Source organism: Dreissena polymorpha, chromosome 8 (assembly GCF_020536995.1).
Source record: "Dreissena polymorpha isolate Duluth1 chromosome 8, UMN_Dpol_1.0, whole genome shotgun sequence".
Lineage (NCBI taxonomy): Eukaryota > Metazoa > Mollusca > Bivalvia > Myida > Dreissenidae > Dreissena > Dreissena polymorpha.
The window spans coordinates 77,150,104-77,367,647 of NC_068362.1; the positions used below are offsets into that span (position 1 = coordinate 77,150,104).

Here is a 217,544-nt window from a genome sequence, read left to right on the forward strand (position 1 = left end):
ACTTAACATTGTCGTGAACAAGAGCTGTCAGAGGACAGCGCGCTCGACTGTTCGAGTGCTTGACAGTATAACGTAAGCCATCACGGGGAAATTGTTCATATTCAATAATTTATTATACGATCTTTCAAAATAAAAAAAGGAAAATGTTTTGGTTTTTTTTTTTTGGGGGGGGGGGGGGGGGGGTTTGAGAGGGGGAATCATGTGGGACATGGTCATTTATTAGACAATCTTTCTAAATTAAAAAAAGGAAAAAAAAAAAAAATTTGGGGGGGGAGTGGGGGGGGGGGGGGTGAGAAGGGGGTATAATGTGGGGTGGGGTAATTTATTAGATGATGTTAAAAAAAATGGGGGGAGGGTTGGGGGGTAGTGGGGATGAGAGGGGGGTTTAATGTGGGGTGTGGTAATTTATAAGATGATGTTAATTTTGTTTAATTTTTTTTTGGGGGGGGGGGTGAAAGGGGGTATAACATTAACGGTTGTCCTATTGTCCCTAGCAAGTTAAAGTTGGGTCTGGGCAAGTTTTTTTATAATCTAGTTGTCTGCCCGGGCAAGTGCAAAAAAGATCAAAGAGCATTTAATTAAGACTTTAATTAGACTTTAATTGCTGTAATCATTTTGTTAAATGTGCAAAACAAAAAAAGATTTTGTGGTGTATCATTTTTATCTTTATTAAAAAAAATGAGGTTTACAGTTCATTTGATATTTCATATTTGGGCAAGTGGCTTTAGGTTCAGGACAGGTAGATTTTCAAACTACTTGCCCGGTAGGGCAAATTGGTTTTTAGGTTAATGGGATTCTGGGTAGGGGCGTGGGGTATTGTTTGGGTGGAATCCATTGTGGTATTCAGGTAAGTGTTGTTTTGTCAAAGTAATAATAAAATGTGATCATAAATAAAGAAGTTATGGCAATTTAAGCAAAATGTTCAATTATCTAAGTGTAAAAGGGGCCATAATTATGTCAAAATGCTTGATACAGTGGTCTGCTCTTGTTTATAGGTTGGGGTCATGTTGGTAAACAAGTATGCAGAATATAAAAGCAATACATGTGTATGTCAAAGGATATTGGAAATATTTGAGGTAGTACGCAAAGTTTAACATAGCTTTATCAATAATATGCATATTCTAAGTATAAAAGGGGCAATAATACTGTCAAAATGCTTGATACAGTTGTATGCTCTTGTTTATAGGTTGGGGTCATGATGGTTAACAAGTATGCAAAATATGAAAGCAATATGTCAAGGCACATTGAAAATATTTGGGGTAGTACGCAAACTTTAACATTTGCTGCATATTCTAATTGGAAAAGGGGCCATAAATATGACGCAATGCTTGATAGAGTTGTCTGGTCTTGTTGATAGGTTGGGGTCATGTTGGTAAACAAGTATGCAGAATATAAAAGCAATATGTCAAAGGATAAAGGAAATATTTGGGGTAGTACGCAAAGTTTAACATAACTTTATCAATAATATGCATATTCTAAGTATAAAAGGGGCAATTATTCTGTCAAAATGCTTGATACAGCTTGTATGCTCTTGTTTATAGGTTGGGGTCATGATGGTAAACAAGTATGCAAATTATGAAAGCAATATGTCAAGGGACATTGAAAATATTTGGAGTAGTACGCCAACTTTAACATTTGCTGCATATTCTAAGTGGAAAAGGGGCCGTTATTATGAAAAATGCTTGATAGAGTTGTCTGGTCTTGTTTATAGGTATGCAAAATATGAAAGCAATATGTCAAGGGACAATGAAAATAATTGGGGTAGAATGAAAACTTTAACATTTGCACGCTAACGGCACGATACGGAACAGAAACGCCGACATCGGAGCGAGTAAGATAGCTCCACTATATATTTCATAATTATATAATAGTCGAGCTAAAAAGTGATATTTCTATAAATAAAAAAAAACAGAGATCCAAAATAAAAAAACATTCTAAACAAAAGGGCCTGAAAGGCCAAAAGTCGCTCACCTGAGATAACAAGATATTATTGGGACAAATCTTCTGACCAAGTTTCATGAAGATCAGAAAATAAATGTGGCCTCTACAGTGTAAACAAGGTTTTACTATAGCCAAATAAGGAAAAATGCCCCCCCCCCCCAGGCAGCCATGATTTTCAACCAATCAGCATCATTTTTTATCTCTTCCAAGATATTATCGTGATGAATCTTCTGACCAAGTTTCATGAAGATCGGACAGTAAATGTGGCCTCTAGAGTGTTAATAAGATTTTACTATAGCCATATAAGGAAAAATGCCCCGCCCCTTGGAAGCAATGTTTTTCAAGCAAACATAATTATTTTCGAACTCATCCAAGATATTATTGAGACCAATCTTCTGACTAAATTTCATGAAGAATGGACAATAAATGTGGCCTCTAGAGTGTTAACAAGGTTTTACTAAAGCCATATATAGCCATATAAGGAAAAATTCCCCGCCCCTGGTGGCCATGTTTTTAAAGCAACCAAAACCATTTTCGAACTCATCTAAGATATCATTGGGACAATTCTTCTGACCAAGTTTCATGATGATCGGAAAATAAATGTGACCTCTAGGAGTGTAAACAAAGTTTTACTATAGCCATATAAGGAAAAATGCCCCGCCCCCAAGGTGGCCATGTTTTTCAACCAACCGGCATCATTTTTTAACTCGTCCAAGATATTATTGGGATGAATCTTCTGACCGAGTTTCATGAAGATCGGACTATTAATGTGGCCTCTAGAGCGTTAACAAGATTTTACTATAGCCATATAAGGAAAAATGCCCTGTCCCTTGGCAGCCATGTTTTTCAAGCAAACTTAACCATTTTCGAACTCATCCATGATATCAATAAGACAAATCTTCTGACCATATTTCATGAAGATTGGACAATAAATGTGGCCTCTAGAGTGTTAACAAGGTTTTACTAAAGCCCAGTGATTTTTTTTGCTTTTATTTGTTACAGCCTGTGTCATTTGAATTGGGAAAATTAGCGCGATAAACCGTGAAATTGGGATAAATAGCGCGATAAATCATGAAATTGGGATAATTTCAGCATAATAAATATGATTATAAGTAACATAATTAATATTTTTTTAGTGCATGTTCAGGGGGTTTTCTAGCCATTTTGGGAAAAGAAGTCTGGTAAAATTTTAATCTTTTTTAATCAATACAAGTGGCAATTTTGTGAACTTGTTATCGACAAAAAGGACTTAATTAAAGTTATATATTTTGTAGGATGAGCACTGTATAATGGGTGCCACATTCGGCTGCGGGTGCAGTTTTGAATAAATGAAAGCTTGTAAGATTTTTTTTAGAGGTCACAGTGACCTTGCCCTTTGACGTAGTGACCCAAAAATAGGTGTGGCATGAAGAACTCATTAAGGTGCAGCTACAAAGTTGTAGGTTGAAGCACTTTGATTTTAAAGCCAATGTTCAAAACCTTAACAAAATGTTAAGGTTTTGCAGACGACACGACGGCGGATACGGACACGCTGGCTATGACAATACCTCGGTTTTTCTATGAAAACAGCAGAGCTAAAAATGAAGTTGAGATCTAGAGTTAAGAAATCATAATTAAGTCATAAGAGAGTTCTTTCTTAAAAAAAAAATAAAATAAATAAATTGGGCTTTTTTTGGCAAATTTTGGTCCGATTTTTGGGAAAAAAACGTGGAATTTTGCAATTGGGAAGCAACTGAAAATCGGCAGTAATTTTGAGCAAAAAAAAAATCACTTTAGCCATACATGTATAAGGAAAAATGCCCCGCCCCATGTTTTTCAACCAAAGGGCATCATTTCTGAACTCGTCCAAGATATTATTGGGATGAATCTTCTGACCAAGTTTCATGAAGATTGGACAATAAATGTGGCCTCTAGAGTACGTGTTTACAAGATTTTACTATAGCCATATACAGCCATATAAGGAAAACTGCCCAGCCCCTTGGCAGCCATGTTTTTCAAGCAAAGGTTACCATTTTCAAACTAATCCATGATATCATTGGGACAAATCTTCTGACCAAGTTTCAAGAAGATCGGAAAATTAATGTGGCCTCTAGAGTGTTAACAAGGTTTTACTATAGCCATATAAGGAAAAATGCCCCGCCCCCTGGCGGCCATGTTTTTCAACCAATCGGCATCATTTTCGAACTCGTCCAATATATTCTTGGAATATTTCTTCTGACCAAGTTTCATGAAGATCAGACAACAAATGTGGCCTCTAGAGTGTTAACAAGATTTTACTATAGCCATATATAGCCATATAAGGAAAAATGCCCCGCCCCTTGGCAGCCATGTTTTTCAATTAAACATAACCATTTTCGAACTCATCCAAGATATCATAGACCAATCTTCTGACAAAATTTCATGAAGATTGGACAATAAATGTGGCCTCTAGAGATGTTGACGGCACACGCCGGACGACGCCGGACAAAAAGCGATCGCAAAAGCTCACCATGAGCACGTTGTGCTCAGGTGAGCTAAAAATATATTAACATATACAATTGCTTATTACGTTATTGTTGCTACAGTAAAACTGCCATAACTCGAGATAGCACGGGACTGACCTCGATACTCGAGTAATCACAGTTTTTGAGTAATCCATGGTATTATTTGTTACATGTGTATCACTGTTTCGGTTGGTGATGCTTAACTTCTGACAGCAAACGCTTTATTAACATGTAAGACGGTGTTTGGAAAAGAAAAGGCTTTGTAAAATCGCTTAAAGTTACAGTATATAAAACTAAACAATAAGAATGATCGTTCATTCATTTAATTTAATCAACATACCCACATAACACATATATAATCAAAAACATTCAAACAAAATTCAATGTATAGTAGCATAATAAAAACATAAGCTTTCCTGATCTAGCTATCCCCCCACAAGTGGGCCCTTCACTAGAGGAGTTTGACAATTTGTAAGACTATTTTCTTTCTGTGTTGCCATGATGCAGCGCAAATGACAGGAAGGAATTCAGTTAAGAGATTCCTATGTATTATCTGCTGCGCTTTCTTTCTTACCATACATTTTATCATAATTATCGATTGCTGGTAATTATTTAATTGTCATTTAAACTGTGAAGCTTTTATCTGCCTCTCAAAGGATGACAATTTGCAGTGTTTCTCAAACTGTGACTATCTTCACACCTAATCAAGCATTTTTGTCTGCATGATTGCGCTGTTTCCACAACTCAAATATCTGAGCACCGACCTGACGAGAAAGTGTCTTCGAATAATTGCCAGTAAATTAGGTGTGAAATGCCTTTCAGGGACCAGCACACATCCTCGAGTTATCGAAAATCGCATGTTTGAGTTATTGCGGATATTTTGTATGTAGAAATTAAAGGAAAATGTTAGGGACTTTCTTATATGCTCGAGTAATCGCCAGTTTTTTAGAAATCGCCAGCTCGAGTTTCTGCAATTCTACTGTATTTTCGGCCAATGACCAATATTTAGGAAGTACACTGGACATCATGGATTTTTGTTATAGGCGTATGTAAAACAATTATCGGGCGTAATAACCGGCCTTGCGCCACTTAGTGCAAGCCCTGCTTACCATATTATACTTTCATTGGACAAAATAAAACAAAATGGTTGGTGGAATTCTCCTCAACTTGAAAGATACTGCACAGTTGAAAAATAAATATAAACATCAGAACCAGGAGTCATTATGGATAGAAATTAGCTGTACTAATAAACAACATTTTACCTAAAAAACACAAGTTATTTCACATATTGCAGTGTTTTTTTTGGATGAAATATTCGGCGTTATTCGGCCCCATTCCCCCATCTTTAGAGTATATATTTTTCCCCCAAATATTTTTAAAATTTCCCTCTCGGATGTGTTATTCAATTTTAATCAATACCTCATTAAAATACGTCTTTTGTTACTAATTTACTACAATTTTCCTGAACTGCATCTGCGTGTTTACTTTATTTTAGCCTTTACTGCAAACCATACGTAGTTCACTATCACGACTTTCGCTTTACGACATCTACCGCAAACCATACGTATTCCAACATGTTGCGCAACAACAAAAGCTATCGTAAAAAAATTGACAAATCTGTTTTAAATTGATATTCTTTTCAAACAAGTACAACATAAAAGTCAGTCTTCTTCAAATACCGGCAGTGAAACACCAGAAACGTCCGGTCAAGAGACTGAGTGTTGAAAGACTGTTTAGTTTGCTCAACCTGCTTTGCACGCCACAGAGAAACAGGCTTGGGGAAGCTACACTGGAGTCCCTGATCAGACTTTGTCTGCACACGGAGAGACTTGGTGAAAAGGAGGTCACCAGAATAATTGATAAATTCGCTGTAAAGCCCAGAAATGTTGAACTTTGAACATGAACATAACATGTTTATAAATAAAAGAGTTTGAATTATGTTTTTCTCCCTCTGTATGGTGAATTATAGTGCTAAAACTTGATTTTGTACTGTTACTAGCTAAGCATAGAAATTTCCCCCTTTTCCCCTTTTACGCGCCAATTTTCCCCCCTCAAGGGACCCGACCCCCTTCCCCCAAAACTGAAAAAAAAACACTGTATTGTCCAACCAAATTATATGGGCTGTGCTCTGTGAAAATAGGGGTTTAATGCATACATGTGCTTTAAGTGTTTTCCCATATTAGCCTGTGCAGTCTGTACAGGCTAATCAGGGATGACACTTTCCATCTAAACTGTATTTTTGCTAAGAAGAGACTTTCTTTAACCAGAAAATATCATAAAAGTGGAAAGTGTCGTTCTTATTAGCCTGGGAAGATGTAGACAGCCCCGACAGATGAGGCAAGAAAACACTTAGGATATCTTTTCAGCATTAAAGGCTCTGGGTGTTGTTTTTTTCTAGGAGAATTTTTCTAAAAAAGTAAAACAAACTTTTCTTATGGATTAAGCAACAGATATTTGGTTGTAAAAATGCAGATCAAGGGTCCTGGCTTTATGTCAAAATAGCATGAAATGTGTCACTCCTTAATTTGTTGTTCTCAATTCCTCTCGCTAGGCTCGCTTGCTTACAAAATTCCTGAACCCGTTTCATAAAATATGTTATGATATGGCAACTCGTACCAGATTCTTTATTTCTATGTTGTCTTCTGCATAATGATGCAAAAGATCGCATAATTAGAAGATTATTTAAATCTTGACATTGCATATTGTACAGGAAAATGAAGCAGATAAATAATGTGAATAGTTGTCATGCCTAATTTGTACAGGGTGTGAGTGTAAAAATGGTAAAAAGTAGCGTGACATACTTTACGAACGGCCCAATGGTCACCCCAGTAGAAATTATGTTATCTTTGCAAATATATGTTAGCACTGGCAAATTAAAATGTCATGTAGTTCTGGCTTCCATAACTTTAAATGTCGCTTTTTATGATTTTTGACTGGCGCGACTTTATAGGTCTGTCAATACTATATAAACTGTACGCTGAAGTTTCTTTAGCTAAATGTCATGGTGATTTATTTATGCTGAATGTTTACAAACAATAATTGTGCTCACTGATACAATGTGCAGGGCTAGCGTTCAAACCACAAATGTGAGTTTTAACCAGTCAGTGTAATTTATCAAAACAACTATACACTGCTTACCAATAAGAATACCTGTTATCTGTGAATACATATCATGCAGTTAGTAAAAACAGGCTAGTTACTACGTCCGACATTTTGAAGTCGCTGTTGACCGTCTGGACTTGTCAGATCATGTTGTAACTTGAACTGGGTTAGATAATGTAAAGAATATTTGACAATTTGTTAAGTTTACGAAATATTTCATGCACCAATATAGTTCTTGGGTATGCTTTCAAGCATGTGCCCTTTATACCTTGTCACTCATGTTTTTTTAACTATTTTCTATCGACTTTATTAGACGGACAGTTTGTTTTTTTTAATTTGGCAGACATTTTATGTTCGAAAGTCACTAGACGCTTGATATTCTAAATGAAATTCCAAGTAACTGAAAAGTAAGCATCTGGCTCACTCGAAAAACCTACAGAAGATTGTTTATAATTTCTCAAGCGTCCGCGTGATTGTTTTGACATGTGTTCAACGTTCTGGCGAATTTAAGGTATTAATAATCATTTAATACCATAATTAAAAATTTTAAATTTAAATCGACACAATCTATTTTTCTCTAAATGTTACATAATCGTATTTCTAGGTATATTGAATGTTTCTTGAGAATCATATTGACTTGTTCATTTTTGACGTCGTTGTTTAATTTTAATTTATAAATTTTATTATTATTAAATAATAAATCATTTGATGTACTGTAGTGATATTTACAATTCACTAGTAACTGGGATAGCATCATTATATCGTTTTTAGTGTGTGTTAACAAGTTTAATTAGTAATAAATGGTTATATGATTGTATGTTTATACTACATTGTGCCCAAAATGGTAAATATCGGCAATTACCAACTGAAAAGCACTTCATGTGAAGACCGAAAAGCACTCAATTTCTCGCTATATATATGAATATTTGCGTTTCTATTGTGTGTAAACGGATTAAATTAGTTATAAATGGTTATATTTCATGCATATTTATACTACCTCGGGTTTATTATGAGGTATTAATGCCCAAAATTGGATAAATATCGGCAATATACCGACCAAAAAGCACTTCATGTGAAGACCGAAAAGCACTCAATTTCTCGCTATATATATAATATTTGCGTTCCTATTGCGTGTAAACGGTTAAAATTAGTTATAAAAGGTTATATTTCCTGCATATTTATACTACCTTGTGTTTATTATGAGGTATTAATGCCCAAAATTGGATTAATATCGGCAATATACCGACCGAAAAGCACTTCATGTGAAGACCGAAAAGCACTCAATTTCTCGCTATATATATAATATTTGCGTTCCTATTGTGTGTAAACGGTTTAAATTAGTTATAAATGGTCATATTTCATGCATATTTATACTACCTTGTGTTTATAATGAGGTATTAATGCCCAAAATTAGATAAATATCGGCAATATACCGACCGAAAAGCACTTAATGTGAAGACCGAAAAGCACTCAATTTCTCGCTATATATATGAATTTGTGCGTTTCTATTGTGTGTAAACGGATTAAATTAGTTATAAAGGGTTATATTTCATGCATATTTATACTACCTTGGGTTTATTATGAGGTATTAATGCCCAAAATTGGATTAATATCGGCAATATACCGACCGAAAAGCACTTCATGTGAAGACCGAAAAGCACTCAATTTCTCGCTATATATATATAATATTTGCGTTCCTATTGTGTGTAAACGGTTTAAATTAGTTATAAATGGTCATATTTCATGCATATTTATACTACCTTGTGTTTATAAAATGAGGTATTAATGCCCAAAATTGGATAAATATCGGTAATATACCGACCGAAAAGCACTTCATGTGAAGACCGAAAAGCACTCAATTTCTCGCTATATATATGAATGTTTGCCTTTCTATTGTGTGCAAACGGATTAAATTAGTTATAAATGGTTATATTTCATGCATATTTATACTACCTTGGGTTTATTATGAGGTATTAATGCCCAAAATTGGATAAATATCGGCAATATTCCGACCGAAAAGCACTTCATGTGAAGACCGAAAAGCACTCAATTTCTCGCTATATATATATAATATTTGCGTTCCTATTGTGTGTTAACGGATTAAATTAGTTATAAATGTTTATATTTCATGCATATTTATACTACCTTGTGTTTATTATGAGGTATTAATGCCCAAAATTGGATTAATATCGGCAATATACCGACCGAAAAGCACTTCATGTGAAGACCGAAAAGCACTCAATTTCTCGCTATATATATAATATTTGCGTTCCTATTGTGTGTAAACGGTTTAAATTAGTTATAAATGGTCATATTTCATGCATATTTATACTACCTTGTGTTTATAATGAGGTATTAATGCCCAAAATTAGATAAATATCGGCAATATACCGACCGAAAAGCACTTCATGTGAAGACCGAAAAGCACTCAATTTCTCGCTATATATATGAATTTGTGCGTTCCTATTGTGTGTAAACGGATTAAATTAGTTATAAATGGTTATATTTCATGCATATTTATACTACCTTGGGTTTATTATGAGGTATTAATGCCCAAAATTGGATTAATATCGGCAATATACCGACCGAAAAGCACTTCATGTGAAGACCGAAAAGCACTCAATTTCTCGTATATATATATAATATTTGCGTTCCTATTGTGTGTAAACGGTTTAAATTAGTTATAAATGGTCATATTTCATGCATATTTATACTACCTTGTGTTTATAATGAGGTATTAATGCCCAAAATTGGATAAATATCGGTAATATACCAACCGAAAAGCACTTCATGTGAAGACCGAAAAGCACTCAATTTCTCGCTAAATATATGAATGTTTGCGTTTCTATTGTGTGTAAACGGATTAAATTAGTTATAAATGGTTATATTTCATGCATATTTATACAACCTTGGGTTTATTATGAGGTACTAATGCCCAAAATTGGATAAATATCGGCAATATACCGACCGAAAAGCACTTCATGTGAAGACCGAAAAGCACTCAATTTTTCGCTATATATATATAATATTTGCGTTCCTATTGTGTGTTAACGGATTAAATTAGTTATAAATGTTTATATTTCATGCATATTTATACTACCTTGTGTTTATTATGAGGTATTAATGCCCAAAATTGGATAAATATCGGTAATATACCGACCGAAAAGCACTCCCGCGACAGCAGAGAATCACCGAAAAGCACTCAAGTTCTCTATATATACATGAAAGTTAACTATAAGGGCCGATTTTAATGGATTGAAAAGATGTACATATTTATTTAGTCAATGTCTGTTCATATTAAAACCTAATTTTAAGGTCTGAAGTCATCATTAACAACTTGTGAACGAACGGCCGGTACGCTTCTTTAATCAGCACAAAGCAGTTTGGAAATAGATTTTCGCACCTTCAATTAATTATATTCCAGATAATGATGAGAAGTTGTGTTATGATCGGCGCCTTTCATTCATGTCCGAACAGTGCGGCTCGTGTGCATTAATGTACAGTTTGTTGAATTACATGTGCTCAATTAATTATTCGATGTACGATGTGAATCTAATCTTAGTTTTAGTGCAGATTCGTTCATACGACACAAAGACACTATTTTATTTTACGAATCATTTCGGTTTAGAGGACTGAGACAGTCATGTTAAATATCGAATATAATATATATTTTTTATAAAAAACTGGTAGCAAGTTATAAATATATCGGCAATGTACCAACCGAAAAGCACTTCATGGTGTTTATCATCTTATACGTAAATTGGTGTATATGTTTTAAGTATTTCTAATTGACGTGAAACTCTTAAATAGAAATTGCAGCATGACTTTTAGTTAATGTGCTTTGTATTAATAATAGCGATTGTAATAGTTCCATTAAAACCATTCATTGCGCGAGTATCGAGTGTACGCTGGTAACTTAACACGCATTTTATTATGACTATTAATTTACAGCTCAAACACAAATTTAAAAAGGCGCGTGTGCGTTAAATCAATTACAATGGATTATTGAAGATACAAAAAAAATCAACATGTACACTTGAAATTCAATAGTGCAGAAAAACAACTTGTCAACGTGAAACCCGTATATTTCCCCTCCCTTACCTACCTGAATTAATATTGCAAAAACAACGTGTCAGATATGCTTCTCGTATGACAATCCTCCCCCAATTAATGCAATAAAAACAACGTGTCAATATGGGACCCCAAAAACGCACATGGTTGCCGGGTTATGACCCCCTTTTCTCGCAGAAATGCAGGAAGAACCAAGTGTCAGCGTATAACACACAAGTTCCCCCAATTATTGCAGCAAAAACAACATGTCACGCGTTCACATCTGGTCGGCGCCTGAGTATGGGGCCAGACCCTTATACGCAATGTATATATATATATACCCATATTTTAACATGTCTTCACCACTTGATATTGTAAATTGTGTTTTTTCGGTCAGGATAGCTTACAAAATGTCAGAATTTCCGTGCATTGAATGCACGTTAGAGTGCAATGAGGATACTATTCAGTGTAGTAATTGCAAAAATTGGCTTCATCGCCAGTGTACTAATTTAAATACTGAAGAATATAAATCTTGGTCAGACAGAAATTTGAATTATTTGTGTAAATGTTGTGCATTCAGAGGAACGGATTATGATGCAGAAGGGTCGCTGACAAGGTAAGTGCATTAGAACGATAAGTTGTAAATTCCTATTATTGTTTTCAAAAAACAAAAAATAAAATAAGACAATGTGTTAGATCCAAGATTTATTACATGTTATAATAAAAAAATAATAATACATATATCACCAATATTACATAAACAAAATTGTAATGGAATTTAGCGTTTGACACTACATATGAGTCTTTGTAGTCGACACTGATACTTGCGCATGCCGTTGTTTCCCAGGGTACGGCTCTCCAAATGAACCAGATCTTTGGCATAGTCGGCAGGGAATTTCATTATTCAAAATTATAAAATCAGTAAATTTTAGTAAATTGTTCTTAAATGTTTTGGCAAGGCACTTGTTTATTTTGATTCTCTGTCTGTCGAAGACTATTTTCTGCAAGCCCGGACATTTTGAGAAATTTCCACGTGTCAGTATTTCTGTGATGTACACGTGCTCACATCCATTTAGTGATATGTCATTAACGATTTCGGTGATTCTTCTCACAATCTCTTTGGGTTGTGATGTAGGGGTAATGTCATTACAGCCGACAGCTACGATGATGATGTCCCCTTTTTCCTTTAACATCTTGCCGTACAGATCTGTGTTCATTCTGTCTGTTCTCAAACCGCCTTGGCCGTACCATTTTACATTATAAGGCACGTGTAGTCCTTTTCTCTCGTCGCAAAAGAAACATAGACGTTTGATGTAACTATCGCAGAACAATACTACTTTAGCCATTGTAGAAAAATTTTCTGCCAGTTAGATTGTGCTGTTCTTATTTATATTAGTTGATACTGTTGAGTTAAAGATGTCAGCACAATTCAAGCTGACATAATAATATCAGTTTGTAAGATTTAATTCACACCTCTCGCTTATGCAGTATTCACTCAACGTGCTGGCACAATAGTATCTGTTTTTAATTATGTGTAATTGCATTCGCACCTCTTGCTTAACTCAACGTTCAAAGGCACGGGCACATTCACACTTTATTAGCGCCGTCTTTAAACCCTTTTAATCTCTAAAGAACAGATTAATTTGAACTTAATTAACAAAATTATTTTAACTAATGCAAGCTAGAATTAATATGTGACTACTTGCTATACAATCAGTATCATTCGAAAATGGATCTTATTTAAATGTGGTTCCTTCTTTGAACTTATGTTGTCCGCCGACTTTTAGAATAGCTAGTGCCAGTAATAAATGTATTGCTTTAGATTCACATGTTGTTTTTTTTAAAGATAATTATGAAAGATGCAAATGTGTCTTACTTATATTGTTTTCTGGTCTTTAATCTATCTTATATATATATATATGTGACTACGTGCTAATTTTTTGGAGAAATGAAAGATTCAAATGTGTCTTAATTTCCACCTTCACACTTTATTAGCGCCGACTCAGTAAATTAATTAATTTAATAAAAAAAAGTGCAACGGTGAGGTGGATCAATTGTTAGTGCACACCACTTCAGCAATAAATGAAAGTTATTTTGGCTGTAAATCCGATATTTCCAGTACAGTAGCCATGTTCCTGTGTATTGAGATGATAAGATAAGATCACCACAGCAGGTTGCTAATACACAGTGTAGACTGAAATGAAAACAGTTATTTTGGCTGTAAATCCAATTCCAGTACAGTAGCCATGTTCCTGTGTATTGAACTGATAAGATCACCACAGCAGGTTGCTAATACACAGTGTAGACTTCCACTGTTTTATTATAGTAATTGTTATTTACCTGCTTGGAATAAATGGTGTATTCATTCGGGTCTGATGGCGTTACAATTTCATGAAACAATGGATATATTGGCGTGATGGAACATGATTTATAAATCAAGCTGACAGAATAGTATCAGCTTTTAATTATGTGTAATTTAATACGCATCTCCCCCGTAATTCAACGTTCAATGGCACGCGCACTTAACAAAATTATAAAATATCATGTGAATCATTATTTTTCTTTTTTATAAATTATGTACAAATATTATATGTTATACATGTTGTTTTGTGTTTTTTTTTTACTCAACCAGAAAGAAGTAATATAACATTGTTATATATAAATCTCGTTAATTTTGTTGGCAAACTACATCATGTATATATGAGTCGTGTTCTGGGAAGAAAAAGGGGCTTAATGCATTTTCGTAAATTGTCATCCCAGATTAGCCTACGCAGTCTGCACAGGCTAATCAGGGACGACACTTTCCGCTTTTATGGTATTTTAGTTTCAAGGAAGTCACTCCTCACCGAAAATCACGTTTGGGCGAAAAGTGTCGTCCCTGATTAGCAGTGCGGACTGCACAGGCTTATCAGTGACGACACTTTACGCACATGCATTAAGCCCACTTTTCTCAGAACGCGCCTCATATATATAGTCATTATTGACTAAATAAATATGTACATCTTTTCAATCCATTATAAACGGCACTTATAGCTTAGTTTCGTTTATATATAGAGAAATTGAGTGCTTTTCGGTGATTCTGTGCTGTCGCGGGAGTGCTTTTCGGTCTTCACATGAAGTGCTTTTCGGTCTTCACATGAAGTGCTTTTCGGTCTTCACATGAAGTGCTTTTCGGTCTTCACATGAAGTGCTTTTCGGTCTTCACATGAAGTGCTTTTCGGTCTTCACATGAAGTGCTTTTCGGTCGGTATATTCAGATTTTTTCCTACTATTTCCTACTTTTTCATCAGGATCCTACTTTTTCCTATTTTTTTACCAAATCTTCCTACTATTCCTACTTTTTCATTTTCAATGGAGAATTATTTTTTTTCCAAGAGTTTATTTAGTAAACTTGCAGGACGAATGAATCTATGGCATGACTGTATCCCTGTTAATGTGCATTCATCTAGATGAGACCTGACAACCCATGCTGACTGTCTGCTAGCACCTCTTCAGGAAGCATAAATATTTATTTCTTATGTAACTTTTGAAATTATTAACAAGTTTTTTTTTAAGTAACAATAGTGCCTTGTTTACTTCCTTAGCATTTGTACACTGCAGACTTCACTACCTTACACAGTTCCCAGTGATGCAAGAGCTGAGGGAACCCATTGTTTATTCCAGTTTTATTTTGTTTCCATTGACAACAATTTGACCAAACCTTATGCATGTTTACATGATATTGCTGTTTGGAATGTAGAGATATAGAGATACATGTATTGTATGAGTGGTTATGTAATATGGAATTTATTACACAAGTTATTTGAAAAAGATAAAATGATGCTTTGCCGAGTTTTCATCATTTACAAATATAATGTAATAAATTCTGTATTACATGACAACGGATATGATGTTCTATTGATATCATAGGTACATCATGTTTAGTAATTAAAGATAAATGCACAGAGCCTAAATGCCCTGATACATTTTTATGCTCCTGGTATGGTGGCATATAGCAGTTGTACTGTCAGTTCGTTTGTCTGTCTGTCTGTCTGTCTGTGTGTTTGTCCGAAAACTTTAATATGGGCCATAACTTTTGCAATATTGAAGATAGCAACTTGATATTTGGCATGCATGTGTATCTCATGAAGCTGCACATTTTGAGTGGTGAAAGGTCAAGGTCATCCTTCAAGGTCAAAAGTCAAATATATATAGCTTCAAAAAGTCAAAAAATACAATCCAAGGGAAGTAATAAGCCTTAAGAGGGAGATAATTTCTAAACCTGCCAAATGATATATTGAAATTTTATTTCAAAGCGGCGCAATAGTGGGCATTGTGTTTCTGACAAACACAATTCTTGTCTAATGATGCCATAGCTAGTGAGGTAACTTTAAGGTTTTACAGTGTAGTATTAAAATTATTAAACGGCATTATTACACTCCCGCGAAGTCATCAATAATGTAAAAACCATTATTTGAAAATGGAATAAACAATATAGTGCAACTGTTTCATTGCCCAATCAATGATGTCATAAAAGATGTCAGGTGATAAGGTCTATCTCCAGTTGCATAATCTGCTCTGCAATGACCAGTCATTTTGAATGTAACTTAAGTCATTATAACTGCACCCTATTGTCAATTTAAAGGTTTCACGATGTAGCTGTAGCAGAGCATTGACACTGCTTTATATATTAGTATTCATATTGTACAACAAGTTAGTGTATCACTAAATAAATTTGGTCTTCTGCCTAAGGATATAACATGCACAATATATTACCATTTGTATATCGATACACAGAAGACCTCTAACCACTTATTTGATGATACACCAAAATGAACATCATCTAATTATACTTCTTAATCAGGGTAGCTTTGCTTGAAACTTAATTATCATAGATACACTATAAGTGCTAAAATGCCTAGTGGGAAAACAAAGTTTTACCCTTCATGGATGGAGAAGTTGGAGAACAGTGGAAAAACACTTGGATCATGGTGCAAGAGAGATACCGGCAATGAGTTTGCAAGATATTGTACTGTCTGCATCTCGTGTTGTAATTCTGGTGCTTATCAACTGATAAGTCAGGCAGATGGACAAAAACACAAGGAAAACATGAAATACATGCATGATAATTCACAAAAGCGTTTGTTTGGAAGTGCTCCAAAGCCAAGCAGCTCTCAGGGTGGTGGGGATAAATCTTTCTGTATGCAAGTACATCCATCACACAAGGAACAGATACAAAAGGCTGAAATCATCTGGGCCCTTAAGGTAGCTTCAAGTGGGTATCCATACAGAACATGTGATGGCACTCCTGCTCTGTTTCCAGCTATGTTTCCTGGACCTGTGGCTAAAAAATTAGTATTATGTATTCCTACTTTTGAGGGAAAAGTTCCTACTTTTTCCTACTTTTTTCCTTCTTTTCTTGCAAAAGTAGTTCCTATTTTTTCCTACTTTTTTAAAAAAGGTCACTTGACAGCCTGTATATTGCCGATATTTATCCAATTTTGGGCATTAATACCTCATAATAAACCCAAGGTAGTATAAATATGCATGAAATATAACCATTTATAACTAATTTAATCCGTTTACACACAATAGAAACGCACAAATTCATATATATAGCGAGAAATTGAGTGCTTTTCGGTCTTCACATTAAGTGCTTTTCGGTCGGTATATTGCCGATATTTATCTAATTTTGGGCATTAATACCTCATTATAAACACAAGGTAGTATAAATATGCATGAAATATGACCATTTATAACTAATTTAAACCGTTTACACACAATAGGAACGCAAAAGATTATATATATAGCGAGAAATTGAGTGCTTTTTGGTCTTCACATGAAGTGCTTTTCGGTCGGTATATTGCCGATATTAATCCAATTTTGGGCATTAATACCTCATAATAAACACAAGGTAGTATAAATATGCAGGAAATATAACCTTTTATAACTAATTTTAACCGTTTACACGCAATAGGAACGCAAATATTATATATATAGCAAGAAATTGAGTGCTTTTCGGTCTTCACATGAAGTGCTTTTCGGTCGGTATATTGCCGATATTTATCCAATTTTGGGCATTAATACCTCATAATAAACCCAAGGTAGTATAAATATGCATGAAATATAACCATTTATAACTAATTTAATCCGTTTACACACAATAGAAACGCAAATATTCATATATATAGCGAGAAATTGAGTGCTTTTCGGTCTTCACATGAAGTGCTTTTCGGTCGGTAATTGCCGATATTTACCATTTTGGGCACAATGTAGTATAAACATACAATCATATAACCATTTATTACTAATTAAACTCGTTAACACACACTAAAAACGATATATTGCATATATATAGAGAGAAATTGAGTGCTTTTCGGTGCTTTTCGGTGCTAATCGGTGCTTTTCGGTTATTGTATGGACCCGCTTGATTTATAACTTTTGAATAATTATTGATAAAACATAAATTGAAAATCATAACATAAACATAATTGTTTAATGGAAATGAGAACGCCCAAACACTTGATTTCCACACTCACATGTATAAATCTATTTTTAAATATCAGAAAGTCAAGCTATTTATTGGGATCTTTGGGATTAGATCTTAGGAAAAAGAATATTTTTGCCTTTTGGAATGTGACCAAATGATGGCTCTTATGGTTGATAAAGAAAGTCCTGTTTATGAAATGTGTTTCTAAGACTTTTATCTATTTTGATTGATAAAAATCAATAACAAAACAAATTTTAAGCTTTTTTGTGGTGTCAGGTGATCGAGTACCAGTTGTGATTTTTTGCTTGTCTGAATAGAACATGTATATTCTTTTTTGGATCTTTTACAATTACAAAAAGGTCATGTTTCCAAAAAAGTTCCTTTAAAACTTGAATAAAATGAAATTATCCCAAATTTTTACAATCAGAGTAATGGTAGAGTTTTAATGAACTCAGGCAAGTATAAGCTAAGCAAAGTTATTAAGTAGTCCAGTGTGATTTACATTGCATTTTATGAAGAAGTCCAGTCTGATTTACAAAATGTACAGGAGGTTCTGGAAACAATTACTATAAAATGGATCACTAAGAAAATAAGGTGTTGTTTTGCCTTTTCAATAATTTATTATGCCCCCCTTCGAAGAAGAGGGGGTATATTGCTTTGCACATGTCGGTCTGTCGGTCGGTCCACCAGGTGGTTTCCGGATGATAACTCAAGAAGGCTTGGGCCTAGGATCATGAAACTTCATAGGTAGATTGATCATGACTCGCAGATGACCCCTATTGATTTTGAGGTCACTAGGTCAAAGGTCAAGGTCACGGTGACCCGGAATAGTAAAATGGTTTCCGGATGATAACTCAAGAACGCATACGCCTAGGATCATGAAACTTCATAGGTAGATTGATCATGACTCGCAGATGACCCCTATTCATTTTGAGGTCACTAGGTCAAAGGTCAAGGTCACTGTGACCCGAAATAGTAAAATGGTTTCCGGATGATAACTCAAGAACGCATACGCCTAGGATCATGAAACTTCATCATTAGATAGATCATGACTCGCAGATGACCCCTTTTGATTTTGAGGTCACTAGTTTCAATAAGTTTTCTTAAAACTATGGACTTAGGTCCCCATCTTAATAATATGTCCAACAACATCAAAATCACTGGTATTTATTTATCACCAAATTGTTTGGAACAACAAATACATGTAATATTGTAAATAAAACATTCATCTTTTTATTATAAATGACTAGATGAAATTGTATTGAAATGTAAGATGTTTATTTTAATTAGTTTGCAAGTATGAAGAACTGCAAACAATGTTCAGCTGTAATTTCCTCTGGATGTTGCAATAATTTGTTGCACAAATTGTGTTAAAGACTTCATGTATGTATTAGTTGTTTTCAATTAGAGCAGATACAATAATGCAGGACATTCTGTTTCAGATGTCGTTGGATTCATTCAACGCAAGTGAGGTACAGGCTATTGGGGCCACATTGTCAGCAGATGCCAGTAAATTGGGCAACAGAGTATGTTGTAAATTGCATTCCCTTGTTCTGAAAAAACTGTGCTTATTGCATGTGCGCAAGGTGTCATCCCAGATTAGCCTGTGCGGACTGCAGGGACGACACTTTCGCCTAAACTTGATTTTCGATAACTAGGGACTTCCTTGAAACTAAAAATACCATAAAAGCGGGAAGTGTCGTCCTTGATTAGCCTGTGCGGACTGCTCTGGCTAATCTTGGGAGACACTATGCACATGCATTATGCCCAGTTTTCTCAAAATGGGACTCAATTATTCATTAAACTAAATTGTTTACATACATGTATCTCCACTTTGAACATAGATCTTTACTTTTTTAAGTTACATATGGTATTGATCATTTATTTTTAGCCGGATTTTTTTCGAAAAAATCTCGGCTTATAGATTGATGTTGTCGGGCGGGCGGGGGGGCGGGCGGGCGGGCGGGGGTGGCGGCGTGCTCGAAAATGTTAAAGTTCTTATTTCATGGTATAACTTTGGTATGCTTGGACCTAGAGTCTTCAAACTTGACATGAAGGTTGGCCAGGATTAACAGATGACCACTGGTCATTTCAAGGTCATTCATTTGAAGGTCAAGGTCACTGTGACCTTCAATATAAAAAATGTTAAAGTTGTTATAACTTTGGTATGCTTGGACCTAGAGTCTTGAAACTTGACATGAAGGTTGGCCATAACTAGTTAGTAACCACTGGTCATTTCAAGGTCATTCATTTGAAGGTCAAGGTCACTGTGACCTTGAATGTAAAAATGTTAAAGTTCTTATTTCATGGTATAACTTTGGTATGCTTGGACCTAGAGTCTTCAAACTTGACATGAAGGTTGGCCAGGATTAACAGATGACCACTGGTCATTTCAAGGTCATTCATTTGAAGGTGAAGGTCACTGTGACCTTCAATATAAAAATGTTAAAGTTGTTATAACTTTGGTATGCTTGGACCTAGAGTCTTGAAACTTGACATGAAGGTTGGCCAGAACTAGTAAGTAACCACTGGACATTTCAAGGTCATTCATTTGAAGGTCAAGGTCACTGTGACCTTGAATGTAAAAATGTTAAAGTTCTTATTTCATGTTATAACTTTGGTATGCTTGTACCTAGAGTCTTCAAACTTGAAATAAAGATTGGCCAGTACTAGAAGATGACCACTGGTCATTTCAATGTCATTCATTTGAAGGTCAAGGTCACTGTGACCTTAAATGTTAAAATGTTAAAATTGTTATAACTTTGGTATGCTTGGACATAGAGTCTTCAAACTTGACATGAAGGTTTGCAAGCACACTTAGATGACCACTGGTCATTTCAATGTCATTCATTCTAAGGTCAAGGTCACTGTGACCTTGAATGTAAAAATGTTAAAGTTCTTATAACTTTGGTAGGTAAAAATGTTAAAGTTCTTATTCCATGTTATAACTTTGGTATGCTTGTACCTAGAGTCTTCAAACTTGACATAAAGGTTGGCCAGTACTAGAAGATCACCACTGCTCATTTCAATGTCATTCATTTGAAGGTCAAGGTCACTGTGACCTTCAATGTTAAAATGTTAAAATTGTTATAACTTTGGTATGCTTGGACCTAGAATCTCAAACTTGACGTAAAGGTTTGCAAGCACACTTAGATGACCACTGGTCATTTCAAGGTCATTCATTTGAAGGTCGAGGTCACTGTGACCTTGGATGTAAATATGTTAAAGTTGTTAATACTTTGGTATGCTTAGACCTAGAGTCTTCAAACTTGATATGAAGGTTGGCCAGAACTAGTAGATGACCACTGGTCATTTTAAGGTCAAGGTCACCGTGACCTTGAATGTAAAAATGTTAAAATTCTTATTTCATGGTATAACTTTCTTATGCTTGGACTTACAGTCTTCAAACTGGACATGAAGGTTGGCCAGCACTAGTAGATGACAATTGGTCATTTTAAGGTCATTGAAGGTCAAGGTCACTGTGACCTTGAATGTTAAAAATTAAAAGTTGTTTTAACTTTCGTATGCTTGGACATGGACTTTGCCATGACTAACAGATGACCACTGGTCAAGAGAACAACTGGTCATTTTAAAGTCTTTCAATTGACAGTGACCTTAAATGTGAATATTTTTTTCATGATTTAACTTTGGTATGCTTACCACTGGTAATTTCAAGGACATTCAATTGAAAGCAAAACAATAAATAGTATTATTTCATCTAAGTTTATTTTCTTACATTTGATAATGAAATTGATGGAAACTTCAAACAATATGTTACTAATTTGCTAATAAAAAAATTGAGATCAAACTTTCCTAATTGTCAATTCAAGTTCATATTTGTGACCTTAAATGTTATTGTTGTTCATGTATATGCATGCATTCAAAACATAACACAAGGTTTGCTCATGCCTTGAAAAGTACTTACATTTCATTTTGACCTTTGAACAATATTTCAGTAATTTAAGTATTGCATTGACAAAAACACGAAAGGTACTTTCCTGTCATTTAAATCAAAAATCCGGCTTCAATGCGGTCATCTCCGACCGCGGAACTCTTGTTATCGTCTTAATCTGGCACAATTACTTAACTTTTTATAGCCAGATGTTGAATTCCAATGGGCAGTGAAGGCATATCATCACGCTGAAACATACGACAATGTAAGTGCTAGACTTTCTTTTATTCTCGATAATGATTTTAATGATAATATGATATAATACATGGTAAAGATAAACAATATTTTTACATTGTACAATCATTGTACTACAATGTATATTTTTGTACATTTCATTTCCAATATCTTAGAATTCTGTGTTTGTTTGAAAAATTGCTTTGTTATGAGATAGCCCAAGCCGGCTTTTGGCAGGCAGGGAGGCAAAACAGAATTTGTCTCAGCAAAACTGTGTCCACTATTGATGGAGATTTTTTGTCTACGGTCAAATATAAGAAATCAATGATATAACTAGAATACTGTTTAAAAGCACAAACAATCCAACAAAGCCAACAAACCTTGTCCATTAAGCTGCTCCGCTCAGTGGATGCCAAGTTGTTGAAGCTGACCCAACTGGATACTGAAATCTACACACACTTCCGTGCAGAGTTTCCTGACATGAACGTAGACATGCTGGATCTCGACAGTATGAAAACTGCGGAGTCAAAAGCGGTAGGCGTAGAGGTGTCTTGTCTGGTTATGGTCATGTTTCTTTGATAATTGTTCTTTAATCCTTTCACCCATAAGAAGCAAAGTAAAAATTGCTTTTGCAACTAGCATAAAACCAGAACAGCCTGCGAGTAACTCGCAGTCTGTTCAGGTTTTATGCTGTTTGCTGCTCATTAGTTACTAACAGTTGGAAATGAAACTTTTAAAACTTGAATTTAGTAAGAAAGATATTTAATTAAATGTAACTTTCTAAGGAACCACAAATGCCTCAAAATACAAATCTAAGTGGGAAAGGTTAAATGCATTAGTGCTGAGCATGCAATAAATATATTCATCCAAAAAGCCTTGCAAAAAAGCAGAAAAAGGCCATCAAGGCTCAAGATTTTTTGGCCAGACAGTAAAGCAACAATAAATGGATTTGCATGTGTTGAAATATTTGCACATATGATAATTCTAACTTTTTTTTAAGGCCTGTCAATTAACTTTTTAGTCTGGCTGTTTTTGGAGAAAACCCGAGGTAATGTCATAGTCAGCTTGTCCGCAGTCAGCCATCCGCGTTGTGCTAAAACCTTAACATTGGCTCTAAAATCAAAGTGCTTCCACCTACAACTTTGAAACTTCATATGTAGCTGCAACTTGATGAGTTCTACACGCCACACCCATTTTTTGGTCACTAGGTCACAGGTCACTGTGACCTCTAATATAAAAAAAATAAAATCTGACAAGCTTTCATTTATTAAAAATAGCACCTGAGCCGAGCGTTGGCACCCGCTATGAGCTGCTCTTGTTTAATATTTTAGTGCTTCCTAAACCATTACCCATCCCGTGACCAAAACATTAAATTTTCTCCAGAAATGGCGCGAGTTTTGTGGACAGTATGAGAAACGCGTGGAGGATTTCAACATGGGCACGCTAATACGGGTCAACAGCAAGGAGGAATTCTCAGAAGTCAACTCTACACTAGGTAGAACTAGCCTGTCATGGGCCCAGATGTTATGTGAGCTTGGCCGTTAGAAAAATGGGGCTTAAGTAATTGTGTTAAGTGTTGTCCCAGATTAGCCTGTGCAGTCCGCACAGGCTTATCAGGGATGACACTTTCTGCTTTTTTTCCGTTTTAAAGTCTCTTCATAGGGAAAATCCAATTTATGCGTAAAGTGTCGTCACTGATCAGTCTGAGCAGACTGCACTGGCTAATCTGGGACAGCATTATGCAAATGAATAAAGTCCCTTTATCCAAGAGAGCAGCACATATAAAGACTATTGTAGATAGCTTATTAAAATACAGAGAATACTTGTTGAGGAAAATACTGGTGTAGAGTGTGATAAACATGATTTGATCATGTCAGGCTTGGAAACAGATGCGATGTACCAAGCATGATAAACTTTATTTATATCTCACAAATGTCTGAAATGTATTTGTTGTACATTATGCTTTGCTTATTAATATTGTTAATCACTTGATAATATTTCAAACAATAAAATAAAAGAAATCTCGTTCCCCATGTTTACACTAATGTTTTGTGTTTTACAACTGTTTCTTTTCAGCTATAGCACCAACCAAAAAATGTTTGGTTTTTATATAATTGTATCACAGAGAATTATCGTAAATATTTTGATGAACTTGTTGAATGAAACTATTTGAAAGACAATGCGATGATATTAGCACTGCTTTGTGCAAACAAGTAATTGCGGGACATGTTGACAGGTTATTACTCTAGTTCCTTAGAATTGCTTAAAACAAATATTTGAATAGTCTTTCAAACATTAAAAGCAATTAAGCTACATTATAGTATACAAACAATAGATGTTATAGCTGACTTTACAACCTGTTCTGTGTACCTGTTTATAACTTTCAGTTGTGCGCATACAGTTTCTGGCCATAGAGATCGCAAGGAACCGAGAAGGCTGTAATGATGCCATGAAGAAAAAGCCTTCCACCTCATGACATGACAAACAGCAGGGGGGATACCTATATTGATAGACTTAGGGCTGAACCTGCTGAAGTGGTGACCACTACAGTCATGAGTACATGAATGGAATTAATGAATTTCCATGTTTATAATTAAATACTGATTTTATGCCAAATGCAGGAGCACTTAAAGAAATGGCTGTACTGATAAAGTGATATGAAGGGAGTCATTTTATTAGGATATCTCCCAAGTTACTTTGATTTCAGGCTTGTGATGAATGAAAATAGGTTTATTTTTTTATGTTCTTAATTGTAGAAACGTTGTAATTTTTCAGAACTTAAAGTAATGGCTGTACTGATAAAAAGATATGAAGCAAGTCATTTTATTAGGATATCTCCAAAGTTACTTTGATTTCAGGCCTGTGATTAATAAAAATTGGTTTATATTTTCTTAATTGTAGGATTGCTTTAAATTTAATTTTTCTGAACTTGATACTTTCTTTAATTGATTTTTACGGATGCTTTTTTAAGTGTTGCCCAAAATGCATGGGTGAGAACAGTTGACATAAAATATGTTAATTGAACAATTGTACTCCATTCTTTTGCATTGTCGTTCCTTTACACGGTTCAGTGTCTGTATTAATTTTAAATTTTATTTTAATGAATTTTATAAAATGTAATACAAGGTGTGTCCCTAGTCTTTATTGAACCCCTTTGTATGACGTACAGGGAGATATGCCTTAATTACCATGCATGTAAAAATCTGGCAAAAAATAGATGTTCTATTAAATTAATAGAATGAACAACTTATTCTGCAATATCAAACATTAACTTGATGTATAAGAATAATCTGTCTCCTGCTATTGGGAATTAATTTGGGGACAAACAAATAAAATCATACAGTAATCAGTACAATTTATTACATACATATATAACATCCATTTAATTACATACATATATATCATATAATATATTGCACCTTATTTCAAGTTGCATCCATGCACATGGAATATTATATTTTGGACAATTATTTTCCTATATTCCGACTCTATAATAAATCTGCACACATCAAATGACAGTAACATGGTAAGAAACAATCAAGAGACTGCTCGTGAAACAAGTGTTTTCCCTATCAATGACATTGAAAAACGTATCTATTTTCATGTCCAAATCGTGTATTGTACTCACAATATGGAACTTTTCAAATGTTCAACTTGACATTGATGGACGTATGGAGGCTTGCATTTAAGCAATAAACGTTTAACAATGTATACATTTACTTTACATGATTCATTCAGTAATAATTCATGCATTATGTGAGTATGCTAATTCATCCACAGACTTTTGATAAGGACAAATAAAAACCATTAATTGTTTAGTTCTCAACAAACATGTTTAGCCCCAAAAATGTTTTTTGTGATATACATAAATAAAATAACAATATGAACAAGATGTGTTTGAGCAACACTATGTCCCCCCAAATATATTTTACCTTGAAGGATGACCTTGACCTTTCACCACTCAAAATGTGCATCTCCATGAGATACACATGCATGCCAAATATCAAGTTGCTATCTTCATTATTGCAAAAGTTATGGCAAATGTTAAAGTTTGAAGCAAACCAACAAACAAACAAACAGACTGGGCAAAAACAATATGTCCCCCAATTTAGACTGAGGAACATAAAAATGATGCATATAATCATACACACAAATATAACACCTCTTTTACTGTAACAAAAATTAAATGTGACATTATGAAATGTGGTGTAGTGTGTTCTTTAAAGCAAACATCATGTGTTCAAACCTGTATATGAAGGTAAACAGTAATAACTGCTATCACAATGATCGAGTACTTTTAATAAACAAGAGATGTTTGTAAAACATCTTTGTAAAACATCTTTGCCCCTTTAAATGCAGCAAAGTTATACATATGAAGCAACAGTTAAGATATTTCTTCATATTGCATCGATCTGTGACCTCGACCTTTAATATAGAAATCGATAAGTTGTTTTTTTGGTTAAGATTAATTAGAAACGAATGTATATTTCCTAGCTTGAAGCCCTCTCTCTGTGAAAATGGTTTTCAAGTTGCCTAATCATAAAACCATTTGATAATCTAAGAACCAAGTGTATTTTGGATATTGTGGTAAACCGCATAGTTTATGGACAAAACGACTGCCTGACCGCCAGATAGGTAGGTGTCAAGCAAAATAACCCAACTTCTTCAAAGGAAAGCATTATTAACGCAACTCACTTTAATTTTCTACATAACAGGGCTTTTCATATTAATGACTTTAAACAATAAAATAAGGATGAGAAAATAACATGTTAAAGCCTTTAATGGTGACTTAATTTTAATAAATCCTCATCACACAGTTTGTGTCAATAGCAACATTTTATTATGCAAATACTTATAACCAGTGGCATAATTGCATGGAGTTAGCCTGTTTTTCTAAATGTTCACACGTCGGTTCCCAGCTCAGTAGTACGGGACCCAGTTGCTGTCATCTTTGGGCTTCAACATGCCAGTCACCAGTAGGCCAACATCTACTATCCACCAGATACCAACACCACCCAAAGTCAGCAGCTTCCCTATAGCTTCACCTGTCAATAACACAGTGAAACCTTAGAACAACAAGGGCATCCTTAGAACTGCCAGCATCTATCTGCTACATTAACACATGTTTGATAAGCCCTTGTCCTTAAGTGGTGACTGTATTGGGTTCGTCTTAGAGCAAATATATTGTAGTTCAATCAAGCACAGTAAAAAAACATGACAAAACATTACACAATTTTTAGATTATACATCTTTATTTTTTGTGGTAAATCAATATCAGGTTGTTTCACTGCAACAGGTAGCTGCCTATTTATTAAACTCGAGATTTATGTTTTGATACTTAAAGTGCTTTAAACATGAACATCAGCTTTTCATTGCTTGTGTGGCTGTGTTAGGTTCATGTGCCTAGAAGTAGGCTAAACTTCTTTGAACATATTTCTAAACGTTTGCTAGAACAAAATACAAACAAGAGATATGTTTGTCAGAAACACAATGCCCCCTAATGCGCTGCTTTGATTTTTGTTTACCTTTGACCTTGAAGGATGACCTTGACCTTTCACCACTCAAAATGTGCAGCATCATGAGATACACATGCATGCCAAATATCAAGTTGCTATCTTTAATATCACGAAAGTTATTGCAAAAGTTTAACCAAGGTTAAAGTTTGTGACAGACAGACAGACACATACAATGACAGACGGGCCAAAAACAAAATATTTTTTGCCCCCGAATCATTCAATCCGGGGGCATAAAAAGTGAATAAATTAATCATAATGTATTTTTTTTAACAGGATTTCGTTACCCACTTATGTAGTCAATGATTTCCAGTTGTAGAAGCGGAATTTTTAGTTCACTTACGCTTTAAAAAGTAGCCAATTGTGATGAAATATTTTGGATAAAATGGCAGAATGATTTTCCTGCCCAAAGGACTTAAAACCCTTGTTTATAAATAATAAACAAGCAGTTAAGACTGTATAAACGTTTATAAAAGCAGTAGAATCAGCAAATTAAAGAGATAAGAACAAGACTTTAACTCTGTACAAAGATAATGTTAACAGGAGATGTGTTTGTCAGAAACACAATGCCCCCTACTGCGCCACTTTGAAGCCATATCTTTGACCTTGAAGGATGACCTTGACCTTTCACCTTTCAAAATGTGCAGCTACCTTTAATATTGAAAAAGTTATGGCCAATGTTAAAGTTTTCGGATGGATGGACAGACACCATATATTTGACATTTGACCTTGAAGGATGACCATGACTTTAACCTTTCACCTCTCAAAATGTTCAGCTCCATGACATACACATGCATGCCAAATATGAAGTTGCTATCTTCAACATTGAAATAGTTATGGCCAATGTTAAAGTTTTTGGACGGACGGACAGACGCCATATATTTGACATTTGACCTTGAAGGATGACCAAACAAGAGATATGTTTGTCAAAAACACAATGCCGCCTAATGCGCTGCTTTGATTTTTGTTTACCTTTGACCTTGAAGGATGACACTCATCTTTCACCACTCAAAATGTTCAGCTCCATGAGATGCACATGCATGCCAAATATCAAGTTGCTATGTTAAATATTGAAAAAGTTATGGCCATTAAAGTTTTCGGACGGACGGACAAACTGACTGACACACTGATGGACAGTTCAACTGCTATATGCCACCCTACCGGGGGCATAAAAACACTTGAATTAAACCGATCATAAGGTAATGTGGTACATATGACTCTGTTTCATTAACAGTGCCCAATGTATATAAATATTGGTATCTTCATGTGTTAGGACAGCACCTGTTTAGAGGCAAAATATCACATACCAAGATCATGTGGTTTATTTTAAAAAACTTAACCTGTATGTCCTAAACAAAATCGGTCCACGCCAAGAAATCCCAGCAAGACGGAGTATATCAACGTCGTCACAAAGTAGTGGCCTGAATATCTACCAATACAGAAACAAAATGTTTAAATTGCCAAATATTATGCAATATACTCAATATAACAAAATAATTCCTGAACTCAAGTATCACTTATTTAAAATCTACAGAAGTTTGAACTATTTGAGCACGTGTTTCCCTGATATTGCGCATTATTTTCAGTCCCCATAATTTGAGAACATGGTGATTGGCAAGTCGTTCAAACCTTAAGATAGGTGTGGATTGTGGTGATATTTCCTCAACACATATCAACTAGCAGAAATGTATAAGCTTACCTATTAAAAACAATACTGCTGTCATTTAATTTTTTCCAAAGGAAAAAACTGGTTATTAGATTGGCGAATGTCGGCGGGCGGAACAAGCTAGGCGGGTGGGCGGGCTGGCGGGCGGAACAAGCTTGTCCTGGCCATAACTTTGTCGTTCATTGTGAGATTTTAAAATCATTTGGCACATTTGTTCACCATCATTAGACGGTGTGTCGCCCGAAAGAATTATGTCATTATCTCCAAGGTCAAGATCACAATTTGAGTTCAAAGGTCAAAAATGGCTATAAATGAGCTTGTCCGGGCCATAACTTTGTCGTTCATTGTCAGATTTTATAATCATTTTGCATATTTGTTCACCATCATTAGACGGTGTGTTGCGCGTAAGAATTACGTCAATATCCAAGGTCAAGGTTACACATTGAGTTCAAAGGTCAAAAATGGCTATAAATGAGCTTATTCGGGCCATATCTATGTCATTCATTGTGAGATTTTAAACTCATTTGGCACATTTGTTCACCATCATGGGACAGTGTGTGGCACGAAAGAATTACGTCAATAATTCCAAGGTCAAGGTCATCACAACTAAAAATATATCTATTTTATCAGTTAAATCAGTTCAGTTTTAGTTGTCTCCCTTTATCTGACTTTTTTCACATTGAAAACCTGGTTTTGTGACAATTTTGTCCCTTGTTATTAAATGTATTAACAATCCTTAATATTGGTATTAAAACCGTTAATAATGATGACAACTTAGCAGTTGTATTGTAATTATACTTCATTTTTCATTAAACAATGTATAATTATTTTTTATCCCCCACCATAGGCAGATGGATATCAAATTTGCCCTGTCCGTCCGTCAGTCTGTCTGTTCGCCTGTAACAAAACTTTTTAGGGCTAAACCTTAGAAACTATATAAGATATCAACTCTTTATTAAGAGTTATTGCCCTTTGGCTTTGTTTTTGTATAATTAAATGTTTCAGGGCTCAGATACCATGCAACACTTCAACATTGAAGCTTCATGGGTGTAGTGATATTAATGAGGGGAAGTGCCATGCTTAAGAACCATACCCCTTCACTTTCTTAAAGTAGAGTTATTGCCCTTTGTTGTTGTATGATGGAACTTTTCAGGGCTATATCTCAGATATGATTCAACATTCTCAACATAAAAATTCATTGGTATGTACAAATCTATGGATAGAAGTACAATACACAAAAACCATAACTCTGCACTGTTTTAACTAAGAGTTATTGCCCTTGGTTGTTTTTGTATGATAAAACTTTTCAAGGCTATATCTCAGATACGCCTCAAGATTTCGACATGAAACTTAATGGGTATGTAGATAACAGTGAAGAGAATTGCAATTCATAAAGTATTGAAGTGAAAGTCTTATACATTATTTGCTGATTTAATCTGCAATACTGTACCTCAAGCATTTTTACTATACCACCTTTGACTAACGCTTATCCCCATTAACTTCTACAGCGCACATGATTCAGGGAAATTGGTTGCAGCAAAATTTCTTTTCGTAACAATCATCTTCACATTAAGGTTATTCAGCCGTTAAGTTTGAACAAAATCAACCACGAAGTTGAAGAGGAGTTCAGTACACATAATGTGAGGGAAAACACATTCAATAGTAAAAACAGCAAACAGGTAATACTTTACATACCCACTACAGTCATTTAGTTAAAGTTTGAGCAAAATACACCAAGCAAAATATTAAAAGTTGAAAACACAAAATCTTCAAACTATATATTCTGTAGTGAAAAAACAGGCAAAGGGACTTAATTTATCCAAAACTTGTCCTTGCCAAAATTCCCTCATTTACACATTAAGGTCGTTCACCTGCGAAAGATTAAGCTAGATCCACCGAGTTGTTCAAGAGGTGTTGAAAACACAAGCTTCTGAATGGACAGACATGTGTGCTTACTTACACAAGAGCTCTTTTTCTAAATTTGCTAAAATTGTTGCCAATGAAAAATCTGGCAGCCAATCATACTATTCAAATGTTAACATCAATAAAAATGTTCAAATACTGTAGTTTTTAAATGCTTGATATAAATGTACCGTAGTTGTCTTACATACTTGATATACATGTACATGTACAGTAGTTGTCTTACATACTTGATATACATGTACATGTACAGTAGTTATCTTACATACTTGATACAAGGGAAGCCATCCTTGAGGAATGTCCGGTTGCCATAACAATGCACTCCTGGCAAGGCCTCACACCACACCTTAGCCATCTGCACGTCCTCGTATCTATCGCCTCCCCACTGGTTTAGAGACACAAACAATACATGTGATTTCAGTAACCTTGAATCCATTATATGCAAAACCATATATTATCTGTTTATTTCAATAGAGGGCAAAATTTGTTTAATATAACGAAAATGTTTTGGGTTTTTCTTTTGATTTCTTTTTATCTATGACTTTCAAAAATATATATAAAAAGATCTACAAAGCACTGGTTGACACCCTTCAAACACATGTTATGTTTTAAATGTTTTACACAATCATGTTCTCTGCAATACATGTACCTCTCAAGCTCTCTTTGTTTTCCGGTAAATTAAGTATCATTTAATATATACCTTAAAAACTGTTGAATTCATGCTCAACAGAAAAAACAATTGAGTCCTTATCTCTACATGAGAAATATACACTGTGAGAAATAATGCAAAACATTATGCAAGAAAGAGTTATGGTTTATACTCTCATCAACATCAACATATAGGCAGACAATGCTATGGCTTTATGCACTGCCCCCAAGGATTCATTCAGTGACATATCAATTTAACCTTTTACCACTTAGATACGTGTTTTTAAACATTTGTAATCACTTAAAAAGTTAAATATAACTTAAGAACTTTCTTACTAGATTCAAGTCTTAAAGGCTTCATTTCCAACCCTTAGATACTGATGAGCAGCAAACAGCATAAAACCTGAACAGACAGTGAGTTAGTCACAGGCTGTTCTGGTTTTAAGCTGTTTGCACAAAGCCATTTTCATTTTGCTTCTGAGTTGGAAAGGGTTAAGATATATGGTTGAATGTTCAAACAAAACTAACTTTTGTGCAGCCATAGCCATCAAGTTCATTTCTTCTGGTCTCATTGCCATTCAAGTCTTCTGGTTGACTGCAGTTCAGGAACTCCATTGGTCTTGAATGAATGATACAATAGAATTGACTCTCCAGAAATAAATGATATAAATGTATGAGCATTTAATGAACAGTATGGGTCAAAAGTCTTTGGAAACTGACTAGTCACATACAACAACATGTACAAGGAAAGAGTGATGAAATATTTTAAACTTAGTACCACTTATAAATAAATAATGAAAAACTATATGCATGTGTGACGCAAAGATTTTTGGGTTCGAAATTTAAGTATCCCGTTTCTTCACTGTAACATCCCTTTGCTTTACATTTGCCAATTAAACAGTATGGAGCTGTTATTTCTTGTAATTCACAAAGTCAGTTAATTGTCTTTTTAGAAATGATTGATTAAGCATTGTAAAAACATTTGATATTTTACATTTTTAGAAAAATTTCTTATAAAATCCTGCATTTAAATTCGTCCTTTTTCTGTGGCAGTGAAAGAGAAATTCATGATCGGCAATATCCGTAGAGTACGGCAGGCATTCTGAAGGGTTCGTTATTTTTCAAGTCCATTGCTAAAATGCGCTTGATTTGCCAGTATATACAGGCTTGCACATTGGCATGTTCGTGACTGGCTGTCCAGCTAGCGCACTAGTTGGTACACTCGCTTGTCATCTAGTCGACCAGGGTTCAATACCTGTTCCCGGCAGCATGTGAGTTTGGTTGGTGGTCACCATACCGGACAGGTAGGGTTTCCTCCAGGTACTCCAGTATCCCCACACAACACAAGATCACACAAAATTAAAAAAATCTTTCAGTAACAATTAATAAGCTTAAAATAGCAGCTAAAATTCAAAATTCGTCTTTTGTGAGTCTGGTAAGTTTAATTGTGTAGGAGTGCTGGGGCACACTCAGCGTCCACACATTATGCCTCTGGCTCAAAAAGGACCTCATAAACTTTGAAATAAACAAACATGCTCGTAACTCCTGCAGATGCCAGATGCAGGACAACATCTGAAGAAAAGGTACAGTACTCTAAAAAACAGTTCTCTGGAGCATTCGAGAAAAAAGGAATGTCTTCAAAAAGTGCTGGGTAAATGCATTGTCTTCAAACAGTGCTGCCTAGAAGGCAGACGTCATGTTGCATGTGTAGAGGGTCTTCAGAGGGTTGTAGTCTGTGGTAGTTGTACAAGTGAGTGGCGGATGCTTCAACTAGGGCCTTGGGGTGATGAAAACGTAGAGGTTCATTGTAGTGTGATGATATTGAATGTAGAAGATTCGTTGAAGGCCATGGGCCCCTTTTTGTTACATTGTATATTACTAGTATATTTGTGTTGACTGTATTTTTGTTTTGAATCATAAGGTACATGTAGGCAGCCTGAGGAAAATGATTTGAATGTTTTTTTTGTGTAATTGGCCTTCCCTGGGCTGAAGGCACATTGTGATTGTGCACACACCCCTCGGTGGCTGCCTCAGGATGTCGGCCTAGCGCTACACATGCAATAATCCTTTATCAAACATTCAAATAATATGCACCTTAAGATTGCATGAATAAATACCTTATTTATTGATACACTAGTAATAATTCATGAGGAGCCAACTCTGTTACAAAGAGCAAAGATAGTTTTACAGAATTTTTAAATTATAGGAAATTAAAGGTCCAACAATATGTGGACATTACATAAAGCCTCGATAATATTTGATATGGTTTGTTGCTTATGCAGTCTAAGCAACATAGTTACTGTATTATGTGAGAAGACATAAAATTCTGATAATAAAAAAACGGTAAAGATTGTACATATAAAGATCTATTGAGTGTACTTTAATTTTTGATAATAATAAAAACAATAATATAATTATTATTATTTTCATTTAATATATAATTTGCATACATGTACAGCAAATCATAATTGTAAGTTTTCATACCCTTAACCTACATGTATACAAATGCGCAAAATTCTGTTGGTAATTATAAAGTTTTGCCACTGCATGATTTATATGGCAAGACTTACAAATAAGAACAGTAAACAAGTGGTGACTTGGGTTTGTAGTCGGTGCAATCATCATAGCAGTCATCTGTGGCCAGCGCAATTCCAGACAGCCACAGCAACACCCACAGGCTCACAATATTCATTGTTACATCATCTAAAAGGATAAAACAACAGTCAATCCAGCCATTTTAAAAACACCATTATTATGGGACTGTCTCATTGGTTGTCTTACAGTTGAAACAGACTTTGCCATGAGTACATCTCTGTCCAAGATCCAACATGGTCTGACTTAAAATAAAAATTGTGAATCACAGAAGTGATAAACACGATAACAGTAGTGTTGTTCAAGACCCCTAGGACTAAGGTCAAGGTAAGAGTTCAAAGTAGAAACCAACGTAGTAAATTAACCTAGGCACTTTTTCCTGAGCACTATGTTGGTCATCTTATTAACATTTTGACACTTTGAATTAGTGATAAGCAAGACTGGATGATGGGAGAAAGGGTCACACATTAACCCAGCCCTTATGTCCAAGGTCACGGTCGCAAATCAAAGTCCAAGATGACATGACACCCAAAAACTTTTATTTTAAGCCCAACATTGCCAGCATTGATGGAATTTATGTTTAGAGTGTTGTGTGCAAGCCAAGGTTCTAGCCCTAGGTCAAGGTTTTAAGTCACAAAACAATATTAACAAACTCATTCTTAACACAGTAACACTTTGACAGGAAAGTAAAATTTGCACAGCATGGATTGATTTTCATACAATTTGTTGGCTAAAGGGATAGAGCAATTTTTTTCCAGAATGGATTGATTTTAAAACAACATGTCCCAGGCCTAAAGGTTTGAGAAGTTTCTGGAAGTTTGTTGAAGCCAAGAATTTAAGATCAGCATGAAAAAATAAAAATGTACTAGACACTTTTTCATTCTCTTTCTCAAAAGGGTTAATAAAAACATGCGATAATTTCGCAGGTCTGAATCGGGACTTTCCATAAAAAATGTTGGAACATTTGACCCCAAAGAAAAACTGTCCAGTCTGTGAAGTAAACAACATATATTTTTAGGAATGCCCCAACAAATTGTCTTGAATCAGGTAAGCTGGACAAATATCCTAAAAGCAGGTCCGTCCAACCAAAACCGGGACGTATGCTTTTTGGTTGTCACAATAAAACTTGTTGACGCTTCAAAATAACTTTGAACTGCAATACATGAAATATATTTTACGGATTCATTTAAATCTGGACAACAGGTACTCTCTTCATTAGTCAGATTTTTTCAACTTGGGTAAAATTGCAGCTGACAATTGATACGAGTGAATATGTTCCGGGCATCCGAATAGATTATCCTAAATACCTAGCAAGTATACAATGCATCTTATTCTAAATGTATATTGCAGTTAATCGTCCGAATAATTCAGATGATTATTAAGGTATTTAATACATACATAATCAAGAAATAACTATCCATAAATCAATATATCCACACACTAAAGCAAGCTTTTGTTAATAATTGTTCATTTATTTTCTTGTTGTTGTTGTTGTTGTTGTTATTTTGACAGTTTGTATCGGTAGGACTAAATAGCGAAAAGAGAGGAAGCGAGACAATTCACCCCCACTCTGGATCAGCAGACGATTTATTTAATAACGGAGGAATCCGAGATAGCCGATGTATCACGATTGAATTCACCCCCAAGACAATTCACCCCTGACCCCCAATCGCACATTCTCGGCCCTTTCCGTCAAACATCGGATAAGTACCTCGAAGGAGATAGTATGAATACACATTTCGGAAGCGGTATTGCGGTCTACCTACGCGGGCCTACGCGAATCAAAATTACATAGTAAAAACAAACATGGCCGGTTTTGCGAGTTGTTTACATTTTGCAAAGATGAAAATGGGGATTTTCTATGCTCTGAAGCCAGAGCAAGTACAAACTCTACAGGAATTATGGACGCCGTCGTTGTTATTGTTTTTGTTGTTGTAACATTCTTAGAATGGTATCACGTGGGCGGACTACTTTCAACCCGTATTTCTCCCGAGTCCGATTATAATAATCTGCGAGGGGTACCGAATGCCCTGACCCCCAGAAGACAATTCACCCCCTAGACAATTCACCCCTGCTCCCTGGACAATTCACCCCCAGATATTTTTTTGTTTTCTTTTTCTGTTTGTTTAGGATTTAGTAATTACGAATAATTGTTTTCTAAGGATAGTTATTTGCATTTTATTTATTTTTCATAAAGTTCTAATGAAAGCATATAAAGATGTTCACAGAATGTCTTTCTTTTTTTCCATAAAATAACTTTGCAATTGAAACATAAGTGTGCTTTTTATCTATTGATTTATTTTTGTCTTATTTAATAATGTTTTTATTAATTAAAACAGTTTATATTTGTAAAAAGTGTATAAGAAGAAGATTAACGGTAAGCCGCTGTTAGATTACTAGCATAAACTTAAAACCTGTCATTACTTTGTATTGCATTTGTTTGCATATGTTTATGTATAATATACAATATATATATATAAATATAAATATATATATATATATATTTATATAACATTTAATTATTTCTTATTATATATAAAAATAATATATATGCATTTTATAAGAAATAACAAAATGGTATAAACAAAATTACATATTTAAACAACAACAACTTAGGGGTGCCGGTCAACTCGTCCCCAAGTCAACTCGCCCCGCTGTAAACTCGTACCCATTTTGGTCAACTCGTTCCTGTTTTTTGGTCAACTCGTACCTACCCGAGTCAACTCGTACCCGACATTCAGAAATATACAGAAGTAGGTGTATAATGGTCAGTTTATAAGTCTAAATCATAGAGATGATGTCTAATTTTCTCTTAATGTTTTTTTCCCTTGAATAATCTAAGCAGACGATTGTCAGAATTAACGTCTCGTTCATAGGTTGCGGATATGTATAAAGCAGGGAAAGGGTTGATGAAAATTGTTACTTGTAATCGGTGTCTTTCACAGGTTATTCGTTTTTAAGGGTGTGAAAGGTGTTATTTACAGCGTACGATAATTAATTGCCTATTATGATTCAATTAAAGTTAATTGGTAGTTAAATGATCAAGTTTTACTTTAAATAAATAAGCATGTTTATCACGAAACATTGAATTTTTATAATGTCCCTTGAATAACAAATGATGTTTTTAACTAAACGGATGTGTCATTGTGTCCATGGTGTAAAACTTATCATTTTGTTTCTAATGAAAGCATAAAAAGATGTTCTCAGAATGTCTTTTTTTCCATAAAATTACTTGCAATTGAAACATAAGTGTGCTTTTTATCTATTGATGTTTGTGTTTATTATAAACAATATCTTATTATTGTTTTAATGACATTAAATATTTTATCATGTGTTTTTGTTTTATTTAATAATGTTTGTATTAATTTAAAAAGTGTATAAATAAGTAATAATGGTATTGGATAGATTATTTGGAAATAATCCAATGTTTTTCATTTGATAAGTTATGCAAGATTTCGAAATTTTCATAATATTACTATATTTATTTTTAAATGGGAAATATAATAATAAAATATTTGTCACATAATCACTCTACAAAGTAACAACAGCTAAAAACAACCTTTTTCACACCACTAAAGGTAACAATAAACATATAATCTGTCAGGCATTCAGAGCTGATGAGGGTACTTTTTATCTAGTAGTAGAGATAAGGCTATTACTGAAGGCCCAGTAAAATCGGGCTGTCCATTTTATGGCCGTTTTCGGCTTTTTTATGCAGAGTTTTATGTTAAGCAGTGTGCTCGGGCAATGGTTTATAACCGAAGTCCCGAGGGTAAACAATCCCATTAGTCAGTCAGGCTATTACTGATAGGGGTTGCTTAGAGCAGAGACGTAGATAAGGCTGTAGTATGGAATGAGTTAACATACTGTATGATTGAAGTGGACTTGAATTGATTACAATTTTTGTAAAAAATACATTTCAGAACATTTTTCAATTTTGTCAATTTACCAAAACGTGAAAAGGCCCCTTTGAATAAAAATAATAATCAAAATATCAGGTGTACAAAAATGGCATTTCTTTAATACAGGTATTACCAGGTATTAGAATTGCCCAGCCTAACATAATTATTTGCCAATGTGTGTAACTGAAGTCTTTGTTTATCTGTTTTGACACTTTGATTAATCTGTTTTGACACTTTGATAAAGCCTTATCAGGGGTGTGAATGCTTGATTGTAATACCTATTAATGGCACGCTCCCAACCAGATTAAATTTCCTTTCTTTAATAAAGACTTTCTGATAAATTAAACCATTGTATTTTATTAAATTAATTATCCTATCTTACATGAATAAATAAGTAATTGTGATAATGTAAAATTCTAAGAATTCAATGAAACTAATGAATCGACTTCATTATTTGAAAAAGGACTTATAATTAAATAGTAACCTTATAATATTATTTAAAACAAATGCACAAATATTATACAAAATACTTAATTTATTTTAATTGTATGTGTTGTAACACAGTTTATTTAAAAATACATTGGTTGAATTGCATTTGACAACAATCACAATGTCATCTTTCATTTACATACTTCATTTATTATTTTCACGTCAAAATTGTGCTGCAAAATCAAAATTATAAACCCAAAACATCTGCTCACAACTTATTTTCAAATATGACATAGCATAACATAACATAACATTTATTAGGCATAAAACAGCATATTGCAAATTTATAGCCTATACACGGTATGTGATTGTGAGAAAGCAAAGACATGGTACATGTATTTGAGAAGTACAACACAAAACGATGAATACGAATAGTTAGGTAAAACAAAAGAGAAAAAAAAGACATGTCAAAATAATTCAAAGAATAGAATCAATAATAATACAATGATAATTGCTTTATCCAAATATATATACATTAGGCAAATGGAAACAATAATCATAGTTAATACGGTTAACTTATTATTACATCTGTTCTAATAAACATACTAAATTGAAGGCATATATTTTATATTACGTTACATTTGACCTTAGTTTTAGGGCAAAATAAACATATTTTGATAGGTTATTTAATACCTTTGTTGATTTTGATGACATTAGAATTTCGAATTTGTTCAATGTTGGCCAATGACGAAAGTACGGTTTTAGGTATTGTTGTCTAATTCCGTTATATAGGGGGCATACTAATATAAAGTGGAATTCGCTTTCTATAGCATTCATATTACAGTAAATACACTTCCTATTTTCTTTTGGTATGTTTTCATGACGACCTTTTTCTATCGCTAGATTATGTGCAGAGATTCTGAATTGTGTAAGTGATATTCTAAATTTATTGTTATTAATGCATTTTAAATATTTTTCCGTTTCAAAGTCATATTTGAAATATCGGTATGCTGCCAGTCTATTTGAGTTATTTATATTTGTGAACCAAGTCTGTTTATATATATCCAAAATTCGAGTTGTTATTATTTTTAGGTCGTACTCGTTTGGGATATGCGTATTTTGTTGCATCCATATAGAAGCTAATCCTATGTGTTCGAGAAGTTCTTTAATCTGATAAGCCCAGTTCCTACCGGCATATGTATTATTACTTTCAGCATCGCTCTTAAGCAAATTATTAATAGATTTTGTCAGTAGGTTGTTGTTCGGATCAATGATTTTTAACCAGTATTTAACTAATGTCAATTGTCGTTTTGCATACATTGGGTATCTACCTAATTCCCCGTAAAGTCCGTCTAGATTTGTGGATTTTCTGACTTTTAGTATCTTACGTAAGAATTTACAATGTATGCGTTCGATATCTTTTCCTTCATGAAAGCCCGATGTTTCGGCCGCGTAATTTAATTTGGACCCAACTAGACTGTCAAACAGTCTACATTTTTCGTCTATGTTTAATTCAAGTTGATTAAATACTGTAAACAAATTGTGTAATGCGAATTGTGAATGTTGAGCGATATGTTTTTGCGTACGGTTCCAGTCTCCGTTTTTGTAAAGATTTACCCCCAGATATTTAAATGAATCGACAATATCTAATATTGTGTTATTTAATGAAAAATTATAAAGTGTATGTCTACCTTTTTCTTTTTTGTTTTAACTGTTAATTTCCACTCGCTGCAGTAATTTTCTAAATCTTTAAGTAGCGATTGTAGTGCGTTAGGCGAGTGAGCGAATATGACCGCGTCATCAGCGAAAAGAAGTATGAATAATTTAGTATTCTCAAGAGTAAAAAGGTCATCCATATTATCATTAAAACTTGAAACAATATCATTTATGAAAAATAAAAATAATAACGTTGAGCTTTGGTCGCCTTTTTTTGCCCCAATATTCGACTCAAATAGTGATGTATATATTCTTTCATGCCGGACACATGCTTTGACAGAGTTATACATGCTCCGTATGGCGTTTACGAATTTTGTGCTTATGTTTTCATTAATAAGTTTTTGGAATATAAGGGTTCGGTCTAATTTATCGAAACATTTTTCGAAATCTATGAAGGCACAATATAGCTTTTTCCGTTGTTTTTTGTATAACAGATTGCAATACGAATATGCAGTCTACTGTAGACTTTCCTTTCTGAAAGCCGAATTGGTTTTGTATCAAGTTTTTATGTTTAGTTGACCAGTTTGTCAATCGATTTAGAAGTACTGTTGAATAAATTTTTGCCAGAATATTAATAAGGGTGATACCCCTATAGTTTATTGCATCCTCTGTATCCCCTCCCTTGAATATAGGTATAATAATTCCTTCACCCCAGGATTTTGGATATTCACCATTTTTATACATTCTGTTAAAAAGTGCTAATATAAATGATGATAATTCCGGTATAGTATTTTTATATATTTCTGCGCATATCTTGTCGATACCGCTGCTTTTGTTATTTTTTTTTCGTGGATAGCAATTGTAACCTCTTCTAGCGAAATGTCCTTATCTAAGTCTGGATCTGACCTTGAGGGATTATTTTCGCGCGATCTATTTTCGGTATTACTCCTATTGTCAGAGTATAATTGTTTAAAGTGTTTAAAGAGTGCCGTTGTGTTTAAATTGGTTGGGCTGTTGTCTTTCTTTAAATACTGTTTTTTAATGGTTTTCCAGAATTCTCGTGGCTTATGTTTACTAAGATTTGTGAGATTATTTTTTTCTGTATGCATGAATTTTTGCTTAGCTCGGCGTTTAGTGCGTATATATGTATTTTTCGATTTGATAAATAATTTTCGGTTATGTTCATTGGATCGGTCCTTTAGAAATGTATTCCTATGTTTATTAAATTCCGCTCTGGAAGTATAACATTCCTTGTTAAACCATGGTTTTTTTATTGTAGTGAATTTTATTATGTTTTTTATTATTTATTTCGTTTTTTCCAAACACCTCTATTGCACTCTGTTTTAAAATATTTATAAAGTCGTTTGCTACCTCGTCAATGTCGCGCTCGTTTAAAATGGACTGTTCGAGTGAACACAATTGCGCTTTGTATTGCGATAAGACATTCTTAAACGGGTCTATTTTTAAGTCGTCCCATTTTATTTTGTAATCACATGAGGCTTCGGATTTGCTGCCTTCCTCGTCGGCAGCGTGTCTTGACGCGAGACTAAAGAGTATGCCCGAATGGTCAGATAGCTCATTTGGTTGAAGTATTTTAAAGTTACTTACAAGAAAAATATCTTTTGGTTCTAAAAGTAGATAATCCACCAGGCTGCTACCCCTATGTGAGTGAAAAGTGAACTCTCCTACATTTAGGTCATCGTGTAATCGCCCGTTACCAATAATGAACGAAGTCGATTGGCAGAGCTCAAATGAAAGCGTTTACCATTTGTATCAATCACGTGGTCTTTGCTAGCACGTGGTGAGATGTAAACACGGTTTGACAACTCTTCATCGTCAATGTACATGTCAAAATCTAGAACGTCGCATACATTTGAACATCTACTATTTAAATCTCCTGTGATAAAAACTTTGCCCAGATTTTTATATCGCTCAATGTTACATAGGGTTTCGAAAAAATCTATATTATTTGTATTAAGGCTCGAATTTTTTGGAGGAATATAGATATGACCTATGTAAACATCAATGCCTATGTTGAAGAGGGATTTACAACATTTTATCCAAATAATACCTGCTTGATTTTTTTCTATTACTGTAATTTTGTTTTTTAAGTGATGTTTAAAATATACAGAAATACCTCCGCTATAACGTCCTCTACTTGTGTTCGCACTCTTATTTCCATATAAATGATCACAAATAAATCCATCAATATCAGAGTTGATGAAGCTGTTGTTATGTAACCAAGTCTCTGATAGAAATAAAATATCACATTGAGTTACAGTGTTCAGAAAGTCTGTGTCGTCGATTTTTCGCCTTAGCCCATTTATGTTCCATGACAATAGTGTGATGTCCTTGACGACTCTCAAAAAAATGGGCATTGAAAGGAATATAATCAGTTTTTCAGTGAATCTTTTAATAAATTGTCGTGTGCAAAAAACTTCCTACTTTACATAAACTCACTATGTTCATAATTTGTATATTGACCTGTGCATATGCATGTGCCAGTGCAAATTTACACATATATTGTTGTTGTTTACAATCTAACAAAATAAAATTCGGCCATATATGGGTCAAACAATGTTAACAAATGAACTCAACATAAAATAAGAAATTGTATCACCTGGACATAATGTTGTTGTTTTTTTAATGTTTGCTTGAATACGCTATTTTTCCTTTTAATTTCGACACCTTACATAAGTTTTTAAGGAAGTTAACACATTGTTTGGAAATTGAAGGGATTATTTTGAAGCTTTGTAGCCGAGAAAAAGTTTTATCGTCAAAAGAATATATATACATTTTATACCGCTTGTTTTACACACATATTTTGTGGTGTATGCTTTATTATGATGTTACTTTGTTGCCAATATACATGTTGTAGTGCATATCTGATATCGTGAAATGATATCGTAATGAAATTTGTTGTATATATACATTACTGTGGCCTACTGTTGATTGTGATAGAAATTCGTTGTATATTCGTCTGTCGGTGGCGTCCTAGCATAAGAAAATAGTGCATCATTAAGAATTTTAATGCAGGCTCCTCGAGTGATTTTTTTATTATAAAGATAACTTTGCACAGGACAACATTTACATAGGAATAGTTCAGAGGTAGGCCATACATGGGTCATAAAAAGATAACAATACACTGAACATAAAATTAGAAATTGTTTCATTTGAACATTGCGCTTAATTATTTTTTTTAATCTTTGTTCGCTATTTGCCTTTTAATTTCAACACCTTGCATAAGCTTTTAAAGGAGATAACATATTGTTTGGGAATTGAAGGGATTATTTTTAGCTTTGTGGTCAAGTAAAAGCTTTATCGTAAAAAGAATATACATATTTCATACCGCTTTTGTGCGTAACTGGCATTGATGGAATTATCACTAAATACGCATATGCCAGCTTTATATCAGACTGTACTTGTAACGAAATTTCGAAATTTATGATTGCACAGGGTTTATAGATGTTAGAAAAGTAGATATTTGATCTATTCGATTCCAGCTTTATATCAGACTGTACTTGTAACGAAATTTCGAAATTTATGATTGCACAGGGTTTATAGATGTTAGAAAAGTAGATATTTGATCTATTCGATTACTTTGATTAACACAAATTGACATCTATCTTTAAATAATATACCGTATTTATCCTACTGTATTGCTTTAAATATTTAAAATCTTATATTATAAATGATTTCATTGGGAATCAGAAACGGCAATTAATTACTATCAATGTATGCGGAACACGTAACCATCTTTTACCCCAGTGAATTGCTTTATTTCTTAGGAAAATTAACAACAGTAAATGCTAACAGAAATATATGTTGTTATGCTTTAAAATAGATACAAAGTTTTCAATAATTTTACTAAAATGACATGTGTTGAGTTGAGCATTTTATTCATTTACATTAACTTACATCTTTATTAAAAAGTTAATTAAATAAATATGGTGCTGAAAAGTATTCAATCACGTAAGTTAAGCATGTCGAATCAATATTAATATGTACAACTTCAACTCTATTTTTACTCTTGTCTAATTGTATTGCTTTACACTATTATGTTTATATGTACAACTTCATTTATATGTAAAATTGGCGACAATTTAATTTCATTCGATTCCAATGAACGTGTAAACTATACTTATTCAATAATAATTACGTAAGCATTCTTGTTGAGATTTGCAAAAACACAACGAGATGTTTTCCTATGTTAATAGAAGCCATACCAGCTTTAGGATGAATTTGTGGCTCATTTCGTTTTCTTGTATTTTTATCTTGTTAATAAATTGATACGCTGTATGTGCAAACTTGCAATTGTAATCAAAAGAAGGCTATTAAATACTTGATATATGTCTATAAATAGCAGGAATCGATACTACACCATCTCGGTCTTATTTAAATGAGCTATTGACTATTTTTTTTGGCTATTATTTCTATTAGAAACACACATTTCTGAATAAAAATACTTGCTTTAAAATGATCGTTTTTGTAACATGTTTTGTTTCATAATATATGTGAAAGTGATTTTGTGACAATGTGCGTTAGTTTACTCATTAAAAAGCTTGCTTTTTTGTATATTACTGAAGATCAAACACATGTAAAGTAAAAAAATGCACAAAGAAAAGGCCATACAAATTGTGTTTCCATCAAACATGACACAGTTAGGTATTTTTGCAAATTAAGCAATGATTAAATTAGAGCAATATTCAGCCTAAGCTTTTATTTGATATTTATTAGTTCCTTTGAATATAAAAAACGTTTGAATATGCCAGTGGATAATTCCTGGTACACTTCTCATTAAACTCAAAAATGAATATATCAACTTTTCAGATCAACACAATATTGAATTGTTATTTAGACATTAATTTGTTTGCTAACATCCTCTTATTTTCTACGTCAGAAATTAACAATTATTAGTCTCCTATCTTTTCACCTGAGGGTACTATATTTTTTACGTCCGCATGTCATGTCTGTCTGTCCGTCTGTCCATAAGTCGTCAACATTTGTTCCTGTGTTTTCTCACACGGTACTGGAGATACTTTGTTGAAACATTGCATTCGTAAAACGGGTTTTGTGCTGATTATGAATCTCTTCTTCACAATATATTTAAGGTCAGGTCGCAGTTTATACAAATAACACACCATTTAAAATTGAAAAGAAACTCAAACGAGCGCCCTCGATTCGTCATAAAACTTTGTGTACACATTCATATAAAGGTTTCTCAGATTTCTGTCCGTCAATTTTGTCTACTTGACATCAGTTCGTCTGTCTGTCCGCAAAACCTTAAATAATTAGAAACGTACATGCAAATTAAATAAAACTTGATTCTGCGATATCTAAAAAATTCTTTAGATTCTTGGACGACACATTATATACCTTTAAAGGACCGTGTGCTTACAAAACCAATTGTTGTAATTAATTATTAACTACCTAAGATACGGGCAAGACACCTAGTATACGTATGTGTGTTCTTATGCCAGTATGTAAATGCCTTCCTGCGTTCAACCATCCGCCCGTCTCTCAGTCCGCAAAAATAAAAATACTCGAAAATTACATAGACTATGATATGTTAAACATATTGAAATTGATAACATAATTTATTATTGGAGATATCAAATATACGTTACCAATTGCTAGAAAAGAATGAGACGATGTGATTCGATAACTTAAAATGTAGATTAGAGAAATCATGGACGTGTGTTGATGCGATTAATGTGACGGTAACATGAACAATCTTTTTTAATGAGCCCCCAATCGGCTGGTGAATGATTAAAGCACGCGATGTTTTGAATATATATTTAATATTAATATATATTAATATATTATATTTTGTGTTTATCATTACACATGTACATATATAGCGTTATTTGAAGGTAACGCACATTTGTTAATTGCAAGGGTTTTTTAACTGACCATAAAGTGACTCCGTTATTTCGTTTAATTCTGTCAAAGACTTGCTGTGTAAACATTAAATACCTCTTATTACAATAGTTGTTTAAATGATTAAACATGTAAGAACATCTCACAAACTTTAAAAGATAATTATTACAGAGAATTAAATTGAACAAATGTGTTCGATTCTGTTGCCAAACATGATGTGAACGTTTCGACTAAAGCAAATATTTTTCACAAAACATACTTTGTTATAAATCCATGTCAAACCGCTGTCAATAATAGTTATTCAATACGGGTATGTATAGGGAAATGTTGCGTTTTCTGCTGGTACATGCAGCATCGATTTGAGATTTTTTTTAAGAATTAACCACTCTTCTTATCGATTAGAGCTCTACGATGTTTCGTGAATAATTGTGAATAAACTTACCCAAATGTATGACGATCGTATTAATAATTTGAAAATTGTACCGGAATTGCGACACGCTCGTAGCTATGGTTATACTATAGTAATTAACAAAAGTGTGTCAATAGTAAACGTAACCGTACCATATCACACATGTTGATATCGGTACAGTGTACGTAGCTTAGAAAACAACTTTGTAAACGTAGAACAGTCTTAATATACTCTTGTAATACAATCAGTTATACAAATCCATGAATGTGAACGGTCGCGAATTCCAATATGTTTACAGTATGTATGGACTACTTGGTTCGTGTTAAGATCATCGTACTTTGACAACAGCTTTCTAATCAATCCGAAGACCAGTTGTGGAAATTGTGAAGATTAATTTATCAAAATGAAATTCAAAGAATGTAAGCAAGTTAATATTTCGCTCTTTCAGAATAAACAAAACAACAGCAACAATCAAGCCTTGGTCACGGGGTAAGTTACTTTAAATAAGCATACATGCATACGTAGCATACGTAGCAGGTGAACAATTGTTGATCTTAATGCACCACATGAAAATTAAAAACTTAAACCCCCAGATTGACATGGTTAATGGCGTTACAAACCGATTTGCGCACGAGAACCTCGCAATTTGCTCAGATTGTTATATGATATAATTAAATGATATCAAAGTTAACGCTATTGTATCGCGATTGCGATTCACCAATAATACAACTGAACGTTATTCACTTAAAATATAATTTTATTACTCCGAACATAATTGAAAACCAGAGTAGCATAATATAAACATTCTGGGCCAAAAAAACAACAATGCATACACATCATTTCTTGAATTGCTCTTTTTCCTTGCACGGATCTTGATATTCGATGGAGACACATGCGTTCATATTTATTATTTCACAAGTAAATGGTAAACAATGATTAAAACAATAAACCTGTGTGCTTACCGAAAGAGGAATTACACTTCCAATTTTAAAGACAGCACAAACACAGTACAAAACAATTAACAAAAACCGAATGTCCACGAAGTTTCTGATGCTACAACTTTCAATTACCACACGCATACATATCAAACCTGTATGCTGGAAAAATATTCTAGTCATATGCTTGAGAATGATAAATGCAATTATATGGGCTTTAAACAATATTAATAATTGTGTTTGTACATCCAAACAATATTTATTAGTTGTATCGCTTTAATGACGCTAAAATCCAAATGTAAATATTGACATTGCAAATCAGTATACTAGTAACAATAAAGGATTATCTCCATGGTCCATTTTGCAAATGTTCATTTTGTATTCGTATATACGCTTAGAATAAGTAACAAAAGGTCACGTTGTTTGTTGATTGCAGTGTTAATTCTTTAACGATTATAAATATACGGCTAAATTAAATATGATTATGTTTTAAATAATAGCACTGGTTATAGATGTGCGTGTTACAGTGCGTGTTCAATATAATCCATGCATGGGCTAGTTTCCGTGTGCTGCCTACGACCTTTCCGGAGTTTGTGTCCGTTTTGTTCCAGATCTTCAATACTTGATTATTAATTATCACAAATCTCAAGTAGTTTACATGTTTTAAACAAATATAAATACAAATTGTGTGTGCTTATAGCTTGAAGATTGGTAGGTCTTTCTAGGCGGGAAATAATTTTGAAATAATATGAAGACCCTGGGTGTGTCCCTGCACTTATATCTTATGAAGTAACTGGACCCACGAAAGATTTGACGATTAAAATAATTCTACATGCTCATCTCTCACTTCATATGTAAATGTATACAATGTTAATGATGTTTTGTTTAGGGTGTGGATTAGTGACGGAGTACGTAGAGAAAACACCACCTGTGAGGATATAATTATGATAACCAACTAGTGATCGGTTATCTTCTATAGCTAACGCGCAGCAGCACGCGCAGCACAGCCATCTGCAACGATGATTTATGAATTTAAACTTTAAGAACAAATTACTTCACATATTTATTTGGTTTAGTAGAGTATCGATTAAACTTCACGAGTGATCAGAGTAATACATATTTTCCGGAGTTCCTCAGCCACGAGTGGTATTTTATTTTTGATGATCACAAATACAAATCGCTAATATATACCTCAAACCAACATATTTTCTTTCTTTTTATTTAATCTTTTTTTTGACGTTTTTTTATTTTAAAATTGTTTAACTTTTGAAGTACGCGGAAAAAATTACGCCCCGACATCAAATACTCCGTAAAACAATGAACTTAACCTATACTTTCCCGTATTATTTTTAACTTTTTTAAACGGTGCTATATCGACTGTAAATCAATGATATTTTTTTCCGATAAAAGTATTAAATACAAAAGTAAATTATTTGTGTGTGGATTTACATTAACGTAAACTTACGGTATAATAGCAATGCACTTTCTCCTTTATTGAAAGTTCAGTTTTCGTGTTTTGAGGCCTACTGTTCTCCATAAAATCCATAGACATATTTATGGCGCGGCTATGAGAATAGCCTCAATCTCTTTTATTGAAAAGAATCGCGTGCGTTGAAAAACATAAAAGGAACTTTTCTAATCAGAACGCGGTTAAAACACTGTTTTAGTATTAACTGTTCTATAAATAATTTAATTTTTGGATTTTTAAAGGAGACGTATTCATGTTTTACAAGTTAAGGACATATCACTTTCTGAAATGATTGAAAATCCTTTTAAAAAATGGATACCAATTTTTCTGCTACCTTTATACCTGTGATTTAAAATTATTTATATATCAGTCACCACTGGAGTTTACAATATTAAACTGCATACTAAAATTGAATATGTCCATTAATTAGTTCTACGACCTGTGAAACAATAGCCAAATCACTGGGCGTCCAAACACAAATAGGAGACCAATTGGACACAAACTTTTTGTTCACATGTAAAAATGAATATCTGAAGAACAAAGAGGATTGTAATGTAATATACCCCCGTTGAGAAGAACAGCCCCTAATTAACACGTCTCACACTAATGACGTTCGATATCGCCATTTTTTTCATTCATAACAAAATGTAAACAAACCAGCATGGCTCGAAAATGACACTAAAAACATTTTTTGCACATCAAAACTTCTCACATTTAAAAAATATTAACTGTTATGAAAAATGCATACCTTGAAATGAACGATCACAACATATTTCTCAGCTATGACGCCTAAATAAACACGATGAAAAATTGACATGACGATGGTTTTCCGTTTTTACAACCGTATAACTGTATTAGTACGCCGCACACATCACGAACGATAACTCTGTAAGTTGTTGTTGTTGTTTTTCATACAAAAACACTATAAATGTGAACAAAACATCACGCATACAGGTTTTTCTGATGTCTATTTGCATTTTTTTCGTAATAGACTGAAATTAATATCCAAAAAACACAAATATAACTGCTTTCTAATTTTTTGTTGAACGTTTTTTTTTTCTTGCACGAACATCCGGGTTTTTTAAATGTATGTCATTGGGTCCACTTCCGACGATGGTAACAACAGTCAATAGCAAGTTTTATCGACAAATTGGTGTTGCTGAGTTAACCTGTTGTTGATCAAGGTAAGTTAATCATTGAAATACGTTTATTAACTAATATAAACATTTTTCTACCAACCGTTTAATCATTTTGTGTTTCGATGTTTCGATATATCATGGACGAACCATCTTTCGAACCTCTTAATTTTTGACACGCCAATTTGACTCAAACCCTTATATATGTAAAAAGCATAAAGAAATACGATGATGTTTACGTGTTTTATGATAAACATGTAAGTCCATATCAAATAGTGACAATTACAAATAGTTGTGGAACAAAGTTGGTAGTGCGTCGCATAAGATGCAATTCTGCGGGGAGCAGCAGGCTACTAAAGAGTGGTAAGAATAAATTGAAATTTAGAATGAATAAATACAAGAAAGAATTGACAGGTAATCGTGTGATTAATTTAGATTGTTTGCAAGAACATATATCTACCATTACAGCGCATGTATGTTTGTGTCCCAAAGCAATTATTATTGCAACAAAAAATGAAAGCCCCGTGACTCTTAATTATGAAAAATGCAAGTGTCGACTTTTAAGCATTTTGATGGCCATATGTGCTGGATGTAATAAAGAGTTCAAACTGGAAACAAGTAAAAGACAGGGTAATGGACTTTTCGACGTTAATGTTAGAGCTGTTTGGGGAACTATGGCAAGTGGAGGAGGTGCAACTGACCTGCAAGAACAACTGAGCACTTTAAATATACCCCCTTTAACATCAAATATGTTTTCTAGCTTGGAACACACTATTGGTGACTGGTGGTCAAAGTCCATTAAAGATGAAATGTTGAAGGCTGGTGCAGAAGAGAGGCGTAAAGCTATTAAAAAGGGGCATTTTCATGAAGGAATCCCCTATATTACTGTCATTTGTGATGGTGGCTGGTCCAAAAGGACACACAAACACACATACAACGCATTAGGTGGTGTAGCTGTTATTTTCGGGGCAGAAACGAAGAAACTATTGTACATTGGTGTCAGAAATAAGTATTGCATATTGTGCTCTAGGGCAAAAAACACGAATACTGAAGTTAAACCACATCAATGTATTAAAAACTGGCATGAAAGTTCCCAGGCAATGGAAACAGATATTATAGTTCAGGGCTTCCTTGAAGCAGAATCTACACATGGACTGAGATACATTTACATGATAGGGGATGGAGACAGTTCTGTGTATCCCCAACTTCAAGAACAAATTCCTGTATGGGGTAAAAGTATAAAAAAAAACTGGAATGTGCAAACCACACGTGCAAATGCTTAAGAGCAAACCTAAAAAAGCTTGTGGCTGAAAAACCTCACCTAAAAGGAAAAGGAAAACTAACAAAACTGAATCGGGTAAGGCTAACAACCGCTGTGAGATTAGGGTGGAGCTTAAAAAGCATAAAAAATTAAAGACATGTTTTTGCCCATCTCATCCCCCAAATCTGTTCGATATCATATAAAAACACTTCATTCAAAGTTACAGCAATAAATTATTGCGTTTAGGGGTAGCTCAAGTGCCTCAAAATTTATCGAAATGGTAAAAAGCAACACATTTCACAACATTAATGAGCTTCTCTCTGAATTTATTTTAAATAACAAAGTTTTTAATTTCAACATAACAATAGTTAATTCTTGTTCAGTTTTCACAACAAATTATAATCTCAGTCTAACAACATCCAGGGAAATCTAGGATTTGTTGCATTCATTGCTGCCCAGACAGAGTTTGCTTCCTGCTATCGGGAAACAACCTATGATGGGCCTGTCTGAAATCATCTCTGTCCTGTGGAAGTTTCAGCAATTGTATCAGTTTTGTTGTGACAAAGTCTTCCAAGCTTTTGTCCTTGAATAAAGTCAGATCAACAGTTAATCGCTTGGAATGATCAAACTCATGGACCTCATTCTGGATGGCACTAACCATCAGTCTCTTTGTAGAAGAACTGACACGACAATCAAAGAAGGTAAAGCCAACAAGTTCCTGTGATAAGTACCACAAGTGTGTGGAAAAATTTTGTGCACTTGAATTTTCAATAACTGAATGGATTGATTAGTATGCAAGTAGTGACTTCAGTAGCAGCAGGTCACTCTATGGAGCGCATGACGCCAGAGGGGCAGAGATCCAGGCTTGCAGGTAGACACGCACTGCAAACAAACACACATCACACAATCCTCTTTCTTCTGCTGGAGTCAGTTTGCACTGAGACTTGAAGATTCAGATCTTGAGACTGATAATATGACTTTGGACATGCAGAGGACATGGTGCATGGCACCAGGTGACATGAAACGCATTCCTCGCGCAGGAGCAGCACCCAGAAACACAATCACAAGTTCCAAGAATTCTTAAAAGTCATCTCTTGGCAGACTATGTTTGTTGGCAAATTCAATGGTGCTTTCTCGCACGTCTTCAACAAGACCAGCCACATGATCATCTGCGATGCCCGGTTCATACTTTGCTGTGTCAATGAATCCCCAGTATTTCTGGAACCGTTTGAAAAGTGGAACTTCAGCAGAAGCTGTGGCTCCCATAAATACTTTGAACACTGCACCAATTATCAGTTCCATAATGTACTGCCTACAAGCCAGCAATAGGAGCTACTTTTCAAGCTTCTGCTCAAGAAGGACACATGCTCCAGCAATTCGACCTGTATTTGGTGGTGTCAAAGCACATAGCGCGGATCCTATCCACTATGCCCCAGTCTTGAATGGCTCCAAATACAGCAGAAGCCTGAGCCCCACCTGTTCCAGATGGAAGCTTGGCAACTGTAAGTAGCTGAGACACGCTTTGTCCTGAAACCAATATAGGGAGACAATCAACCATCTCCTTCCCAATTAGATCAGGAATCAGTTTCCTATCCATCTTGAACAACAAACCTGAAACTTGGCCTTAATGTTTGCAGCTCTTTGGTTTCTGTATTTGTTTTTTCACACTAGACAGGACCTTGCCTCACTTCAAATGGCAAATCTGAACATTTACATGTAATAAATTAGCTTTAGTTACTGATTAATTTGAGGTGTAGAATGTTGTTTATCTCATATTAATATTTCTGATATAAAACATTTCAAACAAAAATTAATTTAATTATTTACTTACCAATTGTCATAATTGAGGCTAGGTTGGACACCAGGTGACACATCCATTGTCAAGCACCAACATAACAGAAATCAACTTTAAAACATGTCATGCAGATGAATTAAAATAACAACATGTCATATCAATTATTTAAGCAACTATGCTGCAGTAAACACTCTAACACTGTAAGTCAGCATACAAGTCTGGAAAAAAACATTAATATATAAACATCTAGATTTTCTGTACTTGGTATTAAACTTTAATGATGGATAGATCATACTTGTGATGTGAATATGAAAATTCCAATTTGATTGGCGTTTTAAGAATGGGCTTTAATTTTAGTACAATAATTATTATATGGGCACTTAGCGTATCAAAAATGTCGTACAACACTGCATGTTTAGATTTCTAGAAACTTCACAACCATTGAGCTACCTCTAAATATTGTTCTATTGTGTTCATATTTGTACAGATTTGTTTTTTCATACATATGAACAAAATAAGAGGATGAGAAGATCATATTTCAAAAGTTAAAAAATAAGCTCCAACCTATGTGAGATGCGCTATAAAAATGAGATCTTCGGAAAATGACCCTAAACAATTGAAAACAGACATTATAAACTCTATATATCACATTTTAGGCTTTCATGATAAATGTAGTAATTTCTGCACCAAGAAGATTGAAAAAGAAAACATTGACAGTGTTGATAAATTAAATAATGAAAATGGAGATATTGATTATTTTAATGAAATTATAGACGAACAATATGAATTTTGGAAATTGCCTTCACATCTTGAAATGGAAAACAGCCGAAATGCATTAAAGAAACAGTGTCAAAAGGCGGAACTAACAGAAGTAGTAAGGGATGTGCAAGTATTTTTAAACCGAATTGCAAAGAAAAGTGATCGTTTGATAGGAAATTTTACCACCAATTTATGCGAAAGCTGGATGTCAATAAGAGCAAAATTTAATGGAGGAAATGTTGTAAATCGATGTGGAAGAGGATCTTGGCACGCACGATGTTTTGGTGGTGCTTTGCGAAAAAACCTGGGTGAGGAATGGTCTGTAAGAACATTTAAACATGTAACCAAAGAACAAGGTGGACAGTATTTTTTTGAAGCTGTGCACAGACAAACAAAGAAAAATTATGCAAGTGCCAAATATCAGGCTAAACCAGAAAGTAAATCATTAAGACGTAAACGTAAATTTCAAAATTTGAAGGAAAACACTTGTAAAAAAGCTAAAATTAATTATGGGAGCAATTTAGATGATTCACCTGATGTAACAGCAGACCAACTCAAAACTGTGTGTGACCAATTTTATGAATGTCAAATATTTAAAACAGATACTGAAATAATCGATATTGAAAAAAAAACGTTAATCAATCCCAATCAGATTTGTGGAAAAAAGAAAGAAGTATTAGGCTAACTAGCTCCAACTTTGGAAAGGTTATTTCTCGCCGCAACAAATATGTATCTTCAGCTTTAGTCAGTAATATGCTGTATTCCAAATTCTCTGGTAACATCCATACAATAAGAGGACTGGCACAAGAGGACAATACTATCATAGAATATAAAAATGTTAATGGAAATGTTGAAGTGCAGAGAACTGGATTGAGAATTTGTAAAGAACACCCCTTTCTAGAAGCTTCAACTGATGGAATTGTCTTATCAAAAGAATCTAATGGTCTTTTGGAAATTAAGAATCTGCTGCAAACAAATTCATATTTAATAAAAGAAGCTGTGGAAAAAGTGCCAAATTTCTGTTTGGAATGTGTAAAAGGGAAAATTCAGCTTAAAAAACCCCATAGCTTTTATTACCAAATTCAAGGACAATTAAATATCTTTGAAAAACTATTGTGTGATTTTGTGGTAAGACGATCAAAACCATATGACATGTTCATTGAACGAATACAGAGGAACTGTAAATTATGGGAGACGGAAATGTTACCCAAATTGCTAGCCTTCTATATGAAGTTCATGCTTCCTGAATTAGCCCTCCCAAGAATTGGAACATATACTGGAATTAGACAACCAAACAAACCATGGGTAAGTGTTGTCTATATGTTGTATGCTACCCCCTAAATTATTTTTGGGGGTATCATATATTTATCTGTCTGTTTGTCCGTCTATCTCAACAACAGTTACTAAATAATGTAATTCAATGAGCTTCAATGGAAGAATCACTACCAAGAGGAGTATATATATTTTAAATAACCCTTTCTGGGTTATGCACTGACATCAATTTTATAATTAATCTTTTTCCTAAAACAATTACATTCTGACATATTTAAAGAAAATTAAATTTTAAAACAATGCAACATATGATGAATTTATAATAGTACAGAATTTCACATTTTTAATTAATGATTTCAGTTAAAATAAATGAAATATTTCATATATGATTTCATCTTTATGGTTTAGTGTTATGCAGAATTCGGGAACATGAAAAGGGTAAACATTATGAAATACAGTACTTTAAGAGATAACTTAATAAATGTATATTTACTTCATTTCAGTTCATTCTTATCAACGAGTTGAAGTGACGAAGACAAAATGTACAAGGGTTTCCAAGCCATTAGTAAAGCCTTCAAAATTGGTAGAACATGTAGATGATCAAACAGCGGGTCCATCCCATCTATGCGATGATACATTGACTAATGTCAATAACAATTCAACACCAAAGGTATAGAATATATATATTTATGATTTACCATTATTGACAAAACAGGTTTTTAATAAAGATTTTAGTAATTTTGCTGATGCTTTCAAAGTAATTTTAGTGAAATATTTAATAATGTACATTGAAAAAACTTAATTACCATCCATGCTTAAAAAGAAGTTACATTAGATATTATCATTTGTATCTTGCAACCGACAACATTTGAAAGCCTAATGACTAAACGATAAATTGTTCATAATGACGAATTTATATTTTTGTCACTATGTTTTTAATGGCAAATTACGTGTAAAACAACAAAAGTAAATTAATATATGCATTTTTATAAAAATGAATTAAATTCCTCATATGCAAACTGTAAAAGTGAAAAATTAGTATAAGTGTAGGCATATTTAAATGTGGATTGTAGATTTTCCTTGTAACTAAGTCAAATAATCATCTAAATTACATTTATTGTTGGTTCTTATTAACTCATCTTGCTAAGCTAATTAATAACTTACAGCAAAATAGCATTTTTATGCCCCCGGATCGATTGATTAGGAGTATATTGTTTTTGGCCTGTCTGTCTGTCATTGTATGTGTGTCAGTACAAAAGCTTAACATCTCCTTGTTTATGAATTTTGAAATAATTAATATAGTAACTTTATATTTGGCATGCATGTGTATGTCATGGAGCTTCTGCACATTTTGAGTGTTGAAAGGTCAATGTCAATGTCAAAGGTAAAATATATGGGTTCAAAGCGCAGTAGGGCCTAGGGGACATTGTGTTTCACAAACAAAGCTCTTGTTTTCATGTACAGAAATGATGAAAGTAATCATGGTTATCGCTGTATGAAGATATCTGTATTAGTCATTACTCATTATATTTATGCCCCCTTCGAAGAAGAGGGGGTATATTGTTTTGCACATGTCGGTCTGTCTGTCCGTAGGTCTGTCTGTCCGTCCACCAAATGGTTTCCGTATGATAACTCGAGAACGCTGAGGCCTAGGATCATGAAACTTCATAGGTACATTGATCATGACTGGCAGATGACCCCTTTTGATTTTCAGGTCAAAGGTCAAGGTCACAGTGACTTGAATGCACTACAACTGATCGCCCATTTTCTTAATGTTTTAGGTTGAGCAATATGGTATAAGGATAGATCTATGACATAACAACTCTGAGCTTATTAGAGCAATTTCAATTTCTCAATTTCCATTTGAGTCGCCTTCTGAGAAAACTGGGCATAATGCATGTGCATAAAGTGTCGTCCCAGGTAAGCCTGTGCAGTTCGAACAGGCTAATCAGGAACAACACTTTCCAATTTTATGACAATATTTGTTTAAATGCATTCTCTTCTTAGCAAAAATCCAATTGAGACGGAAAGTGTTGTCCCTGATAAGCCTGTGTGTACTGCACAGGCTAATCTGGGAAAAACACTTTAAGCAAATGCATTATGCACAGTTTTCTCAGAACAAGGCTCATTTAAATGTCCCCTGTGTGATATGACTTCTAAGTCAATAGTAAACCATTCCTGAAATTAGCAATATCTACTGGTTAGTAGGCAGGAACAATAGTTGATATTTAAAACCTTAATAAAATTATATCCTCTATGTATTTTTTTATGCCCCCGAAGGAGGGCATATAGTGATCGGTCCGTCTGTCTGTCTGTCCTTCCGTCAAACTTTGTTTATTTGAATTAATGTTTATGTTGATAGAAAAAAGAATTTCATGTTAATTGAACATGCATGTAGTCTGATTATTCATGTATACAATTTTTTTAGCTCATCTGAGCACAATATGCTCATGGTGAGCTTTTGTGATCGTCTTTTGTCTGTTGTGGGGCGTGCGTCGTCAACATTTGCCTTGTTAACACTCTAGGTCGCAGTGGTGTAGTGGATATGGTGTCCGCCTAGTGAACGGGGGGTCACAGGTTTGATTAACGCATGGGAGCGTTCTTTGCATGTCCCTCAAAGACACCAAGTACTGGTTCTAGTCCCAGGAAACGGACTCAAGAGCGTTTATATAAGCCTTAGGCTTTCGATGCATTCGAGCTAAAATAAATAAGTTTAAAACTAACACTATAGAGGCCACAATTATGTTCAATCTTTATGAAATTTATCAGATGATTGGTGTCAATGATATCTTGCATGAGTTTGAAAATAGTTACGGTTGCTTTAAACACATGGCGGGCGGGGCATTTTTCCTTATATGGCTATATATGGCTTTAGTAAAACATTGCTATCAATACAGGCCACATTTATTGTCCGATCTTCATGAAAGTTTGTCACAAGAATTGTCCTAACAATATCTCGGAAGAGTTCAAAAATTGTTCCAGTTGGTTAAAAAACATGGCCACCTGGGGTTGGGGCATTTTTCCTTATATGGCTATTGAAAAAACTTGTTTGCACTTTTTATGTCACATGTATTGTCCAATCTTCATGAAACTTGGTCAAAATTTTTGTTTTAATGTCGAATAATAATATTTTGGATGTGTACGGAAATGTATCCGGTCTGTTTTAAAACGTGCCCGCCATGGTGTTCACTATTCATGAAAATTGGTTAGAACATTTGTTATAATGACATTTTGGGCTGCACAGGCCAGGTCAGTTTCTTTCAATCTCTCGTGAGCGACTTTGGGCCTTTCAGGCCCTCTTGTTTATAAATAATATTTTATTATAGGAAGTTTGCACCAATAAAAGGACTGGTCGATGCAGAACAGCAAAGTTTGTTGGTCGACAGATTCGGCACAAATGGATTGTTGATAAGGAAACCAATAAGAGCAAATGGTATATTGGAAAAGTGATAGATGTAGTATCAGGTAATTATTAGAAATATATAATTGTTTAATCAATTAATTTAACTCTTTGGCCCGCATACAAATTAATGTGGATTGCATTCCACAACCTTTGAAAGCATGGTAACTAAAAGAGAAATATTTCATAATGACCAATATCTCCTTTTTTCAATACCTTTTCAAAGGGCTAATGATGTATTAAAAAGCTTATATAGCACATAAATGTATACTAAGGCTTGTAATTATGATGTTTTATATACAACTGTAATAATTTCACATTTATTTCACATTTATTTCCCAATTGTCTTGTTATAAACAAGGATATTAAAAAATGTTAACTAATGTATGCAAAATAAAAAAAAAAAATTATTTATGAAAATAAGTCTTTGTTCCCATCAATTTTTATATTGAAAAACATGATATAATTAAAGATTGTGATCAAAGTAGGAATTCTTAATGATGATTTATTGTTTTTAAATACTCATGATGTGCAATTTCTTCTTTTCTCATAATTGGCTATTTTGCAATTTTATATAATTTATTGAAGTTTATCAAGCTGCAAAATTGTCTCAAGTAGGAATTAATTTTATGTAAATTATAAAGCCATTAGGAAATAAGAATTTGCAAATGCTGATTTTGTGTAATTGTTTTCCAAATACCTAACCTCAAGATTCTTCAGATGCCTTTTGTATTTGGAAAATGATTGAAATACTTAATGCATTTGTTTAGGAAAAGACGGTGATCCACAAGCGGTACATGAAGTCCTGTATAAAGGAGAAGACAGCCCATATGAGATGGATGGGCTTCAACGGGATTTGGATGAAGGCTCGTTGAAGTTCGTTGATATATGACAAGAAAACATTGCGAAAAAGGTATATTTATTTGTCATTAGGTAAATTGATGTATCAATAATTAATATGTTAATTGGCATGCAACTTTCAGAAATGTGCTATTTCTCAAAATTAAATGAAATGACATAAAACAATAATAGCATATATGGATAGTGCCATCTCAATGGTTTGAAGAAACACTGAACGAAGTCAAAATTGGATGAATTTGAATGCCTCCAGTGTTGCTTCAATCCAATACTTACATGTAACCAATGGAATAAAAGTATAAATAATTTAAAAAAGCAATTTTTCCTTTTTGTCAATATTTATTTTAAGTGTTTAAGGCACTTGACGTGACATGGTCTCTATCTGCATGGATTTAGATCTTTGTATGAACAATTTGTATGCCCCCGGTAGGGTGTCATATAGCAGTTGAAATGTCCGTCAGTATGTCCGTCCGTCTGAAAACTTTAACATTGGCCATAACTTTTGCAATATTGAAGATAGCAACTTGATATTTGGAATGCATATGTATATCATGGATCTGCACATTTTGATTGGTGAAATGTCTAGATCAAGGACATCCTTCTAGCTTAAAGGTCAAATATATGGGTTCAACACGACACATTAGGGGACATTGTATTTCTGACAAACACATATCTTGTTTAATCCTTGTATGACAAAGTTGGATTTGTGGCATCACTGAAGCAACCTTAATTGTATCTATCAATGCTTAATCATGTGGGGTATTCTTTCATCATCAATTTGCATTTCATTATGACTTTAATACTAGTAATGTGCTGTTAACCCTATATAAATAAAGTACAATGTTTTTTAAGTGCACATGTATAACAATTAGTGTATATGTAGTGTGAAGGCAAAATGGTAGAATAACAAAATTAATACATTCAGTGCATGTACAAATTAATACAAAATTTAGTAAAACCTGCAACTAAGAGATAATGTAATAGGTTTATATTGCTGTAATGTAACATTTATTGAAACATGTTGAAAACAGTGTAAAAAACAAAAATCAAGATGTGTTTGTGAAACACTATGTCCCCCAATATATTTTACTTTTGACCTTGAATGATGACCTTGACCTTGAAGGTTTACCAATCAAAATGTGCAGGTCCATTAAATACACATGCATGCCAAATAGCAAGTTGCTATATTCAATATTGCAAAAGTTCTGGCCGATTTTAAAGTTTGTTTGAAAAAAAAAACATGGCAAAAACAATATGTCCCCCAGTATTATGTGGGAAACATAAAACTATTATTAATATACACAAAATCATTATAAAGGGAATTTATTGAAATGCTTTCCAAATTTCTGTATATATCTTTTCTTTTTAATAATTTGTCATTTCTGGCCCACCATACTTTTTCAAGAGAACTATTTTTGACTCCATTTGTTTACTTTTTGTTCTTAAAAAATGACTTTATAAAGGAGACTTGTTTAAGTGTTTCTAGTGAGTTATATTTAATAATACTCTAACATAATCTTCTACAGTGGTATAGGTTCCAGCTGCTGTCAGTGGAGATATGAATACAAGAAGAAAATAAGGACCTACAACTCCCAAGAAGAAAGTGGTTTATGAGGTGAAAAAATGTCATTATTGACTATTTTGGAAAGATTTATTTACAAATGATGCATGTATCACTGAAATAAATGTTATTTTATTTGTACATATTGTTCCAAAATTAATATAGAATGCTTATATATGAAATTTTTAGTATAAATTACCCCACCCACTTTTGACCATTTGAGGAAGTGATATGCCATTAACTCAAACGTTTACTACGCACTTTCTCTTTCCATTGGTAATATGCAAGATGGTATAGTATTTGGAAGTTAACGAATAAGTACAACACAACTACTGTTTCAGACACTGGAACACACTCACAATGAATTAAGTTATAAGTTATTTTTTGTCTACATTAGATAAATTCGGAGGAACGTCTTGTTCAGAAAGACTTCTCAGGACCTGCAACACGTAAGGACATGTTGATTTAAGTATGCTTTTAAAAGTAAAACAATTCATACACCAACATTAAGTATGGGTTAACATAACAAGATAATATCAAGAGATTTAGAAGAGGCATTATCAGTTATATATTTTACATGCAATTTATAAAACCATATACAATACAAAATCTCACAAATTCAAATAACACAAGTAAAAACGTACTTTCGATTTCAATTACGAAATGTTTTTCCAATATTTTGCCTTGTTTTAAAATTTAAGAATATGTCTTTCGAAAAAGGAGTGATGTAACATGATTCTTTTGATGTTGTTGTTAAAAATAGTGGTACTAGCAGTATTTAACGCATGCAGTAGTAGTATTAATTTAAGCAATAGAAGTAGTTATTCCTAGTAGTAGTCGTAGTAGTAGCAGTAGTAGAAGTAGAAGTAGCAGCAGAAGTAGTTGTAGCAGTAGTAGTAGTAGTAGTAGTAGTAAAAGTTGTAGAAGTTGTAGTAGTAGTAGTATTAGTTACAGTAGTAGTAGGAGTAGTAGTAGTCGGAGTAGTAGTAGTAGTAGTAGTAGTAGTACAGTAGACTCTCTGTAAACCGGACGGTCTCGGGACTGGCCTGATCGTCCGGTTTTCAGAGAGTTCCGGTTTACCAAGAGTTTTCATATTGCCGAAAGATACATGGTATGTATTGTGTACAGAATCACATAGAAATAAAACAAACCATATACATTTACATGTACCATGTGATAACTGTACGCAGGTACTGATGATGTCAATTGCATTCTTAAAAAATGTGTTTTTAATCGATTAAAAGCAAAACAAAGTCCATACCGACTTGATTTGATTAATCCCAAAGTGAGCGTGGTGCTTTATACATGTACGTACGTGGAATTTGTCATATAGGCGAGTGACGACACAAATAAGATTGTTGTAGATACACGATTTATTATTCAATACATACGTGTACCACATTTCATAAAACATACACACAAGCAAAAAACAGCGTCATAATTATTTTTTAAGATATTCATAATCTCAAAACCTACAAATTCTTGAAGTTTACGATTTCACGAAAAAGTCCAAGATCACTCTCTGCTTGAAAGCACATTTCTCCTTTACGATCTTATTTTCTGCAATGTTAAGGAGGGTGTCTGCCGTTACCAGGAAGTCGCCATCCTCTAACGTAAGCTCTACGCGTCTGCGTTTAGCTGGAGGCTGCGACATTTTAGATGCGTTCGAAATTAGTAAACGGCAATGAATGAATTTGCACACAGATGGATGGATATTTATTATATTTCTAACACTTTATCTGACAAACAATTAAACAACCATTTCTGCGTTAAAAACATGGCTATAAGATCTTTTAAAACACTCGAGAAGATCACAAGAAAGTGATCGTCGCAGCGGCATGCATTAATTTTTTTAATTACATTGTTTATCATAGGCGATAATAAATAATTAATAAAACGATCGAGTCAATCACTTTTTGGTGTTACCGCATGTCAATTATAGACATTCACAGTTTGTTTTACATTACTTAATCGGACTCCCATAGCGCGGTAACGATTTGACACCTTTATGGTATGTTTAATTAAATTATCGATAATTGCGCGAGCAAAATGTGTGACAACGCACTCGCTGTGCTGACCAGGTATTGATATTTTCACGCCTCGGGCATCTTGAGAATTTAGACCGTCCGGTATACTCAATGTATTTTACGTTGAAAATGACCAAATTTACGGAGATACCCGTCCGGTTTCCGGTTTTCAGAGAGTTCGGTTTATTCAACATTTTTTAACAAAGAAATAGAAGGAGAAAATACGGGACTGGCCCGACCGTCCGGAATCGGGAGAGTTCCGGTATTCGAAGAGTCCGGTATTGGCAGAGTCTACTGCAGTAGACTCTCTGTAAACCGGACGGTCTCGGGACTGGCCTGATCGTCCGGTTTTCAGAGAGTTCCGGTTTACCAAGAGTTTTCATATTGCCGAAAGATACATGGTATGTATTGTGTACAGAATCACATAGAAATAAAACAAACCATATACATTTACATGTACCATGTGATAACTGTACGCAGGTACTGATGATGTCAATTGCATTCTTAAAAAATGTGTTTTTAATCGATTAAAAGCAAAACAAATTCCATACCGACTTGATTTGATTAATCCCAAAGTGAGCGTGGTGCTTTATACATGTACGTACGTGGAATTTGTCATATAGGCGAGTGACGACACAAATAAGATTGTTGTAGATACACGATTTATTATTCAATACATACGTGTACCACATTTCATAAAACATACACACAAGCAAAAAACAGCGTCATAATTATTTTTTAAGATATTCATAATCTCAAAACCTACAAATTCTTGAAGTTTACGATTTCACGAAAAAGTCCAAGATCACTCTCTGCTTGAAAGCACATTTCTCCTTTACGATCTTATTTTCTGCAATGTTAAGGAGGGTGTCTGCCGTTACCAGGAAGTCGCCATCCTCTAACGTAAGCTCTACGCGTCTGCGTTTAGCTGGAGGCTGCGACATTTTAGATGCGTTCGAAATTAGTAAACGGCAATGAATGAATTTGCACACAGATGGATGGATATTTATTATATTTCTAACACTTTATCTGACAAACAATTAAACAACCATTTCTGCGTTAAAAACATGGCTATAAGATCTTTTAAAACACTCGAGAAGATCACAAGAAAGTGATCGTCGCAGCGGCATGCATTAATTTTTTTAATTACATTGTTTATCATAGGCGATAATAAATAATTAATAAAACGATCGAGTCAATCACTTTTTGGTGTTACCGCATGTCAATTATAGACATTCACAGTTTGTTTTACATTACTTAATCGGACTCCCATAGCGCGGTAACGATTTGACACCTTTATGGTATGTTTAATTAAATTATTGATAATTGCGCGAGCAAAATGTGTGACAACGCACTCGCTGTGCTGACCAGGTATTGATATTTTCACGCCTCGGGCATCTTGAGAATTTAGACCGTCCGGTATACTCAATGTATTTTACGTTGAAAATGACCAAATTTACGGAGATACCCGTCCGGTTTCCGGTTTTCAGAGAGTTCGGTTTATTCAACATTTTTTAACAAAGAAATAGAAGGAGAAAATACGGGACTGGCCCGACCGTCCGGAATCGGGAGAGTTCCGGTATTCGAAGAGTCCGGTATTGGCAGAGTCTACTGTAGTAGTTGTAGTAGAAGTAGTAGAAGTAGTAATAGTAGTAGTAGTAGTAGTAGTAGTAGTAGTAGTAGTGGTAGTAATAGTAGTTGTAGAAGAAATATATGTAGTAGTAGTAGTAGAAGTAGTAGAAGTAGTAGTAGTAGTAGCTGTAGTAGTAGTAGTAGTAGTAGTAGTAGTAGTAGTAGTAGTAGTAGTAGTAGTAGTAGTAGTAGTAGTAGTAGTAGTAGTAGTAGTAGTCGTAGTAGTAGTAGTAGTAGTAGTGGTACTAGTAGAAGAAGAAGTAGTATACGTAGTAGTAGTAGTAGTAGAAGTAGTTGTAGTTGTAGGGGTAGTTGTAGTAGAAGTAGTATTAGTAGTAGTTGTTGTTGTTGTTGTTGTTGTTGTTGTAGTAGTAGTAGTAGAAGTAGAAGTAGTAGAAGTAGTAGTAGTAGTAATAGTAGTAGTGTAGTAGCAGTAGTAGTATCACTAGAAGTAGCAATAGAATTGGCAGTAGTAGAAGTAGTAGTAGTAGTATGAGAAGTAGTAGTAGAAGTAGTAGAAGTAGTAGTAGTAGTAGTATCGGTAGTAGTAGCAATATCAGTAGCAGTAGTAGAAGTAGAAGAAGTATTAGAACTAGTATTCATAACACTATTATCAGCAATAATAATTGAAGTAAGTATGAATGTTGTGATCATTTAGAATGACTTAATGTGAGCAATGTGCATGTATCTTTCAGAAACATTTATTGACGCAGCAGTGCATACAACTCAGCCGAGCTGTTTGCGATAGCATAACGTGTCCAGAAACGTAAAGTCATTTAACACTGAAACGTGAAGAATACAAGTAAATACTTGTAAACATGAAATCGTACGATTTGCGTTTGGAAACTACGGTTCAAAACTGGCTGGTGATCCGAGCGAGGGTACTCTAATGGAAATTGTATAATAAATCCTTATAACGTTTGTAACATAAGATCAACTGAAACCAGAACATTATATGACTTGCATTTTCGCCACCCATGAGATTTGAAATAAAACATACCCAATTTCAAAGAAAAGAGTAAAATTGTGCACATGATAAAGTCATGGCAGAGAGAATATTAGATACCAGTCAAAGCCAGAACAACAGTATTGTAAACGAAGAAGTCGACCAAACCGCTCCTGCTGTTGGAAGTTCCAATGCTGTTGTGAGTCACAGTAATCACACCGAAGGTTCCGATGACACAGCTCCTGTTGTTCGTGATTCCATTACTGTTATGAGTCACATTAATCACAACGACGTTTCCAACGATGCATCTCCTGTTGTCCTAGGTTCAAATGCTGCTGTGAGTCTCAGTAATTACAACGAAGTTTCCAATGAAACAGCTTCTGTTGACCTAGCTTTCAATTATGTTGAGAGTCACAGTAATCACATCGAAGTTTCCAATGAAACCGCTACTGTTGTCCAAGGTTCCACTGTTGATGTGAGTCACAATAATCACACCGAAGTTTCTGATGAAATAGCTGATGTTTTCCGACATTCAACTGCTGTTTTGAATCACAATATTTACACCGAAACAGCTCATAGCCAAGCCGGTGAAGCAGCGCATGCGACCGAAGATTCTACAAATAATTGTGAAGAAGACGGTATTATTTCATCTAGCAAAGTTGCGTTGGTTAATAAATGTCCAGACAATAATGAAACGATACAAGCAGGGGTATCGCGTATACTCACAAATATTATGTTTATGATTGGAATAATGGACATAGTAAAATTCATTTCTCAGATTGCAGATAACACGTTAAGAGCGGATTGCGATTCCAATCCAGACAGTATAGTGATTGATCCAGATATAAGTCAGCAAGTTGATTTGACACGTTTTTCAAATTTCAAAACAACTTTCCACAAAATCTCTGTTAACAATTATTCATTAAAGGATAAACTTAAACGGAATACATCCTTCACATCCAACGAGGAAAACCAGTTGCATAATGATGAGGCAAATAACAAAGCAGAGGTGAATACCAAACTTAAAGAAGTGGGTACCAACCAAAGCACATCTACATCACAGAGTAATATTGAGTATCCTTCCCAGAGTCAGAGCGCCAGCAACGGAGATGGAGCGATAAAGGTAAAAGAGGGAGTTTCAAACGGTGCAAACGTTGAGAACGCCTCTCTACATGAAGATATATCAAATGCAGACTATACTGATGAACGTGGCAACAACCAATTCACCAGTAAGCACAAATACAAGTCATTTTAAAACACGTTTTTAGAATCGCCTGTCTGAAAACGTTATATAAATGATCAGATAAATATCTACTTTATTTGATATTATTACAATTTTGTAAAACATTTACAATGAATAATGTGTAATTTTCTCTTGTACATTGATCAATTGTATGTTTGTTAATCAATAAATTTAACAAATCGCAAGTCGGAAAAATACAAATTGTATATACTGTTTTCTTTATAGACAACCATTATCATACTGACGATACGATTGTCTCTTTAAATAGCAACACAGGAACAGGTGAGCGTTGCTTAAATAAGGTGCATTGATATTCAGTATAACATTCATATTTGATGTACATCATAGTGTACTCTCATTTGTATATTATTGGAAGTGCAAACGTGTACTCATAATTCTTTTTTTTAATTAAGATGTAACAGCATGCAAATACATATGTACTATTAGCATAATTTGATTTGACATTTTCTTCGCATGGTTAGCTCTCGTTCATGACTATTAAGTGTTTGCTATTGTTGCATGGTTTAAACTATATCGTGGCCTCCGTTATTAGTGCTGTAAATATGTAAAATGTGAAGTATGTGCAGATACGGTTTCATTTAACAGAAACAATATGGCATTAAAAGTTATCTTACATATTTCATCTATAATGTGTAGATAAGATTTAATTTTACAATTACAATATGTCCTTAAAACTACTTGTATATTATATCCAACATTTGACAGTTATAAGCTAAACACGTTCGAAATGAATATAAATTAATGTAAGTGAATACTACTTAATGTTTCAGTTTTTAATATTTATGTGCTTGGGCTGTAGTATACATGTTTTTGCTACATTATTTAGTTGATGTAACAGAGTTGTTTCTTATAATGTGATGCAAAGTTAGCGTTAATTTAGTTGCTTGGCAAATGGCCGGTATTTGGTGCTTTTTGCGCGTTTGTAGATTACTTTCTAATCGAGTGGATTTTGATTTTTCAAAATCGTAGTAAAAAGGAAAGTTAAATGTATTCGTTGGCGTTCTCAACGCTGTCTAGCATCTTACTCACGTTATTGAATGGTTTGAATGCTGAATTTAGCAGGAATATTTGTATTTTAATAAATTAATTTCGGATGTATTAATCGTATAAATACTTATATGATGATATACAGCACAAGCTTTGTAATCGGACATTTAATAACATACCTATGGTATTTTCAATTGTCATTATATTTCTTGAGAAGGAAATAAATAGTTAAATATTTTATGCTATGGTATTATTTCATTTTATTTAAAGCTAAGCTGTTGATGATTAATGTTTCATTTTCATTTCTTAATGCCTCAGAATTTTGGTTTTTCAATTTCTGTCCTCTTTTATTGATATTTGTTTTCATAGTTAGGCTTTGGGCTAAATATGTAGTGTTTTCTTTGAACATAACTCTTCGCCAAGAGAGACGTTGGAGCTTCATTAACCGGTCTAAGCCCGATCGCTTTTCGATGACCGTTCCAGGGCGTTGTCGACAGTTAAATCATATTCGATTATATTCTGCGTTTTGTGATGTGTCAGGAACTGTCATGTGCTGAATATGTTTATATTGGAATGCAGTAAAAAAACAACTCATATTTGAATCAGATTTAATTGCTGCTATTGCAATTCAAGTGTCATTTTGTAAGTATTAAATATATGCTGTAGGCGCTTAGTTTATTGAGATCGAGCTAACTTAAAGAAAAATAACACGTTGAAACGTAAAGATCGGAGTGTAATTAAGCATGAACGTTTTATGTTTTAGTTGACCTCCATCAAAACAACATTCCAGTCGGAGTGTATTATGAAAGTAAGTAAGCACATATGTACACATACAAATTAATTAAATAAATACACTCAAGAGCTGATTTGAAAAACTGGAAATAGTGTTATGATTCCAAAACGGCTTTAACAACGTACATAGTATGTTCTAATTATGTGCAATATCAAGTCGCAGTAATGCACTGTGCTGACATTGGCATTTGTTTGAACCTATCTTGTTGAGTGATTAAATTATTAAATAATACATTAACAAATTGAAATTTCAAAAAAAACTAATTAAACAATTATTACGTAAAATCGGGAAAGTTGAGAATAAATTAGTTAAATACATTTAAATAAATAACACGATAAATTCCATACGTTTTAATGGAACATTAACATAATTGATATTGAGGTTAACATATAGAGTTACTCTGCGACCCCAAAGCTCCGCTTTTGGTGCTATTTATTAGTTGAACTACAATGTCGGTGAAAGTTTAAATTATACATCTTATATGTTAAATAAGTCGCCAATTGGATAGTGCTATTATAAACTTACAAATTAGCCCCCTACCTGTGTAACCAGAGAAGACTATTGGTTTCTGCGGTCCGTCCGTGTGTCCGAGTTTCCACGTGTCCGTGATTCCGTGTGTCCGAACGAATATGGATCCTGCGATTACTTAAAACTTGTGTAAACAAGCATGATAAAAATTGGTCTGCTGAAAGACTGCCACATGAACATATGCCCTTTATTTAAGTTTTTATTCATCAGTCTGTATTTCAGTCCTCTTGTCCGTTCACAAAATGTGGGTCATGCGATAACTCTAAATTATTTAAGTAGACCTCAGTATGTGGATGTAAGGCCATAGATGAAATATGGACGTTATTAACGTTTTGCTCGTCTGTCTGTCGGAAAATCTTGAACCTGTTATATCTCAAAATATGTTACGTTACGTTGATGAAACCCAGTCTGCGTGTAGAGTGTCATATGAGAAATATGCACTGTATTTAGTCAAACAAAATGTATAAATATTTAAAAAAATAAGTGAATAATATAATCTGGATCCTGCGACAACTTAAAACATCCATTAGTTAGGTTGATGAAACTCGGTTTGCGGGTAAAGGGCGATATGGGAAACGCGTGCGTTATGTCACCTTTGTTTGTCCACCGTCTGTCCGACAAATCTGAATAATTTAATATCTCAGAAATGACTCAAGATCAGTTGATGACACACAGTATGTGAATGTGTAGAATGCACGTTATTTCAATGGCTTTGTCAGACATAAGTAATTATAGGCCCTGAGACAACTCAGAATGTTACTTGCGTTGACGAAACTCGGCATGTGGATTTAGGTCCATTTGTAGAATATGTATATTACTTCAGTCGTTTCCGGGATACTCTTTTGGTTTCTTACGTGGCAGATTAAAAATTAAAACAAAATGCATCCTGCCATAACTAGTGGAACTTTTTGTTAACAACTAACACGTTCTGAGAACTTAAAACTGTTTTATTATTCATGTACGGGTCTGTTAGTCTTGTTTATATTGTATAAGTGGTTATTTGCATCAGATTCTCACTATCTGTATTTTCTTCCAGTTTCCTTGCACTTTGGGAATGTGCTTTACCCAAATGGTAAGTTTGAATTTGAAGGAATTTGAAGGAATATACTTGTCTGTTTCAATGCGTTACTATAATTAACAAAGATCAGCGATTCAATCATGAACATTATATTACAAGCTGAAACATATTGTAATGTTCCGAAATAAGTTTTTAATTCATGACCTTCATGTAACACTGAAATTGCAATCTCAGAATTGTAATGACGTGCTAAATCCGATCTTAGAATAGAAATATTACTTTTGTTTTCAGATATCGAAGCGACCGAGCCCCGTCCAAATTTAGATATGACTCGTAAGCAGTTAATTTATTCTTTAATTTAGTATGCGAACCATTTTATGAAAAGTTACTTAATATTAAGCTGATACAACAATAATAGAAATATAAAAGAACTTTTTCTTGATTGAATGAAGTATTCAAAATAATACAATTTAATATATCAAGATAAGCATAACGCATACTTGTTTTTAAATAATGATTATGTATATACTTAAAAATAACTTATCTAAATTTAATATTATTGGTTTATTAAATCATATTTCGCAGTTTAAGTATCAGTATATGCAGTTCTGTGAACTTGATCATTGTATAGTTGCACACGTTCTAAATACAGACATATCTTTTAAGAATGTAAAAGAAGGACCAGACATATGCGTTTTTTATTAATTAAGTAACCAATGGGTACGGTTTGGTAAGAATATCAAGCAATTACACGATTCACTGGGTTTGTTAATGATTGAATCTTAAATATAAGTAACGTTTACATCATTGTCAAATGGTAATTCCAATGTGTTCATGATGCTGCATAACACTTTTAGTATTATTTATAATTATAAAATAAGCATTTTAAAATGAACACATTTGTAGTTGTTTACATTAATTTATTTTTGAAAAATTACCTTTAGACCGGACTTGTGCCCTTAGTACGACCAACACTGTAATTTTCTTCTATAAACGCCGAAAATCTATGGTGGCAAGCCGATTGCGTCGTAAAGATATTCGTGTTCCATCAGCGGTAACATCGTTGTTCTACTATCTGCTTTCCTTCCATATGAAAAGCTTTCAAACTTCGCCTTTGGCATTTTTTGTTGCTGTCATACAACAATCATTATGCGTTCGCGTAGATCAAAGCCGACGTCATGGCTTTCACACTATGTACTTGGGTTGTTTGTACAACTAACAACACCCGTTCGGCTGCTTTGTTTGTGACGTAACCATTGTTTTCCGACGGCGTTCTAGCCAGGAAGCTTTATGAATTATTAGCCTGCTGCTTTCTTTTAATATGAAAAAGTAGTCGCCGTTTGGTTGCAAACATCGGCTTTCTTGAAAGCCGTCTTATTGCGTTCTCAATGCGTTCATTGGGATCCTACTGTTTCCAGGATTATCAAAAGAACGCATTATGAACGCGAGCCCGGTTTGACGTTGGAATAAGTATATAGTTTGCATGCTACACGTGACACTTGCTAACCAGTAAAGATTGTATAATGATATATGTGCATGCAACAATCTTCCAAAAGATGATGCCAATTTAATTTGCCCATGTTTTATTCAAGCGCGTTTTGTTTTTGCTAGTATGTCTTGTGAAGTGTTATATTATAAAAACAACAGTGATAAATATCGTGAACAGTATCTTTCTCGCTACCCTTTTACAGTTTACAATCATTTGTATAATATGCACTGTTTCCTCGGTAGTTTATATTCGAATATTATAAGATGCATGTCCTACAACTATAAAGATCTCCGTGCATTTATTTGATAACTGTACACGTACTGATGTTACAAATTTATATTTGATAATTTATTTACAAACTTTAATTTATTGTATGTTCGTAAGTTTTTCTACAATCCATTACCATAACTGTACTTTGGTATATTGCAGTCTTTATCATCGTAAAGATCTGTGATTGTATTGTTAATGGGCTTTGATTTGTTAAAAGGAATTGCTTTAAATACAGACCACCTAATATCGCTTAGCATTTTGAGAAATTTAAGATGTCATCCGAGATGGTTGATGACATCAGTGGTGGTGGTAATGAATTTAACATTAACATTGATTTATATCATAAAATATAGAAATACACTGTTATCAATTAAACAGAAATTATACTTTTAGCTTCAGGTAACGACGACTCAGACCCAGATCTTGATGGAGATATGCCAGGTAAGTAATAACAATATAATTCGCAGTAGGCACGTATGCGCAAATCTGTAATTACAAATAAGCACCTGTACGTTAAAGCATTTAAAATATTGTTACATCTTTTGCTATTATTGTTTAAAATTAGGATGTACATAAAAAAATAGATGTTACTATAATATTGTATCAACTCATAAAGTTTCAATAATAAGCATTTAGCTTGTATATTATTTGAAGATAAATGTGAAATTCAACCGTGTTATTACATAATTATACGAATTAAAGACTCAATGATAATTTGTTTACAAGAAAAACATAGTTGTGTATTATGAATTTAGGGGAGGGAAATAGGCCCCCAGATGTGTCAAGATAAGTTTAACTAAAATAACAACAATCATATAAATAAAGAAATTACAAATATTTCTGATCTCTCAATAAATGATTCCAATATAAAAGTGTAATAAGCAAGCGAACGTACACATCGCCCCTTTAAGAATAAATGGTAAAGGTTCAAAAAGTCCGATATTTACTTGTGATGATACGATGCATTAACATATCATAAAACCTAGTAAACAATTAGTTCAGGCATAACTTAAGAAAACGTTAATTGCGATTACTTTTAATCCATTTCAGAGGATGTCGACTCGTAATTTATTCATGCAACACGGCATATCCTTGAATAAGTTACAAGTATACATGAGAAGTACCAAATGAAACAGTTGAATAATCGATATGAGTTCCATACAAAAGCAGTTTACACGGATTCCTTGATTTGACGAGTTCATGTGTGTACGGGATGTTGAAGAAAGCCTTCTCGAACATAGCGTATTAGCTTAAATGAACAATATTTTGATTTTCAAGCTGTATGAAGTCAACTGAACACTCGTCGTTAAATGAACGAACACAGAAGATAGAAATATTGCGTTGAATGCAAATAAACGTTGTTTGTTTACAATTACTCCTAAAAACTGGGCAAGTAAGTCGGTAAAACTGTTTTCATTTAACTTTTGTAATATACGAGAGAAACTTCCGTCGTAAAAAATGTACATATATATGCCATAACTTTCCAAACTATCTATATTTTAAGAAACACTACTTATGGGGACGTGTGAACCTCTGCTAGTCTTTAAATTGACTATGACATATTGCCTATTTCAAAACAGAAGAAAACATACATAATAAAATAGAAATAAAAATGATTTACGATAGGGTTACCCCTTTAAAGTGGTAATACAAGTATTCAAACCGGTTAACGACATGTGTTGATGGCAGTTTTGCTTCTAGTACTCTCAAATAAGGATATATTTGTTGTGTGATATATTTCTTAAATTAAAACTTAAGCACAATCTAGATGAAAAGTCAAACTTCAGAAAATTAAATGAAGATAATTCTTCTTAAAGGGGCCTTTTCACAGATTTTGGCATGTTTTGAAGTTTGTCATTAAATTAGGGATGGCAACGAATACCGATTTCGGTATTCGAATATTCGGTCACCCTTCCGAACGAATATTCGGATATTCGGTCAACATCTGTTGGAAAAAAGTCAACTTTGTTTACCGTACCATTACTCCATGAATTCTACTTTCGTTTTTACCGGAAGTTCACCGGAAGTGTTTAAATATTGACACAGCGTTGCCGTCGTTAATTCGAAGCTGATGTTGTTGATTACTTTTTATTGTTAAAATTGAATGACAAAAACTGTTTTTAAACTATTAATATCGTACATCAACAATAGAACGAGAAACATAATGTTACATGACGACAAAATATTACATGACAAAACAGTTAGATCTACATATAATTAAAGCTGAACTTAAACGAATTACTTAGTATGTACATAGACACAACACACTTTGAACCTGTTTAACAGACTAAACAGTCAGTCTTTTAAAGTTGCCACGTTTAAAAGACACTTGGATCGGCGACTTCTTATCGGATGACGTCGTGAAATACGTCCAAGCAGCGAAAGGCGTAGGTGGCATTTTGCTTGGACAGATATTTACTTTATGCGTGTAGCAATTATAATATTTTCAATTAAATGAGGGTGAAATACAAAAAACATTTCTTTAAGTATAATACCTGATTGAATATTGAGTAATTAATTAATGTTTGGACCATACGATACGCAAATATTCATTAGAGGTTGAGTAAATTATTTTCTAAAAGCTTTTTTGATTGGACAACGTGATTATAACCATACGATCTGTTTTGTTTTTCACACCAAATCGGCTCTTTCTTTACTCAATTAATCTTTGATCATTTTAAATGTAATTCGAGTTATTAGATCAATACGGGTCGGTGTTTTAATTTCCATACGGTCTTATTTGTTTTTACACAAAGTTGGCTTTTCCTTTACTCATTTAATCTTTGATGATTTTAAATGTAATTCGAGTCATTGGATCAAGTGCAGGTCGATGTTTTGATTGCCGACACGATTTGCACCTATCATAATTTTGACACAAAGTGTCTGGCTTTGTTAGCGGGATTTATGACCGGTATACTGTCATCACCATAGCGACGCATTAACGCGCCTACGGAATAAACATTATGACACGAGGAACAACTTTTTTGACAATGTTTGAAGCAAATTTTACGAATACAAAGTCTTTGAAATTACTCGATTTTTTATTTTTTCTTCCGAATATTCGATTCGGAAAACAGTATCCGAATATTCGGTCCGGGACCGAATATTCGGATATTCGTTGACATCCCTACATTAAATGCTTTATATTGATAAATGTAAACATTGGATCTAAAAAGCTCCAGTACAAAATCAAGAATAAAATTAAAAAATAGAAAAAAGGTAACCCGCAGCAGGACTCGAATCACTGACCCGTGGAGTCATTGAGTAAAAAGTTTGCGCATTAGACCACTCGGCCATCCTTTCTTACACAATGAAAAAAGAACTTTATACTTCATAAAAGCGATCCTCGTAGTTCCAAAAATCTAATGACAACAACAGAACTCTCCAAATTATTCAATCGTGTCGCGTTGAAACGCTTTATAATTTTCAGGTTTTTAAATCGTCACAAGATGCATATGGAGGCTATTTTAGAGCATGGTAAATGTTCAGCATTACTGTTTCGTCACAAATATCATAACTAAAACGAAAATTTGGGAATCTGAAACAACTTTTTTCAATTTTGTCAATTTACCAAAGCGTGAAAAGGCCCCTTTAATATCCGATGGTATTTATTTAAGACACGTGACATATTCACTAAATAAGGTATTCAACTCGATATTACAAATAAAACAAGAAACAAGAACAGGTGGAGCCACCGCATTGGAACGGTCGATGATAATAATTGCGGTTTAAACCAATTGAATGACATGTCGATCCTCACGATTAACATAGAACTAATCACACACGGTGCCTATACCACGTGACTTTTTCGGATCTGTGTTGTGAGAATAAAGCGCGACCCAGGTAACATTTTTAGTGATGTATTTTGTAATATTTTACCATTTTTTATGGGATAAAGCGGAGAGCCCGCTCATCCGTAAGAGTTTTCTATAGATATCATGATCTTTTTAAACAAATAAGTATTTGTTCAGTCAAGTGCAACCGCGCGTTTGAACGGTTAAACAAATGTCGGATCAGTGTGGGGACTTCATATTACAAACGCGCGGTTGCACTTTACTGAAAAAATATTTGTTTAAAAAGAACATGATACCTATAAAAAAAACTCTCACGAATGAGCGGGCTTTCCACTTTATCCCATTAAAAATGGTGAAATATTAAAAAAGACATCATTAAAAATGTTTACTGGGTCGCGCTTTATTCTCCCAACACAGAACTTAAAAAGTCACGTGGTATAGGCACCGTGTCACAGACACGCACGAGAAAACAGCCTTGTAGAATTTTAATCGTAATACTATGGAATTCAAGGTCATTAACGTATAAAAGCATTTGACTGGAGTAAAACATACAATAAATGCAAGTACACAACATTTTAGTGTCTTTGAAAATCGCTCACGATTATACATACATATAGGATATAGTTCTATCAAATATGTGTAGGTTTAGCATAAACACTAAAAGTGGTCGTGTTTTATAATTTATTGATGTATTGATATCAATTGTTTTAATACATCGTTTGATGTTTGAATTTTACAGCAATTAAGTATGATTTTGTTTGTTTGGTTTACTTTATATCGGAACAAGATTTTTAATTATAGTCAAGTCAAGTCAAGTCAACATTTTATTAAAGAAACAGAGGCCTCCGGCCCAAAATACATATCATGCAATGTACAGGAAGTTGTATGTTAGTGGTATTATTCAGATGTAAATGTTAGCACATGTATCTAGTCCCTTTTCCAGAATTCATAGGAACGAAAACATACACTGCAGATTTTCTACATGCATATCATGTAATATATAGAATTACAAAGTTACGTCATAGTGATAGTATACAGACAATAAGTCTCTAATCTTTTACAGAACTCGTAAGACAGAAAAAATACACCACAGATTTTCTACATACACACCATGTAACATAAAGAAATTGCAAAGCTATGCCACAGCAATATTGTTCAGATGCAAAAGTTAATACATGTATGTATATCTAGTATTTTCTAGAATTTACAAGATAGAGAACATACATTGCAAATTTTCCACAAACATACCATGTAATATACAGAAATTATCACGTTGTGTCATTGCAATATTGTACAGATGTACATGTTAATACATGTATCTAGTCTTTTCTAGAATTTACAAGATAGAGAACATACATTGCAAATTTTCCACAAACATACCATGTAATATACAGAAATTATCACGTTGTGTCATTGCAATATTGTACAGATGTACATGTTAATACATGTATCTAGTCTTTTCTAGAATTCATAAGATAGAAAACATACACTGCGTATTTTTTACATACATATCATGTAATATACAGAGACTGCAGAATTGTGTCACACTATTATTGTATTGAAGTAAATGTTGATACATGTATCTAGTCTTTTATAGAATTCATAAGATAGAAAATATACACTGCTAATTTTCTAATAGTTTCAAAATCATTCGTTGACAATAAGTCATAGAAGTTATTCAGGTCAGTACCAGAGTTATACCAGTTGAACAGAAACTGATTTCTAATACTTGTATATTTAGTACAATGGAAAAATGCATATGTGTGTTTTAATTTGATTCACAATACTTCTAAAAGTATTGCTTTTATGCCTTAGTTCTTTTGGTTATGTGATGTTCATATGTGATATGTGCAGTGCTATTAAACTATAAAAGTCTCTTATATGCGACGTGTGATTTTCATTTCTTTTTTTACACATATTTTACAGTGTATTGTGCTTATCAAGCTATATTTAGTCCCAGAGGCGTCGGAGCTGGGGCTGCAGGCGCGGCGTACGCCGCCCCAATATTTGAGGCAAAAATGAAATTTCGGCAAGACCTTTTTTATTTTATTTTTTATTTCAATACCCGTATATTTGAAAATATCTTTACCACAAAGCAAGGTAATCACGCTTTCGCGGTTATGACACGTGTATTGTTTATTGTCATAATCCGCCCGCGGTAATGTACGTGTCAATTATGTTGTTAATTGATAGGTCTCTTTTATAATCCCTTTATTCTTGAGTAATTACACCTGGGAATCTTAATATTGTCGGTATGATCTAAGTCTTTGCTTCTTTTTATTAATTTAAAGGAAAGTATGACATGAAACAAATGTGCCAATATCCGATAGTCATTAATTATCACAAAATTAAAGATACCTCAAGATACCTGTATAAATTGTAATAACTCAAAGTAAATCGATAATTCTAAAAAACTTATTTAACGTTTTTTACCACTTTTTTGTGTCATTTCAATATGTCTACTACAAACCAACAAACGAATTTCAAATTTCCAAAAAGGAATTTCGGGAAAAAAAATCCGAAGAACGTTCTTTCAAACCATATGATCCCTATTGTTGTGTCGCCTGCTACAAAGGACAAACTGCGACATATATATATATCACTTCTCCATAGTCTGTCTGTCTGTCAAAACTTTTGTCATTCAGAATATGCCTGCAATAGATGTGTATAAGGTCAGGTATCAGGCATAAAACGCCACAGAATGCGCCATTTGATGCTAAAATATGAAAAAAAAATCCTGACCCGAACCAACGTCCGTCTGTCTGTCACAACTTTTGTCATTCAGAATATGTCTGCAAAAGACGTGTATTAGGTCAGGTATCAGGCATAAAAACGCATCAGAATGCGCCATTTGATGCTAAAATTTGAAAAATGTTGCGGACTCCCACCAACGGCAGGGTGATACCTCCTCCCATACCCACTCCCGACGCCGCCCCAATGTCAATTTGCTTTCGACGCCCCTGTGGTCCCGAATATGTATACATCGTACACTTGTTTTGGCGACAATCGACTATGGTGCGTGCTGTCCGAGTCTCAACTGTATACTTCTAATATGGCATGTTGCCTATTCAGCAGCGACTAAAACCGGCGGTTACCAATTGTAATTATACCTATTCAAATCATCAAACCGGCAAATCAAATTAGAATAGACAGTTAAGAATGTTTTATACATTGAAATTTTTTTCCTTTATCGCGAGTGACACCAACACTCATAGTTCGAATACTTGTGATTTTAAACCTTTTCTTTTAGTTTCATAGTATAAAACGTTTCGGACTTAGAGACTATCTCCATGCCTCTTCCTGGAAAGTTGCAGTGTTGCGTGTCTTGAGGACTACATGTATTTTCGATACGCTTCGCGTCTTGTTGATCACTCATGGGACTACATAGCAATCTGTTATTACCACCTTTATTGTAGACATGTTTGATTGTCATTTGCAAAAGATGTAAACTGTCTTATTCGAAAATTTGGTTATTTTTATGCCGCCGATCTATGGACTGATGAATGTTTCCGAAGTTTTGTGACTCCGTCACTCAGTCAGTGTTCACGCACGTTTTGATTGTAATAAAATATTGATAACCAATAAGTCTCAGGAACAACTTTGGAGTTTTGGTCGTTAAAATAGCGTCCTAACGTAACTTTTCAACATATTAGTTGTTCGCTTGCGGACAACTAAGGTTAATACTGCGCGTTGAAAATCGGTCTGCTCTTGACTACGCTAAAAACGATAACCGCCGTCTGAGGCTATTAATAGATGCTGATAAACAAGTGTAGTGGGATGTTGTGTAACCTCGTTCATAGTGTATGCAGCTACAGCGGGTTTAATTTTGATATGCCTGGGAAACATTCGTCTGTTCTCAACAGATAGCGGCGATCTTTTGTATTCACGGGTGCAAACAATGCAATAGTAGAAATTTAAGTTTGTTTACATTCACATTTCTCAATTAATAAAACGTTGATCATGAGTTCACCAATTTATACAGGTAAACTATAGACAACAACAAAAATGCTATATTATCGCTAGACTTTGAAAATAAGTTTGCAATTTACGTTTCTCACCAATAACTACAGGTATAGACAACAACAGAAATGCTTTATAATCACTAAAACCGATTATAAAAAACAACAAAATATAACAAGAAATATCTTTTTAAAAGGTAGTCGACGTAAATGCTGACTTTGAAATAAAGTGGGCAATTTACGTTTCTAAATACTTAAATTGAAAACAAAAGTTTAACTATTGTGTTTAATAACTTGTTAGTCACATGTTCACTGCATAAAATGTGTGTTATCAACTTATCATTGTCAAACCACACATTATTGTAAGTAGATACAAATTAAACTACGGGAGTACCACATATTAGTGTAAGTAGATACAAATTATACTACGGGAATGCACATCATATGTGTCCTCACATTCCGTATTATAAGTGTATGTTTTCACCATCAAACTATAGAGTATGTTAATATTTAATTAAAACGCAGTTTTCTTTCGACACATTTAAATCACAATTTCATGGCCGCGTCATGCGAAATGGGTCTTATGCGTGCCAGCGTATCTTAAGCCCAACCTGTGCATTTGCGCAGTCTGCTGGCGATGCTGTTCGCTATAAAATCACCCAATGTGCTATGGTCTCATAATGTACCTCCTGACCAGGCTGAGAGATGCGCAGGCTGAGTGGGCTATACATATGATGGGCGCATATGGAATAAGATCCATTTTCGCTTGACGAGGGTCATTAAAAATCTCATCGCGAATTGTGAATGGCATATTTTAGCACAATGCTTTTCGATACAAAATTGTATTTAAAATAGCGAACTTGTAAATAAGGACAGTCTATCCAAGCGTTTAGGAACGATTTCTAGACGTTCTGACCGAGTACGGCAACCATTTGTGGTTGGATAATTTAACGATTTTCCTCTTATCGTGACACTTAACAATTTGCGTGTTTTCTCATCTTTAAAGCAAAACTGTGTTTATCGATAGTTAGTTATATATTCCCCGGACGATTTAGTGAACGAGTAGTGATCTTGAAATTCTGCGAGATGGATTTTAACGCGTAATTGTAACTGGGCCACAATTTGTGTCATTTGAACATGCAGAGAGAAGTCCGGAATTCCTTACATTTAATAGTGATGTATTCTTTGCGCTGAGCCCAGACACAGTGATGTAGCCAAAGTTCAGAGGTTTTATCTCGAATCAGCCAATGAAATATTCGAATATTTTCATGCGTGTCTGTATGCAAAAGTCATTTAAGGTGAAAAGCTGGGTAAAACAACAACACCGAAAAAAATCGCATAAGTGCTGTATACCCATGTTTAGGTCAAAGTTGTTGACACCGTGTGAACTGCTAGGGTATCATGTAATGCATACACAACAAAGTACGGGTCAACAGGGCTGTCTTTATGAGTACCTAATTCGTGAGTAGAAAGTATTGCTCGCACATTTATTTTTTATTTATTTTCATCAATTATGTTATTGTATAATTTGAATGTGTATATGGTGTCAAAAATCAAAAGCTTTGTACAGGAAATTTCCATAAAGAAATTATATTCTTAGTAAGATAGGTATTCAATATTCAAACAATATTCATTTTATGTGATGGTGATTGCAAAGTGTCTTTTTACTCAGTTTTCATTACCATTTTCATCATACTTTCTATGCTTTCTGAATGTAAAAAAAGGACCATGTTGTTGCTATTTTATCTAAGTTATTTCTGTAAAATAAATAGGATGATAAAAATTGCACAAACACAATTCTCGACCTGTGCGTTAAGACACACTCTTTATAAATTTGAATGGCTTGTTTTGATTTCAAACTTGCGATTAATTTGAAAAATAAGTTGCGTCTTAAATTATGCAAAAGCGAACAAATTCAGTGCCTACCGCGCGTTGATATTTGTTTCTGCTCTCTAACCAGTTTATTTATCACCAACCTGCTTGGAAATGTTTATAAGCATCAAATAAAGGCCAAATTAAATAACCAGCCAAATCCCATCAGGCGATTCGGAATTGAGCCATTTTATTAAGTTGTATACTAAAATATGTCCGGAGCATATCTCAAAATTGAAAGAGGTATCAATTTGAAATAGAGGTAGGTAGAGCTCATTGAGGGAATGAACCTTGACAAAGTTATCAAAATATTGCTCCCCTGTTTTAGAGTCATTGCCATGTAGTAATTGATGTAGTAAAATGTCGTCTGTAGCATACCGTGCAAACTAAAGAAAGTACCATCTTTACCGACATATAATAAGAACACGTTTTGTTTTAACCGAGCGTGGGATAGAGTGTATCGAAATTAATGTGGGCTGAGTTTATAATTTCAACTTGTGGCGTTGCAACGTTTTATACTTGATGCGAGGTAAATACTGCTGGAATGACAATTGTAATGCTTTGCGGACAATGCTTTCTGGCAGGTATAAACTCTACCGCAGAAACAACTGTGTTGAATTACATGAATAGGATCAACAAATAATTTCATATTCAAATTTTATCGTATACTTGTTTAAATATGTTTAAATACTTTACATGCATTTAGAAATTTATTTATATGTTTAAATTAAACATGAAATCAGCATTTTATATACTGCGGTATTATTAAATGGATTATTTCATTTGATTTATTTTATTCAAATTACTGTAAAATAGGCCGACCATTTCATTGTTTAAACATCCCTTAGGTTAGAGGTTTTGTTATACCAATGTAAAGAAAACAGACCCACCTCGTCGGCACCATTGTTTCCAAAGAAGAAGGGTTCTCAGAAAGCGTCATCACGAATAGACGAAAACTGGTGACTTCTAAAGTGTTAACACGGTTTTACTTTCTCCATATACATGCACGAACAATTGCTCTTGGATCTGAAAGGTGTGCGCGATTGTTTTCATATTTGATTTGGTGACATAGTTTTTATACCACGTAACACAGTTTCAAACAAGCCGAGATATGTCAAATAAATCGCCTAAAACTAGTTTTAACGTTGCTCTACAAATCCTTGATGTCATGTTTATATGGATTAATAAACTTGTCATTTCAATTTTAAAGTAACTCTAATGCTGTTAAATATATATATGCATTTCATTGCAAAATCTTTCATAAACCATATTATAATGTCGTAAACATGGAATAAATCGGATCATCATTCAAAAAATAAAAAATAATCAATGGTATCTAATTGCATTATTTTTTAAATATATATTTATCGGTTAATGACAATATAGAACATATATCAGTAAAATGCATCCGCATTCATTTTATTTAGAGCAAGTTACTGTGAGCCTTTTCAATACAATGCCTTATACTAGTAATGTATTCAAACGTAAGCTAAATCGACAATCTGTATATGTCCCACCGTTTTCAATATTATATAATTTTAACGTATTGGCAATTAATTTTGAATACGTTGGTATAAACCGTTTGGTATGTTGTTTTCGGATTGACAATATTATTTGCATTGACATTCATAAATCTTCACAATGTTGTTGCAAAGAAATAAGTGTCTATTGTAAATCTTATTGTTTTCGAGTTCACCTATACGGTTACACTAATAGTTTTTCTGAATCGCTTTGACATGTACGGTAATGTTATAACAAAGATATATATTCATAATTGTAAGAAATTACTGATTACATGAATGCTTACAATGATAACCGACCGATAGTGTTGTCAACAATAGTGTTGTCAACAACACGGTGCCAGCTGCGATAAAGATGTATCAGCTTCAAATTGACATACGAATTCATATTGGCACATGAAAATATACATTCACAATAGAACATGTTTTCATGGATGCATAATGAAATTTGCAGACATATTTTAAAGAATACATAACAATCCCCAACATTGTTTCGAGACTAAACAGTGGTACTTAATGTTTTCAATAATTCATAGTGATATGTTAATTAATAATACATGGACAATATAATGTTTAACAAGATACATGAAGTTTAACTCATTAGTCCAGTGACAATATTACATAAATCAACAAGACTCTTTACCGTCTTCACCCAAGGTAGGACACTAATTGCTGCCGCCCGTGTCATTGTCGTTTGGAGCAACCAATCAGGTTCCGAATTCGCACCGTTAACCATCCGTTCGTTATTTCGGATACACGTCACCAATGACAACATCTGAAGTTCAGTTTTCAACCCGGAACGCCAAAAACAGAGGCTCCGGTGACCTATACTGGCTCTCCTCATTTTCGGCAATCGTAGAACTATCCTATGACCTTCTTCTATCATTTCCGTAATAGTTGCTATCCACGTACGCTTCCGCTCGATACTCATCCCCGAGGCTGCAATAAGGTTTATATCTGGTATCATGTAATATTGTAAATGCTTAGTGTCTATAGCCTATCTTAGCAGAATCAATCCATCACGCAACCAACTGAATAAACTTCTTTTATGAAACAATGTTTGTTGGTTTTTCTCTGCCAGTCCCAATACAATATTGTTCACTACATACGATGTTATTTCCTTATCTCTAGGTTTAATTACATCTTTTAAGATCAATTTTAAAATGACATATATTTTAATTAGTGCATCATAAAGGTAGGTTGCACATTAGTTCGATTTCAACCGTGTTAAAAACAAATACGCCATTCTACGTGCGTATTCTCACTACATTAAAATCCAGCAGGAGTAACAAACGCTCCCATTGAAAACGACTTTCTGAACTATATTCGGTGGAGGCCATTGCCGAGCTCGTGCAGCCCATCTATTCAGTATACTGGGACAGTGACAACGCAGGGCAATTACTTGGTCTGTATGACACATATCCATAATTGAAAACGGCTATGACGGCCCCGCACGCGGACTGCGTAATAATCCATTTCAAGTAAAGTGCGCTCAATTGATACATCGGAATTTACTATAGAACTAAGAAACAACTCACTGCTCAGAATAGCGCCTCCATGTCCATCGTTAACAAGGGCTTGGTCCAAATATTGTGGTTTGGTTTGACCGAGTGTCCCTATCAGCGAACCGCGTGTCCCAGGTAGGAGTCTACAATGACCCGGATAACACATCCGGAAGTCTAATATAAATACAATAACCTCCCTTGAAATGGTCTCAGCATGTAACCTGCATGTCGATTAAACAGCCAATCCGATTTCATGTAAGCATCTCTCCGTGCCTGTCTGACTTGCTGTCCATATCCAAACGAGTCCATCAATCTATAGGTCTCCTCTGAAGCATTTGCCCACTGACCCTGAAAGCACATTTAAACTAAAAATATGTGTTTACCAAATTTTAAGTTGTAAATACAAAAGACAAGAACAAAACACGCAGGCTCTGTAAACGTAGTTGTTGGCGTTTCTAGTGAATAATAAAAAATATGTACATTAAAATAGTATGACGCTCATTCGACGGACATCGACAGATTCATCGGGGCAGTTTATTTTGTAACGGTGAACGATAGGCACTTTAAGCAGTATCATGTTTAAACACTTTCTTACTTTATATTGCAGCTATTGAATGTTATTTTCTACTTTCAAGATATATCATATATCGTTTGAAAATAGCATCGTATGAGAGCAAAAGTAGGAGACCATAAATCGGTTAAGATGGAAAACTACTTACTGCAGTGTTACGATCGGACGGACACCATTGCCTTGGGTCAACTTCCGACACAGTTTGTTCGATGCCTCCTTCCGCGATTTTCTATAATATGTAATTGTAAAACAACGGTTAATATTTTCTATTATATACACTGTGTTAATTTACAGGTATGGGTTTTATGCATGTTGTAATATTTGTCGTTTAAAACGTTAATAAACAATATTTATATGTAAGTTTGAAGTGGCGTATTATATATGATGTTCGTTTAGAAATCCGAAGTCCCCCGGTTTGATTCCGTAATGTGAAAACTTTAACAAGATCTTCTCATTTAAGACACAAGTCACGTGTTCCATCCATGACATGGATTAGAGATTATCTCTATAATCTGAAAATTTTAACAAGATCTGCTCATAAAGGACACAAGTCACGTGTTCCATCCAGAACATGGGCTAGAGATTATCTCTTTAATCGCGGCACTTAAACGCTATTGACTTCAACAAAAACCGCATTCCAATAAAGACGTGCATTTTTTTAGTATATCAAGATCGTCAAAATACCAACGTATTTATATCTCATGGGTAGTAATTTTGGACTTGTTTTGTATTACCATATCATTTCCGACATTACCGAAAATATTCCAAACCAATCAGCTGAGTGATTTCTCCCGTTCGTTAACATCCTGACAAAACACTGGCACATGTCTTGTTTGAACCTACACATTAACGACTTTAAATACCTTTCGTAGAGAGCGACGGAACTTTTGTTTCGTTGCGCATAAGGAAATAAAACACAACATTGCATGGAACTAAGTAATATATAGTATTAATTACGCGTTTATATTTTATTTAAAGAATCCGAGAAAAAAAGTTTTGTGAGTATATTTTCATAGGACCGTAAAAAATACTATCAATATAACTGTACCGAGTACTGCCAATTAAAAGAAAAGAGAAAATCCAGCCATGCGATTGATTATTTAAGATTTTTTTACATGATTTGTTTATTGTATATTTTCTTATTTGGAAAAGCCTAGAATCAGAACCTGAATAAAGCGAAACCTATTGAGTGCGTATGATAAAAACATACTAATACTAATAGCATTAAAAAAATAACACAAATGATGATGCAATTTAACAAGCATAAACAAGACAATAATGTTTCTTCGCTCAAGAATAAACTGTCTTATTCAACGCAAACGTATTTTCCTAAGGGATCGACGAAACCCAAACCCTAATTTTATAACCCATCCTACCCAGCCTACTGTAACACATAGACTCGTCCACTAAGTACAATACCACTGCCCGTGCAAATTGTCGGTCTTTTACTAGCTCGTCGCATCACAGGGTAGGCCGCGCTATGGTTTACAAGTTTACATTTTCCACCCACCCTCCCACTTAATTTGTTATTGTAACACGATGCTTGCCAGATTTTTGTTATATTCCAGCCTTGTCGCGAATTACGAGCTTCATTAGAAACCCACATCGTCATGGCTGGGAGTTAACAGCGTACGGCACACCGTCAGTCTGTCCAATTGTCTACTTAGTTCGGCCCCCGACGACAGGTTCCTGCGTAATTGACTGTACCAGTGTTAGAGGATTTGCTAGACTTTGATCAAAACTTTTACTTTTTGAAATTCCAACCACATTAATAACTTAGTTAAAATGACCAGTTATGTTTGAGTTACACAATGTCCACAGTTACATGTTAATATTGGTTGTTTTCGGGTACAGTTTTCCAGAGTTATTTTACATTCAGTGAAGTTTTATCTCTGGTTTTTTCTCTGGCCTTGAAAACACCATTTTATGATAAAGAAGGCATAGTTTCCATGAACAAACTTCCCGCTTGTCACGGGGATAGACATTTTGTACTTAAATTTCCCGCCGTTTTGAGGGGAACCTATATAATACATATGATCCCAGCCTTGACATTATTATGCCAAACTTTTAAGATAATAAATTGCGTAGTTAAACTGTTTGGCGTTTGTCGTTGAATAATAATTACAGGTACCTTTAAGTGCAATCGATCGGTGTTACCATTACCACGCACTTTATAACTGCATCAACTATGATTGACCATAACTAAAAAAAACGAACAGATACATTAAATTATGTCTGGTAATGAATAGTATTTCGACTGTTGGGTAAAAGTAAGTGTTCGATTGTTCACATCAATAACACACTTTTATAACTGTTATGTTTACAATATCTGGACAGACGTCAGTAAAGTGAAGCAAGCTATGTACCGTACATGATCTACTTCTGCTAAGGAGTAAACTTTTCCGGTTATAAATGTCTGATTAATTTACCTTTTGTGTGATATTAACGACCAAAATCTTCCCTGTTTAAGTTGAAGAATTGGTAAAAACGTACAGATTTGTATCTATTTATGTTTCGCTATCAACATATTGAATTTGTTGACATGTTAATGATCCTTTATTTTTGAAAGAATATTTAATAACAAATACATCAACATTTGAACAGTGTAGCGTTGTAAGGCATGCCGATTGGTTTGATATTGAATGTGAAATGGCACACACTCATTGTGTTCCTCTGTGAAAACCATGTAATTGTAATAAGTCGGAAGACAATAGACTTCAATTGTTGCAGTATAAAAAGAGTACAAACAAATTATCAATTGAAAGAAAAAACTATATTTAAGGCATCAGTCTAATGATATTAAACGTTTAAAAATCGTAAACCAAAAGACTTCTGGAAATACTTTCAATCAAATAATCATACTAAAATCCAAAATATCCCTTTGATAGACTTTTTTAATTTGTTTATGTGATATGAGTCCTGGTTTGTTTGATTGTCATAATGATGAGGCAGAAAATGTTTGCAGTACTCATAATTTCAATGTGCCGAATTCACGTTTCCCAAACTAGATCTGCCATTTACCGTCGATGAGATAAAAATGTCTGTAAAACGCGTGAAACGCAACAAAGCATTTGGGAGTGATTATATTTTAAACGAATATTGGATGAATTTATTGACATTTTAGAATTGCATATATGTGATTTGTTTAATGCTTTTTTGAGCTCTGGTCATTTTCATGAGGAATGTACGGAAACTATTATAATCCCTTAACAAAAGAAAGGCGATAGATCTGCTATCAACAATTATAGAGGGATTACTATTCTAAGTTGTTTATCTAAGGTATTTACTTCAGTTGTTAATAATAGATTAGAAACTTTTTGTAGTAACTTTAATATACTTTTAGACGCCCAATTCGGATTCAGAAAAGGGCGCTCAACAATTGATGCTATATACTTCCTCATGCCCTTGGTAAAAATATGTAAAAAAGAATTAAAGACTTGATTTTATATACGTCGACATGATGAAATTCTTCGATACTGTTTATCGAAATGACTTATGACTTAAAATATACAAAGCCGGCATAGAAGGTAAATTGTCGAGAATAATAAAAAATATGTATTGACATGTTAAGTCATGTGTTAAGCATTGTTCATCATACTCGGAATATTTTAACTATGCTGTAGGTTTACGGCAAGATGATATTATGTCCCAATTGTTGTTTTCCCTTTGTAGAGGACTTGGAGTTGTTTATACAGAATGACTACTCTTCCGGTCTAAGTATTGATAACATTGTATTGTATTGTTGCTTTTTTGCAGATGATAAAGCCATAATTGGAAAATCGCCAGGGAAAGTGCAGAAACACGTGGATATGTTATTAAATATTACTGTTAATGCTGGGGATTAAAGGTAAATACTGATAAAACTAAAATAATAGTGATTTGCAAAAGGGGTAGAGTATTTCAATCTGAAACACGGACATTTGAAGGTCAGCAAATAAAAGAAGTAATGATTTTAATTATCTGGAAACAGTTTTAATTATACTGGACATTTTCAATTAAATCAAGAATATGTATGTGGAAAAGCTCATAAAGCTCTGAATATTTTATTTGACAAATATAAAGATATTGACTTGAAGCCAAAAACACAATGTCAGCTGTTCGATGCTTTTGTTTGGTCTATACTGAAGTACGCATGTGAGATATTGGGTAAAACAAAGTCAATGGAATTGGAAAGGGTAGTTCTGTGATGATTACCTAAACTATTAAGACACTACGTCACAAAGCTTTGAACTTCGAGCGTGGCTTTATACTGGTAAAAAAATACCACGACACAAAAGTCATTTCCGTTGTTGTAACGAAGTACATGTTGAGGATTAGTTTCACTTTGTTGCTAAATGTCCTTTATATAATGATACCAAACGAAACAACTTAAGAAATGTTATAACATTAGACACTATGTTTATAAATTCCACAAATTGCTGAATACAACGAATAAAGTTGAACTTATTAAATTAGCTTAATTTGTAAAAGAAGCTCTTATTTTATGAAATAATACTTCTAATGGTGTTACTTCACTTCAAATAGTAATCTTCCATATATAACAAGTATTTTACCTAGCCTGTGTGTAACTATATACGATTCTGCTATGGTATTACAATGTTTATCTCTATGACATAATTGTATGTGAAAACATCTAGAGTTTAAACGATGTATACTGTGCAAGTCTTGATGAATATTTGTTTTGTCTTTTAAAAATTGTACAGCGATAAAATACGACCATACTATTGCAATATATACGCCTAGCTGTACATTTACATTACGTTACATTTCAATGCATTGTGTGGTGAAAACTTAATTAACATTATTTGCAGATTCATTATTTTATAATAGCTCAAAGATTATAAAATTTAAGTCATTTTTTTATTTTGTAATCACTATCAACGTTATCAACATATGTCGCAGCTTTTTTCGAAAGGCTCAGTCAATACTATCCCTATATTAATCTTGTAGTTATCTTTATAAACGTTACATTTCAATGCATTGTGTGGTGCAAAATTTATTTGTATTATTTGCAAATTCATGATTTTGAATAAGCACAAAGGCAACACAATTTTAGTCATTGTTTTTTATTTTTGTATCACTATCAGTTTGATCAACATATGTCGTGTCTCTTTTCGAAAGGCTAAGTCAATACTATCCCTATATTTATCATGTTGGTATCTTTACAAACAGATCAATGCATTGTGTGCTGTAAATTTAAATTGCATTATTGCAAAGGCATTATTTTGTATTAGCTCAAAAATTATACAATTTTAGTCATTTTTTATTTTGTAATCACTATCAATTCGATCAACATATGTCACAGCTTTTTTCGAAAGGCTCAGTCAATACTAGCCCTATATTAATCATGTTGGTATCTTTGCAAAAGTTACATTTCAATCCATTGTGTGGTGCACATTTAATTTGCATTATTTGCAAATTCATAATTTTGTATTAGCTCAAAAACAATACAATTTATGGTCATTTTTTATTTTGTAACCACTATCAATTTGATCAACATATGTCGCAGCATTTTTCGAAAGGCTCAGTCAATACTATCCCTATATTAATCATGTTGGTATCTTTACAAACGTTACATTTCAATCCATTGTGTGGTGCAAATTTAATTTGAATTATTTGCATAATCACAATTTTGTATAAGCTCAAAAACAATACACATTAGTCTTTTTTTTCCCATTTTTTAACCACTATCAATTTGATCAACATATGTCGCAGCATTTTTCGATAGGCTCGGTCAATACTAGCCCTATATTTATCATGTTGGTATCTTAACAAACGTTACATTTCAATCCATTGTGTGGTGCAAATTTAATTTGCATGTATTGCACAGGATTTTTTTTATTAGCTCTAAGATAATACAATTTTAGTCATTTTGTATTGTTTAACCACTATCAGCTGAACAAAGAAGGGCAATTTTACCATTTGATTGCATATGTCAGTAGTTTTTTTATACGGATCTGTTATAAAAAGCTTAATCTTCAACTTTTAATATTTAGTCTTATTATTTACACCTTAAATCCTGATTTATAAATGAAACAATCTCTAACAGTTCAAATAATTAATTAGATCAGCGTCTGTGCCTTTTTGTGGGGAAGTTGTTTTTAGAAACTCTGTGTGAACTTGATTTTAGGGCTCTTTACGAACATGTTAATCTGGCTTCAACATGACCTGAATTTGTTTGATAAGCAGCAAATACTCCTGTGATATAATCGTCTTTAACAGTAAAAGTTATTTTTTCTATAAAATAATTGATTACTTGAGTATTAAGGAAAGACAAATGAAGAGACAAACAAACCTGTGAATAATTGTGTACGGTTCAATTAGCATATTTATCTTTTGTTTCAAGAGCTGTCATTTTGCCTTAATTTATATACTTATATTGCCATACTTCTGTTTTAAATTAATATTGTTTTATATTTTCAGTGCGCTTAAAAGAAGCAAAAGAGGTCTCTTACTCCTCTGAAGACGGAAAGTTTGACCCCGCAAAGGAAAATGTCATGACGCCAGCGAAACTTGCGCTACCAACCCAGGTCATTTTCACAATTAGAACTGATAATGCTTGCAAAACATTGTGGACCTTAAATAGTGCTGACATACATGGGTGATCACAGCTGTGCCAAGAATACTGAAACTGATTCAACACCGAAATTTAATCCCTGTGTTTTCCCGAGACGTACCTTGACCATCCCAGAACTAAGATGATAACAAGGGCTGTTTGTAAAACATGCATGCCCCCCTATATGGGCTATAAGTTGTAGTAGCAGCCATTGTGTGAATACGTTTTTTGTCACTGTGAACGGTGGTGGTGGTGGTGGTGGTGGTGGTGGTGGTGGTGGTGGTGGTGGTGGTGGTGGTGGTGGTGGTGGTGGTGTAGTGGTAGTAGTAGTAGTAGTAGTAGTAGTAGTAGTAGTAGTAGTAGTAGTAGTAGTAGTAGTAGTAGTAGTAGTAGTAGTAGTGTAGTAGTAGTAGTAGTAGTAGTAGTAGTAGTAGTAGTAGTAGTAGTAGTAGTAGTAGTAGTAGTAGTAGTAGAAGTAGTAGTAGTAGTCGTAGTAGTAGTAGTAGTAGTAGTAGTTGTTGTAGTAGTAGTATTAGTAGTAGTAGTAGCAGTAGCAGTAGCAGCAGCAGTAGCAGCATTACAATACCAATACTTAAGAATGATCAAATGGGAAAAGGTAACCTTGCACTGACAGTAAATATGGGGCTCATTTACAGGTCAGATTTGGAATCTCTGCTGTAAAATGAGATTTGAATGAATTAAAGGGAGGCAAATCTGTAATAAAAAGAACATGCATAAACCGTAGTTGTTTCCTTTGTTTGAACCATGCTAAATCCTTAAAATGCCTATTTCCAGTAACTGTGACCTTCACCTGTGACCTTGACCATCGACCTAGTGACCTCAAAATCAATAGGGGTCATCTGCGAGTCATGATCAATCTACCTATGAAGTTTCATGATCCTAGCCCCAAGCGTTCTTGAGTTATCATCCGGAAACCACCTGGTGGACGGACGGACCGACCGACCGACCGACCGACCGACATGAGCAAAGCAATATACCCCCTCTTCTTCGAAGGGGGGGGGGCATAAAATTTCATGTCTACTAGATAAAGCAGTGGCGACAGCAAACTTCACAAACCTTCAGGCTTGCCGAAGACCGAAGACAAAGAAAAATTCAATCTGAATTAGTTTTAAATATTCAATTGATATTAAATTAAACTGTTCATTTTTTTTCCACAAATAAACACATTCCAGCAGTGAATATCTCTACCTAACTCAAAAGTGACTTTTGGATCTTTGATCATGTTAATTTAAAAATGTGTTCCCAGAACTCATTATAAATTTTTCAAACTTGTTTAAACAAGATCATTTGTTTTGTTTTTTAATAAGCTTTTTGTGTATTGCTGTAGGCTTTGAATAAATCTACTGCATCACCATGTCAGGAAGAACCTCAGTCTTTTGTTGTTGAAATAATATATAGAAAATTGGTAGTCTTATTATTAAGTTCTATTTCACATTGCAAATAGTTACTTGTGCAAAATCTTGTTCAAAAATGTGACTTTTTCACATGCTATTGAGTTTAAAAAATATTTTCTTTAACTGAATGCTCATTACACTAAGTAACATGAATGTATTGTTACACATACTCTTAAAATTAAATAAAACCAAGTTTACCTTATACCTATCATGCATGTACTAATGTGTATGTTTCAGTGATTTACTGATTTATATTAAAAATAAAAGATAAACGACTTTTCTGAATTGCCTTGCCTTCAAATTCTGGCTGCTGTTTTTTTAATAATTGAACATGAAATCACGAAGACTTTCAGTACTACCATGGATATCATGTTCAAAAGGAGTCCAACAGAATAATATAATAGCATGCGAACCTTCATTGTCTCGGATGTGTATCGTAATAACACATTGTTCGTGGCGAACACACAGTAACAAACGAAGTTCATTTCTGTTTTCATCGAGATTTATTTCTGTTGAATATTTTCTAACACAACGCTTGCAAATGTTCACGAAATACAATTGTACAGCGCGGCGGCCAGTATGGCCGCCACGTCAAGAAAGATTGACAAATCTCTAATCGTAGACTCCTCACTAATAACTAAAACACTGCATTTTATCCCCAGGTTAATTTACATAAAATTTACTTGTAATTTCCATTAGATCACCAAGGTCCGGGCTTATTACGGATTGGTTAAATTGCACCTTGGGAATTGATAGTCCAAACTGTTCGAGTTCTTACATGCTTATAGAATATTCTAAAACCTCATTACTCTGTGTGACATAAAACTTTATGTAGTGTTTGCCTGGGAATGCCTGTGAATAATTTTATATGGCCTTTACAAATAAGCTTTTCTGTTGACCCCTTTCATGTGTACCGTTACAGTGATAATATGGGTAATAACAATCCTATATGTCAATAGGTTGACCTGCTCCGTTAATCAAATGTCTGTCAGTTATATAATCCTTCAATTTCCTAATCTTAACATATGGTATTAAACTTTTCAATTTATTTACCCCACACTATATCATGTTTACTTGCTTATTGACAAACCTTTTAATATTTTAACTAGTCTTTACATGCACGAGATGAACTCCCAAATAGTTTGACCACTTTAAAGGGACCTTTTCACAGATTTTGGCATATTTTGAAGTTTGTCATTAAATGCTTTTTATTGATAATTGTAAACATTGGATTTAAAAAGCTCCAGTAAAAAATCAAGAATAAAATGTAAAAAAGGAAAAAAAAGTAGCCGGTACCAGTGCTCGAACCAGTGACCCCCGGAGTCCTGGAGTTAGTCTGAAGTAAAAACGCATTAGCCCTCTCGGCTATTCCGCCGGGTATACACATGATAAGTATTTTATACCTTATATAAGCAATCTTCGTAGTTTCGTAAATTTAAACGACAACAAGAGAACTCTCCAAATTATTCAATCGATTCGCGTTGCAACGCTTTATAATTTTTAGGTTTTCAAATCGTCAAAAGATACATATAATGGCTATATTGGACTATAGTAAATGTTCAGTAATACTGTTTCCTCACAAATATCATAACTAAAACGAAAATTTGCGAATCTGAAACAACTTTTTTCAATTTTGTCAATTTACCAAATCGTGAAAAGATCCCTTTAAACTTTTAACTTCTGCTTACGTATAAGATAGAAATATTGATGTAAATGACCTTTTAACATTTTCTTACATTAACAGTTACTTATCAATTACTCAAACATATTATTAAATTATTTCCCTATTATTAAATCTATCTGTACTTAAATTTCTATCATAAGAATACTGTTATGAACAGATGATAAAGAACAATTATACATTTTAAGTTGTGAGCAATTGACGGGCGTTGATAATGCCGATATTTTTCGCACAGCAGTGACACGTTTTTAATAATAAAAAGACCGGTCTTTGTTACATGCACATACGTGCGATATACAATGGCAATTGAAACCCAGAGAAACAAATGGTATTGTTACTCGTCAACGCATCCGGTAATTGGGTTCCGTGTAGCATACTGCGTGTTAATATTGCTAATTATTTATTTAAAAGACAAACAAGGCAAAATTGAACGAATATGTATTTGTTTATTAAACAACAAAAGACAACAATAGTCGAATATTGCGAAACAGCTTACACCATAAATGAGCGAAATCGCTCGCAATCGGTATCACTTAGACGCATGGTCGATACTGTAATCGTTTTATCGATCGAGATTATCAAATCTCGCGCACCGGTTTATTTTGCGCGCTGAAATGAGATATCGCGAGGTTGCTAATCCCTTTGTTTGTATCGGTCCCTGATTTGACGTTTAAATTTCATAGTGCTTGCCGCTCATTAACTCGTTATTATGCGTTGTTGTTGTTAGGGAATATGTGTTATAAATGTTATCCATGTGTTTGACTGTTTTATATGGTTTTTGACATGCATGTGGGTAGTTAAAGCAGTGTCAGATGCCATTGCAATGATTCATAAATAATAAGTTCTATACCTGCTTGAGGTTCTACTTTTTTCGTACGATGTTTCTATTGATTTATTGTATAATATTATTTTTTTGATGAACCTTATATCTATGTTCTAGTAAAGTGTATGTGTGTAAACAACAATACATTTATTCTTCAACAGGAAACCAGTCTTTCCATGCCATCTTCTATAAAAACGTGCAAAAGTGTGTGTTTCGTTTAATGTTCTATTCATGGTAGTTTGTAACCTGGTATAGAAAATTTATTTAACGGTGACTTCCCTTTCATGAAATTTTGCAATACATATTTAAGGTTTAGTTTCGTTTTTAAATAAATATTTTCTTTAACTAAATACAACTGCAACATTCGGTTAATGGTCGCAAAGTAAACCGTTCAGCTGGAATTGGGATAAAACATGTGTATAAACGTTTTTGGTTTAGACAATTCCTACCTGATCAAGTAAAATAATGGTTACTTTAATAGTTCCCAAAATGAAGTTTGGGTTGCCTAATATAAATTATATTTCAAGCCCGATCCATAAGAATCAACTCAGTGGTGGAATATTTCCTTAATTAATCATGTTGCAGCGATAGACATTCGGAAAAAGTTGCAATCATCATACTCCAAGCTACTAAGCGACACTTTAATCGGTAATATGAGCCAAATAAAATATTCTTTAGCATTAAGAAACAACAAAATATCACAAAAATTCCCTTTGTTTGAAAATGACCGCCATATGGATTGATTGCTGACTAATATAATAATCTAAGTTCAAACCACAGGCGGTAAGCGTGTGGCTATGATATTAATAAGTAAAAACATCATTTTGAATGAAATATAATCAAATTATGACGAAAAATCAACTTCTTAAAAAACTCCACTATCAAATATATATATATATATATATATATATATATATATATATATATATATATATATATATATATATATATATATAAATGCATTTTATAAGAAATAACAAAATAGTATAAACATAATTACAGATTTAAACAACAACAACTTAGGGGTGCCAGTCAACTCGTCCCCAAGTCAACTCGTCCGGCGGTAAACTCGTACCAATTTTGGTCAAATCGTTCCTGTTTTCTGGTCAACTCATCCCTACCCGAGTCAACTTTTACCAGACATTCAGAAATATACAGAAGTAGGTGTAGAATGGTCAGTTTATAAGTCTAAATTATAGAGATGATGTCTAATTTTCTCTTAATGTTTTTTTCCCTTGAATAATCTAAGCAGACGATTGTCAGAATTAACGTCTCGTTCATAGGTTGCGGATATGTATAAAGCAGGGAAAGGGTTGATGAAAATTGTTACTTGTAATCGGTGTCTTTCACAGGTATTCGTTTTTAAGGGTGTGAAAGGTGTTATTGACAGCGTTTGATAATTAATTGCCTATTATGATTCAATTAAAGTTAATTGTTAGTTAAATGATCAAGTTTTACTTTAAATAAATAAGCATGTTTATCACGAAACATTGAATTGTTATAATGTCCCTTAAATTACAAATGATGTTTTTAACTGAACAGAACAGAACAGAACAGAACTTTTATTTTCACCCAAGTATATAACATATACAATAAGGGCAATATAACAAAGTACAATTTTTATAACAATATTTAAACTTCCGATAATTTAGCAACAACAGCACATATTATCCAGCGAGGGTGGGGGTATTCAGAATGAGCATATATAAAAATATTGACTACGAGAATGTGGGAAAAGTTAATCAATTACAAAAAACACCAAATTATCATACATAGTGAGCAATGCATGAGAATGAAATAACGGTTCGTAATTGTGTAGCCTAATTTGTCGAGGATTCTAATATTATTAGTGATCTTTAACCTTAATTATGCGGGGTTGTCTTGTTCACACGTCACTTAACTTTGCACGCGCTGTTACCGATAGCAGTTTTCAGGAAAGTAAAATGTTTATTTAAAAAGTGCAGGTTAAAACAGTGCGTTTAAGGCGATAATGCAACTTGCAGTTGGTAGCTTTAATTTCTGTATTCGGAATAGTTGCAAACATGTTTTTTTTCGTGATTTATTCGCTCGACTGCACCCGCACAATGAAATTTGCCAATGGGCGAATGGATAATGTCGGAGCAACCCGAGGCCATGATAGCTGTACTTCTCAAGGACACAATAGATAAGGTACTACCGTTAGGATTAAGCAAATTGTGTGTACTGCATGCAAAAGGAATGAGCAAGGCCTAAGCGGTATCAAGAGGTGATTTTTTGTCAACTTACTATTATAATGGTGGTATGAGTCGGCTTATTTAAAACAAAACGATAATTCGTGAATCGAGACGGTACAAAAATATGAAAATCACTAGCAAAAGGAATTGTTATAAGTTATAAACTGATATTATTATTATTGCAATATATTCTATGATTTTTTTATTTATTTTTTTTTAGCTGGTTTTCCGAGAAAGTATTTGTTTAAGAAGCCAGGGTCATGAAAAGCAAATAAATATATGTACAGATTTTTAACATATCAGAATGATGCAAAAGTAGACGTAGTCATGATATATAAATTATCAGTTAGCGAGTGAAATAAAGGATATAACAAATTTATGTACATTTCTCACATTGATACACATTTTAAGTATTAACAAGTAATTAAATAAGCATAAACGTTCCTCATGCTTAACAATTAATGTTTTTAACGGTAAAGTATAGATGTACATAGGACTAAAAATGTGTCATGTAAATTGAATTTATGGAATTTATTTAATTTCAAGTAGGTAACTACAGTCAACTTTCTATTATACTGGTGGTATAAGTCGGCTATTTAAAACAAAACACAAATTTGTAGATAGAAATGGTACAGAATTATAAAAATCACTAGCAAAAGGAAATTGTAATAACAGTGCCTTCCCCAGGAATTTGTTCAGGCGCCCCGGGGCCGACCGGGGGTGGGTTCGGGTGGGGGATGTCCCCTCCCGACGTTGATTTTTTTTAATTTAACGTGTCAATTCACGTTCTGTGGTGCGTTATAATTCAAAGAAAAACAGCGTCAAAAGACGTCATTTGGTGCGCTATGACTCTTCAAAAAAATCCCCCAGTCATTTAAAAAATATATTTTTTATATTGTTTGTTTTAAGACTTTTCCGCACAGACTAAACGGATGTGTCATTGTGCCCATGGTGTGAAACTTTGTCATTTTGTTATTTTGTGAAAGTTGTGAAATAAAAATGCTTTGTTAAACTATTTTTTTTGTGTTTCTTACTTATGTGTTTGCATAAATTACGCGTCTCGAGCTCATTGCCAAATAAATAGTTTGAATAAGGTACGAGTTGAACATGGGACAAGTTGACTTGGGGACGAGTTGACCAAAATGGGGACGAGTTGACCACGGGACGAGTTGACTGTAAACCCAACTTAGTAATAACTTTGAACTTGCCATCCATCTTATTTTAATATAGTTTTCACATAGGCTTCTCTTCAGCTCAAATTTGGTGATGGCGGGCAATTGAAAATAACAATTTATTAATTGGAAACACCGAAATAAATAACCGAGAAAAACGCAACAGTGTACAGTATGTCAAATGACTTGTGTGATGAAGTTTGAGCGAGTATTCGTAATCGTAGTACATGTACATGTAGCATGCCTATATCTGTAAAAATACAACGCCTTCTGACGTCATTTTACTATGACATGTTTCTATTCGGTTAAATAGCTATTATATATCAAAAATCATGAAATATTCTCTTAATCCTTAACAAAACTTGCAAAAGTGCAAGATTGTGTGAATGACGTCGTATTTTGATATAAAAGAGAACTTACTTACCCGTAGATAGACCGTTTACAGGGTATTTATGTTTTTAACGTGAGAAAAATGTAAACAAACGGAAATACGAATTCATGGGGCAGATATATGGCTTGTTTCGAATTACACAGATAACGTCGTACCCACCGATACGCTGTACCCACACTATGCATTCTATCCTTCCGCGTTTTAGTGACAAGAACTTGCACACGCGAAACGATTGTATACTTTGGAAAGGTCTGTTGTTATCTTTATACTTTGTGACATTACGAGGATTGTATGCATTAGGAATTAAAAAACGGAATGTGCAGCACGGATGACCGAGTGGTTTAATTAAGCGTTAGACTTTTACTCCAATGATCAGTGGTTCGAGCCCAGATGTGGGTTTCTTATTTTCTTTCTTTTATTTCCTTTTTGCTTTATACTGTAACTCTTTAGTTCCGATGTTTACATTTTCCAATTTAAGGTAGCGCACCCGTAATGATTTCCCGCGATCTCTTCTAAGATCGAAGAGCCTTTTTACCTGTTTACTTATGGATATCTAATTTAACAGATAGTAATGTGAATTTGTCTTGGCAGAGTGGTTTAGGTGAAATATTTTGGGATCTTCCCGCGCAGATTCGAATCCTGCCGACAACGCATACTTTTTGCGACGTGTTTTATTTCTTAAATAAGTTGGATTTTTCACATATTCGTCAATTCTTTAAATTAAAACAACGTTATGGCTATATTTGGTGATAAACTGCTGAAAATACGAATCATGCATGTTGCATTTTTATTTTTATTTCAAAAAGTAAACGGTAAATCTGTCTATTTCTTGGTATTTGCTGTATATAGTGTTTCTATAAAAACTAAGTTCAAATTATTATTAAATGATACTATTTTGAATTTAATGACACTTTGTTTTTAACCAACCCAATTTCTACTTCGCTGAAACCAGTTACATTTCATGGCGCTCTTCCATAGATAACAAGTTATAAAAAATAAATGTCTGTACAAGAATACTTATTTCATCATGTTTAAACTTTAAACACCTTTACTGCATCTGTACACACCAACTGTATGCCCATATTTGGAAATCTGGATGAATTATTGAGCTTTCATATACCCCAGGGGTGCAAACAAACTGGTCAAAAGCCGAGCGTGGGGGTGGTTTAAAAAAATCAGTATATTTTTAAAAAAGCATGGAAAGCCTACCTTAAAAATGTGCATGTAGTTCAGTGAAATGATGCTGATTAGGAAAATAATACATTAGATTATATTTGGAAATGTGCCCATTACGGGTTCGCTACCTTAAAGCATTTAACGACAAATTTCAAAACTTGCCAAAAACTGTGAAAAGGTCCTTTAAATTTGATGTTGAAGCGGATCGCATATATAATGAAAAGTGAAGATACTGGAAATCATTGGCTCATGGACTTAAAAACCTGAAAACCGACTCGTTGCCCGCTGCGCACAGTCTTTGGGACATACACACGACCCGAAATACTAGTATAAAATGTTTATTCTTTTTGAGCTAGGCCTTCTTAATGCATGTGCGTTACGTGTCGTCCCAGATTAACATGAGCAGTCCGCACAGGCTAATCTTAGACGACAATTTCCGGTTTTATGATATTTTTTTGTTTCAAGAAAGTGTCTTCTTAGCAAAAATCCAGTTAAGCCGGAAAGTGTAGTCCACGATTAACTGTGCGGACTAAACAGGCTTATCTGGGATGACACTTTACGCACACGCATTAAACCCCCTTATCACAGAGCATGGCTCATTTATTATGGTACATGCGTTGAATTATTGTCTTTATAGCAACTTTATTTACAATTTTTATACAATATATGGTATATTATTGCGTCATGTGATTGCGTTTTATTCGTAAAATTATATGCACGGCATTCGATGACAAATGGATACAACATATTAAAATCTTATAAAAATAAAAATCAACCAGATCAAAAATATACTACGTTATTAAAATGTGTAAACCAAAAACTGGTGCGATCTTTCGCTTTTCAGAAAATATAGCTTTATGGAGCCTCTCCATTCGCGCAAATAAACGTCCAATAACATTTTGGGAAACAAAATCAACACCCAGTGGATTGCTTCATGGGCGTAAAAAAGTGGAAACATATCATTTTACACTGAACTGAATATCTGAGCCAATGGCTCGGCTTCAGCGCACAACCAATGACTTAATTCTTACCAACGGGATCACATTCCGGAAGAATGAAGCCAGTCACAAAGTCCCACAATTTTCCATATATGTACGTACATTTAAGAACATCGTCACATTAAGTCACGCTAACAGACATAAATATAAGCCTATTGTCAGCTATTTACTAGTAATATGTAAACGGATGCGGGTTCATCTTTCAAAACAGCTGATCGTATACTGTACAAAAGTGTGAATAAACTGGCAAACCGCAATCCTGATTTACAATGGTGTTACAATGGCACATGGTATTTAAATATGAGTGTGTTTTGTTCGATTGATCGTATATATTCATTCTTGGTGTCGTGTTCTTGATTGTTAGAAACAATTCGGATATATAGGAGATTGGATTTGATCGCTGTAATATAAATGTCGGAACACACAATTTTATGACAATAACGTGGATGATAAAATAGAATTTACTGGCCAATAAATTTCAAGTGCAAACTGCAAATACAATAGATTGACACATATTTAAGAAATAGAAAACCTCACTGAGGGCCCTTTGGCAGAATAGTGACCAGCCAGGCAGCCCCAAATAGTATATGGACCGAAGCCGAAGGCTGCCTGGCTGGTCACTATTCTGCCATTGAGCCTGAAGTGAGGTTTTCTATTTCTTATATTATACCGAACATTTTTGTGCAGATGAATGTCAATAGAAATAAATATTAATAACACAAGATAAATTCCATAAATATTTACAGTTACTATAAAGTGCGCGAGTTGTCTCCCTGCAAAAGTAGGACTCGGAAAAATTCGCTTCTATATACAAAATTCATTTTTATTGTAAAGAATTTCACATATTGAGATACATTTTGTGTAGAAATATCTGCTTTTATTACAAACAACATGTTTCTTAACATTGATCATAAATATAGCATTTAATTTTTGTATTTTTCAAGATGTAATTAATGACAGAGACGTAGATATCTACGTTATATGTTATCTACGTCTCTGTTAATGATACAAGAAACACGCTTGTGACCTGCCAAACGAATCATGCGTTTACCCTAACTAAATGAAGCAAAAATCTCTTCGTTGTAAAACTTCCACAAATGTTACAAATAAACATTCTAGCGGTCACTATTACATGCGCGCGCATCTTTACAGGGCACTATTCAAAATAGCGCCCGCTGACTATGCGCGCGCATCATTACAGGGCACTATTCAAAATAACGGACCTGTGAAGTTTATATACGCATTGAAGAAACAAATGTATGTGAGGTATAATATAATACAATAGACGTTAACATAATAATAAAATATTCATTCAATGTAAAAACAAAACAAAATACAATTAGGCAATACAAAGAAACTGTATGTTCCCACATATCAAACAGTGATATGTACCTATATTGCACAACACGAGCTTTCACTATTCCCTGAAACGTGTTTCTATATGGATTACAAAAAGAAAATAATAACAAACATATATGTAAATTGACAAATAAGCAATTCTCAAACTATAAGAGTAATTCTAAACTACGAAATAATCTACACCGATGTATCGCTAGAAAACGCCATCTTGTGTGTGTGTAAAATTACCCTGTGCTTACATGATTTCCCAATGTTTTCTATTGATCTTTACGAGATTTGTACTGTTTCAATGAACGGTAACAAACAATGGACTGTGCTCTGTGAAAAGTGGGTTTAATGCATTTGCGTAAAGTGTCATCTCAGATTATCCTGTGCAGTCCGCACACTTTCCACACATGTATGATAGTTTTCGTTTCAAGAAAATCTCTTCTTAGCAAAAATCAAGTTTAGGCGGAAAGTGTCGTCCATGATTAATCAGGGACGACACTTTACGTATTCGCATTAAACCTTTTTTTCACAGAGCGCGGCTCATATCAATTTCAACAAATGCTTTACTTGATTGCACATTCACACGATACTGGGACCGCTTCCAACATGCTGGTATAGTCACACGAACTCTCATTTCGGCGCATTACTGGAGTCAAAACAGTCACGAGTTTACATCCATTCGTTTCTTTAGGACTGAGAATGCACTCTTTACAGTTACATTTTGCATGAACCATCACCTCCGGTATTCTGTTCAAATCCCGATTGAGAACGTAATGCGCCGGACACTCAACTTCTGAATTATTTTTATCCGGGCACATTTTCCCATACGAGCCAAGATACAATATTGATTCGGAGGTCAGAGATCTGAAACACAAGTTTAATCTTGTAACGGTGTAATTCCGCTAAGTATATATTTAATATTTTATTTCACGGCATTCACTGGACATTTATTTCTCAATTACGACACTAGCGTAGGTTTACACAAATGAGCTGAGACATGTATACTTATGTATTGGTGTCGACATTTTTTTGGTTGATGTCATAGACCTTTCTTTAACACAGTCTCAAGTCTTTAAAATGATACACACATTGTATATAAGGTCAACATTTAGCATAATGCTCTTTTTACAACGATGTACTTAAAGTGACTATATAAACATACAATAACAGATTTCCTGATCAACTCGAATTGCAATTTTTTAATACTTCTATTTTATATGTAGCGTACAAACCGTTGATTGGTCATAGGCGTTTTCACGACAGGTTCGCGGGCTGATGTCAATGGAGGAAGCATATAAAATGTCCAATTAAAATCAACATCTGATCGCAATTGTTGTACTCGTTTCTGTTTTTCTGTTTGCGATAATGGCTCGCAGTTCATCATTTGTCTCGGGGCCGAGTCCTGCTGTCCTGTGATTGCTGGCAGTTGAATGATGACCAGAATAATGACTATTCTGGTTATAAGTAACTGTGGACAAACATTAATATACATATGAATACGTCCGATATAGATTTATTATAATTACTATTATTACTATAATAATAATAATAATAATAATAATAATAATAATAATAATAATAATAATAATAATAATAATAATAAAATAATTGTTATTATTATTATTAAATAATAATTGTTATTATTATTATTATTATTATTATTATTATTATTATTATTATTGTTATTATTATTTCTTTTTTATTATAAGTATAATTATTGTTTCTTATTTCTTAAAAGCAATTCTGTATACCAAATTGCAGTAAGTAAAATACCAAACAAATCGAATTAATTGAAACAATTTAAGAAATTTTGAACTTTATTATCACGTTGTTTCCATATGTAATAATAATCATATATTGAATATAATTACCATTTTAATGTTTATGAATGTTAAACTCGCTACTGGTAATGTCCTTTTTACGGATGTTCATTTACAAATACGACTTACCATATATACCCGTCGGTTTGCTACGGAAAGATAGAGAATCCGGATGTGTATAAATATATATATGACACGAGTACGAGGGGAATTTCATTGCTACTGATTCAATGTTGCACAATATTCAAGTTTTAGTGATCTATTTTCACATCACAGGAGCGGAATAAAATATTCTACCCGAACTTCATCGTGTACACATGACCATAAATACTTTGGCGTAAAATAGTACCATATAAACACAAAGCGACGAAACAGAACTATTGGCGTGGTATACTCTCTGTACATCATGCACGCTATTAATAATGTCTTAGATCGTCAGCAGTATGGATACAATGAAAATTATTCAGCCGTAAATGACCAAACATAAATTTCCTTAGTTGAATAAAGCACAATAATTTGGAGGCCAACGTTTGAAAAATAAAATAAATGCATAAGCATACATGAATAATAAATTAAAATGAATGTGCAATGATAAACAATAACACTTACCGTAATTACTCTACGTTTTCGGCCAAAAATAAGTTCGTGTCCCAAAAGTTTAGATAAAAAATATACAAAAATACAGGTGTCCGAAACAGGAGTCATCTATTATGAACGAAAACCCGTATGTCCAAAATTAGAGTTATTACGGCATTCAGCATTTTCGTCTGGTATTAGGAGCATTTTTATGTTTACATGAAAAGTCAATACTGCTCACAGCCCTATATTGTGTATGTTTGGTTATATTAAAAATGTTGAAAGCCACAGTTCTGTTAAAATAAAAGCATAGCAGCAACTCTTTCATTCCATAGAACTAATTAAATTAGCTTTATTTCCACATTGAAAAAAACGCACACTAGAAACATAATCGGTAAATGACGTGATATGGTGTTTTTTCTCGTTTATTTTTTTAACCAAGGGTCGTGATTTAGTTTTTCTATGTCCTGATAATGAAACCCATGTCCAACACTAACTTATTGTTATCTATATCATCCCAGGAAACCCGAAACCTTGTGAGCAGTGTAAAACCATTGGAGCAGTGTTCGGTATTTTATCATAAACTTACATAGGGTAAGTATATTGGAAAACAATAAAAATTTCAAAGTCCAATTTGAAACAATTGTGTATTAACATTGATAACAAAGGTATTAACATACAACAAATTTTCTTAAAAAATGAGCGAAATGTGGCTCCCTGAAGTAGAAGATCGGGCAAAATGGGCCATGTTCAGGCATTTAGGGGAGAAAAACTGCTTTAATGTGCAAGCCACTTCAATAATTAAAGGATGTATACAAACTAACACATGTCTGCCATAACCTCTCAGCAGGGTTTTCCTGTGGTGTATATACTCTTTGCATTGATCAATGTCTTGTGTAGTTTCTGTGTATGCGCAACTTTTCGCCGTATAACACTGCCATTGAAACGCTGTCTCAAACAACGATTGAAAATAAAACGACACGTGCATGCATATCGACAACAATTGTGATAATTTACCTTCAAATATAACCATGACTTTTTAGCTAGAGACACAGGTCTTGCACGGAACACGCCGTTACCAAATTGTGAACATCTGTGGCAAGTAATAAGTTGTAAAATTGTCCGACGAAAGACGAATTTAGAGTCTGCACAAGCTGTATGATGCCCATATTTAAACAATTACCCTAAAGCGGTCATTAACAATTAAAGAGACCTTTTACAAAGATTACAAAGATGTATTGAATTTTTCATAAAATGCTTTATATTGATAAATTAGTTAATTAATAAATTAATTATTTCGAGCCCACATATATATGTATGCGCCTTCGAAGGGGCAGCATATAGCAGTCACTCTGTCAGTGCATCTGTGCGAAACTACCTGTCTTTGCCAAAAACTTTCTGAATGGATTTTTAAATAACTTGGCGACAATGTCAACCATCGTAAGACGTCAGGCGACATTTCATGTAAAAATGTCTCCTTACCTCATAAGTCAAGGTCAAACTAGCATGTCAAAGGTCAAATTGACTATGAAAACTCCGTTCTGAGCTATTAGTGTGCCATTAATGGACGGCATTTGAAATAACTTGGCACACAAGTAAACCATCATTACACGGCGTTTTACAATTGAAACCGTCTCCTACCGCAAAGGTCAAGGTCATATTTTAAGGTCAAATTTGGCGATAAAAAGGCTTGTTTTGACCTACGTGGGGTTGTGAGACCATCTTCGAATGCGAGGGGCTCCATGACCACACATCTTGTTAATCTTATTACGCTCTCTTTTGGTGGCAAAAGTCTGTCGAACAAATGACAACTGTGTTGTGGTCCAATGAAAAAAATAATGAAGTTAACATTACAGTGACTGTGTTATAGGTCCAATGAAAAAAATAACGAAGTTAACATTACAGTGACTGTGTTGTGGTCCAATGAAAAAAATAATGAAGTTAACATAACAGTGACTGTGTTGTGGTCCAATGAAAAAAATAATGAAGTTAACATTACAGTGACTGTGTTGTGGTCCAATGAAAAAATAATGAATTACAGTGACATGAATTGCATTATCGAAAAGTCATCAAAATGAATGCAGAATGCACCAACTTCGATGAATAAGTATGTGAGAGTTTTTATCGGTTTGAAAATGTATAAATAAGGAACAAAAATGATAATTTTGCTTAACTCGGCCAAATTGAGTAACTTTTTTAAGCCTTTCTATTGTTACTACTAGTTGTAGTAGCAGATATCTACATAATTTACGGAATTATCGTGGGGTACGGCAAAACAAAAGCCACTCGACTACTAATTACTCTTGGCATGTATTAGTCCGAAAGCTGTAGACTACATGTACATGAATATTGTAATAAAGTATTGGTTTTAAATCAGTTGCTTGTCTTTAAACTTCATGTGATGGTCACGCATATGTAATTACGTGTTATATTTATGTTTGAAGTTAACAAATCGCCAATATTCAAGGGTTAACAAATGTGTAGAAAGTATACAACAACGATATTCAGTTAATGTTGATGCCTAGATCAACAGTATAAATATCTGGAATTTATAGTGCATTTAAGTATACACACAATTAGCATATAACAATGTAATGTTTTTCATAAAATAAATGCAAATACACTTAATAATACAGGCGTAGAAATAATGAAGACAGAGACGAGCTTCCAACAACCAATCAATATATAAGTACTGGTAATTTATCTTAATAGACGTATACACTTGTACGCGACCTAACAGTTGAAAGCAACATAAACAAAACAAAGTGCTTAATACGACAGCTAAGAATAAAGGTATAACTTCGAGCCAACGTTTAGTAATAACTAATGCCATAAATGCTTAAGCTGCGTTTTGTATAACTGCATTTAAAACTTTCTTTTACTTCAACAAAAACAATTGTTTATGCTTATACATCTAACTGTACTGCTTATGTATTTACAATTACCGGTATTGTTAATGCTACGAAAACTATTGCTATTGCTGAACATACGGATATTGCTACTTTGATTAATTCTATTACTACTGGACATTCTATTACGAATGCCAGACCTGTTATCACGACTACGAGTATTGCTACTATAACAACTGCCAATGTTACGATGGCAATTGATGAAGCCACTACGAATACTGGTATTGCTACTTCGACTTCTGGTAAGCGAGCACGACTACTAATACTGCGCCAATACTAGATGGAGAGTAAGTTGGTTCCTTTTTCCTAGTTCCTTATTCCTTATTGGAATAAGGAATAATGAACTGTTCCTTATTCCTTATTCACGCGTAACACATTTGTTACAGTGTTTTAAAGAACAATAATGCAAACATTTCTGAAGTAAATCAAAACGAAATAACTCGAATACATTTTCCTATTACGTTACATATTCATGTTTCTTCTTCGCGCTTGCATAGGATTTCTTGTTTAAACCGAACCGATATTTTCTAATTCGAATACTAACTTTACATCAACAAAACCTAAAGCATATACTAAATTATTTTACATGTATATGACATAAAAGCGCAATATTTTATATTTCAACATGTTTGTTTTTATGTATAATCCAGTTTCTTATTCGCGGCTGAATAAGGAAAAAGGAACCAGTTCCTTATTCCTTACTCAAGCTTAATAAGAAACTGGCATTTTCTGACTTAAACATCAACAAAATGCAATCCTATGCAAGGGCGAAGAAGAGACATTAACATTTAACGTAATACATAAAGTAAATGTAATGACAGCCTCTTTCCACACAAAGAAGGAAATAATCCAATGCTAAGCCCCGACGAACGACATTAAAGAGAACCAGAAGGATTGACACCTTTTACAACAGACCGTCAACCACCAAACAAGAGCGAAACGGAGACCAGTGGAAACTTTATGTAGTTGGACGCCCCCTTCTTTATCTACTTCCGACGATATGGCTCTTCTCTTTCACACCCAACAACATATAAGTGAAAAGTCCAATATCGTTGCTGACAACTCTGCTAGTTTGTGCTTCATCATCAACAGCAGGAAGAGCTATCATTTAAGACCAACTCATCCAACGACACACCCATCACATCCTAAGGCGGGGCGCTGGATGAGATGGAAAGCTTCACCTATGTCTCATCATCAACAGCAGGAAGAGCTATCATTTAAGACCAACTCATCCAACGACACACCCATCACACCCTAAGGCGGGGCGCTGGGTGAGATGGAAAGCTGCACCTATGTCGGCAGCATCTTAGACAACCATGAATGAACATATGTTGCTGTCAGAACCCATATCGATAATGCACGAGCGGCCCTCCATCAACATTAGAACACTAGGGGATCCAGCGCGAAAGGCAACAACACTAAGATCAGGCTCTTCGATACCATCGTAAAGCCAATACTACGCTATGGAGCAGATACATGGAGAACCACCGTCACCTACATGAAGATCAGTAACGAAGACGTGTGGTATTGAACAGAGCTGACATCCTTCAGGTGATACATATCGCAAGCCTGCATCCAATACAACAAGGAAATCTCTAACATGGACCCCTTATGGAAAGGGGAAAGATGCCGGTCTAGAAACACCTGTCGCCGAAACATGAATGAAGATGCCAAGCAGATGGGCAAGACGTAGTGACAAATGGAGAGACTCGCCCACAACCGAGACGCCTAGATGAAGCTCTTCGGTGGAATTTGTCCAAGGCGGGACTACAGGTAAAGATGATATGATGAATATGGCTTCTGGTACTGCCATTATGACTTTTGGTACTGTTCTAACTACTTGACGTCCTGCTTCTACAATTGTTGACAAAGCTACAACGACTTCTCATACTGCTATTACAAGTAATAGTTTTTTACAAATACAACTGGTAACATTTTTGTTCCTACGACTACAGGATTTGCTACTTACACTCCTGGTACTCCAATTAAGACTACTGGTACTCGTATAATGACTACTGATACTCCTATTACGACTACTGATATTGCGTTTAGACTTTTGCTACTGCTACTACGTTTATTTATATTGCTACCAAGCCCGCTGAAACTTCTTATAAGGTTTCTGGTATTGCTACTCAGAATGTAGATATTGCGTCCAAGACTGATGGTTCTTAAACCAAGAGTACTGATACTGTTACTAAGACTGCTTGGACTGCTACAAAGACTGCTGAAATTGCTTCTTATGCTACCTATACTGCTACTATGACCACTGTTACTACAGATAAGAGAACTGATGCTGCTATTACGACTTCGAATGCAGTTATTAAGGCTACTGACACTTCTTAAAATACTGCTGGTTTTGTACTAAGACTTCTGATACTGCTTCTAACACTTCTAAACTGCTTATAATTCTGCTGGTACTGTTTCTACTACTATGACCACTGATACCGTTTCTTTGACTACTGGTACTGCTTCTGCGACTACTGATACTGCTCCTATGACTACTGATATTACCCCACTTTTACTTCTCGTACTGATGCTACGACTACTGCTGCTGCGTTTTTGACTACTTATACTGCTAATATGTCTAAAAATGCTACTAAGGCTACTCATATTGATATCGAGACTGCTGAATCTTCTACTCAGACTGTTGATACAGCTACCATGACTGCTGACACTACTACTAAGGCTGCTGATTCTGCTTTTATGACTTCTGATACTGTTATAATGACTGCTGATACTGCTTATAAGACTGCTGATACTGCTACTAAGACTGATGATACTACTACTAAGACTGCTGATACTGCTACTAAGACTGCTGATACTTCTTCTCAGACTGTTGATACTGCTTCTATGACTACTGATACAGTTAAATGACTGCTAATACTTCTACTAAGACTGCTGATTCTGCTTCTATGACAACTGATACTGTTATAATGACTGCTGATTCTGCTTCTATGACACCTGATACTGTTATAATGACTGCTGATTCTGCTTCTATGACAACTGATACTGTTATAATGACTGCTGATTCTGCTTTTAAGACGACTGATACTTCTACTAAGACTGACGATACTGCTACTAAGACTGCTGATACTCATTCTCAGACTGTTGATACTGCTTCTATGACTACTGATACAGTTAAATGACTGCTGATACTTCTACTAAGACTGCTGATTCTGCTTCTATGACAACTGATAATGTTATAATGACTGCTGATTCTGCTTATAAGACGACTGATACTTCTACTAAGACTGCGTCTAAGACTGTTGATACTGCTGCTTAGAATATTGATACAGCTACCATGGCTGCTGAAACTGCTAGTAAGGCTGCTGATACTACTACAAGACGGTTGCTACTGTAACTTAGGCTGCTGATACTGCTATAAAGGCTGCTGCTATAAGACTGTTACTTCTGTGACGAAACTGTTGATACTGCTATTAAGACTATTGCTACTGCTACAAAGGCTGCTGATATTGCTATTAGGATTGCTGATTCTGCTACTATGACTACTGCTACTGCTTCTTAGTTAAATGTTACTGCTACTAAAACTGCTGATACTGCAACTAAGACTGCTGATACTGATACTAAGACTGCTACTACTTCTACTACAACAACTACTTCTACTACTTCTACTACTACTACTACTACTACTACTTCTATTACTACTTCTACTACAACAACTAATTCTACTACTTCTACTACTACTTCTGCTACTACTACTTTTACTACTACTTCTACTTCTTCTACTACTACTACTACTACTACTACTACTACTACTACTACTACTACTACTACTACTACTACTACTTCTACTACTACTACTACTACTACTACTACTACTACTACTACGACTACTACTACTACTACTACTTCTACTACTTCTACTACTACTACTACTACTACTACTACTACTACTACTACTACTACTACTACCACCAATACTACTACTACTACAACAACTACTACTACAACTACTACTGCTACCACTACCACTTCTACTACTACAACAACAACAACTACTACGAGGTTAAGCATATAACAAAAATAAAAAATACGAATTCAATATTTCAATTTGAGAACTATAAATATAAAACAAACATAAAATTGCTAACATTATATAATTAATATAAATACACAAATTTAAATAAAACAATTCAAAATGTCTAATAATAGTCTCTGAAGATCATTCGGATAGTTGTTTTACCATGCTGAATCCACTTCCGGGAGCATCGGAACTGACAGCAGTCTGAGAGGCACGTGTTGGTGACTTTGAGCAGATGATATTGCAGGATCTTATTGTATAGAGGCACGCTGACACGTTTCCTACTTCGTCTTGGAATTTCCAAGACTTCCGGTTTCTTGTATGACGGTCGACATGGGCAGCTGGAGGGACGGGGATTTCGCTGGTACCGGATATCCATCTCCCTGTCAGTCTTGTCTTTACAAATGGTATCGTTGGCTTCTTCAGACACGGTGTCGCTGCTTCCGCTTAATCTAGGCGACTCATGCCGACGGCGCTTCTTTGAACTGTCGGGATTCGGTTCCGGGGAATGAATGCGCTTTGTCGGCAGCAGCCTGAACAAGGCTTGAAGCTCCGTCGATTGTTCTGCAATAATTGTCAACATAGATTGGCATCGGTCAAAAAAGGTAACATCTGATTTTTTTTAATTGCTGCTTCGAATTTTGCTATTTTTAAAACGTTTAATTTCACAAGTCTTGCAAGTATATTGATTGAAGCTTTTTTTTAGATTGTTCAATCTTTCTAATTCCGTACAAATGATGAATTGAACATTAATTTACCGCGATATGACTGTTAACGATATGTTCCACGGAGTTTTAAACATACCTCGTCGTGGTCGTTTATCTGCTCTCCGACCCGTGCACTCTAACAAGCCAGCCTCCTCCCGCTTCCTCTTAGATATCTCGGTGTCGCCGTCGCCTACCTCCAGTGACGGTACACGTCGGGTGTACAACAGCTTTAAGGCGGCTGGTCGGAAATAATTGTCGGAAGGAGGTACCTGTACAGAACCCACAGTATCGCCGACGGAATCCCACGAGGAGACTTCCGGTGATAGTGAAGAAACATTGTCGCTTGATCTGAAGGACTCTGAGTAAAAAATAAAACATAATTAAGAATACAAAATATAACAATTTGATAAATATTCAGGTATTCTTAACGAAACTTTTTGATGACATAGCGAATAGTCGACGTAGATCAACCAAATTGAGATTCTTTTTTTTTCTCGCAAAATAAACAAAGTGCGTTATCATGTCAGTCCGATATGAATAATAAGTCTATCTTTTACGACTGAAATCTATTCATACAGCCTGAATCTAAGAGCATACTAGAGCTTTATTTAGTAGAAGGTTAATATGCGGTGGAAGAGTAAATTAAGAAAAATACATGAAGAAGTTTTTATTGAAACTTAAAAGAAATCACTTGAACTAATGTCAAACAAAAAATCTAAGCACCTAAAAGCTCTACTTGCTGGATGCAAGTTCTTGCAAGAAGGCCAAGAGCAGAGTTAATGTCGCTCTCGGAGGCAGAACCAAGGTAAAGGTCGGAGGAAGTGACCTTTGAAAGTTCAGAAGTGAGAGGAGCAGTACTGAAGCTGGATGGAAGAAACAAGAGGTTTAGGAAACAGAAAGACAGGAAATCGTGTTTTGTTACAAAAAACAAAAACAAAAAAACAGAATGCGATTTCGTTAATTGTGACCGAATACGAACAAACAAATAATAGAGTAATTAGTCAAGCAAGTTAGTGGCATGTAGGGCTACTGTTTTATTGCGTTGCTGTTAGGATTCAGAAGAACCAAAGCAAATCACGAAGGTCAAGATGGCCTTTTTGCTGTCTCTATTTTTATTTATTTTTCTTCTTTTCTAATTTTAAGAATTAAAGATATCCACATTGCATTTATAAAATTAAACATTTTATTATATCATTTAATATCATAACAATTCTATTTGATTTGTGATAAATTTCTATTGAAAGAATTCAAAAATCCAAACGCTTTACCCCACCCAATTATGTAAACTTGTTTTTGATTTATTTAAGAAGAAATATTTCTTATTTTTGCATAAAATGTAATGGTAATTTTCCTCTAGAGTCAATACCATTGCTGGGACAATTCTTGGTACGCCGCTTCTATTAATAGCTGCAAATTTTCCATTTTTCAATGAGCGCTGAAAAACACGTCTTGCTCGATTGCCAAACAATGGCAGAATGTTGACGTTGTCATGGACGTCACAAGAATGACATCACAATCGCTCCGTCGCTTTCCCTCCTGTACGGCATTCTATACATAGATGGTGACGTCACTACGTTATTGTCAATAAGACCGTTGTGTACACAATGCCTGAACGGTTAAAAAGGTTACGACGTTTTTGACGTTCACGATCTCTGTCAGCAGCTGGAGCGTGCGCGTCGCGACCGGGGCGAGAATTATCCGAAGAAGATTTGGGGCAATTGCACTTTACCGGTACGTAAAAAAGAACTGGAAAAGCGTACCCTAACCCAAACCCTAACCCGCAACACCTAACACCTAACAACTAGAACACAACACCTTATAATCCTTTTGATCCTAAATATTTCCTTGCTTTCGGGGGCTACCGCCCCAAACCCCCGGTTTGTTGATAGTGGTGAACTACTGCGTATCGGTAAAGTGCAATCTAGCCGAAAATTTTCTTGTCGGAACAAGAACTTCTGCGGGCGGCTCTGCTAATCCAGCTGAGTCCGCCACCCTCGAGCCGGACGTCTTCTCTACTGCTAGGTTCGCTGTCTCACAGAACTCGTAGATCGGGGTGCCCCAATAGGGGAAGTAGATATAGTGGTAGTGTCAGCTACTGTCATCGCCAGGAGGGGGAGGGGTTTCGCTGTCTCCAAGAACTCGAGGATCGGGGCCCGAAGCGGAACGCACTTATTGTCCGTATGGGAGAAGAGATAGTGGTTGGATGTGACACTAGACTCGCCAGATGTGGGACGGGAGCAGCGGGACAGCGGATTTACCAGCGTAAAAGACGTACGAGGCGGACCTGGAACAGTCCAGAACTTCGAGGGGGTGGCCTAATGGACGTTTCCCGGGGCGGCGGTACTCAGCACGCTCAACGTACTGGGAAACCGTCCTGGGGATTTGGTCGACGGCTGATGATGACAGGAGTGGCCATAAAGGCGGCGCAGCGCGCTATGTGCAGAAAGAGCATCTTTGCAAAAATTGTCAGCACTCCCTTGGCGGAGTAACCTTGCCCGTTTAAAGGCAAGCAGACATGAATTGTCTTTAAATTGTCTACCAGTGCACATTAAGGTCTCATTGGCCATTGTGCACTGGTCTATTTGGATCAAAATTATCTCTTTGGCGAAGTCCCGGGCAGCCGGGGTAAATTTGACCCACTTTGGCTAAAATTAAATATTTTCCCATGAAAGGTCACAGGGGCAGGTCGGGCTGCAAAGACCTCGGGAAGAGGCAGATAGGACCTGAAAATAAACTCTGATATACACACACACACACACACACGACTTTCCAGATTATTATTTTACAATCGGTCCTTTTCTGGATTTTGTTTAAAAAAATGTTGTTGTCGACTGTTATTCCGTGCTAATAGAGATATATCTAGGCCTTATACATACGATAGCAGGTCGGTCATTCTATAATATTTAATTATTTTTTAGTAACACGGAACAAATTTCTATACACACACATAATTTAAATGCCGGTGCTTATAATAAGTAGTTGTTCAACAAGTAAATAAATTGATCTACTAGTTCCGCTCGAGTATATAAGTTAGAATACGCATGTTGAGCGCAGTATGGTTGTTAATTTTTACATTAAACCCAGCCCAGTCTCCACGCAGAGTTGCAATAAGCGCCGTTCCATGCTCTCACATACAGGGGTATGGCAAGCGATTCGACGCATAATCCCAAGAAACTAGGTTTCTCATGAGAACCTATGTTCTCATTAAAACCTAGGTTCTCATTTGAAAACTTGTGTTCTTGAAGCCATGTGCAATCTTCAAGCGAGAACCTAGGTTCTCATTCTGAGAATCTAGGTTCTCATTCTGAGAATCTAGGTTCTCATAAGAAACCTAGTTTCTTGGGATTATGCGTCGAACCGCAAGAAACTAGGTTTCTCATGAGAACCTAGGTTCTCATTTGAAAACTTGGGTTCTTGAAGCCATGTGCAATCTTTAAGCGAGAACCTAGGTTCTCAAATGAGAACTTAGGTTCTCATGAAAACCTAGGTTCTCATTTGAAAACTTGGGTTCTTGAAGCCATATGCAATATTCAAGCGAGAACCTAGGTTCTCATTTTGAGAACCTAGGTTCTCATGAGAAACCTAGTTTCTTGGGATTATGCGTCGAAACTCTTGCCATACAGGGGTACCCCGCATAGATCTACTCTGCATCAGTGAATGTAATGTAACCGTCGTGCACGGGATTGCATTTAACCTTCACCTTTTTTTCTGCCAGATGTTACCAGTTTTTGATTTTTGTGTGTAAAACATCATTCGTAAAACCGCTTGCAGACATATTCCTTTAATATTAAACTTAGCAAGAAATATGAAACGGAAAAATATCGAGTTTCACGTTCGAGAAAACTTTTAAAAGGGATTGCATGAAAAAGCCTCGAAGTTCATAATATTTTGGACAAAGTCGTATTCGGACACCTAAAAACATACCGGTAGGAATATTAGTATTACTGTGTTATTTGCATCGTTAAAATTGTTGAATTGATTCAAAGCTTAGTTTGTACTGTAGTGACCAGGAAAGAGGGATGGTTTGCTCTTTCTTTGGGTATTTAATTTTAAACATGAAACATGAGGCCGCAGGGTGGACGTCTGGTCTATATAAATGGACTCCAAGATCCTGTGGTAATATTTGATGTGACAGCTTAACAGCCCTTTGGGATTATAAAGCTGAGAGTTGAATGATTGCAACTAGGTGTATAGCCCATGTCTTTGACAGCTTAGACTAAGAGGACCCTTATCAGGGCTTTTTTTGGCTCGATTTTATAGCTGAAATTCGGCTATATTCCTAGTTCTTCTTGAATGCTCTGAGCTTTTATGAGTACATACTTACAGCTCATCCCAGGACCCGGAGGGTCAATAGCTGGGAGTTGGATTATTGCAACTAGCTACATTCCCAATCGCAAAAAGTATATTTTTTTCCCAAAATTTGCTAAAATAAGTCACAATTGGGAAAAAAAGCGCTAATGACATCGACTGTTTCGCTTTTTAACAAAGCGTAGTCGGATCTGGTCTTGTAAGAGTTTAAGACTATGCCTCAATTTGGATAACGTCGGCATTATTCATGTGCACAATATTGTCCGTGTTGTTCATGCGCTTATTATATTTGCGATGAAATTCGAACGTTTTGTGCTTCAGCTGAATAGAAAATAAAGATGTCACGCAATTCGATATATTACCTGAAAAAGATTCCTTAGCAAAAACCTGGCTGCTAAACGAAAACTGTTGATTTTTTTAAGCAAGAGTCATTTAATTAACAAACATCGTCAAGAAGTACAAGTCTTCCCATTGAAACTCCTTCCAATGTTAATGATATTGATAGTAATTTAATAACAAGTGACTTTCAATGCATCGTCATCTTTGATTTCCGAAAGCAAAATGCTGAGTGATATTCAACATGTTGAAAGCAGAAGTTCTTCAGAAGGAGATGAAGGGCCTCCTAATAAAATGGTGCCTGACATGACTGAAGACTTTGTGTGAGCTTATTATGTGGAAAACCGTTGATCATGGTGGTGTTTGTGATTAAAGATGTTGAACTAATTCATGTTGTTTTGATTCCCAATTTATTTTCCCAATTTCTTGAAAATGCCGATAAAATTCCCAATTTTAAAGCCATGGGCTATCTTCCCAAAAATCTGAAAAAAGCGCTGCCTATTAAAATAAATTTTCTTTTTTCTATTTGAATAATATCACCTTCTGAACACTTTTGAAATGTCTCACACATGTTTGATATTTCACAGCGTTCAAGACTCCTTAAAATGAGACTCGGACTCCTTGTTTTTGCATCAAGGGAGTCCGTCGGACTCCTTTAAAATCATCTTTGAATATAAAAAAAATCAGTTGACTTCCTTATTTGTTTCGCAAGATCAGAATGTCCAAACATTTGTGGATCTGAAAAAATGTGCCACAAATCATTCTGCTTGAACACATGGACACAACAAAAGAATCCGAAATTATTTATTTTGGTGCCCTGTCACTGTCCGTGCGTGTGGTAATAAGGGAACATGCAAATTATGAAGCGATCATGGCTGTTTTTTTTTTCACTGATATTTTTGCTGTAGTAAATTAGCTTTGCCAAACAGTTTCTCATTACTATAAATATCATCACAATACCCAATCTTTTTTACACATTGTACGTTTTATGGCCCCAAGGTACTGAAGATCGGACCGGCTGAGAATCATTTGAGCCTGAATGACCCGTGTCACTATAAATCGATGATTTCAGTGGTTAATTGCAGTTTGTAGGCATTGTCATAGCAACCACACTAATCGGTTCCTATCGTGTACTCCTCCACGTGGCAAGTAACTTAAGAGACTAATGATGGCAACAGGGTGTAATCCTCTTGCAAATTGTGCTTTGCATGCAAAATATTGTCTAAAAATATTTTCATGGTGTAAAAACCCAATGATGAAATGACAATAAAATTAGAATTATATTGCGTTTCCCAGTTTCCATGTTCTTGGAAATTTTATAAGGAATATATATAAAGCAATGAGAATTAAAGGGTTGTTACACCCTTACGATGTGATTTAGTTACTATGACACTGACAAAACAGAGGGCTCCGAGAATGTTTTTAAACCTAAAGTCGATGTTAAACAAGCAATGATAATGCATAATAGAAAATAGTATATGTTGAAATCTTACCATGATTAAGTAAATTATTAATTTAAATATTACTGGAATGCGTTTAATATTTTGCAATGTGATATAACAAATATTGAACAGCAGTCACGTACAACTTTGATAAAAAAACAAACATACAATACAAATTTAACATTTCATGGATTGACATGTGTTTATTGCCGAAAATATGATATAAAAAGTGTGTTAATTGTTGGACTCCTTGAAATCTATCCGGACTCCTAAATTTCAACAGTTAGGAGTCCTTGGACTCCTTACTCAGATTAGTAAGTGTCGAACACTGTTTCATATTTTGAATCTGTTGTTGCGCTTATATTACACACATAATAATTTGGTGTAAACAAAATACATCCCCACACATAATATGGAATTACAATCAACGTTAACTTAGTATTTTTAGCTCATCTAATTTTTGGAAAAAAAAAAATGAGCTATTGTCATCACCTTGGCGTCGGCGTCAGCGTAGGCATCCGGTTAAGTTTTCCGTTTAGGTCCACTTTTCTCATAAAGTATCAATGCTTTTGCATTCAAACTTGGTACACTTACTTACTATCATGAGGGGACTGGGCAGGCTAAGTAAGATAACTCTGGCGTGCATTTTGACAGAATTTTGTGCCCTTTTTATACTTAGAAAATTGAAAATTTTGGTTAAGTTTTGTGTTTACATGTAGGTCCATTTTCTTCCTTAAGTATCAAAGCTATTGCTTTCATACTTGCAACTCTTACTAACTATCATAAGGGGACTGTGCAGGCAAAGTTATGTAACTCTGACTCGCATTTTGACGGAATTATGGGCCCTTTATACATAGAAAATTGAAAATTAGGTTAAGTTTTGTGTTTTGGTCCACTTTACCCCTAAAAAATCATAGAAATTGCTTTCATACTTGGAACACTCGCAAACTATCATAAGGGGACAGTAAAGCACAAGTTGCATAATTCTGGTTGTCATTTTTACGGACTTATGGCCCTTTTTATGTCCCCCACTATAGTAGTGGGGGACATATTGTTTTTGCCCTGTCTGTTGGTTGGTCTGTTAGTTGGTCTGTTGGTTGGTCTGTTGGTTGGTTGGTTTGCTCCAACTTTAACATTTTGCAATAACTTTTGCTATATTGAATATAGCAACTTGATATTTGGCATGCATGTGTATCTCATGGAGCTGCACATTTTGAGTTGTGAAAGGTCAAGGTCAAGGTCATCCTTCAAAGTCAGAGGTCAAATATATGTGCCCAAAATCGCTCATTTTATGAATACTTTTGCAATATTGAAGATAGCAACTTGATATTTGGCATGCATGTGTATCTCATGGAGCTGCACATTTTGAGTGGTGAAAGGTCAAGGTCATCCTTCAAGGTCAGAGGTCAAATATATGTGGCCCAAATCGCTTATTTTATGAATACTTTGAAATATTGAAGATAGAAACTTGATATTTGGCATGCATGTGTATCTCATGGAGCTGCACAATTTGAGTGGTGAAAGGTCAAGGTCATCCTTCAAGGTCAGAGGTCAAATATATGTGGCCCAAATCGCTTATTTTATGAATACTTTTGCAATATTGAAGATAGCAACTTGATATTTGGCATGGATGTGTATCTCATGGAGCTGCACATTTTGAGTGGTGAAAGGTCAAGGTCAAGGTCATCCTTCAAGTTCAAATATATGGGTCAAAATTGCTCATGTAATGACACTTCTGCAATATTGAAGCTAGCAATTTTATATTTGAAATGCATGTGTATCTCATGGAGCTGCACATTTTGAGTGGTGAAGGGTCAAGGTCAAGGTCATCCTTCAAGGTCAAACGTCATATAGGGGGACATTGTGTTTCACAAACGCATCTTGTTTTACTTAGTAACTTTGAATATACAGTGTATGGTTAAATTTTGTGTTTAGATTTACTTTACTTCTAAAGTATCAAGGCTATTGCTTTCAAACTTCAAATACTTTCATGCTATCATGAGGGTACTGTACTTGGCAAGTTGAATTTTACCTTGACCTTTGAATGACCTTTGACAAAACAACACTTACATGACATACCACTAGAGACTCCACCCAAACCATCCCCTACGCCCCCCCTCCCCCCGAATCCCCCCCCCCCCAATTTTTTTTTAAAGATCATCTAATAAATGACCACCACACCCTCACAATATACCCCGCCCCAACCTCCCCCCTCCCATTTTTTTTTTTTTTTTTTTAACAATTTTTTTCTTTTTTTGCATTTTTGGAAGATAATGTAATAAATGACCACAACCCCCACACTATACACCCACTCCACTCCACCCCTCCCTCCTTTGTGATTGAAATTGAGATAGGTCCCTTCACCTTTAAAAAGAAAAATAGATGAGCGGTCTGCACCCGCAGGGCGGTGCTCTTGTTTTAAGATACTTGGTATGAGTAAATCAATTTTAAAGGTACATGATATAAAAGAGTTCATTAACATTAAACAGGACCCATATTTTTACCAACGGATTTTTATTGTGCAAATTTAATACATGCATATTAGCCAATTTCTAATGTAAATAACATTTAAAGGGACAGCAATTAGAATTATAATGCAGCAAACCTTCTGTGTTGTTCCTTTTTATTATATATATGATAAATTAGTCTGGGCCATCTTGGATTTTGACCATACTGAACAGCATCCAGTAAAGCCTATGGGTGTTCCCTCCAGTTTAGTGCACTAGTTGGTACATTGGCTTTTAACCAAGGCAAACGGGGTTCAATCCTCTTTCCGGAAGTATGTCAGTTTGGTTGTTGGTCACCATTCCAGACAGGTGGGGTTTCATCTGGGTACTTCCAGCTTTCCCCACACCAAAATTGGAAATATTTCTGTAACAACAACATAGCTGGAAATTGAAGGTATAATTCATAAATAGTCCCCAAATCTCAAAATCCTGTATTTTTGCCTCTTAATGTTCGGTCACGGTGAAACCGCAGGGGACATATGGTTTGCCCTCTGTGTGTCAGTCCGTCACACTTTTTTGGATCATGCAATAACGTTTACAGTTCTTCATATTTTTTCATGAAACTTGAAACATGGACAGATGGCAATATGGAGATTATGCGCGTCATTTCATTGTGTTCCTATGTCAAGAATTCTGGTCGCTATGGCAACAATTAAACTAAAAATTTTGCTGAAAATGATGGAGTTTCACCGGTAGGGGACTTGTATTGCTTGGCAATAGTCTTGTTTACTTAGGTTCTAAATTAGCAACCTAGGGCATTTGGCAGTATTGTTTAGTTTTCATGTAATGCCATGTTATCATTGATATAACTTAAATACCCGTTAATTACTTCAATTCTTCTTCCAGGCTAAATGATATCTGTGAATTATTTCAATTTTGCTCCCAGCCTATATGATATCTGTTAATTACTTCAATTTTACTTAAAACATGAAAGGTTTTCTTAGACTGTTACTAACACCATGTATATGATATCAACTTAAACATGGTCAGAAGTAACTTACTAATGACAAAGAAATACTGGCAATCTTTCAAATGTTACTTAGGCCAACATTTTTAGCTCACCTGATTGCTCAGGTGAACTTTTGTGACCAGTCTTTGTCCGTCTTCCGTCTGTCCGTCGTCCACATTTGTTCGTAAACACTCTAGAGGCTACGTTAGCGTTACCGATCGCCGAAATCGCCATTTGCGATAACAATTCCTGGCTGGCGATTAAAAATAAGATTTTCATGAAATTGGCGATTAAAAAAAAAATAGACCCTATGCTTTACAAATGCACAATCTAAATGCCTGTTTTCAGAACATATAAATTGCCGGAACATCGCTAAGATTACACAGATAACACCCTTACCGGAAAGGCCCCAGGGGATAATGACAACCGCCTAGGTCGATAATCCACTTGTCTGATGTCTTAATTGGTCACGCTTTACACTGCGACCAGACTTTTTCAAACATTTGGGTTACTTGGCGATTTACGTGATAACTGAATCACTGAAGCGTGCCGTGTAATGACCTATGCTATAGATGTCACGATTCAAAGTTATCGAATCGACCAGTACGGAATCTTCATTTAATAAGATGGGCGGAGTTATGGCATTGACATAGCCACTATAAACTAATTTCCCAGGAAACAACGATTTTGATTGGCTTAAAAAGTATAAGTAGAGTAACTTCCCTTTACGGTCGCTATGCGACTTGAAACACAGATTTAAAAAGTGAGTTGCAGATTCCGGGAAAAATGGATGCTTCGAACGAAAATGGAAAGTCGAAGCAACAGAAATTAACACAATTCTTTAGAAAAGAAAGCGGACAGAATAATATAAGCTCAGGAAATGACCAAATGTTCGCGATCGGAGCACGTCTTAAATAGTGCAGACATGAATGCAGAATCGGAAACGTCTGATCTAACCAGTGTATACAGTATAAACAGTTTTAAACAGTTTCAAAGTTCTACAGTTAACTATATTTTGGAATTTATTTCTTCAATTTTTATGAACTGACAAGTTCAGGATAGTTTCAATATGAACATACGTTGAACATATTCCTAGTTTATACAATGTAGTCTCACGGTTTTTGGCATGCAATGACGGTCTCATGCTGACTTAGTGATTTCTCACGCATTTCTTCAAAAAAAAAACATGCACCCGGACCCCCTTAGATTTGGCGACTATGTTTTTTTCCTTAGCGCCAACCTAGTAGAGGCCACATTTATTGTTCAATCTTCATGAAACTTTGTCAGAAGCTTTGTCCTACTCTCGGTTGAGTTCGAAACTGAATCGTGGCAGGTCAAAAACTAGGTGACTAGGATAAAAAAAAAGAAAAAAACTTGTAAACACTGTAAAAGTCACATTTCATGCCCAATCTTCATGTAACTTTGTCAAAATGTTTGTCTTAATGATATGTTGGTTGAGATGAAAAGTGGTTTTGGTCCGTTGAAAAACATGGCCGCCAGTGGGCGTGGCAGTTTTCCTTATTTGGCTTTAGAGAAACCTTGTAAACACTCTAGAAGTCACAATTTTTGCCCAATCATCATGAAAGTTGGTCAAAACATTGGTTTTATAAATATCTCGGACGAGTTCGAAAATGGTCCAGATCGGTAAAACATGGCCGCCAGTGGGCGGGGCATTTTTCTCTATATTGTAATGACCCAGTTCGGTCATTATACGCCTATTTATTTAATGTTTATACTTTCCAGAGTGATACTACTAATAATTATACTAATATTAGTGATGACAAAGATGATAATGATAATAATAACTAGGAAGGGCGCGGCAGAGGCCAAAGCGTATCCCCACGCCGCATGTTTGACCCAGGGGTGCAATAGGGTTGGTAATGGGACCATGCATAGTTGAGATTGACCGTATTGTCATAAGAGAAGTTCAGTATCAATTAGAAGTGAAACGGTGTAGAAATGAAGAAGTTAAGTAAAAGGCAATTTTGGGTGGGTGTGGCCTATGTGGGTGGGGCGTCCCAGGGTTGGTAATGGGGCTATGCAAAGTTGAGATTGACCGTATTGTCATAAGAATAGTTCAGTATCAATTAGAAGTGAATCGGTGTATTAATGAAGAAATTATAGTAAAAGACAATTTTGTGTGGTTGTGGCCTATTTGGGCGGGCGCCCCAGTGTTGGTAATTGGGCCATGCATATTTGAAATTTACCGTATTGTCATAAGAGAAGTTCAGTATCAATTAGAAGTGAATCGGTATAGAAATGAAGAAGTTATAGTAAAAGGCAATTTTGGGTGGGTTTGGTCTATGTGGGTGGGGCGCCCCAGGGTTGGTAATGGGGCCATGCATAGTTGAGATTGACCGTATTGTCATGCATAGTTGAAATTAACCGTATTGTCATAAGAGAATTTCAGTATCAATTTGAAGTGAATTGGTGTAGAAATTAAAAAATTATAGTAAAAGGCAATTTTAGGTGGGTGTGGTCTATTGTCAGATTTTTAACTTTGCTAGTAAACTGAATGCTAACGATTTGTAAACACTCGTTGCCATGACATGCATCCACTGAGTAGATTACTTATAAATAAGCTGTTGGTATCTTAAAGGTTTTGTGCATTGCTGATTATCACGTGCATTTCATTAATCCCTTCTAAAGGTATGATCTAAATCGTTAATTCGATCGTTATTTGCAATTTTTGCCGATAGTCAAAGCTTTTTCATAAACACGAATACACTTGGTTTATTCTGTTTTAAACAGCCAATGAAATATTCCAATAGTAAAAAATCGGATGCGATGAAACGCTTGCGAATATAAATTTTGATTGTTCTCTTCGACTGTTTTATTTTTTCACGCGAGGACTTAAACACTGTTGGCGGAATTTATGAAAATACAACTGCAGTTAGATACTTTTATTTCATTGTGATATATAATACAGTCGGCGGTCCCGTTAATCAATTTATTAAAAAATGTTGGCCTTACTTTAATAGGACCTGCTATATGTAGTATTGGTATACTTAAAATATAGATTTTTTTTAATACAAACATTAATAACACAAAATAAAGGTTATTATAATATATCTCTGTGACATAAACATGTTTCAGGAGGGGTTTTTGTTTGAACCAAACTACAAAGCAATTTTTGCAGAGTATTATAAGAAATTTGCTGAAACAAAATACAAGTATTTTGACATAAGCATATTTAATTGTGACCAGTCACAATTTCAAGCTCATTGTCTTTGGACTGCTGGTTTTGGCATTCATTGAAATTTATGGAGGTTTTTAAAAGTTCTTATGTGTGTGTTGCACACATTTGTATGAGTACTTGTATTGAGGCTATACAAATAAACATTCACCAGTTTGTTGTAACCATTCTTACTATTGACAGTTAACCCTTTCCCGCCTAGAAGCAAAGTGAAAATGGCTATATGCAAATAGCATAAAACCAGAACAGCCTACTAGTAACTCACAGTCTGTTCAGGTTTTATGCTGTTTGCTGCTCATCAGTATCTAAGGGTTGTGAATGAAGCCTTTAAAACTTGAATATAGTAAGAAAGATCTTTAATCAAATGTAACTTTCAAAGGGACTACAAATGTGTCAAAATCCGTATCGAAGAGGTAAAGGGTAAAACTAGTAGCATTCCCAATGTAAAATAAGTTATGTAATGCATAATTGCTGTGTGATAAATGAATTTTAAATGTTTATTTCAGTAACCAATATGATATTTTTCTAGTTTTACCTGTCATTAATGTATGATAACAAATAAAGATGGGTTTAACCAGTTGTACATGTCCTATATTCAATTTGCAGTCATAACTGCATGTATAGGCCCCTTGGGGACACTTTGACACTTAAGGAAGGGGCCATAACTTAATTGCTTCAATTGCAATTTTAAATCATTTGTCAATGAGTAAAACTGAATTATTATTGGGGACTTAAGTAGTGCTTATACTTTGAGGTAAAATATTTTTACATTAAATATATCATTATATCAGCGCATATTTTGTAGAACATTTGTGAAGCTAAAAAAGTCAGTGTTAACTACAAAAGTACCCCCTTTTTTTGTCATTCTTATGCAAGAAGAGCCAAATATAATTATTAAACATTTTAGCACTTCCTGTGCATTTTGAAATTGTGTATTATTTATATTTAATATCAACTTATAAAAGGTCATGCAGTCAGCAATTACTCAAAAATTGTGGTATTAAAGTAAACACAAATATTGTGATGAGTAAATGATAGTTGTGTGAACTTGTTTTAACCCTTTCCCACTCAGAAGCAAAGTGGAAATAGCTTTTGCAACCAGCATAAAACCAGAACAGCCTGTGAGTAACTCACAGTCAGGTTTTATGCTGTTTGCTGCTCATCAGTATCTAATGGTTGGAAATGAAGCCTTTAAAACTTGAATCTTGGAAGAAAGGTCTTTAACTAAATGTAACTTTCTAAGAGACCACAAATGCATCAAAATATGTATCTAAGTGGTAAAGGGTCAATTAAACCATGTTCAGCGAATTGTCAGACAGTGATTTCATGATCATTATGTACTTTAGTACTTAAGAAAGCAACCAAGACAGACATTTAACCCATGGTCTGTTTCTAGACCTAAGTGAAGGTCATTATACAACAGAGATAAACAATTGTTCTAAACTTAATATACACAGGTTTTTCACCTAATTTGCATCAGGAACAAATAAAAGTGTGCTAAACACTGTAATGTATTGTCATTAAACTTAAAGTGACCTTGTATCTTTTGTGTAAATGTGAATATTTATGTGACAAAAGTTTGTGTTCTAGTCCATAGTTGTTTGTATGGAGTGATTAGTTGATTTATGAATTTAGTCCATTGCTTTGTTTACTAAATCATGTGTCATTATCATAAAATTATCAGAAGTCAGTTTCATGTCGTTATCTTTGCTCTACATTGTGTCCACATTTTGATAGTGATTCAATGGAGCCTTATTTGACCTCTGATAGCTTCATAATTATATACAAGCATGATTACTTTGTTATTATGTCATTTGTATTCAAAATGTATGCATGTATTATATCAAGTTGAAAACTATAAGTGCCCTATTCAATAGATGATTAATACATACTGTGAGTATCACACATTCAATTTAACCCATTTAAGCTTAGTGGACTCTCCCATCCTTCTAAATTGGATCAATTCATTTCCAAAGTTAGGGACTGTCTAGTATATTTATTTCTATATTTAGAATATTTCTTACAGAAATTCCTTTAAGCAAACAGCGCAGACCTAGATGAGACGCCGCAACATGCGGCGTCTCATCTGGGTCTACGTTGTTTGCCAAGGCCTGTTTTCTAGACGCTAGGCATAAATGGGTTAATTGCATGTCAGTAAACTATTTTATTCAGTAAAAATATTAGAAGAGAGTGTCTAAGTATTCAGAATAATATTAACCCTTTCCCACTCAGAAACACAGTGAAAATGTCTATGTGCAAACAGCATAAAACCAGAACAGCATGCAAGTTACCTGCAGTCTGTTCAGGTTTTATGCTGTTTGCTGCTCATCAGCATCTAAGGGTTGGGAATGAAGCCTTTAAAAATTCAGTAAGAAAGGTATTGAATTAAATGTAACTTTCTATGTGACTACAAATGCGTCAAAATACGCATCTCAGTGGAAAAGGGTTAAGACTATCATAAGATTTCATGAGCAGATTATCCCCGGTTGTATGACTGCATGATGGAGTGGTGAAGTCATGGCCACACTGTCATACTCATGCATCATGTCTGTGATACCAACATGATTCTGTTCATGGCCACAACAATGAAGGTCTGAATGAATTTAACATAAATCAGCACAATTTCACTCTGGAGTCAAATGCACATGTTCTGATAGTGTTTGGAGTGCTGGCAAACAAAACATGAATAAAGCATGCCGAGGTATAATGTTTTGTGTGCAGAATGTTTGCACTAGAGTTCTGATATAAAATTATGTATGTTGTGACTTTAAAACACTGAGCATTGTGCATAATTGTTTCAAATTCAGAAATTGCAACTGATTTAAACTGGTTTATTGATTGCGCGAATAATCATATATATTTTACAGTGCATTTTAATTTGACTTCTGCTTTATAATTTATTTTGATAATAGCTTAACCTGTTCATAAACTTCTTGCAATAATATCTTACAAAGGTCATGATAAATAGGTGTGGGGACACTGAGCAATGTTCACGAAGTATTAAAGTACAGTGGTTCAGTATTTTGAATGACTAGTCGATAACTGTAACTTAAGTATTATTTATATTTTGGACTTCTTTATTGGTAAGTGAATTCAGCAATGATGCCTTCCACTATGAAAAATTAGCTTTCATAGAATTCTATCCTGTTGATTATTTTCATACTTTTTATTGTGTATGTGATAAAGAAGATGCATTATATGTTTTTTTATGTTTTTTGATCCACAATTCATTAACAAATGTATAAAGGAGCAGTTAAAGTGTGTTTTGTCAAATTAAAGAAAAAGATTGTTAACTTTCTAGAAGTCATATTATATAGATGAATTATCATAAAACTTAGTCAGAACAATTGTTCTAATGATATCTCAGCTGAGTTCCAAAATAAAAATGTGCCTAAAAATTAAATATTTATGTTTCATAATTCTGAACTCCTACCTTGCAGAATAGTTTCGTTCCTTCAAGTCTCAGGCGGACGAATACTTCTCATGGTATGCATGAAAATGCCAGAGAAATATATTTTTGCTAAAAATATTTAAAGTAACTATTCAATTTTTTAGCTCGGCTGTTTTCGTAGAAAACTGAGGTATTGTCATAGCCATCTCGTCGTCTGCCGTCCGCTTCAGGCTAAAACCTTGACATTTTGTCAAGGTTTTGAACATTGGCTATAAAATCAAAGTGCTTCCAGCTACAACTTTGAAACTTCATATGTAGCTTCACCTTGATGAGTTCTACACGCCTCACCCATATTTGGGTCACTAGGTCAAAAAAATTCTGACAAGCTTTCATTTATTATGCTCCCCCCCCCAAAAAAAATTGGGGGGAGCATATAGTCGCCGCTTCGTCTGTCCGTGCATGCGTCCGTCCGTGCACAATTTTTGTCTGGGCTATTTCTCAGCAATTAATGAACGGAATTCAATTTAACTTTATGGGAAGCTTCACTACCAAGAGGAGATGTGCATATTATCAGCCGGTTCTGGTTATATAATATTTCACAGAGTTATGGCCCTTTGAAATTTTCTATAAACTGTACATATAGTGCAATGCTTGTCCCCCCAACTATTGACTGGAATTCAATGAAGCTTTATGGGAAGCTTAACTTCCTTAAAGGGACTGTCAACCACGACGACGTAGAAAAGTTGTAAAATACCGTATTTTTTTTACAATTATTAGTTTATATTGATTAAAATATCACGACTGGTATATAACATTACTTTAAAAAAGTTGTTAAGTTTTCATATTTTCGGTATATTTGGTAATAAATTTTACTGGGTATGTCTACCAGGTAACTACCAGTTAACTATAAATAACGCCAGTAGATTGATCATCATTCGTCACGTGGTAAACCTAGGAAAGCTAATTGTGCATGCCTAGTGAATTGTATATATCTATTATAGAAAATGATCAATCTGCTAGCCTTATTTAAATCGTGTATATCGTTATGTCACCTATTTTCGCGATGTACGTTCGATTTCACATCGCAAAATTTTATTACCAAATATACTGAAAATATGAACTTTTTTCAAGTAATTCAATATACCAGTCGTGATATTTTAATCAATATAAACTAATAATTGTAAAAAAAATACGGTATTTTACAACTTTTCTTTTTTCGTAATTTCGTGGTTGACAGTCCCTTTAAGGAGATGCGCATGTTATTTGTGGGTTCTGGTTAGATGATTTATTTAGAGAGTTATGGCCCTTTGAAATTTTTAAGTTGCTTAACCATCCATCGTATTATTTTGTACAAAGTTATGCCCCTCAAGATGTTTCCTTTTATCTGAATATATAGTGCAATATTGTGACAAAAAAAAACTTTGGGGAGCATCACCCGTCTCCGACGGTTTCTTGTTTAAAAATGCACCTGCAGCCGAGTGTTGGCACCCCTTATGCAGTGCTCTTGTTTTAAATAGTCCTGCATATCAAGTAATTTTTATTTGTTGCAGTTTATTTTCCTCTGAATAGGCTTCACTCTTCATATTAAGTTTCCCAAACATTTCATTTCAATCAAAGACCAATTAAAGCTTCTGTAAGCATTAGAGAACCGTATTTAATATCAAGGCACTCTCAATATACATACATTATTTTCATGTTTATGTATGCAAGCTATGTTTGTAATTATGGAGCTAGATACTGTGCTTGGCTTTCAAAAATTTGTTTTTTGTTACTCTTTTAACGGAAGCTAATCTTTCCTTTTACTTTGATAGCCTTTGAAGTGACAATAAAAGTTGCACAATGATCCTGTGTAATAATAGTATGAATATAAGATCTACAATGAACCCAGACTCACAAAACATAATAAAAACAAGCCCTCTCATTGGAATATGATACCTCTGTCATGGTATTGGATGAAGTGGAGTATTTTGTGACTTATCATTTTATAGATTGTGTTCTTCCGCAATGATTTCACATTTGACTATGATTATTTAAACTGGATGGACCAGAAAAGCCCCAGATATTTCTGCATATAATTTTTGTCTCACTTCTGGCTTTTTGGGATGACCATTTATCCAATCATAAAACTAAGTTTTCTCAGTTATGTCATGGTAATTTATATGTAATCCAAATTAGTGAGAAAGTGTTGTTTTTTTTAGGAAATTTAAAAACATTCCAAACTGATTAAATAGTGATTTGTTAATTTAAATGACAAGTCATGTAATGAAAACAAATTTTGCAAGCTACACATGCGTATGAGCCATTTAGTGGCTGAAGCATTTTGATTGCATCATTTTTGATACGCAGTTGGTTAGTTTGTGGTTAGGTTGGTTGGTTGGTTTCTAAACAATTTTCATGTGCAGTGATCCACGTGTGCCTGAGTTTTAAATGTGCCTTTGAAGTTAGCGGACGGGCTGGCGTGCCGGCGGAACTAGCTTGTCCGGGCCATAACTTTTTTATGTTCATTGTGAGATTTTAAAATCATTTGGCACACTTGTTCACCATCATTGGACGGTGTGTCGCACAAGAATTATGTCAATATCTCCAAGGTCAAGGTCACACTTTGAGTTCAAAGGTCCAAAATGGCCATAAATGAGGTTTATAAAATTGGATTAGAACATTTATCCTAATACAAATTTGATCTATCTTGAAATTTTGTCAAGTTAGATCAATACTTGGTTGCTAGGCTGAATTAGAGAAAACGTCTTGTGATTTTCCTAGTTGCCAAATCTTCAAGAAACAACTCATGGACACTGTAGAAGCAGCAATTATTGCCGAATTTATATGAAACTTTGTGGGAACATTTGTTCCAGTAATATCTAGGCTGAGTTAAAACTCTAACATAATTCTGAGGTCATCCTAGGTCACTTGGTCAAATAAAACAAAAGGCTTGTTAATACTCAAGAGCCAACATTTTTGGCCCAATCTAAATTAAACTTGGTCAGAAAATGTGTCCCAATAATATCTTGGCTGAGCTCAAGGCTAGATCATAAAGGGTAAAAACTAGGTGGCTTAGTCAAATGAAACAAAAAACCTCTGAACACTATATAAGCCTCATTTGTTTCCCTATTTTCATGAAACTTAGTCACAACAAATGTCCCAATTCTATATCTGCCAGGGGCCGTATTCCAGTAGCTTCTTAAGTTTTCACTTAAGTTAAGAAATTTCTTAAATAAATTTCTTAAGTTAAATTTGAAATGTCAAAAACAAAACATGAGACGCTTAGTATTTCTCTTTAAGAAATTCCTTTAAGAGTAAAAGGAAGTTAACTTAATTTTAAATATATGAGAAAAAATACACAGAGTAAAGAAATTTATTAAGTTTATGAAGCTACCAGAATTAAACTTAAGTGAAATCTTATGTTTAAAGAAAATATGGCGGAGATAAGAAAAAATATTGCGCAATACTTCAACTTAAGTTATTTTTTAACTTAAGAAGCTACTGGAATACGGCCCCAGAAATGTAATCTGAATTTGATACTGTGTTTTGTGGTGTCAAAAACTATGTCATTCAGTCAAATTTAAGAAAAAAAATCTTTTTAACACTATAGGTAACATTTATTCTCAAATCATGAGATTAGGTTAGAACACTTGTCCAGTTATATCCTTGCAGTTTGATTAGGTTAGAACACTTGTCCCAGTTATATCCTTGCAGTTTGATTAGGTTAGAACACTTGTCCCAGTTATATCCTTGCAGTTTGATTAGGTTAGAACACATGTCCAGTTATATCCTTGCAGTTTGATTAGGTTAGAACACTTGTCCAGTTATATCCTTGCAGTTTGATTAGGTTAGAACACTTGTCCAGTTATATCCTTGCAGTTTGATTAGGTTAGAACACTTGTCCCAGTTATATCCTTGCAGTTTGATTAGGTTAGAACACTTGTCCCAGTTATATCCTTGCAGTTTGATTAGGTTAGAACACTTGTCCCAGTTATATCCTTGCAGTTTGATTAGGTTAGAACACATGTCCAGTTATATCCTTGCAGTTTGATTAGGTTAGAACACATGTCCAGTTATATCCTTGCAGTTTGATTAGGTTAGAACACATGTCCAGTTATATCCTTGCAGTTTGATTAGGTTAGAACACTTGTCCCAGTTATATCCTTGCAGTTTGATTAGGTTAGAACACTTGTCCCAGTTATATCCTTGCAGTTTGATTAGGTTAGAACACTTGTCCCAGTTATATCCTTGCAGTTTGATTAGGTTAGAACACTTGTCCCAGTTATATCCTTGCAGTTTGATTAGGTTAGAACACTTGTCCCAGTTATATCCTTGCAGTTTGATTAGGTTAGAACACATGTCCAGTTATATCCTTGCAGTTTGATTAGGTTAGAACACATGTCCAGTTATATCCTTGCAGTTTGATTAGGTTAGAACACTTGTCCCAGTTATATCCTTGCAGTTTGATTAGGTTAGAACACTTGTCCCAGTTATATCCTTGCAGTTTGATTAGGTTAGAACACTTGTCCCAGTTATATCCTTGCAGTTTGATTAGGTTAGAACACTTGTCCCAGTTATATCCTTGCAGTTTGATTAGGTTAGAACACTTGTCCCAGTTATATCCTTGCAGATTGATTAGGTTAGAACACTTGTCCCAGTTATATCCTTGCAGTTTGATTAGGTTAGAACACTTGTCCCAGTTATATCCTTGCAGTTTGATTAGGTTAGAACACTTGTCCCAGTTATATCCTTGCAGTTTGATTAGGTTAGAACACTTGTCCCAGTTATATCCTTGCAGTTTGATTAGGTTAGAACACTTGTCCCAGTTATATCCTTGCAGATTGATTAGGTTAGAACACTTGTCCCAGTTATATCCTTGCAGTTTGATTAGGTAGAACACTTGTCCCAGTTATATCCTTGCAGTTTGATTAGGTTAGAACACTTGTCCCAGTTATATCCTTGCAGATTTTGAAACTGTAAAAAAGTAGGTCACAAGTATGTATGGGTTAAATAAAAAAAAGTTAGAATAATTAATTAATCTTCAAGAATCATGGTCAGAACATTTGTCCTAATTTTATTTTTGCTGAGTTTTTCAATTTCAATTTGTGATGTCACAGGTATCAAAATCTAGGTCAGTAGATCAAATTAAAAAGAAAAGGTAATATTTTGATCATTCTAGAGACAACATTTATTACCCAGGGTTTTTTTTTACTAAGAAAGTGACGCCGATATTCGGCGTCTTCCCCTACCAGAATTTTTGCCCTAAAAATACCATTTCCCCTCAAAAAATATAATTTTTCACCAAAATATAATATTTTACCCTCAAAGAAATGTGTGTTTTTTTTGGGAAGTCGACACTTATCCAATTTGTAACCATGTACAACGATCTCGCTCTCTCTCTCCCGACGATCACTCAAATCTGGGAATCCCAGTGATTCTATATATATAGCTCTTAAATTACGTCATGGAAACCAGGCAACTAATCGTAGTAATCATGTGACTATTTTACTGGATTCCGGTCTTGCGCGAGAAGGGTGTTTCGTCAATTAATTACCGGAAACCAGTCGAATTTTCATTCGGGTTATGTGAAAGCCTAGATATAAACGTTAAAACAGAAAAAAAGTCTCGCAATTGGCATTCATACACAAACAAAATAAAACGTTCGGACTCGGAAAATATTAATTGCGTTGACGCATTTTTTTAAGAATGAATCATCAAAAACCGTTGAAACCCAGCAGGATTCGGAGGTATATGTAATCAACATCGATTAATACTGTCGGATTATTGTGAAAGTGAAAGTAGACAATCGGCAGCTTCCGCACCTTTCCCTTCCAATACTGTAGCAGATCTAGATCGTCAACCCATTCATCATGAAATTGAAATCATAATATTGACATCATTCCCCGGCCCCAGTTGAAAACATTTTCCATTATAAGATCTACACCTGCAACTTTATTGAGGACTTTGACTTTAATATCATACTTGTTCATGTGTTTAAGAACAAAAAGGTCAGAGACATGCCTCTTTTTGTAAAAAAAAACCTGAAGTCTGTAGGTGAGTTATAGACATTGAAATGAACAGTTTTATATTTTTTCCCCAAATATGTCTCTTTCGCGCTCGATTTTCCCCTTTTACCCAGCGTCCAGCGTCTTCCCCTTTTTCTGAAAAAAAACCCTGTTACCCAATCTTCATTACATTTGGGTCATACAATTTTTCCCAATAATATCTCAAGTGTAGTCGAAACAGGAAGACATGGGGTCAAAACCTAGGTCACTAGGTCACATGAAAGAAGTCTTATTTGTTTGATATGGTTCCAGTCCATTGAAAAATGGTGCCATGAGGCTTGGCAGTTTTTTGTTTGTATCTAGTGTAGTAAAAGCATTTGAAAACTCTTCAAGTCATTTTTTTGCCATCTCATTAATCTTGCTCTGAACATTAACAAATTGTGTTGTTATGGTAACTTTGATGAGTTTGAAACTTATTGTGGTTCATTACAAAGCATGTCAGCTATGCTTAAGGGCAGTTTTTATGAACCCTATGTGTTCATAACATTTTAGGTACTAAATATTTCAGGTGAACACCTTATGACTTTGGTCCCATTGTTCAACCCTTTACCACTTAGTAGTTGAATGTAGAATTCATAGTACATTTCCTGTATGTACATACAGCATTGTTCACACTGTATAAATTGTCTTATACCAACCTAAAATTATGTTGCTTGTTACAACATTAAACATTGATTAACTCCCACCTTGTAAGTGCTCGAGCAGTATTCTCATATGGTTTTATGGTCAACTTAAAATGCCACAGTCATATTGTACAATTGGTCATTACAACCTGATTCTCATTCCCTTGGTTCATGCACTTTGACATGATTTCTTTTCTGTTTAGTGTGAAATAAAACATATTCTTATCATCAATTAAACAGTACTACACATATTTCATCTTTCTGAAGATATGTGCCGCGTTTTGAGAAAACTGGGCTTAATGCATGTGTGTAAAGTGTCGTCCCAGATTAGCCTGTGCAGTCCGCACAGGCTAATCAGGGACGACACTTTCCGCTTTTATGATATTTTTAGTTTCAAGGAAGTCCCTCCTTACAGAAAATCAACTTTAGGCGGAAAGTGTCGTCCCTGATTAGCCTTTGCAGACTGCCCAGGCTAATCTGGGACGACACTTTACGCACATGCTTTAAACCCCATTTTCACAGAACAAAACTCATATAATGTCACATGTCCATGTCTGTTTTTCCAGCTGTAGGTGACTTTAGGATGGTCTAATTGTGCGACCTGCATCAACAATGCCCGTCTCAGTGTTACCTAGCCTTGACCCTGTGTTTGCCAAGTGGGAGTCACGCGGACCGAAGGGTCCAACAGGGGGCGCACCTCAGCAAACTGGGGGTGGGGACCACCTTGTAACCAATGGCGACAGAGCCAGGCAGAAATGGAGGGAGAAATTAGGGAACAATGTTCAGCAATTAAAAATGAGGAGGACCCGAGAGAGAGAAAAGCCAAGGAAAGTTGCGATATCATCTGAAACAGTGAGTCTTGCTTATAATTGGGTCAGTGTCAATGTTATTGACTGGTTAATTGACTTTGAACTTAATTGTGAATGCCAAAAATAAAGTTATCAGTTTGTTGGTGATAGATACTTACTGATGATATCGGTTTTTGACCTGGCTGATAAGATCTGGTTCAATATACAGATTATACTTTCACCTAGTTTTAGTACACTTAAAATTATAAAATCTTACAAATACTTTTCTATTAAGAACTTAATTTCATTCAAGCAACTTGTTAAATCTTATGTTAGCTCACCTGTCACGAAGTGACATGGTGAGCTTATGTGACCGTGTGATGTCCGGCGTCCGTATGTGCGTGCGTGTGTGTGTGCGTCCGTCAACAATTTGCTTGTGTAGACAGTAGAGGTCACAGTTTTCATCCAATCTTTATGAATTTGGTCAGAATGTTTATCTTGATGAAATCTGGGGTGGGATTGTATTTGGGTCATCTGGGATCAAAAACTAGGTCACTAGGTCAAAAACTAGGTCAAATAATTGGAAAACATTGTGTAGACTATAGGGGTCGCAGTTTTCATCCAATCTTTATCAAATTTGGTCAGAATCTTTATCTTGATGAAATCTCGTTTGGGATTGTATTTGGGTCATCTGAGGTCAAAAACTAGGTCACTAGGTCAAAAGCTAGGTCAAATAATAGAAAAACTGTGTGTAGACAATAGAGGTCGTAGTTTACATCCAATCTTTATGAAATTTGGTCAGAATGTTTATCTTGATGGAATCTGGGTTGGAATTGTATTTGGGTCATCTGGGGTCAAAAACTAGGTCACTCGGTCAAAAATTAGGTCAAATAATAGAAAAACCTTGTATAGACAATAGAGGTCGCAGTTTTCATCTAATCTTTATGAAATTTGGTCAGAATATTTCTCTTGATGAAATCTGGGTTGGGATTGTATTTGGGTCATCTGGGGTCAAAAACTAGGTCTCTAGGTCAAAAACTAGGTCAAATAATAGAGAAACCTTGTGTAGACAAAAGAGTACGCAGTTTTCATCCAATCTTTATGAAATTTGGTCAGATTGTATATCTTGATGAAATCTGGGTTGGAATTGTATTTCGGTCATCTGAGGTCAAAAACTAGGTCACTAGGTCAAATAATAGAAACACCGTCAACAATTTGTTTGTGTAGACAGTAGAGGTCACAGTTTTCATCCAATCTTTATGAAATTTGGTCAGAATGTTTATCTTGATAAAAACTGGGTTGGGATTGTATTTGGGTCATCTGGGGTCAAAAACTAGGTCACTAGGTCAAAAACTAGGTCACTAGGTCAAATAATAGAAAAACCTTGTATAGACAATAGAGGTCGCAGTTTTCATCCAATCTTTATGAAATTTGGTCAGAATGTTTATCTTGATGAAATCTGGGTTTGGATTGTATTTGGGTCATCTTGGGTCAAAAACTAGGTCACTAGGTCAAATAATAGAAAAACCTTGTGTAGACAATAAAGGTCACAGTTTTCATCCAAACTTCATGAAATTTGGTCAGAATGTTTGTCTTGAAGAAATCTGGGTTGGGATTGTATTTGGGTCATCTGGGGTCAAAAACTAGGTTACTAGGTCAAATAATAAAAATATCTTGTGTAGGCAATAGAGGTCACAGTTTTCATCCAATCTTTATAAAATTTGATCAGAATGTTTATTTTGGTGAAATCTGGGTTGGGATTGTATTTGGGTCACCTTGGGTCAAAAACTAGGTCAATAGGTCAAATATTAGAAAAACCTTGTGTAGACAATAGAGGTCACAGTTTTCATCCAATCTTTATGAAATTTGGTCAGAATGTTTATCTTGATGAAATCTGGGTTGGGATTGTATTTGGTTAGTCAGGTGAGCAATTCAGGGCCATCATGGCCCTCTTGTTTTATTAGCTCATCTATTTTTTGAAAAAAAATTAAGAGCTATTGTCATCACCTTGGCGTCGGCGTCCGGTTAAGTTTTGTGTTTAGGTCCACTTTTCTCAGAAAGTATCAATGCTATTGCATTCAAACTTGGTACACTTACTTACTATCATGAGGGTACTGGGCAGGCAAAGTTAGATAACTCTGGCGTGCATTTTGACAGAATTATGTGCCCTTTTTATACTTAGAAAATTGAAAATTTTGGTAAAGTTTTGTGTTTAGGTCCATTTTATTCCTTAAGTATCAAAGCTATTGCTTTCATACTTGCAACACTTACTAACTATCATAAGGGGACTGTGCAGGCAAAGTTATGTAACTCTGAATGGCATTTTGACAGAATTATGTGCCCTTTTTATACTTAGAAAATTGAAAATTTGGTTAAGTTTTGTGTTTAGGTCCACTTTATTCCTACAGTATCAAAGCTATTGCTTTCATACTTGCAACACTTATTAACTATCATAAGGGGACTGTGCAGGCAAAGTTATGTAACTATGACTGGCATTTGGACGGAATTATGGGCCCTTTATACTTAGAAAATTGAAAATTTGGTTAAGTTTTGTGTTTTGGTCCACTTTACCCCTGAAGTATCATAGATATTGCTTTCATACTTGGAACACTCGCAAACTATCATAAGGGTACAGTAAAAGGACAAGTTGCATAACTCTGATTGTCATTTTTACGGAATTATGGCCCTTTTTTGACTTAGTAACTTTGAATATATGGTCAAATTTTGTGTTTCGATCCACTTTACTTCTAAAGTATCAAGGCTATTGCTTTCAAACTTCAAATACTTTCATGCTATCATGAGGTTACTGTACCTGGCAAGTTGAATTTTACCTTGACCTTTGAATGACCTTGACTCAAGGTAAAATTATTAAATTTTGCTTAAATTGCCATAACTTCTTTATTTATGATTAGATTTGATTGATACTTTGACAAAACTACTCTCACCTGACATACCACAATAGACTCCACCCAAACCATCCCCCCCCCCCTAATTTTTTTTTTTTTTTTAAATCATCTCACAAATGACCACCACACCCTCACACTATACCCCCCCCCCCCCCCACCCCCCCCCCCCCCAATTAATTTTTTTTTGAAACGTTTTTTTTTTTGCATTTTTTTTCCGCATTTTTGGAAGATAATGTAATAAATGTCCACACCCCCACACTATCCACCCCTCTTCACTCCACCCCTCCCTCCTTTGTGATTTAAATTGAGAGTCCCTTCACCTTTAAAAAGAAAATAGATGAGCGGTCTGCAACCGCAAGGCGGTGCTCTTGTTTTTGTTGTAGTTGTTACTTTATACATAATTGAAATTATTTTTTTCTTGTTAGTGGTCATAATGAATACTTAGCATATAAGTGCATTATCTTTGCAAAGATTGTGTTCCACAAATTAGCTTTAAATGTTAAATGCTTATATAAGATTCTTTATGCAAATGGAGAGCTGCTAATAAAAAAGTTGGCAAGTTGTATCCAATTACTCTAACATGCATGGACTTATACAACTTAATGGTACTTTATGTCCATTTGAGATTACCCAGTTTTTGTCATTATACTTGCAGATAATAAGCAACACAATTGCGCAATTTAAAACTATGCCAACTGTGATGCCAGAACATTTCAACACTCATCGCCCATTCATGGGAACTTGCTGCTCCTGTATGCCCAACAGTCAGGTAATAAGCCTTTTCAAAAAGCGTGGGGATAATGATTGGTTCTGTATGTCCAACAGTCTGGTAATAAACCTAAGTGATTGGTTCTGTATGTCCAACAGTCAGGTAATAAACCTAAGTGATTAGTTCTGTATGTCGAAAAGTCAGGTAATAAACCATAGTGATTTGTTCTGTATGTCCAACAGACAGGTAATAAACCTAAGTGATTGATTTTGTATGTCCAACAGTCAGGTAATGACCCATAGTGATTGGTTCTGTATGTCCAACAGTCTGGTAATAAACCTAAATGATTGGTTCTGTATGTCCAACAGTCAGGTAATAAACCTTAGTGATTGGTTCTGTATGTTTCAACAGTAAGGTAATAAAACATAGTGCCCAGTTCTGTATACCTAACAGGTGGGTAGTAAACCTTAGTGATTGGTTCTGTATGTCCAACAGTCAGGTTATAAACATAAATGATTGGTTCTGTATGTCCAACAGTCAGGTTATAAACCATAGTGATTGGTTCTGTATGTCCAACAGTCAGGTAATAAACCATAGTGATTGGTTCTGTATGTCCAACAGTCTGGTAATAAACCTAAGTGATTGGTTCTGTGTGTCCAACAGTCAGGTAATAAACCATAGTGATTGGTTCTGTATGTCCAACAGTCAGGTAATAAACCTAAATGATTGATTCTGTATGTCCAACAGTCAGGTTATAAACCAAAGTGATTAGTTCTGTATGTCCAACAGTCAGGTAATAAACCTAAGGGATTGGTTCTGTATGTCCAACAGTCAGGTAATAAACCTTAATGATTGGTTCTGTATGTCGAACAGTCAGGTTATAAACCTAAGTGATTAGTTCTGTATGTCCAACAGTCAGGTAATAAACCTAAGTGATTGGTTCTGTATGTCCAACAGTCAGGTAATAAACCTAAATGATTGGTTATGTATGTCGAACAGTCAGGTAATAAACCAAAGTGATTGGTTCTGTATGTCCAACAGTCAGATTATAAACCTTAGTGATTGGTTCTGTATGTCCATCAGCCCGGCGATAAACCTTAGTGATTGGTTCTGTATGCCCAACAGTCATGTAATAAACTATAATGGTTGGTTCTGTATGCCCAACAGTCGGGTAATAAAACTTAGTGACTGGTTTTGTATGTCCAACAGTCAGTTAATGAACTATAGTGCTTGTTCTGTATGCCCAACAGTGAGGTAATTAACCTTAGTGATTGGTTCTGTATTCCCAACAGTCGGTTAATAAACCTTAGTGATTGGTTTTGTATGTCCAACAGTCAGGTAATAAACCATAGTGATTGGTTCTGTATGTCCAACAGTCAGGTAAAAAACCGTAGTGCTTGGTTTTATTTATGTGCATAAAGTGTCATCCCACTTTACGCACATGCATTAGACCCCCTTTTTATAGAGCACTGCCCATACCAAATGTTATTAAAACACTGTTTTGCATTTATATAACCATTAATGCTTTTATGTGTTTTTGAAGCATTCTTTAACCCTTTACCACATTGATAGGTATTTTGACGCATTTAAGTCCCTTAGAAAGTTACATTTAATTATATACCCTTTTTTAAAAATAAATTCAAGTTTTAAAGTCTTCATTCCAACCTTTAGTTACTGATGAGCAGAAGACAGCATAAAACCTGAACAGACTGCGAGTTACTCACAGGCTGTTCTGGTTTTATGCTGGTTGCAAAAGCCTTTATTACTTTGATTCTTATGGTGTAAAGTGTTGCTGAGTATAATGTTGATGCAGTGTGACTTGCTTTCAAATCACAGAAGGATCTGGTGGTGGCCAACACAAGTTTAGAAGGCATGAGAAATATCCTGGATGTGAGGCATGAGATGAGGTGAGTTTACACATAAATAGATAGTTGGGCAGGGGATCCTTGACAGTGGGGTGGATCTTAAAGGGTGAGCGACAGTTGGATGGATCTTTAAGGGTGAGTGACAGTTGGGTGGATCTTAAAGAGTGAGTGACAATTGGGTGGATCTTAACAGGGTGAGTGACAGTTGGGTGGATCTTAAAGAGTGAGTGACAGTTGAGTGGATCTTAAAGAGTGAGTGACAGTTGGGTGGATCTTAAAGGGTGAGTGACAGTGAGATGTATCTTAAAGGGTGAGTGACAGTTGGGTGGATCTTAAAGAGTGAGTGACAGTTGAGTGGATCTTAAAGGGTTGGGTGACAGTGAGGTGTATCTTAAAGAGTGAGTGACAGTAGGGTGGATCTAAAAGGGTGAGTGACAGTATGGTGGATCTTAAAGGGTGAGTTCGATTGGGGTGGATTTTAAAGAGTGAATGACAGTTGGGTGGATCTTAAAGAGTGAGTGACAGTGAGGTGTATCTTAAAGAGTGAGTGACAGTGAGGTGTATCTTAAAGAGTGAGTGACAGTATGGTGGATCTTAAAGGGTGAGTTACATTGGGTTGGATCTTAAAGAGTGAGTGACAGTTGGGTGGATCTTAAAGGGTGAGTGACAGTTGGGTGGATCTTAAAGAGTGAGTGACAGTTGGGTGGATCTTAAAAAGTGAGTGACAATTGGGTTGATCTTAAAGAGTGAGTGACAGCTGGATCGATCTTAAAGAGTGAGTGACAGTGGGATGGATCTTGAAGGGTCAGTGACAGTGGGATGGATCTTAAAGACTGAGTGACAGTTGGGTGGGTCTAAAAGGGTGAGTGACAGTTGGGTGGATCTTAAAGAGTGAGTGACAGTTGAGTGGATCTTAAAGAGTGAGTGACAGTTGGATGGATCTTAAAGAGTGAGTGACAGTGAGGTGTATCTTAAAGAGTGAGTGACAGTGAGGTGTATCTTAATGATTGAGTGACAGTGAGGTGTATCTTAATGAGTGAGTGAATGTGGGATGGAAAAGAGTGAGTGACAGTTGGGTGGATCTTTAAGGGTGAGTGACAGTTGGGTGGATCTTAAAGAGTGAGTGACAGTTGGATGGATCTTAAAAGGTGGGTGACAGTTGAACGGATCTTAAAGAGTGAGTGACAGTGAGGTGTATCTTAAAAGAGTGAGTGACAGTAGGGTGGATCTTAAGAGTGAGTGACAGTATGGTGGATCTTAAAGAGTGAGTGACAGTAGGGTGGATCTTAAAGAATGAGTGACAGTAGGGTGGATCTTAAAGAGTGAGTGACAGTAGGGTGGATCTTAAAGGGTGAGTGACAGTATGGTGAATCTTAAAGGGTGAGTTCCATTGGAGTGGATCTTAAAGAGTGAGTGACAGTTGGGTAGATCTTAAAGGGTGAGTGACAGTTGGGTGGGTTTTAAGAGTGAGTGATAGGGTGGATCTTAAAGAGTGAGTGACAGTTGTTTGGATCTTAAAGAGAGAGTGACAGTTGGATGGATCTTAAAGAGTGAGTGACAGTGAGGTGTATCTTAAAGAGTGAGTGACAGTTGTATGGATCTAAAAGAGTGAGTGACAGTTGTGTGGATCTTAAAGAGTGAGTGACAGTGAGGTGTATCTTAATGAGTGAGTGAATGTGGGGTGGATCTTAAAGGGTGAGTGACAGTTGGGTGGATCTTGAAGTGTCAGTGACAGTGGGATGGATCTTAAAGAGCGAGTGACAGTAGGGTGGATCTAAAAGGGTGAGTGACAGTATGGTGGATCTTAATGAGAGGATAGTGTAATGCAGTTAAAGAGTGTGTAATAAACATGGTTTGCCACAAAGAGATTAACCAAGCATGATCACCAAGAGCAACAGTTGAGGAACTTTGTATGTTAATATGATTTGTGTCTACAGTTCTAAAATCTTGCATAAAGATAGTTCTGTTATATGATATGGTCAAATAGCAATGGTAACTGTTTGCATGCTTATTGACTGTTAATGGCTGGAGCATAGAAAATGTCAGGTCAGTCTAGTGTATGTTGGAAAATCAATTTAATAGTAGATGGAACATGTATGAAATTAACTAATATGGAATTTTACAATTCCATTGTTTACATGGCTTAGGACACGGTTACAAAAATTGAAAAAAAAGTATTATATACAGAATATCCATTATGTTAAATAAACAATTTTCTATTGATCCTAAAATAAGTTATTTTAATGCTTATTTCAACAGAGGCAGTGGCATTCTAGCTCGCCAGTTTGCAACTGCTGCGTACACGTGGCGCATTCGATGTGCACATAAATACCCTGATGTCCATTTGGCCACGTTGACAAGCCAGAGGTAGGTGTTGCATTGTACAGTCTGTTAACACTTTCACCCAAAAGAAGCAAAGGGAAAACAGCTTTTGCAACCAGCATAAAACCAGAACAGCCTGTGAGTAACTAGCAGACTGTTCAGGTTTTATGCTGTTTGCTGCTCATCAGTAACTCAGGGATGGAAATGAAGCCTTTAAAACTTGAATCTAGTAGTTAGAAAGATATTTAATTAAATGTAACTTTTTAATTAAATGTAACAATGTCAGGGAAGTAAACAAGATTATACAATTAAAAACAGTGTGGCTTACTTTTCTCTTCTTATTACATGGATACTTTAGAAAGTACTCTGTAAGATAGATTTGTAACACCACTTCTTACTGACACAGCATGGTGTTATACAGGGTAATACATTTTCATTGGGATAGAGCTACCGTCTCGGACAATATTATTTTTATGGCCATGTTGCACACTTTACAGGATCAGTAACTAATACTGTTGGTCCAATATTTAAGGCATTGAGGTTTACTGTGTCATTTGATACAAGTCTGTCTATTGCGTTACATTTTGTCATTTAGCAAGAGTGCAAGCTGCTAGCTTCTAATTTGTCTTTCTTACCAGGTCACCCATTAGCAAATGATCTTAATTAGTACAATATGTTATAACATTTGTTCATTTGGATGCTGAGGTCTTTTTTTGCCTCCTAAGTTATTTTCCAAAACTTCCTTTGGCATATAATTATTATGCCTTGTGAAGCAGTCGTGTAAAAATTCCCTTTGAAAGCTGAAGTACCAATTATCAGAAGCAAAAGTACCAATATTAGCGGAGCTTTAGTGCCAATATTTTAGAAGCTCAAATACTAATATTAGAGGAACTCAAGTGCCCATATTTGAAAAGCATAAGTACCAATATTTGAGAAGCACAAGTACCAATATTTTAGAAGCTCAAGTACCAATATTTGAGAAGCACAAGTACCAGTATTTGAAAAGCACAAGTACCAATATTTGAGAAGCACAAGTACCAATATTTCAGAAGCTCAAGTACCAGTATTTGAGAAGCACAAGTACCAATATTTTAGAAGCTCAAGTACCAGTATTTGAGAAGCTCAAGTACCAGTATTTGAGAAGCTCAAGTACCAGTATTTGAGAAGCTCAAGTACCGATATTTTAGAAGCTCAAGTACCAGTATTTGAGAAGCTCAAGTACCAGTATTTGAGAAGCTCAAGTACCAATATTTTAGAAGCTCAAGTACCAGCATTTGAGAAGCTCAAGTACCAGTATTTGAGAAGCTCAAGTACCAGTATTTGAGAAGCTCAAGTACCAGTATTTGAGAAGCTCAAGTACTAATATTTCGAAAGCTCAAGTACCAATTTAGGAGGAGCTCAAGTACCAGTATTTGAGAAGCTCAAGTACTAATATTTCAAAAGCTCAAGTACCAATTAAGGAGAAGCTCAAGTACCAGTATTTGAGAAGCTCAAGTACCAGTATTTCAGAAGCTCAAGTACCGATATTTTAGAAGCTCAAGTACCAGTATTTGAGAAGCTCAAGTACCAGTATTTGAGAAGCTCAAGTACTAATATTTCGAAAGCTCAAGTACCAATTTAGGAGAAGCTCAAGTACCAGTATTTGAGAAGCTCAAGTACTAATATTTCGAAAGCTCAAGTACCAATTTAGGAGAAGCTCAAGTACCAGTATTTGAGAAGCTCAAGTACCAGTATTTCAGAAGCTCAAGTACCGATATTTTAGAAGCTCAAGTACCAGTATTTGAGAAGCTCAAGTACCAGTATTTGAGAAGCTCAAGTACCAATATTTTAGAAGCTCAAGTACCAATATTTTAGAAGCTCAAGTACCAGTATTTGAGAAGCTCAAGTACCAATATTTCGAAAGCTCAATACCAATTTAGGAGAAGCTCAAGTACCAATATTTGAGAATCTTGAGTACAAATATTTGAGATGATCAAGATTAGTTCCTTCAAAATTGTGTTATGTTTCAGAGTGGTAGATGCGATTCATGCAGAGTTGCTGGCAGAAGAAGGTAAACCTACTTTGTGGCTTCATTTCTTTGTGAGCAAGGTCTTTAATGTATGAGTCAATACTTGAATGAAAGGCTTCTTATGATTTGTATTATTGGTTATTACTGGTTGTATTACTGGTTATACTGCAACCAGTCATTTTTTCACGTTGTTGTGAAAGTTTGCATTTGTGATTGTGTTTTTAATGGGTTTGATGTATTAGAATTACTTTCTGTCTGAATTGTGGATCAATTACATATTGACTGCCATGTGGGACGCAATGCCTTACAAAACACAGTTTTTATTGGTGATTGGCGCAGAAAGGACAAACTTGTATAATTTAACATATGAATTAAACATTCATATTAGCCTAAATGTGTTGAATATTTGCACACATCAAGATAACATGGAAATGTTGCGCTGCTCATTCACTTGCCCGATAGACAACCTACTGGGCACCATACTGTTAATTGTATTGTATCATATTGAGACAGAATTATGACCTATTGAGCACTAACTGTGACTTGCATGTTTGTTTAGTTCGTCAAAGCCAGAAAGAAATGGAAAAACGTGCGAAGAGAATCCTTGATAATATGAAGTCACAAATATCAAATGGCCTTACACGGTAAGAGAAACTTTATAACAAATATTCAAGTTGTGGTTGCAGTGAAGAGTTAGTGATTTTAGGATACCAACAAACACTACATTTTCTGTATGTATACAAGCCACAATAGCTTTTGGTTATGCAATTTGAACAAGACTTGTATATAGGACATAATGTGGTAACTTATAACTTGTATTTTAGCTTCACAAATCAATCTCATTGCAGAGTTTGGTCAATCATGTGTTCATGTAGTTGTTTTATAAGCACTATGTGCCACTCATCATTGGTTTGTCAATTACCTTACCATCACATGTAGTTGTTTCATGAGCACTATGTGCTACTCATCATTGGTTTGTCAATTACCTTACCATCAAACCAGGTTGAAACAGAATTGAAGTGTGCTATAGTGCATATACATGGAAACACTAGTATACTTACCTAAGTAAGCTGCTTGGAGTTGTCTCCATCTGCATAAATAGTGCAGAATAAATGTCCGTCAAGAACTTACCAAACTGGTGTCCAGGAAGTCTGGTACTGCACTGGATTTTTAGAAGTGAAAAGGGCAATTTTTAAAAACGGTCGGACGGTCCATCGACAGTCAGGTCAATCTCACCATAGTACAAAAACTAATACAAAGCTACGGTAGTGTGGTATTACATAGTAATGGTATTGTACTATGACATAGTAAGTGCATCTCCTCTGGATGGAGGAGAAGTCTTGGATCATCATGAACAGCACGACCAAAACCAGCGCAAACATCACAGCGAGAAGCTGGAAGTGACTAGCTGCAAGTACTTGGGCGCAACCCTGTCAGAGGATGGTACCAGTACCTCTGAGGTCCGAATAAGAATTGCCATGGCAACCGGAGCAAAGGCAAGACTGAGCAGGTTGTGGACAAGCAGTTCCATCAGCTTCCCAACCAAGTACAGGCTCTACAAGTCCCTCGTAGTCTCTGTCCTACTCTAGGGCTCGAGACCTTGACCTTTCATACGGACACAAAACGCAGGATACAGGCATTTGAACATAAATGTCTCCGCATCTCCTACACGGAGCACAAGACAAACGAGTACGTCCGGAACATGATTGCTGCAGCACTCATTGACCCAGCCTCTACTGTCGACGTCTGTTGATGAAAGCTTGCTTGGTTTGGATACGTCACCAGGCATGACTCAATGTGCAAGACTGTTCTCCAGGGCACGCTAGAGGGAGTTCGCCGCTGAGGCCGTCACAGAAGAAAAGCTGGATGGACCATGTAAAAGAGTGGACATCCCTTCCCATGGATGAATTACTCTCAGCAGCACTCAACTGACCTGACTGGAGGAGGATGATTATTTTTGTCTCTCTTTTTCCCACAATGGAAAAACCGGTCAAGGGATTGATGATGATGATGACTATTACATAGTTGTGGTAGTGCAGTATTTCATTGTTGCAGTACTATACTTTTACATTATTGCCTTAGTGCACTATTTAAAAGAACAGTTGTTAACTATTACATAGTTACGGTAGTGTACTATTACAAAGCTATGATAGTGTACTATCATATATATCTTGTAGTGTACCATAACATTGTGGAAGTTTTGTACTACTACAAAGCTATTGCTATTGTAGTGTGCTATTACATAGCTACATAATTATACTATTACATGGCTACAGTAGTGTAAAATTACATGGCTACTATAGTGTACAATTACATGGCTACTATAGTGTACAATTACATGGCTACTATAGTGTACTATTACATGGCTACTATAGTGTACGATTACATGGCTACTATAGTGTACTATTACATGGCTACTATAGTGTACAATTACATGGCTACAGTAGTGTACAATTACATGGCTACTAAGTGTACAATTACATGGCTACTATAGTGTACTATTACATGGCTACTATAGTGTACAATTACATGGCTACTATAGTGTACAATTACATGGCTACTATAGTGTACTATTACATGGCTACTATAGTGTACAATTACATGGCTACTATAGTGTACAATTACATGGCTACTATAGTGTACTATTACATGGCTACTATAGTGTACTATTACATGGCTACAGTAGTGTAATATTACATGGCTACAGTAGTGTAATATTACATGGCTACTATAGTGTACAATTACATGGCTACTATAGTGTACTATTTTATGGCTACTATAGTGTACTATTACATGGCTACTATAGTGTACAATTACATGGCTACTACAATGTACAATTACATGGCTACTATAGTGTACAATTACATGGCTACTATAGTGTACAATTACATGGCTACAGTAGTGGACAATTACATGGCTACAGTAGTGTACAATTACATGGCTACTATAATGTACAATTACATGGCTACTATAGTGCACAATTACATGGCTACTATAGTGTACAATTACATGGCTACTATAGTGTACAATTACATGGCTACTAAAGTGTACAATTACATGGCTACTAAAGTGTACAATTACATGGCTACTATAGTGTACTATTACATGGCTACTATAGTGTACAATTACATGGCTACTATAGTGTACAATTACATGGCTACAGTAGTGGACAATTACATGGCTACAGTAGTGTACAATTACATGGCTACTATAATGTACAATTACATGGCTACTAAAGTGTACAATTACATGGCTACAGTAGTGTACAATTACATGGCTACTAAAGTGTACAAGTACATGGCTACTATAGTGTACAATTACATGGCTACTATAGTGTACTATTACATGACTACTATAGTGTACAATTACATGGCTACTATAGTGTACTAATACATGACTACTATAGTGTACTATTACATGGCTACTATAGTGTACTATTTTATGGCTACTATAGTGTACTATTACATGGCTACTATAGTGTACAATTACATGGCTACTATAGTGTACTATTACATGGCTACATTAGTGTACAATTACATGGCTACAGTAGTGTACTATTACATGGCTACTATAGTGTACTATTACATGGCTACTATAGTGTACTATTACATGGCTACTATAGTGTACTATTACATGGCTACTGTAATGTACTATTACATGGCTTCTATAGTGTACTATTACATGGCTACTGTAATGTACTATTACATGGCTACTATAGTATACTATTACATGGCGACTATAGTGTACTATTACTAACTATTTCATGGTTGCCGTGGTGTACAAGTGTGTTATTGTTGTTTCAGATTTGCCGTGTGATTTCCACACCACTTCCTCAGCCTACATAGTGTACTATTATTAACTATTTCATGGTTGCCCTGGTGTACAAGTGTTGTTGTTGTTTCAGATTTGCCGTGTGGTTTCTACACCACTTCCTCAGCCTGCTTCTGGGAGGTCTGCATGTGAATAAGGGACAGATGAAAATGGTGAAGGCAGCTTCACAGGTAGTTACGGAATGAACATTTACGGGCCTATGTAAACATAATAGATTTTTTTATTTGGGGAAGTTTTGAACTGTGGGGAATATGAGCAATTGGTAAAAAGCGTCATTGGAAAATGGCTTATTCTGATCATGGGTATTATAACAAGCATGGATATTACCTTTTTTTCTGTAGCCAAATCTTGAAACCTGATTGAATGACACAATTTCCTGTTATTAAATGTTTATATTTGATGGATTGTTACTTTTAAATTAACCTTTATTAATCCATTCCATTAGCCTTACAGCTTGATTTAATCTAGTCATTTAATTAACCATGCAAGTTGATTTAATTTAGCCATTCAGCTATTGGTACATTATTTTATGTAGCCATTTAATAAATGTTACAACATGGTTTAATTTAGCCATTCAGTTATTCTCCCAACTTAATTTACTTAACTTTATTTAATAAAGCCATTCAGTGAACCAAACAATATGTTTTAATGTAGACTTTAAATTAAGATTACACAATAATTATAGTTTGTGTTGTGCACTTGTTGATGCCCATTGCCTGTTTCAGCGAGGCGTGCCGCTGTTGTTCCTGCCACTGCACAAGAGCCACCTTGACTACATACTCATCACTTTCATTCTTGGTAACTTTGACATCAAGAACCCCAACATTGCTGCTGGTGACAACCTTAACATTCCATTCTTCAGGTACGTTTACTTTTCTGTAAACCACATTTAAACTGGAGATATAATAAGACACCTCTGTAAACAACATTTAAAGTGTAGATAGAATAAGGCACTTATGCAAACCACATTTAAAGTGTAGATAGAATAAGGCACTTATGTAAACCACATTTAAAGTGTAGATAGAATAAGGCACTTATGTAAACCACATTTAAAGTGTAGATAGAATAAGGCACTTATGTAAACCACATTTAAAGTGTAGATAGAATAAGGCACTTATGTAAACCACATTTAAAGTGTAGATAGAATAAGGCACTTATGTAAACCACATTTAAAGTGTAGATAGAATAAGGCACTTATGTAAACCACATTTAAAGTGTAGATAGAATTAAGCACTTCTGTAAACTACATTTTAACTGAAGATATAACAAGGCACCTCTGTGAAACAAAATTTAAACTGTAGATAGAATAAGACACTTGTGTTAACCACATTTTAACTGTAGATAGAATAAGGCACCTCCGTAAACCACATTTAAACTGTAGATAGAACTAGGCACTTCTGTAAACCACATTTAAACTGTAGATAGAATAAAGCATCTCTGTAAACCACACTTTTATGTATTTAGAATGAGACACTTCTGTAAACCACACTTGTAATGTTTTTAGAATAAGACACTTAGGTAAACCACACTTTAAATGTAGATAGAATAGACACTTCTGTAAACTCCACTTTAATACATTTAGAATGAGACACCTTTGCAGAACACACTGTAAGAAATGCAATAATACCTTTTTTTTTGCTAATTTTTGTTGAATGTTATTTGCAATTGTAGTATTGGTAGTAAAACAAAATACTTGGAGCACATGCATGTGACATCATTATGAGAGTCTGGTTCTTACCCCTTTCCCCATCCGACGCAAAGTGAAAAAGTCTATGTGCAAACAGCATAAAACCAGACCAGCCTATGAGTAACTCAAAGGCTGTTCAGGTTTTATGCTGTTTGCTGCTCATCAGTATCTAAGGGTAGGAAATGAAGCCTTAAAAAATTGAATTTAGTAAGAAAAGTCTTTAATTAAATTTAACTTTCTTAGGGACTTCAACTGCGTCAAAATACGTATCTGAGTGGTGTAGGGTTAATGTAAACAAAATCACCAGAAATAGGTCTCCAGAAATAAAGTCACCATTAATAGTTGACTGCTTTATAAACTTTCTCTAGGGTTAACATTATTTATGAATAATTTTTTTCTCAACTTAGACTATATTGCAAAGGGTCAAGGGTTTCCAGTCTCAATATTTAACCGTGAATTGAAGATTTAATGGTGAATTTCAATAGCAATCTGTTACAAATGAAAGCTGCCAAGGCTGTCAGTGAAATCTTTCCTGTTTTAATGCATCTGTGAGTTCTATAGACATGGTGTAGGACATAATTGTGCATGATAACAAGTTTGACATTGAATGAGATATTATTATTCCCCGCCATAGGCGGAGGGCTATTGTTTTGGCGTTGCCTGTCCGTCCTTCCGTCTGTCCGGAGCCATATCTTGGAAGCGCTTTGGCGGATTTCATTGAAACTTGGTATAAATATATATATAAATAAGAGGATAATGCACGCCAAATGGCATTGTACACCATCTGTTAATAACAGAGTTATGGCCCTATGTATCTTGACAAAATGCTTTTTTTGTGTGTCCGGAGCCATATCTTGGAAGTGCTCTGTCCGATTTCATTGAAACTTGGTATGAGTCTATATATGGATAAGAGGATGATGCACGCCAAATGGCATTGTACACCATCTGTTAATAACGGAGTTATGGCCCTTTGTATCTTGAAAAAATGCTTTTTTGAGTGTCAAATATAACACTTTTGTGTCCAGAAGCATTTTGGCGGGGGATATCAATTCAACAAATTTGCTTGTTTCTTTTATTTTACCATGGTTTTGTCTCCATGATATGTGTCTTCTCTCAGAGTTATTCAAATGAGTCGTTCTCTGGGAAAACGGAGCTTAATGCATGAGCGTAAAGTGTCGTCCCAGATTAGCCTGTGCAATCCACACAGGATAATCAGTGACAACACTTTCCGCCTAAATTATATTTTTGCTAAGAAGAGACTTTATTTAAACAAAAATATCATAAAAGCGGAAAGTGTTGTCCCTGATTAGCCTGTGCGGACTGCACAAGCTAATCTTGGACGACACTTTACGCACGTGCATTATGCCCAGTTTTCTCAGAACACGACTCAAATGTATGTTGTTGTCTACTATCACTCACAATCATTTATATCCCTTGTTAAGTTACCTGATGCGAGGACTGGGAGGGTACTTCATACGGAGGAAGTTGGACCGTGGAGACAAGAAGGACAGCATTTACAGGGCCGTGCTGCACTCTGTAAGGGAAAAATATTTATAAGTTACAGGGCCGTGCTGCACTCTGTAAGTTACAGAGCCGTGCTGCACTCTGTAAGTTACAGGGCCGTGCTGCACTCTGTAAGTTACAGGGCCGTGCTGCACTCTGTTAGTTACAGGGCCGTGCTGCACTCTGTAAGTTACAGGGCCGTGCTGCACTCTGTAAGTTACAGGGCTGTGCTGCACTCTGTTAGTTACAGGGCCGTGCTGCACTCTGTTAGTTACAGGGCCGTGCTGCACTCTGTAAGTTACAGGGCCGTGGTGCACTCTGTAAGTTACAGGGCCGTGGTTCACTCTGTTAGTTACAGGGCCGTGCTGCACTCTGTTAGTTACAGGGCTGTGCTGCACTCTGTTAGTTACAGGGCCGTGCTGCACTCTGTAAGTTACAGGGCCGTGCTGCACTCTGTAAGGGACAAATATTTATGCCTCGCTCTGGGAAAAGGGGGTTCAAATGTAAAGTTGCTTCAGTATTTGAATATTAATTATAAATTCATGTTAAAAGTTTGATTTCAATAAGTGAATCATTACATCTTTATATTTATATTTGTTTGAAAGTGAAAAAAATGTAAAAGGCTTATTATGCCCCCCTTTGAAGAAGAGGGTGTATATTGCTTTGCACATGTGGGTCTGTCTGTCTGTCTGTCGGTCCGTCCAGCAGGTGGTTTCCGGATGATAACTCAAGAACGCTTGGGCCTAGGATCATGAAACTTCATAGGTACATTGATCATGACTCACAGATGACCCCTATTGATTTTGAGGTCACTAGGTCAAAGGTCAAGGTCACGGTGACCCGAAATAGTAAAATGGTTTCCGGATGATAACTCAAGAACGCTTAGGCCTAGGATCATGAAACTTGATAGGTAGATTGATCATGACTCGCAGATGACCCCTATTGATCTTCAGGTCTCTAGGTCAAAGGTCAAGGTCACAGTGACCGGAAATAGTAAAATGGTTTCCGGATGATAACTCAAGAAAAGTGCTCAAACGGGTACCCGAAAAATCCCGGATCCGCGGGTCAAAAAAATACCCGCGGATCCGGGTCAAAGTTTCTGCGAACGATACGGGTTCGGGTCGCAAGCTACGAAGTACAAGATTATATGTTGAATGTGTAGTCAAATCATCTCTTTTAAACAAGTGAAGTAAAATCACATCCTTTATCAAGTTAAGCAGTGATGTTATTACAAATAGTCATAAATGAATAGAAGTGACGCACCAAAAGCATAAATGTCGAGTTTAAAGGAGCTGTCAACCAGATTGACGAAGAAAAGAAAAGTTCTAAAATACCGTATTTTTTTACAATTATTAGTTTATATTGATTAAAATATCACGACTCGTATATTACATTACTTGAAAAAAGTTGTTAAGTTTTCATATTTTCAGTATATTCGGTAATACAATTTAACGATGTGAAATCGAAAGTACATCTCGAAAATAGGTTACATAACGATATACACGCTATAAATGACGAAAGTATATAGATTGATAATTTCACTACGCATGCGCCATTTGCATTCCTGGGTTTACCACGGGACGATGATGATCAATCTACTGTGACGAGAAATAGTAAAATGGTTTCCGGATGATAACTCAAGAAGGCTTATGGCTAGGATCATGAAACTTCATAGGTACATTGATCATGACTGGCAGATGACCCCTATTGATTTTGAGGTCACTAGGTCAAAGGTCAAGGTCACAGTGACAAAAAAACATATTCACACAATGGCTGTCACTACAACGGAGAGCCCATATGGGGGACATGCATGTTTTAACAGCCCTTGTTCAAAATGTGATACCAAACAAAAAATTCTGTGTTAATGAATAGCAGAGGTCTTTTAAAATTAAAAAAAAATCATGCTGTGCTATTTATGTTGACACATGTCCTTGTATGCCACAGTACATGGAGCAGTTGCTATGTCATGGAGAGAATGTTGACACGTGTCCTTGTATGCCATAGTACATGGAGCAGTTGCTATGTTACAGAGAGAATGTTGACACATGTCCTTGTATGCCACAGTACATGGAGCAGTTGCTATGTCATGGAGAGAATGTTGACACATGTCCTTGTATGCCACAGTACATGGAGCAGTTGCTATGTTACAGAGAGAATGTTTACACGTGTCCTTGTATGCCACAGTACATGGAGCAGTTGCTATGTTACAGAGAGAATGTTGACACATTTCCTTGTATGTCACAGTACATGGAGCAGTTGCTATGTTACGGGGAGTTTATGGAGTTCTTTCTGGAGGGGGGTCGCTCTCGTACGGGCAAGGCTCTGCAGCCAAAGGGTGGACTGCTGTCTGTCATCATGGACTCACTCAATAACGGTATGCTCATTAACCCCTTGGACACCATAAAATTCTGTAATTTCACTAAAAACCCATTCTGCCATACTTACTGGTATGTTGATAATATATATTTTTTTAATACAAAGTACTTTTTATAGAACAAAAAAATTGAAATCTTAGCCAATATGATTTTTTGGCAGGTGATAGGCACAAGTGCTGCAAATATGTCATGGACATATTAAATGTCCAACATTACAATTTCTTCTTTTTACATTTGATTTTTGTGAAACTTATCTTACATGTAGCTAAATCTTATGAAGATCTTATTCCAAATGTTGATATAAATGTGTAAGTTCATAACCTCTCCACTCTGAGCAGATTGAGCCACCTAAAGAACAGATACAGTTAATCACTAAATCACAGAATAAGGGAAAAATCATAAACTTACAGAATAAGGGCAAAATCACTAACTCACAGAATTAGGGCAAGATCACAAACTCACAGTATAAGGGAAAAATCACGACTTGTGATACCTGACATATACTGTTGAATTGAATACATAATTTATATATATGAATTATGCTATAATGCTGTTGAATCTGTATCCTGTTGAATTGTATATTGTTCTATAATGATGATGAATTTTTATAAAGTCTCATAGATAAACTGTAATATTTAAACACATTAGTATTGTACAACAAAATCGTGTTCATTTACTTTTGACGCGTCCTTAGCTGTTGTAGTTGTGATTCGTCCACAATTAATTGTTGGCTATTATAGTTTATACATTTGACACTTGATATCTGCGGCATGATTCCTTAACAAGATCAATAACAATTGACCCACATTATATATCTAATCTTATTTTCAAAACTAATCAATTTATATCCTCACCGTTTCATACCTGTCTTGTGAATACATATTCTTATCACGACTTGTGATACTTGACATATACTGTTGAATTGAAGATATAATTTATATAAATGAATTGTGCTATAATGCTGTTGAATTTGTATGCTGTTGAATTGTATATTGTTCTATAATGCTGATGAATTTTATTAAGTCTCATAGATAAACTGTAATATTTATACACATTAGTATTGTACAACAAAATCGTGTTCATTTACTTTTGACGCGTCCTTAGCTGTCGTAGTCGTGATTTTTTCACAATTAATGGTTGGATATTATAGAGTTAACATATTTATATCAATTTGTTGTTAAAGGTAATAGTTTATTCATTGATCTGATTGAGTCTGACTTAACCACCATGTTTATTATATGAACTTCTTTATGAACTTTTTCTTCATAAAGCTTTATCTTATTTTAATTTTTCTAACAGATACATATTCATTATGTTTTTCTCTACATGGAACCGATAAATTAACCATATTGAACCCCCCGAGAGTTTGCATGAACCTCCTCTTTTTTACTTTGTTTGGCATGACAGCTGCTTACATATTTATTTTGTTTCTCCTTGGTATAATATGAGTAAAGGCCAGACAAGAGTAGCTGTAATGTCCAACTTACGCATCAATTACTTCTTACCGCTAGCAATCACGTTTTATTACCTCATTGCTATCTTTAATATGCCTGTGTTTTTAAAATCTTTGGCTGTTAATATTGAAGCCACGTCCGGGTGTAATCTGACAATACAGACCCATATACGTATTTGTCCAAAGAGTCACAAACTCATGCAATATATCAAGTTCTTTTTTCTATTGATCAAAACAGTCTTTGTGTCAACACTTTGTCTATGGCTAAACTGTCTTCTACTAAGTATATCCGGCGATATCCACCCTAACCCCGGACCATCAGCTAGTGATTCCTCATCATCACTAGAATCCCATACTGACTTATCGCTAGATATGTCCGATTTTCTCAACTCTTCTCACAATTTGTTGATTGTTCACTATAATGTTCAAAGTCTTCCTCATAAACTGGATTTGCTAACTGCAGAATTAGAAACGTGGCTATCAGAATCCATCAGCAGAGAACAGTTGTTTATACCAGGTTTTAGCCTACCCGTCCGTCGTGATCGAACTCATGATCCACACGGCGGAGTTGCTGTTTATGTCAAGGATGGTATTAATTTTACTCGAAGACCAGATCTAGAAATAACAAATCTTGAAGCAATTTGGTTGGAGGTTCGACCTCATTCGAATAAACGAATTCTAATCGGAACTTTTTACAGACCACCAAATTCAGATAACAATTATTTCAGCAAAATTGAGGACTCAATTGGGCTGGCAATAGAAGCAGGCATCAATGACATTATAGTCTCAGGTGACTTTAATCTATAACACCCAACTTGATCAAGCTTAACGTAAAATCGCCTCCATTTCGCAGCAGTTTGCACTCGATCAGTGTATACAAGATCCCACTCACTTTACTGAAACGTCGTCCTCTATTATTTATTAAATATTTGTTTCAAATAAAGAATCTGTCATTTTCTCTGGGGTAGGTGAACCATTCCTTGATCAAATGATAAGATATCATTGTCCCGTATTCATTATTCTTAAATCCAAAAGGCCATCTCATCTATGCTTTAAACGTAAAATTTGGAAGTACGACTCGGGGAACTACGACTCTTTTAGAAGCAACCTATCAAAAATTGAATGGAATAACATATATAGTGACAATCTTGATATTTTTACTAAAAATCTAACAAACGTTTTACTTGATACAGCAGCTGAGTGTATACCAAATAAAGACGTCACCGTCCGCCCAGCCGAACCACCATGGCTCTCATCCGAAATAAAATTTCAAATACGAAAAACGAAATTATAGGAAAGCTAAAGCAACAAATTCCCAATCTAGCTGGACTAAGTTTCGTGTACTTCGTAATGAAGTAGTTTCTCTTGTCGGCTCTGCCAAATCAAATTATTATGACTCTCTTGCATGCAAACTTAAATCCAACAATTACTCCTCGCTGGATTGGTGGAAAGTCCTGAGTCTTTTCTTACAGTCAATGTTAGTAAAACATTACCTCCACTCGTCAACTGCGCTGGTGAACTGGTTTTTTGAAGAAGTTCAAAAAGCTGAAGTACTTAATGATTTCTTCGCTCAACAGACATATATAGATGAGTCTGATCACGTTCTACCGGAGTTAGCCTCCATTGCAAATCAACAAATACTTTCGTCTATAGTAATAACCACTTGCGAAGTAAAGGACGTTCTTATGAATCTGCCTATGGGTAAAGCTTGTGGCCCTGATGGTATAAATAACAGAGTACTACTTGAGGGAGCAATGAAATGAACTAAGTCAACCTCTCTGTGATCTTTTTAAGATGTCTTTGTCCACATCAACAGTACCAAATGATTGGAAAATGTCAAACGTTTGCGCAATATTAAAGAAAGGGGATGTTTCTATTCCCTCGAATTATCGTCCAATTTCACTTCTTAATACAATGGAAAAAGTACTAGAAAGGATTATCTTTAAACATGAATTTAACTTCTTTCGAGATTCTAATTTTTTCACAAAATTACAGTCTGGATTTATGCCAGGTGATTCGACTGTCAACCAGCTCACATATCTATACAATACGTTTTGTAAAGCATTAGATGATGGATTGGAGGTCAGGGTGGTGTTCTTCGACATAAGTAAAGCCTTTGACAAAGTCTGGCATCGTGGCCTCTTATTGAAACTGAAACATGCCGGTATCAAAGATAACCTTCTGAACTGGTTTTCTAACTATCTCTACCAAAGTTTTCAAAGGGTAGTAGTTCCCGGGGTCTCCTCTTCCCAAGCGGAAATCAAGGCTGGAGTGCCACAGGGCTCCATTCTTGGTCCCCTATTATTCCTTGTATACATCTATGACATTGTAAATTACATTGAAGCTCATATCAACTTATTTGCAGACGATACTAGTTTATTTGTAGTTGTTGACACTCCTAATTCTGCAGCCGCCGTTTTAGAAAGCGATATACCGGTAGACAAAATTGCAAGATGGGCCGATACGTGGTTAGTACAATTTAACCCACTGAAGTCGGAATCACTTATTATATCGCGTAAGAGGGACAAACCCCGTCATTTGCCTCTCCATATGTATGATACTCCAATTCCCTCAGTCAATAGTCACACACATTTAGGCGTTGTTCTGTCAAATGATGGAAGCTGGCATCAACAAATTGAGTATATTAAATTAAAGGCCTGGTCACGCATCAACATTTTAAAAAGCTCCGCTTCCGCATTGATTGAAGATCTCTTGAAATATGTTACTTTACGTTTATTCGACCAATTCTTGAATATGCCGATGTTGTATGGGATAATTGTACGATGTATGAAAAAATGAGTTAGACCTAATTCAAACTGAAGCTGCCCGCATTGTTTCCGGCTGTACCAGACTCGTGTCCTCAAGGTTACTTTTTAACGAAGTTTGTTGGGAAACTCTTGGCACAAGAAGATCAAAACCTAAACTCATTCTTTTCTTCAAAATGGTCAAAGGTCTTAGTCCAGAATATTTGTCCTTACTGACCCCACAATCAGTTGGTGAGCGATCTACAAGATCGTTACGTAATTCATCCCACTTAGATGGTGTTCCGTCTAGGACTTCTTTGTACCAAAATTCCTTCTTGCCCTCAACAATTTCTGCTGGGAATTCACTTCCAGACGAAGCAAAGCTTGTTGATAACATATCTGATTTTAAAATGGCACTTGATAATAATAAACCTCGTAGTAATCCATTGTTTTATTATGGTAAGCGAAGGCAACAAGTGTTGCACACACGTCTAAGAACTAACTGTAGTTCTCTTTACAAACATTTATATGATAGAAATCTAGTTCCATGGCCGCTTTGTCAATGCGGAAAAATAGAAGACACTACTCACTTTTTTCTGATCTGTCTTTTACATGCAAATTTAAGATTAACTTTAGTGAGAACTATAGAACAATACACGGATATATCATTGCGCACATTATTGTATGGCGATGATAATCTTTCCTTTATAGATAATTTAGCTGTGTTTGATGCAGTCCATAGTTTCATCGAAGGCTCATGAAGGTTCAGGATGATATAACTATTGGTTTTCTTTTTTTTTTACATTTTCTTTTCTTAACAATTATTTCTTTGATTCTACTTTGTTTTCTTAAATACACTGTTTCAATATTAAAAAAAAACAAAAACAATTTTGATTCCAATGATTCTTACATACTTGTTTAACCTCGAATCATTATTCATTGTTTTGTGTTTAAAATGCAAATTACCGTCACTATGTATGTTAATATATTACTGGGGAAAGGAACCCTACTAGCTTTGCTACCGTTCCAATCCTATAAACTTAAGATGTTTGTAAAATATCTTGTACACACATTCTAGAATAAATATGTAAAAACCAAGGGAAAAATCACTAATTCACAGAATAAGGGAAAAAATCACAAACTTACAGAATAAGGGAAATATCACTAACTCACAGAATAAAGGAAAACGCACTAATTCAAAGAATAAGTAAAAAGTGTAAAATAACTTGATATAGGGTTTTGCTTGACTTAGCTCTCTTGAAGTCTTGAGTATGAGCATGGTTTGTTTGAAGGTGTGGTAGAAGACGTGTACATGGTTCCCATCAGCATCAGCTATGAGAAACTTCTGGATGGCAACTTCAACCCAGAGCACATGGTAGGGGCTGTCCTATGTAGTGTACGGTGGAGCCGTTAACCTTTCACCACAAAGATACGTATTTTGACGCATTTGTGGTCCCTTAGAAAGTTGAATTTAATTAAAGACCTTTCTTACTAGATTTAAGATTTAAAGGCATCAGTTCCAACCCTTAGATACTGATGAGCAGCAAACAGCATAAAACCTTAACAGACTGTGAGTTACTCACAGGTTGTTCTGGTTTTATGGTTTCACTTAGCTTCTAAATGGGAAAGGGTAAGGCAAATGTTAACAAATGTTGAAAGATTTATACTTCCATTGCCATAGCAAAGTATTTGATATTTCAACAATTAATATCTATTGAATAGGTATTAAAATTCTTTGAACAAAATACTGGACAGTGGTCTTTTATAGGCAATTTTGGTCACACGGTCAACATGTTTGACTGAATACAAATACATGCAAATTAAAAAATGGAAAAAAAAATTGTGAGTCTGACAAAAGCAAATTTATGTGCATCAGATACAAAATAAGGGGTCTGTTGTCAGTTTAAAGTCACACAGTCAAAAATTGTGACTGATAATACCGGTCAATCTAAGCACATTTTAGATAGAAGAAACATTAAAGATCTGCATTCTGACCACACATTGACATGTACACTCTGTGAAAAGGGGTTTTAATGCATGTGCATAAAGTGTCTTCAACGATTAGCCTGTACAATTTGCACATGCTAACAGGGACAACACTTTATGATTTAATTGTATTGTTCGTTTAAAGGATTACTCTTCTTGAAGAAATTCCAGTTACGGTGGAAAGTGTTTTATCTGATAAGCCTGTACAGACTGCACAGGCTAATCTGGGATGACACTTTACATATGGATTAAGCCCCGTTTTCTGAGAGACGGGTTCATCCGTATTGTTACTGTGTAGGGTATGCCCAAGAAGAAGGAGTCTTTCTGGGGTGCTGTGAGGAGCATATGGTCAGTGATGAGGAGTCACTATGGCAACGTGAGGGTGGACTTTGCACAGCCTTTCTCTCTCAGAGTAAGTTTGAAATTACTGGGTTTGGATGGTTCCTGAAGATTGTTTAACCCTTTACCACTTAGATTCGTATTTAGACGCATTTGTGGTACCTTAGAAGTTTACATGTAGTTTTAAGACCTTTCTTACTATATGCAACTAGATTCAAGTTTTTAAGGCTTCATTTTCAACCCTTAAATACTGATGAGCAGCAAACAGCATGAGACCTGAACAGACTGCGAGTTACTCGCAGTTCGTTCTAGTTTTATGCTGTTTGCACATAGCCATTTTCACCTTGCTTTTGAGTGGGAAAGGGTTAATGCAAATGAGTATATTGGCACAACTTAAGACTTTTAACAAGTTGTAGTTTAACAATTTGTTATACCTGTTATTTAAGCAATAATCAGTTTCCAGATGGATTTTTATGCCTCAGGTAGGGTGGCATATAGCATTTGAACTGTCCGTCCGTTCATCCGAAAACTTTAACATTGGCCATAACTTTTGCAATATTTAAGATTGCAACTTGATATTTGGCATGCATGTGTATCTCATGGAGCTGCGCATTTTGCGTGGTGAAAGGTCAAGGTCATCCTTCAAGGTCAAAGGTAAAAAAAAACAAATCCAAGGGAAGTAACAAGCTTAAAAGGGAGATAATTTCTATTTATCATTTGGCAGGTACAGATCATTTTTACAAGGGAAGTAATATTTTTTAACTCGACTATTATATATGAAATAATTAGAATATGCATATTATTGATAAATCTATGTTAAAGTTTGCATACTACCCCAAATATTTCATGTGTCCCTTGACATATTGCTTTCATATTTTGCATACTTGTTGACCAACATGACCCCAACCTATAAACAAGAGCAGACAACTGTATCAAGCATTTTGACAGAATTATGGCCCATTTTATACTTAGAATATGCATATTATTGATAAATCTATGTTAAAGTTTGACAAAACAACACTTACCTGACATACCACAATGCACCACCCCCACCCCTCCCAAAAAAAGAAAGATTTTTTTTCTTATATTTTGAAAGATCATCTTTTAAATGATCACACCCCTACATTATACCCCCCCTCCCCCCCCCCCCCCCCAAAAAAAAATAAAAAAAAAAAAAATGTTTTCTTATTTTTGAAAGATCATCTATTAAATGATCACACACCCACATTATCCCCCCCCCCCCCTTCCCTGTCCATGATGGCTTACGTTATACTGTAAAGCACTCGAATAGTCGAGCGCTGTCCTCTGACAGCTCTTGTTGAAATATGAAATATCCATTTAAAAAATATTACTTCCCTTGTAAAAATTATCTGTACCTGCCAAATGATAAAAAAAAAAATAATCAAAGCGGGGCAATAGGGGGCGTTGTGTTTCTGACAAACACATCTCTTGTTTTAATGGAAATAAGGACTGTTATTTTGTAAGTACAACTGCATTTATCATGAAACAACCCTAGGAATAAACTTAAGCTTTACCAAATCAGTTATTTTGGGACTTTTCTGTTTTATTTCAATTTTCATATTTCAAGTTTGCATGGTATCAAATAATACCACAAATGTTTGATGATTTGTAAAATGTAAGCTGCTATAGAATGTGGATGAACAGTAGACTAGAGTAATAAGTTTTCAATATTGAGAGTTTTCAGTAATCTAATTGGCCCAATAACTCATTTACATGTCTGCTGCTCCCAGGAGTGTGTTCAAGCCCTAACGCCCGGAAGCCCCCGTGGTAGCCTCCGTGGTAGCCCAGAGTCGTCAGGCGGGGAGTGTAGTGACCCTTGTTCCCCCCGACCCCTCTGTAGGGCATATAGCAGCAACACGTCGCTCTACGGGACAGATGTTGTCGTTGAGGATGAGAGACGGGTCATCAACAACATTGGTCTTCATGTCTTACACAGTGAGTGATTTACAAGGGGAAATTTTCACATTTACCAAATGTTGTCTCATGGTCACCCTTGACTCTGTGCCTGCAAAATTGTTGTGTCAAAAACAGAATTCGTTGAGTAACAATTTTGGATCAAATTAAAGACATCTGTTTATTTGTACCATTAAATGATATGAACAATTTTAAAATTAAAGCATTTTTTAAATGTTAAACGAACATAATCAAAATGACTAGATCAACTTATAAATGGTTATCTCGCCTTTAAAGTACCATCATCAAACGTGATAATATGAAACCACTGACGAGTGCATTTCTATTTCTGAGACAAATACTTGCTGTTTGAAGCAAAGTCATAAATTTGATTGAAATTGTGTGTGTCCCTTGCCAAATCATTGTGTAATTGTATATGTTTACGGCCTAAACGCAAACACTGCTCTTGGTCATTGCATTGAGATTTGTTAGAATGGAAATAAGTTGAATATGTTAACAATATTTGCCTTTCGTGTCCTACAAAGAGAGTCAAGTCTGTTGTTTGTGTCCCTTTTCACTTCTTTATAGTGAGTACTGAATGGATTTTGCAACCCAAGGAAGATCGCATGTAAATCTGTTTTAATGTATACTATATAAGGAGGTGTGTTTGCAGGTTTGTGTTCTTAGTGGGAGTATTATGAGATGAATCTAAATGCATGGTCTACGCAGTGAGTGCTGGTTCAAGGTGTTTGTTTCAAGTAATGCTGTTGCATTTATCCTTGCTAAGAAGAATGCAGTTGATTTTCTCTTAAACTGTTTCAATTATTTTTGCCACTTCATGACTGACATATTACAAAATGTTATCCTCATCCAAATCTCAATAAATACATGTTTGAATGTGACACTCAATACACTTGTTTGATGTTTTGTTTCAGCCTGTGTTCAGACCTCAGCGCCCATGTGTACCAACCTACTGGCCTTCCTCTTCCTTACAAAACACAGACAGGTATAGCCAGTCAATGCCATATTAGTGTTCATGTTACTGTATATACACTTAGGTGGAAGAGTGGTCTGTATGAAAGCTCATTAAAGTAGAGAAAATGTTGAAATTTCAATGAAATAGGATCAAATACTCATTATAAAATCAAGACTTTATTACAGAATATTGTCAAGATTAAATACTGATGTAAAAGATAGATAGTTTGATATTTGTTATCAAATAACCTTTACAGCATAACACTTGTAGCAACCATGTTTTTTGGCAAATGATTTTTTTTAACAAAAATGAAAATAAACAATTTGTATGCATTTCATTTTGATATGTTTTAATAAGTGAATTTGTAAATTATCATTGTACAAGTAAAATGTTCACTCATAATCACAAAAAGTTCTAATTAATCCATTTATGCCTTGCATCTTGACAAAAAGGCCTTGGCAAACAGCGCAGACCCAGATGAGACGCCACATCATGTGGCATCTCATCGGGGTCTACGCTGTTTGCTTTAAGGAATTTCTGTAAGAAATATTCTAAATATAGAAATAAATATACTAGACACATCCCCCTTATTTTGTAAATAAATTGATCCAATTTAGAAGGATGGGAGAGTCCACTAGGCATAAATGGGTTAATGTTTATCCAGGGAGCCACGATGGAGCAGTTGATGTCTGATTTCAACTGGCTGCGAGGGGAGGTGATCATACGCAAGCGTGACCTTGGCTTCTCCCCCAACACAAGCTCCAAGGATGTCATCATGTATGCACAGTCTCTTTTAGGGGACAAGCTTGTCACCATAAGGTGGGTCTGTGTAGTCAGGCCTTGAGCGACTTAGAACAATTTACTATCAATCATAGTCTTAACCCTTTCCCACTTAGAGGCAAAGTGAAAACAGCTATGTGCAAGCAGCATAAAACTAGAACAGCCTGTGAGTTGCTCTCAGTATGTTCAGGTTTTATGCTGTTTGCTGTTCATCAGTAACTAAGGGTTGGAAATGAAGCCTTTAAAATTTGAATACAGTAAGAAAGGTCTTTAGTTGAATTTATCTTTCGAAGGGACTACAAATGCCTCAAAATACGTATCTAAGGGGTAAAGGGTTAAGGGACACATATAAGCAGGGTCCAATGGCCCCTAAATTTATCGTGGTATTTTTATTTATTGTTTTGGAAACTTTTGTATGTTTTATGTTTAATAAGAAACGAAACAACAAAGGTGGTCAACCCTGGCAAATATGTTAGTTGCTTACCCTGAGTATAATATCAAACATTTAGCCAAAAGAAATCTAATATAAAATGTTCCGAGCATTCTAATGCATTAATATTTGATGTTAAATTAGCCATACATATTAATTGGTCAATATTTATAGTCTTGAGGCTTATTTTGAGTTTGGATATGTTAGCAATTGCAAATAATTAACCTCATTGACAACAGATAACAGAAATATTGCAGTGGGGCAATATTTATTCAACTTTGGATAGTAGAGATGTGGTTACCATATTCAGTTTAAGCGCTGTGTAGAATGTCTGATAAGTGGATGTTGTGTTTCATAAGAATTTAACCCTTTTCCCCTGAAGAAGCAAAGTGAAAATGGCTTTTGCAAACAGCATAAAACCAGAACAGCCTGCGAGTAACTTGCAGTCTATTCAGGTCTTAGTGCTGTTTGCTGCTCATCAGTATCTAAGGTTTGGAGATGAAGTCTTTAAAACTTGAATCTAGAAAAAAATGTCTTAAATAAAATATAATTTTCTAAGGGACTACAAATGGGTGAAAATATGTTATCTAAGTGGTAAAGGTTTAAAGTGCTGTGTAGAATGGGTGTTAAGACGATGTTGTATTTTATAAGAATGTAACCAACATTTTATGGTTTCATTGTCATGCAGTAACATTTTCCTGTCATGTGTTCCCATATAGCAGAGGCTCTAGTAGTCTGCAGGACAGACTGACCCCCTGTATGGAGATCCCAGGGATGTTTGAACTGTGTTACTATAGCAACCAGGTCATCTCAGTCTTCCTCCTGGAGAGCATCATAGGTAACACACCTGACTGTGACAAAGTGGACAGTGAACATAAAAAAGCAATTTAAATAACCATTATGTGGGACTGTTAATGTATGTGAAAATACTGTTCGAAAACTATGTACAATCAATAATAACACAGTTTGTCTATTGGAAGTGACATTATTACTGCCAATGTCTTTTTCTCTATTGGCATGTTTGTTCTTACTTAATGAAAGGGATGCAACTCTATCTGGTAATATTTCATGGAGGGTAGAGGTGTTCCAGTATCATATGACTTGTTTCACTGATAAAGAGTCTTGTAAATGTAGGTTTGCTCCAGACAGACTGTATCTTGTGCTGTTTATTTGCAGTGAGCGCAGTGGTGTCCCTTTGTGACATCAACATGAGTACCCTGGCCTCCTCCGTGCCAGGGGAGGCAATTCTCATGACAAGGGAGGAAATCCTGCAGACAGCTCAACAGCTGTGTGACCTGCTGAGATACGAGTTCATCTTTGTTCCAGTAAGAGACTTGCAGTTGTTGGAATATTGTCAGACTTTCCGCCATTTAAAAAAGAATTCTGAATATTGTGTCAAGTTTGTCCATGTTTGTGCTTGTCAATTTATGTCACATTTTGGGGGTGAGTGGAGGGGATAGATTTGATTTTTTTTCTGTCAATTTGTATGATATCTATGCAGTAATAGCAGATAAATTTGGTTCTCAAAATGATTACAAACCAACTGTAATTGTATCCATATAGAGTATTAATTAACTACTGTGAAACTGTACAAATGTCACCCAACTATAATTATTAGAAGATGGTGTTGATATTGTAGACCTTTTGATCTGCAGAGAGAAAGACATTTTACTGATTCCTCTGTGGAGATGTCTCTGTCAGCTTATGACTATCCATGAAATCAAGCTGACAAATAAACAAATAGTATTGAACCAGACATTGAAAGAAATGTGTAGCCTCTGTTATCCCTTTACCACTTAGATATGTCATTTGTATTCTCTCAGAAAGTTAAATTTAATTAACAACCTTTTTTAATAGATTCAAGTTTTAAAGGCTTCACTTCCGACCCTTAGATACTGATGAGCAGCAAACAGCATAAAACCTGAACAGACTGCGAGTGACTCGCAGGCTGTTCTGGTTTTATGCTATTTGCACAAGCCAATTCCACTTTGCTTCTGAGTGGGAAGGGGTTATGATGGACTAAGTGTGTTTCAGCCCTGTGTTGAGCTGGAGGACGCTTTGGCAGATAATCTGGACAGACTCATCACCTCCGAGCTGCTCAAAACGGAGGACACACAGGTAACCATACATGGCTACCACTAGTTAATTTGTGACATGTCACTCATTTGGTAAACCATGAGTTTTTTTGGAATTAGGGTTCACGAATGTAGCAGGTGTTAATATGTGTTAATAACATCAAATCTCTCCATTTGTCTACATAGTTAAGGTGGGTGTTGGGGGGGAGGGAATACTGGAATCGCCATAGCAATCTGTTTGTCTATAAGACTCAAACTTTCTCGCACATGTTCTCGTAAGCTTTTCAACATACAGCATTCCAGTTGGAAGGCATTGTTCCTCGTGATATGTATGAAACACTATTATTGTTCATACATGTTATTTTAGCAAACATATACATGTCTGAGACTTCAGTATCAATTTGTGTTATATTTAGTATGTAACATAGTATATTAGACTTCTACTTGGATTTGGGCCCTGCTCTGTGAAAAGAGGGTTTAATGCATGTGTGTAAAGTGTCCGCACAAGCTAATCAGGGACTACTCTTTCTGTCTTAAATTTGATTTTTGGTAAGAAGAGCCTTCTTGAAACGAAAAAAAATCATAGAAGCGGAAAGTGTCTTTCCTGATTAGCCTGTGCAGACTGCACAGGCTAATCCGAGACAACACTTTACGCACAGCATTAAACCCCCTTTTCACAGAGCACGGCTCATTTATATTGGATGTATTTACAGTGTTCCAGTTCCTATGATAATGTGTATGACAGACAGTGGGCCTCTAGGCTGTCAGACAGTCTGTCATGTACATATTGGATGTATTTACAGTGTTCCAGTTCCTATGATAATGTGTATGACAGACAGTGGGCCTCTAGGCTGTCAGACAGTCTGTCATGTACATATTGGATGTATTTACAGTGTTCCAGTTCCTATGATAATGTGTATGACAGACAGTGGGCCTCTAGGCTGTCAGACAGTCTGTCATGGGCACAGGAAGATGAAGAAATTTACCATGAAGATCAATTCAGGGTATGAAATAAGATTTATCTACCATCATATTTGGCTTTTTAACAGTTCTTACATTTAGATTTATCTACCATCATATTTGGCTTTTTAACAGTTCTTACATTTAGATACTTATTACACCTTAACAACTTTTGTTGCAACCTTATTGTATGATGCATAAGGCATGATAATAATGAATTGTCATTTGCTAAGAATTGAAGTATAAATTTTTTACTTATTTATTGTATTTGCTCTTCATAAAACACACATTAAGTTCAAATTCTTAATATGCATTTGTTTGATAACAAATGGGCCCTTGTTATCAAAAGGTGAGGCATTTTATATACATTGTGTAAATGTATATACAGTGCAAGATATGTTAACATTTATTATTTAACACATCTATTAGATGCCATGTTCACAAAAAATGAAGAAATACAATATATTTATTTGTTCATGATGTTGTTGATATAATACTTGAAGACTTCCCTATAAAATGATGATCTTTCTCAGGAAGATACTGAAATACATTTTTGTAAAATAAATAATTATCTGTTTGCCCCCCCCCCCCCCCCTCCCCCCCCCCCAAAAAAAAAACACAAACAAAAAACAACACAAAAACAACCATTAATTCCCTGTTCAATGAAGGTGAACATAGAGCGCGAGGATTGTAGAGAGAAGCTGCAGTGGTTCCACTCCATACTGGCTCCCTTCTTTGAGGCCTACCTCGTCACAGCCCATCAAGTGGACAAACTGGCAGAGGGAGAAATGCCAGGTAAAAAGCATTGGTTCGGTTTAAAGTGATTATACATCATTAGATGGTCACGTGGTTCTCCCTAATCTGTCCATAGATATCAAACACAAATATGGTTGTTTAATTACTAATCGTTCCTGTATTTTGAGCATAGCAGAGTGATAGAGAAGCAGAATGATAGAGTTCTTATTTCAATGATCAGCTAAGAAAGTTCAGGAAACAACTCTTAATCATTCTGATGCATGACTGTAGGGAATTAAAGGGACCTTTTCACATTTTGGTAAATTGACAACATTAAGAAAAATTGTTTCAGATTTGCCAATTTTCATTGTAGTTATGATATTTGCGAGCAGCAATACTGAACATTCACCATGCTCTTAAATATCCATTACATGCATCTTTTACGATTTATAAACCTGAAAATTATAAAGTGTTGAAAGACAGAACGATTGAATAATTTGGAGAGTTCTGTTGTTGTCGTTATATTTTGTGACACTACTAGGATTGCTTATATAAAGCCTAAAATAAATCACTAATTGTATGAGCACAGATGGCCTGACATCATAATAAAATATTTCTTTTACTTATTGGCATTTTATCATATATTCTATTTGAGCCATGCTATGTGAAAAGGTGGTTTAATGCATGTGTGTAAAGTGTCGACCCAGATAAGCCTGTGCAGTCTGCACAGGCTTATCAGGGATGAAAGTTTCTGCCTTAACCAGATTTTTTAAGAAGAGACTTTCTTCAATCGAAAAATACCAAAAAATCGGAAAGTGTGTTCCCAGATTAGCCTGCCGGACTGCACAGGCTAATCTGGGAACACTCTTTACGCACATGCATTAAACCCCCTATTCACAGAGCACGGCCCATTTATTTTTCTTTATTGGCATTTATTCCAATATTCTATTTATAAAACCCTTGCTTCTAATTTCCCTTTTGAACAAGCGAAGGTTTTCATAGAAGGATTCACATACTAGACAATTATGAGAATAAATAAGTGATTGCATTTGAGTTTGTACAAAAATCTTGTTTGTATTGCTTTTTGTTGTTGACACATTACTTGGGGGTGTTGTGATACATAAAGGATCTGGCACGAGTTGTCATATCATAACATATTTTATTAAACGAGTTCAGGAATTTTGACTTACAAATTTCCTGGACGAGTTAAATAAATGGTATGATATGACAACAAGTGTCAGATCTTTTTTATCACATGTTTTTAAATGAGAACATTAAGTAAATATTTACGCAAACATAATGATAAATCCCGAATGTTGTTTACATTTGGTGACGTCATTTGACATTGCAATGTCATTTCAGCAAAATAACAAAATGCAATTGGTCAATTGAACAAAAATAAGCCAATGAAAACGCTTAAAAAAAAAATTACACATGTATAAGAAAAAAATATTAGTAATGGTTATATTACATGGGAAACAGGGTCATGTGATAAAAATCAATCAAAAGATTAACTTTGTTAATGTTTGTGTCATTGTAGCTTTTTTATTGATTTTGCCATTTGAAGGGACAAAATATATCTCAGTGGAACACAAACTGACTAACAATTTAATAGCCAAAGATCACTACAATAATCTAGGTATTGATAGCTGTTATCAAAACATTGACTAGTACACGACAGTCTTCTGCAAAAAAAACACTATATGTTGCATTGTTATTTTTGTATTTGCAGGTTATGATTATTTTCTGTAAAAATAAAATATTTTTGTCTTAATTTTGGATTTGTATATTTGGCCTGTTTATCCAATATCCATTATATCTGAATCCGTATTTCTTATTGCTACTAATCCCAAGTCTTTATCATAATTTAATGAATGATAAACATTGACTAGCATTCCTTTAAATATCTGTTATTTTATGTGTTTTCTTGTTTGTTACTTTGGAAAATATATTTAAAAGCTATGCTTCTTTTAAAGAGAAATTATAAGAAATTGATTTACCTTTCAGAGGATGATTTTATGAAAACACTTCACAAGCAGGCCACAACAAGAGTTCAGGATGGAGTGGCAAGTTATGGTAAGAAAATCTGGAAGTGTTCCCTCCTTTAATAGTAAATGAACCTTGCTTTTGGAAAATAGGGCTTAAGCAATGTGTTTTAAGTGGTGTCCCATATTAGCCTACGCAGCCTGTGCAGCCAGCTAAGGCTTATCAGGAAGGACACTTTCTGCCACAACTGGATTTTCGCTAAGATGAGACTTCCTTTTAACGAAAAATAGCACTCAGAAGCAAAGTGAAAATGGCTTTATGCAAATGGCATAAAACCAGAACAGCCTGCAAGTAACGCACAGTCTGTTCAGGTTTTATGCTGTTTGCTGCTCGTCAGTTTTTAAGTGTTTGAAATAAAGCCTTTAACACTTAAATTTAGAAAGAAACGTCTTTAATTAAATTAAACGTTCTAAGGGACTACACATGGGTAAAAGTATGTATCTTAGTGGTAAAGGGTTATGCCATAGTTGTGTTTCCCCTCACAGCTGAGAGTGCATCCCTGGAGACCCTGAGGACGGCGGTGAGGTCGTACAAGCATCTCAACATCCTGGACAACTACAAGGCCGGCAACGTGACCATGCTGGAGCTCACAGACCGCACTGACTTACTGCATCAACACATACACCTGCTGCAGACACTGAGGGGCTAGGCACCTATCAGTAGGGACCCTTAAGGGGCTAGGCACCTATCAGTAGGGACCCTTAAGGGGCTAGGCACCTATCAGTATGAACCCTTAAGGGGCTAGGCACCTATCAGTAGGGACCCTTAAGGGGCTAGGCACCTATCAGTAGGAACCCTTAAGGGGCTAGGCACCTATCAGTAGGGACCCTTAAGTCCCATGTTTCTGTGGGAAGTGTGTGTGTGTGTGTTTGGGTTGGTTGCTATAAGAACCACAAAGGCATGCATATATGTCTGCTACAGACACGGACAGGCTAGGTGGTTGGACTTCTATGCCTTATGTACATCATCATTTGGGTTATTACCTTGTCTTGGTATGGTTGTCTTGTGAACTGAAAATGGATACCGGGTGCACAAACACATAAAACATTTTTGGTAATAGTGGTGTGGAGGGATAATTATGGCTAATTTTGACTGAAATTGTTATATTTGCATATGTGTGTGTGTGTGTGTGTGTGTGTGAGAGAGTAGTCGAGTTATCAATGTATGTTTTATGTATATTTTGCTCCTACTGTCATCGAATTGGCCTTCAGTGTTTGATGGCTTTGTTTATGAAGGCTAGTCATTAGTCAGTGCTTTAGTGTGTTACTTTGCTGTAAGTAGTAAGAATTCATAATATTGAGTTTCAACTTTTGCTCAAACTGCCATTGCCTTTTCGTGCTTTACAATATGTTGTTATTGTTTCTATATGTTTGTTAATTATTCGATTATTTCTTGTTTAATTGACTTCTTGCATATGATATTATGTTAGTAACATTTTGTGCTCATGTATTTGAGTCAAGCAAAAATATTTTCTGATAATAAGTCACATCATATGATTCCTTCATTTCTCAATAAATCATATTTTTGGACTGTTAATGGTATAACGTGTCTTACTGTGAAATTACTCAATTGCAAAGATCACATATTGTTTAATTATATTGTTAAGGATACCTGATATAAATTGTGAATCTACTTTTTGTATATTGATGATTAGTATTTATGATGTTTATTTTGTGATTATTCCGTGTATATATTGAAGATAAATCTGTGTTGTACAACACAATTGATAGATCTCAGAATCAAAATGTACTCAAATTGTTATTCTAATTCTCATTTATATTTTGTACATGTACATTTGGGAACAATCATGTATTTGTTCTGATCATATCATTATTTGTGACCATGTATGATTGTCATTTACATATGCATCTATAGTTTGCTAGATTCCTATATACATGTTGAATTATTATGGTCCTGTATGTTATTCTGTAAATACTTTGTAATATTTTTTTTTGCATAATGATATAAGGTTTTAGTCTACACTATGTAAAAGTATAAGTTTATAACTATTCCAGCCACTACTTCACTTGAAATGTGACAAAAGCCAATCTAACCAGCCCCAAGCATGACGTATAGGAGTCAGAAGAACAATAGGTCCATATTGGCGGGCCTTAAACCAGGAGGGGAGACACTATAACAAATACCCTTAAACATTTATATTATCAGGGATATACATATCCTAGCAGGAATATGAGATTCTTACCAACATGTTTCGAATTTTGTCTATGTAGAAGACGAAATAAAACTTATTGTGTCTTCTATACAGACACAATTTATTAAAGGACATTAACTAGCACAAGCTATTCCCTAGAATGTGTTCACACGTGTTAATCCATTAATGGATTAATCCATTAATTACGCCAAGGCGTATTTGATATGGTGTCCCCCTAACAATGGGGAGGTCACTGGTTCAATCCTCACAAAGGGGAGCGTTCTTAAGATTTCCCCCTAGGACATGAAGTACTGGTTCTAGTCCCAGGAAACGGACTCGAGAGCTTTTCAATAAGCCTAAGGCTTTCGATGCAATCAAGCTTAAATAAATAGGTTTAAACTAACAAATCCTTGAAATGCTTAAATCTCTTCACTGTTTGACTGAAGATCAAAGTTATATGAGGCTGAATGTGCATGTCATTGTCTGTAGTAATATTAAGTTTGCTAATTTTGAGACAGTGTTGTGTCTGACAATATTTGATATATTTTTGTTATCTAATAGGTGCTAATACAATAAATAGTTAAACTGTGTTCAATAACATGAATTCCTATTATTTGTGTACATCAGATATGATCCTTTGTCATGATATGTTATCATTAATTGTGATAATCAATTATGGAAATAGAAGTAAGTTAATTGTTAAATAAATTTGAATAAAAACAAATTCAAAACCAGTTTGTTTTTCGTTTTATAACCTTAAAATAATAATATCAAACAACTAAATCTCTCTACACGTCAAGTTTATTGATAATTTGTGTGCAGCACTTATTTGTAGGCAATCGTTTTTATAAATGCCATTTAGTTTAATTAAGAAACATGGCCCCAACACAAAACCAGGTTATTCAATGCTTAAGTTACAAATTTACTTCAAATAATTGAGCAATCCAAAGCCCAGGTCTGCATGTAAGCTATCTACAAACTCACTCACTGAAATACCTCCTCAATCCAAACTAAAATTATGGAGCATAAAACTGTTCTATTTTAACCCTTTTCTACATGTACTAAAGAAGCAAAGTGAAAATGACTTGAAACCAGCATAAAACCAGAACAGCCTGTGAGTTACTCCCTGCATGTTCAGGTTTTTTGCTGTTTGCTACTCATCAGAATCTAATGGTTGGAAATGAAGCCTTTCAGACTTTAATATATTAAGATAGGACTTAAATTTCATTTGATTTTCGAAAGAACTTAAAATGTGTTTATAAAGGGTTAAGTATCACCTTGACCCAACTGGTCCCAGATGAAACCCTAAGCTAGCTATATATGTAAGCTACCTACATACGAAACGTCAAAACAACACCAGCAATTTTTTCCTCCTTTATAAAGTACTGGAAAACGGCACTTTCCCAAATAGGTAAAAACAGAAAAATTGAAATGTATTTAGTTTCCCTATGAAGCTCTATGGTTTGAACCTTGGTCAATATAATTTTGACAACTTCACAACATTTAGTTATCAATTTGAAAGTATTTGGGGAAAAAAATCAAATACACCAATTTCCCAATATGAAGAAATCACTAAAAAAAAAAATCTGATTTTCAGGGGTTTCGCGCATAATTGTCCAAAAAGGACTGGTACTGCTACTTTTTCTAATTGGGAAAAAAAATCGCTGAACGCATATATAAAAAGTCAAACTATTGTGTGTAAACAGTGACCTTTATCTTTCTCCAACTGGTCCGAGCTAGAATCCAAAGCAAGGTACACATATAAGGAAACCACACACAATTTCAGCACAATATCTTAATATGAACTCCCCCACATGCGTAGAAATTGTTTTTTATTTTTAGTAACTGAGAATTTGACATTGACATATTTGGAATCTGGATAAAAGAATGCATCGATAAAACTTGAAAATATTTATTTTGTGCAAAAATCAAACACACATAATACTATGAGCAGCAAATATGCCATCACAAAAACAGACGTTAAAACTGTGTTAATGTGCAAAACAGTGTCACAGTTCACATTCATTCAAATAAATCACATAAATAAATAACATCAAGAAATTATTCAACTCAATGATACAAAATAAAACTTAAAAAATGAATATTGCAATCAAACAACACATTTTATATTGAGAACATTTTTTATAAACTGCAATAAACAGGGGTCTTTAACAGTGAACATAACACATATGCTTTTGTTTTAACATTCATAGACAAACCAATAAATTCTAACAATGATATATTTATGATTATCTGGGCAAGAAGCATATGTGGTGATCATGATTATAATCATGATGATGATGATGATATAATGACAAAAACAATCACAATGTAGCTGTTTAACAATTGAACAGGTTAAGTAATGAATCAGACAAAAAACATTATTACTTCGTTTGCAATTAAATTTGTGTAAATTACAATAAACAAATTGAACTATTCCCATTGTTTGCCATATTTTGCTGCAGAAATGACATAAAGTAACCTAATGGTTTGAACATAAATTTGAATGCTTCACATAAAAGTTACTCACATAATAAGCAGAAAATGTCAATTGTTATAATGTATACAAGTAATCACATGAGTAAACCCTTTCCCACTCAGAAGCAAAGTGAAAATGGCTTTGTGCAAACAGCATAAAACCAGAACAGCCTGCGAGTGACTCACTGCAGCCTGTTCATGTTTTATACTGTTTGCTGCTCATCAGTACAGTATCTCAGGTTTGGAAAAGAAGCCTTTAAAATTGAATCTAGTTAGAAAGGGCTTTATTAAATTTACCTTTCTAAGGAACTACAAATACGTAAAAATATGTATCTGTAAAGTGGTAAACAGTTAATAATAGGACATGCATACAAGTGCCTGCAAGCAAACAAAATGTTCCACACCACTTTGTCTAACTTTACAATGTCTGCTCCACTTTGTGTTCAACCTATCCTGCTCCACTTTGTGTTCAACATGACCTATATCAACGGCTTGGAGCCTTTCACCATCGTACTCCTACAAGAAATTATCACTGTATCTGTATGTATGACACATGACCAGCAACGTGTGAAAAAGGGAGACCAGTGTCATGTGAAAATGGGACTGGTTTCTTGTGTAATATGTAGTCAGCATAGGTCCAGACTAGCCAACACAGCTACAGAATCTGGTCAGATGCAACCCTATCCACAGGGTACGCAAGGCTTCAATGTCTCATTAGCAGGCACGGTAACTCCAGACCATACTGCAGGCTTAATTGTCTGGAGCTATGCTGGATGCATATTGTACAAGACTCCTTGTTACGGTGAGTACCATGATTCGGCTCATTTACAATATATACCTCAAGTACCTGTATCATGGATACTATGCTATTAATAAAATTCAAACAAACATAATTATTAAAAAAATACTATTGTTAATCTGTTTTATAATAATACAAATCCTAAACATGAACTAAAAGTAGTAAAGAACATATTTATTATTGGCATTGGGTAAATATTAATAAAATCAATATAAAAAACAAAAAATCATTACATATCCTTCATAAAAAGTCTTTGTTGTTCTTTAATACTTTCTCTTTAACTCACAATTCTTGTTCCATTGATGAATAAATAATAATAAATTGGAAATTATTCCTGAGATGCATGACAACTCAAAATACTGGTACAAACACTCTTTTAAATTATGCATCTTACATGAGTTATAGACCCCCTTAAGAGACACAGATTGCATTGGTTATTTTGAGAAAAGCACTTAAGTCTAGCTGTCTATACTTACACTGATCTACATTCTAAGTTCAAGAAAAGAGCTTCCATGAACTACTAAACTCCACAGGAGATAAATTGATTTTAGTAAACAACCATCTCAAACAGTGTCAGGTATGTGAAATGTCTCTTTTTCGCCGAATAGAAAACCAACTTTTTAATACTCCCACTTCTGTCCTGCAGAACACCAGGAAAATTCAAAGTTTTTACCAATTTTTATGATATCTACCCAATAGCCTTCATGATCCATACAAACCCGAATTTGCAAAGCTCACTCTTGTTCTCTTCGGACATCTTGAATAAATCAAAACATACCCAAATGTACTAACTATGCCCCAACATCTAATGACCTTGACTTACTTGGGGTTGCGGGTGTTACTGTAAGGGTCAAGGTAGCCCTTGTTGACCCGGAACATCTCACTGTTGGGTTTCCGTGGTGGCAGTCCCTCCTGGTTGTCATGGAGATGAGCCATTGGGTCTGACATCATGCCCACCTGAGACAGGTACAACATAGGAGTGTAACGTATAACATCTTAATACATCTTTTAAAGCATGTGCGTTAAGTGTCGTCCCAGATTAGCCTGTACAGTCCACACAGGCTAATCAGGGATGACACTTTCCGCCGTAACTAGATTTTTGCTAAGAAGAAACTTTCTTTAAACAAAAAAATATCAAAAAAGCAGACAGTGTCGTCCCTGATTAGCCTGTGCGGACTGCACAGGCTAATCTGGGACAACAATTTACGCACATGCATTAAACCCCCTTTTCACAGAGCACGGCCCATATTTTCCTAGTGTCAAAACTGTCATGTTTTTATTTTATTGTACACTGTATAGTTCTTAGAAACCTTTATGATAAGTTTTGCTGATATCACTTGTAGTATAGTGATAATAGATGCTATATAGTAATAAAGCTTAAAATAGTATTTACAGCTGCGATATGTTATAATAACTGGTTATAGTAATTGAAGTTACTCTATAGCAATAATAGCTGTATATAGCTGCTTATAACTGTAATAGCTGGTTGTAGTACTTCTAAATGTTTAAAAGAAATAATAACTGCAAAAAAGTATGCTAAAATAAGTTGTATGATGTTGTATTGCAGATGACCAAGGATAAACTAGACCTTGTCACAGTAGTAATAAATAACCCTGACGCCCCATGTAGTAAGTATGTAGCTAGTTGTAATGATGTAAACAAACAGACAGACATGGTGATTGCAGTAAACCGCCCATTAGTACGTTAGGGTGATAGAACAACTAGCATAGCACTTTATTAAAACTCTAATTCACACAGATAAACAAATGCCAAAAATGGCTTGTGGCCTGAATAACAACTTCATTAACAAAATGAGAACAAAGCCTGAAAGAGCAATTTTGTAACTGGCAATTTAATTTTCATAAAAAATGCAAAATTATTACACATCATCTTGGAAAACATTGTCCCACTAACAGAATCAAGAAAATCATCAACTGTGCAGAGATCTGTTTGATTCTGTACATAGCTATGTCAACTTATAGGGTACCACTGATTTTGTACATAGCTATGTCAACTTATAGGGTACTACTGATTCTGTACATAGCTATGTCAACTTATAGGGTACCACTGATAATGTCCATAGCTATGTCAATCTGTACATAGCTATGTCAACTTATAGGGTACCACTGATTCTGTACATAGCTATGTCAACTTATAGGGTACCACTGATTCTGTACATAGCTATGTCAACTTATAGGGTACTACTGATTCTGTACATAGCTATGTCAACTTATAGGGTACCACTGATTCTGAACATAGCTATGTCAACTTATAGAGTACCACTGATTCTGAACATAGCTATGTCAACTTATAGGGTACCACTGATTCTGTACATAGCTATGTCAACTTATAGGGTGTCACTGATTCTGTACATAGCTATGTCGACTTATAGGGTACCACTGATTCTGAACATAGCTATGTCAACTTATAGGGTACCACTGATTCTGTACATAGCTATGTCAATTTATAGGGTACAACTGATTCTGAACATAGCTATGTCAACTTGAAGGGTTCCCTGATTCAGTACATAGCTATGTCAACTTATAGGGTACCGCTGATTCTGCACATAGCTATGTCAACTTATAGGGTACCACTTATTCTGTACATAGCTATGTCAACTTATAGGGTACCACTGATTCTGTACATAGTATGTCAACTTATAGGGTACCACTGATTCTCAACATAGCTATGTCAACTTATAGGGTAACACAGATTTTGAACATAGCTATATGAACTTATAGGGTTCAACTGATTCTGTCCATAGCTATGTCAACTTATAGGGTACCACTGATTCTGTACATAGCTATGTCAACTTATAGGGTACCACTGATTTTGAACATAGCTTTGTCAACGTATAGGGTACCACTGATTCTGTACATAGCTATGTGAACATATAGGGTACAACAGATTCTGAACATAGCTATGTCAACTTATAGGGTACCACTGATTTCGGACATAGCTATGTCCACTGATAGAGTTCCACTGTTTCTGAACATAGCTATGTCAACTGATAGGGCACCACTGATTCTAAACATAGCTATGTCAACTGATAAGGTACCACTGATTCTAAACATAGCAATGTCAACTGATAGGGTACCAGTTATGGTTAGTGGTTGGATTCAGCTTTGCAATATTCATTTATTAAGTACAGACAATTGTGATTGATAATTCCATCAATTATGACAAAATATGTGTTTTTCAAGTTAAAGATGAAATGATCAAAATATACAGTAAATTGTTGTTGTTTACACATACAAAAAAATAACAGAAAAAGACTTATACAACAGACTATTTGTCTTCCTCATTGTCATGTCATAACTGTTTGGTTTGCAATGATCATTGGAATAAATGATTAGTACCATTTGTTTGACATGTTTGACATTATTATTCTTTTACAGCTAACCTTTAACCTCTTGTGTGTGATATCTGAAGAGAAAAACAGACAATGCTCACCTTTGACCTCTTGTTGCCTACTGTTTTTTTCCTTGGTTCCCAGCCATCAATGGCCCCGTCTTCATCTCCATACACGTGCCGGTGACCAAAACTGGCGAGGTCATAACCCTTGTCACCAAACCCTCGAGGCTTGGGTCTATGTGGAGTGAATTGGAACATAATTATGTGTGTTGATGGTGTGCTGTTCGTTTGAAATAAATAAATACAGCTATGTAATTACAAGTACAAAATTACTAATCATAAAATGCTAACAATTACAGGTAACAAAATGTTATACATTGTAATTCTTAAGCTTAATAGTATATAGGAATGATGTGCCAGTAAATATCCAAATTATGGTAAATGTATATTATTAGTAAACTTAGTACCTGTAGAAAGATTGTAAATACTAAATCATAAATAAATTTGAACATTTTGTCAGCTATTTATTCTAAAAGTATCAAAGTACGTGTCAACTTAAACATTACTCTACAAACTCAGGTGTCAGCCTGTAGTTAACTTTAAGGAAAATGCCATATCTCCCTTTGAGAGAGTCAGAGTGGCAGAAATATCAGAGAAATCTTTATACATTAAGTTTAAAATTCACACATTTAAGGCAAACTGTGACGGCATGGGCCAATTAAAAATAAATGGAGCAATAATTGGGGCTAATTACCAGCCTTCCCAAATCATTACCAACACCACCATACTCTAAATTACTAGATGTAAAGCCCACAAAGTCCTACGGTTTTGGTTGACAGCAGGGTCCTCGCATGCAGAAAGCGTAACATGTGGGCCCTATACGTGAGAGGTGACAGATGCGGGCGCACACAAGAGACACAGCAATCAATATCATAACCATGCCGGCCCCCAAAGGTATCAACCAGAAGGAGTTGTACTTGTCCTCCCCAAAGTCTGAAATATGACCACTATGACTGTCAGTATCTTCATAGAATCCAGTCAGATGATAATGACACCTACATACAATCAATTATATGACACAATGAAAATTAACTCTTTCAGCGCTGGAACCGAATTTTGAAGGCCTTCGCAAACAGTTTGGATCCAGATAAGACGCCACAGAATGTTGCGTCTCATCAGGATCCAAACTGTTTGCTATTCTGATAGTATTATTTGATTTTTTTTTAAAGAAAATGCTAATTTTAGAAATTCAGCAGACAACATTTTAGCAGACGACAAATTTCCCATCATGCAAAGGGTTAATGCAACAAGATGGTACTGGTAAATGAAAACAGTTAACCACTTAACATATAATAAGAGGGCCATGGGCCCTAAGGCGCTCACTTTAGATCCAAAGGAACTATACTATTTTGAAAAAGTGCAAGCTAATTCATGAAGAATGGACCAAAAAACTAGATTATTAACATGGTTTTTTTTTTATTTGACCTAGTGACCGAAATTCTTAGCTAACTCGACCTAGTTTCAATCTAAGCCTAGATTTAAATGAGACAAATGTTCTGACCAAGTTTAATAAAGATTGGCCAATAAATGTGGCTTATATAGCGTCAACAAGTGTTCACTATAGCCACATAAGGAAAAGTGCCCCTCCTCCCGGGGAACATGTTTTTTAACAAACCAGAAGAATTTGCCAACTCTACTGAGAAGTCATAAGAACAAGTGATCTGACTAAATTTCATGAAGATTGCACTTAAAATGTGACATCTATAGTGTAAACAAGGTTTCACTATAGCTATATAAGGTAAAATGTCATGCCCCCTGCGGCAATGTTTTTGGACCAACCATAACGATATTTTTAATTAGCCAAGCTATATATGTTCTGACCAAGTGTCATGAAGATTATACTAAAAATGTGACTTCTATGGTGTTAACAGGGTTTTACTATAGCTATGTAAGAAAAATACTCTTCCCCCTTGAGGGCAATGTTTTTCAACCGGCCGGAGCATTTAAGAGCTCATCCAAGTTATCATTAAAACATATTTTCTGACAAATTTTCATGAAGATTGGAAAACAAATGTGACTTTTAGAGTGTTAATATTTTCTAAAGACATATAAGGAAAGAAGCCCTGCTCCCTGGCGGCAATGTTTTTCAACTAACTGGATCCATTGTCAAACTGGTGCAAGATTATATTGGTACAAATGTTCTGACCAAGTTTTATGAAGATTGGACAACAAATGTGACTTCTGGAGTGTTAACAAGGTTTCACTTCAGCCATATAAGGAAAAAATGATCTGCGCCCTGATGGCCATTGTTTTTAATGAACTGGAACCCTTTTCATATTCATCCAAGATATTATTTGAACTAATAAGTCAATAAATTTGACTTTTAGACTGTTTTTAAGGTTTTACGATAAATAATAGCCTTATAAGGAAAACTGTCATACAGCCTGGCAGCCATGTTTTTCAACAAACCTGAACCATTTTCGAACTCATCCAAGGAATAATCAAGACACGTGTCCTGACCAAGTTTCATGAAGATGGGGCAATATATGGGGCTTCTAGAATGTTAACAAGGTAAATGTTGACGACGGACGACACACAGGGAACAAAAGACGATCACAAAAGCTCACCCTGAGCACGATGTGCTTAGGTGAGCTAAAAATGTATACAACATAACAAATCTTCATTTACTTATAAACAATAATTCTACCAAGGCATGTGACTTGTTTTCTAAATACAAAGAAGGAAAAACTGCCATGGGTAATTACGCCGATATACCAACAGAGATAAGTATGACGTCACTTTGATTGTCAGCGCACTGTTTATGAATGAAGACAACGTCATTTGATTTTCATTGTTGTGGCGGAGTCAAGTTTTCGCGGAAAAGTGGAGGACGTTCGGTTAATATAATTCTCATTTAATACCTTTAAATCGCAGATAACTTATTAATGAACTGTGTTAAAATAGAAATAATTGACATGTAAGCGCTGGTCATAGCGGTAATAACCAATGGTATGTCATTGCGATGCTTGTTATCAAATAAATACTTAATTAATATGTCTTAGCACAATTATCAAACTCTCATTTCTAATAATAAGTACTTTGAGATCCCAATATATTTAAGTTGATGTTTTTCTCACCCAGATTCCTGTCGGTAGTTGTGGTGGACGTTGTTGTTGATCCCGATATGTAAATCCAGATCTCAGTAGAACTATTGCGAGCCGTAGGCCCGCCATTCTTGTCCTTAGCAACGATATAGGCGGGCCCTAAAACTCCGCCCATACTTTGGCTTGCCAGAGAGGATATGAGGTACACGGAACCATCATGATTCACAGCTAACACCGTTGACTGCTCTATGGAGAACATTATTCGATTGTCGTCATCATCACTGCTGTCGAAATCCACTGCAGACACTGTGTCAAGGTATGTCCCCACCAGGGAATTTGTCGCCAGATAAAACGAGTAGTTGGACTGGGTAAATTTTGGCGCGTACTCGTTCACATTGTTGACATGAATGTACAGTAGGGTGGAATCTGAGAGACCATATTTGTCCTTGACCGTTACGGTGCATGTGACTTCATCTGGTGTGCCAGCAACATCAAGGTCATAGGGCCCATCACAAACTATACCTCCAGACGTAGTGTCGATTTTGAAGCGCTGGGTGTTAGTGGCTGAATCACAGTCCAGGTAATATTCATGTACTTCATATGTGTTGAGAGTGGAGGACTTGTCTTCATCAACAAATTTTGTAGAAAAGAAGCTGCCAAGAACAACAATCAAATCCGTCTGTAGAAAAAAGAAGAAAAATATTCATTATTTTAACAGACAAGTTAAATAGGAAATTTACATTGTGTTGTTATAAATACTTTGGCAGTTAATGGATTGTTATGAATTTACTGGTTATCATTATTAACAGCCATTTAAGACCCCATTATGAAGCCTATTTAAGTTTCCTTCAATCAATTTCATTTTCAATCATCACAATAATAAGTTCAATGTACATTTCAGTATTTTCAGTAACATTGGACGCATAGCTGTATATTATAGCAAGCAGTCAGTAACATTGGAAGCATAGCTGTATATTATAGCAAGCAGTCAGTAACATTGGACGCATAGCTGTATATTATAGTACAGTATTTTCAGTAACATTGGACGCATAGCTGTATATTATAGCACAGTATTTTCAGTAACATTGTACGCATAGCTGTATATTATAGCACAGTATTTTCAGTAACATTGGACGCATAGCTGTATATTATAGCACAGTATTTTCAGTAACATTGGACGCATAGCTGTATATTATAGCAAGCAGTCAGTAACATTGGACGCATAGCTGTATATTATAGCAAGCAGTCAGAAACATTGGACGCATAGCTGTATATTATAGCAAGCAGTCAGTAACATTGGATGCATAGCTGTATATTATAGCAAGCAGTCAGTAACATTGGACGCATAGCTGTATATTATAGCAAGCAGTCAGTAACATTGGACGCATAGCTGTATATTATAGCAAGCAGTCAGTAACATTGGAAGCATAGCTGTATATTATAGCAAGCCCTTATTTCTTTTGGTAAATGTGTTTGTTACTGAATAAAAATAATTTATGTTTACAATGGTCACTGTTCCAAAATTAATGCATGATTTTCATGTAGGGCTTATTTTTACATCTATGACCAATGAAAGTAAGATTTAGAACTGTAGAAACCATTAATAAGTAATTGGGAAAAACTCTATTTGTTTTATAGTTCTTATTTAATTAATATATTTGTCATTTTCAAAGTGCCTCAAAATAAGCAAAAAATACCCTGTCAGGTATGGTTTAGTGACATCTGTGAATGCAAATTGTCAATAATAGTTTTAACCTATTTATTGTAGCTTGATTGAATAGAAAGCCTGAGGCTTATTGAAATGCTCTCGAGTCCGTTTCCTGGGACTAGAACCAGCACTTAGTGTCTATGCGAGAAATCTAAAGATTACTCACACAGTGGGGATCAAACCAAAAACCTCCCGGTCGATAGGCGGACAACATTACCACTACACCACTGCAACCTTTTGAAATTGTTAATATTGTTACCTCAAGTATTTCCACTGCGTAATAGTCCTCTTTGAACCAGGGAGGCTCATTGGCATTGAGGGGGGTGATAGTTAGGGTGGTGGTTGCCGTGCTCTTCACGTCTCCCACTGTTACCGTCAGGGTGTATGTGGTTAACGAGGATGGTGAAATGGTCTCAAAGTTCATCAGAGAATGTGCAAGCCAAAGTTTTCCAGCTGCAACAGTCAAATATTTGTTCGCCATTTCATCTCATTTATTTAATTTGCAATGACAAAAAGACTCTACAAACCCATAATCAAGCTATCTTGCCACCCTGTTGAATGCAAGCAAACATGTGCACAATAATGATGCCACAAATATAAAAGGTCTAACAATGGAATGTCCGATAAAGGACCCATATCGCTGGCTGAAGGGTCAATGTCACATTTAAGGTCAAAGCTTGATTCCAAACTAAAACTTAATGATCATTTTATTAATAAATGACTTTCTAAATATGCACACAATGAGGAGACGTCTTGTCACACACAATTCATGTCCAGAGCACATTCTTCAAGGACACACTACCAGTTCAAATGTAAAATATGAACTGTTACTTTTATTTTAACATTAATCATAAAATTTCAAAATAATTTACTAAATATGCTCACCATGTGAAGATGGAATGTCATGTGTAAGACCCATGACCTGTGTCCATAGTTGAAAGGTCAAGGTCACACTTAGAAGTCACAAGTTATATTTAATACAGGTGGTCCAGAGTGCAACTTCATTATTCAGCATGCAATTATAAAATAACTTACCACATATGTTCACCATATGGAGGTGGATTGTCACCTATAAGACCCTAGCTAAAAGGTCAAGGTCACATTGTCAACTGTAAGACATGTCTCCCGAGCTCAAAGGTCAAGGTCACAAATAAATGTCTAAATTGGGCATAATGAAGTTTGTCTGGCCTGTAACTTAAACATTCATCATGCAATTTACAAATAATTTACCACAGTTGTTCACCACTTGAAGAAGGAATGTTGCGGGCAAGTCTTGTGTCTCCTGTGAAATGGTCAATGTCACACTTTGAGGTCAGATGTCATAAATGGGAATCATGCAGCATGTAAAATAATTACAAGCATTCTAGTAAATAGGCTTATAGTATATTGCCAAACAGGAATTGTGTTATTTACATTAATGTCAATTAATTTGTGTGTAATTTAGTGCATAAGCCCCTTTGAAAAAATACAAGAGGGCCATGATGGCCCTGAATCACTCACCTGACTCATTAAGATCAGATGAAAACTATGACCTCTATTGTCTACACAATGTTTTTCTATGATTTGACCTAGTGACCTAGTTCCTGACTCTAGATGACCCAAATACAATCCCAATCCAGATTTCATCAAGATAAACATTCTGACCACAGTTCATAAATATTGGATGAAAACTGTGACCTCTATTGTCAACACAAGGTTTTTCTATTTATTTGACCTAGATTTTTACCCCAGATGACCCAAATACAATCCCACCCAGATTTCATCAAGAATTCTGACCAAATTTCATAAAGGTTGGATGAAAACTGTGATCTCTAATGTCTACACCAGGTTTTTCTATTATTTGACCTAGTGACCTAGTTTTTGACCCCAGATGACCCAAATAAAATCCCAACCCAGATTTCATCAAGATAAACATTCTGACCAAATTTCATAAAGATTGGATGAAAACTGTGACCTCTATTGTCTACAGAAGGTTGTTCTATTATTTGACCTAGTGACCTTGTTTTTGACCCCAGATGACCCAAGTACAATCCCAAACCGGATTTCATCAAGATAAACATTTTGACCAAATTTCATCAAGATTGGATGCAAACTGTGACCTCTACTGTCTACACAAACAAATTGTTGACGGACGGACGCACGGACACACGCAGGCACGCACAACGGACGCCGGACATCACACGATCACATAAGCTCACCGTGTCACTTCATGACAGGTGACCTAAAAATATGTGTCGGAGATAAACATGAACAGTTGTGGTTAAAATCCCATAGAAACAAGGGCTGTTTGTAAAACATGCATGCCCCCCTATATGGGCTATAAGTTGTAGTAGCAGCCATTGTGTAAATACGTTTTTTGTCACTGTGAATGGTGGTGGTGGTGGTGGTGGTGGTGGTGGTGGTGGTGGTGGTGGTGGTGGTAGTAGTCTAGTAGTAGTAGTTAGTATATTAGTAGAGTAGTAGTAGTAGTATTAGTAGTATAGTAGTAGTAGTAGTAGTAGTAGTAGTAGTAGTAGTAATAGTAGTTGTAGTAGTAGTAGTAGTTAGTAGTAGTAGTAGTAGTAGTAGTAGTAGTGCAGTCGTAGAGTAGTAGAAAGTAGTCGTAGTAGTAGTAGTAGAAGTAGTAGTAGTAGTAGTAGTAGTGTAGTAGTAGAAGTATCTAGTAGTAGTAGTAGTAGTAGTAGTAGTAGTAGTAGTAGTTGTAGTAGCAGTAGTATTAGTAGTAGCAGTGTAAAGTAGTAGTAGTAGTGGCAGTAGATATTAGAAGAAATAGTAGACGTGGTGGTGGTGGTGGTGGTGTGTGGTTGGTGGTGGTGGTGGTGGTGGTTGTGGTGGTGGTGGTGGTGGTGGTCGCTGGTGGTAGCAGTAATAGTAGTAGTAGTACTAGTTAGTTAGTAGTAGTAGTAGTAGTAGTAGTAGAGTAGTAGTAGTAGTAGTAGTAGTAGTAGTAGTAGTAGTAGTAGTAGTAGTAGTAGTAGTAGTAGAAGTAGTAGTAGTAGTAGTAGTAGAAGTAGTAGTAGTAGTAGTAGTAGTAGTAGTAGTAGTAGTAGTAGTAGTAGTAGTAGTAGCAGAAGCAGTAGCAGAATCAGTAGCAGCATTACAAGACCAATACTTAAGAATGATCAAATGGGAAAAGGTAACCTAGCACTGGCAGTAAATATGGGGCTCATTTACAGGTCAGATTTAGAATCTCTGCTGTAAAATGAGATTTTGAATGAATTAAAGGGAGGCAAATCTGTAATAAAAAGAACATGCATAAACCGTAGTTGTTTCCCTTGTTTGAACCATGCTAAATCCTTACAAGTTTGGAAAGAATTGGATGAAAAATTTGGACTTTATTGCATAAACACCATTTTCTCAATTCAAGGGGAGGTAATTCTGTACTTCATGGACCAATAATGCTCATTTTTTGTAGGGTTTGTGTCCTCATTGATATAAAGACACTGTGCAAATTTGGAAAGGATCGGACAAAAAATGTGGAAGATTTTTGAAAGTTTTCACAAAATAGGCAAAAACGAATAAACATGCAAAGTTCAACGAGCTCCTGCGGCCATGTTTTTTACGAATCAAATTTCTTTGAACAACTTTTTCAGGGGAGCCTTCAAAGGTCATCCCTGTGAAATTTTTTGAAAATCTGATAAGCGGTTTCTGACAAGAAGATTTTTTAAGGTTTTTACCATATATGGTCATGGCGGCCATCTTGGTTATGTGATCAAATTTTTTTTAACAATTCTTTTGTCCCATGACCTAGGGATGCTCCACATGAAATTTAGTTGAAATTGGCTCAATGGTTTAGTAGAAGAAGATGTTTACAAATTGTTTACAGACAGACAGACGGACGGACGGACGCCGGACGGTGAGTGATCACAATAGCTCACCCCGAGCTATCGCTCAGGTGAGCTAAAAAGTAGATAAAAATAATGGAAATGATGGTCAATAAACAGAAAACAAGGATAAATTTAAAAATACTCAAATATCAGAGAAGCTCTCATTTCTTATGTTCGTATTCTACTACACCATTCATGAACAGATAGTACAGTGGACTGCTCAACACTGAAATCTTTATAAACAGAAATACACTGAGCACTGAAGAGGTGCTCAAGTCTATTTCTTCTCCTTTAATCTGAGAAATCTATTCAATACCAATACCAAACAGCTGTCGTGGGTAATATCTGTGTTTCAGTGTACAACTTTACCTTAAGAAAACAACAAGTGTTGATATTAAACCATTTGACAGTTTCTTCAGCTCACGTCACAGTGTGCGTGTACACCTGACCTGATAATAAGTGCGTGTACACCCGACATGATAATTACTGCATGAACACCCAACATGATAATTAGTGCATGTAAACCTGACCTGATAATTAGTGCATGCACACCCAACATGATAATTTATAGTGTGTGTACACCTGACATAATAATTAGTGGGTGTACACCCAACATGATAATAAGTGCATGTACACCTGACATAATAATTAGTGCATGTACACCCAACCTAATAATTAGTGCATGTTCATCCGACCTGATAATTTGTGCATGTACAGCCGACATGATAATCAAGTGCAACTGACACTGTAGTATGACTCTAAATAAGAATATATACAATACGATTACTTGAGTGGTCCTTGAATTGACAGTACATGTAATTGTGTAATTAGTCGGCTGATTTATTTTTTAAGTCTATGATTCATTTCTGGATTTTAACCCTTTGCATGCTGGGTAATTTGTCTTCTGCTAAAATGTCGTCTGCCGAATTTCTAAAATAAGCATTTTCTTCATTTTTTTTCAAAGAATACTATCAGAATAGCAAACAGTTTGGATCCAGATGAGACGCCACGTTCTGTGGCGTCTCATCTGGATCCAAACTGTTTGCAAAGGCCTTTAAAATTCGGCTCCAGCGCTTTAAGGGTTAATTTTCTCTATGTTCTTCAATGTTGTGCATGTGATTATGATGTGAAAAGTACAATGCAGTATATTAATAAATGTACCATAATGCTATTTCGCTGTTGTATAAATATAAATTCATATAATGTATAAACACAGTTAATATGCGTTGCTATACATGTTCATGTAAATGCTTCCCTTTTTTCACCATGTCAATCACAATCTGAAAGATTACGAAGTATTTTCTAAATTTTTGTTGTTTGCAGTATCTTTGGCCATGATCATCACACATAAAATGTTTTATAATGCATTTAACATTATTATACATGTATTAAGAATAACATACTAAATGTCATGATATACCATGTGGAAATAAATTTGAATGCTATATACATATGTTTAAATGTATTTGCCTTAAAGGGGCCTTTTCACAGATTTTGGCATATTTTGAAGTTTGTCATTAGATGCTTTATATTGATAAATGTAAAGATTGGATCTAAAAAGCTCCAGTAAAAAATCAAGAATAAAATATAAAAAAATAAAAAAAGGTTACCCTCAGCAGGACTTGAACCACTGACCCCTGGAGTCCTGGAGTAAAAAGTCTGCACATTAGACCACTCGGCCATCCTTCCTTATACAATGTTAAATGTATTTTATACTTCATATAAGCGATCCTCATAGTTTCACAAAATATAACGACAACAACAGAACTCTCCAAATTATTCAATCGTTTCCCATTGCAATGCTTTATAATTTTCAGGTTTTTAAATTGTCAAAAGATGCATATAAAGGCTATTTTAGAGCATGGTAAATGGTCAGTATTACGGTTTCCTCACAACTATCATAACTAAAATGAACATTTGAGAAAATGAAACAACTTTTTTCAATTTTGTCAATTTACCAAAACGTGAAAAGGACCCTTTAAACCCTCAGAAAACTTGAAATCCCTGAAAACTAGACAACAAGTCTGGTCCGGCTGGTATTCCATAGAAAGGGAGTATGCTGTACTTAACCCATTTATGCCTAGTTTCTAGACAAAAGGCCTTGGCAAACAGCGTAGACCCAGATGAGACCCCACATGATGCGGCGTCTCATCAGGTTCTGCGCTGTTTGCTTAAAGGAATTTCTGTAAGAAATATTCTAAATATAGAAGTAAGTATATTAGACATCACTAATTTTGGAAATAAATTGATCCAATTTAGGAGGTAGGGAGAGTCCACTAGGCATAAATGGGTTAAAGCAAGCACGAGCAATACCGTCAGGGTCAAGGCTGAAGTATCTGCTGGCCTCCGGGTCACTGTACGAGATAGACCATGTCTTCTTGTCAGAGTCCACATCCCGGTACTGAAACGTCCATAGCAACGTCCCTAAAGGCATGCCTTCTAGGAGCTCAAACCCAGGCACTGGGTTGGCAATGGTCACCGCACCATTCACATCTGCAGAAAAGATCAGTTTTCTTATTTCAAATAAGTATGTCACAGGAGGTTAACGCTTTCCCACTTAGATATGTACTTTGATGTGTTTGTAGTATTTTAGAAGGTTATATTAATTGAAGACCTTTCTTAATAGATTCAAGTTTTTAAGGCTTCATCTCCAACCCTTAGATACTGATGAGCAGCGAACAACATAAAACCTGAACAGACTGTGAGTTACTCGCAGGCTGTTCTGGTTTTATGCTGTTTGCACATAGACATTTTCACTTTGCTTCTGAGTGGAAAAGGGTTAAACAGGTATATCCCAATTGAGGGAAGAACATCCGAGTTGTATACTTTTTGCAGAGAAGTAAAAATTTAATTTCAAATTTGTGTTTGCTTTTTCTTGGAAACAGGTAATTTTTAATAGCGCAAATTTCTGTCTGAAATAGAAGCATTTGTCTGTAAGATTGTGTCGCATAATCGTTTGATTAACATCATCTCACTTATTTCCATAAACAAAGCAAACACAAATTTTGTTTTCAACACAAGGAAAGATATAAAATACATTATCCACATATGGTACGTGCTCCATCCACATACAAAGATTTATCCAAGCTAACTTGAGTACCTTTTGAGTTATTTCAGTATCGTGGTTTTCTGCACAGTTTTCACTTTTTTCTGTAATCTTATAAACCAACAATCTTGTAAAACAAACCCATTGGAAATAACCAACATATTTCCCATACTTCCCTCTATCCAAATATCAGGTTTCATCAACAAAGCTTTAATTACTTCATGACTAATTGAATGATCAAGATTTGTCTGAAAGTTTTCACGTATTCCATGCTGATGTATAAACATGTTACAATGTATATCCTATACCAGATGAAAATAAATATATAACAAGCATCGTATAAACTTTAGCTTTATACTTAGTCTATCACTATTTTTAGATTACACTCAGGTTTTTCCAAAAATTGGCGAATCTGTTTTGTCAAATACGGAAGAACAAAATTCTAAACAATTGCGATATTTGATAATTATTAATGGAAAATAGGGGGAAATAATGGAATAAATATAATATTATGTGAGTTTTGGATAAAGATCAAGTTTATACTGCTTGGCTCAAAGCATGGTAGAGTTCGGAAAGCCTGGCACTACCATGGTTCTGAGACTCCCATGATAAATTTGATCTTTATCCAAAACTCACATAATATTCTCTATTTAGTATTGATCTTCATCAACTAATGATGATTTAGCCATAGACATGTTTAAACATAAGGTTAATTCAAAATGTTATCTAGTTGGACTTACTGGCAATGGAAATATGCAGACTCTTTGTGTCAGTGTTGCCCTCCGTGTCTGTTGCCGTGATGGAACAGTTAAACCGGAACGTTGTGGAGATGGTGAGGAACTTGCCAAGTACCACATTGCCATCTGAGGAAAAGACAACAACATAAGGACCACATTGCCATCTGAGGAAAAGACAACAACATACAACTCCAAGGACCCCATTGCCATCTGAGGAAAAGACAACAATATACAACTTCAAGGACCACATTGCCATCTGAGGAAAAGACAACAACATACAACTCCAAGGACCACATTGCCATCTGAGGAAAAAACAACAACATACAACTCCAAGGAACATATTGCCATCTGAGGAAAAAAACAACAACATACAACTCCAAGGACCACATTGTCATCTGAGGAAAAAACAACAACATCAACTAAAGTATTTGAGTTGCGTTCTGAGAACATTGGGCTTAATGCACGTGTGTTAAGTGTGGTCACAGATTAGCCTGTGCAATCCGCACAGGCTAATCAGGGACGACACTTTCCGCTTTTATGACAACTTTCGCTTTAATGAATACTCTTCTTAGCAAAAATCCAATTAAGGCGGAATGTGTCGTCCCTGATTAGCCTGTGCGGACTGCACATGGTTAATCTTGGACGACACTTTACGCACATGCATTATGCCCAGTTTTCTCAGAACACGAATCATTTGTAAATAAATGTGAAGTATGCCTTAAAGTTGTACAAACTTAAGAGCAAAATGGAAATTGAAAGTTATAAATTATATATACATATGCGCCATACATACTTTTGGTCATGTAGAATGTTCCAGTTGGATCACAGGGTTGCGCGGGGCTAAATGTTATGATGTCATTCTCGGGGTCAGAGGCAATCACATTATACACAATGTCACCTTTTTGGGCAGTGGTACCGTCCACTATGGCGTGACCTTCAAATCATAAATAATGCTGAGTTAGATGTCAGGCCTTGAAATGACATGAATATTTCTAAGTAATTTATAGGAGCTAAAAATACATAACAGCTGAGGTTTTGTTTTATGCTCAACGGGGCTTAACCCTTTCCCACTCAGAAGCAAAGTGAAATTGGCTATGTGAAAACAGCATAAAACCAGAACAGCCTGCGAGTAACTCACAATCTGGTTTTATGCTGTTTGCTGCATATCAGTATCTTAGGGTTTGAACTGTAACCTTTAAAACTTGGATCTAGTATAAAAGGCCTTTTATAAAATTAAACTTTCTAAGGGACTACAAATGCGTAAAAATATGTATCTAAGTGGCAAAGGGTTAAAAGACAACGACACACATATAACAGTATATTATGTTTCAATAATGAGTTTGTAAGTTTAACAGTGAGAACCCTAAATGAACAAAAAACTCTTTTTAGCTGCCAGCCCGTTGTTATAACAGCATATATATATATATGGGCTGTGTTCTGTGAAAAGGGGGTTTAATGCATGTGCGTAAAGTGTCAACCAAGATTAGCCTGTGCCGTCAGGCTAATCAGGGATGACACTTTCCACACAAACTGGATTTTTGCTAAGGAGAGACTGTCTGTATACAAAAAATACCATACAAGCGGAAAGTGTCATCCCTGATTAGCCTGTGCAGACTGCACAGGCTAATCTTGGTTGTCACTTTACGCACATGCATTAAACCCCCTTTTCACAGAGCACGGCCATATTTAAGAGTGCTTAATCAAAAACAAGTAAGATGTGAACAGCTTTCATTCATATAGTTGTAATAACAACTTCACACTATGAAACTCATTATATAAGGTCTACCGTCAAGGTTGTCTATGGATGGTCCCTGGTTCTCCCTGAGTCTGACCAGGATTTGACCACTCTGTTCTTCCCCACTCTTGGTTGAGTCAATGGGCTTGCACTTGACTTTGAGGGTATATTGATCCTTAGTCGTGTATTCAAACCCGGGATACTCATTCACGTAGACTCCATAGGCTGAAATAAATAGCACCAAATGACTACAGATTAGACCTTTAGGTCTAGTTTTTATAAAGCAATATATGGGCCATGCTCTGTGAAAAAGTGGTTTGATGCATGTGCGTAAAAACTCATCCCAGATTGGCCTGTGCAGTTGACGCAGGCTAATCAGGGACGACACTTTCCGCTTTTATGATATTGTTCATTTACAGAGAGTCTCTTCTTAGCAAAATCCAGTTTAGGCAAAAAGTGTCGTCCAGTTGGCACAGGCTTATCTGGGACAACACTTTATGCACATGCCTTAAACCTTTCAGTGCTGGAACCGAATTTTGAAGGCCTGTGCAAACAGTTTGGATCCAGATGAGACGCCACAGAACATGGCGTCTCATCAGGATCCAAACTGTTTGCTATTCTGATAGTATTCTTTGAAAAAAAAACGAAGAAAATGCTAATTTTTGAAATTTAGCAGACAACATTTTAGCAGACGACAAATTTCCCAGCATGCAAAGGATTAAATCCCCTTTTCACAGAGCCTGGCTCATATGAATATGAGCTATTTGAGAAATAAAGTTTAATTATGTTCATTTTTTAGATAAAATTGAACATATATGCCAAATATTTTTCATTATAAAACATTGATTCTTTCAATACGTATGTGCTTCATTTTGACCTCTTACCTTGAACTTTACACTAGAAAATGCAATACTTGTACATGTAACACACACATTTGTTACTAAGTTATTAATTGCATACACTAACACAGCCAAATGGTGATGTACTCACATGTGGTTGATAAAGCCAACAGCATGAAAGGCCACTTGATCCCCCAGGTATCAGATTCGCAGTAGAACTGGTCCACTGGGTCGGTACACCTGATAGTGTGCAGGAGCTTCTGGCCTGTGTGCGTCTCATTTAGTATGTATGTGGCATCAAGGTTGTCTATCTTCAATGTCTGCAACAGCAATTGTCATAAGTTAAATCATTTCAATGTTCACTGAAATTATCAATGATAAGCAGACAAGAACAAATCAGTTCCAATCCTTACATTACAACTTCAAGTTTGGGCACCCACCTGTGTTCATGTTATCAGGAAACTTACCTGAGTTCATGTTATCAGGGCATCCACCTGTGTTTATGTTATTTGGGCACTCACCTGTGTTCATGTCATTGGGGCACTCACCTGTGTTCATGTCTTCAGGGCACTCACCTGCGTTCATGTTATTGGGGCACTCATCAGTGTTCATGTTATGGGGGCACTCACCTGTGTTCATGTTATGGGGGCACCTATCAGTGTTCATGTTATTAAGGCAATCACCTGTCTTCATGTCATTGGGGCACTCACCTGTGTTCATGTTATTAAGGCACTCATCTGAGTTCATGTGTTTGGGCACTCAACTGTCTTCATGTCATCGGGGCACTCACCTGTGTTCATGTTATTGAGGCACTCATCAGTGTTCATGTTATTGGGGCACTCACTTGTGTTCATGTTATTGGGGCACTAACCTGTGTTCATGTTATTGGGGCACTCACCTGTGTTCATGTCATTTAGGCACTCATCAGTGCTCAAGTCATTGGAGCACTCACCTGTGTTTATATTATTGGGGCACTAACATGTGTTCATGTTATTAGGGCACCTATCAGTGTTCATGTTATTGGAGCACTCATCAGTGTTTGCATTAAGGCACTCACCTGAGTTCGTGTCATTGGGGCACTCACCTGTGTTCTTTTTTGGGGGGCACTCACCTTTGTTCATGTTATAAAGGCACTCATCAGTGTTCATGTCATTGGGGCACTCACCTGTTTTCATGTTATTGGGGCAATAACCTGTGTTCATGTTATTAGGGTACCTTTCAGTGTTCATGTTATTCGGGCACTCATCAGTGTTCATGTTATTAAGGCACTCACCTGAGTTCATGTCTTTGGGGCACTCACCTGTGTTCATGTTATTTGGGCACTAACCTGTGTTCATGTTATTAGGGCACCTATCAATGATCATGTTATTGTGGCACTCATCAGTTTTCGTGTTATTAAGACACTCACCTGAGTTCATGTCATTGTGGCACTCACCTGTGTTCATGTTATTGGAGCAATCACTTGTGTTCATGTTATTGGGGCACCTATCAGTGTTCATGTTATCAAGGCACTCATCTGAGCCCATGTTATTGGGAAACTCACCTATGTTCATGTTGTTAGAACACTCATCTGTGTTCATGTTATCGGGGCATCCACCCGTGTTCATGTTATTGGGGCACTTATCAGTGTTCATGTTATTAATGTTATTATGTTGGTTTCAGGCTGTCATACACAAACGACAGTTTACGAGGTAGCTAGCTCTGTTTCCAGGCTGTCATACACAATCGACAGTGTACAAGGTAGTGCACTCTGATGCCAGGCTGTCATACATAATCTACAGTGTACAAAGTAGTGAGCTCTGGTTCCAGGCTGTCATACACAAACTACAGAGTACAAGGTAGTGAGCTCTGGTTCCAGGCTGTCATACACAATCTACAGTGTACGAGGTAGTGAGATCAGGTTCCAGGCTCTCATACACAATCTACAGTGTACGAGGTAGTGCACTCTGGTTCCAGGCTGTCATACACAATCTACAGTGTACTAGGTAGTAAGCTCTGGTTCCAGGCTGTCATACACAATCTACAGTGTTAAAGGTAGTGAGTTCTGGTTCCAGGCTGTCATACACAATCTACAGTGTACAAGGTAGTGAGCTCTGGTTCCAGGCTGTCATACACAATCTACAGTGTATGAGGTAGTGAGATCTGGTTCCAGGCTGTCATACACAATCTACAGTGTACGAGGTAGTGCACTCTGGTTCCAGGCTGTCATATACAATCTACAGTGTACAAGATAGTGAGCTCTGGTTCCAGGCGGTCATACACAATCTACAGTGTACGAGGTAGTGAGCTCTGGTTCCAGGCTTTCATACACAATCTACAGAGTACAAGGTAGTGAGCTCTGGTTCAGGCTTTCATACACAATCTACAGAGTACAAGGTAGTGCGCTCTGGTTCCAGGCTTTCATACACAATCTACAGTGTACAAGGTAGTGAGCTCTGGTTCCAGGCTGTCATACACAAACTACAGAGTACAAGGTAGTGAGCTCTGGTTCCAGGCTGTCATACACAAACTTCAGAGTACAAGGTAGTGAGCTCTGGTTCCAGGCTGTCATACACAATCTACAGTGTACAAGGTAGTGAGCTCTGGTTCCAGGCTGTCATACACAATCTACAGTGTACGAGGTAGTGAGCTCTGGTTCCAGGCTGTCATACACAATCTACAGTGTACAAGGTAGTGAGCTCTGGTTCCAGGATTTCATACACAATCTACAGTGTACAAGGTAGTGAGCTCTGGTTCAGGCTGTCATACACAATCTACAGAGTACAAGGTAGTGCGCTCTGGTTCCAGGATTTCATACACAATCTACAGTGTACAAGGTAGTGAGCTCTGGTTCCAGGCTGTCATACACAAACTACAGTGTACAAGGTAGTGAGCTCTGGTTCCAGGCTGTCATACACAATCTACAGTGTATAAGGTAGTGAGATCAGGTTCCAGGCTGTCATACACAATCTACAGTGTACGAGGTAGTGCACTCTGGTTCCAGGCTGTCATACACAATCTACAGTGTACTAGGTAGTGAGCTCTGGTTCCGGACTGTCATACACAATCTACAGAGTAAAAGGTAGTGAGCTCTGGTTCCAGGCTGTCATACACAATCTGCAGTGTACAAGGTAGTGAGCTCTGGTTCCAGGCCATCATACACAATCTACAGTGTACAAGGTAGTGAGATCTGGTTCCAGGCTGTCATACACAATCTACAGTGTTCTAGGTAGTGCACTCTGGTTCCAGGCTGCCATACACAATCTACAGTGTACAAGGTAGTAAGCTCTGGTTCCAGGCTGTCATACACAATCAACACAGTACGAGGTAGTGAGCTCTGGTTCCAGGCTGTCATACACAATCTGCAGTGTACAAGGTAGTGAGCTCTGGTTCAGGCTGTCATACACAATCTACAGAGTACAAGGTAGTGCACTCTGGTTCCAGGCTTTCATACACAATCTACAGTGTACAAGGTAGTGAGCTCTGGTTCCAAGCTGTCATACACAAACTACAGAGTACAAGGTAGTGAGCTCTGGTTCCAGGCTGTCATACACAAACTTCAGAGTACAAGGTAGTGAGCTCTGGTTCCAGGCTGTCATACACAATCTACAGTGTACAAGGTAGTGAGCTTTGGTTCCAGGCTGGCATGCACAATCTACAGTTTATGAGGTAGTGAGCCCTGGTTCCAGGCTGTCATACACAATCTACAGTGTACGAGGTAGTGAGCTCTGGTTCCAGGCTTTCATACACAAACTACAGAGTACAAGGTAGTGAGCTCTGGTTCCAGGCTGTCATACACAATCTTCAGTGTACAAGGTAGTGAGCTCTGGTTCCAGGCTGTCATACACAAACTACAGAGTACAAGGTAGTGAGCTCTGGTTCCAGGCTGTCATACACAATCTACAGTATTCAAGATAGTGAGCTCTGGTTCCAGGCTGTCATAAACAATCTGCAGTGTACGAGGTAGTGAGCTCTGGTTCCAGGCTGTCATACACAATCTACAGTGTACGAGGTAGTGAGCTCTGGTTTCAGGCTGATATACACAATCTACATTGTACGAGGTAGTGAGCTCTGGTTCCAGGCTCTCATACACAAACTACAGAGTACAAGGTAGTGAGCTCTGGTTCCAGGCTGTCATACACAATCTACAGTGTACAAGGTAGTGAGCTCTGGTTCCAGGCTGTCATACACAAACTACAGTGTACAAGGTAGTGAGCTCTGGTTCCAGGCTTTCATACACAATCTACAGTGTACAAGGTAGTGAGCTCTGGTTCAGGTTGTCATACACAATCTACAGAGTACAAGGTAGTGTGCTCTGGTTCCAGGTTTTCATACACAATCTACAGTGTACAAGGTAGTGCGCTCTGGTTCCAGGCTGTCATACACAAACTACAGTGTACAAGGTAGTGAGCTCTGGTTCCAGGCTGTCATACACAATCTACAGTGTATGAGGTAGTGAGATCAGGTTCCAGGCTGTCATACACAATCTACAGTGTACGAGGTAGTGCACTCTGGTTCCAGGCTGTCATACACAATCTACAGTGTACCAGGTAGTGAGCTCTGGTTCCAGGCTGTCATACACAAACTACAGAGTACAAGGTAGTGAGCTCTGGTTCCAGGCTGTCATACACAAACTTCAGAGTACAAGGTAGTGAGCTCTGGTTCCAGGCTGTCATACACAATCTACAGTGTACAAGATAGTGAGCTCTGGTTCCAGGCTGTTATACACAATCTACAGTGTACAAGATAGTGAGCTCTGGTTCCAGGCTGTCATAAACAATCTGCAGTGTACAAGGTAGTGAGCTCTGGTTCCAGGCTGTCTTACACAATCTACAGTGTACAAGGTAGTAAGATCTAGTTCCAGGCTGTCATACACAATCTACAGTGTAAAAGGCTGTGAGATCTGGTTCCAGGCTGTCATACACAATCTACAGTGTACGAAATAGTGAGCTCTGGTTCCAGGCTGTAAAAACACAATCTACAGTGTATGAGGTAGTGAGCTTTGGTTCCAGGCTGACATACACAATCTACAGCGTACGAGGTAGTTAAGATACTAGCTTTCTGAATAACAAAGCCAATCCTCATAAGATGAATTATACAAAGAACCCTTACAGTGCTAGTAACTGTGATTGAGTGGCTCACTGGTGTAGTAGACGTCTTGTAGCATAAATCATAGGCATAGTATTTGAGATTGCCATCCCGCGCCTCGAACTGGTTGATGGCGGTTACATAGCCTGAAATGATCACAGCAGGCCATTACCTTAAATCTATCACAATTTGCTGACTGCTGGCAAAATAAAGTTAAATTGATTTTTAATTAGAGCCTATTACTGTATTTGTAATTTGTATTGTTATTGTAAATGGCATATCAGTTGTAAATTGTAAATAATCAGCTACCAAATGTATAAATACTCCAATCCCAGCAGACACACCCAAATAGATGAAATTACATGCCTAATTAATGCTTTATTTGCTCAAACATTCAAAGAAAGCTTTTCTTTCAGGTAAATGTTTTATTTATATATTTGCATAATGAGCTAGACAGTCCAATTATTATGTTTATCTAATAGTGGTATACATATAAAATTGCAAATTCTTTGACCTCAAATAGGAGCCTTCCTCCCTTTAAACCTTTACCGCTAAGGTACATATTTAACCCTTTACCACTTAGATACATATTTAACCACTTCACCACTTAAAAACATATTTAACCTTTTACCACTTATAAATGTATTTAACCCTTTACCACTTAGATACGTATTTAACCCTTAACCACTTAGAAACGTATTTAACCCTTTACCACTTAGAAACGTATTTAACCATTAACCACTTAAAAATGTATTTAACCCTTTACCACTTAGAAATGTATTTAACTCTTTACCACATAGAAATGTATTTAACCCTTTACCACTTAGAAACATATTTAAGCCTTTACCACTTGGAAACGTATTTAACCCTTTACCACTTAGAAATGTATTTAACCCTTTACCACTTAGAAATGTATTTAACCCTTTACCACTTAGAAACGTATTTAACCCTTTACCACTTTTGCGGTGCCTTAGAAAGTTACATTTAATTAAATACCTTTCTTACTAGATTCAAGTTTTAAAGGCTTCATTTTCAACCCTCAGTTACTGATAAGCAGCAAACAGCATAAAACCTGAACAGGCTGTGAGTTACTCGCAGGCTGTTCTGGTTTTATGCTGTTTGCACATAGCAATTTTCACTTTGCTTCTGAGTGGGAAAGGGTTTAGGCAAAGGAAAGGTCCCTTAAAAGGGGTTAATAAGGGAATACACAGAACCAATATTATAGTGATAATAAGGAGGCTTTGTTTGGTGCATGATTTAACCCTTTCCCACATAAGAAGCTGAGTTAAAATGGCTTTTGCAAACAGCATAAAACCACAACAACCTGTGAGTAACTCGCAGTTTGTTCAGGTTTTATGCTGTTTGCTTCTCATCAGTATCTAAGGGCTAAAAATGAAGCCTTTAAAACTTTAATTAAAAAACTAGTAATAAAGGTATGAAATTAGATGTACCTTTCTCTGGGACTACAAATGCGTCAAAATATGTTTCTAAGTGGTTTTGTCAATAATAACATGTTACTTAGTCACCTGATCCAGAGCCAGTTACGGAGCTGGGCAGGTCGGTCTGGTAGAATGGGGAGGTTTGAGTTGCCACTACCGTCAAAGTACGGTTGTCCATGTAGTTTGGGTCAGAGAAGGATATTCGCCCAATGGTGGTCCCACTAGCCAGGTAGTCTGGTACCACAATAGATGTGGCATGAACATCTGGGGCGTCAGCTGTAATAAAACTACAGAATGAAAAATTGCGTAATATATATTATATTATCTTTAAGAATTGCGATCCTTACGAAAACTGAGCAGTGAAAGAAAATAGGGAGCTCACCTGAGATTCAACTGAAACTGTTTTGAGCAAGGAGCGTTCACAAGCTATCATTATATCAATAGAAGGAAAACTATCCTGCTCTCTGATGGCCATAGTTTTTAAAAGACTGGAACCATTTTAGAATTAAGCTGAGATATAACTTAGGGAATAATAGGAAACAATTTAAATGTAAAATATGGCATTTATTTCCAGTACCTTGTATTTTGTAGTGGAGCTATTCCATTTATGTGTATTAGGAATATAGGTAAATTTGTCTTACTGATATTTTAATATATTTGTCTGCTCAACTCTTAACCACTCACATACATATTCTGACACATTTGCAGTCGCTTTAAACATATAATTTAAGAAAAAACCTATCTTACTAAATTCAACTTTTAAAGGCTCTATTTCCAACCCCATTATACTGATTAGCAGTAAACAGCATAAGACCTGAACAGACTGAGAGTTACTCGCAGGCTGTTCTGGTTTTATGCTGTTTGCACATTTTCACTTTGCTTCTTATGGGGGAAAGGGTTAACATATAATAAAAAGTATTACATGGTATATAGTGTGCTAGGATGGCGTACTCTCTGTCGTGGTAGGCATCTGTCTCACTCCAGTCTATTACATCTCCTGGATACACATCCCCAATGTTTATACGCTTAAACATGTTCTGTAGGGTTGTGTCATTAAAATGTCTTGTTGCATATCTAATTGACTCATAGCCTTGATGATGCCTGCAATGTAATATGAAGATGCTTTTTTGTATTCCCTAAACTAATTTTTTACAAAGATTGTAACCTCCAAGTGTGTTCTTTATCATGCACTGCATAGCATGCTTTGGAAGTTAACACATGAAAATGTGTCTGTAACAGGGATGACACTTCAAAATTCATATTTAGTTTAAACCTATTAATTTTAGATCCATTGCAGCGAATGACTTAGCCTTATTATAATACTATTGAGTCCGTTTCCTGGGACGAACCAGTACTTGGTGAGTATTTCACTCTTAATGTGTGACAGTGACCTTGAAATTTGACCTAGTGACCCCAATTTCAATAAGGATCATCTACTATCCAAGGCCAATGCACATGTGAAGCATCAAGCCAATCAGTCAATTCGTTGACGAGTTATTGATCTGAAACGTTTTTTACACTTAGTGTGATAGGGACCTTGACCTTTGACCTAGTGAACCCAATTTTAATTGGGGTAATCTACTGTTTAAGGCCGATGTACATGTGAAGTATCAAGCCAATCGGTCAATCCGTTGACAAGTTAATGATCAGAAACAATTTTCACACCTTGTGTGATAGTGACCTTGACCTTTGACCAAGTGACCCCAATTTAGAGAGGGGTCATCTACTCTCCAAGGCCAATGCAAATGTGAAGTATCAAGCCAATCGGTCAATCCGTTGATGAGTTATTGATCGGAAACAATGTTCTTACCAAGTGTGATAGTGACTTTGACCTTTGACCTAGTGACCCCAATTTCAATAGAGGTCGTATACTGTCCAAGGCCAATGTATCAAGCCAATCAGTCAATTCGTTGATGAGTTATTGATCGGAAACTTTTTTCACACTTAGTGTGATTGTGACCTAGACCTTTGACCTAGTGACCCCAATTTTAATAGAGGTTATCTACTGATAAATGCCAATGCACATGTGAAGTATCAAGCCAATCGGTCAATTGGTTGACAAGTCATTCATCTGAAACAATTTTCACACTTAGTGTGATAGTGACCTTGACCTTTGACCTAGTGACCCCAATTTCGATAGGGGTCATCTACTGTCCAAGGCCAATGCACACGTGAAGTATCGAGCCAATCGGTCAATTCTTTGACGAGTTATTGATCGGAAACAAACTGGTCTACCGACAGACGGCCTGGTTTACCGACAGACAGACCGACATCGAGCAAAACAATATAGTTGTTCTTCTTCGTTGAGTGGCATAAAAATAACACACAGTGTGTACGGTCAGTTATAAACAAGGGCTGTTTGTGAACATGCATGCCCCCCATATGGGCTCTCCGTTGTAGTGACAGCCATTGTGTGAATATGTTTTTTGTCACTATGACCTTGACCTTTGACCTAGTGACCTGAAAATCAATAGGGGTCATCTGCGAGTCATGATCAATGTACCTATGAAGTTTCATAATCCTAGCCATAAGCGTTCTTGAGTTATCATCCGGAAACCATTTTACTATTTCGGGTCACCGTGACCTTGACTTTTGACCTAGTGACCTGAAAATCAATAGGGGTCATCTGCAAGTCATGATCAATCAACCTATCAAGTTTCATGATCCTAGGAATAAGCGTTCTCAGGTATCATCCGGAAACCATTTTACTATTTCGGGTCACCGTGAACTTCACCTTTGACCTAGTGAGCTCAAAATCGATAGGGGTCATTTGCGAGTCATGATCAATGTACCTATGAAGTTTCATGATCCTAGGCATAAGCGTTCTTGAGTTATCTTCCGGAGTTATCTTCCGGAAACCATTTTACTATTTCGGGTCACCATGACCTTGACCTTTGACCTAGTGACCTAAAAATCAATAGGGGTCATCTGCGAGTCATGATCAATGTACATATGGTGTTTCATGATCGTAGCCATAAGCGTTCTTGAGTTATCATCCGGAAACCATTTTACTATTTCAGGTCACCGTGACCTTGACCTTTGATATAGTGACCTGAAAATCAATAGGGGTCAACTGCGAGTCATGATCAATGTACCTATGAAGTTTCATGATCCTAGGCATAAGCGTTCTTGAGTAATCATCCAGAAACCATTTTACTATTTCAGGTCACCGTGACTTGACCTTTGATATAGTGACCTGAAAATCAATAGGGGTCAACTGCGAGTCATGATCAATCTACCTATCAAGTTTCATGATCCTAGGCATAAGCGTTCTTGAGTTATCATCCGGAAACCATTTTACTATTTCGGGTCACCGTGACCTTGACCTTTGACCTAGTGACCTCAAAATCAATAGGGGTCAACTGCGAGTCATGATCAATGTACCTATGAAGTTTCATGATCCTAGGCATAAGCGTTCTTGAGTTATCATCCGGAAACCATTTTACTATTTCGGGTCACTGTGACCTTGACCTTTGACATAGTGACCTGAAAATCAATAGGGGTCATCTGCCAGCCATTATCAATCTACCTACGAAGTTTCATGATCCTAGGCGTAAGCGTTCTTGAGTTATCATCCGAAAACCATTTTACTGTTTCGGGTCACTGTGACCTTGACCTTTGACCTAGTGACCTGATAATCAATAGGGGTCATCTGCGAGTCATGATTAATCGACCTATCAAGTTCCATGATCCTAGGCCTAAGGGTTCTTGAGTTATCATCCAGAAACCATTTTAGTATTTAGGGTCACTGTGACCTTGACCTTTGACCTAGTGACCTGAAAATCAATAGGGGTCATCTGCGAGTCATGATCAATCTACCTATCAAGTTTCATGATCCTAGGCCTAAGCTTTCTTGAGTTATCATCCGGAAACCATTTTACTTTTTCGGGTTACCGTGACCTTGACCTTTGACCTAGTGAGCTCAAAATCAATAGGGGTCATCTGCAAGTCATGATCAATGTACCTATGAAGTTTCATGATCCTAGGCCCAAGCGTTCTTGAGTTATCATCCAGAAACCACCTGGTGGACGGACTACCGACAGACCCATTTTACTATTTCGGGTCACCGTGACCTTGACCTTTGACCTAGTGACCTCAAAATCGATAGGGGTCATCTGCGAGTCATGATCAATGTACCTATGAAGTTTCATGATCTTAGGCCCAAGCGTTCTTGAGTTATCATCCGGAAACCACCTGGTGGACGGACCCACTGACAGACTGACATAAGCAAAGCAATATACCCCCTCTTCTTCGAAGGGGGGCATAAAAAAGATAACTTAAATAGTCTTGCAAGTTTTAAATTGTTCAGCTTAAATTCAAAGAATACATATATTTAAAAAATTGCCAAAACATGGTTATCATTTCATTGCATAATAAATAAAGAAATAATTGTGTGGACAAGATTAAAGATCAGCATAATTATACAAGTCAATGCATCAGTAGCCCAGTTATAAAGCAAACAACTTTACACACCATTCAATGAAGTCCATGTACCAGTAGCCCAGTTATAAAGCAAACTTAACACACCATTCAATGAAGTCCATGTACCAGTAGTCCAGTTATAAAGCAAACAACTTAACACACCATTCAATGAAGTCCATGTACCAGTAGCCCAGTTATAAAGCAAACAACTTAACACACCATTCAATGAAGTCCATGTACCAGTAGCCCAGTTATAAAGCAAACAACTTAACACACCATTCAATGAAGTCCATGTACCAGTAGCCCAGTTATAAAGCAAACAACTAGACACACCATTCAATTAAGTCCATGTACCAGAAGTCCAGTAATGAACCAAACAATTTAACGCACCATTCAATAAAGTTCATGTACCAGTAGTCCTGTTATAAACCAATCAATTTAACACACCACTCAATGAAGTCCATGTGCCAGTAGTCCAGCAATAAATTAAACAACTTTACACACCATTCTATAAAGTCCATGTACCAGTAGTCCATTAATTAACCAAACAACTTAAAACACCATTCAATTCAGTCCATGTACCATTAGCCTAGTTATAAAGCAAACAACTTAACTCATCATTTAATGAAGTCCATATACCAGTAGCCTAGTAATAAAGCAAACAACTTAACACACCATTCAATAAAGTCCATGTACCAGTAGTCCTGTTATAAACCAATCAATTTAACACACCACTCAATGAAGTCCATGTACCAGTAGTCCAGCAATAAATTAAACAACTTTACACACCATTCAATGAAGTCCATGTACCAGTAGCCCAGTTATAAAGCAAACTTAACACACCATTCAATGAAGGCCATATACCAGTGGCCCAGTTATAAAGCAAACAACTTAACTCATAATTCAATGAAGTCCATGTACCAGTGGTCCAGTTATAAAGCAAACAATTTAACTTACCATTCAATAAAACCCATGTACCAGTAGTCCATTTATAAAGCAAACAACTTAACACACCATTCAATGAAGCCCATGCACCAATAATTCAGTGATAAAGCAAACAACTTTACACACCATTCAAAGAAGGTCATGAACCATTAGTCAGGTAATAAACCAAACAACTTAACACACCAGTCATTGAAGTCCATGTACATGAAGTCCAGGTATAAAGCAAGCAACTTAACACACCATGCATTCAATGAAGTCCATGTACCAGTAGCCCAGTTATAAACCAAACAACTTAAAACACCATTCAATTAAGTCCATGTCCCAGTAGCCTAGTTATACAGCAAACAATTTAACTCATCATTCAATGAAGTCCATGCACCAATATTCCAGTGATAAAGCAAACAACTTTACACACCATTCAATGAAGTCCTTGTACCAGTAGCCTAGTAATAAAGCCAACAACTTAAAACACCATTCAATAAAGTCCATGTACCAGTAGTTCAGTAATAAACCAAACAATTTAACACACCGTTCAATGAAGTCCATGTACCAGTAGTTGAGTTATAAACCAAACAACTTAACAAACCGTTCAATAAAGTCCATGTACCAGTAGTCCAGTTATAAAGCAAGCAACTTAACACACCATTCAATAAAGTCCATGAACCAGTAGCCCAGTTATAAAGCAAACAACTTAACACACCATTCAATGAAGTCCATGTACCAGTAGTTCAGTAATAAACCAAACAATTTAACACACCGTTCAATGAAGTCCATGTACCAGTAGTTGAGTTATAAACCAAACAACTTAACAAACCGTTCAATAAAGTCCATGTACCAGTAGTCCAGTTGTAAAGCAAACAACTTAACTCACCATTCAATGAAGTCCATGTACCAGTAGCCCAGTTATAAAGCAAACAACTTAACTCACCATTCAATAAAGTCCATGTACCAGAAGTCCAGTTATAAAGCAAACAACTTAACTCACCATTCAATAAAGTCCATGTACCAGTAGTCCAGTTATAAAGCAAACAATTTAACACGCCATTCAATAAAGTCCATGTACCAGTAGTCCAGTTATAAAGCAAACAATTTAACACACCATTCAATAAAGTCCATGTATGGTTGTTACTGGTTGAGTCGTGGGTTCTGTTTGATTCGTGGGTATAGAAATCGCCTGAAATCTCGCGATAGAATGTTCACACATGATGCAGTTCGTTACAGATAAATGTTTTGACACGGTCACCATTTTTTCCGATCAAAAATGCGTCAAAAACAAGTAAATAGTGTAATTCATCATAACTTGATAGGTCGGTATGAAATATTTCCCCATTTATGTATTGTTCATATAGTGTTTCAAAGTAACACAAAATCGTTTATTTAGAAGTATTTACCATGCTACATCGTCTGTTGACATTTTTTCACAAGAAATTAACCTGTCCTGCAAGGTCAGTTTAAAGGCTATTTATAGTATGCAAATCTTGAAATTCTGGCAGCCAATCAGAACCCACGAATTAACCGGAAGCTTATTTTCATGATGGTAGTTTGACACTATCAACACAGTCGATTATTTTGATGATAAAAGACGATAAACATTTGGAAAAAAGCAACAAATCTTAAAGAAGAAAGGTTAATTATTACTTTCATAATGATTCATGGTCATATATTTATAAAATATTTGAGATGCAACATCTTTATTAAAATTACCCACGACTTAACCGGCATATAGCATACCAGTAGTCCAGTTATAAAGCAAACAATTTAACACACCATTCAATAAAGTCCATGTACCAGTAGTCCAGTAATAAAGCAAACAAATAACACACCATTCAATGAAGTGTATGTACCCGTAATTAACCCAACTACCTCAGTCACCATCCAACAAATCAATGTACCAGTAATAAATAAAACAACTTAAGTCAGCTTTAAAAACATGTACAGGTAACTCACCATCCTATGAAGTCACCTTTTTGTACCAGAATCTGGTCATCAGCATGAATGGTGCAGGTTTTCATAGTTCCAGGAGTCGCTGTTATGAAAATCAAGAACATACATGATTACATAAAACAGTTCAACACCCAATCTTATAGAAATATCATTTCCTAATACCGTAAAAAGTTGTGTATAAGGCGCACTTTTTTACCCCAAAATTTCATTTTAAAAACTTGATGAGCGTTATGCACAACTACAGCCATGCCAAGACATTTTTTCCCTGTCAGTTACCCAGTTGCGGTAATTTGCATCATTCTGTTCCCTGGTGTTTTAACTGTAACTATGTTAATAACAGTGTTATATTTATGATCTGAATAAGATGGACAAACATAAAGTTAACATAAATATTTTCTATCTTTTTCAGGTACGTACAGAGCATTGAAATCAAATAAATTTGAAGAAGAGAATGAAAAACAAGGAAGCCATTTTTATTTAAATGTTCTTGTTTTGCCACAATATTATACCCTACTGTACTAGGGTTACAAAATTTATTTGGGGGCACTTGTTGATTTATAATAGTATGTCGGCAAGATCTTTCCGGATATATTTATGATTATTTTTCTTGCTTTTCAAATGTGTTAATAAAATTGATGTTGTGTTTGTTTACACGTTTTCATACGTCTTGTCAAGATTGAGGATGTGATTATCGAGCAATTTGCGTCCCCTGTCAAGTTTTGTGTAGCTGGGCTATTATCAAAACATGCGAACCGGCAAACGGCTTCACACCTCCATTGTTTGTTTATCGCCGGTAATGTTGTAATGGTGTTGAGAAGTTTGAGTCGTTAAAGTCTCCTGTCAATTATAGACACTCGAAAAGAACGCATGATATCAGCAATGTAAATAAACCCGTGGTTGTGAATAAGTCATGCATGAATAACCATGTGACAATACCAATCAATAATGTCAGTTTCTTAGTTATAACTAATCCATCCGTCATGTGTACTCCTCCACGTTAAAATCATGGACAGTTACTTCGGAGACATATGATGAAAACCTTGATGGTATCCTCGTGGAAAGTGTGCATTTCATGCATAATTTATTTAAATCCAAACATTTATTTTTACGCATAATATGATTTTAAAAAACACACAAACTATTTGTAGCGTTATCGTCTTTAAAATAATTAATAATTGAAGCAATAAAACACGTAAGATTGGCAATGTCAATATAACGATTTTCAGTTAGCCTGCGGTACGGAATTTTACCCCAATTTTTTTGCTTCAAAAACTTTTTTTCACGATTTTTTAGCTTTAAAAAGTAGATGCGCGTTATACATAAATGCGCGTTATACACAACGTTTTACGGTAGCTTATTACCATGAATCCATCCTTTTGTCAATTTTCAAAAACAAATTAATGCAGGTACATAATATCATGGATTTAACCTAGGTATGATACTGCACATAGTTTTATGCATTATGATACGGCACATAGTTTTATGCATTTTGATACTGCATACAGTTTTATGCATTATGATACTGCACATAGTTTTATGCATTATGATACTGTACATAGTTTTATGCATTATGATATTGCACATAGTTTTATGCATTACGACACTGCACAGATTTTTATCAAATTAGGATCATCTGTTCATGAGACATCATACGTACAAAAAAATGAGTTGAAGATATCAAATATGTAATCAAAAGTCAATAACGCCCTGAAAAGTCATTCGAGCTAGGCAACTTGGAAAAATGAATGTGTTCACATGATTAGACAACATGTACATTTTTTATCAAATCAAGCTTATAATTAACCCTCTTCCCCATAAGAAGCAAAGTGAAAATGGCTATTTGCAAACAGCATAAAACCAGAACAGCCTGCGAGTCATTCACAGTCTGTTCAGGTTTTATGCTGTTTGCTTCTCATCAGTATTTAAGAGTTGGAAATAAAACCTTTAAAACTTGAATCGAGTAAGACAGGTTTATAATAAATGTAACTTGCTAAAGGACTACAAATGCGGCAAAATACATATCTAAGTGGTAAAGGGATAACCCGAACCAGCAACTCATTGCAATTGATAGATAAAATTGTCATGAAATGTTTAAACTAATTTTTTTTTTTATTTGCTCACAGAGTGCGGACTTTATACTGCCAACTTTGGGGCAGCATAAAAATGACTCTTACCCATAGTGCAGTCAACATAAATTACTTACCATAATTACAGTAATTTTCTCCAATGAGTTTGTACTCAGTGTTGCTTGTTCGTCTCCACACGTGCAGCTGAATAGTGCCCGAAAGATCACCCATCAATTTCCAGCTGGTTATCAACCCACAACACTTGAACATATAATTTGGTGTCTCCGCTAAGAAGGAATATGCTGAAAACAGTATCAGAAATAACAGAAATGTGGCTTTTAGTGCGACCTTGACATATGCCGAAGGGGTTAGACACCATCTCAACATGATGAACATTTGAGGTAAATTATTTTACAAGATGCTCATGACATCCCCAAAGCTTGTGATGTAGTCTTTGAAACATAATAAACGTATTTAACTCCATTTCAGTGTTTATATCAATTTATATCTGTTGATTTAATTCTGACACAATGTTTTCCACTGTCGGTAAAATATTCTGAACAATAAGCTATACCGTAATTACTCTATGTCTTCGGACACTCTAAGTTTTCGGACACCCCTTTTTTTAGCATAAATAATTATTTTTCGTGACTCTTAATTTTCGGACACACGAGTTTTCGACCATAATTAATGTCTCTAAGTTTTCGGACAGTATATTTACCAGTGCTATTTTACCAAATGTCGGTCCTCTTTTCGATATCTAATGACACTTCGATCATGGGGTTTTACAACCAGATTAACATCATAAAACATGGCAGGTGCATGCCTGAGGGCAACGGACCATTACATTTGCCTTATTGTGTAAATTACCTTGTAAACCGGTATTAAACAACCGGTATTAAACAATTGTTTCGCCCGATAGCATAAGCGCTGTGACAATTACCATGGGTAGTGCCAATTAACAGTTCAATTATCAACCGCAATGGTACTACAGCTTCTCAGTAAAATAACTGTGACAAATACTAAACGCTTCAAAATGTGATGGAAGGTGTTAGACAACAACTATCGGAAATGAACAAACAAAGAATTCATATATTGCTTTTTTATCACGTTAACTACAGGTTCATACTAGCGATCATCGGTACATCACTTGCTCATCTTTGAACTCGTTGTTCAAAGTACAACCTTGTAGTAACTTTCTGTCAAATAAATTAAGCATTTAAAATTATTAAAAATGCATTGCAAACATATATAACTAATTAATACTATACGGCATGGTATTTAAGAAGCGCGTGCTATTACCGGTATTCGTTGATACAAGTGACGCTATTTTTGGACACTTCAATTTTCGACTCTTAGTTTTCGGACACCTGTATTGTGTGAATATTTTTTGTATCTAAGTTTTCGGACACGAATAAAATTAATTATTTTTAAGTGTCCGAAAACATAGAGACATTACGGTATGCAGCATAACGGCCGGGGCCACCCCGCAAAAAGAACAAACTGTGTGCCTAGTTACTAAAGTAACAAGAAACTGTCGGAGACGGGTAGCTTCCCAAAGTTTTTTTTGTCACAATATTGCACTATATATTCAGATAAAAGGAAACGTCTTGAGGGCACAGTAGTTGGGGGGACAAGAATTTTTTTATAGAAAATTTCAAAGGGCCATAACTCTGTGAAAAATCATCCTACCAGAACCCGCTGATAATATGCACATCTCCTCTTAGTAGTGAAGCTTCCCATAAAGTTTCATTGAATTCCGGTCATTAGTTGCTGAGAAATAGCCCGGACAAAAATTGTGCATGGACGGACAGACAGACACACACACGGACAGACGAAGCAGCGACTATATGCTTCCCCCAAAATAAATTTTGTGGGAATATAAAAATACAGATATAAACGATGAAACAGTTGATTGTAACATTTGCAAATTCTGAGGGGCGGTGTGCAAAGTCATGTGTCTAACAATTGCAACGTAAATATGACGTATGCAACAGACACATAGCCAATACATACCAAATTGACTGATGTTTTGATTGCTTATTATGATACGTAAATAAACAAGGACTCATCAAGTATGATAAAAACATGGACTGTCCGACACTTATTGACATTGTATACCCGAGGCAATGAAATGATGGTCTAGGTGTCTAGATTTGACTGCCTTTTGAAGATTGTATGTTGATAAAAATTTAGATTATTATATTTATTCAATGATGCCCCAAATATTCCTTACGTTACAAAAGCTCAGCTGAGTTCAAGTAACACACATTTGTTAAGATTTGACCTGCTGACCTAGTTTGACCCAGATTCAAGGTTAATCAAAGTTGAGTCATAAAAGAGGCCTCAAGAGTAGTTAAAAGTTTTTTATAAGGTTTGACCTAGTGACCTAGTTTTTGGACACAAAGAGACAAAGACTCAAAATCAGTCTAGATATTGTCAAGATAAACTTTTGACCATGTCTCATCAAGAAAGAGTCATACATGTGGCCTACAGAGTGGCACATTTTTATTTTATTTGCTGACCTAGGTTAAGGACACATTTGACCCAGATTTAAACTTTAAATTGAATAGTAAATGTGCAACCTCGAGAGGGATAACATGAACAAGGTATTTATAATATTTGACATGGTGGCTAAGTATAAGGATGCATGTGACCCAGATTTGAACTCAGCCTAGGTATAGTCAAGATTTATTAAAGTAACCCCTATGAAGCAGCATGCACTATGAACGAGGTTACACAACATCACACTATAATTGTTTATCAGCATCTATTAATAGCCTCAGATGGCAGATACGGCGGTTATCCTTCTTAGCGCAGTTAAGAGAAGACCAATTTTCAACACACAGTGAAACATCTAAAAATAGAATACCTGTATTCTGATCTGGCGGTTGATCATAATGTGCCGTGTTGCTAGGATCCTGGCCGCCAATGTCAGCTCCAATGCCAGTAAACGATGTGCAGTCATCATAGCTTGTGCCTTAAATAAAAAAACAACACGAGTTAAATAACTGAAACTTATGTTTGCAAAATATATGCAATTAAGTAACTCACATTTACATAAAATAAAAATACTCATTTGTTATTATACTCTACACCTGTATAAATTTTGAGTCCATCAACGCACAAGTCCTGGTTAGACGTCAAAATAATATGCAACAAACATAATTTGTATGGGTCTAAAGAATAGTTCTTGTTTACTCAAATGTAATAGAGGTCATATATTCTAACTCGACAAGCGGCTTTTTTTCATAAGGATATCATGTGACGGTTAATATGCAATAATAATGGGCGGAGCCTGCTTTGAAACAAAATTCCCAAAAGTCTGGAAAATTACACAGTAATATGCACGGCCATAAATATGCTCTAAGAATTTTTTTACAAACTTAACATTTATGTGCAAATTATTTTTACAACAAAAAAAGTTCATGATACAAGGTTTGATTGCATTTACACAAAACATACACATAAATAAACTTCTTTTAGCTGTGGTTACATTCACTCTTGTATGAATAGCTGTGGTTACATTCAACTCTAGTATCAGTAAAAATTGACCTTATAGTGGATGTTTGGATTTTTAAAAATGAATATGACTTCATTCCCTCAATTTTTATGAATAACCTGGACACCATATTGTTTGTTATTATTAAATGACATAACATTGAATGCATGTGGTAGAAAGATGGGTGATGAATGATAATTAATATATTTAAAAATTGTGTTAAATAAGAAAAAAATGATATTTTCTACTATGATTTGTTGACAAATAATTACTGTTAAAACCAAAAGGATCATGCGAACAAGAAATGTGAAAAAACAATTTCCCTGCAGTACATTTTTAAAGATCATGAATGTGAAATACCCACCTGTAGATGTCACATAAGCCTCCACTGGCATGATGACCAACACTCCAATCACCAATGCAGCATGGTCGAGTCCAAAAGACATTCCCTGCTTTCTATGCTATGAGTATTCTATTACACAAATACTGAAATTTGTCCAATGAAAACAATAATTCTTAAAACAAAACTTGAAGCCAGAAACATATTAAACAATAAAAAGGCCACATTTGATATTACTTTACACCTATCAATTACGCATTAAGATGGGACAATTGATAAACTTTTCCTGTGACCACTGTGAATAAGATTTATTTGACATATTTGAACTTGCATTCTGACCATCGAATATGCATCACCCAAAACATTTTATCACAACATCTTTATCAGTTCTGCCAAATAATATCAAAATTTGTCCATTCTATTTCTTATAATTGACCTTTCTACTTGAATTGTGAGCTTCAACCTGTCTTCTTGAAATTTGACCTTCGACCTTTCTACTTGAATTGTGACCTTCATGGCAGACCTACCTCATCTGTCTCACAGTTGTGATAAATTCTAACAAGTCATTTGAAAATCCATCAATGCATGACAAAGCTATTTCAAGACACATGGTTGAGATTGATTTCAATTATCTGACCTGGGATTGTGACTCAGACACTTGGAACTTGAGATATAGTTCCTTTTTCTTATACTCAAATTCGACATGCTTACCACTTGAACATGTCTCTATGTTGTAAAAAGGTATGCTTAGGACAAGAATTTTACCAGATGGCCCACCAAATAGGGGAGAACCCACAATACCCTGTGTATTATAACTAATCATTTATTTTTTTCAACCATAGCATATTAGCTGGACCAATTGAAAATTACAAATGACTAGATCAGGGATAGGGCTGTTAATTTTCATTTAAATTCTGATTTATCATGGCTTGAATGAATTTCTTCTTGGTCATCAAAATAAAGAAATCTGTCTCCAACCTTCACAATCAATCAGTAGGTTTAACCCTTTACCACTTAGATACTATTTAACCCTTTACCACTTAGATATTATTTAACCCTTTACAACTTAGATAATATTTAACCCTTTACCACTTAGATATGAATTTAACCCTTTACCACTTAGATATTATTTAACCCTTTACCACTTAGATACTATTTAACCCTTTACCACTTAGATATGTATTTAACCCTTTACCACTTAGATACGTATTTAACCCTTTACCACTTAGATATTATTTAACCCTTTACCACTTAGATATTATTTAACCCTTTACCACTTTGATAATATTTAACCATTTACCACTTAGATATGTATTTAACCCTTTACCACTTAGATATTATTTAACCCTTTACCACTTAAGATACTATTTAACCCTTTACCACTTAGATACTATTTAACCATTTACCACTTAGATACTATTTAAACCTTTTCCACTTAGATACTATTTAACCCTTTACCACTTAGATACTATTTAACCCTTTACCACTTAGATACTATTTAACCATTTACCACTTAGATACTATTTAACCCTTTACTACTTAGATACTATTTAACCCTTTACCACTTTGATACTATTTAA

The 217,544-nt window shown here is 35.4% G+C and overlaps 7 protein-coding genes across 22 annotated transcripts in view; 3 read left to right on the forward strand and 4 right to left on the reverse strand.

The window, feature by feature from the left end:
• Positions 1–7,925, reverse strand: part of LOC127840652 (uncharacterized) — a 72,103-nt gene extending 64,178 nt beyond the window's left edge. Inside the window, exon 1 of the mRNA XM_052369065.1 lies at positions 7,795–7,925. Coding sequence (XP_052225025.1) covers positions 7,795–7,806 — 12 coding nt within the window. The 5' untranslated portion in view covers positions 7,807–7,925. The remainder of the gene's footprint in view (positions 1–7,794) is intronic.
• LOC127841491 (protein PBDC1-like) lies at positions 7,901–25,296 on the forward strand. Its single transcript, XM_052370338.1, has 6 exons — positions 7,901–8,037; positions 19,488–19,571; positions 22,143–22,202; positions 22,565–22,705; positions 23,555–23,666; positions 24,559–25,296. The coding sequence occupies exons 2-6, from the start codon at positions 19,488–19,490 to the stop codon at positions 24,645–24,647; spliced, it is 486 nt and encodes a 161-aa protein (XP_052226298.1). The 5' UTR covers positions 7,901–8,037; the 3' UTR covers positions 24,648–25,296.
• Positions 25,297–25,511: 215 nt separating this feature from the next.
• On the reverse strand, positions 25,512–36,066 carry LOC127841489 (TM2 domain-containing protein CG11103-like). 3 transcript variants are annotated; one of them, XM_052370335.1, is made up of 6 exons: positions 35,925–36,066; positions 34,489–34,621; positions 32,447–32,537; positions 31,540–31,655; positions 29,025–29,113; positions 25,512–27,216 (listed from the first exon to the last, which is right to left on the reverse strand). In XM_052370335.1, exons 1-6 carry the CDS (start codon positions 35,929–35,931, stop codon positions 27,092–27,094), a joined length of 561 nt encoding a protein of 186 aa, XP_052226295.1. In that variant the 5' UTR covers positions 35,932–36,066; the 3' UTR covers positions 25,512–27,091. The 3 variants fall into 3 exon arrangements, with proteins under 3 accessions (XP_052226295.1, XP_052226297.1, XP_052226296.1); XM_052370337.1 differs by having other exon boundaries at positions 35,952–36,038; XM_052370336.1 differs by having other exon boundaries at positions 35,909–36,038.
• Positions 36,067–61,071: 25,005 nt separating this feature from the next.
• LOC127842685 (uncharacterized) lies at positions 61,072–74,042 on the forward strand. Of its 5 annotated transcripts, XM_052372320.1 has the most exons (10): positions 61,072–61,285; positions 61,629–61,680; positions 65,586–67,065; positions 67,305–67,361; positions 68,851–68,895; positions 70,445–70,480; positions 70,718–70,759; positions 71,371–71,480; positions 72,579–72,626; positions 73,236–74,042. In XM_052372320.1, the coding sequence occupies exons 3-10, from the start codon at positions 65,934–65,936 to the stop codon at positions 73,314–73,316; spliced, it is 1,551 nt and encodes a 516-aa protein (XP_052228280.1). In that variant the 5' UTR covers positions 61,072–61,285; positions 61,629–61,680; positions 65,586–65,933; the 3' UTR covers positions 73,317–74,042. The 5 variants fall into 5 exon arrangements, 4 of the variants coding, with proteins under 4 accessions (XP_052228280.1, XP_052228281.1, XP_052228279.1 ...); XM_052372321.1 differs by lacking the exon at positions 61,629–61,680; XR_008031825.1 differs by lacking the exon at positions 61,072–61,285 and having other exon boundaries at positions 61,507–61,680; positions 67,348–67,361.
• Positions 74,043–112,582: 38,540 nt separating this feature from the next.
• LOC127842461 (uncharacterized) lies at positions 112,583–114,745 on the reverse strand. The gene is made up of 4 exons (XM_052371986.1): positions 114,599–114,745; positions 113,956–114,095; positions 113,330–113,590; positions 112,583–113,089 (listed from the first exon to the last, which is right to left on the reverse strand). The coding sequence occupies exons 1-4, from the start codon at positions 114,652–114,654 to the stop codon at positions 112,647–112,649; spliced, it is 900 nt and encodes a 299-aa protein (XP_052227946.1). The 5' UTR covers positions 114,655–114,745; the 3' UTR covers positions 112,583–112,646.
• A 2,175-nt stretch (positions 114,746–116,920) lies between these two features.
• On the forward strand, positions 116,921–175,343 carry LOC127841323 (glycerol-3-phosphate acyltransferase 1, mitochondrial-like). 10 transcript variants are annotated; one of them, XR_008030913.1, is made up of 25 exons: positions 128,747–129,053; positions 136,595–136,880; positions 140,378–140,491; positions 142,268–142,338; positions 144,556–144,663; positions 146,628–146,668; positions 147,186–147,270; positions 150,531–150,627; positions 151,183–151,319; positions 153,587–153,680; positions 155,892–156,021; positions 161,512–161,594; positions 162,504–162,617; positions 164,296–164,500; positions 165,394–165,464; positions 166,099–166,253; positions 167,364–167,482; positions 167,821–167,969; positions 168,679–168,762; positions 169,613–169,723; positions 170,348–170,474; positions 172,422–172,490; positions 172,946–173,113; positions 173,178–173,241; positions 173,274–175,343. XR_008030913.1 is itself a non-coding variant. In XM_052370045.1 (24 exons), the coding sequence occupies exons 2-23, from the start codon at positions 136,641–136,643 to the stop codon at positions 173,107–173,109; spliced, it is 2,568 nt and encodes an 855-aa protein (XP_052226005.1). In that variant the 5' UTR covers positions 128,747–129,053; positions 136,595–136,640; the 3' UTR covers positions 173,110–173,113; positions 173,178–175,343. The 10 variants fall into 10 exon arrangements, 3 of the variants coding, with proteins under 3 accessions (XP_052226005.1, XP_052226003.1, XP_052226004.1); XR_008030910.1 differs by lacking the exon at positions 173,178–173,241 and adding an exon at positions 129,411–129,456 and having other exon boundaries at positions 128,748–129,053; positions 172,946–173,177; XR_008030909.1 differs by lacking the exons at positions 128,747–129,053; positions 173,178–173,241 and adding an exon at positions 116,921–117,158 and having other exon boundaries at positions 172,946–173,177.
• Positions 175,344–176,508: 1,165 nt separating this feature from the next.
• LOC127843251 (neural-cadherin-like) lies at positions 176,509–217,031 on the reverse strand. Its single transcript, XM_052373115.1, has 18 exons — positions 215,989–217,031; positions 214,995–215,102; positions 212,260–212,424; positions 210,060–210,138; positions 203,668–203,846; positions 202,833–203,021; positions 201,331–201,452; positions 196,391–196,559; positions 195,452–195,625; positions 194,459–194,599; positions 193,669–193,791; positions 192,196–192,375; positions 186,315–186,508; positions 184,381–185,026; positions 182,068–182,236; positions 181,343–181,478; positions 178,713–178,846; positions 176,509–177,606 (listed from the first exon to the last, which is right to left on the reverse strand). Exons 1-18 carry the CDS (start codon positions 216,068–216,070, stop codon positions 177,570–177,572), a joined length of 3,027 nt encoding a protein of 1,008 aa, XP_052229075.1. The 5' UTR covers positions 216,071–217,031; the 3' UTR covers positions 176,509–177,569.
• Positions 217,032–217,544: the final 513 nt, after the last annotated feature.

What these genes read in the sequence shown, in the direction of transcription:
- LOC127841491 (XM_052370338.1), top strand. Translation starts at nt 19,488, where the DNA reads ATGTCGTTGGATTCATTCAACGCAAGTGAGGTACAGGCTATTGGGGCC. An exon ending in CCAGTAAATTGGGCAACAGA is followed by an intron (nt 19,572 to 22,142) that starts GTATGTTGTAAA and finishes AACTTTTTATAG; the next exon opens with CCAGATGTTGAATTCCAATG. An exon ending in ACGCTGAAACATACGACAAT is followed by an intron (nt 22,203 to 22,564) that starts GTAAGTGCTAGA and finishes TTGTCCATTAAG; the next exon opens with CTGCTCCGCTCAGTGGATGC.
- LOC127841489 (XM_052370335.1), bottom strand. An exon ending in CTTGTTTACTGTTCTTATTT is followed by an intron (nt 32,538 to 34,488) that starts GTAAGTCTTGCC and finishes CATTCATTCAAG; the next exon opens with ACCAATGGAGTTCCTGAACT. An exon ending in GATGGCTTCCCTTGTATCAA is followed by an intron (nt 29,114 to 31,539) that starts GTATGTAAGATA and finishes CTGTATTGGTAG; the next exon opens with ATATTCAGGCCACTACTTTG.
- LOC127842685 (XM_052372320.1), top strand. Translation starts at nt 65,934, where the DNA reads ATGGCAGAGAGAATATTAGATACCAGTCAAAGCCAGAACAACAGTATT. An exon ending in TGGCAACAACCAATTCACCA is followed by an intron (nt 67,066 to 67,304) that starts GTAAGCACAAAT and finishes TTTTCTTTATAG; the next exon opens with ACAACCATTATCATACTGAC. An exon ending in GAATGTGCTTTACCCAAATG is followed by an intron (nt 70,481 to 70,717) that starts GTAAGTTTGAAT and finishes TTTTGTTTTCAG; the next exon opens with ATATCGAAGCGACCGAGCCC.
- LOC127842461 (XM_052371986.1), bottom strand. Translation starts at nt 114,654, where the DNA reads ATGGAAAATTTGCAGCTATTAATAGAAGCGGCGTACCAAGAATTGTCC. An exon ending in CAAGAATTGTCCCAGCAATG is followed by an intron (nt 114,096 to 114,598) that starts GTATTGACTCTA and finishes TCTTCCATCCAG; the next exon opens with CTTCAGTACTGCTCCTCTCA. An exon ending in CCAGCAAGTAGAGCTTTTAG is followed by an intron (nt 113,591 to 113,955) that starts GTGCTTAGATTT and finishes TTTTTTACTCAG; the next exon opens with AGTCCTTCAGATCAAGCGAC.
- LOC127841323 (XM_052370045.1), top strand. Translation starts at nt 136,641, where the DNA reads ATGCCCGTCTCAGTGTTACCTAGCCTTGACCCTGTGTTTGCCAAGTGG. An exon ending in ATATCAAATGGCCTTACACG is followed by an intron (nt 147,271 to 150,530) that starts GTAAGAGAAACT and finishes TTGTTGTTTCAG; the next exon opens with ATTTGCCGTGTGGTTTCTAC. An exon ending in TGGTCTTCATGTCTTACACA is followed by an intron (nt 164,501 to 165,393) that starts GTGAGTGATTTA and finishes GTTTTGTTTCAG; the next exon opens with CCTGTGTTCAGACCTCAGCG.
- LOC127843251 (XM_052373115.1), bottom strand. Translation starts at nt 216,070, where the DNA reads ATGTCTTTTGGACTCGACCATGCTGCATTGGTGATTGGAGTGTTGGTC. An exon ending in ACCGCCAGATCAGAATACAG is followed by an intron (nt 212,425 to 214,994) that starts GTATTCTATTTT and finishes TACTGTTTTCAG; the next exon opens with CATATTCCTTCTTAGCGGAG. An exon ending in ATCCATAGACAACCTTGACG is followed by an intron (nt 194,600 to 195,451) that starts GTAGACCTTATA and finishes TATGATTTGAAG; the next exon opens with GTCACGCCATAGTGGACGGT.